Here is a 284,267-nt window from a genome sequence, read left to right as displayed (position 1 = left end):
AGTAGTTGTGGCTCGCAGGCTCTAGAGCACAGGCTCAGTAGTTGTGGCACACGGGCTTAGTTGCTCTGCGGCATGTGGGATCTTCCCAGGCCGGAGTTCGAACCCGTGTCCCCTGAATTGGCAGGCGGATTCTTAACCACTGCACCACGAGGGAAGTCCCTCTTCCATAACTTTAAATGAACACGTCCTCTGTGTCAGGCTTTATCATTTATCTTTTTTACAACATTCTTGTGAACTATTATTTCCATTTGAGAGTTGAAGGGACTGAGGGTCAGAGAGGTTAAGGGACTTTCCCAGGGTTATACAGCTAGTAAATGACTCCAAGGTCTGTGCTGATCTCACACCGCCACATCTTATCCCCAGCTGTGGCCTTAAAGATATGCTCAAGGAAAACAAGGTAGGAATTACAGCATTCTACCCACCTAAATAAGGGATGCAAACTCCAGTGCCTCCTGGACTCCAATAGATCATTTAAATGAGTGAAGCCGTCCAGGTGTAACAGAAAAGGGATGAGTGGAGACTGTGGATAGCTGGAGAAGTCACACTCCATCCAAAGGGGGTAGGTGCTACTCAGCTCTAATCAAATGCTGCCATGTGGGACTTTGGGTCAGTGTGGACAGATCTTCTGATTTTCTGAGAAAATCTGGAAATCTGAAACTTGTGTGTGAAATTTGCAAAGGGTACCCACATGCTGGCTGGATCGGGTTGACAATTTGGTCCCCTAGAAGATGCTCCACGATCTTTGGAAGGATTCCATGTCTCTGAACCACCTGGTTTTGAGTTTTGCACTACTTTGGGACCCTCAAGATACCCCTCTATCTGGGGAGGGGAAGCTGGGGCCAGTGAGATGTAAATCATACACATTCAAAAGGCAAGACACTTGGGGCTTCCCTGGTGGCGCAGTGGTTGAGGGTCCGCCTGCCGATGCAGGGGACGCGGGTTCGTGCCCCGGTCCGGGAAGATCCCACATGCCACGGAGTGGCTGGGCCCGTGAGCCATGGCCACTGAGCCTGCGCATCCGGAGCCTGTGCTGCACAACGGGAGAGGCCACAGCAGTGAGAGGCCCGCGTACCGCAAAATAAAAATAAAATAAAATTTTAAAAATGGCGAGACACTTAAGAAAATACACATGGGGGAATTCCCTGGTGGTCCAGTGGTTAGGACTCGGTGCTTTCACTGCTGGGGCCCAGGTTCGATCCCTGGTCAGGGAACTAAGATCCTGCAAGCTGCACAGTGTGGCCAATAAATATGTTAATTAATTAATTAAAATGATTGGTTTTTCTTTAAAGACATATGCTTATGTCACAGGATCACTTGAAGGTCTGAGCCCAACAGTTGCCAACAACAGCATCCAATTCTAGGTAACTTAGGCAGAAAGGAGTTTGTTGGAAGGATGTCTGGAGGCTTAGAGAATTGATGGGTGGCACAGGATCTGAGAATTGGCAGAAACCCTCAGGAGCAGGATGGCTGGAACCACAGCTAAGGATTTCCCCACAAACAGCCTGCTGCCTCTTCTGGACACTGGCAGCCACCTGAAGTCCAGACCACCTCTCCTCCTGTGTAGCCTTCAGCCTGTGCTTCGAGGGGTTCCCTCCAAATGATCCAGCTTGGTGAGAACAGTATTTGATATTTTTGTTCCACACAAAATCTGATTTGATCTACAAGTTGGATCCTCCAAACACAGGAATGAGGTTCCCGTGCTGGAAAGACAAAGACACACACACACACACACACACACACACACACACACACACACACAAGGTCCAATCCATGGTCTAAGCTGGAAGGGGTCTTGAAGAGCCTCTTATCTTTCAGTTTCAGAATGGAGAAACTGAGGCACAGGCCAATGACTTGCTCAAGGTCACAGAGAGAGCTTGTGGTCAATCCACATGTTGAACACAGACCTCCTGACTCAGGTTTTCCAACTGAGCTGTAAAGCACTTCAGAACTCATGAGAAAGGAGACAAATGTGTGGTATGGCAGACAGGAAGCCCTCTTGACAGAGGAGGATGGAGAAAGATGGAGAGATCTCTTTTTTTTTTTTTTCAGGCTGCACCTTGCAGCATGCAGGATCTTATTTCCCTGACCAGGGATTGAACCTGCACCCCCTGCAGTGGAAGCGCGAAGTCTTAACCACTGGACCACCAGGGAAGTCCAGGAGAGACCTCTTAAGATGGCTAAAGCTGGGGTAGGCCATAATAAAGAAATGAAAATAATAATATGAAAGCCATATCTTTGTTGTTGGAAATGCAAAGCCTGAGGCCTGGCTTCCATTTCGACCAGATTACCAGGGGATTCCAGAGCACATTAAAGTTTGAAAAGCAATGTCTATTCAGTGTGGGGAAAGCAATGCAAAAAAATAAAAACAAAAATAATAGCTTCACAAGAGATAATGTTCTAGGTCATAAATTAGGAGGTGGGTTCCCGGAAGATGTTTATTTTGTGATTAAGTTTTATAACATATTTCAGGGTTTTGCTCAAAAATTACCTCCTCAGTGAAGCTTTTAAAGGTCATGCTCTGTAAAATTATACCCCCTATCGCCCGCTCTGTGCTCCTTTACTTCGTCCCTACTTAATATTTTTCTGGAACGCTTATTACCATGTGAGAGATGAAAATGTTAGTTGTTGTTTGTATAGCATCTGTAGCTCTTCCTACAAAGTAAGCTCTGCAAAAACAGCAATGAAATCTCAGTCCCTGCTGTACCCCCGGCATCTACAACAGGGTCTGGTACCCAGCAGGTCCTTCATAAATGGTTTCAGAATAAGTATGTTATATGGTATGTGTTGAATATTATATAGTAAACAGTTACTGGGGTTGCTGTGTACCATGTTGTGTGTTGAACACTTTATGTACAGTAAGATCTCCTTGAATCCTCACATGTCCTCGTTATGCAGATGGTGAAACCGGGGTTCGAGAGCCTGGTCTTTGCCCAAGCTCATAGCTAGGACGCAGCAGAAGTGGGATTTGAACACAGCAACAAAGACAAGGGCCTGGAGTAATCTGAAGGTGGACTGGGGACAAGCCTGGGCTCAAGAAGCTGTGAAACTGAGGTGAGGTCCTGGAGGGGGAAAACGCTCTCCTAACGCAGAGCTCTGTTGTTTAAGAGCTGGGGTTGGCCAGGCGAGCTCAGGTATTTACCTGGGGACTCTGAAGCCACTCGGAGGAGGCAGGCGGTGGCGTGGGGACTCCTGCCATTGTCAGCACAGCCTGGGGCTTGTCATGATGCGTTCAGAGTACAACGTGCTGCGTAATGCTGAGAAGGCAGCGCAGAGCCTCACAGCCTCATCTCCTGCAGTCCATCCAGAGGCTCAGAGGCCCAGAGAGGGCAAGCTATTTGCAGAAGGATACACAGCCAATAAGCCATTGAGGGGAGGCATCAAAATCTGAGTCCCAACGCTGCAAGGTCCCTCCATACCCCAAGCAGCTCACACTGGGGAGCGAGCGACTCTGCTACAGGCTCTACAGTTGCGGCTGCTTCTGCTTTGCTCCCAATAACAGTTTTTTTTTTAATAAATAAATTTATTTATTTATTTATGGCTGCATTGGGTCTTCATTGCTGCGTGCGGGCTTTCTCTAGTTGCGGAGAGCGGGGGCTACTCTTCGTTGCGGTGCACGGGCTTCTCATTGCGGTGGCTTCTCTTGTTGTGGAGCACAGGCTCTAGGTGCACGGGCTTCAGTAGTTGTAGCACATGGGCTCAGTAGTTGTGGCACACGGGCTCTAGAGTGCAGTCTCAGTAGTTGTGGCGCACAGGCTTAGTTGCTCCACGGCATGTGGGATCTTCCTGGACCAGGGCCTGAACCCGTGTCCCCTGCATTGGCAGGCGGATTCTTAACCACTGCACCACCAGGGAAGCCCCCCAATAACAGTTTGAGGGAAGCAGGGACTCATACAGGGCCATCCCCTGCTCTTCCCTGTCCCCCTAAGTCACCTATCTTCAAAATACAACCCCAATTCAACCACTGTCCTCTGTTGGGTCCTCCATTGGCTTTCTGCATCATGTCCACAGTTATTTGGTTTCTAGAATGTGCCTTGCTCCTGTGTGCCTCTGGGTTTTCCACTCTGCCTTCCACTCCACCGCCCCACCCCCTTCCTTTGCTCACCAGCACTTCCTCAGGAAAGTCCCTTTCTCTGACTCCCCAAACGTAGACAGGGTTCCACTTCCCTAGGTTTGCATAACTCCCCAAGCTTTTCTGCCACGGAGATGACAGAAATTTGTAATTTGATATCAGTCTCTCTCACCACACTGTCAGCTCAGGAGGGTTGCTTTATTTTTCTCATCTGTAAAATGCAGATGGGAACTGCTATGGGCCGAATGTTTGTGCCCCCCCCCACCACTACCACCAAATTCACTTGTTGAAGCCTTAACTCCCAATGGATGGTATTTGGAGATAGGGCCTTTATGGAAATAATTAAGGTTAAACCAGGTCATGAGGGTGGGGCTCTGATCCAATAGGATTAGTGACCTTAAAAGGAGAGACAACTGAGAGCTCACCTTCTCTGTCTCCCAGAACACGAAGAGGTCCTATGCGCACACAGTAAGAAGGCAGCCACCTCTAAGCCAAGAAAAGAGATCTGAGAATGAAATCTACCTTGTTGACACCTTGGTCTTGGACTCCCAGCCTCCAGAACTGTGAGAAATAAAATTCCTGTTGTTTAAGTCACTCAGTCAATGGTTATTTTGTTATGGAAGGCCAAACGGACTAAGGCATAACAGAATCCAGCAAAATAATTGTTTTTTCAGGACTAATTTTTTTTTTTTTTTTTTTGCGGTATGTGGGCCTCTCACTGTTGTGGCCTCTCCCGTTGCGGAGCACAGGCTCCAGACTCGCAGGCTCAGCAGCCATGGCTCACGGGCCTAGCCGCTCCGCGGCATGTGGGATCTTCCCGGACCGGGGCACGAACCCGTGTGCCCTGCATCGGCAGGCGGATTCTCAACCACTGCGCCACCAGGGAAGCCCCCAGGACTAATTTTTAACACCTGTAAAGCACTTAAAACTGAGCCTGGCACGTAGTTAGCCCATCATCTGTTAAGATTGTCACACACCAGGTGTATTTGCAGAATGAATAAACAAGTCTATTTTGCAGTTTACATTCTTACGTAATGGTTTTGGGTTTTTTTTGGGGGGGAATCCTATCCTTTTGTGTGATGAATGGTGCTATAATCTGTATGTTCGTGGGCCCCTCAAATGCACATGTTGGAAATCCTAACATCCAATAGGATGATGTTAGGAGATGGGGCCTTTGGGAGGCAGAGCCCTCATGAGTAGGATTAATACCCTTAAGTTTCTCCTTCCAGTTTTCTTGAGATATAACTGACACACAGCACTGTACAAGTTTAAGGTGTACAGCACAATGATTTGACTTACATACATCATGAAATGATGACCACAATAAGTACAGTGAACATCCATCATCTCCTATAGATACAAGAGTAAAGAAATAGAAAAAGGGACTTCCCTGGTGGCACAGTGGTTAAGAATCCGCCTGCCAAGGCAAGAGGCACGGGTTCGAGCCCTGGTCAGGGAAGATCCCACATGCCACGGAACAACTAAGCCTGTGTGCCAAACTACTGAACCTGTGCTCTAGAGCCCACGAGCCACAACTACTGAGCCCACGTGCCACAACTACTGAAGCCCACGCGCCTGGAGCCTGTGCTCCGCAGCAAGAGAAGCCACCACAATGAGAAGCCTGCACACCGCAGCAAAGAGTAACCCCTGCTCACCGCAACTAGAGAAAGCCCGCACGCAGCAATGAAGACTCATCACAGCCAAAAATAAATAAATTAAATAAAAATAAATAAATTTTAAAAAAGAAATAGAAAAAAAAATTTTTTTATTGTGATGAGAACTCTTAGGACGTACTCTCTTAACAACTTTCATATGTAACATACAGCAGTGTTAATCATATTTATTGTATTGTACATTATATCCCTAGTACTTATTTATCTTATAACTGAGGTTTGTACCTCTTTTTTTTTTTTTTGGCCATGCCCTGTGACTTGAAGGATCCTAGTTCTGCCACCAGGGTTCTGGGTCCTCAGCAGTGAAAGCGTGGAGTCCTAACCACTGAACCGCCAGGGAATTCCCTGAGGTTTGTACCTTATAACTGCCTTCATCCAACTCCTCCTCTCCCTACCCCCACCTCTGATAATCACAAATATGATCTCTTTTTCTATGAGTTTGTTTTTGCAGTGTAATTGACCTACAACACTATGTTAGTTCCTGTTACACAACTTAATGATTCAATGTTTCTATACATTTAAAAATGATCACAATGATAAGTCTGGGTACCTGGCTCCATATAAAGATATTACATAATTACTGACCATATATAATAGTTTTCTTAAAGTGAACTTACCTGCATTATATCCTAGGATATTCACAGATGAACTCCTTATAAAAAGAGTTTATTTAAAAAAAAAAAAATTGGGAGTCGTAACAGGCAGTGCGTTTTCAACTCTTTTTTTCCTGGAACGTCCACCAGAGGGCTTCTTGAGCTCTTTCTCCTTCCAAAATATCCTCAGCCCCTGAGGTGACCACCATGGAAAGTAAGAGACAGTGGAGTTTCATCCACAGGAGTAAACAAAGCTAATACAATCATAGTTGTAGCTGGGTGGGGAAAAAACTCAGGCTGGGGTGAGACGCAGCAAGGGGGTGCCTTAGTTTCACTGGCCCTGGGTGGGAGTCTTGGTGACTTCTCTGAACATCAGTTTCCTCATCTAGAAGTGGAGATAATCCTCTCGAACATACAGCGTTGTCGGGAGGACCAAATATTGATAAAAGCATTTTGTAAGATGTCACCTGTTGCTATGGAATCACTAAATTTCATGGACCTACTGGACCTGAGGTATCTTGTCTTAGGGATAGTGCAGGGACTGCCCCCCCAACCCCAAACTTGCCCAGTTCAGCCCACCAATGTCTGTTGTTTAACACTTAGAACTTGGATGCATTTGGACTGGACATAAATTATTTTTGCCATGGTCTCTGCCATATATGCTTGTCTCACTCTTGCTTTAACTCACCTGCCTGGCCCCTAAAGTTCTCTGAGCGTGCAACTTCTGGTCTAAATAGAGAATTCTGTGCCGGTCAGATGATACCTGGAATGCTACATTAATAATTCCAATCACTGCTATTTATTGAGCCAGGAACCAGGCTTTCTGCGTAATATATGTAAACCAAATATACCCAGGGCTTCTGGTGGCCTTGTCTCTGCATGGTGACTTATTTGTCAGAAAAATGGAATTAAAATCTTCTCCCAATCTCTCAAAGAATGCAAAGGGGTGAGTCCATTTTAACAAAAGCTTTGTTGCAGTATAATTGACATACAATAAACTGCACATATTTAAAGTGTATAATTTGACAAGTTTTGACATAAGTATACACCTGTGAAATATACACAAGCAAGATAATGAATATACCTGTAACATCCAAAAGTTTCCTCCTGTGCTTTGTAATCCTTTCCTCTTGCCTCTGCCACTCTCCCTCCATACCCGATAACCACTAGATTGTCTTCTATCACTGTGGATTACCTTGCATTTTCTAGACTTTTATCTAAGTGAAATCACACAGTATGTTCTCTTTTTTTTTTTTTTGGCCGCGCTGTGCAGCATGCAGGATCTTAGTTCCCCAATCAGGGATCGAACCCGTGGCCCCTGCATTGGGTTCGATCCCTCGTCAGGGAACTAAGATCCTGCATGCCCCACAGCCAAAAAAAGAAAGAAAGAAAAGAAACTACAAACTCCAAAGTATTTGCACCACTTTACATTTCTTGTGTGTGTGTGTGTGTGTGTGTTTGGCCGCGCAGGGTCCCTGGCAGTGGAAGCACAGATCCCTAACTACAGGACACCAGGGAATTCCCCCACTTTACATTTCTAACAGCAGGGCATGAGAGTTCCACTTGCTTCACATCCTTGCCAGGGCTTGATTAGGTCAGTCTTTTTCATTGTAGCCATTGTTATAGGTGTGGTTTTGGAGGGAGCTCATTTTCGATGCAGAGTAAGACTTCTCCAAAACACTCCTTCTTCCCTTACAGAGGTCTCCCTGGGAAAAGCAGTCCCTTGGACCCATACTCAGATCTCAAACTCCCCGACCACTTTTCTCCCAGGCTGTAAACCGTGGCTGGGATCTTGCAAAACAAAGGGAAGGTATCATGGAGCTGAGTTGGCAAGAATCCTCTCCCCTTAGAGGGTGGGGAGGGAAAGAGTATGAATAATCACACCTAGATAAAAATAAGTTAGCTCATCTGATCCTCATATTAATCCCAAGAGATTATAAAGATCCTTAATCAAATTGTAGAGATGAGGAAACAGGCTCAGAGAGAAAATGACCTGCCCGAGGTCACATGGCCACATCCTGGATTTGCATCCTGGCACACCTGATTCTAAAACTTGTGTTCGCTCTCCTCTCCTGCAGAATCCTCCATTCTGGATGCCACAATCTTAGAAGATCTCTAGGCTCCAGGAGTAACACTGGGCAAGTGGACTGTCTGAAATGCGTCAGCTGAGGAGTGGACAAAGGAATTAGGGCCATTTAGCCAGGAAGAGAGAACTCTCAGCAGTGGCATGAAATAGTCTTCAGACATTTGAATAATTGTACTCGACCCAGAATAGACCGTCTTTAACACTCTCCTCCTCTAGGTGATAAAAATATTTTTCAATATTAATCATGTAACAATCAATCATCATCATCATTTTCTTGATTCATTCTTTCATTTTAAAACCACTAACAATTAGGAAGTAGGTATATATTTCAATTTTAAAGATATTATTGATGGGCTTCCCTGGTGGTGCAGTTGTTGAGAGTCCGCCTGCCGATGCAGGGGACACGGGTTCGTGCCCCGGTCTGGGAAGATCCCACATGCCGCGGAGCGGCTGGGCCCGTGAGCCATGGCCGCTGAGCCTGCGCGTCCGGAACCTGTGCTCCGCAACGAGAGGCCACAGCAGTGAGAGGCCCGCGTACCGCAAAAAAACAAACAAACAAACAAAACAAACAAAAAAAAAGGTATTATTGAAATTCAGTAAAATATTTCATGCATGAACCACAATTAGCATTGACTGACCGAAAGTATGACACTTTGTCACTTACATGCTGTTTCACTGTTTTAAATTTTAAACACAAATAAAAACTCCAAGTGGCCATATAGACTGATAGAACTGAAGTAGGCTAGGTTCTGTTTCTTCATCTTTACAATCACTGTATTATTATTTGTTTTTAATCTACTGTTTAAATGAGGAATATGAAGTACCATAGGGGTTGGAGTCATAAACCAGGTCCAGTGATTTCATATTATTATAAACTTACTTTTGAAACCAAGATAATTGAGACCAGCTGTGTCAGGGACCAGCTGTATAACTGGGAATTCTCTGAATTAACTTCTTACATGGAGACTACAATGTTTATTAAAAGAGGAGTTATTAAAAAGTGCTCGTTTTTAATTTGTATTATTTGTATTATATTTTAACTTCTATCATTATATCATCTTTTTTTCTTCTTTCTTTCTTTCTTTTTTTCTTGCCACGCGGCTTGTGGGATCTTAGTTCCCCGACCAGGGATTGGACCCCGGCCCTAGGCAGTGAGATTGTGGAGTCCTAATCACTGGACCACCAGGGAATTCCCTATAGCATCATTTCTATTATTAAAACTCAACAGCAACCACAGAAATTGTTTAGAACCCAAATTGTTTAGAACCCAAACCAACTCAGGGGAGAGAGTCTTGTCACTGTCATTGTTTAGAATTGCTATTGCATTTTTTTTTGCTTTTATTATTTTTCCCCAGTTTTATTGAGAAATAATTAGAATTGCTATTGCATTTTGATCTTTAAAATTGCCATTACACTTTCACAATAAAGGACTTTTAGCCTGTTTTATTACTGTTTTAAAATTCTCTACACAAAATATTCCCCTTTGCTGCCTGACCGCTCCCACTGCCCCGCCATTGTTACATCACACGGACAAGAGATTGGACATCTCACGTGGAATGAGTGGCTGTGTGTAGCCATGTAGCAGCGACTTCCCTGAACCTCAATTTCCTCATCACTAAAATGAGAATTTAATAATATCCCTTCTAGAGGATAGCAGAGAGGTCAAATGACATAATATGCATGTAGATTTTTGGGGTTTTTTCCTGTCCGTTGGGCTTTTCCTTTTCCTCTGGGGTGGGGGGTGGTGGTCTTAAGAGGAGACTTTAGTCTTGCTGTCTCCTTACTGCAGATGAGGACTCCTGGGTCCACTTTGTCCCTGTCATCACACTGTCGACAGCGGGAGCTGCACTGCCCATTGAAGAGGGTATTCTTCCCATCCCCCACCCTCAGCCCTCCTCACCTACCTTCGTCCAAAGTCATCCTCACGCACAGACCTTGAGAGCAGTTTAAGAAGACCTTTACCTAAGGCAGGGGTTCGTGCATCCGAATCCCCGGAGAGCTTGTGAAAATCCAGCCCGCTGGGTCCCACCCCTAGCGTTTGTGATCCAGCACGTGTGAGATGAAGCTGAAGGACCTGCAGTTCTAACAAGTTCCCAGGTGACGCTGGTCCTGGGACCACACTGAGAACAGCTGGCCTAACTTAACCACGGCAATTCCATCTTGCTTTGCTAGTGAGTGATTCAGAGTGGGCCTGAACTGGTGGACCAATGAGATACAAGGAGGGGCGTGGTCTGAGCTAATGAACGTGAGCAGCTCCTCCCTCTCCTCCCCGCCACCCTCCGCAAAACCAAGATGCCTCAGTGAGTGGTGGCAGCCACTTTGCGACCATCAGGGGAGTTGGCCTTCAGGGAAGCTGATGCTGTGGACTGCTGAGAGGGAGGATGGAGAGAACCTGGGATCCTAATGTTATCTCAAGCCCACCCAACTTTGTGATTGATGATGATGATGATTGGAATCTGTGAACATCACTTAAGTTTTCTGAAATCAAATTATTCCTGACCCAAGACTTCCACGTGTTAGGGGGTTGGTATTTAGGCTTAGTTGTAACTCAGGGCTTCCTATTTCTTGTCTTGTACAGGGGTGGTAGGATTCCTATCCAGGCAAAAATATTTGGGGGAAGCCTTCTGGCCTTTGGTCTACACTGGTTACCCTGATGTGCTCTCTGATCAAGCCTGTGGATCCCCTGGAGGCTGGTAACATCGCTATTTCTGTGCCAAGTGTTGGCACAGGGGTCTTCGTTCAGACTGACTACTCGTATTTCAGATCCAGTCTCCCCAGATGCTCAGGAACCCCAAACCTGTCTCTAGTCCTGGGGTATCTCCCACTACTTCAGCCTCTAACCCTCCAACTGTTCTTCTAAGCCCCTGCCCCCACCCCCTAGGTCCTGCGGAGGAATCTCCTTTCAATAAGCCTTTAGAACCACTGTCGTCCTCTCTTCTCTGTGGGTGGGTGTTACCCTGGAGTTGTGCAAAATGGCAGCCCTGTGATGCTCCCTTCCTCTCTGAACTGCCTACTTCTGTCTCTGACCTTTTCACTACTCGTGAAACATCACCCTTCTCTGTAAAAATGTCAAAGTCCCCATGAAGCCCCTTTTTGTAAATTGCTAAGTACACAGTTCCCGGAGTCTGCTGACTGTTAAAAGTCTTTCTTCTCCGAGTTTCTGCTGACGCACAGAGGGGGACAGAGGGACTTTGGTCTCATCGTTTGTTGACTCCTCTGGGGGCAGGTATGGGGAGGATGGGGTGGGCTGGAGGAGAGGGGGTTTCCATTGCTGGGTAGTGGCTGCTTCTCTCTTGATGTATTTAAAATCAAACACGTCTCAAACCACAAAGATTAATTTCCTTTTGAAAACATCCCTCCCCCCTATCTTTTACATGGAACACTCATATTCTTCCTGGTACAGATTTTGATTTAATTTCATGAGAACCAGTAATCCTGACCTTATTATGCTAAGGGAATATTACCCCTCCCTCTCTGCTGGGTCACAAAGACTTCTCACATCAATGGCTCACAGTGAAGGGGCCATGTCCAAGTGAAGGGGCATGTGTGTGTGTGTGTGTGTGTGTGTGTGTGTGTGTGTGTGTGTGTGTGTGTGTGTCTTCCTGGCTACAAGAGGGCAATCTTGTTTGACCAGACCACACTTACTAAGTGCTCAGCACTGGGTCTGCCACATAGTAAGTGCTCAATGAGATGCTATTATTATCATTTGTAGCCAGTTACATTCCTAATATACATTCTTCCCATGTTTTCTTTAGTAGAACCCAGCTCTCATTGCCTAGAATAAAGACACTTCCCAGCCTCTCTCAAACCTAGGCAAGGCCATGTGACTGCACTTAGTTCAATGAACCATAGGTAGAAGTATTGCATGAGACTTTTTTTTTGGCCACGCTGTGCAGCTTGTGGGATCTTAGTTCCCCGACCAGGATCGAACCCAGGCCACAGCAGTGAAAGCGCCGATTCCTAACCATTGGACAGCCAGGGAATTCCCTGCATGAGACTTTCAGAAGCCTCAGCCTTTAATTCAGTTCTGACACTAACCCCCCGGGGTTCACGCAGACCCAACAGGTTAGGGGTTTCATATCACAAGATGGTCCCCAGCTCAGATGCCAGTCACAAGTGTTGGGTTCACAGGTACTGGGGCACTGATGCTTCTGTGCAACTTGGCTACAAATCAGGGTCTCCCCTGACCCCCTCCTCACATTGGATGATCTGCTATAACAGCTCACAGAACTCAGGGAAACACTTTACATACTGTTACCGGTTTACTGTTGTTGTCGTTATTTTTGGCTGCATCTCGCGGCATGCAGGATCTTAGTTGCCTGACCAGGGATCGAACCTGCTCCCTCTGCAACAGAAGTGAGGAGTCTTGGGCTTCCCTGGTGGCGCAGTGGTTGAGAGTCCGCCTGCCGATGCAGGGGACACGGGTTCGTGCCCCTGTCCGGAAGGATCCCACATGCCGCGGAGCGGCTGGGCCCGTGAGCCATGGCCGCTGAGCCTGCGCGTCCGGAGCCTGTGCTCCGCAACGGGAGAGGCCACAACAGTGAGAGGCCCGCGTACCGCAAAAAAACAAAAAAACAAAAAAAAAAAAAAAAAAAAAGAAGTGAGGAGTCTTAACCACTGGACTGCCAGGGAAGTCCCAATTACCAGTTTATTATAAAGGATATTATAAAGGACACAAATGACCAGCCAGAGGAAGGGTTACATAGGTGAGTTCCAGAAGAGTTCCACGTGCAGGAGTTTCTATCCCCGTAGAGTAGGGGTGTACCACCCCCCGGGCTCATGAATATATTCCCAAGTGCAAGGAATGCCAACCCTTTCATTTAGGATTTTCATGGAGATTTCATTACATAGGCACGATTGATTAAATCACTGGCAATGGGTGATTAACTCAACCTCTAGCCCCTCTACCCTCCCCAGAGGTCGTAGAGGTTAGAGGTTCTAACACTCTAATCATGCCTCAGTCTTTCTGGTTCTGGTGAGGACTCCCTGCAGCCCCCAGTCATCAATGGCCTCCTTAACAAACAGAAAGACGCTCTTAATCACTCTGGGGGTTCGAAGGTCTTAGGAGCTCTATGTGAGGAATGGTGACTGAGATCAAATGGTATAACAGAAGAGGCTCTGCTCTTACTCAATTTTACAAGAGTTTAGGAGCTCTATGAAGACCAAATATATATTTCTCATTACATCCCCATATTTCCATAACTATGCCTACTGCTCAGTGGTCTGGTCTGCTCCACAGAGGTGCTCTCTGCCCGTCTCCACCCTGCTCCGTGCCCGCGGAGTCCCCCCCCCCCCCCCCCGTCTCTGCCTGGTGGTTGGGTTCAGCAAGTGGAGAGGCCAGCAGGAGACTGGAGGGTTGGACTGGAGCGAGGCAGAGGTGGAGGTGTGTATTGCCCTTCCCCGCCTCCAGGCTTTGAGTCACCTGTCCTCCCAGGGCAGCCCTTTTCACGGCACTGGTGGCCATCCCAGCCCTCACCCAGCCAGGCCCAGGCCTGCCAAGAGTTCCCCACTGTTACTGGCCCCAGCCCCACCCCGGACACTCCATCCCTTGGGTCTCCCTACATCTGCTCCCACTTTGGTAAAGAGCCCCGGCAGGAAAGCTTGGCTGCATCACTTCATTTGAGAGCGCCAGCTGTATCCTGCCAGGACCCTGAGCAACTCGCTCAGGGTGTAAAAACGAAGCTGCACAAAAGCGGAGCCTTCATCCCACCCTGTCCTCCAGGCTCTGGTTTCCCATCCCCAGAAAGTGTTCCCAGGCTCCTTTGCATCTCTCCATCCAGAAACATGATTGCCTGGTTTCTGTTAGCTTGTTTGGGATTATCAGTAACTTGTGAGTCAAGCCACGCACGTGAGTGGACATGACCCCAATGCCAGGTACCGAGGACACTAGTTCAGCTTGATTTCCCTCTTGTCCCTTTGTATCCTCACAAAAGCCTTGTTTCCAGTGGGTGGTGTCCAGAAGCCACAACTTTCTGGAATTACCCATGTCCTATGTTGAGGCTACAACTGATTGACACTAGTCAATCACTCACAGGAGTGAGTCGGAAGTCCTCCAACGGTGACCAGCTTTAGCAAGACCAAGCACTTCCTGGTCCCATGAATTCAGATGTGCGTAAGCCAATCTGAGAAAAGTTGTAGGACTAGGAATCCCAGCCGGCAGCCTGCACCTGTATTTGGCCCCTCAGCTAATTTTTGGACTCACTCATCTGGGTGGTCTACTTTTCCCCAAGGAAGCCAAGGGTCAATTTTCATGATTCCTAAAAGATGTTGTCGGGACTTCCCTGGTGGTCCAGTGGTTAAGACTCTGCCCTTCAAATGCAGGGGTCGCAGGTTCGACCCCTGGTCGGGGAACTAAGATCCTGTGTGCCACGTAGCACGGCCACAAACAACAAAAACAAACAAAAAAACCAAAGATGTTATAGTTTTGTTCCCATGGGGCTAGTTCATCCTGCGGCTTGGAGCCAGGCTTCTTGGGTTCAAATTCCAGTTCTGTCACTTCCTAGCTGGGAGACAATGGGCAAGTTGCTTAACCTCTCTGTGCCTCAGTTTCCTCATCTGTGAAATGGGGAGAATAACAGACCTTTCCTCATAGGGTTCCTGCAAGGGTTAAAGGAGCAAATAAATGTAAAACACTTATGTAGGGCTTGGCAGGTAGTAGGTGCTCAAAAACTAGCTATTTTCACTAGCTATTTTCACATTTATCCAAATGCCTGCTTTCTGTACACAACTGCAGTTTATCTCACTGAATTCTCACAACAACCCATTCAGGCCCACGTTGTCCCTACTTTACAAATGAGGAACCAGGTTTAAAGTGGTTATGGGACTTGTTCAGAGTCAACAGCAAAGCTTGTAATAGTTTGCCTTCTGGGCAGCACCATCACCTAGCCCTGGGGCGGAAGTGTGACATCCTGGCTAAAGAATTTGTTTGCTCACTTTGATTCACACCCTTGTAAGTCTCTCTGGGCTTTCTGCTTATCAAAACCACAAAACCACATTTTTTAATCCTGTAAACACCTAGAGGGCTGTGTGAGACAGAGTTTCTGCAACTTGCTTGATCCTGAGAAAACTGCCTGAGGTGTTTGTTCAAAGGAGGGATCCTCTGGTATTTCTGCTAAGGAGGCAGATTCAGAAAATGGGGGTGGGGCCTTGGATTTGTTTTTTGTTTGTTTGTTTTGGTGGTGGTGTTTGTTTGTTTGCCCTGGTGACCCGGAGTTCTAAAGATAAGTCAGATTTGGAAACTTTTGCTGCGTGGAATTAGAGTGCCCTCTGCTGTCGATGAAGAGGATGACAATAAAACGGACGAAGGCACTCCCAGGCTGTCTGGTCCCTTCCTCCTTCAGGTGTTTTTCCTGCCTCGAGTCTTTGTTCTACCCTTCGGGGTCACTATGTGCCCAGATCAGAGCTGGGCAGGGCCAAGGGGAGTAAAAGGAAGGCCAAGGCTCTCCATGATCTCACAGAATTTACAATCTAATTGAACTGACAAGACATCTTCAGGAAATCATGAGAAATGCATTTAGAAACACTGGATGGGGCTCCATCCGGCAACTATTTCCTGAGCATGAGCTGTGTCTGGAGCTCCACTAGCATAGGTAATAGCACTTGGGAGCCCTGGGCGCCCAGGGATAGAGATACCATGGTTCTTGCCATCTGTGGCTCACAGCCAGGTGGGGGTCCAGGGACAAACACCTGAGATGGGGGACAGAACTGTGGGCATCACGATAGCCTGGGGAATCTGGCTCATTGGGGGGGTGGGGAGGAGGTACCATTCAAATAAAAATAATGTTATTGTTTTTCTATTTTATATCTATGAAAATAAATATTCATGTTAAACTATTCAAATAATACAGACAAGGATAATCAAGAAAGTAAAAATCACCTGAAATCTTACCACCTAGCAATAACTGCAAATATACCTTTGAAGATCATCTTTCCACATGGCTCACTGTGGTTTATACTGATACACGTATACACACCCAGTCATTTCATTATACATGCAATATTTTATCGAGGTTTCTTTTCTTTCTTTCTTTTTTTAAGCTTGGGAAGGTCCATTGTTTTTTAGTGTTTTTTTAATTAATATATCTATTTATTTATTTAGGCTGCGCCGGGTCTTAGTTGCGGTATCTTTAGTTGTGCCATGTGGACTTCTTAGTTGCAGCACGCATGAGGGATCTATTTCCCCGACCAGGGATCGAACCCGGGCCCCCTGCATTGGGAGCATGGAGTCTTACCCACTGGACCACCGGGGAAGTCCCCTTTTCTTTTTTATTAAGATCTTTACTGAGATATAATACATACACCATATGGCACCCATTTAAAGTGTCAGTTCAATGGTTTTAGTATATTATCATAGTTGGGCAACCATCATCATAAACTAATTTTTTCCCAATTTTATTGAGATATAGTTGACTTATAACATCGTATTAGTTTAAGGTGTACAACATGATTTGATATACGTCCATATATACTGTGAAATGATTACCACAATAAGTTTAGTTAATATCTATTACCTTGTAGATATTGTAGAGTTACAATTTTTTTGAGGTTTCTCTTCTTTATTTCTCTTCCTCTCCTCCTGCTATTGTTTTTGTTTTTCTTTATGCATTCCTCTCTGCCAAAGAGAACTGATGTTGACAGCTTGGAGTATGTCCTTTCACATCTTTCTCAAACACATACATACAACCACACTTATTGTTGATTTGCAGAGAACACTATTCAGTTCTCTGCCCTTTGATGCAAGGAGTGTGCACACTTTGGGCTTCACCCCAGATCTACTAAAGGAACCCTTTGAGTGTGGAGTCAGGAATCTGAGTTTCTAATCCTCAACCCAAGGCTTTCTGTTGCTGCTGGTCCTGCTCCAGTGAGTTAGGGAAGGCTGGCTAGTGAAGGTTCATGTTGCTGTGAGAAGGAGAAGGGATCAGGAGGAGACCCAGGAGGATCTTGAGGTTCACAGGTGAGGGTCTCCAGAAAAACAGCTTGTTCAAAAGTCATAGATGGGACACAGTTTCAGGTATGCTCTGGAGATGGCAAATAGTGTGACTGGATAGAGAGTCGGCGGGGCTTAAGAGTCAAATAAAGTGGGTGGCAGGGACTCTTATGTGGAGAACTTTTGCAAACGAAGAAAACTCAGCCTGGGTAATGGGAGTGGAACGGCTGTTTTAGTAATCAGGTAATGATTACCATTCAGTAGTGGGGAGTGCTTACAATGTGCCAGGCACAGTGCTTTCTGTGTATTACTTCATTAATCCTCCTAACAACTCATGAGGCAGATAGCATTTTCATTATCATTGTACAGAAGAGCAAACTGAGGCACAGAGAGGTTAAGCAAGTTGCCCAAGGTCACAAAGCTGGTAAATGTCAGAGCCAGGCTCAAACCCAGGCAGTCTGGCTTTTAATCACTCTTTTAGTCCCTCAGCACCTCAGTCTCCTCATCTGTAAAACCAACACAAAGGTGACAAGTCCAATGAGCAGAGTTACGCTTAACCAGAACAACAAAACAACGATGACAACAAAATAATAGTAACAAGTATTTAGTGAGAGTGAACTGCCTCCCCAAAAGAGGTAGTGTGGAATAGTGGTCAAGGGCTTGGATTCTGGCATCAGGGAGATCGGGATTCAAATCCTAGCTCTGCCAAGCACTAGCTGAGCAGTTTACATAGCCTCCTAGAGCCTCAGTTTCCTCATCTGTAAAATGGGGATAAAAGTACCTACCTCATGAGGCTGTTGAGATGTTAAATGAGAAAAAGCATGAAAATTGCATATACCAGCGACTGCTCAATAAATGTTAAACAGTTAAAAGGTTAAAGGTAGTGGGGCTGGGAGGAAGAATAGTCCAAGTATGAATACAGGTGGGCCCCGAGGTGGGGGTGGTGGGGTGGTAGGGTTGGCGATTAAATTCCAAGAGAGCCCTGAGATTGGCTGACAGGGCACCCCTCTTGCACCGCTTCCTAAGGCCAAGGAGAAGACTTGTGCCTTGCCAGAACTTCGGTTTTGCAAACATTTGCTCACTCAGTAGGCGAGAATGGTGATAAAGTTCACAACTACGTTTTACTGAACACCCTCTGTGTCCAAGACCATCCCTTAGGTCCGCAGTTCCCAAACTACGCCTCGAGATGCCCCTGGGAGCCGCAGAATATTTTAGAGGATTTTTGAAAGGAACACAGCGACATCTGTCGGCCACCTTGCGCTAGCTCAAGGTAGTTTGCAGTTTGAATGTTAGATGATGTCATAACTTTGTGAAGCTGGGTTTATGGCAGTTGTTCTAATAAAAAAAAAGTGGTATCATGCAAAAATGATTGTGGAACAGGAAATGAAGGTGGTCATGTCCAATCTAATTCCAAAGTTTGAGCAGTTGTGTAGAGCCCAACAAATCTCTGCATCAGGTGTACAAAGTTGTCTCAAGCAACCCTAGGAGATCTACACCTCTGTTTTATAAATAAGTCATGAAAGGCGAACTCAGTGCCTGAGGCCACCCAGTGCGGGGTTGGAGTGTGTTTGCGGGGGGCCCGTGAAACGCACACTAGGTCCTGAGTGATTCTCAAGAAGGCAAAATGCCTCTCCCAACCTCTGAGTCTGTTTAGTTGTGTCCCCTGATTGTGGGGAAGGGCAGGCTGGGGGCTGGAATTGCCGTTTCCATTGTCTGTTGCCAAGTATCAATAACCGACACCCTTCTCATTTTCAGAGGGAGCCCTAGTCGGGGTTGGGGGTGGTGGCCAGGACAATAGCCTCTGTGTGTACTGGAGCTGAAGTTGGACCCTGAGGGTCTCTCTCCTTAGACACCCTAGAGGCTCCCCCCGCCCCACATCACTGTTCTCCTCCCAACTAAATCCACCTTCAGTCCCGGAGTCACCAGTTCAACCACCTGGCTGCCGGGGCGGGGGAGGGGGGACCCAGCAGTCAATGAGCCCAAAAGTTGTGCAAAGTACCCAGGCCCCACCCTGTCTGGCTCCGTCTTCTAGAGGAAAGTCTCCGAGGGCAGCTGCAGGCAGCAAGCAGTCTCCTGGACAGGGTAGCAAGGAGGAGAGCCATGAAACTGCGAAGGGACAGCATGCAGCATCTTCCCTGTCCTTTAGCTGGACTTGAGAATTCTGCCCCCAGTAGTGAGCTGCCTGACCCCAAAGCTACTTGTGCTAGAGGAGAAGGGAAGCACTGAGAGCAATGTGGGGGGCCCACTTCCGCATGGGGCAACTGCCAGCATCATCCTGTGCAGAGGGCCGGGCTCTGGGAATAACAGTGCCTACTTCATAGAGTGGTTCTGAGCATTTCATACATTACTAAAGCCTGGTGTGGAGCTAAGTATACGTTGGGCGGTGTGCAATGAAATTTATTCATTCCACAAGTATTACTGAGCACCTACTAAGTACGGATGAGGCAACATACTAAGCACTGCGAATACAGCAGTGAACAAGACAGACAAAAGCCCTGCCCTGGAGTGGGGGTGGGGGACCCGACACTCTAGCAGAGGCAGACAGACCATAAATAATAAACATCATACGTGTAAGTAAATTACAGAGCAGTGCTGTCCAATAGAGATAGAATGTGAGGCGCAAATGCAATTCAAAAGTTTCCAGTGGTACCATTATAAAAGTAAAAAGAAACAGGTGAAATTAAGTTTTCTAATTTTTAAAGTATTTAGTTTTAAAATTAAAAACTTTCACTCAATAGATCTAAAATATTATCATTTCAGCCAGAGGCATCAGCCACATTTCAAGTGCTCAGTGGCCGCACGGGCCTCACAGCTGCTGAGTGTGTCAGGTGAGTGCAAAAATGAAGAAGCCCCTTTCCCCCTGCTGGCCTAGCCTGGCCTGCAGGGAGGGCCTTCTGGCCAAGGGCACCTTCTCCCTTCCACCATTGCCAAGCATGACCCTGCCTCTGCAGACCCCTGAGAGATGCCCCAGCCTGGGGGCAGCCCCTCAGCACCACCCTGCCTACTCCAGGCAATGGTGCACACCCCTTGTTCTGGGAGCTTAGGGCCACCCCAGAGGACAGACAGCAGGAATTTTTGTCCAGGCTCTTACCGGAAGAGGGAAGGGTGGGGGTTAGGGATGAGTTTTTGCCTAGGACTGGCATTAGTAGGAGGTGAGTGAGGGTTGGAACCTGCCTTTATTTAACATTTTGATATTTTTTGTTCATCACAGATTTTTGGCATTAATTTTTCAAACTAATAAAAAGTATATTTTATTGATTCATAGATCATAAAATTTGCCCTTTTAAACTGCAAATTTCAGTGGTTTTTAGTAAATTCACAGAGTTGTGTAACATCACCCCATCAATATTAGAACATTTCCATCATCTCCAAAGAAACCCTGACCCATTAAGCAGCCATTCCCTGTGCCCACCCCCACCTCCCCAGCCCCCAGCAACCACGCATCTACTTTCTGTCTGTATGGATTTGCCTGCTCTGGACGTTTCCTACACATGGAATCATACAATAGGTGGCCTTTTGTGTCTGGCTTCTTTCACTTAGCATGATGTCTTCAAGATTCATGCCTACTGTAGCATGAATCAGGACTTCATTCCTTTTTATGGCCAAATAACATGCCATTGCACGGAGAGACCACATTTCTTCTATCCATTCATCCACTGATGGATATTTATGTTTTTTCTATTTTTTAGCTCTTGTGAATCACGCTGCTGAGAACATTCGCAGGCAAATTTTTGTGTGGACATTTCTTTTAAGTTCTTCTGGGTTTTGCATTAATTTTGAATTTTTAATAGAGTATATAAAAATATTTTTTCATCTTGATTTCATCTTGAGTTTTTTGACATCCCCTTAAAATTTGCACCTGCACCAAGTGCTTGACTGGCCACACCCTGCTCCCACTCCACAAATCTTGTCCCTGCTAGCTGTGTGACTTTGAGCGAGTTGCTTACCCTCTCAGAGCCTCAGTTTCCTCCTCTGTAAAATGGGCACAATCCCTGTACCTACTCTGTTAGGGGGCTACACTGAGGTAATGACGCACGTTACAGACCCAGCCCACAGTAGACTTAGTCGACGCGTTTTCCCTCCTGGGAGGCCAGACTTTGGGGCTGGCAGTGGGGGGTCCTCAGATGGATGTGTCCTAGCCTTGCCCTTGAGGAGAGTTGACCCGACAGCCTAAAACTCTGCTGCTTCTGTTCCCAAGGCTGTTGTTGTTCTCTTGCCTCAGCCTGGCCCCCTACGAGGTCGCTGGGGGAGGGACCCAATGCTGGTCACCCGAAGGCCTCCCTGGCTCCCAGTACCTTCCATCCCAGCTGTCCTGGGCCCCCCACCGCTGCCTCCCCCGCCCTCCGCTCTGCCCACTCCCATGGAAGGCCACGGCTCCCTGTCCCTCTGTGCTGCCATGAGGCCTGCACTTTGCAGGGTGAAGTCCAAAGTTCAGTCCCTTCGCTAAGCACATGGATAAATATGAACCTTGGAGAATTTCCCCAGCTCCAATGTAAACAGAGCGGGCAGGGGCCCTGATTCACTGGCCACTGGGGCCAGGGTTGGGGGTTGGGGGTGCCCACAGGGCTTGGCTAGTGGGGTTTGGGGGGGCAGCGGGCGCAAGGAGCCTGGTTTGGGCCTGCCTGCTGGCCGGCCAGCACGGAGCCAGCCCACGCCGGGGGGGCGGGAGGCGGCCGGCTCAGTGGCCCTGGGCCGCGTGGCCCGCGCTAGTGGAGCCATGGTTTCTAAACTGAGCCAGCTGCAGACGGAGCTCCTGGCGGCCTTGCTCGAGTCGGGCCTGAGCAAAGAGGCGCTGATCCAGGCGTTGGGTGAGCCGGGGCCCTACCTGCTGGCCGGAGACGGTCCCCCGGACAAGGGGGAGTCCTGCGGTGGCGGCGGTCGAGGGGAGCTGGCTGAGTTGCCCAACGGGCTGGGGGAGACGAGGGGCTCCGAGGACGAGACGGACGACGAGGGGGAAGACTTCACGCCGCCCATTCTCAGAGAGCTGGAGAACCTCAGCCCCGAGGAGGCAGCCCACCAGAAAGCCGTGGTGGAGACCCTGCTGCAGTAAGGACCCCTCCCCTGTCCCCAGCTCCCAAGGAGCCCAGAGGGGCCCAGCCTCGGCTCCTGACCAGCCCTTGCCAGTCCAGAGTCCCATGGGCTGGTTGTCGGCAAGGGGGACAGGGCCCATTAGAGCTTGGAAGCGGGGGTGGGGTGGGGTCCTAGCTCGGAGGTTGGAGCCTGCAGCCCCTGACCCGGCCCTCTGCGGGGTCCCGAGTCTCCATGAGCCAAGGCTTTCAGCCCGGTGCTTGGGAAGTGGGGCATGCCCCAGGGGAGCCCCAAGATGGGGACAAAGCAGGAGAGTCCACGATTCTAGTCCCTGGACAACGGGGGTGGGGAGGCAGGGAATTTTTAGCTACCATGCCCATTTCTACTCCCCCAATCCCAACTTATCTGCTAGGCACCCAGATGCACCAGTGGGGAGGGGGAGCCCAGGCTGGGGTTTTGGGGGCCCCGCTTGGCCTCCCCGGAACTTAAGCATTCAGTCAGCAGAACCCAGGTCTTTCTTACCTGAGGGAAATGGAGCCTTAGGAAGGGAGCTGCTCCTCTTTCCGGCACAGCCTCAGGCCATGCCCCTCACCAGTGGGTACCGTTAGAAGCCTCCCCACTCTGTACCCCACCCACTGGCTGGCTCCCCATCTCCCGGAGAACTGGGTGGGTCTGAGCCCGATGCCTCCCCTCTCCTCAGCAGAGCTGACCTGGTTACTAATTACCCACGGGCTTTATTATTTCTCTTTTGTTTTATAAATTTATAAATGGCAAAAGGCTCTGATAAGGCCTGTGATCATTAACTTGGAGGGCTGGTAGCCTGGGGAAGCCTGAGCCAACCAACTTCCCACGGAGCAGGGGTGGGGGAGGTTGGAGGTGAGGGAAGGGGAACCTGGGGGCTGCAGGGACTGCCCCTCCCCTAAGGCTCTGTAACGTCTATCCTAACAGCCAGATGCGCACGTGCTGAGGTTTCACAGGTATCATTTCGGGTACTGTTGAGATGAACTCTGGAGGCACCCGGGGAAAACTGCTCCGCAGATGAGGGAACTGAGGCTCAGAGGGGGACGGAGCTGGACTAAGGCCACCCAGCTGGGGCTCCACACCCACTCTCTTTGGTGCCCTCAGTCACCATGACCGGGGCCAGGGGCCAGCTGGGGGTGGCTGGGGGTTCTGAGCAAGAGTCCCAAAGACCACCTCTTTTCTGTCCAAGGTCCTGATCCCAGCTTGGGGTTGGGGAGGGCTGGATCCCTGCCTCAGGGAGCTCTCAGGGCCTGCCAGGCCTTGTGAGGGCCTGGGCAGGAGGCAGGGGAGTAGCCAGGGCCCCCTGACTTGGCAGGAAGAGGAGGGCAAAGGGCCCTGCCGCGTTGCAGGGGAGGGGCAGAGTCTGGCATCTCCAGACCCAGGGCGAGGGCAACCCGGACAAGGGTGGGGCAGGGCCAGACCTGCTCAGCGCCCCAGATGGGACTGGGGGCTTTCGGGGGGGAGTGGGGGCAGGGAGTGCCAAAGGCCTTACCTGGCTGGGTGGGGCCTCTTGATCAGCAGCCCCTTTGGTGGGATGATGGGTGGAGGGAAAGGCTTGATCCACAGCACTCGAGCGGGAAGCAGGGGTCAAAGTGCTCCCTGGGGACCAGCAGGGACCTGGAAGCTGAGGGAGAGAGGGGAGACATGGAGGAAGAGACAGGGCGTCAGGGGAGATGGAGAGAGAGGCCTGGAGAAGCAGAGTGGAGCGGACCAGCAGAGCCGGGAGGGAAAAGGGGCTGACACGCAGCTGGGAGAACGGGCTGGGGAGAGAGCGAGGCGCCCCAAGCTGCAAGGAGGCTGGAGTGCTTGCCTCCCGCCCCGATTGGGTTTTCTTTAATGCTAACAGCATGCTATTTACTTTCCATTTAAATTTGAGATGTTGCTATAAATTATCAACCAGCTCCTTGTTCCTGCGGGGTTTATAACTAACTACCTGGGTTACTTATTGTTCAGGTAACAAAAGGGATCTGAAAACGCCCCAAGGGGAAAAAGTGGGGCCTTGAGCCTCAGGGCACAGGCTGCAGAGGGGTGGGGGACCCCCATGAAGCCCTGGCCAGTGGGGGAGGTTGAGGCTGGAAAGGATGGTGAAGAGGTAGGGCTTCCCGTGGAAGCCAAGTGTGACCAAGTGTGACCTTGGGCAAGTCTCTTCTCCTCCTGCCTCTGTTTCCCTACCCGGACAATGAGTACAATTCAAACTCCCTGCCTTGATCCCCTGATCTCTTCCTGAGGGACCTCCCTCCCTCCCTCACTTTCCTCCAGTTACACTACACTTTGCTGATTCCCACCTCAGGGCCTTTGCATGTGTTGTACCTTCTCCCCGAAACCCTCTTCCCAGATCTTCCTACAGTCAATTCCTTCTCTTTTTGCTCAAATGCCACCACAGTCACTCCCTCTTCCACTACTTCCATTGACTTTCCCCTGAAACTTATCATTACCTATTATTACCTTATTTGTCTGTTTTCTATCTCCTGCTATGACAACAGAAGCTCTTCCAGAGGCTTGTTCACCACTCAGACCCCTGATATACACCCCAGTGCTGACACACAGCATGAATGAATGAGGGACTAGGCTTCTCTGAGCCCTGGGGATGTCTGCTGTAATGGCCAAGGGAGTAACACGTTCCCAGGGCTCCTTCCTCAGTGTCCTCCTGGGCCCTCCTGTCCCTGAGCAGCTCAAACTCAATCTTGAGGGTCTCTGGTCCTCTCCATTGGGCAGCACCAAGGCACTGAGACCCAGGAAGACAGTGGCCAAGGTGGGGCAATCTGACATCCCTAACTGAGGCCAGCCTGCCTGGGCTTGAACCCCAGCTCTGCTCAGGCAGGCAATTTCACTTTTCTGAGTCCCAGTGTTCTCTGCAAGGCAGAGCTGATCATAACGCTTACCCACAGGGTAAGCATGTGAGTGCAACGAACAGTTGCTATTATCAGTGGTCCCATTTTACAGATGAACAAACTAAAGCTCAGAGAGGCAAAGTGACCTGCCCAAAGTAACTCTTACAAAGCAGTAAGGCCAGGACTTGGACCCAGGTCCTCGTAATCCCACACTTTGCACAGCACCCTGAGGTGGCATGCCTGTCCTTGATACATTTATCTCCCTCTTTACCCTCCTGGGTCATTCTTGATGTTAATGTCACCATCGACCACTTCCGCGTAGTGCTCGAGGACTCACGAAGCGCTTACAAGTGCATTAAGCTTGTTTTCTCCTCCTGACAACCTATGAAATATTATTAGCTCCCTATCACAGTTGAGGAAACTGAGGCACAGAAGTTAAGAAACTTCCCAGGGCCACCCGGAGAGTGAGTGGCAGAGCTGGGATTCACACTGAGAACTCAGCTCCCCCTCCGGATGAGTGGCCTTCAGGCTGGTCTCCCAGCTCTGAAGCCTTGGATCCACTGAAACCCCACGGGCCAGGGAGCAAGAAGCCCAAAGCCTCGAACCTCTGATTGACCCTAGAACTGGCAGGAGGCGGGAGGAGGGGGTTGTGGGCAGACCTTCACCTTTCCCGGGCCCTCTTCCCTCTGCTGTGGGGCTGGAGGTCCCAGGACTAGGTCGCTGCTGCTGCTGCTGATGGTAACAATATTGTTCCACTTACTGAGCACTTACTGTGCGCCTGGCCCTGTCCTCAGCATTTCACTCCTATTAGACACTCATTCAGTTCTCCCAATAGAGAACAGGGAGGCAGGCGTGAATTTCCCGCTGTGTTACAGGGGAGATGCAGGCCACATGCACATTGGGCGCGAGGCCGCAGTGGTGGGATTTGAACCCAGGTTGGTTCGACTCTCAAACCCATTAGAGTGAAAGCAGGAGATGCCTGGAGACCTGGCCTCTTAGTTCTGCGTTGGGGAAAATGTCCTACAAAGAGCCATATTCTTGGAGACTGTGCGTGTGTGTGGGGAGGGGGGGAGAGAAAGAGCAGAAAACAGAGAGACAAAGAGACAGAAGGAGAGAGAGTGAGAGAAACAGAGACAGATAGAGACACATGGGGTCAGAAGGACAGAGACAGACAGTAAATCTTTAGTTTGAGCCAGGAGAGGCCCTGTTGAAGGAAGACTGGGCTCCTTCTCTCCGGAGAACAGACAGAGGGAGGGAGGATCTCTCAGGAGGGTGATGACTGCAGTTGGGGGAGGAGGGAGGCCATCGGGCAGCCCAGCCCCGGAGTCAGATAAACATGTTTGCCATGGAGCACAAGGCTGGACTTTGTCCTGCCCTTCCCTCCCAGCTCTGACTGGCACCCAGGGACCGGGGGAGGTGAGGCTCCTACGAAAGCAGGGAGATAGGGCTTGGGGAGAGGTTGGGGGGTTCAGGAAAGTGAAATATTCTTGAGTCCCAGCAAAGTCACCTTGGACAAGTGTTCACCTTTCTGAGCCTCAGTCTCCTCACCTGTGAAATGGGCATACTTCCTAGGGTTATTGTAAGATTTAAATGACCAGCCCTTACCTGGCTCACCATAAATACTCAAGAAACATGAATTCCCACGGCTATCATTTCTACACAAATGGGACTTTGCTGGACCGACTGCTGATTAACTATATCTGTCCCCACCTTCCATTCCTCCCTGCCTGTATGGGAACTGCTGATAAAAAAAGGAGGAAGTCAGAGGGCCAAAGTGGATGAAAGGCTCTGTGCCCTCATGTCTCGGAAGGGCATTGTCAAGGACGCAGGCGAGACTGGTTCTTTGAGGAAAGAGAGAAGGGCCAGGGGAGAAGGCAGTGTGGGGCGGGCTTCAGAGCACTCGGGGGTTTCTTTTCTTTTCTTTTTTTCACAATTCACTTTTAAACATTATATATGCATATGTAGCATATTATATGATACTATATTATTGATACATAATTTATGAAGTACAGAAGAGTAACAGAGAAAACCCTCCCCTCTCATCCTGTCCCCAGCAACCAATCAGTGACTCCAGTTCATTCTGTATACTTCTGGTATTTCATGTGAACAAAGCAAATAGGTAGAAATCTTCTTTTATCCCATTTAAAATTTTACACATAGCACAAAAGGCCTACCACACAAACTGTTCCATCTGGGCTTGTACAGAGCTTTCTCAGTGGGTTTTTATGGCTGCATTGTACAGAGGCATGCAATTTGGTTAATCAGCATCCTTTTGCTGGACGCTTAGGTTGTTTCCAATCTTTGGCTGTGGCAAACGACATGGAGATGAATCACTTCCTACACATGCCATTTGTCACATATGCCTCAATTCTAGAAGCAAACTGCTGCATCAAGGCTGTGGGGACACAGGCTTAGGATCACACAGACCTGGGTTTAAATCCCAGCTCTGCCTGTTTCAGCACTGTTGTATCTGACACATGGTTGTAATAGAAGCTCAAGAGAGGAGGAAGGGAAGAGAGGAGGGTTGAGACAGAGCAGAAAGGGAGAGAGAAGAATTTCTATCGTACAGGCAACCTGACCCCTTCCATTCCCCACAGTGAGCGGAGAACAGGAGCTTGAGCCACAGGTGGCCTCAGGTCCCCTTGAATCCCTCGAGTGAGAGAACTGAGCCCACAGGGTGGGATTCCGTGCTCAGACATGCTCATTTTTCTTACAAGGCCTTGGGATGCCAGCCCCTAACCCCTTCACCTGGGACTCTGTTGAGAAATTAGCCACCCGCCTCAGTGCTGTGGGGAGACTGGCTGCGCCACCATCTAGGGTTTAGTGCAGATTTTCAGGAGGCGTTTTGATGCTATGTGATTTTTATCTGACAGACTGACTTAGAACCAAATCCTTTAAGCTGGAGTGGGACTCTACTGGGCTAACCCTGTGACCTTCGGCAAGAGATACAAGTGACACAGTGCTCTGAGCCTCAGTGGCCCTGGATGTAAAGTGGGAGAATCATGTTTCTCTCATTTTCAGACCCAAATTTTTTTCCAGTAGATCTCTCTCATCTATCCATCCATCCACCCACCCATCCACCCATCCATCTAACATCTACCCATCAACATCCCATCTATCCGTCCATCCATCCATCCTCTCACCCACCATCCACCATCAATGCACTGACCATCCCATTACCCACCCATCCACCCATCCATCCACACATCCACTCATTCATTCATGCATTCACCAAGGGCACACTCTATGTCAGGCCTATTTTGGGTGCTGAGAACCAGACAGTTCCTGCCCTCCAGGTGTTTATAGTCTATCACAGTGGTTAAGACACAGCCACAAATAACGTTTCTAGGTAGAATTGCGGGGGGGAATCTTTAAAGGAGGCATGAAGATGAGTGCCCTCCCCATCTGGCTTGTGCAGCTTCCCGGGGGAGTCTGTTTTTGTCTACATCTGTATCCATGTCTCTGTGTGTCTGTGTTTCGAAACCTTTATCTGTTCCTATGTCTGTGTGGGACTGGTTGGGGCCTGTGTCCACATGTCTGCCATGTGTATGTGTCTGCAAGTCTCTGTCCCCATGTCCTTGTGTCCTGGCATGAGTGCCCATACCTCCTGTCCCTGAGTCTAGGTACAGGCTCCTGGGCTCCGCGCCTGCTTCCATCTACCATCCTCACTCCCCGGGTGGACAGGGCTCCCAGCACCCACCCTGGGCTGAGCAGCCTGTCCTTGTCCCCCCGCCTCCACCCCCAGGGAGGACCCGTGGCGTGTGGCTAAGATGGTCAAGTCCTACCTGCAGCAGCACAACATCCCGCAGCGGGAGGTGGTCGACACCACCGGCCTCAACCAATCTCACCTGTCCCAGCACCTCAACAAGGGCACCCCCATGAAGACACAGAAGCGAGCCGCCCTGTACACCTGGTACGTCCGCAAGCAGCGAGAGGTGGCCCAGCGTAAGTAATAACCGACTGCAGCCCTGTCTTCCCGGCAGGGCCTGGGACTACCCGCAGCTCGAGGGTGGGAGCTGGAAGCCTCCCACCCCATTCCTCGGACAGGCAGACTGAGAGGAAGTCGGGAGGATTCAACCAGCATGTATCAGCTGTTCTGCGCAAGGCGCTCTGGGGGAGGGGAGGAGGGTTGGTCTTGGGCATCCTCTTTGGGTGGGTGAACTGGGCCCCTGCCTTCCAAGAGCTCCCTGTGTAGAGGGGAAGCAGGAGAACAAATCATTATGATTCGGTGAGACAAGTATTATAATGTGATAACGCCAACAACAAAAGCTAGTGTTTATGGAGCAGTCACCGTGCGCCAGGCCCAGGGCAGGGCACTACAGAAAGTGCTTCCAAGGTTGAGCTGGTGGAGGAGGAGAGAATAATCTCTTCCTCAGGGAGGCAGGGGCATCAGGAAGGATCAACTAGAAGTATGATCTTTTGACTAAGTCTTAAAGTGTGAGTTGAATTTTGACCCATGAAGATGCAGGGATGGGGTTTCAGGCAGAAGGAAGGGCAGTAGAGGCTCCGAGGTGAGGTGTGTGCTTAGGGAACCCGGGCCTCATACCCCACAAAATCCTAAGTGCACTTCCACACTTTTGAGCCTAAGTGTAAAAAGAAAAAATGTTTTTGATGTTTCTTTTATAATTATCCAGGTTTTCAAGGTAATACACACTGAATTTATAAAAAAATAGAAGTGAAGATTTTACAATAAAAATTAGGTGTCCTTCTCCTAAGGCAGCCACTGGCATTCCTGGTCTCATACGTAACCTTCCAGGGGTACTGTATGTATATACTGGCTATATACATATTTCCCCTGCTCTTTGAAGGGCTACTAGCTGTTCTGTTATTTGGAGGCGCCATTAACTGGCCTCCTACCAAAGAACCAGCTGAGAAAGTGTCTGGGTCTCTTCTCTCCTGGCTAATACTTATACTTTAAGCTTGATTTTCAAGTCTGCAATGTTGAAAATAGCGCAGAATCTACTCGGGAGATACAGTTCAAGTTTCTGCTCTACTGTGCGGCCGTGGAAAAATATTTAACCTCCCTGATCCTCAAATGCCTCATCTATAAAATGGGATGGCATATGTGTCAACTGTGAACAAATGCTGATGCTTACCTGGAGCCTTGTATTGAGGACTGTGAGATTATATCTTGGCCCGGTAGCAAAGTACGCAGGGGTTGATTAGTGATGTCTCCCTTGGACACAGGTTAGGAAAGGGGTGGTGTGTGTGCTGTGTGTCTGTCATCACTGGATTAGATGATTTCTAAGTTCTAGCTGTAAGCTCCTCTGGCTCAGCATCCTAGGAATGAGAAAGAACCACGGGCATGGTTAGGTGAACCAATTCCAGCATGGTGAACCAATGCTGGAAGGTGGGATTGGCCAGTGTTTTGCTAATGGCTCTCTGTGCCCACAGAGTTCACCCACGCAGGGCAGGGTGGGCTGATTGAAGAGCCCACGGGCGATGAGCTACCAACCAAGAAGGGTCGGAGAAACCGTTTCAAATGGGGCCCAGCATCCCAGCAGATCCTGTTCCAGGCCTATGAGAGGCAGAAGAACCCCAGCAAGGAGGAGCGGGAGGCGCTGGTGGAGGAGTGTAACAGGTAGAATGGCTGGTGGTCAGCAGGGCTGGTTTGGTCTGGGCTGCGGGAAGGCGAGGGGGGCTCTGGGTCCTGAGGGAGGCTCCCCAGGTTTTGAGAGCTCCTGTTGTTGGCCCAGGAGTTCTCAGCTCCTGTTCAGTGTCTGACACCTAGCTCCATTCCTGGCACCCACCCCCCCACCGACCCAAGCAGCCCTTGAGTAGCTGCTCGTCTCACTCATCCTCACTACAACCCTACACTTACTGGGCTCACTCTATAACTGAAGAGATTAAGAGAGGCTAAGTCACTTGCTCAAGGTTGCACAGCAGACTGGGCTCGGAACCCAGGTCTGCCAGCCTCAGCAAATACTCAGGTAGAGCCCTACTTCTCAAACCCTCCCCCCAGCCCCAGGGGAGGGTTCTTCTGTGCCTGATCCAGAGGCTCATGAGTGGCCATTTCTGCAGGGCGGAGTGCATCCAGAGGGGGGTGTCACCCTCACAGGCGCAGGGGCTGGGCTCCAACCTCGTCACAGAGGTGCGCGTCTACAACTGGTTTGCCAATCGGCGCAAGGAAGAAGCCTTTCGGCACAAGCTGGCTATGGACACGTACAGCGGGCCGCCACCAGGGCCAGGCCCAGGCCCTGCGCTGCCTGCCCACGGCTCCCCTGGCCTGCCCCCACCGGCCCTCTCCCCTGGTAAGGTCCACGGTGAGTGCCATGTGGGCAGGGGGATTGGGACGGTGGGTAGAGGGAATATGGGGGTGGGTGGGAGAGTTGGGGAGCACCACCCCAGTGGCAGCAGCCACCCAAACCTCTTAGCACTTCCTTACAGCTCCAACCCCACTCTATTTGCACTGTTCTATCCACTCCACTCCTCTCCATTCCATTGACCACTCAACTTCGCCCACTGTACTCCATTCCATCCACTCCACCCTCACTTGCTTTCAGTTACTTCAACTCATTCCAGATCAAACCAACTCAATTCATTTCAGCTCAGTTCAATTCAATTCAATTCAGTTCAACTCATTATAATCTAATTTAGTTCATTTAAATTTGGAATAGTTTGATCCAATCCAATTCCCAATTGATTCAGTTTAACTAGATGCATTTCAAGGAAATTCAGTTAATTTTCTATCAGTTCAATTTCAATCCAATTCGATTCAATTCGACTCAATCAAACTCAATTCATTTCTGGTTTGATTCAATGATACTGTTTCATTCAACTAATTCCAATTCACTCTATTCAACTCAAGTTTGCTGTGGTTTAATTTCATTACCGTCAATTCAGTTTGGCTCAGTTGTCTTTTTTTTTTGGCCACACTGCACTGCACGGCATGCGGGATCTTACCCCAACGAGGGATCAAACCCCGTGACCCCTGCAGTGGGAGCGCAGAGTCTTAACCACTGGACTGCCAGGAAAGTCCCTGGCTCAGTTGTCTTTTACTGAGCACCTACTTGTGTTCAAGGAGTTGGAAGCAACCAGCACAGGGCCTGGCAGGAAGTGGACACTCAAGCAAAGTCTGCTGGCTGCATAAAGATGGGGTGGGGGGTCTGCGCAAACCAATGCAGTTTGGAATGATGGGGGCCATGGAGGCGGGCAGGGAAGTGGGGTGCTGAGGCTGGACACTGCTCCCGCTCCAGGAGTGCGCTATGGACAGCCTGCAACCAGTGAGGGGGCGGAAGTGCCCTCAAGCAGTGGTGGTCCCTTGGTGACAGTGTCTGCACCCCTGCATCAAGTGTCCCCCACGGGTCTGGAGCCCAGTCACAGTCTGCTGAGCACAGAAGCCAAATTGGTAAGTGTCCCGCCCCATCTCTCCCCCACCCCCACCCCCCGCCAATCTCCCCTTGGCTGGAAGATTCTGGAGCAGTCCCCAGGGAGGTAGGGTGGGACCCCACCTGACTCAGTTTGGCTTCCCCTCCAAGGTCTCGGCCACTGGGGGCCCCCTGCCCCCTGTCAGCACCCTGACAGCACTGCACAGCTTGGAGCAGACATCCCCGGGCCTCAACCAGCAGCCCCAGAACCTCATCATGGCCTCGCTTCCCGGGGTCATGGCCATAGGGCCTGGTGAGCCTGCCTCCCTGGGCCCCACGTTCACCAACACGGGCGCCTCCACCCTGGTCATTGGTAAGCTGGTGGGGTGGACGGGGGCATCTGGGTGAGGGGCTCATGGGGCTCCCACAGAATCCAGGAGCAGGATGGGCCACTGGGACTCATTCCTTCATGTATTTATTGAGTGCCCACTCCGTGTTCCACCGGTGATACACAAGTGGACCGAACAGCCCCAAATCTCAGCCACCCAAGTGGGGAGGCAGACAATAAGCAGAATATGGGTTGGCTGAAAAGTTGGTTCAGGTTTTTCCCAACAGCTTACAGAAAACCCCGAATGAACTTTTTGGCCAGTCCAATACATAAGTTATATAGTACCTTAAAAGGGAAAACAGAGCAGAGCAAGGGGGACTGAAGTTTTCTAGGTTTTAGGTTTTAGTTTGTTTTAAAAAAGCCCAGAAAAACTTTATTCAGAACTATTATGCAGAAACTCAATATATAAGACAGACAGGGAGCTGCTGGGAGCCGGGTACAGAGAGTTAAGCCCCAGGGCCTTTGCATCGTTGTGGAACCCCAGGGCTCCAGGGACCCTAGTTTGACACACCCCCTGCCCTTATGACAAGCTAGCAGCTCAGAGAGGGAGTTAACTTGCCAGGGCTGTAACTTAGTGAAGGTTCCTAGTACAAGGCTGTTTCCTGGTTACCTTGTCCCCCCCTCCTACCCACTGGCCCTAGGAGGGAGGGATGGTGCCCCTGGGGGTCAGGGCTGGGCCTGGGGAGGCCATGGAGGCGGCAGGAGGTCTGGCTGACTCCTGCCCCTCCCGCTCCAGGCCTGGCCTCCACGCAGGCACAGAGCGTGCCGGTCATCAACAGCATGGGCAGCAGCCTGACTACCCTGCAGCCCGTCCAGTTCTCGCAGCCTCTGCACCCTTCCTACCAGCAGCCGCTCATGCCCTCCGTGCAGAGCCACGTGGCCCAGAGCCCCTTCATGGCCACCATGGCCCAGCTGCAGAGCCCCCATGGTGAGCACCCCTCGGCCCCCCTGCTGGGGGAGGTGGTGGGAGAGGCTGGCTGTCGTTGAGCCCAGGGGAAGAGGGCGTCTTAGCAGATGCTGTGGTCTGTGTGTGTGTCTGATTCAAGTGTGAGTGCTTCTGTGACGGGGGCTCTGCGGGTGCTCAGGTGAGCGTCTGTGGGCTGGAATACGTTTCAGTGTGTGAACCCATGTGGCTGCGTGTGCACGCACATGGGTTTGTGTGAGTGGGTGTTTGTATGTGCACACGCACGTGTGCCCTTGGGGCCATATGTATTTCTCAGCTTTTAGAAAGGTAATGTGGTGCATACACCATGAATGACACAACACTCCCAGCAGGGCTTGGGGCAACACCCTGTCATCAAACACCATGATTCCTGCAGCAAAAGGTAGAATTCCACGAAGTGGGTTAATAAAGACTCAGCCTCACATCAGGTTCAGGTCAGATTTTGCCACCAAATGAGCTCTAGTGCCAACCAGACAAAAACCTGTTGGCTCTCAGACCTTTCTGGAACTTGGACTCTTGGATAAGGGCCTGTGGACTTGAACATCTGTGTATTTGGTTGAGGGCACCATTTATGCGTGTATGTGGGTGGCTGTGTTTTCATCTGAGTCCATGTGAGAATACGTGATTTATGTTGTTTTCTACTGGCATCTGTGTGTGTATTTGTGGGGCTGGAGACTGCAGGTGAAATTCTGGGTTAGACTGTGGAGAGGGGTCCTGGAGATGCAGAAATGCTGCCCCCTCCTCAACCCCTAACAGGAGCCCTGGCCTTTCCCTCCAAGGCCGGTACTTAGTGCCCTAACAGCACCTGTGCCTCCCGTTGCCCTTCACACCTGTCCTCTCGAGGTGACCGCAGGAGCTGGGTTTGGGTTCCCGGCCTCGCCCAGGCTCCTCTCCACCGAGACAGGTGGAGCAGGCCCCTGCGGTTGGGGAGAACGTCCAACCCCTCTACCTGGAGCTCCCAGTTTTGGAAATCAGCCCTGAGTCCCCAGCCACTGCCCTACTGGGCTGCTCACCAGGCCCACACCCCAATTTCCCCGAGCCCCCCACCTTGAGGCCCTCCTGGGAGGGGTCCAGCCCAGCCCAGGTGCCAAGTCTGTGTCCTCCTCTCTTCTCCCTCCCTCCCGGCCAGCCCTCTACAGCCACAAGCCTGAGGTGGCCCAGTACACCCACACGGGCCTGCTTCCGCAGACCATGCTCATCACCGACACCACCAACCTGAGCGCCCTGGCCAGCCTCACGCCCACCAAGCAGGTAAGGCCCAGGCCTGCCCCGGCCCCTCCCTGGGTCCTGCCCCAGCACACACCCTGGGGGCTCAAGAGCTGCCCTTCTGCCAGGTCTTCACCTCAGACGCTGAGGCCTCCAGTGAGTCCGGGCTTCACACACCAGCGTCCCAGGCTGCCACCATCCACATCCCCAGCCAGGACCCTGCTGGCATCCAGCACCTGCAGCCCACCCATCGGCTCAGCGCCAGCCCCACTGGTGAGTGGCCTTTCCCTGCCCCCCCCCACCGTCCCCATAGCTGGGGAGGAAGTCGTGGGCAGCAGACGGGGGGCAGGGAGGGGGTAAATGCGAGGGGGCACCTGTGCTCCCCTGAAGTGAGCCGAGGGGGGTGTGAAACCACAGGAAATGGGCCTGTCTCACAAGAACATCTATTAACTCAGTTGAGGAAAAAGATAAGCGGAAGAGGTGGTAGGGGGTAATCAGGAGGTAAGAACTGGGCTTGCTGGGGACCAGAAGTGACTCATGGATGTGTTGCTTTAGCTCAGGGTTTAGCATTTTTTTGAATTCGTTGCCAACAGCTAAAAATTAAGAGCTTTCATAGACTTCTGGCTCCTCTTGCAAAGTCGGAAGGACTCGTGTTGCCCCGTGGCAACCACAGAGTGCGGGCTCTCCAGCCCACCACGTCCCACCCAACCCACACATTTCCATTCCCTGAAGACCTGAGTCTGCAGCCCACAACGTCAGGGTGAAGAGCAGGCACTTTGGAGTCAGGCTGCCGGGCTTTGAGACCCAGGGCAGCCACTTGCTAAGTGTGAGCTTCAGCATCCTCCATCCAGCCCTGGTGGCTACAGGACAGTCACTGAGGGCTCCACGGTCCAGGCTCTGTGCTCTACCCATGAGGTGTGTGTTGACATCCCCGTTTTACAGATGAGAAAGCACTCAAGGAGGAGAGGGACTTGGTAGCGCTTCCAACAGCCACTAGGTAGTGGGGCCAGGACCTGAACCCAGGTCCAAACTCAAAGCCCATTCATGCTCTCTTGAGGGTTCTCCTGAGACGCAGAACCAATAGGAATACACACACACACACATATATTTAAGGAACTGGCTGATACGACTGTGAGGGCTGGCGAGTCTGAGAGCTGCAGGGTAGGAAGTGACGCTGCAGTCTCCTTCTCCAGGAAACCTCAGCCTTTGCTCTTGAGGCCTTCAACTGATTGGATGAGGGCCACCCACATTATCAAGGGAACTCTCCTTTACTTAAAGTCAACTGACGTAGGTGTTAACTACATTACAAAATACCTGCACAGCAACGCCTGCGCTGGGGTTTGGCTCAACGACTGGGTACTAAAAGACAGGCGAGCTAACGCATAAAACTAACCACAACACCGGCTCACCAGCGCTTCTGTGATGTTCCCACTAAAATGTGCTGGGAAGGCCACTCCCTCGTGGCCCTGGAGCCTGGCAGGGGGTTAACAAGGCCCGAGGGCAGAGGTGTGACTCTGGGGTCCGGTCACCTGCTGAGATTCAGGAGGTGGCGAGGTGCCACTTTCCCATCCCGAGAACCCCTTAGGGATGGTGGGCGGGGAGAGGTCGGGACGGGCGTGGCAGGTAGCCAGCGGCCTCCTCTGCCTCTGCAGTGTCCTCCAGCAGCCTGGTGTTGTACCAGAGCTCCGACTCCACCAACGGCCATAGCCACCTGCTGCCATCCAACCACAGCGTCATTGAGACCTTCATCTCCACGCAGATGGCCTCTTCCTCCCAGTAACCATGGACACGGCCTCCCAGGGGATGGGCCCTGGAGCCTACACAGCCTGCTGGAGGGGTGACCAAGACATTTGAGCCTGCAAAACTTTCACTGCCCCCAGGCTGCTGCTCTTCCCTGGAAAACTGTGCCTCAGTCCCCACCCTGTTCCCCTCAGAAAAGGGGGGTGCTCCGAGGCGCCCCAACCCGAGGAGGGCTGCTTCAGTGCACAAGAGGGAACTGTGCAGAGCTTGGAAGCAGAGCTTGTTCCTGGTGGGACTCGGGAGGGACTGTCCCTGCTGCTCAGGGTAAATCTTGTCACTTGGAACGGAAGGGGGCAGCCTTGGACGCTGGTACCCCCAGGCCGGACCTGTGGAGATCCCTGGCACCCCGCAGGGAACTGCCGGCCACACTTCTCAGGACACCAGCCTGTGTAGCTGGGAGAGAGGTCACAGGTCAACGTGGCCCCATTCTGTCACCTGTGCCCCAATCAGGCCACTCCACCCAGCCCCCCTTCCTGCTTTTAACCCGCACACCCATTTGGACCCACCTGTTCCCCCTCACATAAGCATCGCCTGAGTGGCTCCTCTGTGCCAGGGCCTGGCGCAAGCAGGCCTCTTCAGCTTCCCTCGTCCTGAGCCATCCCTCTCCCTGGCCGCCATGACCTCCCGTTTTCTTGGACATCTGTCCCCCTGCGCATCACACCTTCTGATGTCAGCCTGACATCTCACCTCTACTGGAAAGCCCCCCACTCCCGCAGGCCTAGGTGTTGTCCCTGCTCCTATGGGAGACTCGTGACTCTGTGCCTGGTGCCAGGTCAAGGTCGGGGGGCAGCAGATCCTTCCCTGCTTTGGGGGAGAAGCTGCTGAGCTCAGAAGGCGGTAAGGCCGGGGCAGCTGGCAGAGCTGAGGGGCCCAGAGGGAGAAGAGAGGCGAGACCAGAGGAGAGGTTGCCGCCTGGAAGCTTGGCGCCCAGCTAGCTGAGGGGAGGCGTTCGCAGCCCCCCATCCCGGGGAGGCTGAGGTCCTGAGGGACAAGGGAGCCATGCCAACCAAGGGCTCATCTCCCTGGGGCTGCTGCAGAGAACCCAGCCCTAGTGGACTGCCTCCATCCTGGACTGAGGAAGGAGCCGGTGGGAACTGGCATCCCCTGCAGCTTGCAGCTGGCTAAGGGCGAGCCTGTACATTTATTTAACTCTTAGTAAAGTAAATAAGGAACATGTTGAAACGTCTTGCTTGTCCACACATCGCCCAGATGGGATTGGGCAGGCTCGGGGGGGCGGAAGGGGACCAGGAGCCCAAGGAGGGATGGGGCCGGCACACATGCTCTCACATCCCACCTCTGTCTTCCTTGCTTTGCCGAATCTCCAAGGCCAGGCAACGAAGCCAGCACTTCACCTTCACCTTGAACTTCTGCTCCTTCTTGCAGGATACATGGGTCCACGAATCCCCCAGGCCACGAGTGCTGTGACACTTCCTGAAGTCTTGACGCTGGGGTAGGGGAAGACTTCTGGGGGTGTAGGCAGGACCCCTCCTGTGTGATGCTTACTTATAGTGGCTCATCAGGATTCAGCACAGACACGAGGGCGGCACCCAAATCCCTCTGTTACATTCTGGGTCCCTCGACAATTTATTTTCAATTATCCAGTTGGCTCAGAGACATGATCATGCATGGTGTATTCACAATGTGAAGAAAGAAAATTCTGGAAAACCAGGTGGAGGCAGGGATCTCTCTCCTTCTTTTCCAGACAATGTTATATCAGGTCTGTGTGGCTTGGAGGGAGATGCACAAAACTCCTCCTGGGGCTTGGCATCTCGGGGACACCCTCCCTCGTTTTCTTCAGGTCATGTCCCACACCAGGCTGAGGCGGCGGAGGCTCTACCACTTGGCCATCAGCCTTCAATGACTGGGAGGCTCCTCCTTCTTCCTGAGACCACAGAATGTTCTGGTACCACGGGTCTGCCCCAGCCCCAGTGGGAGCACAGAAGGGCAGGCTTTGCTCGCCCTACAACCGCTTCTTTGCCCCGGCCCTTGGGCCAGCCCCAGTCATGGGCGACGTCTAGACTTGCTAGCCAAGTCCTTGCACTTGGAGAGGGAGGCGGGGCTTGGACATGCCTTGTCCCCCGTAGCTCCCTGAGCTGGGCCCCGTGCTCACAGGCTGGGCTCAGTTTGCAGGCACGGCTGCTGCGCTCTTTGCTGGCGGGGACGGGGAGGTCTCACTGGCCCTCTTTGCCTTTTTCTTCCTTTTCTTCTTTTTGGTCCCAAACGGTGCCTGGTCTCCGTTGAGCCTGGCAGACTCCCTTCCCTGCTCCCCAGATGCGGCCTTGCTTGCGGTGGTGGCCGCGGGGGCGAGGTTGGTGCTGTCCTCCTTGGCTTTCTTTTTCCACTTCCTTTTCTTCTTCTTTGCCTTTTTCTCCATGTTGCCAGGGCCGTGGATGGCGGACTCCTGGATGATGTCAGAGGCTGACACAGCCGCCTCCCGGCAGCGCTGCAACTCGTCGCCGTCCTCGCTGCTGCAACGGGAGTGCAGGCCGAGTCAGCTGGAGTCGGGACGGGGCCCCGAAGCCACCTCTCGCTGCCTCTGTCCAAGCCACCAGAGAGCGGCCACAGACAGAGGGTGGCAGTTGGAGAACTCAGGCTTGGCAGTGAGGCAGAGCTGGGTTCCAATACTGGCTTCTCTGCTTCACGGCTGTGTGACCTCACATTGTGACTTAACCTCTCTGACCCTCAGTGTCTTCATCTATAAATTGGGGATCTTAACAGAGCCCAGGCCTCACAGGGATGTCCCAGGAGTGCAGTGTCCGGCACAAGACGGGTGCTCGGAAAGCAGTAAACATCCAAAGCCAACGGCCAGTGGAAACTCTTCCCCCTCCCACTGAGGTACTATTTCCCCAGCTACTGACAGGGCTCCTTCTGGGCCTGGACCTCACTGGAGTTGGCCTGGCTATTTCGGGGGCAGGGGGACTGGCCAAGACAGAACACAGGCAACAACGAGGGAACTGGAGGAGTGGGTGTGCCATCTCACCTGGAGCTGGAAGGCAACCGTTTCCGGCGGGGCTGGGGAGCAGCTTCCTTCTCAGGGCCTCCAGGGATGGACGTGAAGAAAAGGCGGAAGCCTGCAACCCACAGGGGCGGAGTCAGCACCGCCAGGGGCACCCCAGGGGCCGAGGCTGCCCCGTGTCTGCCCTCAAGGAGCTCCCAGTCCAGTGGTCATCACTCCTGTCTAACTACAAAACGGTGCCTCGTGGGATGAGAGGCACACTTGCTACCTGCTGCAGCGAGAGGATGGGGTGCTTGAGGGGATGCCGGCTGCCGAATCAAGTCAGCAAGCCCTCAGAGGCTTCAGGGAGTCAGCAGCTGAGCCTCCCGCCTAAGGCAGCTCGCAGAGTGGCTAATGAGTTGGGCAGGGGACAGAGACCCATGTGGGAGAGGCTGCAGAGTGCAGTGGCTAGGCGCTCCTGCTTAGGGTCACCTTGGGCCAGCGTCTGCATTCCTCAGAGATCCAGTCCCCTCACGATTCCCCCCTGTGAACAGGATCACCTTATAATACATGCCTCGGACAGGGGCTGCAGGGATGAAAGAAGATAAAATGCCAAAAACGTATTTCCCAGCTCCAGACTCACGGGAGGCGCTTAATAAAGGAAAGCATAACCGCTCACCGTCATCCTCCAGGACGCCTCTCGGTACCTCAGCCTTTCTTGGCTCCTTCACTACTTCTGAGATAGTAATGGAGCTAAGGGAAGAGATGGTGGATTTAAGATGAGATTCTAGGTAACAATGAAAATTCTTTTTAATTAAAACTTGCCTTTCTCCCTTTAAGTGGAGGGAGTAGGGTAATGTGATACTAAGTGCAAAGGCGGAGAGCACCCCGGCCTGATGGGGACGCAAATGTCCATAGTGCCAGCTCAAACTGCGGTGCCTCACTGGTTTAAACCCTACTTTATTCCAGAAAGTGCTGAAGAAGTTTTGAAGATACTCACAGTACAACAAAATGAGTGCAATTTCAAATAAGGCAAAGAGAAAACAAGAGCAGGAAGGACAGAAAGAGCCAGACGTGTGGCCAGGAAGCCCTACACACTTGCTAGACAGAGGGTACACATTTTGTTCTGAACTTCCTGGCAGCAAGCACGAAAAGGGAAATATGACCAGTCTAGAAAAAAACAGTTCAGAGGTCAGCTCCTAGAGCAGGGCAGACCTGTTTTTTTTGTTGTTGTTTGTTTTTTTTAAATTTTTAAAAACTTGAGCTAATTGTAGATTGACTTACAGTGCCAAGAAATAATACGGGGAGATCCACGGACTCCCCCCCACCCCGTTTCTCCCTCTGGTGACACTGCGTGTAACTAGGGTCCATTATCACAACTGGGAAACTGACTTTGCTACAACCCACCGACCTTTTTCAGACTTCAGACCTGGGTTTTGAATCCTGATTTTGTCACTTACTAACAAGGGACTTCACCTCTCTGAGCCTTTGTTACCCGTCTCTACACTGCGAGTAATAAGAGTCCCCGCCTCCGAGGGCTGTCACAAGAATTAAATGAGACAGTGGATACCAAGCCCTGAGCACAGAGCCTGGCTGCAAGCCAGTGCTCAGTAAACAGCAGCTACAACGATGCTGAAGATGACTACTGTTGTCAAGATAAGCAATGAGCTTCACAGGACCCCCTTTCCCTAGAAGCACAGAGAGAGTGGGAAGAACTGACGAGACCAGGAAGCAGGTCTTGGGGGAATGCTGTCGGGGCAGTCACCTCACACGCACCGCAGAGACTGACGCTCTCAGCAACATCCTCGCAGCGAACACAGCAGTGCACTGGGTGCTTCTCCTAACTGCCTTCTGTAGGTGCCAGAGGCCTCCCCGAAGTCCTGTGTGGGACGCGGTCTGGGGAGAGGGAGCGGAGACGCCGTCTGGCCCAACTGGGCGCCGCCCCTGACCTGGGTAGTATCTAACCCAGTGGTTCAACGTTGGTCCGCAGGGGACACCAGGCAATGACTGGAGACACAGTTGGTTGTCACAGCTGGTGGAGAGACGCTACTAATATCACATGGATAGAGGCCAAGGATGCTGCGAACCATCCTACATGCACGGTATAGCCCTGCACAACCACGGACGATCCAGTCCAAAATGTCCATAGTGCCAAGATGAGAAACCCTGATCTAACACAAGGGACCAAGTGGAGTATCATTTCTTTGGAGAGAAATATGGGAACACTGCAGGGAATATCCTGACCGCGTGTAACCCGCATCCTGTTGGATTTCCACCTAGGGAAGCACCCATCGTGGATCACTGCAATGCCAGGCAGGCCCTGGTCACCCTGAAGCCGAACCATCATGGAGAAAAACCGCTCTCATGGGCTGAGATGCTAACTGACCTTCCTAAACATGTTTAACACATTCCCAGGTTGGGGGACTGGCACTAATGCCATGAGGGTGCAGGCTGCTGAGGCCTGGCCCAACATTCTGTCTGGGAAGAGCAGCTGGTGTGCACTTTGGGAAGACTTATTTGTCCTTTTTCAATGACTACTTCTAATTGAAGGACTATGGCCTGAACACCCTCAATCTCCTTTTCAAAACCTGCTAGGCTGGGGACTTCACTGGTGGCACAGTGGATAAGACGCTGCGTTTCCAATGAAGGGGGCCCGGGTTCGATCCCTGGTCAGGAAACTAGATCCCACATGCATGCTGCAACTAAGAGTTTGCATGTCACAACTAAGGAGACCTGGAGTGGCAACTAAGACCCGTTGCCACCAAATAAATAAATAAATATTAAAAAACAACAACAGAAGGGTTGGAGACTTCCAGGAAGATGGCGGAAGAGTAAGACGCGGAGATCACCTTCCTCTCCACAGATACACCAGAAGTACATCTACGCGTGGAACAACTCCTACAGAGCACCTACTGAACGCTGGCAGAAGACCTCAGACCTCCCAAAAGGCAAGGAACCCCCCACGTACCTGGTTAGGGCAAAAGAAAAAACTAAACAGAGACAAAAGGATAGGGACGGGTCCTGCACCAGCGGGAGAGAGCTGTGAAGGAGGAAAAGTGTCCACACACTAGGAAGCCCCTTCGCGGGTGGAGACTTCGGGAGGCGGAGTGGGGGAGCTTGGGAGCCGCGGAGGAGAACACAGCAACAGGGGTGCGGAGGGCAAAGCGGACAGATTCCAGCGCAGAGGATCGGGCCGACCGGCACTCACCAGCCGAGAGGCTTGTCTGCTCGCCCGCCGGGGCGGGCGGGACTGGGAGCTGAGGCTCCGGCTTTTGTCGGAGCGCTGGAAGAGGACTGAGGTTGGCGGCGTGAACACAGCCTGCAGGGCGTTGGTGCGCCGCGGCTGGCCGGGAGAGAGTCCGGGGAGGGGTCTGGACCTGCCGAAGAGGCAAGAGACTTTTACGTCCCTCTTTGTTTCCTGGTGCACGAGGAGAGGGGATTAAGAGCGCTGCTTGAGAGGGCTCCAGGGACGGGCGCGAGCCGCGGCTAAGATTGCGGAGCCCAGAGACGGACATGGGACGCTGAGGCCGCTGCTGCCGCCGCCAGGAGGTCTGTGTGCGAGCACAGGTCACTAGCCACACGCCCTTCCGGGGAGCCTGTGCAGCCCGCCACTGCCAGGGTCCCGGGATCCAGGGACGGCTCCCCCGGGAGAGCGCACGGCGCCCTCAGGCTGCAGCGTCACGCCGGCCTCTGCCGCTGCAGGCCCGCCCCGCACTCCGTGACCCTCCCTACCCCCCGGCCTGGGTGAGCCAGAGCCTCCGAATCAGCGGCTCCTTTAACCCCGTCCTGTCCGAGCAAAGAACAGACGCCCTCCGGCGACCTACACACACAGGCGGGGCCAAATCCAAAGCTGAGCCCCTGGGAACTGTCAGAACAAAGAAGAGAAAGGGAAATCTCTCCCAGCAGCCTCAGAAGCAGCGGATTAAAGCTCCACAATCAACTTGATATACCCTGCATCTGTGGAATACCTGAATAGACAACGAATCATCCCAAATTAAGGAGCCCTGTGGATGAAAGGCTCTTGGTGCTGCAGCCAGGAGTCAGTGCTGTGCCTCTGAGGTGGGAGAGCCAACTTCAGGACACTGGTCCACAAGAGGCCTCCCAGCTCCACATAATATCAAACAGCAAAAATCTCCGAGAGATCTCCATCTCAATGCCAGCACCCAGCTTCACTCAACGACCAGCAAGCTACAGTGCTAGACATCCTATGCCAAACAACTAGCAAGACAGGAACACAACCCCACCCATTAGCAGAGAGGCTGCCCAAAATCATAGTAAGTCTACAGACACCCCAAAACACACCACCAGACGTGGACCTGCCCACCAGAAAGACAAGATCCAGCCTCATCCACCAGAACACAGGCACTAGTACCCTCCACCAGGAAGCCTACACAACCCACTGAACCAACCTTAGCCACTGGGGACAGACACAAAAAACAACAGGAACTACGAACCTTCAGCCTGCAAAAAAGGAGACCCCAAACACAGTAAGATAAGCAAAATGAAAAGACAGAAAAACACACAGCAGATGAAGGAGCAAGATAAAAACCCACCAGACCTAACAAATGAAGAGGAAATAGGCAGTCTACCTGAAAAAGAATTCAGAATAATGATAGTAAGGTTGATCCGAAATCTTGGAGATAGAATGGACAACAGAATGGACAAATTGCAAGAATCAGTTAACAAGGACCTAGAAGAACTAAAGATGAAACAAGCAACGATGAACAACACAATAAATGAAATTAAAAATACTCTAGATGGGATCAATAGCAGAATAACTGAGGCAGAAGAACGGATAAGTGACCTGGAAGATAAAATAGTGGAAATAACTACTGCAGAGCAGAAAAAAGAAAAAAGAATGAAAAGAACTGAGGACAGTCTCAGAGACCTCTGGGACAACATTAAACGCACCAACATTCGAATTATAGGGGTTCCAGAAGAAGAAGAGAAAAAGAAAGGGACTGAGAAAATATTTGAAGAGATTATAGTTGAAAACTTCCCTAATATGGGAAAAGAAATAGTTAATCAAGTCCAGGAAGCACAGAGAGTCCCATACAGGATAAATCCAAGGAGAAATACGCCAAGACACATATTAATCAAACTGTCAAAAATTAAATACAAAGAAAACATATTAAAAGCAGCAAGGGAAAAACAACAAATAACACACAAGGGAATCCCCATAAGGTTAACAGCTGATCTTTCAGCAGAAACTCTGCAAGGCAGAAGGGAGTGGCAGGACATATTGAAAGTGTTGAAGGAGAAAAACCTGCAACCAAGATTACTTTACCCAGCAAGGATCTCATTCAGATTTGATGGAGAAATTAAAACCTTTACAGACAAGCAAAAGCTGAGAGAGTTCAGCACCACCAAACCAGCTCTACAACAACTGCTAAAAGAACTTCTCTAGGCAAGAAACACAAAAGAAGAAAAGGACCTACAATAATGAACCCAAAACAATTAAGAAAATGGGAATAGGAACACACATATCGATAATTACCTTAAATGTAAATGGACTAAATGCTCCCACCAAAAGACACAGATTGGCTGAATGGATACAAAAACAAGACCCATATATTTGCTGTCTACAAGAGACCCACTTCAGACCTAGAGACACATACAGACTGAAAGTAAGGGGATGGAAAAAGGTATTTCATGCAAATGGAAACCAAAAGAAAGCTGGAGTAGCAATTCTCATATCAGACAAAATAGACTTTAAAACAAAGACTATTAGAAGAGACAAAGAAGGACACTACATAATGATCAAGGGATCGATCCAAGAGGAAGATATAACAATTGTAAATATTTATGCACCCAACTTAGGTGCACCTCAATACATAAGGCAAATACTGACAACCATAAAAGGGGAAATCGACAGTAACACATTCATAGTAGGGGACTTTAACACCCCACTTTCACCAATGGACAGATCATCCAAAATGAAAATAAATAAGGAAACACAAGCTTTAAATGATACATTAAACGAGATGGAGTTAATTGATATTTATAGGACATTCCATCCAAAAACAACAGAATACACATTTTTCTCAAGTGCTCATGGAACATTCTCCAGGATAGATCATATCTTGGGGCACAAATCAAGCCTTGGTAAATTTAAGAAAATTGAAATTGTATCAAGTATCTTTTCTGACCACAACGCCATGAGACTAGATATCAATTACAGGAAAAGATCTGTAAAAAATACAAACACATGGAGGCTAAACAATACACTACTTAATAATGAAGTGACCACTGAAGAAATCAAAGAGGAAATCAAAAAATACCTAGAAACAAACGACAATGGAGACACAACGACCCAAAACCTGTGGGATGCAGCAAAAGCAGTTCTAAGGGGGAAGTTTATAGCAATACAAGCCCACCTTAAGAAGCAGGAAACATCTCGAATAAACAACCTAACCTTGCACCTCAAGCAATTAGAGAAAGAAGAACAAAAAAACCCCAAAGCTAGCAGAAGGAAAGAAATCATAAAAATCAGATCAGAAATAAATGAAAAAGAAGGAAACAATAGCAAAGATCAATAAAACTAAAAGCTGGTTCTTTGAGAAGATAAACAAAATAGATAAACCACTAGCCAGACTCATCAAGAAAAAAAGGGAGAAGACTCAAATCAATAGAATTAGAAATGAAAAAGGAGAGGTAACAACTGACACTGCAGAAATAAAAGAGATCATGAGAGATTACTACAAGCAACTCTATGCCAATAAAATGGACAATCTGGAAGAAATGGACAAATTCTTGGAAATGCACAACCTGCCAAGACTGAATCAGGAAGAAATAGAAAATATGAACAGACCAATCACAAGCACTGAAATTGAAACTGTGATTAAAAATCTTCCAACAAAGAAAAGCCCAGGACCAGATGGCTTCACAGGCGAATTCTATCAAACATTTAGAGAAGAGCTAACACCTATCCTTCTCAAACTCTTCCAAAATACAGCAGAGGGAGGAACACTCCCAAACTCCTTCTACGAGGCCACCATCACCTTGATACCAAAACCAGACAAGGATGTCACAAAGAAAGAAAACTACAGGCCAATATCACTGATGAACATAGATGCAAAAATCCTCAACAAAATACTAGCAAACAGAATCCAACAGCACATTAAAAGGATCATACACCATGATCAAGTGGGGTTTATTCCAGGAATGCAAGGATTCTTCAATATACGCAAATCTATCAATGTGATAAACCATATTAACAAACTGAAGGAGAAAAACCATATGATCATCTCAATAGATGCAGAGAAAGCTTCTGACAAAATTCAACACCCATTTATGATAAAAACCCTCCAGAAAGTAGGCATAGAGGGAACTTTCCTCAACATAATAAAGGCCATATATGACAAGCCCACAGCAAACATCATCCTCAATGGTGAAAAACTGAAAGCATTTCCACTAAGATCAGGAACAAGACAAGGTTGCCCACTCTCACCACTCTTATTCAACATAGTTTTGGAAGTTTTAGCCACAGCAATCAGAGAAGAAAAGGAAATAAAAGGAATCCAAATCGGAAAAGAAGAAGTAAAGCTGTCACTGTTTGCAGATGACATGATCCTATACATAGAGAACCCTAAAGATGCTACCAGAAAACTACTAGAGCTAATCAATGAATTTGGTAAAGTGGCAGGATACAAAATGAATGCACAGAAATCTCTGGCATTCCTATATACTAATGATGAAAAATCTGAAAGTGAAATCAAGAAAACACTCCCATTTACCATTGCAACAAAAAGAATAAAATATCTAGGAATAAACCTACCTAGGGAGACAAAAGATCTGTATGCAGAAAATTATAAGACACTGATGAAAGAAATTAAAGATGATACAAATAGATGGAGAGATATACCATGTTCTTGGATTGGAAGAATCAACATTGTGAAAATGACTCTACTACCCAAAGCAATCTATAGATTCAATGCAATCCCTATCAAACTACCACTGGCATTTTTCACAGAACTAGAACAAAAAATTTCACAATTTGTATGGAAACACAAAAGACCCCGAATAGCCAAAGCAATCTTGAGAACGAAAGAAGGAACTGGAGGAATCAGGCTCCCAGACTTCAGACTATACTACAAAGCTACAGTTATCAAGACGGTATGGTACTGGCACAAAAACAGAAAGATAGATCAATGGAACAGGATAGAAAGCCCAGAGATAAACCCACGCACATATGGTCACCTTATCTTTGACAAAGGAGGCAGAAATGTACAGTGGAGAAAGGACAGCCTATTCAATAAGTGGTGCTGGGAAAACTGGACAGCTACATGTAAAGGTATGAAATTAGATCACTCCCTAACACCATACACAAAAATAAGCTCAAAATGGATTAAAGACCTAAATGTAAGGCCAGAAACTATCAAACTCTTAGAGGAAAACATAGGCAGAACACTCTATGATGTAAATCACAGCAAGGTCCTCTTTGACCCACCTCCTAGAGAAATGGAAATAAAAACAAGAGTAAACAAATGGGACCTAATGAAACTTCAAAGCTTTTGCGCAGCAAAGGAAACCATAAAGAAGACCAAAAGACAACCCTCAGAATGGGAGAAAATATTTGCAAATGAAGCAACTGACAAAGGATTGATCTCCAAAATTTATAAGCAGCTCATGCAGCTTAATAACAAAAAAACAAACAACCCAATCCAAAAATGGGCAGAAGACCTAAATAGACATTTCTCCAAAGAAGATATACAGAGTGCCAACAAACACATGAAAGAATGCTCAACATCACTAATCATGAGAGAAATGCAAATCAAAACTACAATGAGATATCATCTCACACCAGTCAGAATGGCCATCATCAAAAAATCTAGAAACAATAGATGCTGGAGAGGGTGTGGAGAAAAGGGAACCCTCTTACACTGTTGGTGGGAATGTAAATTGATACAGCCACTGTGGAGAACAGTATGGAGGTTCCTTAAAAAGCTACAAATAGAACTACCATATGACCCAGCAATCCCACTACTGGGCATATACCCTGAGAAAACCATAATTCAAAAAGAGTCATGTACCAAAATGTTCATTGCAGTTCTATTACAATAGCCCAGAGATGGAAACAACCTAAGTGTCCATCATCGGATGAATGGATAAAGAAGATGTGGCACATATATACAATGGAATATTACTCAGCCATAAAAAGAGACGAAATTGAGCTATTTGTAATGAGGTGGATAGACCTAGAGTCTGTCATACAGAGTGAAGTAAGTCAGAAAGAGAGAGACAAATACCGTATGCTAACACATATATATGGAATTTAAAAAAAAAATGTCATGAAAAACCTAGGGGTGAAACAGGAATAAAGACACAGACTTACTAGAGAATGGACTTGAGGTTATGGGGAGGGGGAAGGGTAAACGGTGACAAAGCGATAAAGAGGCATGGACATATATACACTACCAAACATAAGGTAAATAGCTAGTGGGAAGCAGCCGCATAGCACAGGGAGATCAGCTCGGTGCTTTGTGACCGCCTGGAGGGGTGGGATAGGGAGGGTGGGAGGGAGGGAGACGCAAGCGGGAAGAGATATGGGAATATATGTATGTATATAACTGATTCATTTTGTTGTGAAGCTGAAGCTAACATACCATTGTAAAGCAATTATACTCCAATAAAGATGTTAAAAAAAAAAAAAAAAAAAAAAACAACAACAACAACAAAAACCCTGCTAGGGCTCTGTCAAGTGGGGATGGATGTAGACCATCCGGATGTAGACCGGAACATGTCCCATGACACATGTCCCATGACACGCCATCAGTCATCCATGGAACAGAGGCATTATGGCCAAATGAATTCACAAGATGCTGGGCTAAACAAAGTTACACAGGTCTCTTTACTGCAGGACTTCTCAGGGCCTTGAACACACTATTAGGAATCTAAATCTCCCAGGCACGGGGGTATGCAGAGTGCAGCGTTTCTCCACCTCTTTGCTGTTGGACCCCTTTTGTCAAGAGCCACACTCTGGACTCGCATTTCTAGGCACCTATTTTGGGAATGCTGCCCTGGATCTTTACAGACTGTATTCTCACAGTGCCTGGCATACAGAAAGCACCCAAGAAATAGGAATTCAGTCGGTCCCTTGCCCTCTTGCAGAGGGAATGAGCTTGGGTTCCCCTCTTCCTCTCGTGGTAGCAGGACTGCACAGTGGTTAAGAGCAGGGCCTTTGGAGTCAAAGCCACTCTGCTCCTTCCTCCCTGCGACTTCAAGCAAATGCTTCCTCTCACAGAGGGGAGCCCGTTGCCACATCTAGAGAAGAAGGACAACGACAGGACCTTCGTGGTAGAGTGATTATGAAGCGATGAGGTGACAGATGCCAAATGGTTGCCGCGATGCCGACTTACACACTCTGAGCTTCCAGGCCATGGGAGCCCTTACTCTTCGTATTAATGAATAAGGGCAGGTTACCTGTCCAGCAGGGCTCCCAGCATCTTAGCTACGTGCGCTCGGAATTCAGGGGTGGTCTGCAGCTCGTTGCCGTCTTGTTCGTGCTCATCCACCTTGTGCCTACAACACACACGAAAAGGACCTCACTTCCTGCCAGCTCAGAAGCTGCCCCTATGAGGGTGGGGAAGACGTGTCTGGTTCGCACTGACATCCCAGGGTCTAATAGCCTCTGGCACACAGCAGGGGAGGAATATCAATGAATGAATGCGTGAAATGTGAACCCAAAGTGCACAGTACCTGAGGCTCGGTTGGGTGGTTGGCAACTGAGTATTTGCAGCACCTGTGAAAATAACGAACACCAAAGCATTTATAGAAGAAACGACTATAGCATCAGTTGTGTGCCGAGCACTATTTTATGGGATTTACATGTATAACTCATTGAATATTTCCAATGACCCCATGGGGTGGGGGTTACCATTATCCCCATTTTGCAGAAGAGGAAACTGAGGCAAGGAGATGTAAAATAGCTTAGCCAGGGTCAAACAGCTAATAAGCGACAGAGTTGGGATGAGGACCCAGGCCATCTGGCTCCAGAGGCCCCCCCTTAACCACCATGCTGGACAAGCAAGTGTAATTTGATTCCAGCATTTATTGAGTGCCTACTATGTGCTTGGCTGTGTGCTAAGTGCTGTGGAAGAGAGAGAAGAAGGGGGCTCAGTTATGTTGATCACTGGACTGGGAGTCTTGCTGGGGTCTCAGCCTCCACATTCATTAGAGGTGCCTTTCCGGCAAGTTCATTTATTTAAGAACTATTTTCCTGACCCCTGTGTAGGCCCTGGGGATACCGTGGTGAAGGGATACCAGCCCTCGTGAAGTTCACATCATGTAACCTCTCGCTCAATAAATATTTGTGGATCAAGTACAGGCCAGAGTTGACTCTAGGTGCTGGGGATGCAGGGATGAAAGGAAAAAAGACAGGATAAATAAAGAGGCAATTGTAGAAGAAAGGAAAGCATTATATACGAAGGGAATCACACAAATCATGATGATGGTGGAGAGAAGGCATGTAACCCAGCTTTCCCGAAGAGATGGTGTCTCAGCTGTATTATTAAAGGATGAGTGGGAGTCAGACAGGAGGGGGAAAGCAGTCCATGGAAAGAGACCGATCACATAATTGCTGCTATTTATTGGGCCTTTAATGTGCGCCAAGCACTGCACATACATCATCTCAGTTCCTTCTTAACCTTACGGGGTAGGTACTACCATTACCCCCACTTTACAGATGAGGAAATTTAAGTACAGTGAGATTTAAGTACCTTGCCCAAATTTCTTACTGCTAGTAAGTGATGGGGATGGAAAGGCATTTCTGCCTATAGAAAGTGAAGAGAAAACTGCAGAGTTGTGGTGCCCACAGTATGGTCTGGAGCCTACCTACGGGAAGTGTGCAGTATGGCAGGAAGGCAAAAAGGGACAGGCAGGCAGGGAATGGATTACCAAAGGGCTTGTAAGTCCTTTTCAACAAAAGCAGGGGCTCTTTGCCATGGCCTGCTCTGGCAGTCTGGTAAAGCCTGGATCCCTTCTCAGAATGTTTTAGATGCAAAAAATGTCACACATAGGATTACAAAGAAAACCAATGATACTGAAATTCAGTTATCATTAATAGTAAAAAGCCAAATTTGGGATAGTATCAATATATGTGCTTCTTCGTTAATGTATTAAATAAGATCTACTGATGGGTCTAAAAATTACTGTAATTTTAAAAGCAGGGATGAGTGGAAATAATTTTTTTCAACATTTTATTATGAATAAAATATTTCTGATGTATCTGCAAAGACTGTAATGGGATTTGAAAATCTGCGACTTTTGTTAAGACAAAGTAACAGGTATTGCCAAAACTACTGTGGCTTGTTGTTCACATGCATGATGGAAAGAGATGCTAAATTTCAAACAGAGATTAATGAAAGTAAAGATGAAATATTTTTCCCATTCAGATTCACGGACCCTCTGGATTTTGTCCGGGATTAGGTACCCTTAAGGGGTTTGGGATTTATTTCCAAGGCACTAGGGAGTCACGGTCAGAGAGACGTGTAGGACACAGCTCGCTGGCAGCCCCAGGGAGTGAGAAAGTGTTGGAGGCGGGGAAAGGCTGGACGCGAAAACCCAGTAAGGGTCGCAGGCACCTCGGAGAGGTGGTGGGCTGCCCAGAGTGCGACAGTTAGGATGGACCCAGGGAAGCAAAGTCAAGAGACATTCAGGTGACTTGGTTTCTCTGACGGGGATAATGGAACAACCCTCCCTGCTGAACTTGTCCGCGCTTTGACTCTGAACCCCACCCAGGCCCTGGAGCCTCCTCGCGGAAAGAAGTCTAATTCCAGGGACTCCCTCTTCACCATCCATCCTCAGGCCGCAGGGGAAGATCCTGCGCCCTTCGGCCAGACTCCCCGAACATAGTCCCCTACCGGCTCTTGGCTTCTCCGGGCCCCTCGGGCGCTGCTCCAAGCCCCAGGCCGGCATGGCCGCCTCGCGGCACCGGTCCAGCTCCTCCTCATCGCTGCTGCTGCTGCTGCTGCTCTCCAGATCGCTCATGGCGCCCCTGGACGCCGCCACCTTGAAACACCGCAAAGGATTGTGGGGAGTGCCTCCAGGAACGATCCTCTTTCAAGATCCCACAAGGGAGCGGAGCAGCACAGCGCATTGTGGGGATTGTAGTTCTCAGACTCAGGCCGCCATTGGTCCTAAACTGTTATGGAGGTTTCCTTAAACGTGAGAGCTGGAAGGGCCTAAGAAATCAACTTATCTATCCTTGAGGAGGAAAATGAGACCTATAGAGAGGAAAGAATTGCTTAAGGTCACACAAGAGGTTAATGAGCCAGGATTGGTTCCCAGGTTTTGGTAAATCCGTCTGGGCATCAAGAGCACCTTAGGGAACTTTTTAAAATGCAGATTGTTGAGTCTCACTAAAAACTAGGCGAATCAGAATCCCCGAGAGTGGGACTCAGGAATCTGTATTTCCTCCAACATCCTAGGGCCTTGCTGCTACTCAGTGTATAATCCGTGAACCAGCAGCACCGGCGAACTCCAGAGCTTGTTAGAAAATGCAGAATCTTGGCTTCAGCCCAGACCTCCTGAATCAGAACTTGCATTTAAACAGGATCTCCAAGTGATTTGTGTGCACATTAAAGTTTGAGAGGCACTATCCTAGGTGATTCTGTTGCACAATATGGTTTGGGAAACATTCTGCGTTTTTCTAGCTCAGGACTTCACTCAACCTGCACATCGGAAACATTTGGGAAACTTTAAAATACTGACTCCTAAGATCCCCCCAGGACCGACACATTAGAATCTCCACAGTTAAGATACTCCAATATAAAATATGAACAAAATCACTTTTGTCTTTGGAATGCTTTTCTTTGTGTTTTATCTTTGAAGCTGAGTGTGTCAAAATTTTTAAAAAATAAACTCTCTGGCCTCAGCTTTCCTATTACAAAAGAGAGGAAGGTAACTTATTCATCATTCTATTAAACAAGAATTGGTCCACTACCTACAATGTGGGCTATACTGGGCTTTATAAAGGATACAGAGGGTGTGGGATGGACTCACCTGTCTGCTCCATGGAAAGGAGGCACTCTTTCCGCCCCTGAAGGCAAAAAGAGGTGGGAAACAGGCTGCTATTGATAAATTGCCCAGAGACTATTGAGAACCAATTATAAAGTACATTTTCCCCCCCTACGGTGAGTAGTCCCTTAGAAAGTGGGGCAAAGGGGAGGGGGGAAAAAGCAAACTTTTTAATGGGTTGATTGGAGTAAACCTGATCACATGATGTCCTTTGATGCTAAAGATGCTATTACTTTCCTTACATCCTTAGACAATTAGGTACTGTTTGTGTGTGTATTGCAGGAGTTGAGGGAATTTGTTTGTTTGTTTGTTTTTATATTGGAGTATAGTTGATTTATAATGTTGTGTTAGTTTCAGGTGTATAGCAAAGTGAATCAGTTATACATATACATATATCCACTCTTTTTTTTTCATTTTAGATGATTTTCCCATATAGGCCATTACAGAGTATTGAGAAGAATTCCCTGTGCTATACAGCAGGTTCTTATTAGTCATCTATTTTATATATAGTAGTGTGTATATGTCAGTCCCAATCTCCCAATTTATCCCTCACCACCCTACCTGCCTTCCTCTGGTAACCGTAAGTTTGTTTTCTACATCCGTGACTCTACTTCTGTTTTGTAAATAAGTCGAGGGGATTTTAAAAATTTTATTATATTTTTACTTTTGGTTGTGTTGGGTCTTTGTTGCGGTGTGCAGGCTTCTCATCGTGGTGGCTTCTCTTGTTGTGGCGCACAGGTTTAGGTGCTCCGTGGCATGTGGGATCTTCCCAGACCAGAGCTCGAACCCGTGTCCCCTGCATTGGCAGACAGATTCTTAACCACCGTGCCACCAGGGAAGTCCAAGGGGACTTTTAACACCACATCATCCTCGCTCTCCCAGACTTTGCTTTTCTTCATCTCAGTTTCCCTACAGTCCTCACTTTCCAGAGTTGAGAGGCTCAAATGTTTAAGCAATAATGCCAGGACAGCCTTAGCATCTGTGGAAAGAAATGAAGACCATCCGAAAGAGAACAAACAAAGATTATTTATTCCCAACTTGCTATAGCCAGGGAATCAGCCACCATCTGTTGCCTTTGGCAGAGACTCCAATGCAAGCAGGGCAGTGGGACAGCTTTATAGTGGGAAAAAGGGAAGGCTTCAGGCATACCCTGACTGAGGCTGTTTGCACGGGGAAGCTGGAGGCGGGCTAAGCAGAAGCAGGCTGTCCTATGTGATTGGTTAGGGAGCTTGTCTGGCTTTCTTTCATCGATCCTAAATTGGAAGGGAGGGAATAAGGAAGCTGGCAGTTATTGACCAAATCCTGATGGTTTGGGCTTGATTGATGCAGGCATTGTGGTTTGGCTTCGGGCTGGTGGCTGCAGAGCTTGTGGGTCAGAGTTCTATTGTCGAATATGGTCTGGCCATTGTTCGTTTGTATATCTAGTCTCTCATGTCCCTCGTCATCCGTCTACTGGCAAGGTTAGGTGGAACTGATGGGGTCTGGATTAAATGGCAGAAATGCACAGAGAGGTCTTTCAGAGGAACTAGCTGGGTTCTTCTTTCCTTCTTTCTTCAGCGTGAGGGTGGTGCTGTCTTGGACACCATAGCTCATCAAACTCCACCCATCCTGCAGGACTTGGCCTTGGAACTCTAGCTGTTGCTCCTCTCTGAGCAGCCCCTCCTTGACTTCAATCTGCAGCTTCAGGCTCAGGACAAGGCTATTAGGGTAAACGGCATAGGCGTGGCTCCCACCACTGGGATTCTTCACAAAGACCTGGATCTCAGGGGAGATGGTCTGCAGCAGACAGATGCGAGTGTTGGAGAAAACCCCGTAATCGGCCAAGGAGTACTGGCTACTGAGGAGCTGTCGCTCCCCACCGGGCTCCTGGAAGGACAGACGCTGTAGGGATGTGGAGCCCAGGTTCCACTGGATCTTCCTTTTAACCTTCTTTATGGAGTCATAAGGGTTCACCATGATGATGAAATCCGAGGAACCCCATTCCTCCACTGTCAGTTGGATGTCTCGTGCCCCCTGGAAGGGAGAGGACAAAGAGGGGTTAAGTCCACACCCCTCTGTCTGAGTACAAAAGTGCCCTTTACCTGTCCTCATCTTTACAACGACAGCAGCAGCTGCAAACATTTAGGGGGTTCCAATCACCTTCCAGGCCCTGTGCTGGGTGCCGTTCATCCTCTTCTTAATGTATTTTATTCTCACAGCAGCCCTATGAGGTTGGTTCTGCTATTAGCCCATTTTACAGATGAGGAAACTGTGGCTGAGCAGGGTTATGCCATTTATTGACCATCACAAAAGTAGTGAGGAGCAGAGCAGGTATGTGTTTGTTTTTCTTCCACATCTTTATTGGAGTATAATTGCTTTACAATGTTGTGTTAGTTTCCGCTGTACAACAAAGTGAATCAGCTATATGTATACATATATCCCCATATCCCCTCCCTCTTGAGCCTCTCTCCCACCCTCCCTCTCCCACCCCTCTAGGTTGTCACAAAGCATCGAGTTGATCTCCCTTTGCTATGCAGCAGCTTCCCACTAGCCATCCATTTTACATTTGGTAGTGAATATATGTCAATGCTACTCTCTCGCTTCATCCCAGCTTCCCCTTCCCCACCCGCCATGTCCTCAAGTCCGTTTTCTACGTCTGCGTCTTTATTCCTGCCCTGCCACTAGGTTCATCAATACTGCTTTTTCATATTCCATATATATGCGTTAGCATACAGTATTTGTTTTTCTCTTTCTGACTTACTTCACTCTGTATGACAGACTCTAGGTCCATCCGCCTCACTACAAATAACTCGATTTCGTTCCTTTTTATGGCTGAGCAATATTCCACTGTATATATGTGACACATCTTCTTTATGCACTCATCTGTTGGTGGACATTTAGGTTGCTTCCATGTCCTGGCTATTGTAAATAGTGCTGCAGTGAACATTATAGTACATGTATCTTTTTGAATTATGGTTTTCTCAGGGCATATGCCCAGTAGTGGGATTGCTGGGTCGTATGGTAGTTCTATTTTTAGTTTTTTAAGGAAACTCCATACAGTTCTCCATAGTAGCTGTACCAACTCACATTCCCACCGACAGTGCAGGAGGGTTCCCTTTTCTCCACACCCTTTCCAGCATCTATTGTTTCTAGATTTTTTTGATGATGGCCATTCTGACTGGCGTGAGGTTTGTGGTTTTGATTTGCATTTCTCTAATGATTAGTGATGTTGAGCATCTTTTCATGTATTTGTTGGCCATCTGTATGTCTTCTTTGGAGAAATGTCTATTTAGGTCTTCTGCCCACACGAGCGGGTATTTGAACTGAGGTCAGCCAGACTCCAAAGTCTGTTCTTCACCACCGGAGGCCACACTCAAGGGCCTGAGAGCCCCAGATGTCTGAAGAGCAACATCTGGAAGGTGCTGGGGGAGGGGAATGGTGGGCCGACCTCTAGCTGATCCTTTTAAGAAGGAATATAGGCCCAGCATTGCCAAGTCTTCTGATTTGTCAAGATAAAAATCTTTTCGTGATGGTTTTTATATTCAGGAAAAATCCAAAGGCATATACTTTTCAGCCCATCTGTGGGCCTTATATGGCTGGTGGGCCCCCAGTTTGTAATCTCTGCTCCTTATTAGGGAGCCCCTGATTCTGCTTCTGCCTTCTGCTCTAAGCACCTCAGTCTTTTGCACACAACTGTAGTCCTTTGCCCCTCATCCCCCACCCTGACCCTCTCCCTGGATGGAGTACCCTTTGTTCTGAGTGTCTACATCCGTCCTTGGCTTTTAGGGCCCACCTCATGCCTTAATTTCTTCAAGGAATCTTCCTTGGTGACTTATGATGATGACACTTATTTTCCGATTCCGCAGCCCCACAAAGACCTGGGTGTGAGTTCTGGCTCTGCTGCTTCTTAGCAGTGTGACCTTGGTTAATTCACTTTACCTCTCTGAGCCTCAATCTCCTCATCTGTAAAATGGGGATAGTAACGATAAAGATAATACTACTACTTGACCTTTCTATTTTATAGACTTGTCCCTGAACAAGTGCTATGCGAATCATAAAGCACAAAGCATAATAGATTATTATGTTCTTTATCTGTACTGTGGGTTTGGCATCACATTATAATATTATATGGCAGTTTTTTGTTTTCTGAGTATCTTCTCTGGTGATTCTATTTAGCAGTTTTGTGCAAGTTTGCTTCCATCTGGCAAGTTTCTTAAGGGTTGTGGCCAGTCTTATTTCTGAGCCATTGTTGCCCCCGTGGTCACCCCCCATCAACCCCAAGCCTGGTGCTGGCACAAAACACCTGATTGAATTGACTTGCCTGGGCTCAGCTTATGCAGAGAATGACTGAGCGCAAAGAATCCCAGTGATTCTTTGGTAGGTTATGGGAAGAAGAAAAAACTGGAAAACAAGAATTTGAAGATAAGGAACCTGAAGCTCAGACAGTTGAATAATTTCCCCAAGTTCACGGAGCTGGTAGGTGGTGCAGCCAGGCCTCAAACTGACACTAAAGTCCTCTTGGCTCCATCGACACAGAATTAAATACTATGCAGTTATCTCATTCTGAGCTTCAAGCTCCTGGCATCCCAGAGAGGAGCCATTACCTTCACGTTCCATCTGGAGACTGGGTTATCGTAGTTGTCATAGCAACAGTCCTGTTTCAGGCACTGGCAGGCCCTCTGAGCGACTATGTCCCATCTGTAGCCTTTTGCCACATTGTGGGTGGGGTCAGCCGGATCCAGGATGATAGGCCTGCAACACAGAGAGAAGGCGCCCAGGTTCTTTCTGGTTTGGAGGCCCGCAAGCCAGAAAGAAACCTTCTTGGCAATCATCTGAGCATCTGCTATGTCCAGAGCCCAGGATTGTCAGTCTGGGAGGGCCCAAAAACATTGCCGGAGAGTAACAGAATGGAGAGGATTCTGTTTCCAAGAATTCCTCTTGGGCAGAGTACTTTAGGTGTTTGCAAGGAATTTTTGAGGTGTACGGAGGGTGGGAGCTCCAAAGGCATGCTGGAACAGTAACAGTGGCCCACTCAGGCAGGTGGGCCTCAAGTTCAGAGCCTTCATTTTGCTGAACAGGCTACATAAGTGAGTTCAAGGCTAGAGCTGCTGAATTGCTTTGGACGACAGTAACACCACCACCACTATTTACTGATGTTTATTGAGGCATGGGCTCAAACCCTATGTGAATTAACCTATTTTAATCCCTACGGCAATTCTATAAGGTAGGGCCTATGATGATGATGATGGTGATGATGATTTTCCCCCATTTTACAGATGAGGAAACTGAGGCACAGACCTCCCTAGGTTATCCCTAGGGATTCTTACCCATCTCCTCTGCCTCAACAGAGGAGAGGTTGGGCTGTCTCCAAGCATCTCTCCTCTAGGTAAATGTTGAATAAATACTTTAAAGAATACTGGCTTGAAGGGGGTCTAATAGCCTATTTGGGTTGCTTGGGGTGACCACATGTGCTGGATGGCAAGCCCATGATCAAGACCTGGCCCTTGTACTCCAGGAGCTTTTGACTTAGGTGGGAGCTGAGATTTTTATCTAAGTGACACAATGTGATAGCAGGCTACTGACATGAACTAGACACCTTAGGCTCCATGCTCTCAACTCCCAACATCCCTGACTCCCTGAATGGTCCTGCCTCATTTAGAGTAATAACACGCTGACCTATGGGGTGGGGTCACCTGACCCAAAGTGACCCACTAGGTGACCTGATATGCAGGCCCTGTGCCCAGAGATCAGACTTGTTCCCTCTGGAGTTTGGACCAGGAATGATGGAGGTTCCTCATCAACTAGGAGTAAGAGGGGAGCCGAACAGGTGTGGAGAGAGAAGCAGTGAGAGGAAAGGGAGCACGTGGGCAATAAGAGTGAGCAACAGAGAGAAGGGGAGTCTATAGATTTGCCTCAGGTCCCAGTGGTTTTCCAAGGTCAATTTTCTGGGCATCCTTACAATAAATCCTCTTTTCATTAGGAGGCCAGGTTTTTCTCCGTTGTAAAAAAAGACCCGACACTCACATAAGGGAATAATAAACAACCTTGCGATATTGCTTGCATTGACCTAAAACTTTTAATGTAAAGAGATGTCCCAGGCTGGGTTCCCCCAGAAGCAGATCCTAAGATCAGGATTTGAGTGCAAGTCATTTATTTGGAAGGAGATACCAGGAAGCACCAATAAGAGAGTGGGAAAGTGAGACAGGGAAGGGAAGGATGCCAGTAAAGGGTATGTGTCAAGGTGATTACCACTGTGAGCAACTGGGGGCTAGTCCCCCAGGCTGGACTCTGGGAAGTAGTAGAGAACATGTGTCCCAAAGAGAGTCCCTCCATCTGAGATGGGAGGGAGCTGGGGTATTTATACACCAACTTCCACCAGTCACTGGGGGAAGCTGAAAACCCACAGGCAAAGGGACGCAGGTGCTGACAGCTGGAGGTTGAACCAGCCTTCCTGGAAACAGTAAAGGCCCAGGGGATACGAATGGGTACAGGCAGCATGTGCTACAACATTTATCTGGCATCTACCATAGGCTAGATACTGTAGGCCCTTTACAAATATTTTGTCTGACTCTCCCAACAGTCCTGCATGTTTGGTGCCAATTACTCCTGTTTTACAGATGAGGAATAGAGATGAGAAAATGGTGGAGCTGGGCTTACACTTGGGTCTCCCTGGTTCTTTCCAGTTTCCCGTGCTGTCACTAAAAAGCTAAGGTAGCTTAGCTTTTCTGAAATGTTTTTCTGAAATGGTCTTCTGAGGGCAAGAGGGCTAAGGTAGGGTGGGGTGGTGGCTCGAGGAACAAGGAAAAGGCTTATAGCCCCTAAGGTCCTTGCAATTTTGAAAGGCAGTCAACTTGAGATGTCAAGTGTGTCAGGGTGAGATATCAGCTTTCCTACTTAATAAAGCCCACCCAGAAAACTCGATACCACCTTTCCCTTAATTCTCTTTCTTTTCTCTTTGAGATGTGGTTGGCATGCAGTGATCTAGTACCTCTCTTTTTTGAGCTGTTGTCTGACAAAGTCCTCAATGATCGGGTTCTGGAACGTATAGTAGTTGGTCCAGTAGATACAGAGTAACTTATACTGCTGAAGCAGTCTCATCACGGTGGCCAGGCCGTTGTCCAACCCGAAACATGCCTCCTCCTGAGTACCCACTTCCCAGGCGTAGATGGTCAGTAGCTCAAGGGCATAGAGAGGGGGTAGCTCGGCCTTAAGGCACCAGGATTTCACGCACTGTTGAAAGACATGGGAGGAGAGAGCGAGACCCCAAGATTCCTTATAAGGATGACATTGAACCAGAAACTAGAAAAATCCAAGTTGTGGTCCCAGCTCTGCTACCTAATGGCTGCATAGTCTTGGCCAAGTCACTTTCCCTCTCTGGCCCTAAATGGGTTTCTCCATTTTAGAATTAAGCAGCTAGGTTACTCCAGTTGGTTTCAAACTGTGCTTGACATAACTCCCGGAAATTGAGTGATAAAGGGGTGTCCCAAGGAGTGAGCAGGTTGGGCTCTGTCATCAGCACCCCAGCCTAAGCAGCTCCATTTTAATCTATTTAGGCTTCTGAAAGATTTCTTTTTTTTTTTTTTTTTGCAGTACACGGGCCTCTCACTGTTGTGGCCTCTCCCGCTGTGGAACACAGGCCCCGGATGCGCAGGCTCAGCGGCCATGGCCCACGGGCCCAGCCGCTCCGCGGCACGTGGGATCCTCCCAGACCGGGACACGCACCCGTGTCCCCTGTATCGGCAGGCGGACTCCCAACCACTGTGCCACCAGGGAAGCCCCCTGAAAGATTTCTTTTAAAGAAGAAAAAGTCTTATATAAAGTCTTAACTAAAGAGAAAAAAAATAGTATGCGTGTGTTGGGGGACTATAGGACTAGGTAACAGCTGAGAATCCATGGTGAACATTGGGGTTGCCTCTCTAACAGGCGTTTCTTCCTTCCCCATTGTATAGTAGCCATGCTGTTTGGATGGGATTGACCCAATCCTCCTCTCCAGGGTTGGCCCTGACTGGATAGGCTCACCAGTATAAACCTATTCCCCTTGCCAAGTGATTGGTTCAAGAGAAGCTTTGTAATCTAAGTTGGCTTAATTTGAGTCAAGCCTAGTTCTTTTGTTCAGTGGTTGAAAGAAGAGAAGTCCTCTCTTGTATGTGGATGTGAGGGCAGGAACAGATGTGGCCATTCTGCCACCATGAGGGAAGCCAGCCTGTGGACCAAGGTGACATATAGAATTGAGAGACGCTGAGAGTATTATAGAGAAACTGAGCTGGAGCATTCATCAAACAGTGCCTGAAGCCTCCTCTCCACTGCTGTGGGCTTTCACACATAAGCTGATAATTCTCTTTATTGGTTAAGCCAGTTTGAGTTGGTTTTTCTGTTTTTCTGTTACTTGAAAAAGAAAGCATCTTAACGGATAGCAGTCACCTCCTGTCTAAAGAACCTCTCTAACATTGAGCTAGGAAATGAAAATTTCTGTCAAACATCCAGCTATTTGGTTTGTGGAAGCAAAATTGACATCTTGTCCTGTGGCCATTATAAATAAGTTTTTTATCACACCCCTCAAAAAGACAAAAACCCACTTTGACCTTGAAACAAACAGAAACGAGGCCATCTGGTCTAGTTCCAGTCCCCAAAATAAATGAAACCTGTGCCTTTCCTGTAACTAACAAAAACAACTTTATCCTTGACTTTAAAATGTTTTTAATTGATTTCAAACTTATTTATACATTAATGAATTTGTTTTTGTAACATTTTGTGAATTCACATCTCACAAAGCTGTAAATCTTAACGAATAAAATTATAATTTTGTTAAGAATGTAAACTCATGACAAGACAATTTATTTTCTCCAATACTAGTGAAATTTTACTAGCGAGATTCTTAAAATTTACATGACAAAGAAAATGCAGAATGCCTGCCATTCATTTCTTTTAGGACTTTTGATAGACTATTTAATGGTACATTAAAAAAAAAAAAAAAAAAGCAAACCAGAAGAAAAGATGTATGTTCCCTTCCAGTGCTGATTTATGTTAGCGATGCTCTGATTTCTTCATATTTTGGATTTCTCTGACTTTTGCGAAGTTGCAATACTTCATGACCTTTCTAGATCTGATAAGCATGTGAGAAATTTGCTATTTTTCCACCATCAACAGAGATGAACTATAAACCTAGTAATCTTGGTAATCGTTTTTTCTTTAAACGCCTATTATATATTTTTTTATTCGATTAAGCCTTTCCTTCTGCAGTCTGATTCCCTTGCAACTTCTCTGCAAGGTCTTATTTAATGAATGACTTTTTACCTCTTGTTTCTGGTTGCAGCTGGAGGTTCCACTGAGACTGTTCCAAAGCTGAGTAAACTGTGTTGCCTGAGAAGTGCGCCCCATGGGCTGTTTACATTCAGATGTGCCCCTTTTTGCAATTCCGAGGGTGAATCTTGTATGACAATAGCTTTTATTCTTCTGATGTTTCTCTCCTCCCTCCCCACCTCTACTCTGTTTTTATTTCTGATTCTAGATTGTCTGATTCTTGGACAAGTCTGATTCTGGTTCTTGTACCTATTTGCATGGGGCCACTTATGTCCCCACTGATGACTACAATCGGTGACTCTGCTTTTATGGTTTGACCATCTGGTGGTCTCTGTCGGGAGACGGATGATAGGAATTTATTCTCTGCTGAGTGGCAGTCGATGAGAGTTTGATTGTATTTTGTGTTTCTCTCTCTCTCTCTCTCTCTCTCTCTCTCTCTCTCTCTCTCTCTCGCTCGCTCTCGCTCTCGCTCTCTCTCGCTCTCTTTTGGTCTGTTTGTCTTGAGTATTCAGATATCTCCTGGGAGCCCTGTTATTGTTGTCTTGTATGCCATTATGAATTTAAATCACTCAAAAATTGGGGGGTAGGGGTGCGGTGTGTGCACGCACACACATATGATTCCTGGAAAACAGCCCTGTAAAATTAGGAGCTGATGGACTGTTAGATTTTATGCTGTGTTTATTTTGGACCCGTAATTAAAATAGTAAAATCACAGCTGCCAATTCTTTTTGTTTTTATGTATGTAAATGAAAAAAAAAAAAAGGATTTCATAAAAGAATGGTCTGATTACAATATAATCTATCTGCCAGCAAATCTCTTCCCCCCAACTCCACTATGGGAAATTTATGAAGTGTAATAAATTTGTGGATAAAGACTCATATGGCCACCAAAGGGGACTGAGTCAGAATTTCACCAGAATCTTTTATTTCAGAAGTAGGCAACTTCATAAGAGCAGATTGCTTAACAAAATGAGAATTAATTACTCAGGTTAATGTTCTATTGATGACTATGTGAGAGAGAAAAAAAACACAAAAATCCCTTTCTTTCTTACTCTCCTACCCTCAATATACGGAAATACATGTGCAAACTAAGATACTTCTGTAAATGATATATTATTCCAACTGACACCTCAGAATAAAAAAAGTCCCTATAAAAATTCCTATTATAGGGCTTCCCTGGTGGCGCAGTGGTTGGGAGTCTGCCTGCCGATGCAGGGGACACGGGTTCGTGCCCCGGTCTGGGAGGATCCCACATGCTGTGGAGTGGCTGGGTCCGTGAGCCACGGCCACTGAGCCTGCGCATCCGGAGCCTGTGCTCCGCGGCGGTTAGAGGCCTGCGTACCGCAAAAAAAAAAAAAAAAAAAAAATCCTATTATAGATTATGAACTAACTAATCCTCAGGAAAACAAAGATAATTATTCTGTAAAATAATAGCATATGTAAATTGGCCTTGCTTATAAAACTATTCAGAATGATGGCTTAATATTCACAAAGTGTCTTTATTAAGTTCCTTTTCAGGAATATGTAGCATTTACATACGTTCAAAAAATCTGTCCTCCTTCCTACCAGGATAGAATTAGATAAATCAAGAATAAATCGGAACTTTCCTGGTGGCTCAGTGGTTAAGAATCCGCCTGCCAATGCAGGGGACATGCGTAGGAGCCCTGGTCCAGGAAGATCCCACATGCCACATAGCAACTAAGCCTGTGCGCCACAACTACTGAGCCTGCGCCCTGGAGCCTGCGAGCCACAACTACTGAAGCCCGCACGCCTAGAGCCCGTGCTCCGCAATAAGAGAGGCCACCGCAATGAGAAGACCGCACGCCGCAACTAGAGAAAGCCCATGGGTAGCAACGAAGACCCAACGCAGCCAAAAATAAATAAATAAATTTAGTTTTTTTAAAAAAAGAATAAATCAAATGTATAAGTAAACTTGTATTCATGTCAGAAATTTCATCCAATTAGGTATGATAATCCCACGGTTAAGAATCAGACACAGGGTATTCCCTGGTGGTCCAGTGGGTAGGACTCATCCTTTCACTGCAGGGGGCACGGTTCCATCCCTGTCAGGGGAACTAAGATCCCGCATGCCGCGTGGCACGGCCAAAAAGGAAAAAAGGATCAGACAGAAAAGGACAAATATTGTATGACTCCACTTACAAGAGGTCCCTAGAGCAGTCAAGTTCATAGAGATAGAAAGTAGAATAGAGATTACAGGGCTGGAGGGAGGGTAGAATGGGAGGTTATTGTTTAATGGGTATAGTTTCTGTTTTGGATGATAAAAAAAAGTTCTGGAAATAATGGTGATATTTACACAACATTGTGAATGTAATTAATGCCACTGACTTGTACACTTAAAATGGCAAAAGACAAAAAACCCTCCAAAACAAAACAAAAAAACAACCAAACAAAACACTTACGTCAGAAGCTCAGCCAAAACACTGGGGAAAGCCCCATCTTTTTCCCAAAATGGAACTGAATTAAATACTTCAAAAGATAGAACATAAACATCAGCTTGTTGGTAAATTAAAACACAAAAGAAATCAAGGACAGCTCTTCACATGCGGAAATGATGCTCAAAAGTCCCTCTTGGAAACTGATACTGTTGCAAGGCTTATGAAAGCCCAGAATTACAGATAGTCAAAGTAACACTTCTTGGTTTGTCATGAGCATGCACAAACTTGGGCATCTCTGAGATCAGTGATATTCTTACAGTTAAGATTTGGTGACTAGAACCCAGAGAAGCTCACTTACATGTTCCTTGGTCCCTGACCCCAGTAGATGAGTTGGTAAGAATCATAAAATAATTTTGAACCATGAAAGTGAACGACAACTCCTGTGATGTTACGTTTCCAGACAAAAATGAACTATCAACCTTTTTAGCATCACGGGATTCTAGTTTTGTTTAACATACAATATGAATTCTTTGTGTCCTTAAGTATTGATCAACAAACACATCTCGTAACACTTAGCTACATAAAAGTTCTCAAATAAAAGAAAACATCAAATTAATAATACTGAATCAGGGACTTTCCTGGTGGCACAGTGGTTAAGAATCTGCCTGCCAATGCAGGGGACACGGGTTCGAGCCCTGGTCAGGGAAGATCCCACATGCCGCGGAGCAACTAAGCCCATGCGCCGCAACTATTGAGCCTGCGCTCTAGAGCCCATGAGCCACAACTACTGAAGCCCGCGCGCCTAGAGCCCGTGCTCTGCAACAAGAGAAGCCACTGCAATGAGAAGCCCGCGCACCGCGACGAAGAGTAGCCCCCACTCGTCTGCAACTAGAGAAAGCCTGGGCGCAGCAACAAAGAACCAACACAGCCAAAAATAAATAAATAAATAAATAATAATACTGAATCAAAAAACTGCTTCAAAAAACCATATGCAGACAAATTCTTGTCTTAGAGGCAGAAACTTTTGGGGTTTTTTGTTTGCTTGTTTGTTTGTTTTTGGCCACATGGGGATCTTGGTTCCCTGACTAGGAATCAAACCTGTGCCTCCTGCAGTGGAAGCATGGAGTCTTAACTACTGGATCGCCAGGGAAGTCCCTTAGTGGCAGAGACTTGAACAAAGAAAGGGCTATAGAAGTAAAGCTGATACGTTGTTCTGTGGACATTACAATAAATGTGCAAGTCATATACAGGAAGAAAACACTTTGTACACTTAGACAGACAGACAAACAAAGCAAACAGATCATTTTGTTGAGTTCTAGCTCTCCAAATCCACAAAACCTTGGATCAATTCCTCTTAAGTGACTGACTGACCAAAAAAACCAATTTCATTCTTGGCTTCAGTGATGCTAACATCTGAAGATACATCACAACCTTGGTAGAAGTGATAATCATGTAAGAAAATGACTGCTTTTCCACCATAAACATACCAACTATAAACTAACTTTGGTAATATTCTGATTTTTATCTTTAAATACTTTTTTTTTCTTTTTGGACTGGACTGGTCTTTCTAAAAGCTGACCCTTACCATTTTTTAAAAAATGAGAAAGCATATTTTTTCTTTCTTTCTCATTTTTTGTTTGTTTCTGAGTCTTCCTTTCATAAGTTCAGATGACATGTTCATCTGGGTAGTTTGAAATATACCTGGTACCATGCAGACATCATATGTGAAATCTAAAAAGTAGCTGCTGTGGATGTACTCACTCAGTAATGATCACGAGACTCAGGAACTCAATCATTTGGAGGGGGAATTGGTGCAGTGTGGAATTAAACGAATTTTTCCACTTGTTAGTCCTTAATCAGCTGAGATTAATGTCCAGAGAGCCCAGAGAAGTTGGCCTTAGCCAGCACTGGACTTTAGCTGGACCATTACAAGCACTCGTTCTTCCAAATACAGTATGTTTCTTATTTCTCTCCTTCCTCCTCTGTTTCTTTCTCCTCCCCCTCCTCTCCTTCCTCCTTCTTCATCTGCATCTTCTGCCATGTTCACATTTTAAAAGGTGAGCCTTGGGCTTCCCTGGTGGCGCAGTGGTTGAGAGTCCGCCTGCCGATTCAGGGGACATGGGTTCGTGCCCCGGTCCGGGAAGATCCCACATGCCGCGGAGCGGCTGGGCCCGTGAGCCATGGCCGCTGAGCCTGCGCGTCCGGAGCCTGTGCTCCGAACGGGAGAGGCCACAACAGTGAGAGGCCCGCGTACCGCAAAAAAAAAAAAAAAAAAGGTGAGCCTTCTCTCGCACCCCACCTCCATTGCCTCTTGGTGCAGTTTCCCGAGATGACAGATATGGTTCCTGCCTTTTTCTTCCCCTCCCTCCTCCATCTTCCGCTCCTGCCCCCAACCTGGCAGCCTCCTCACCTCCAGGTACCAGTGTTTTACCAGCCGCAGGAGGCTCTTCACCTTGGCGGGCCGGTGTTTCACGAAGTTTCTCTGCAGCTCGCTGAAGGATGGGGAGAAATGTCCAGGGGAACCGCAGGCCTTAATCAGGCTCACATAGACCTCTGGGGAGGGATGAGAGTTGGGAACAGATGGCCCTGAAGAGGGAGGAGGCGAAGGGGAGAGAGTGAGGGCTCAGGAAGCCCCAGGTTGCTGACTACTCCATGGGGGAGAGACTGGTAATTATTGGAGTATCTCTCCAGGGAGACCTGGGACCACATAGCTTAAGAGACTAACAGTTTGCCTTCTTGGTTGTCCTTCCGGAGAATCAAAAGTGAGTTTTCCAGAAACAGACTCACAGTCATAGAGAACAGACTTATGGTTACCAAAGGGGGAGGGTGGGTGGGGGAGGGATGGATTGGGAGTTTGGGATCAGTAGATGCAAACTATTATACATAGGATGGAGACACAACAAGGTCCTACTGTACAGCACAGGGAACTAGATTCAATATGCTGTGATAAAACATAATGGTGTATATTATGGATAACTGACTCACTTTGCTGTACAGCAGAAATTAACAACATTGTGAATCAACTAGACTTCAATAAAATACATTTTTTTAAAGTGGGTTTTCTATTCCTCAGGCTACTCAAGGACTATTGTCCTCTCTTGATGTGCCCAACACCCTCAGTTTCCCTTAATGTCTGTTTTGGATCTCTCAGCGATTTATATGAAGCTTCCATCACCATAGGGAAGGACTAATTCCATATAAGAAAGCTGGGCTCAGAGAGCACGTTTGCTGAAGGGTGGGGCGTACATCACTAACACTAATGCCTCCCACTGTCTCTTTCTGGCTCAGATGGGACCCCAATTCTGACACTTTCTCCTTGGAGCAACTCCCAGCAGCCACTCTAGTTAAGAGGAGCCAGTGCACCAGATGAAAGCTGGATCATCTGAGCTTGTAGCTGATACCGTTACTAGTGCCATCGGTGCTCCTGGGAAGCAGCTCTCAGCCAATGGCTGATGGGAAGCAGAAGCTGGTGGATGAAACACTCAACAACCCACTGGGGAGACGTGCTCTGCACTTTTCCCAGAGCTCTGCAGGGCACAAGCCCAGCTGCTCAGCACGGTGACTAGTTCAACCTGCATCTTGTCGTGCTCCCCGCCTTCCGTCTCACTCCCCTGCTTCCCCACCAGCATCTCCTGGGACTGCTTATCCTCACATGCCTGTCTCAGGCTCTGCTTCCGGGAAAGCACAGACAATGACAGGCCCCCGCCCCCGGGGTAAATGTTTCAGAAGCTCCCAGGGTTGCTCTTACTCCTTCCCCTCCATGGCTCTCACTTCCTCTCCAATCATATATTTATCTGTGTGATTCTTTGATAAATCTGTTTCCTAAGTTGAGCCACAGGACAGCCAGAGTTGAGTCAGTCCCAGGCACTGTGGTCACCCAGCACCCAGCACAGGACATGGGTTGAATGGGTGAATACAGGTGTCTGCACGTGGCCACGAAGGAGAGGTGAGGAAGCTGCGGGTCCCCCGGGAGGGTGGTCGTGTGAGTCTGGTGGGCTTCCACTTACCCAGGACCCTGTAGGCCGGCACGATGGTGACAGTGATGGGCTCCGCAGTCTCCCAGGACTGGATGGTGAAGGCGACAGCAGAGTGGACTCCCTGGACCAGCCTCAGGTCCTGGAGCTGGAGGCTCAGGAGGTCCTGGCAATACCTGAGCTTTTCACATAGCAGGCTCAGAACGTCGTCGTGGTGCCTGGCCTCCTCCTGGAAGCTGTGGAAACCACTCAGGAGTATCACCAGCTCCACCTCTGAGCTGTCCCTGAGCACTGTGCCGTTCCCGAAGGAGCCCACCTGCAGAACACAGAGTCCCGTCACCCCGAGGCCACTGCCTGGACCAGGCAATCCCTGATGCTCTTTCCACGGATGATCGCCACTGCCCTGAGGGATGGGCGGGGAGTATTTCCTTTTTTAAAAATTATTTATTTATTTATTTTTGGCTGCATTGGGTCTTCTTTGCTGCGTGCGCGGGCTTTCTCTAGCTGTGGTGAGCGGGGGCTACTCTTTATTGCGGTGCACGGGCTTCTCATTGCATTGGCTTCTCTTGTTGCAGAGCACGGGCTCTAGGCGTGCTGGTTTCAGTAGTTGTAGCATGCAGGCTCAGTAGTTGTGGCTCGGTGCCTCTAGAGCGCAGGCTCAGTAGCTGTGGCACATGGGCTTAGTTGCTCCGCAGCATGTGGGATCTTCCCTGACCAGAGATCGAACCCGTGTCCCCTGCATTGGCAGGCAGATTCTTAACCACTGTGCCACCAGGGAAGTCCAGGTGGGGAGTATTAACATCCCTTCTTTACAGGAGACAAAGCGGGGATGTGGAGAGGCAAGCCTCTCGTCCAGGGTCACACAGTGGGTGCTTCCAACCAGGCAGCCAGACTCCACAGCCCACGCTTCTTATTTACTCCACTGCCTCGCTTCCAAGACTCAGCCTTATCTGCAGAGTGATCCCCACTCCAAGGGAACAGTCATCCTCCACAGGGTGGTGGCTGGAGGATTCTGGCGGGGGCGGATGTCTGAATAATTTCATGACATTAAAAAGGAAGGCACAGGGGGCTTCCCTGGTGGCGCAGTGGTTGAGAGTCTGCCTGCCGATGCAGGGGACACGGGTTCGTGCCCCGGTCCGGGAAGATCCCACATGCCACGGAGTGGTTGGGCCCGTGAGCCATGGCCGCTGAGCCTGCGTGTCCGGAGCCTGTGCTCCGCAACGGGAGAGGCCACAACAGTCAGAGGCCCGCATACCGCAAAAAAAAATACAAACAAAAAGGGGGGCACAGGGACTTCCCTGGTGGTCCAGTGGGTAAGACTCCGCCCCCCCCCAATGCAGGGTGCCCAGGTTTGATCCCTGGTTGGGGAACTAGATCCTGCATGCATGCCGCAGCTAAGAAGTCTGCATGCCGCAACTAAGATCCTGCCTGCGGCAACTCAGACCTGGCACAGCCTAAATTAATAAATAAATGAAGAAATAAATATCTAAAACATAAAATAAAATAAAAATAAAAAGGGGGGCACAGGATTGCCTGGTGGATGAGAACCGCGGGCTGGGGAACGGGGCCGCCTGACCTTGACCTCGCCCCGTGCCCCTGTTTCTCAGTTGCATCATCCTCTGAACGCTGTTCATCTGGAACCTCAGAGTAATGACGGCACATGAGTCACTGGCTGATTGGGAGGATTCGACGAGACAATGTGTGCCAAGGGCTTGCCGTGGTGCCTGGCACACAGGAAGTCAGCAATATATCTCTCTTCCTTCTCCTGCTCTACTCGACTTAGATCATCTCTTCTGCTGCCTGGAGTTCAGCGTCCCCATCTGAATTGAAGGAGCCTGAGCTGGATGATTTTGAAAGGGTCTTTTTGATGTTCTGAGATCCTAAACTTGCTCTCCAGCGCTGTGGCCTCCGGTATACAAAGTCCCCCAACTCTCTGGCCTTCTCTCTTTCTCACTCCAGGTCGGGAGGTGGAATTGCCAGGGATGCCTCAGACCTCAGGTCGGTTACCTCTAGTGGTGGGTGGAGTCGAGGAACATTGATGATGACCCAGCTGCCGCCAGTTGAGCCCTCGCTGTGCCTGGCACCACTGAAAGCCCTTTGTACACACAATGTCTTTTAATCCTCACCCCCATTAATTGAGGTGGGGGGACTAGTATAATTATCCCTATTGTACACATGAGAAAAGGAAGGCAGTTGGGGGTTAATCAACTTGCCATGGGCTCACAGCCAGGACTGATAGTCACAGTCAGATAGAGGGTCAGAACACCAGGTGTGGTGGTTCTACCTCTTTCTTCCCTGTGACCCAAGTCTATGTGGCAGGCCCTGCTTCTGTGCAGGAGTCCGCCATCTTTTGTTTCCTCTTCCTTTCCCATTTTCTTTCTCCACCTGCGTTCGGACTCAGCGTTTCTGCCCTACGTGAGAGGGTTGGGAATGGCACTCTGGGTGCGGATGAAGAGCACATCCCGCTGAAGGCTGTGCCTGTGCTGCCCTTCCCACCTTTTCCAGTGGTAAGATACAGGCAGAGAGGGAAGAGCGTTCTAGAACAGGCTTCATGACTTGCTTCAGTCCAAACCTATTCAAACCCAAGGACAAGCATTCACTCTTGTGGACCAGCACAGCTTACCAGATTTTCAGGGGTGGGGGGAGGGTTTAAAGCCCAAATAAAGCGTTAATTTCTCGTTGGCCAGGGGGCACAAGCCGCCCACACAGGGTGGGCAGGTAGCTCCCTCAGCATCCAAACTCCCTCTGTGGGGAAATGAAACCCACGGGGTCATTTGGAGGAAAGGTGCAGTTTCAATACACCCATACAAAGGGAGTAGAGTCATAAGATTTATTACTTTCAAAAATAGATAACTGGGCTTCCCTGGTGGCGCAGTGGTTGAGAGTCTGCCTGCCGATGCAGGCGACACGGGTTCGTGCCCCGGTCCGGGAAGATCCCACATGCCGCGGAGCGGCTGGGCCCCGTGAGCCATGGCCGCTGGGCCTGCGCATCCGGAGCCTGTGCTCCGCAACGGGAGAGGCCGCAACAGTGAGAGGCCCGTGTACCACAAAAAAAAAAAAAAAAAGAGAGAGAGATAACTAATGAGAACCTACTGTATAGCACAGGGAACTCTACTCTATGCTCTGTGGTGACCTAAATGAGAAAGAAATCTAAAAAGGAGGGGATATATGTATACGTATAACTGACTCACTTTGCTGTACAGCAGAGACAAACACAACATTGTAAAGCAGCTATACTCCAACCAAAATTAATTAAAAAAAATTTTTTTAATGATTTATTACTTACAGATCCCAGAAGCAAGGGGACACAGTGAGCCGGGAGAAGGGCAGTCTTCCACCCCAGGTCACAAGCCAGCAGGAGATAGAGCAGGGTAGCAAGCACCTAGTACTTACAAAGTGATTGGGGCAGAGGTTACTAACTTTTCACAGGCTTAACTCTAAGTGGTTTTTTTTTTAACACCTCTATTGGAGTATAATTGCTTTACAATGGTGTGTTTCTGCTTTATAACAAAGTGAATCAGGTATACATATACATATGTTCCCATATCTCTTCCCTCTTGCGTCTCCCTCCCTCCCACCCTCCCTATCCCACCCCTCTAGGTGGTCACAAAGCACCGAGCTGATCTCCCTGTGCTATGCGGCTGCTTCCCACTACCTATCTATTTTACGTTTGGTAGTGTATATATGTCCATGCCACTCTCTCACTTTGTCACAGCTTACCCTTCCCCCTCCCCATATCCTCAAGTCCATTCTCTAGTAGGTCTGTGTCTCTATTCCCGTCTTATCCCTACGTTCTTCATGACCTCCTTTTTTTTTTATTTCTTAGATTCCATATATATGTGTTAGCACATGGTATTTGTGTTTCTCTTTTTGACTTCCTTTACTCCGTATGACAGACTCTAGGTCCATCCACCTCGCTACAAATAACTCAATTTCATTTCTTTTTATGGCTGAGTAATATTCCATTGTATATATGTGCCACATCTTCTTTATCCATTCACCTGTTGATGGACACTTAGGTTGCTTCCATGTCCTGGCTATTGTAAATAGAGCTGCAATGAACATTTTGGTACATGATTCTTTTTGAATTATGGTTTTCTCAGGGTATATGCCCAGTAGTGGGATTGCTGGGTCGTATGGTAATTCTATCTGTAGTTTTTTAAGGAACCTCCATACTGTTCTCCATAGTGGCTGTATCAATTTACATTAAAAAAATTTTTTTTAAACCCTCTTAGCTCTACATTTAAAAAAAGTTTTATTTATTTATGTTTTTTGGCCACACAGTGCAGCATGCAGAACTTCCCTGACCAGGGATCGAAACTGTGCCCGCTGCAGTGGAAGCTCAGAGTCTTAACCACTGGACCACCAGGGAAGCCCACTCAGTGGTTATATTAAAAGGTTCCACCGGGGAAGGCAAAGCAGGAACCTGTGGGGATACCCTAAACCTACCTAAAAGTCCAGACTCTGAACATTTGGTGTTAGTCGGGTCACCATACTGTAAAATGCCTAGGCAGCCACTCAGAAAAACAAAATCGTTTTCCTCAAAATTTGTTTTCCTCATCACAACTTTCTAGTTTTGACCTTCTTGCATTATTATCCTAGCTCGGACAGGAGGTGACATGATGCAGCTGCAGGAAGGGCTTGGGGAAAAAAAGCTCAGTGAGGGCAGCCTGGAGTGGAGTAAGATAGATCCTGGTTGAAATCCCAGCTTCACTACTAGCTGTGTGACCTTGGGCAAGTGACCTCACCTCTCTGAGCTTCCATTAAAAAAAATATCCATTATCAAAAACTTTAAACAGAAAAATAGAAAGAGCATACAATGAACACTTATACATCCACCCAGATTCAACAAGTCTAAACTCTGCCATATTTCCTTCAACTAAGCCACTTTAAAGTAAATTACAGACGCTAAGGACCATCGTCCCTAAGTACTTTAGCATTTGTGTCCAACAAAAGAGAACATTTTTCCCCATAACCACAAAACTATTTTGCCTCAAAGAAAAACAGTTCCCTGGGACTTCCCTGGTGGTCCGGTGGTAAAGAATCAACTTTCCAATGCAGGGAACTCAGGTTCGATCCCTGGTCAGGGAACGAAGATCCTTCATGCTGCAGGGCAACTAAGCCCTCGTGCCACAACTACTGAGCTCCCACGCCTCAACGAGAGAGCCCGTGTGCCGCAAACTACAAAGCCCACACACCCTGGAGCCCACGCGCCACAACTAGAAAGAGAAAACCCGCACGCCACAACTAGAGAGAAGCCCGAGCCTGCACGCTGCAACAAAAGATCCCGCATTGCCACAACTAAGACCTGACGCAGCCAAGAAAATAAATAAAATAAATAAATATTAAAAAAACAATTCCCTTATATATATTATTTAACATTCTGGCCATATTGAAATTTCCCCAATTGTTCCCAAATTATATTTTACAGATGGTCCATTCACACCAAGATCCCATCAGAGACCTTGCATTACATTTGGTCATTATGGATCTTAAATCACTGAGTTTCCATTCTGCTCATCTGTAAAATGGGAAAAGAACAGTACATACCTCACAGGGTACACAAATTAGACATAATACATGTTAAGGGGTTAGGCTAGTGCATCCAAAAAAGTACACTATTATTATTAGCTTCCTTACTGGACTTGCTCTGCTCAAGGCAGCAGTGCATTGGGATGGAGTGTCTTGAGATGTCAGTAGCATGGGCTAGAGATAATGAGGCAACAGGTCCCAGCATCCTCAGGGATGTAGACCCACAAGCTGCATTTTGCCCAGCCCTGGCCTGGGGATGGAGGGAACCAGTCTCACCTTGACCACCTTCAGCACCCCCAATTCCTGGTCCAGCCCATGCTCCCCTTGGAAGCTCTGCTCCCTCAGGAACTGCTCCACGGTCTGCACAGTCTCCAGCACCTCTTTTTTCCACTTCTGGCTGGGATGCAGGCAGTCAGTTACGAAGGAGTTCAGCCTGGAAGCTGGGGTGACAAACAGCTCCGGGAGCACTGCCATCTCTGTCTTGAGAGTACCACTGGTGGCTAGATATATACCCACACACCTACCCAGCTCCTGGCACACACACTCTTCTTTAAGGGGACTCCTCTTCAGCTGACCTCCAGCACCCTGTGGAACAAAGGACCAGAGTGGAGAGGAAACAAGGGGCGTCTGGCTGACCAGGGTATCCTCTTCCTGGAGGCCGTTCACTGCAGCTGGGGTACTGAGGGACACTGTGTGAAACCACCTTCACAGGCGGGGCTTTTAATCACCCTTTCTGCTGTAGGTTTCGTTTCTCACCTCTTAGTTTCCCTTTTACAATTTGGAAACTGAAACTGGCTTGAGGATGGCCCTGGGAAAGGCAACTCCCCCAGGAGATGGGAGTTGGATGGTATCCACCAATCCCATCCCCACAACCTTGTCACCCGAAACAGGCTCAGCAAGAGCAGTGACTCACTCGAGGTTGGGCTGAACAGTGGGAATTCTAGGGTTCCGCAGAACGAACTCTGGAATTCCCGTCTGCCCTTTGCCAGACTCGTAACCTCTCTGACCCTCACATAAATAATCCTTAAAATGGGTTTAAGAATAATACCTACCCCATAGGTTGTGTGGATTAAGCGTGAGAACATTTAGCAGAGAAAACATTAAGTAAATGCAAGTATTGTTATTCCTTCATTGTACATCTAGTGAGTGCTGGCTGGGTGCCAGACATTGTGCTAAGAAGACAAGGTAAGACGTGGTTCCTGCCCCAGGGGCTCCCAGAGCAGTGGGGGAGACAGAGGAGACAGAGAGTCCAGTGTCCTGTGTACTAGGAGAAAAGAGGGCACAGAAACCTGGTGGAAATTCAGGCAGAAGAGTTTCTTTGGGGTCACCTGTGGTGTCAGCAAACACCTGCTTGAGATGACTCTTAAAAGACTGGGAATGTGGCCAGGAGACAAAGGGCACAAGACAGGATAAGGCTGAGAAGTGTGAATGTGCCAGGTATGTGCCAGGATTCGGCTGTCAGGTCCACGTTGGCTTGGAGGGCAGGGAGGGGAGAGGGGAGAGCTGTGCCTGGACAGGTGGGCAGGGATTGAAACTCGGAATGCCATTCATTCATTCATTCAACAAACATTTGTTGAGTGCCTGCTATGTGCCACGCAGGTGTCCTGGGGATACAGCAGTGAATAGGCAAAATTCTCGGACTGCAGAGGGCTTACACTCTAATGGTGGAGACAGATAATAAACAGGATAAATAAGTAACATTATAATAATTAAGACGGTGATAAGTGCTAATCAGGAAAATAAAGCAGGGAAAGAGGTTAAAAGGTACTGACTACGTGTGGGGGATGAGAAGTGGCAACGTTTAGGGGTTCAGTCTCAAAAAAGGTGGTTAGGGAAGGTCTGAAAAGGAGACATTTGAGCAAAGACATGAAGAAGGCGAAGAGTGAGCTGTATGTATGTCAGAGGGAAGAATGAGAGAAGGTAGGACTTCCCTGGTGGTCCAGTGGGTGAGACTCCACTCTCCCAATGCAGGGGGCCCAGGTTCGATCCCTGATCGGGGAACTAGATCCCACATGCATGCCACAACTAAGAGTCTGTATGCGGCAACTAAGAAGTTCACACGCCCCAATGAAAGATCCCGTGTGCCGCAACTAAGACCTGGCTCAGTCAAAAATAAAAAAACATTTTAAAAAATTTAAAAAATAAAAATAAATTAAAAAGGAATGGGAGAAGGAACAGCAAATGCAAAGGCCCTGTGGCAGCAGTATGCCTGGTGGGATTGAGGAATAGCAGTGTGACTGGAATGGAATGATCAAGGCAGGAGAGTGGGAGGGGATGAGGTTTGAGTACAAGGGTAGGGGGTAAATTGTGTAGGATCTTGAAGACCACTAAGACTTTGGCTTTTACTCTGATTGAAATGGGAAGCCACTGGGGAGTTCCAAGCAGAAGAGGGACATGGATGGACTTTCATTTTAAGAGTATCACACTGGCTGTTCGTGGGAAGATTGGATTAAAAGCAGAGGGTGGGGAGTGGAGGTGAGAGCGGAAGCAGGAATTCAGTTAAGAAGCTACTACAACAGTCCAGGCAAGAGATGTGGCACCTTGGATCAGAATGGTAGCAGTGAAAGGTAGGGAGAAGTGGTATGATTCAATTTTCTTATTATGGAAAATTTCAAACATGAACAAAAGTAGAATAATACAATGAACCTCCACGTACCATCCCCCATCTTCAACAATTATCAACCTGTAGACAGTTTTTTAAATGTTTATTCAGGTCTTCTGCCCATTTTTATTTTTATTGGCCGCCCGGCACGCGGGATCTTAGTTCCCCAACCAGGGATTGAACCCATGCCCCCTGCAGTAGAAGCACAGAGTCCTAACCACTGGACCACCAGGGAAGTCCCAACCTACAGACAATCTTGTTTCAATGATATCTCCATCCACATCTCCCCTCCTGTATTATTTGGAAGTGAATCCCAGACATCATATCATTTCACTGGCTATATTTTGAGTGTAAACAGGTCTTGCTAATGGATAGAGTGTGATGTGAGAGAAAAGTTAGAGTCAAGGACCACTCTAAGGCTTTTGGCCTTAGCAACTGGAAGGATGGAATTGTCCTTAACTGAGAAGGAAAGACCGGGCCAGGGCACAGTGTAGCATGAAGGTCGGGAGCTCAGCTTTGGAAGCAAACTTGAGTGTCTAGTGAGATCCAAGTTGGCTAGGGAGTTGCATATTTGAGTCTGGATTTCAGGGACAAAGTCTGGGGTTGAGATACAAATTACCAGCATAGACATATTTAAAGCCATGAGGCTGGATGAGATCACCAAGGGAGTGAGTATAGAGCAAGACAAGAAAAGGACCAACGACTGGGTCCTGAAACACTTAATAGTATTAAGTGATTGGGGAGAGGCAAGCATCCGGCAAACAAGACTGAGAAGGAGTAGCCAGGGAGGTGGAAGAAAAATCAGGAGTGTGTTTTGATAGCCAAGTGGAAACATTGTTCTAGGAAAGAGAAAGTGATCCACTAGGTCACATATCAGGTGAATCTGCGCTGACTTTGTCCTGAGGGCAGGTGGCAAATCAGAGGAGCGACCAGAGGTGAAATGATCATTCTGGAAAGACCGGTCTGGCTGCTTCTGTGGGGAGGATGGATTGCAGGGGGCAGGGGTAGATATGTAGGGAGAGGTGTCAGGACACTGTACAGTGATCCAGGTGAGAGGGAAGGTGACCCGGACTGAGCTGGAGAAGGGATGGGATTCTAGGTCTACCTTGGGGGAAGGGTGAACAGGAGTTGGTGACTATAGGTATGAGGTGAGGGAAAAGACAGGATGACTATCAGCTCTCCGGCTTGGGTACCTGGGTAATGGATGGAGGGTACTATTAACAAAGGGAGGAAGACACAAGGAGGAGTGAGAAGTGGGGAGGTCTAGAAGGGTAGCCGCTTAAGCCAGAGAGCTTAAAAAAGTTGTCCACATTGCCTAATGCTTCCGATAAGTTCAGGAATATAGGTCTGAGAGGCACTCAAGAGGCTACTGGTGATCATTGCGGGTGAAATGTAAGGGACAGAAGCCAGAAGCAGAAGCCAGATCTTAGGTGTGGGGTTGAAGAGTAAGTTGGGTGAGGAGGATGGAGACCAGGAGTGTAGATAACACTTTCAAGAACTTTGTCGTGAAAGGGAGGAGAGAGACCAGGTGTTAGCTGAGGAAGTGGTGGGGTGGAGGGTGTTTGTTGTCTTAAATACCATTTGGGGGGAAAAAAAAACCCTCAATCATGACACGTTTCAACTTAAACTTTCCAACTGGCTAACCCCAAACGGAAAGAATCATATTTTTAATTACATAAATTCTAAAAGTCTCCATATTTTCAAAGTTTGGTAGTGCCTGGTCCTTAAACAGTCCTATATTATAACTGTTTAAAGAGCAGTGGCAATTTCGCAAACCAAAGTCAACAATAAAGTGAGATTCCAAACATTTGTCCTATGTTTATAATGACAGATAATGAGCTGCAAGGCAATATAAAAGTTATTCAGGGCTTCCCTGGTGGCGCAGTGGTTGAGAGTCCGCCTGCCGATGCAGGGGACACGAGTTCGTGCCCCGGTCCGGGAAGATCCCACATACCGCGGAGCGGCTAGGCCCGCGAGCCATGGCCGCTGAGCCTGCGCGTCTGGAGCCTGTGCTCCGCAACGGGAGAGGACACAACAGTGAGAGGTCCGCATACCACAAAAAAAAATTAAATAAATAAATAAACTACTGAAAGAAAAGAACTATCAACTCTGAATACTGATGTAGCCAAGATATCCTTAAAGATTGAAGGCAAAACAAAAATGAAAATAAAACAAAGGCTGATGAAGATGAAAGAAGACAAAAGAGTTAATTATCAGGTAGCTAGATAAAAAATGATGGGAAAAGAACTTCTTCAGGCTGAAGTGAAATGACACAAGAGTTCCTAAAGTTGGAACATCTTCAGGAAGAAAGAAAGAGCCACAGAAGGGGTAGCATCTGGATAAATGAGATAGCTTAGTTTTCTCCTCTTAGATTCTTTTACTATAAGTATGAATTTTGAAGGAAAAAAATTATACCACAATCTCAGAAGGTGAAGTTCAATTCATGCTGAGGTATTAATATGACAACTATAACATAAAGAACAAAGGGTAAGGAAATCTATATTGCTGTAAGACTTCTGTAATACATTTTACATTCGTCAAAGCAAAAACTGCACCCAAGGACTTCCCTGGTGGCTCAGTGGTTAAGAATCTGCCTGCTAGTGCAGGGGACACGGGTTCAAGCCCTGGTCCGGGAAGATCCCACATGCCGCAGAGCAACTAAGCCCGTGTGCCACAACTATAGAGCCCGCATCTCCCAACTGCTGAAGCCCACGTCCCTAGAAGCCTGTGCTCTGCAAGGATAGAAGCCACTGTGGTGAGAAGCCCGCGTACTGCAAGGAAGAGTAGCCCCTGCTCTCCACAACTAGAAAAAGCCCAGGCACAGCAATGAAGACTCAGTGCAGCCAAAAATAAATAAGTTAATTAATTAATCTAAAAAATTGCACCCAAAAAAGTTAAATAGGGAAGGAAGATGATATTGAAGACTACAGTAATAAGGGAGAAAGGTCAGGACTCAGTCTGGGCTCAGCTTCACTGAAACAAAAGGCAGGAGAGTTTCTCAGTGCTGAGGTGGGGTTGATCTATGGGGTGCTTCCAGAGCATTGAGTTATTCCTGAGTTTGCAATTGTTTTTCTCTGTGATTAGGACATCTCTGTGTGCTATTTTGTACCCATCAAAGTTAGGCTCCTACTCTCCAACAGAGACTGGGAAATATATATGGTAGAATGAACGTAAAAGTCAAATGTAACCACTGTTTCTCAATGTTGGCATTTTATGGGTTTTGTACTTGCTTTCATTTGAAGTTTGGAAATGTTTGAAGATACACAAGAATAATGATAAGTGTGGTCTTTACTTCTCAGGAAATCACAAATAATTCATATATAATCTTAATATTTCCCCTTCTCATTGTTGTACCACAACTCATATCAGTTTCCTTCATTTTATTCCTTTGTATGATGTACAGTCAAGTTTGCTTGCTACAGTTTCATGATTTTTTAAAACTCTGCACTTGTTTATTATTGCAGTTTTTAAAAGTCCATCCCACGGTAAAATCTCTAGGTACAAAGAAACCCCACATGTGTTTTAAAGATAAACTCGTCTTTAGCAAAAAATAATCAGATTTTTAAAAATGAGGATCAGAGGAGACAATAAATAGAAACTAATTGGCCAAAATGGGTACTTTCTAAATCAGAAAACCTTGGCATTTATATATTCTGAAAGTGTTGACTTGAAACAAATAGACTACCCCCAAGCGGCAAGGGAAGGAGAATGCTTTTATAGAGGGGACAAAGAAGTTGGGAGGGCTCTAGTCAAGAGTTCACAGCTTTTCACTGGCTGAGTCTTGCCAGGAAAGAAGAGGAGTCTTTCTTCTTCCTGTTGGGCTCTGCGATGGTCACAGGGCAAGACAGCTCCCCCTCTGGTCTCCCAGCTCTATGTAATTGAGGTTTCCCTTTATTAATTTTTTACACCATGGTCAAGCTTTGAAAACAAGCCTTGTCTTCTCTAGGCGTCTTTGATGAATTAAACAATGGACAAAGTAACGCACAGTACGTCCGTCTGGGTTATAAAATAAATGAGTAGATAAATACCACCCATTTAATCAATGAATAAAATTACATTATTAATTCACAAATTTTTTTTCAGCTTAAAACAATAGCCAATTTTTATAGATTATTTATTTATCTTTTATACAGCAGGTTCCTATTAGTTATCTATTTTATACATATTAGTGTATATATGCCAATCCCAGTCTCCCAGTTCATCCCAGCAGCAGCACCACCATCCCCCCACCCCCCCCCTCCCGCTTCCCCCTTGGTGTCCATACGTTTGTTCTCTACATCTGTATCTCTATTTCTGCCCTGCCAACCGGTTCATCAGAGCCATTTTTCTAGATTCCACATATATGCGTTAATATACGATATTTGTTTTTCTCTTTCACAATAGCCATTTATTATCACACAGTTCTGTAAGTCAGAAGTCTGTTCTGGCTAACCTGGGTTCCTTACTCAGGGTCTGGCGGTATGAGGCCAGCTGAGTTCTTTTATTGCTTTAGATGACACCTAGAGGGCCAGGAGAGTGTGGGGAGGATGAAAATCAGGAGAAAATATAAAGGAAGTCAGATTGATTTCAAATTATTACATACAATTGTCTGTCAATCCAACGGTAATTGTTTGTTGTCTACTTTTTGCTGGATATCTTCGTATTTCATATCCAACATCAAGGCCACAGACTCAGCTTTCTACTAAGTTTGTCTCATTAAAGAATTTTTAAGACCATACCAATCCAAATAAAAATGGTAACATATTCTATTAGAAATGTTTATAAATTATCGTGGGAGAGCAATATAAAGCAATATTTTGTCTTGGGGCAAAAGGAACGGTTCCTAGAAGAAGGAACAGCTGATCCAGGCATTGGGTGCGGCGGAGTTTTGCCATGTCACTCAGGGTGAAAGGAAAGGTCTCCAGGAAGAAGGAAGGCTGAACATTTACCTATGAATTTAAACTGCTGTAATTTTTTTTTTTTTTTTTTTTTTGCGGTACGTGGCCCTCCCACTGCTGTGGCCTCTCCCGCCGCGGAGCACAGGCTCCGGACGCGCAGGCTCAGCGGCCATGGCTCACGGGCCTAGCCGCATGCGGGATCTTCCCGGACCAGGGCACGAACCCGTGTCCCCTGCATCGGCAGGCGGACTCCCAACCACTGTGCCACCAGGGAGGCCCTAAACTGCTGTAATTTTTAATAATCTTGCGAGGAGCAGATTGTCAGGATATCCTATTTATCAAGAGACAGAAATGTCTACAAAACTGAGCCGTCACAGGTTCAGATGGGTCCTTGCTTTCTGGTGAGCATTTCAGAAAGTAGAATCTAGGAGGCAGGAAACCTGGATCAGAGCAGGGAAGAGCCAAATCCTTTCATAGACTTCGACATAGCGGCACCTAGCGGGTAGCTGGGAGATGGCTGGAGTCTTTTATGATTACCTCATTAATCAAATGTTAAGTATATCTGCAACTGTCACTCAAGAACTAAAGCCTCTCCAGCCTTTTTATATTTGAAGGGAAAAAGACAAAATATGTGGGAAAAAAATTTTCATACTTATTCATTTTTGCTGCACCGGGTCTTAGCTGCGGCACGTGGGATCTTCAGTTGAGGCACAAAGGCGTCTTAGTTGCGGCATGCACGCGGGATCTAGTTCCCCCACCAGGGATCAAACCTGGGCCCCCTGAATTGGGAGCATGGTGTCTTACCCATTGGACCACCAGGGAAGTCCCTGTGGGAAAATGTTTAAAAACAACAACAAACTCTCAGATTTCGTTGAGGGTTTGGTAGCAAGGATATTTTTTAAACGTACAATTTAGGACCTTTCCATATTTTGAATCTCAAAAACATCTAAAATGAGTCATGATTTTTGATCCACCTACATTTTGAAATTTCACTGTGCGGTAAAACACGATGACAGTAATAACAGATTTCTTCTTTCTAGTTATTCATTGGCAATAAAATGAAAGTGGCTAGTCTATCTCACAGGATGGGAATTAAGCACGGCCAAATCCCATCTCACCTTCCCTTCTTACTACATGATTCCTTAGTAAATAGGTTGTGTGTCCATCAACCTGGACCCACATATTCTAAATAGTTGAGGTAAAGCCAGTGAGAGTTTAATCAGGTATTAGTGAGGGGCAAATATTAATCAGTAAAGCTGAGGATTTTAGGTCTTAAGAAAATATTAGTGAAATTAAAATGAGTTTTACCTACCATTGAGTAGAGATTAAGCATGAATTTTTTACTAATATACATACATATGCACATATATACATGGAGTAATAGTAATGAAATTAAATATAAAGGTCTGATTTTATCTAAAAGCCAAGAAAAAATTATAACTGTTGGCCATAGGCAATGTTCTTGAGATTTATAAATACTCAAATACAAAATTTCTGAAAATGCAATTCATTTTGAAATTTTGGTTCAATGTTGAATAAAAACATTTGTGGTGACCTCTTAGTCATTAGTAAATCATATTTCTGCCAGAATTAAATCAAAATATGATCAGATTAAAGAGGTGAGGCCTGTTGTGAATAGGGTGGGAAGAGGATGCTTCAATATAAAAAAGCCCCTTGTAGGTGACTCTCACTCCAGAACTGAGTCACTTTAAGAAAGAGAATCTAGTAGAGGAGAGGTGAGTCTAATCTTACGTAATTTCTTTTTTACCTCTCAGTTTTCTACAAAAGGCAAATATGACAGCCAAATTTTGGGGAATGGAGTAATTTTTCTTTTTTTTCGGCCGCACTGCATGGCTCGTGGATCTTAGTTCCCCAAACAGGGATTGAACCTGTGCCCTTGGCAGTGACAGTGCGGAGTCCTAACCACTGGACAGCCAGGGAAGTCCCTGGAGTAATTTATTAATACAGTAAGTGTTGCCGAGGCCAGCTCAATCCCAGACCTAGTGTGTACACTTAGGGACCCTTGGGCCCTCTGCTCCAGGAGCTGTAGGCAGGACTAGGTTTCAACACCCAGGCTGGAGAGATGATTCTCTTTTTCCTTAATCAGATCCTGGATGGAGTCCTCTACCACATGGTGAATCGAGTTTCCCCCATTGACTGATGCAACCTCTCACCTGCTGCTGGGGACCTGAGCCACAGCCGAGTCGGACCAGCTGGCGGGAGTTGGAGGATCTCTGAGTCTAGACCAGGATGTCCAGTAGAATGTAACCCACATATCTAATTATAAATTTTCTAGTAGCCACATTAAATAAAATAAAAGGAAACAAGTCAAAATAATTTTAGTCAGCAAAATGTTATCACTTCAACAGGTATTTACACTGACGACACAAACATTGTTTAAAAGATCTCAATAAGATAGTTGAAATTTGCTTTTTCTTATTCCGTCTTCAGAATCCATTGTGCATTTTTACACTCAGAGCACATCTCAGTTCAAATAAGCCAAATTTCAACCTGTGGTTGGCGACTACAGTACTGGACAACCCATGTCTAGTCCATTCACTAACTCAAGTCAAAGCTAAATGATGGATTGAGTCTTTCTTTCCTTTCCTTTTTTTTTCTTTAATGTAATGCATCTCTCCATCAATGCACTTAACTTTTTTTAAAAAATAAATTCATTTATTTATTTTTGGCTGCGTTGGGTTTTCGTTCCTGCACGTGGGCTTTCTTTCTTGTGGAGAGCGGGGGCTACTCTTGGTTGTAGTGCGCGGGCCTCTCACTGCCATGGCTTCTCTCATTGCGGAGCACGGGCTCTAGGCGCGCAGGCTTCTATAGTTGTGGCATGCTGGCTCAGTAGAGGTGGCTCACAGGATCTAGAGCGCAGGCTCAGTAGTTGTGGCGCATGGGCTTAGTTGCTCCGGGGCATGTGGGACCTTCCCTGACCAGGGCTCCAACCCGCGTCCCCTTCATTGGCAGGTGGATTCTTCACTACTGTGCCACCAGGGAAGTCCCTGGATTGAGTCTTTCATTCTAACTAGCACTCCAAATACCAGAAGTTCTGGGGCAAAGGTCAGTTATATTTATATTTATACTTATATTTACATTTTATGTCATTACCTAGCACAATGGATGGCACATATTAGGAACCTGATGTATCTATACAAGTAAAAAGGATAGAGCCCCAAGCACTAATGGTCATTCAACTCATGGAAACTCTAACAACTTGCTCATTTTTCCACAGAAAGTGACTATGGCTAAACATTTTAAAGAAGCAAGTAGATGTCTCATCTGCCTAGGTTATCTTGAAAAACCTACGTACCTAAAACACAGATATGTCTGCTGCCTCTGGTGCATCAATTCAACAGAGGAAGCCCCATTGGAAGTGTTCATTGTGCCCGTTCTGCTCTGTGCTCACTGAGAAGAATGAGACCAAGACAAATGGTCAGTTGAGGAACCTGGCGAGAGCCCCACCTGAGTAATGTTCCACAGTTTAACCCAAGGATGCTAAAGCTCCAAGGTGAGGCATCTGTCCTAACTACTCCTCCCCATGGAGGACCCAGGAAAAAGCAACTCTGCTAAGGTCTCCATTAAATATGGGCATTATTTGAATTCTGGCGCCTAAATTTTTATCCCCTAAACAATGGTGTTTCTCACTGAGTATGAATTAGAACCACCTGGAGATTTTTAAGAGGATATAGTATTTAGGTCATGCCTTGATCTGTGTTGTTCAATAGGGTAGGCACTGGTGGCCACTGAGCACTCAAAACAGGGGTAGTGCCATAGAGAAATGATAATATTTTGGATATATTGAGTTTAACACATATTTTATTGAAGTCGTTTTTGTATAAGTTTACAAGAATCTTTAAAATTACACATGTGACTCATGTTCTATTTCTATTGAGAAGCACTGCTTTAACTATGGCTTCTCAAACTTGAATGTGCATTTAATTACCTGGGGTCTTCTTAAAATGCAGATTCTGTTTCAATAGGGCTGGACTAGCCTGAGAATCTGCATTCTGACATGAGCCCAGGATGATACCTCTGGTTCCTGACCACACGTGAAGAATAGCAAAACCACTACTGTCTGAATCTGCAATGTTTCTCAGCCCCCAGGTGATTCTAACCCACACTGGGTGTGGGCAACCACTGTGATGGATCAATGTATGTTTGGTAAATATCCCAGTCCACAATATCAGTTGTGAGAAAAATGAATTGTTGATTTTCTAAGTGAGTTTACTCTTTGCTCCATGCAAACTTGTATTGGGGATAGCAAAACCGGTCCCAGACATTTTGTCCTTGACAACCCACAGTCTGACTATCAGACATGTCCCAGCATCTTCCACTGAGCCAATCATCAGAGAGCCTAACAAAGTGAGTGGCACTGTTCCAGACAACAGGGGCACTTCTGAAGCTTCCTGTGCCTCCACCCACAGTCTTGTTAGAATAAGCAGTTCTGCTCCAGATTCTGATAATTAGGGCTAGCTGGAGATGCTGGCAGTCCAGAAAGCCATTCTTCTCCAGTTTCCCTTCTCCTCTGAGCAAGTTCTAGTTCTAATTTGCCATCGAGGTCCAAAGGCATCCCTACTCATGCCCAAGGAAATCTCTGACTGGCTGGGAAAGATGCCTCTTGCTCTGTCTTGACGTTGGCCAAGATAACCCACTGTCTCAGGACTCCTAACATTACCCATTCATTTGTTGTAACACTAGGAAAATGAAAACCTGGAATTTAGTCAGCAAGATGAAATGAGAAAGGGAATTGTAAAGAAAAAAAAGTTTATAATTTCAATATTATTCTGCAATAAATAAAATTACTTTTCCTTGATTCAGAATAGATGAGATGTCTATCTTTTGTTATGATCTAGACTAACATATATTAAAGAGCAAACACAGCTATGGTGTCTGCTTTCATGAATCTAACACATTAAAGAGAGGACACATCTTTAATCAGTGGACCACAGAACAATATAAAAACTCCTACTATCAATATTAGGCCCATGTTTCTAGACACATAGGATAATTAGACCAACTCAGGTAAGCAAAGGAAATTCCCCCCAAGAAAAGTTCTGATTAGGGAATAAAAGCTGATTTTTTTTTTTTTTTGCGGTACGCGGGCCTCTCACTGTTGTGGCCTCTCCCGTTGCGGAGCACAGGCTCCGGACGCGCAGGCTCAGTGGCCATGGCTCACGGGCCCAGCCGCTCCGCGGCATGTGGGATCTTCCCGGACCGGGGCACGAACCCGTGTCCCCTGCATCAGCAGGTGGACTGTCAACCACTGCACCACCAGGGAAGCCCTCTATAGCTTTTTTCAAAAACTTTTTTTTAACTTTTTATTTTATAGTGGAGTATAGTCGATTAACAATGTTGTGATAGTTTCAGGTGCACAGCAAAGTGACTCAACCATACATATACATGTATCCATTCTCCCCCAGACGCCCCTTCCATCCAGCCTGCCACGTAACATTGAGCAGATTTCCCTGTGCTATATGGTAGGTCCTTGCTGGTTATCCGTTTTAAATATAGCAGCGTGTGCATGTTGATCCCAAATTCCCTAACTATCCGTCCATCCCACCCTTCCCTCCATAATGGTAAGTTCATTCTCTAAGTCTTCGAGTCTGTTTCTGTTTTGTAAATAAGTTCATTTGTATGAACATAGGGCTCTTGGGCACTTGAAACGTGTCTAGTGTGATGAAGGAACAAATGCTTAATCTGATTTAATTTAATTAATTTAAATATGAACAGGTACATCCGGCTGGTGGCTACCAGACTGGGCAGTGCAGCTCTAGAATCCAAAGAGGGGGAAGATGTGACCACCTGTCCCCTGCTTGCTCCTTGCAGAGTAGTTTACTAGCCTTTCCACCGCTGATCTGACCAGTGACATCTTTCAGTCTAGCAGTTTCATCTTTTTGTTTTGTAGGGAAAAATACTGATGCCTACAGGACTATCAAATTCTATTAAAATACAATCCATTCCACACAAGATTCATGATCCAAAAGGAAACCCAAACCCTACTTTGTCTCATTTTATATTGACTTGAAATAACTCCCTTGACTTGTTAAGGCTTCGGAAGAAACCCAGACCCTATTTCCTCTGGCAGGTTTGACAGGGACGTGAGTGGCGAAGTTCCTATCCCACTGCTGAGTTCCTCTTTCCCCACCTCGCAACGCGTAACCTCCCCTTCATCCTCCCAGGAAGGGAGCTCCTGACGCTCGGTCCCTGAAGGAGATCTCTGTCCAGTGTTTCATGCCCAGAACACAGAAACTAGGCCTGGCATTAGTGACGGTTCTGACTTTCCACACGACAATGGCACTTGCTACTCTTGGCAACATTTTCTGAAGCAAAATATGAGATCTCAGTTGGTGAAAGTTGGGCTGAATCTCTTCCTGGAGGCTCCCTTCTCAGATTCCTTCAGAACCGGGAATGACATGTGGGTTCCCCCCGGGGCTCCTGCTAAAGGAAGGAACCCTGCCCCAGCACCATAGCCGAGATGGGGGAGGTTTAATGCTGAGACCGCCTGTAATCTAAAGGTTTGGGGGAAGAAGGGAAGAAGCAGGAATGAAGCATCATTGGGGGAAATAACCATTTAATACTAAAGTATCTGAGGGATCAAGGGCTGGGGTTACTGCATCTCAGGTCCAGCGAGCATCCCACACAAAGAGGCTTAGGAACAAGGATTAAAATCATAATTGATGCCAAACTCAAAGGAGAATTTCAGTCTCTCCCTGGCAGCAGACGTGTGGGAGAAAGTGCAGAGGCTCTGGATCAAAGGCTCCAGACTGCCTCACCCAGTTCCCCACCCATGGGCTGTGCGACCCCCCATAATTCACCCACCTTCTCCAGCCTCTGTTTTCTCTTATGTGAAATAAGGACAATGATGGCTGCTTTTCATTCACCACCAATCAAACTGCCTGAAGACACTATAAAGGGCTCGACGGAGGTGAGAATTATTAATAGAAGTTGTTATTGACTCAATCACAGTGATTCTGAAACACACTTTTGTCCACTTGGAACCCTATGAACATTTGCCTCGCTGGTGATGGGATTTTTCCCCTGAGCTTATTGAGGTATTCCTGCCATACAAGAACTGCACACATTTTAAGTGTACAATTTGATACATTTTGAAACAGATATAATCACATGAAACAGTAGCGATGGGATTTTTCATTTAGAAGCTGACACTGGCAGTTGCCTTGCTGGAGGCAATCTAGGGAAACACACACACAGACACACACATGTGCACATGCACACTCAGAATCACACCACCCAGATCACACAGACAACAGCCCACTGCTATGCACACAACCTGTCACCACTTAAAGGCAATGAAACTGCTTCTTGAAAAACAGCCATGGTTCTTTGCCTGGGAAATCAGCTTCTTTCATCACATCCTCAGCCCTTGTTCCCAGCAGGAATTCAGAATCAGGGTGGCTCTCCAGATGAAAGCCAGCAAACAAAGCCCACCTTCCTTATCATCAGCATTTTTTCCCCAAGCAAATGATTGATTCCAGAGTACGTACCATTTTCAGTTACCCCTGAGGCCACCTGCAATTACAGAAAAGAAAACACTATGAGTATCAGATCACGCTGTGTGTTGTTGACATGGATCTTTTATCCAATCGGTGACTTTAGAAAAACAGATGGGAAACTGTCCAGTCAAATGTCCCAAAAGATACTATAGGAGACACTGGTGAAAATGGCACAAGCTTTTCCTGCACCATGAATCTTTCAAGTGCATATTGGTTGCCCCCTGCAAAATTCTTAATCCACTGAGGAAACATCTTTTTTTTTCTTTTTTTTTGGCTGTGTCCGGTCTTCGTTGCTGCACCCTGTATCTTTGCTGAGGCATGAGGGATTTTTCACTGTGGCACGCAGGCTCTTCTAGTTGAGGCGTGCAAGCTCAGTAGTTGTGGCACACAGGCTTAGTTGCCCCACGGCATGGGGGATCTTAGCTCCCTGACCAGGGGATCAGGGATCGAACCTGTGTCCCCTGTTTTGGAAGGCAGATTCTTTACCACTAGACCACCAGGGAAGTCCCCTGAGGAAACATTTCTGATGAAGAAAGGTCCCTGCGTGACCTATAAGCTGATGCGGCATTTCTGAATGGCTTCTTAAATCAGGGGTCACTGGGGAGAGACTCAACGCTCCCCGACAAGGCAACTATAAATCCCACCTTTAATGCACATGGTCAGATTTTCATATGTGAATTCAACCGAATTAAAAAAGAAAGAAAGAAACCAAGAAAGCAGCACTTCTATCTCAGACGAAGAAGGGTGAGCTTACCTTGGCATTAAATGGACTCTCTTCCTCTGCCCTGTCCCTGGGCAGCTCCTCCACCAGGCCCTCGGGGAGAGCTGGAAGGACGCAGAGTGACTGTCAGTCATTGGTGATGCTGTTCAGGAATCACTCAGGGAGGTTTGCTTGATGTGGACCCAGGGCCAGAGTCTACGGCAGTGACTGGTTAACAAGCAAGGACTGGGCATTAAGGGCCACCCTCCTTGGTGGATGAAGGAAGGCAAAGGAGAGGAGCAGGAAAGAAATGAGAAGCAGGGTCCAGGCTAATAACAAAGCCATATACTGAGTTCTTATTTGTCGCTGTTCCAGGGTATGAAGCTCACACCATCTGACACCTGCAGGGCTTGCGGTGATAATACTATTGAATACACTAAAATACCCCCCTGATTCTTATATGCTTGGGGCCAGAGGCTGGGAGTGACCCCAGCACTGACAGATGCCGACCTGCATCGTCTACATGGAGCCTCACACCTCTCAGAAGCTGTGGACTGACCAGGAGCGCCAGACTCCTGATGTGCGTCCACACTCAGGACTGTGCCCAAGCCGGCTGTTAAATGCACCTAGAGTGCCTTGGGCTCCGTGCCCACTGAGACCACCTCCTGATGGTGGGCAGTGTCTGGGACCCCGTAGATGTACACGGATGCTGCGAAGCTCCTGCCCTGAGACGAACGACCCCGTGGCTGAGTGACAAGTGCAGGTCAGAGGTCTAGAGCACCAGCCACATGCCCGGGCTCCCACGTTGGCTCTTCCATGTAGGAGCTCCTGAGCTTGGGTCAATCGTCTCTGCACCTCAGTTTCTCTCCCAGGGGAGTGGAGATAGTAAACCAATGCCCAGGCACAGCTGTGGGGAGGGTTGAACGAGACAATGTACATAAAGTGCACAGTGGTGTTAGGACTTTCTTTGAGAAAGGTGACGCTTGTGATTGTGATGTGTTAAGTGGGACATATCTACTGGGGAAACACGTATTTTTAAACGTACGTATTGCCTACACAATCACAATCACATCACACAGACCCACACACAGACAACCCTAAAGCCCCATGGACACTGACCCACACCACCTCAAGGGAACACAGCTGCTCCCAGGGGCTGCAGACCATGGCCATAGTTCTCTACCTGGAAACTCGGTCCTTACCCCACACCCGTAATCCTCATCCCAGCAGGAAGCTGGAAATAGGGTGACTTTCTAGACTAAAACCAGCAAGAAAGCCCCACCTCCCTTTTCTTCTAGATTTTTCCTCAGCAAGTGAGTGATTCTAAAATATGTACCCTTGGGCTTCCCTGGTGGCGCAGTGATTAAGAATCCACCTGCCAATGCAGGGGACACGGGTTCGAGCCCTGGTCCGGGAAGATCCCACATGCCGCAGAGCAACTAAACCCATGTGCCACAACTACTGAGCCTGCGCTCTAGAGCCTGTGAGCCACAATTACTGAGCCCACGTGCCACAACTACTGAAGCCCATTTGCCTAGAGCCTGTGCTCCGCAACAAGAGAAGCCACCGCAATGAGAAGCCCGCACACCGCAACAAAGAGTAGCCCCTGCTCGCTCCAACTAAAGAAAGCCCACGCGCAGCAACAAAGACCCAACACAGCCAAAAGTTAATTAATTAATTAATTAAAAAACAACAACAACAAAAAACATGTACCCTTTTCACTGGTTCTTGAGGCCAACTGCAAATACAGAAAAGACGACGCTATGAGGGTCAGATCATGCTGTATACTGCCTGCATAGTTCTTTTGTTCTCTTGGTGAGTCTAGAAAACCAAATGGGAAACAGCAGTTGACTCAAGGGAAACCAAAGCAAAACAGACCAAACCTCCTCACGCCAAAAGGCACCGGCTTTTCCTGGAGAACATGTCACTAAAGTCCATTTTAGTTGGCAATTACATAATTCTTGTCCAAGGGGGAGAAATTGCTGCTGGTGGAAATGCTTGCTACCACAGAGTTCTGTAATTGACGCTGCCATCTTTGAATGCCCTCCTGAATCACATGTCAGTTGGTAAAAGACTCCTAAGTGACACTCTCCCCAGCATGGAAACTGTATATACCATCTATAATCTTCATTGTCAGATTTGAATACATGAATTCAATTGAACGTGAAATAAATGAACAAAGCAACGTAATGATCTCAGACAAAATCAAGCAACCCTGCCTTGGTGTTAGATAGGGTTTCTTCCTCTGCTCTGTCATGAGGGAGCTCCTCCAATAGGCCCTCAGGGAGGTTTGGCTGACTTGGGCAAGGAGACAGGCTGCATGGATGTGGTTGGTAAACAAGCATGGACAGAGCTGCCGCAGGGCCACCTGCCTGGTGGACAAAGGAAAGCAAAGGAGAGGAGCAGAGAAGATGGGAAAGACACAGCCCTTGGCTTTTCAGCAGAAGGAAACCTGTATCACTGTGAAATATTCAATTTACAAAACTATATGCTATCATTCATGACAGAGTCCCATCACTCATCCTGCCCGTTTTGAAGTCCAGTTAAATTACTGCTACATTTTTAACATCTTCCAAAAACCATTTCAGTCTCCATGGATCACATATGCTATTACCACATTTATCATCTGTTGTATAGAATTTTGCAAGTGATGAAAAGCAAACATTTATTGGGGGACTGGATTTAATTCCAGACAAAATATTCTATTATATTCATTCACTAACATTTTGTCATAAATACAATCAGTTATAGAAGTTTTGAAAATACTGACATCCTACTATTTAAAAATGGCCACAAATAATAGATGATATTTTTGCTTCCAGTCTTCCTGTTCTGTACCATTTGTGTATTCATTGGTTAGTGGCTGTGCATACTCATACTAGTCAGACAACTGTGAGAGAGTTTACTAATGAGTTCATCCTCCAACATGACCCCCACGGCAGGCAGCAATACCAGCATTCCTAGATCAGCTTGTGGGAGCTACAATGGGCAATAAGAACCTTGCGCTCTAAATGCTGAGGATCTGTGTTCTGATTGTGGATTACTGCTTTCTGTAATGGAGGTGCAGACATAAAGGCAGGTCACTATTGTTTCAAACCCCACCAGTTGAGTGGCTTCCAGGGTATTTAAGGGAAAGCATCTTTTTTTTTTCCTCTCTTTCATTTTTTCCTTTCCCTTTTTGTGGGAGCCAGATATTTAAAGATTAGGATATTCAAAAGTAATCGTATGTATGGGAGAATTTAGAAAGTGACTGCACATCCCCAGAGAAAGACACAGCCTCAGAAAAGACCTGAGAAAACCTTAAGCTTATACCACAGAGTGATTCCAGCACAGAAACACCCTATAACAATTAAAACACACACACACACACAAAACAGCCAACACTGCGGAAGAGAAAGAATCAGATTTCCATAGATACCACATTATAAGATTCAAATGTCCAGTATTCAACAAAAAAAGTACAAGGCATAAGAAGAAACAAGAAAGGTTTTTTTTTTTTTGCGGTACGCGGGCCTCTCACTGTTTCGGCCTCTCCCGTTGCGGAGCACAGGCTCCGGACGCGCAGGCTCAGTGGCCATGGCTCACGGGCCTAGCCTCTCTGCGGCATGTGGGATCTTCCCGGACCGGGGCACGAACCCGTGTCCCCTGCATCGGCAGGCGGACTCTCAACCACTGCGCCACTAGGGAAGCCCAACAAGAAAGTATTTGTCTAAAAAAAACCCGACAAAAACCATCCTCAAGGAATACAATATGGCAGATTTACTACACACTATCTTGAGATATTAAAAAAGCTGAACGGAGACATGGGCAAAGTCAGGAAATTGATTATGCAATTAAACTAGATATCACAGCAAAAAATATAGTAGGAAAATCTCCAAATACTTGTAGATTGAACAATACACTTCTAAATAAAACATGGGTCATAAAAAGTCTCAAGGGGCTTCCCTGGTGGTGCAGTGGTTGAGAATCTGCCTGCCAATGCAGGGGACACGGGTTCGAGCCCTGGTCTGGGAGGATCCCATGTGACGCGGAGCAACTGGGCCCGTGAGCCACAAACTACTGAGCCTGCTCGTCTGGAGCCTGCGCTCCGCAACAGGAGAGGCCGCGACAGTGAGAGGCCCGCGCATCGCGATGAAGAGTGGCCCTTGCTCGCCGCAACTAAACAAAGCCCTCGCACAGAAACGAAGACCTGACACACACACCCCAAAAAAAAAAAAGTCTCAAGAGAAAATTGTAAAATATTTTGAACCAAATGAAATGCAAATACAGTTTGTCAAAATGTATGGAAACACTGCCCTAAGAGGGAAATTTATAGAATTAAATGCAACATAATGGAAAATAAGATATAAAATTAATCATTAAGCTTCCATCTTAGAAAGCTAAACAAAGACATATAATATAAAGTGAGCAAAGAAATAATAAAAATTATTGCAAAAATCACTGAAATTGAAAACAAAAAATCAAAAGAGAATATCAATGAAACCAAAGCTGGCTCTTTGCAAAGAACAATAAAATTCATGAACCTCTAGCTGGGCTGTCCATAAAATTTTTAAAAAAAGAAAAAAGAAGACACAGATTACTAATATGAGAAATGAAAGAGGGAGTGATCATTACTGAGCCTACGGACATTTAAAGGTTAACAAAGGAATATTTTGAACAACTCTATGCCCACAAATTTGGCAGCTTAAATGAACTGAACTAATTCCTTGAAAGACATAAACTACGAAAACCCACACAAGGAGAAATAGATAATCTGAATAGACCTATTTCTACCAAAGAAATTAAATCAATAATGAGTTATCTCCCCAAAATAAGAAAACACCAGGCCCTGATGATTTCACTGGTGAATTCTACCAAATTCTTACAAAGCAAACCATGCTTTTACTATATATTCCAGAAATCACGCTCTTAGGTATTAATCCAGTTAAGCTGAAAAATTATGTGCACACAAAAACCTGCACGGGACATTTTATGGCAGCTTTATTCATGACTGCTAAATCAAGATACCTTCAATGGGTGGATAGGTTTTTTATTTTAAATAATTTTGATACAACCATGCAATGAGTTATTATCCAATAATTTTAAAGAGAGAAGAAGAGCTATCAAGCCGTGGAAAAACATGGAAGAAACTTAAATATATATTACAAAGTGAAAGAAGTCAGTCTGAAAAATCTACATGCTCTGTGATTCCGACTATTCTGGAAAAGGCAAAAATACAGAGACAGTATTGGAAAGGGAAGAGGGATTAATAGCTGAAACACAGGGGCAGTGAAACTATTCTGCATGACACTGTAGTGGTGAATAAAGACATTATGCATTTGTCAAAAACTATAGAAACATATAACACAAAGAGTAAACCTTAATGTAAACTATGGACTTTAGTTAATAATAATATATCAATACTGGTTCATTAATAGTAACAGATATACCACACTAATGTAAGATGTTGATAATAGGAGAAACTAGGGTGGGGGATGGGAGTATATGAGAACTTTCTCTATTATCTGCTCATTTTCTATGTTAATCTAAAACTGTCCTAAATACTAAAATCTATTAATGAAAAAAATAATCTGAAAAAAAAAATCTGGCTGCACCGTTCCATGGAAAGACCTACTTCTGCTAATGTTCAGCAATCAGCTAATACCCAAACATTAGCTAAGACCTTGTTTACTATTAAATGTAAACCAAACCTGAGCTGTAAATGCATCTTTACTTCTCTGGTCATAGCACAAATTACTGACTTAGTATATCTAAATTTTCACACATGGGAAAAAAGAAAAGAATATGGCTTAGCATTTCTATACTTTTCTCTTACATATAGTACACTGAATAAACTTCAATCATTATTCTTCAATCTACTTAATTTCCAAAATACCTTCAATTGACTCATTTGTAGGGTGCACTTTGGGGTATGGCAGGATGCCCATTTTTCTGACCCACTTCTGGGGGTGAGGTGCATATCTTCTTGAATGAGGATCAAATTTTCTTTTTGTATCCATCAGGCCAGATTCTGGGAAATGCATTCACAACAAAGAGAGCAGCTGACACCTTGCTAGCAGAAGAGCACAGGAAAATTAGTGATAACTTATTCACAGTTCAAACTTTTGATCCCATTATTCACCAGCTGCCTAGCAGAGCCTCCTGAATCAAAGTTGGGCTTTAGGAAGATCTTGCAGTTTGGCGTGCACTTAAAACACCCAAGAGACAGACTGCATGGGCAAATACCTTTATTTAGATGGGGCAATATAGGAAGGCAGCACAGTATAGACTGAGAGCATGGGTGCTGGTGCCTGATCATCTGGGTTCAAATCCCACTAGAAGCTGCATGAACCTAGGAAGATTATGTACCCTTCTGTGTCTGAGTTCTCTGCACTGTCCTTAAATAGAACCTATAGCATCATAGTATGAGGCGTGAAATGATTAAATACAAGGAAAGATTAAGAAAGAGTACTTCAGAAATCCTCTTTAAGTGTTTGATCATTAAATGTCTGGAAGAATAAGTTAGAATCTAGGTAGGGTTGCCTCCAGAGAGAGGACTTGGATGGCTATAGGACAGGGAAGGGTGGATGTTTACTTTTTATCCTTTATGTGGGAAGGGCACTTTACAGCTCATGGAGAATATCTGTTATCATCTCCTGTGATCCCCAGGTCAGCCCTGTGGAATGGGCAGTGCAGGAGCTATAAAACCCACATTCTGTAGTTCACAGCACTGAAATTTAGAGATTTTAAGTGCCTTGTCCAGTCACATGATGCACAATGGAATTGGGACAGGAATGTAGTTGGTTCCTTGAGGACAGAGATCCCTGAACCCCTAAGACTTCTAGATTTCGCCCTATACACAAATCAAGGGCTCCTCTCCCTCTTTTTTTTTCAAAATACCCTGCTCCAGGGTTTCTGTGGGAGAGAGTTGATGCCCTGGAGGAGATCCTGAGCTACAAGAAGGGCTTAAACCCTGACCCAGCCTCCTGCCTCTAAGTTTCAACTCCTGACCCCAAACATGGCAGATTCCTCCAAACAGAGCCCCTCTGAAGGACAAGGGGAAGTATTACAACCATGTGTCCATCCTCCCCCAGCATCTTCCCACTGTCAGCTGTCTCACATTGAGCCTTTCTGATGACCAGTGTGGACTACCCTGAATGACCAGTGGTCTGTTTGGCCCCCAAACTGGCTCGGAACTCAGGACATTCCAAACCAATTGTCACATGACAGCTCTGCCAAGAATTAACTTCCTTTCAACGGACCAATCCTGGATGAGCAGTTCATGTGACTTAACTGGGAAAGTGGGCATCTAGGCTGGTGCATTGTAATTTAATGAATTGAGTCTGTGACCCTCAGTGCTTCACTATTGATGTGAGCAACTCTCTGAGCGGCCTGGCTGGGGAGGGGCCCCGGCTGCACTGGCTCTGAGTGCACACCTTTTCTGCTCATCCTTCCTCACCAGAATCCAGGCCCTACAAGCTTCTCATCGTCCCTAGATCCTGCAGTAGCAGAGGACAGGCTCCCATCTCCTCCTAAAGGGACCCCTCCATAGCCCCATCCTAGAGATCCTACCCCAGGACTTTCTCTGAGGATGACCCAGGCCCTCCTAACCTCGGTCACCAAATGTTCATTCCACTAACCTGATGGCGTGATTGTCTCTTCTCTCCACTCTCCCAGGAAGCATCCAAACACCCAGTGATCCTTATGGAAATCCTGCCATGAAATCCCAGTTTTCTTTCCTTTCTAAAAATCTCTGAATCTAGACTGCTAATAATTGGTATTGGATTTTGGCATCACCATTCAGAAGAGTTTGGCCTGTAATTCCCCTTTCCTGCAATGTCTATTGCTAAGATGGTATCAAAATTCTCCTGATCTGATAAAAACAGTATGGGTGTGGTTCCTCTAAATCTCTTCTCTGGAAGATTGTGTTCAAGACTGGCATTATTCCTATCTTAAATATTCGGAAGAATTCAGAGGAAGACACAAGGGCCAGAAGTTTGCTTTGTGAGAAAAATATTCTCGGTATTTTTTTTATTTGGTGGCTGCTTTACATATTATATGGTGCACAGATATTAAGTATACAACTTGATGACTTCTTATAAACATAAATGTGTGTACTGCCAACATCCAAATCAATATAAAGAATTTCTGAAACACCTAGACAGCATTGTTTTTGCTATTTCCCAGTCAGCAACCCCCAAAAGGAACCCAATGTTCTGACTATGACCACTATACTTTATATTTCTCTGCTTTCAACATCAAATAAATGGAAACACAAGTATGAACACCTTTGTATCTGGCTGAATATTATGTCTGAATAGTACTGGAATTCATCGATGTTGTTATGAGAAGCAAGAATTTATTCTGAATTGCTGTCTCAGTATATAACATTGTACGTATAAGCACAATAAGTTTACTTCCTCTACGTCTTACATACCCTGTGTCGTTTCTCATGGTGGTTACTCAGAATGATGCAGGATGAATGATTCTGTACAGGCCTCCGGGTGGACATAGCATGTCTCCTTCATGTGTCTGAAGGAGAGAAGCCAGTCAAAAAAAAATATAACATATCATATGATTCCATTTATATGAAATGTCCAGATTAGGCAAATCCATAGATACAGAACATAGATTAATGGTTGCCTGGAGCTAGGGGGAGAGGAGAATGTTTCCTGTTGATTGAAAGTGTTTAGTGACATGGGCTTCCCTGGTGGCACAGTGGTTAAGAATCCACCTGCCAATGCAGGGGACACGGGTTCAAGGCCTGGTCTGGGAAGATCCTACATGCCGCATAGCAACTAAGCCTGTGCCCTGCAACTACTGAAGCCCGCAACTCCTGAAGCCCTCAACTACTGAAGCCCGCGTGCCTAGAGCCCATGCTCTGCAACAAGAGAAGCCACCACAACGAGAAGCCCGGCAGCACAACAAAGAGCAGCCCCTGCTCTCTGCAACTAGAGAAAGCTCACGCACAGCAACGAAGACCCAACGCAGCCAAAAAAAAAATTAAATTTATTTAAAAAAAAAGTGTTTAGTCCCAGATTCCAAATGGTTTACTAGTTTTAGGAGTTAGTTCCTGAGTCTTAACACTAACTTTGGAAGGTCATTTATGTTCCTTTACACAGAAATCCCCCTGGCCAGGGACATAGTTCTCTGGAATAGAATTGTGACTCAGTGTCATCAAACAAACAAAAATAGATGCAACTTTCAAAGTGCTTGAAGTAGATGTACTCAAAATGACGGAGGGCAAAAGTTGCCAAGTCGATGGCTTTAAAATTAGAATGTTGATGAAGCTAAATTTCACCTTGTCTCAGGACACAGGAGCATAAACATGATTCTGTTTGAGGAAAGTGAAAAAGGCAACCTTGATTAACAATAAAAAGGAAAAATGGTACAGGAGAGGACAGCTGCTTCCCTGCTCTAAATGTAGGTGAAAATATACATTTTGCAGCTGTATTTTAAATATATAAGTTTCTTGGAAGCCAGTCTCTTGTCCTTATTTGACACTGTACTTCTCCTGGGGTTTTAACATTTTGAAAATGCAATCTCAAGTGCCCAAGTAAGAAAAATGGTCTAAAAGGACATGAAGGTCATATGTGGAATTCCTGTTTCATGTCAACATGCACTGAAATGAATTAAGGATATGAGAGGGAGGAAGTGAGAGCAAAGATGGCTGGGTCCTACTTTAGCTGAAAGGACAGGTCAACAATTGAGACAGTCACTCTCTTTGCTAAAATAGTTGGGATACTTCTTGTTCAACTCAGGTTTCTGCAGGTCTACCAGGTCAGGATCCTTTGGGGTGAAAATCACAGCCACCTGACTCAACAAAGAAACTAAAGCAAAAAAGAAAGGAAGGAGGGAAGGAGGGAAGGAAGGGAAGAAGGAAGAAAGAAGCAAGAAACTTACTGGGTCAAGTGACTGCAAAGTCTAGCCCAGGTGTCTGGGGCTAGATGCTCAATGTCATCAGACTTCATTTCCATCTCTGCAATCATCTCAGAGCTCCTTTCTTCTGTGTTGGTTTCATCGTCTCAGCGAATGGTAAAATACGCAGAACAATACCTAGGTCAACAATACCTTGACCCAGGTATTATTCTGTGCAGCATTGGGCCAAACACTTAACTAAGCTGTTTCCTCATTTATTCAGCCAACATTCATGGAACATAATATGCTACTCTTCCAGGCTATGAAACAACAGTGCACAAGAACAAATCTCTGCCCTCATGGACCTTACATTCTAGGATGATAGCAGGTACCCAGTGCCAACTAAAAATTGTCTCTCGCCATCTGCCTCTACGAGGATGACGTCACTAGCCACTGCAGTCACTGACCTTCAACACACCCTGAAAGGAGTTCAGGGAAGAGATCAGGAATGTGGCACTCTGTGCTCTGGGAAAAACTGGCAGAACAGGCCTTCAGGTAGTTAGATCTTTTTCAGGAGAAGACTTTATGAGCCCAATTTCTTGCATCTTAAATCTAGGAATGCACTAAAATCATTGACAGAGACATCTGTTCCTCGTGACTGGCAGCAACCTTCTGCCAAAACGTGTGCTTGATTGCACCTATCCCCCTTCACTAAAATCATATATATAGCAACCTGCCCCCCCACCTCTTCAGAGCAGGTCCTCATTTTGCCACAAATAAAACTTAACTCACAACTCTCACCTTGTGATTTCTTTTTTCTCCAGTCAACATCACAAAATAACAAAATGTAGGTTAAATGTATAGGGTAAATGGGGAGAAGTTAAGAGGGGATGAAAGAGGCAAAAGAGTAGGGAGTGTATACATCGAGGGAGTGGAAGGGCTGCAATTTCAGCAAAAGATGTCCAGGTAAACACTCCCTGAGAAGGTGGCATTTGTAAGACAGGAATACAGTGTCTATTTCTCAGGCCTGTGGTGGAGATTTAGTAAGAAAATACACGGATTTGTAAAATACCTTCGATAGGTCCAAAATTGACCTAAGAAATCTCTCTGGAAAGAGGCCCGCCTAGAACTCTATGAAAGGGAAACTTTGGTCGGGGCGGAACTGGGATCGAGGTGGACGTTGCCGCGACGGAACGGTGATCCCCCTGAAAATTGGCCCGGGCGGAAACGTTGGTCCTGGAGGAACGTGGATCCGGGAGGAAGCTTGGTGAGGGCCGAACTCTGGCCGGGACGTACAGTTACCCTGGCAACGACGCGCGCCCGGTGCGACGGAAGGCGGTGCGCGAGAGGTAACCGGGGCGGGGCTTCCGGCGGAAGTGGGTAGCTCTCCACTGCGGGGTAGGCAAGATGTTGCATCCAGGTTGGCGGTGGCTTTGCCTCGGACTGTGCAGCCTCCTGCTGGGACAGGCGGAGGCCCCGAGCCCCGTGGAGCCGCCGGAGCGGAGCCGGCCGTATGCGGTGCTGCGTGGGCAGAACCTGGGTGAGCGGCCGTTGGCGGGCGGGCGGCGGGGTCGGGTCTGCGCTTTTGCAGTTCCAGGCAGACGGAGCTTCGCACGCGCGGGTGGACGGCGGGGGCCGTGTGGGGGCAGGCGGTGCAGGTGCGACCCTCTCTCTTCGAAGGCCTGGGACAGAGGCCTGAGCTGCGGTTCAGCGGAAGGCCTGGTCCTCGGTGGGCTTGATACATGCTGGTTGCATGAATGACCCGGGTCACAATCTGGGTCCCCTCCTCTGTGGCTGTGTGGGCCCAAGCTAGGCAATACGGCGCATGATGTGTACCCCATCCCTTCTTCTTTTCTAATGGAACTAATAGTCATAGTCATGATGATAACTGGCATTTGTTGAGCATTTCCTATATACCGTGTTGTACTAAGCACTTTGTATACGTGAGTTTATTTCAGCCTCACAGTAAGTTAATCAGAAAGGTACGGTTTTCAGCCCTGTTTACAGATAAGGGAAGTGAAACTCAGAGGTGAAGTTCTTTGTCCAAGGTTACACAGCTAGGAAGTGGTGGAGGCCAGTAGGAGAACCTAAGTTTTGTGGGGCTTGAAACATACCTTTTGGGAGGATGTCATCAGCATGCACATATATATACACACATACATACATACATATGGGCGTACATGGCTTTGGAAGGGGCCCTGGAGCTTAAAGCTTGGCAAACTTCACAATAACTCTGAATCTTGTTCTGCCAAAGTCCTTTCTTTGCGCTGAACGTCATTGGTATGTCTGTATATCTGCAAAGCTGCTACATAGTATTGTTTCTGGATTACCTTGACTCTCCATGAACTCATTGTCTGTCATGTATTGACCACTTAACTGTGTCCGTAGCACTCTGCTAAGTGGTTTCCATACATTATCCTGCTTAATCCTTCAGAACAGGATTTCTCAACCTAGGTACTACTGACATATTGGACCAGATGATTCTTTGTTAGGGGGTGGGGAACATACTATTGTGCGCACACACTGTTCTGAGCACTGTAAGATGTTTAGCAGCGTCCCCAGCCTTTACCCACTAGATGCCAGTAGTACACCCCACTCCCGGTCCAGATAATCAAAATGTCTCTCGACATTTGCCAAATGGATTTTGCCACTGGGGCAAAATCCCGCTGGTTGAGAACAGTACTATTCAAAGTGTGGTGGCAGAGCAGTGAAGTCTGCAAACTATTTGTTATCTGCAAAGAGATGTCTTACAGCATTTGAGATTGTTTAGAAATTTAACGGTTTGACATTGTTGCAACATCCAAGCAACTCGAAACCACTTCTAGGTCCCTAACCCGGAATGCTTTCTAGGTAGAGGGAGCTGCTAATTAGTCATACACAGTAGGGCTAGGTAGTGGCCTGGGACAGACTAAAAGTTACAAAAACTAGTCCTTTACCACAGCTTTGTTTGAGAAACACTGCCCTAGACCATTCTGTGCAGTGGGTATTTTTATCTCCATTTTTAAAGAAGAGGAAACAGACACAGAGAGACTGTAACTTCTGTAAGGTCACGTAGCCTATAAGTGTAGACAGGAACCCAGACAGTCTAACCCCAAACCCTGCGTTCTTGACCACTGTGCTGCACTGCCTGTCTTGGTGGTAATAATGGCTTTCATTTATCATGTGCTTATTATCTGTCCGGCACTGTGTTGAGCACTTTTCATAAAAAATATGAAAAAATTTTTGAGCTCTAAAATGAGATTTATTTGAATAAGATACAGTTGACAGATAAAACAGTAATGATGTGGATATGCTTTTCTAATTTTCCAATATTTTGGTTGGTTGACAAACAAATGTCACAGAAGTATTCCAAATAAGAGTTGGAACTGCCAGGAATATTGTAGGAAAAATGTTCACATGCAGTGAAAAGCTGGATCAAATGTCTTTTGGGACCCTTCCAAGGCTAAGATTTTCGGATTCTTTTAGAATATGCTGGCCACTTTAATTATTATACTTAAAACAATAGATTCCATGTGACAGTGTTAACTCAATCTTAAAAAAAAATGCAGTATTAGAATAGTTCCAAAACACTACAAAAACATTTCACTTGAAATTCATTATTTTAATAACATTGATATCTAGGCCTTGTGAGATGGGTTTCACTTGCCCCATGTTATAGGGTAGAGAATGAGGCTTGAAAAGGGGAAGTGACCATAAGGAAGGACCTAAGTAGTCTTAACAGTTCTGCCAGGGCCTGCCATTCAGGCAAGACTTCCATTCTCCAATTCTAGTCCCCTGCATTCCTGCTTTGGAGGTTTTTGTTTTTGTTTTGTTTTTTTAGAGCCTTTCCAAAACGCAAAAAAATTGGTTTAAATGGAATAAGACAGCTTTAGGTCCAATTGTAGTCAGAGCCTTAGAAACTCATGGAATTCTGAACTTTAAAAATCAGGGCAGGGGCTTCCCTCGTGGCACAGTGGTTGAGAGTCTGCCTGCCGATGCAGGGGACACGGGTTCGGGCCCTGGTCCGGGAAGATCCCACATGCCGTGGAGTGGCTGGGCCCATGGGCCATGGCCGCTGAGCCTGTGCGTCCGGGGCCTGTGCTCCACAACAGGAGAGGCCACAACAGTGAGAGGCCCTCGTACTGAAAAAAAAAAAAAATTAGGGCAGGGACTTCCCTGGTGGCACAGTGGGTGAGAATCCACATGCCAATGCAGGGGACACGGGTTCGATCCCTGGTCTGGGAAGATCCCACATGCCGTGGAGCAACTAAGCAACTTATTTATTAAAATAAATAAGTTTGTTTAAAAAAAAATTAGGGCAGGTATTTAGGTAACAAGGGCTATTTTGAGGTATGACATCTAACTCATGTAAGTCATAGATTTTGTTTAACAGAGACCTTTTTTTAAAATTTATTTTTTGCTCCATCGGGTCTTCGTTGCTGCGTGCAGGTTTTCTCTAGTTGTGGCGGGCAGGGGCTACTCTTCATTTCGGTGCGTGGTGGCTTCTCATCGTGGTGGCTTCTCTTGTTGAGGAGCACAGGCTCTAGGCACGTGGGCTTCAGTAGTTGCAGCACATAGTCTCAGTAGTTGTGGCATGCAGGCCCTAGAGTGCACTGGCTTAGTTGCCTTGCGGCACATGAGATCTTAGTTCCCTGACCGGGGATCGAACTCGCGTCCCCTGCATTGGAAGGCAGATTCTTAACCACTGGACCACCAGGGAAGTCCCAGAGGGATCTTATTTCCCGACTAAATCAGATCATGTCATTCTTTGCCTACAACCCTGTCTTTAAACTTAGAATAAAATCCATGTTTCCTTCATGGTCTACAAGGCTCTGCATGAACTGGCTCCAGCCTTCCTCTCTGGCTTCATTCCCCGCCTTTCTTCCTTCACTCCTTCCTCACAGCCACACTTGCCTCCTTCCTGTTCATTGACTTTCTGGCTTGTTCTGGCCTCAGGTGCTTTCATTAGCTGATCCTTGGGCATGCAGATCTCCACATGGCCGGCTCCTTCCTCCCATTAAGGCCCCAGTTTGTCTGTCCCCTCCTCACTTGCTTCCTCCATCACCACTCCCAGCACTCTCACATTACTGTCTTCCTCATGGCACTTAAAAGCTGTGTGAAATGCTGTCATTTACGTTCTCTCCTCACGTGCATGGCGACACCCCCAGAGAGGGTCTGTCATGGCTGCTTCCCCCACACCTGGCACAGTGCCTGGCACCAAGTGGCATTTGGCAAATCGTTGTCAGTGGACAACTTACAGAACCTGAAGCTGCCGTTAGGAGGTAACCTGTTTTCCTTTTGCAGTGTTGATGGGAACTATTTTCAGCATCCTGCTGGTGACCGTGATCCTTATGGCATTTTGCGTCTACAAGCCCATTCGGCGCCGGTGATGGCCAAGCCAGCCCTCCCACGAGCCTTTGGGAGCAGAATAAGTCGTGTTGCACATGGGTCAGTGGAGAAGGTGGAAGCAGAACTTAACTGCTTGGAAACGATCATCGGTCTGGACAGTTGGTAAATGCTGAATGATTTAGAAAAAACATCTAGCCATTATCTTATCCTAACACTGTAATGCAAGTATTTGGCCACTTGAGCCTGCTTCTCAGTGTTTCTTTTTATATCTGGCTGTACCTGTTGAAAGTAAGACCTGAAGCTCCAAGGTTCAGTGTAAAGTTGGAGTGTTCACGAGAAAGAAAACGTGACTTTGTGAGTGATGTAAAATCCACACTGGAAAGGAATAATCATTAATGCTTGAACATATTAAGAAGAGTAAGACTTAACATGTAGACATTCCCTGCTTAAGAACCATTTGGTCACAATGGGTTAAGAATCCCAAATGTTTTTAATTATCCCGAGTTGGCCTAGATGCCCCGTTTGCAAAGCAGTGTCAGCTGTAGGGAACACAGGCCGCCACTCCTCACTCTGCACGGAGCTCTGCACTCAGACGCCCCCACTGAAGTTGGGGTCACACCAGCTAGGCCTGTGACCACGGGCACCCTTGGGCTGGGAGGCACTGGGGGTGGCTGGAAGTGTTAGCACTTGGCCCATCTGAAAAAGAATTGGTCCCATTCAAACACGTTGATCTCCTTGTCCTGCACTTAAAGTCTTCCCAGCCCTTGGCCTAGAAGTCAGGGCAGCTTTTCTGATTCGGAATCTAAAAGAGACTCAGCAGGACCTCTTTTCCGCCCTGGGTGGGGAGGGGCTACAGAAGTGCGTGTTCACTGTGGCGGGTGGGTGTGTGTTTACACAGTTTAATTTCAACTTTGAAAATGCTGCTATTCACTTGCACTGTTGGTGAACTGGAATTTTCCCCCATGGAAATACTTTCGTACATACAGTATTTATTTTATTTTAAGGGTGCTGGGTTTAACTTTGTTGTTAAATTAAAATGCTTGTCTTGTTTGTGCTCCATTCAAGCACAGCACTGATTTTGTTTTTAACAACCGGCACTTAATGTGAAATAACTGATGTGGGATACAGTAACTGACTTAAGGATTTTGTTTGTAACCCTAACACTGAGCCACTGAAACGTGCTTTTGAGCAAAATGTCCATTAAAACTAAAGTAAAATCTTATGTGCTGTTTTATTCCTAGTAATTATTTTCCAAGCATTTAAAATGCAGGTAGGGGTGTGTGCGCGTGTGCACACACTTGAATCTGATTTAATCTCTTGAGGCACTGTGAAGTGGAATTTTAAATTAATATGTGAAATAACACTACTGCCCCAAGGCAAGCTATTGATTATTTCAGAAAACTGACTGTAAGTAATCTCTCAGGCTGGGCCAGGGGCCAGAAGACCTGGATTCTTGTCCCAGCTCCAGTTATAAACAGGCTTAACTTCTCTAGAGCTTCAGTTTTCTCATCTGTGAAACAGTGATATACACACTCTATCTTTCTTTATTATAGTGAGGATCAAATGATGTGAAAAGTAACACAGATGGAGGTGGGGTCACCACAGTTGGCCTGTGCCTTGGAAGCCCGTGGTTATTGACCGGAGGGAGGAGTGACTGGGATTCTGAGACTCTGGCACGGACAGAGTTAAGTCCCAGGAGCCCACATCCCCGCCTCATCTGGGATGCCATGTTTTGATATCTGCCTAAAAACTTACTGCCATTTTTAGAATTTTAAAAGGAAACAGTAAAAACTTGTCAGGCCCATAAACCTTGTGACCTGCCGTTTGCCCAGTAATCACCAGCCAGGTAACTGGATCATGTTCAGTTTTCTGAAACAATAGTTATTCCACATACAGATCCAAAACCCAGCCTGCATCATCATCCCAGTGTTACTGTCTGTTAAGTATGAGATTTCAGTCAAAAGTAGGACAAAGAATAACCTTTGTAGAAAAAAGCTTATTTCAGAGAAATGAGTAAAGATGACAACATCAATTCCAGGAGCGAGAGAGCAGTAAACTGAAAACTTTTATGCACCAGAGGTTGACCAATTGCTATTTTCAAGTGGAATTATTCTCCTGATCTTCATCTTCAGGAGTGCAGAGGGGCAGTGGCTGAACCCTAGTTTTCCTAAACTGAACTGTAACAAGTCCCCTAACACATTCGACTAATTTACACCAATCATAAAAACAAGTTATTTTAGCAAACACTATCTTAACTTTCTTTAAAGTTGAGATTAAGAAGTCTGCAGGTGCTGCTTGAGAGTAGGGGCTTGGAGTCTTATTAGTGGATTACAGTTTTTCCCACAGGATCTCAATCTTATAGCCACACTCATTTCTAGACATGGGCCTAGCTTGGACTTTGAACTCCATCATTCACGGCACTGCAGCCATTTGAAGTTGCTGTAGTCCAACTCATCATCTTTGATGTCATCGGCGTTCAGGAGGAAACTGGGACCAAGCTGGTGGTTATGGTCTCCTTCCTGTCATTATTTAGAGCAGACTTTGCCCTGACACCTCTCATCCAGCATGGTGTGATGAGCTTGTTTGTGTATCTTAGGAACTTTGTTACCCAGTCAGCCCACCACATCCGTGGATTCACCCAGCCACAGATTAAAAATATTTGGGGAAAAAAACATTCCAGAAGGTTCTGAAAAGCAAAACTTGAATTTGCCTCACACCAGCAACTATTTACATTAGCATTTACATTGTATTTATATAATTTACATTGTATCAGGTATGTGATCTACAGATGATTTGAAATGTTCAGGAGGATACAGTAAGTTATATGCAAATACCATGACACTTTATAAGGGACTTGAGCTTCCACAGGGTTTTGGTATCCATGGGGCATCCCGGAAACACGCCCCTGCAGACAGTGAGGGAGGACTGTACTTAATTCCCAGCACTGTCTTATGTGTGGAAGTTGCTCCATGAAAGTTTACTGCTGGTAATGGTCCACCCAAGCTTTAATAAACCCTGAAGATAAAGTTAGAAACTATTAGTTTAATGAAATAAGTCATAGGTATGGCTTGTCTTGACCTAAGAAGAGTAACAGTTTTCACAATGCTCAAAATATTGCTTACTTCCCACCCACCCCACCCCACCCCAAAAAGCAAAACAGATCCTTCACAACTTCTGGAAATACCAAGGCCTCATTTCCGGAACCCAAACATTTTTTACTGGTCACTGCCTTTTTTGTTTTATTACCAACATATTCAGGTGTACGGCAAGTCCAGGAGGCTGAATCATCACCTGAACTTCCAAGAAAGGAGACAGCAGATTTACTGAGATTAGAGAGATCTAATGTTGGCTTGGCTTCCAGCACTCCACAAGAGACAGTCCCTCTCCAGGGCTGCAGAGGTACTCAGAGCGGCCCAATGCTGGCTTTGGAGTTTCCATTTGAAAGGACTAGCGTGCGGGCGTGTGGACCGTGTGACTTGGGCAGGACGCTGAGAGGACTGTGCCACCTTTGTCACGCACGAGCGAGGACTGGGAGGAATTCTAATGTTCCAGTAACATACATAACAGGAAGGGACTAGAAAAATGTGAAGAGAAAAAAAGACTCATAGGCTGTCTAGAATATTGTACGAGCACCCTCTAAGGAAGCAGTCTTTATTTGTATTTTAAGAGTGAACACATATCGAAAACTGCTGTGACAGTGACACAAAGTTCAGTCCCTTGTTAACTGACCTCCTGGGGAGAAAGTCAAAGACATGGGGAAGCAGAACAATGGAATGCAAACAGAGATTACCTCTGTTCACCTTAGTGAGTAAACGATGGGGCCTAACTGCAGCCATTCCCAAGACGTATCTTGGCTCAAGGTAAACGCCAAGTAAACAAAATGCTAACTGTGTGTCTGAAACAAACATGATGCTGCATATACTGGCCTCGTGTGCAGAGAAGGAATTTTGGTCAGACCATGAAAAGAAAGGCAGATGGTCATATGCAATCAAAAGCACAATTCTTTGGGAACGTTTCATTGGCAACGCTAACTGTATATACAGCCGTTAAATGGAACGGTAGTTCCTGTTTCCCTTCCCGTCCCCAAAGCAGCGCGACAGACAGGAAATGGACGCAAAACAGAGGAGGAGGATATTGTTACTAGGTGATTTCAGTGCAGCCTGTAGGAATGAATCCATGGGCCGGGCTGGAGTGAGGGTGCCCTCGGCCGTATTCCCCAGGTTCTCTATGTTGTGCGGTGGTTATTTACAGAAGGGTTAGACAAAATAGTTAACTACTAAGGGTATCCAAAAAAGGCCTGAGAAAATCTGGTTAAAATGTATAACCTTGTATTGCTACTGATGGGAGTAGTCGTTTTTGTATCTTTTAAAAATAATAAAAAGATTCTGTTAAAAAATATATTCATCCAGAAAGATGTTGATTTGAACTCTAAAAAGTAACGTAGAATCATCATTTTCCCTTTTGAATACAGAGCCACTGAGTTCCGTTTGTAGCTCCCTTTCTAGTTTCAAGCCCACCCCTTCCTCTCAGGTGCGCCCAGGGCACGTAGTGAGGTCTTCCTAGGCCTCTGCATGGAGACCCTTCACCAGAGGCGGCCTGGAACACACCCCTGGTTTGGTGATCCTTTGGTCAGCCTGCCCACTTCAGTAACAAGCCTCGGGCTCTACTAGCGGCTCCTCCAGGGCCAGGATTAGCTGCCTTGGATTTAGCCTGGAGGATCCTGCTCTCAAAGGAACTGCCTTTACAAATTCAAATCAGATCCCTCAAAGTGGAGTGAGGTGGTTTGAAACCATTAGTAATTTTTAAGGCTAAGGCAACATCTGTTGGCATCTGATGCAAATAGTTAACCCTAAAGTAAAATAGATCCTGTACTTTATCTCCTCTCTAGCTGGGTGTGGAAGGAGTGGAATAAGGTGGAGACGGAGTAGAACAGTGACAGTGCCCTAGAAACCCTGTAGAAAGGTAAAAATAGAAAAGCAGAAGGGCACAAATGATCCATTTCTTTGGTGAACTGTACAGAAGTGTCTCCCAAGTTCTCATACACCACACCCTGCAAAGGCTGCTGCTCTCGTATATAAAAGCACCCTGACTCCGCAAGAACTTGTTTTGTTATCACTCCTTGATAAAAATTAATGTACAAACCTGCGGGGTGGGATTGGGGATTGGGTTTTTATCTAAAGCTGGTAGTAAAAACGTGACCTGCAAGCCAGTACAGCTATGGAAAGTGAGGACGCTCTCCTCCCCTCAAGCCTGGAGATGGGGCCGCTGGCCGCCAGCCCGTTCACCGGGGAGCGTCGCGGGTGGCCCCGGGGGGCCCTGGCCCCGCACCTCTGTGGAAAGCAGGGTCCGATGCTGCATCGTGTGAGGCGCAGTCCCTGGGCCCGCGTGCGGACAGAGCCTCTGGGTGGGAGGCAGGAAGGACTACTTCTCCGTGAGCGACAGCTGTAAGACCTGCTGCAGCTCCGCCTCCTCCTCCCGCAGCCGCAGCTCGTGCTCCTCCAGCTCTTTGGCGGAGAGCTCCATGGCCAGCTGCAGGTCGCTGTCAAAACGGCTGGTCTCACGGGAGGCGCCGGGGCACAGGCCTTCAGAGTCGGAGGGGAGGCTCTCCTGGACAGCCCTGCGTGAGAATGACATGGGGCAGAGAAACTTTTAACATCGTCATCGTGGCAGCAGCAGCAGCAGCCATATTTCTTAACTGCGGACCCAGTGTGCGCCGAGCCCGGCGCTTCCTGTCCCCTCTTGTACATGATGCCATCGATCCCATGTAACTCTGGGGGTGCAGGTGCTGGATGCAGGTACATACCTGCCCGAGATCACCCAGCCACTAAGTGATGGGGCTAGGAATTGAACCTGGATCTATTTTAAAGCAAAACCCAGCTTCAACAGGTTTTCATATGTGCCCAGACTACAGGAAAATGCTTTGTAAAATGAATCTTTCCAGTTTAACCCCTTTTAAAATGGATAATCTGGGAATTCCCTGGCGGTCCAGTGGTTAGGACTCCAAGCTTTCATTGCTGAGGGCACAGGTTCGATCCTTGGTCTGGGAAGTAAGATCCCACAAGCCACGTGGTGCAGCCAAAATAATAATAATAATAATAATCATCTCTGTAGCCCTTCCCCAAAGTGGCACCATCCTTAACATTGTATAAACTTCCCACTGACGGCACCTAGACCCTCTGTGATCATACGTTCTTCGCAGAAGATCAGACCGATCAGAAAACATTTACTGGGTGCCTTTCTGCCCACGGCAATGGTTAGTGAACTGGTCAGCAATTCTATCACCAGTTCCTGGAAGCTCAGCCCCCGAGAGTTCAGAGCTCCTTTTATGAGGAACTGCCCCAAGAGGAAGCAAGAGAGCTGACATTGTATCAAGTCTCTCTTGCCAGGCCCACTGCCGAGTGTCCTAAGCGCCTGTGCCAACCTCGGGTCAATCATCAAGAGTCACTTCAGTCACCTCTCATCCTGGGTGTCACAGGTATGTGCCTGGCCAGTCCCTCCACTAGAAGCTGGTCCTGAAAGCTCCTAGGAAAGACATGTGACAGACACGAATACCCCTTAGAAGGAATAAACTGTTGTACTGATAACAAAAGGAAAGCAGCAAGAACAAGATTAAGAATATTTACAAGTCCATTATCCACAAAGCTGTGTGAAAAATTAATAGAGACGGGGGTTATCTCTAAAATGACACCCAAATGTCAGATAGTATATGGTCCACTACCTTGCTTGATTTGATACCAAGTATGAGAAGGTGGTAGCTGTCAATCTATTAAAAACAACTCAACCTCAGGCCAAGTTTCAATGAACAAAGCAGCTAATTCTTCTAGAGCAAGACTGGAATACATAACTCATTATTTGTCGTCTTTGGCTACTCCTCTTCTCAAAATTTATGGCCGACAAGGTTTAAGTAGCTATTGGGGGAAAAAATAAGCTCACTTATAACAGGAAAAGGAAACGCATACTGGATTGACAGTGATGGCTAGGACAGGGAAGCCTCTCTCAAGGGGAACATGCCAGCCCTGGGGTCTGGCCCTTGGCCCAGCAGCCTCAGAAAACAGAACGGCTCTAAGAACGGGTCCATGGGAGGCGGGGCTCATGTTACCCAAGCTGAGACTTCAGAGAAAACCAGGATGCCAAAAACCGCAGCTGGGGGGACACTGGAGTGTGGGTACCATTCTCAAAGCTTAGCGGCCCCATGACGGCAGGCGCTGGGGCTGCTTCATCAAAGAACTCCCAGCACCTGGCACAGAGTCTGGCACAAAGCAGGCACTGTGCAAACATCTGCCGAATGAACGATGGAAGGACAGAAGAAACCAATGAACAAACAAATGGACAACAGGAGCCCAGGACCACACCAAAGGGCAGTGGAGGGAGAAGCAGATCCCACTCTAGTAGAGCAGGAAGCCACAGAGGGAGGGGACGGAGGAGTTACTATCCTCAAGCCCTGGATGGTCCCAGGAAGGTGAGGCCTTGAGGAAGAACCACATAGGAAGACAAGAGGCAACTGTTCTCAGGCTGGTCTGTTCTCTCCTTAGTGCTCAAGAGTCTGGGATTATGCCCCTTACCACAGAATGAAACATCTGAGTGAAAAACAATTTTAACAATGAATCAACCATCCTTTTCATCACACTCTTATTGAGCAACCACAACGCAATGACTGGTCTTCATTGGGGAGGAAGTTGGGATTAAAATCCACATACCTTTGTATGAGACTACTGACACACAGATAACATTCTAGGGAAAATATGATGGCGTAAACTAGCAAGAATTTACTGTTTCACCACTGAGAAGTTATATAGCACGCTCCGAAAGATAGAAGATTATTAGCTACATCAGTGAGTATAAGGAAAAGACAAGTCTGTCAGGCTCTATCCTGTGAATGATGCTGACTGGGGCTATGCAGATGGTCTCATAAGCTTTTATAAAAGACCAGGTACATAAAATATAAAATAACCCATGTAAATACCATGAATATGCCAAACTTGTCATTTAGAGTAAGTCTGTCAGGTTAGCCAAAGACTGAGGCCAAACTGAGGACAAGCTTCCAAGCCCCACCATTTATTCTGATAAATGCACCTGGCTTCTTCTGGACTCCAGTAAGCTCTGCTGGATGGCAAACTGCATTATCTCGTAATCTTCATCCTGCAAATACACATTTCTGCCGTTGTCTTGAACGTGGTAAGATTCAGGAATTTCAAACACAGATTGATCAACCTCAAAGTTTGTGAGAGTGGAAGCTGAAACACAAAAGGTGACAGTACAGTGCCTGAGTTAGTAAAATTAATTTCCACTTCAACTTTTTATAAAACTTTTTTTTAATTAAAAAAATGAAAAAATTAAAATGATTAAAATCAAGGTTGGCTACTATGTAAGAGAGATTTCAAGGAAGAATAATCTTGACAGAGAAAAGTACTGGAATACTGTTTTTTTCTTTTTGCCTTCACTTTTTTTTAGTAATAAAATGCATAGTCACACAAAAAAAATACAGAAGACTGTAAAATGAAAAGTGAAGATCTCTCTCCCTACACCCTGTCTCCTATTTCCAAATTCCAGAGGTAACCAGTGTTTACTTGTGGGTCCTTTGAGGAATGTGATGTGTATATATCACACAATCACACCAATGTGGTTTTTTTTCTTTTTTCATTATGAAATATAGTAAATATGTGAAAGAAGATGTAAGATATCTGTAACTTAAAATAAAAATGATAATAATAAAACAAAGGCCTGTATATCCCTCAACTGGCCTAAGACACAGAACACTATTTTACCACAATAAAAATTAAAAAAAAAAATTCAATTACATTTTGATATACTAGCAATGAGTAACTGGAAAATAAAATTAAGAAATAAGTCCATTTACAATAGCATCCAAAATCTGAATTGGATTGATGGCAAAGGAGCCTGAGGAAATTTTGGGGGGTGATGGAAATGTTCTGTATCTTGCCTGTGGTAGGGGTTACGTGGGCGTATACATTTGCCAAAAGGCATTGAACCGTTACATTTAAAATGGGAGTATTTTATTACATACACGTTACACCTCAATAAAGTTGTTTTTTAAGAACAGGCTGTCTTTTTAATTTGAGTGGGGTCATACATATTCTGCAAACTATTTTTCACTTAATTGAAACTAAATCTAAAATTTTCTTTCATTCAAGACAGAGATCTACTCATAAGATACTCTAATTTCAAACTGAATAATTACTATAATGACTAAATGTATGAGTTTTTTTTAATCACATAATCCAACTTTTTTTTTTACCTGAATCAGATGGGGTCCCTTCCACATTTTGAGATACAGTTTCTTCAGCAGTGCTACAGCCATTAACATTTCCAAATGTAATCCGTGCATTTAAGACATGAAACAAGGGAATTTCTAATAAAATAAAAGCTTTTATAAATAAACTTTACTGAGAAGAATAACAGCCAGCATTTACTGAGCGCTTACTATGCTGGTACCATGCCAAGTACTTTTTATAAGTATGATTTCATTTAATCATCATAACAACCCTTGCCAATATACAGATGGGAAAACTGAGATTCAGAGAGGTTAAGCGACTTCTCCTAGATCACAGTAAGTGATCGAGCCAGGATTCAAGTGGATACAGGATACAGGAGCCAGGATACAACTATCCAAAATGTAAATTCCTCACAAGTAGTATGTATTATATGTGGTATCACGCAGACTAATTCAAGCCCAGAAACATATTAATGTATCAAAGGATCTTAGTGTCAATTGTCTTCCTCAAATAATAAGTTTAATTTGAAGTTTCACTTAAGTAAGGTTTCATATTAAAACAATGAATGTGTCACGTTTTTATGCCTTTTTCATGTCAGCACCATCTGTAAATAGAACTGATGGCTGGGGAGGGATCTCCTAGTGTTAATATGCAAAATGAACTAAGAATCATGACACTTCTTTAAACCAAATTAAACTAGAGGATAACTCTGCCCTCCTCCGTTAACTCTACTGTCTGCTTCTTTTGCCTCAGATGCTCCAATTCCCTGAAGCACACTCTGTCTCCCGCAAAAACGGGCAGAACCTATGGGCACTCCTGTGGTTTATTGAACGGTACCTATTTTGACAGGAAATCCAGGTGGGAATTCCAGTTTGATGAAGTCTCTCAGTCGGGCAAAATGCGCGCTAGTTCGGGCCATCAGGTCAATGATGGGGATGACCTGCTCCACGAGAGACAGAGGAAACTCCTCACACATCCACAGCATTGCTTTAAACCTGCCGGATTGGATGAGAAAAGACTGAGGCCATCTCCCTCAGATAGGGAGACTGCGTTACTTCTACGCAGTAGGCTAGACAACGTCAGCTTCCTTATGCCCCACGCCCCAGCCTTCCCAGTCATCTTACCTCCCCTACGTCTGAGCTGGGAAGGGATTAGAGCCACAAAGAACTCGCATCACCCTGTAATCGGGCAAGCAGGGGAAATGACCTGCGCTACAGCCTTAATCGATAGCAAGCAGGAAGAATTGGTAGCTGGTGGAAACCATTTCATTTGATCAGCTGAAGCTTGCTGACAGTTAAAAAAAATAAATAAGGAATTCTTATATCCAATCTATATTCTATTTGGAGAAGGTCGAATAATAAGATGGGCAATCTACTGTTACCTTTCATCAGATAAAGTAATTTTTGTTATTTTGGGTTTTTTTTTTTTTTGGCAGGATGTAGGACCTTAGTTCCCAGACCAGGGATCAAACCTGTGCCCCCTGCAGTGGAAGGGTCTTAACCACAGGACCGCCAGGGAAGTTCCAGTAATTTGAAATTATTTTTAAAGGAAGGGAACAGAGGAAGGACCGAACATGACACTAGAAAACAGCACGACTTCTGAAACAATCAAGAATCCGTTGACAACGGCTGCTGAGTCTCTCTTACTTTTGTGTTCTAATCGTCAGCTCTTTCGGCCTTCCGATGTCTCTGTCCTTCAGATCAAACTCTTCGTTGAAGTACTCATCAGGCGTGATGGCTGTGGGGTTGTTGGCGGTGGCACACTCTGTGGTGAGGTCCTGCCGAGCCAGAACTCAGGGGAGTCAGAAATGCCAAATGATGCTGACAAGTGGAGGCCTAGGGCACCTAGCCTCTGAGGTGGACATGTTAACCAGCTACAGAGCAGGAAGTTCTAGTCATTAACTTTTTTTTATTAAGTTAACTGCACAGAACAAGAAAATTGACAAACAGATTACCAAACTACATGACCAAGTCTAATGGATTTCTCCATTTCAAATCATTTCTCCACTCTCCTTTTATCTCCTGATTATAGAAAGGAAAAAGAGAGACAGACAGACATATCTGAAAGCACATGGGATCTGGAAGATTTGGAGTTCAGGTTCCAGCTCTGTCCTTCTTTAGCCTGGGACGCTGGAAAGGTAATTTCATTTTTCTGACCCGCAGTGACCTCCACGGCAGCAATTTCATATGGTTATTGTGAGGACTGAGAAAGAAAGTGTTTGTTCAGGTGCTCTATTAAAATATAAAGTCCTGAATCCTTTTTTCAGTTCCATTTTACAGAGAGGGCCTAGTTTAAAACAGGGGAGAAAGCACCTGATTTCTATAATCACTACCTGCCTCTAAAATCTTTATTTTCAAAGACTCACTCATCTTATTCTCTTCCAAAAGAATATCTCAGATTCCAGATGGGGAGTACTTTTTAGCCTGTTCAAATCAAGTGGTCTGCTCAGGATTCAGTAAATGCCACCACAAGCAGAGAAAAGTCATCTCCTGTTAAACTGTGCTGGAAGCTCACACTTCGACTTACCCCTTGAGCACCAAATTGGTGTTCCACAGTCCCCAGCAAAGACTCCAGTGGGTTCCTGTCCGCTACAGAGGAGGGAAAAGTTGAATGTCGAATATTATACCTTAATTATGATTATAGAAAAAGATTCTCATCCTACCTTCATGTTTCTCCATCATGCATTAGGAAATCCATCTATGGACAGGCCAATAAAATCATCCCCAATAGCTATCAGCTAATTTATCCTTTTTTGTTTTCGTTTTTTAAAAAAATACTTATTTATTTATTTATGGCTGCATTGAGTCTTTGTTGTTGTGTGCAGGCTTTCTCTAGTTGTGGTGAGCAGGGGCTCCTCGTCATTGCAGTGCACGGGCTTCTCATTGGGGTGGCTTCTCTTGTTGTGGAGCTCGGGCTCTAGGCACACAGGCTTCAGTAGTTGTGGCATCCTGGCTCAGTAGTTGTGGCTCGCAGGCTTTAGAGCACAGGCTCAGTAGTTGTGGCGCACAGGCTTAGTTCCTCCGCGGCATGTGGGATCTTCCCAGACCAGGGATCAAACCCGTGTCCCCTGCATTGGCAGGCAGATTCTTAATCACTGCGCCACCAGGGAAGCCCCTAACTTACTTTTTCTAGGACACTTTTTATTAGGATCTCTAAGCTAGATGAACAATACTTATAAGAATTCAATCAGAAGAGTAGAGAAAGTTTGGATTTAGGAACGAGCCAGATCTGGATTCTAACTGCACCTTGGCTGGTCAGAGGCCTCAGCTTCCTTACCTGTCAAACTGGACTAATGGGAACGGTAGAGGAGGTGTGAGTTAACAATGGCCACACGCTCACCGCACGCTGCAAGTCCCAGTCTCAAGGTTTACGTGTAATAGCTCATCTGATCCTCCCGATGACTCTAAGGCAGGTCTGGTAGCACTCATTTCACTGCTGAGGAGACCAAGGCACAGCAGGTAGGTACTTCACACGGCCCTGAACCGGCCTCGCGCCAGGTGGGATATGGCAGCCATGTATTGGCTCAGAGCCCAAGTTCTGTCCAAATCTTTCATCGTGATAGTTTGGACTAAATCACTCATTCCAGTGATAAATATTCTCCAATATCCTTATCTACTTTTTCAACCGAATCCAACAATTGTCCTGCATAACACATAAACAAGCCCTGTGAATGGCTTTAATTACAGCTGGAGCCAACCACAGGCGAGGACCTCCAAGAATGAGTCAGACTAAGGAAAATTTTATAAAAAGGAAATTTGGATTCGCATGACCTAATCACATTAACCCCCAAATTTAACAGAGGCAACAAAGACTTCCTCTAGGCTAAAAAAAAAAAAAAAAAAAAGAGGGGGTTGAAGGGGGACTTCCTTGGTGGCGCAGTGGTTAAGAATCCACCTGCCAATGCAGGGGACACGGGTTTGAGCCCTGGTCCGGGAAGATCCCACATGCCGCAGAGCAACTAAGCCCGTGCGCCACAACTACTGAGCCTGCACTCTAGAGCCCGCGAGCCACAGCTACTGAGCCCATGTGCCACAACTACTGAAGCCCGTGCGCCTAGAGCCCGTGCTCTGCAACAAGAGAAGCCACCGCAATGAGAAGCCCGCGCGCAGCAATGAAGAGTAGCTCCTGCTCACTGCAACTAGAGAAAGCCCGCACACAGCGACAAAGACCCAACGCAGCCAAATAAATAAGTAAAATAAATAAATTTATTTTTAAAAGAAAGAGAGAAGGGAAGAGATTACCTTTATATCTCTTTTTTTCTTCCTCAGTCAGATGTTCCGTCCGTATTTTGGTAATCACACTCACATTGTTCACTGTATAAACCTTGAGAGAGGTGTGTGAAAGGAAACAGTGACACGGGGAATCAAAACTCAACAAATAAGCATAGCAAGAGCAAGAATGCTGAAGCCAAAACAAAACAAAACCCAGCAAAATAAAAATGAGAAATGGTTAACATTCATCAGAACCCTTCAGAGAAATACACAGCTACCAACTTAGAAATGCATCAGCAGTTACTTTGCATCTCTGACATTTTTAATTACCCCTGAGTAGTTAAGGGTGACAGGCTGCACTTTCCCACTTGCCCTTCTTGTTGCTAAACACTCTCAAAGAAGGTCCTGCAATTTAGGCCTCCCAGCTGGATTTCTACTAAGGGGCCCAAACCTGCATTGTGTACTTGGACTGATTTGTGGTAATCTTATACTCAGACCGACTTAGACAGCCATCGGACAGAAGGAAAAAGGAAGGAACACAAGGTTCTCTACACTGGTAAGATTTAGAGAAAACCAGCAAGCCACTATTTAAAAGGTATCCCGTATATTGACCTCAAATTATTTTAACTGCCAGGGTCAATGCTCTGTTTTCAAGGTTGATTGAAGAATACTGGGGTCTGGAAAATCAAACATCACAGTTCACAAAGAATTAACTATATGCCAAAACGTGGATTCCCAACGTCTAAAGATTCAGGAAACACACCCAGCACTGGAAGGACTATTTCTAAGTGCATCTCACTGAGCATGATGTAAGCTTTCTTTGCTCACTCAGAGGTCACCAGAGGACCCTGCAGCTGCTGGCAGCACCGTCGTGAGCCATCAATCCCCGCTGCACTGCAGGGCTAACGAGAGGCCAGGAAACAGCTTTCCAGCTGACACAGTGCCAGATGACTCGAGCAACTGTCGTCTCCACTATGACAAGCATCTTCTAAATTCACTGACATCAGGTAAGTGGGCTGGAAGCCTACTGGTTACAATTAGGCTGACTAAAAATATTGGGAGAGTCATAAAAGCTACTTTACAATATATACTTTTTAAACCCACTCAGGTGATTAAAATAAGATGAACAAGCAGGTTAAATCTAGTCCTTTCTTTTTCTTCTCTTTTCTTTTTTTTAAAGAATTAAAGGAATTGTCACTCCCACCAGGACAACTGGTACCTGGACTCATTTCTCTACAACATAGTTTCTCTTTGCCATAACTAGAGACCTCCTTGGGACATGCTATTCCATTTTCTGAAAGTCAAATAAGATAAATCCAAGGAAGAGACACATTAGACAGAACTTATTCCCCAGAGCACCTCCATGGCACAGATGCATGACAAAATCTGAACAGACTCCTCATTTGCATAGAAGCTAAATAGCTATGTTAAATCTTATTTTAAGAGTTTCCTTTTACCTTTGCTTCGTAACCATTAACAACTTCTGCTTTATCTGTCCTCCAGCCCCAGAATCCGGATTTAGTTCTGATAAAAAGTGAACACCACAAATTTCCACATGTACAATATGCCATTCAGATTTATCCCTGCAGCCTTTATAGGTTTCTTCCCCCAGCTTAAGTTAGTGAAGGACACTTGGAAATTAGGGTCCTACTGTCCACAGAAGGATGTTATTAACAACAGATGGCTCAAGCCTCCCCCACCCCCTCCCACAGTTATTAATCAATTTGCCTCACCCCCGGCAAGAGAAAGCCTCCATTCTTGGCTTCTTTACGAAAGCTGCCGGCAGAGGCAACAAAGGTGGTGACATTTATTGGACAGCTGTCCCCAAGAAGTGAGTGCAGATGACCAGCGTCCAAGGGCTCGCCACTCTGGGCCAGAGCATTCATCTGAGTCATCCCAGCCGTGGGCACCGACAGAGTCAGTGGCTCTATCCCCATAAGCAGCAGTATCTCAATCCAGGAATTCTTAGAACAGTGAGGCACAGACCATCCTGCTCCTGGAGAACATGGGTGAGGCAGGAACTCATCACTGTGGAGAGCTGCTTGCAGAAGCCATTAGTGCCTGTGGAAAGGCTTGGGAGTTCGCGCGCGTTATCAGGTTTGGTGCAGCGGGGGAAAAGAATATCAAAAGCAGTTTTTCAGCCCAGCCGTTGAGTCCAGCTCTGTGGAACTGCTTTTAAAGCAGCCCAGCACTTCAGCAGCAGCTGTAGCATTGGTAAAGTGCCCAAACACTCAGTTACTCAACTCAATATACTCCTGGAAAAAAAATGCATTTAGGAGCCAAATGCGGCCAAGAGGCTCTGATTCTTTTTCAAAGCAGCTCGCCCTGGGAAATGCTCCCGCTCCCGGGGGAGCCCTGCCCAGACTGCCCCTTTGTCTAGGACGTCACATCCCAGCTCCGCTGTGACTGCTGCACTTGGGCCTGTGTCGGGCAACTGCCTGCCTCCCGCTCCGACCCCGGGGTGAAGCAGGACACTGCGCAGGAAGCTCCAGAACGGTGGCCGGGAGGCAGTTATCTAAATGTTGTGTTTCCAAACAGTTTGCTTTTCTTCTAATGAGATTTGGTAAATGCAATTAATCCAGACAGGGTATGCGGAGTTTTATGTGTGCATTACAGTCCATCAGAGAAAGGAGGGACCAGAGCTTACTTTACTATTCGTTACCCACAGTTAGCACAATGTGACCGATGGAGGGAAAGAGAGGACGCCTAAAAGGATGATACCACATGCTAGCTATCTCCAATTTACATTCCAGAAACAAATTTAGGGACCGCACCTGCCTCATTAATGAACCTTAGTCCCCTTTTAGTTGGCGATTAATGAAAATCAAGATATTCCTTTGGGTGAACAGTTCAATCCTCAGTTCCTGTCTTTCACTAAGAACTTGGTATCTTGGCACAGGAGATCATCGCTTTCTGGCACTCGGACTGAAGGATGACTAGGTCTGCTCCACTTCGTCCTTCGTGGATGCTGAGAAATCAGAGACGCACTTTCTCCCTGGGAACTGCCACACTCCTCACTCAGCCACACCTGCTCTACCTGCAATCCTGGCTGCTCCATTTCCTTCCCCACATCCACTCTCTGACAGCTTAGTTATTAAATTCAACATCTACATCCTATTTTAAAACCAAGATTCTAATAAATCCTTGGCTCCTTGATTAACTGTACATGCAGAGGCATCTGATAATGATAGGAGAAAACCCAGCTTCCTCTTTTGCCATTTTCACCTCTGCCCGTCTCCAGTGAGACCACCATGCCAAAGGCCACTTAGCACATGCTGGGACTCGGAGGCTGCCACACAATGTGGAGAAAGGCTCTGAGGGTGGCAGGGAATGCTCTGTTTAAGGTGGGCAGAGCAGAACCTTTCAGAGGGTATATATCCGCAGGCCCAAAATTCACTCGGGCAAAAGTATTACTTTGCAAACATCAAGCTCAGAGTAAGATTAGGAGAAAGAAAGGGGTGAAGAAGACTGTCATAACAGGCCCACATCTTCCAAATTTAATCAGCTGAACACTAGCTCACACCTCGGGTAAGAACCAGGCAAGCACACTTTTTCTAGCAGCAAACCTCACCCTCAAGAGGGGCCCAAGCCCTTGCTTGAACCACGAGAAGCTCACTAAGCACCTATTTCATTCCAAGCACCACCAAAACCAGCAGGTGCCTTCTAGAAATTCTCTCTCAGCAACTCTCTGATGCTTGCAAAATGAGGGTTAGCCTGAACCATCTGAAAACCCCGGGACCACAGGAATACAAAATGTAACTCAGTACAAATGGAAGGGGGGCTGTCTACCCTCCGCTGGGTAACAGCCAGTAACCATCACATTCTCTGTAAATTACACTTCAGAGCAAACAATGACGCTACAACTCTGCTGCTAAACTAGGGGGGACAGTGGCTCCTCTCATGACATCTGAGATTTCATCTCGAGATTCACTCCTTTTTTCTTTTCAGCTGAGGAAAACAGGAACCTGAAGATGAAGCCGCTTGCTCAGAGCTGCACAGTTAGCAGCCCTGCCGATGGTGCCAGGTTCCTCCAGCCCTCGGCTCCCCCGCCTTCCAGCTTTATGAGCAGAGCCCTAGGCTGGCGTGCCCTCCCGGCCTGCAGAGGCAAATGCTGAAGCCTGGAGATGTTTTCCCAAGACCCTTCCAGGTAAAGCCACGGTCAGTCCCTAAACCTTGCTGTCCCTGGAAGACAGCAGCTGTCACCTGGTGAGGCCAGCGCGAAGAGGCTGGCGACAGGGGACTGACCCTGCCTCAGGGGGTGTCACTCCCAAAGCAGCAGCATACCTGGCATTTTCTCTTCTGCTACCAACAAATACCCTAATTCCACAGCTTGATCTAAATTAGGGGAAAGGGGCACTTAAACCTTATGTTTGATTAAACCGAAGACTCTCAGTTTTATTAATAAATTTTATACTGGAAACAAAGAAGAAAAGGAAAAGAGAGAACAGTCAGTATATTCATTAAGAGAAAAGAAAGCCTAAATCCAGAAGAATAGTGTCCATGTCAGCTCAGGCTACGTCCGCTGCTTTGGTTTACAGAGAGCTGGATGTGACATCCTAGGCAAACACTCAGGGCTCTTACAGAATCCCTCAGTTCGGTGTGTTCTACGGTAGAGGCACTCAGGCCAACAGCTATGACAGCCTCCACCCCCTTACAAAGGCCCTCCCCACCTCGGCTCTGCCCACAGGCAGAGGCCCAGAAATGGTGTTCTCACCCGGGTTAACCGAGGCACAGACCTCCCCAGACGTTTCTCCAGATAAAGTCTGGAATAAAACTGAAACCCCGCCAGACTCTTGCTCTAAACTATTAGGCCTCATGGGGAAGCAGGAGGTTGATGAGGGGAAGAACCACATTGAATTGTATGATAAGTGTGTATTTGACTGACTAATATCAGTATAACCACACTCAGTACTGGACCCATTCTACCTCGGAAACTCAAAGCTCCATGATTTGGGACTAGGGAGTCTTGTGGATTGCCAAACACAGAAATAAAATTCAAGTAAAATCCATCAGAAAAAGGGCCCGTAAAAGAACATGAAGACATTTCTCCAAGACTTAACCAATGTGCCATAAAAATGATACATGGTGGAGGATGTCAGCTGTGGTTTGTTTGGTTAGAGCAGAGATCAACTTTAAAACCCACTAGTGTTTCTTACACCATATTAGAAAAAATCCCAATCCACCCATACTTTCCAATTAATATATACGTGGCACTAAAGATAGCAGTAAAGGGATTAGATGTGAAAATGCAGAACCTAAATCCATACCTTTCAAAAGCAATGTTTTTAGTATCAAGGCTGGTGTTAATGACTGGGCTTGTGAGCCGCCTCTCAACCTCCCTGCCTTTTGGCTTCATCAAGTCCAGAGTGAGGCGCTCCATTTCCTGGGAAAGGTCAAAGTGTTCGGTGGTGACCACTTTGTCATCGTGGTTGACTTCCATTAACTCTGCCCAGTTGTCTGCTCATGGAAAGAAGGGCGTAACTAAGCACAGCGCAAGTAAGATGCAAAACCCAAGAAGCTTTGTATGTTAAACTGCATCATCTTTCACACACACCCCATCCCCCCCCACCCCCTGGTGCTATCTGATAAAACCCAAAGACTATTGATTATTGATTACCTACTTGCCCAGGAATGATCTGGCCAACTTTCCATAACTCAGAGGAGGCTCTGGGCCATCTTCCCCAAAGATGCAGACTTTTTAAATAACTTGTATTTTTTGTTAGCAACACATTTCATCTGTGTACTACTTCTTTAAGTATATGATTACCTAATTAATATAAATTATTTATGCACAACACTGGGTTAGCCACACCATTTCTCACCCTCCATTAGGGGACCATGCCTGATTATGGAGGCAATATAAAGAGATACAAGACAGGGTCTTGCACTCAGAGGTTTAGGAACATCATATGTCAAGAGGGTAACACTGTTGGGTGGTAAATGATATGTGCAAGAGAACTATCCAGATAAGAAATAAGATACAGGAATTGAGAGTTGAATAACTAATAAGAATAACGGCAACAACAACAAAACATGCCCCAGAGACAGGCACGGAAAAGGCACATAACTGTGAATACATTTTGATGGTTAAAAAATCACTCAGAACTTAGGAAGAGCAGTGATTACTAAAACAGAACCACTCACCTTCTCCCTTAAAGATAAAACTCCGCCTCCCTCTTATCCAGCTCATGTTCTCAAATCCCAGCAACGTGATATCCACACGCAGTTTGGCACCACTTTTCCAGATGCGACAGACATCATTCGGGCATATTCTGGAAACCAAGGGCACTGGAGAAGAGAAGTGTACTACTGAGAAAAGCCCGAGGGCCAAGCAGAACAGCCAGGCCCCAGAAATCAGAATTCTGACTTTAGTGAAAGGACAGGAGTGGCAAGATGGCGTCGGTCATACAGAACTGGGCTTGACTCCCACACTTACAATACAAGGAGTCATTCTTAAAAAATAAAAATGGACTTTCTGTTCTACAGCTGTTTATAAAACTGCAGATCTATGTCTTGTCCAGAGAAAACGCTAAATCAATTTCCCGAGAGTACTCTCAATCCCGAATGAACCCCTCTCACTGACTACCATCAGGGCTAGAGTGCATCCATCTGGCTGTCCTTATCCACATATGCTCCTCTCGCCATCTGGCTGAGGCCCCCCTATACTGTCAGGCCCACCATTCAAGATATCAAATGTCTAAAATATGCTGCTTTTTTAACAAAAACTGACATCAGAGTGGTTATTTGCATTAAAAAGAACTCAGTTTCATAGAAGAAGCTGAAGTTCTGTTCTTTCATATACTTTTTACTTCCATTTAAATGTTTTATTACAAATATGACTTCTTGCCTGAAAGGGAAGTCTGGAAGTGAAAACAGCTGAAAATCTGGGAGTTAGAAACTGTCATTAACTGATCTACAAGAAACAGAAGTAGAACATCTAGGAAAATTACTGTCAGTCAATTTGCCTTACATAAGATTTTGGAGAAATACATCCATTTTGTTAAAAACAAGCTATTCCAATATTCATCTCATCTTCTTCCTTAGAAAAACAAGTTTAGGACTTCCCTGGTGGCGCAATGGTTAAGAATCCGCCTGCCAATGCAGGGGACACGGGTTCGAGCCCTGGTCCGGGAAGATCCCACATTCTGCAGAGCAACTAAGCCTGTGCACCACAACTACTGAGCCTGTGCTCTAGAGCCCACGAGCCACAACTACTGAAGCCCGCGTGCCTAGAGTCCATGCTCCACAACAAGAAAAGCCACCACAATGAGAAGCCTGCGCACCACAACGAAGAGTAGCCCCCGCTCGCCGCAACTAGAGAAAGCCCGTGCGCAGCAACGAAGACCCAACGCAGCCAAAAATAAATAAATAATTTTTTAAAAAAAGAAAAGAGAAACAAGTTTAAAAGGATCGCGTTGAACTCCACAAGGAAATGAGTAACTGATTTATGATAAACCTTACTGAGATTTTAGCCATTTAAAGTGAGATATTAAAAAACGAATAATATAGATACATGTTAGCGATAACTGATAAAAGGAAGAGACAAAATTGTCTATATATTGTACTGATGAATGCTTGGGAGAAAAAGTCTTATGCACGTGGTAAAAGTTTGGAAGGAACACACCTAAAGCATCAACAACAGTTGTGTTTATGTGGGACTGTGGGTGACTGTCTTCCCTCACTCTCATCTATTCATTTTCTAGATTAAAAAAAAATACATATAACTTTTATAGAAAGTTATATAAGCCTATATTCAAGCTAAATAAATTTCAAGCCCACAGCCACTCACCCCAGCTGGTGAATTCCCACTTCATCTGCACGTAGAAATCCGGAGCCTGAAGGACAAAGGTTTAAAATAAATTACCCCTTACAGCGGAAACTAACACAACACTGTAAATCAACTATACTCCAATTAAAATTAATTTTTAAAAAATAAAATAAAAAATAAAATAAATTACCCTTGGTACCATTAACTAAACACAAACACAGTAAGGTTTACTAGGGGTGTTTAAAAGGGAGAGCGAGAAAGAACAGAGAAGAAGAAACATAAATCGCAAACCCATCACACTAAATCCTTATTTTATGTTCAGGCTGTTATTTTATCTCAATATAAAATATGTCTAGACAGTTAATAAAGTTAACTGCAAGTGACAAGGTTGGAGGGAGATAAAGTCAAAGTTGATTTAGGGGCTCAACCGTGTTCCTAACAGTAATGGCCCATGAGCCAGGAGGATGGGCTCAAGCACCACCACACGATATGGGTCACAGGCAGGTCTAAGCAGAGAAGAGGGAGCATGGACCCCATCTGTTCTACGGGGAACTTGACTGTGAAAGGCTTTGTGTGCTGGGAAGTGCTTGGTGTTTATCGGACCACTCTGAAACCAAGAGGCTGCAAGACATCACTGCCCCCAGAAAGTTGAGTTTTCCCTCCAGTTAACAGAAGACTTTCGCCCCACTTTCCTCTTAAAGTTTTAGGATTTGGCTTTTTGAGGTTTCACACCAGCACAGCAGGCCTGTTTAGGATGATTTTCTGACCTACCATGAATTCCTACAGAAGGTTCTTGGAGAGCTACTTAAGAAATCCAACAGTTAGCATGAAGGAAGAAAAATGCCAGAAATTCCAGGTGTTTTTCTGCTCAAGAAAAACCAGATTCCAATGATGGGTGAAGACACTCTGAGGAGCAATGGATAAGAAATGTGGACACGTAACAAGGAGACACTGTTGAAAGACAAGCCGTCATGCACGGCCTCTGGTGCCACCAAGCACCATGTTATTTGTGGGCTGTCTATAACCTCCAGCAGAGAATACCACTCAGTGAAGTTCACTGCTATGGATCAATATAGGTAAAAAACAGAAAGTCTTTTATACTGAATTTTTTAAGTGTGGGTGACTCCATGTTAAATAAGTCATTTTCTGCTTTGTCAAATGGACAAATGATGTTTTTAGTTCCTCCTACAGTGAGTTAGATAAGAAAACAAATCTATGTGATCTTTATGCACTCAAACACACATCTATTTTACAAACAATGGATACAACAATTTCATACTTCATGGACGGTTTTCTTGTAGTATGTGTAAAACGAATGTCTTAGGCAGGATTTAGCTTGCGTCACAGAAATTTTTTTTAAGAAGAGTGCTCAGATAACAAGCAGTGATTGTCTCACAGCAAAGTTATTCCTTTTCTCAACAGAATTGTTAATTTTTCTCAAGAAATGTGGAAAGCCGATTTATCTAGCAAATATCTTTGGAAATACTTGGGGAGCTCACTTCTGTGTTTAAACTGAGAATAAACAACATGAAAATTGAACCGCTGGTACTTTCTCGTCTCCTGCTGCCTTGGGAATATTGCATATGGTTGACCAATAAGACAGTTATTGCAAGTGACAAAGGTTATCTGAAGAATGGTAACCACCATCCAAAACAATCCAAGAGCCTAGAAGTAAAGTCTTTTAAGAAAATTCTCTGTCACAGAGCCCACACATCATTCACAAGAGAGAGAAACTGCCCCAAAGCCAGTAACTATAAATAAATTAAGGGAATGGATTAGAAGTCACAAAATACAAATGGCTAGAAGTGACAGGGGTGTCAAGAAGAGCTACACACAGACTTCTGAGCCTCAACAGGCCCTGAAAATCCCCATATAGTCACAATGTTCATTACAATTTCCCCAAGATGACCTGAGCTCGGGATGCTACTTGTAAGAAAACAGGCAGCTAGACAAATTAATTGCTTGATGTCCATTTGTCTTTAGTTCTAATTTTTAAATAACACTTAAAAGAGTAAGTCTTAATGACCCGGAAACGTAATTTGTGAAAGACTTCATACATTTAACAAGTTGGAAAAGCAAGGAATAATGCATTTGGTATTCAATACATCGTATTCACGACTCATAAAACTCTTTAGGAAGGCACACAAGGATGTCAAACTGTGTCCGCAGCTGGTGTGTCAGCATTTAACTCCAATGATGGCACTGTCAATTTTTATGGCTACCTCGAGAATTTTCTGGAGCAGCTCGGGAACTCCCTCGAGGGCCATGGATGTGTTGTGGAAGTCCCGATGCTGAAGGACTGTGTACACCATCTCGGGATCACCAGTGCTCACAGCCTCGTGCAAAACTGGAAGGCAAAAAAGTGAAATTTGACCCCCCTGTATTCTCACACTTTCTGACAAATTCCAAAACCACTATGAAAAGTATCTATCTGGATCAAAGGCCAATATTCTCTTCAAAGTGGGACCCAGGCTGCAGCCCCCCCTGATCTTTATGACCATGACTACTTACTTCTAGCCCTTACCTGACTGAGAAGAGAAGAGAACATAGCACTCTTAGCCTCTTGAGCAAACCCTACCATCGTTCCCTTTCCCCCCTTTCTTACCACTGGCTCTGAAATACTGACAGTGTCTTCAGAGCTGGCTTTCACTGTGTGATCACATAACTGTGGAGATGGGCAGGTAGGGTTTGTGTTGTGTATATCCTTGCTCAGTCAACTCAAAATTACTCTGAGAGTAATTCTGAGAGTATGAGAGTGTGCAAAACAAGTGAAGTGCCAGGATTTCACTGGAAAATACTACTACTTTCAGCTATAATTTTTTTTATTTTGTCTATCCTCATGGACTCGCTAGAGTTACCACCACATTCCTCAGGGGAAATCCGGCCTCCACACTCATGTCTGATGCACATAGAGCTGCTTTCTGGATAAGGAGTCACCCTCTACCCAGGGCTCTTGGCCCAGGACATAATTCGGACCACTGTGCTGCAGACGAGCCAGCAGCATCCGAGGCTCTCATCTTCTTGCCCAGCCCCAAGTTCCAACAGAGAAAGAGTCTTAAGATAAAGATGACTTGGGACAATAAGGACTGAAACTGGCCTTTATTCAGAAAGAGAAAACAAAATGAAAGGCTTTAAATTGTTTTACAAGTATACTTGCCTGTCCATCCCTCGCGATTTTCTTTTGTAACGTCTGCTTTATGTCGGAGCAAGACTCTAGCAGATTCCAAATGTCCCAAAGAAACAGCAAGATGCAATAAGGTTCGACCTCGCGGATCCAGAGCCTCCACATTCTGTAAAGTAAACACTGGCATTTATATAATTGGATATATTACATAAAAACGTGGAAAGGAGTTTGAGAGATAATATTCAGTATAAAAATTTAAAATAGGAGGGTCGGGGCTTCCCTGGTGGCGCAGTTGTTGAGAGTCCGCCTGCCGATGCAGGGGATATGGGTTCGTGCGCCGGTCCGGGAAGATCCCACGTGCCGCAGAGCGGCTGGGCCCATGAGCCATGGCCGCTGGGCCTGCGCGTCCGGAGCCTGTGCTCCGCAATGGGAGAGGCCACAACAGGGAGAGGCCCGCGTACCGCAAAAAAATAAATAAATAAATAAAAATAAATAAATAAATAAATAAAATAGGAGGGTCTGGGAGAACCCTGTTGACATAGCATCACACAGAAGGGATTTGGTGTGTTCACAGTGGTGGCAGAAGAATCTCTCTGACACATCTGGGCCAAAAAGCAACCTCAGGCTACTGAGACAGGACTCCCCATTCTCCTGCAAAGGTAAGCCCAGGAGGCTTGAGACAGTACCCTCAATGTGCTGTGGATGGTAAATGTCATTTAATCCGAAGACAGTTCAGAATTAAATATGAGAAAGATGAAATACACCAAATCCACAGTATTCATTTTTGTGTTAACTTTAGTAGTATTCTGTGTAATATGGCATTTTCAACGTTTGTAAGATTTAGATAATGTATTAGAGAATCTGACAAATTAGCCTGTGATTCTAATGTAAGATATACCATTGAATAATTGATTTTGGCCTCGTATTAGAGATTTTTACTAGTGTGCAAATAATATTAAAAAAGAGGAGGACTGGTTCAAGATAGTGGAGTAGAAGGACGTGCGCTCACTCCCTCTTGCGAGAGCACCGGAATCACAACTAACTGCTGAACAATCATCGACAGGAAGATACTGGAACTCACCAAAATAGATACCCCACATCCAAAGACAAAGGAGAAGCCACAATGAGATGGTAAGAGGGGCACAATCACAATAAAATCAAATCCCATAACTGCTGGGGGGGTGACTCACAAACTGGAGAACACTTATACCACAGAAGTCCACCCACTGGAGTGAAGGTTCTGAGCCCCATGTCAGGCTTCCCAATCTGGGGGTCTGGCAACGGGAGGAGGAATTCCTAGAGAATCAGACTTTGAAGGCTAGTGGGATTTGACTGCAGGACTTCAACAGGACTGGAGGAAACAGAGACTCCACTCTTGGAGGGCACATACAAAGTAGTGTGAGCAGTGGGACCTAGGGGAAGGAGCACTGACCCCATAGGAGACTAAATCAGACCTACCTGCTAGTGTTGGAGGGTCTCCTGCAGAGGCGGGACAGAGGTGGCTGTGGCTCACCATGGGGACAAGGACACTGGCAGCAAAAGTTCTGGGAAGTACTCCTTGGCGTGAGCCCTCCCAGAGTCCACCATTAGCCCCAGCAAAGAGCCCAGCAGGCTCCAGTGCTGGGTTGCCTCAGGCCAAACAACCAACCGGAGGGAACTCAGCCCCACCCATCAGCAGACAAGCAGATTAAAGTTTTACTGAGCTCTGCCCACCAGGGCAACACCCAGCTCCACCCACCACCAGTCCCTCTGATCAGGAAGCTTGTACAAGCCTCTTAGATAGCCTCATCCACCAGAGGGCAGACAGCAGAAGCAAGAAGAACTACAATTCTGCAGCCTGTGGAAGGAAAACCACATTCACAGAAAGACAGACAAAATGAAAAGGCAGAGGACTTTGTACCAGATGAAGGAACAAGATAAAACCCCAGAAAAACAACTAAATGAAGTGGAGATAGGCAACCTTCCAGAAAAAGAACTCAGAATAATGATAGCGAAGATGATCCAGGACCTTGGAAAAAGAATGGAGGCAAAGATCGAGAAGATGCAAGAAATGTTTAACAAAGACCTAGAAGAATTAAAGAACAAACACTAAAGAACAAACAAACAGAGATGAACAATCCAATAACTGAAATGAAAAATACGCCAGAAGGAATCAACAGCAGAATAAATGAGGCAGATGAACGGATAAGTGACCTGGAAGACAGAATGGTGGAATTCACTGCCGCAGAACAGAATGAAGAAAAAAGATTGAAAAGAAATGAAGACAGCCTAAGAGACCTCTGGGATAACATTAAACGCAACAACATTCGCATTATAGGGGTCCCAGGAGGAGAAGTGAGAGAGAAAGGACCCGAGAAAATATTTGAAGAGATTATAGTCGAAAACTTCCCTAACGTGGGAGAGGAAATAGCCACCCAAGTCCAGGAAGCGCAGAGAGTCCCATACAGGATAAACCCAAGGAGAAACACACTGAGACACTTAGTAATCAAACTGGCAAAAATTAAAGACAAAGAAAATTATTGAAAGCAAAAAGGGAAAAATGACAAATAACATACAAGGGAACACCCATAAGGTTAACAGCTGATTTCTCAGCAGAAACGCTACAAGTCAGAAGGTAGTGGCATGATATATTTAAAGTGATGAAAGGGAAGAACCTACAACCAAGATTACTCTAGCCGGCAAGGATCTCATTCAGATTCAACGGAGAAATCAAAAGCCTTACAGACAAGCAAAAGCTAAGAGAATTCAGCACCACCAAACCAGCTCTACAGCAAATGCTGAAGGAACTTCTCTAAGTGGGAAACACAAGAAAGGAAAAGGACCTACAAAAACAAACCAAAACAATTAAGAAAATGGTAATAGGAATATACATATTGATAATTACCTTAAACGTGAATGGATTAAATGTTCCAACCAAAAGACACAGGCTTACTGAATGGATACAAAAACAAGACCCATATATATGCTGTCTACAAGAGACCCACTTCAGACCTAGGGACACATACAGACTGAAAATGAAAGGATGGAAAAACATATTCCATGCAAATGGAAATCAAAAGAAAGCTGGAGTAGCAATACTCGTATCAGATAAAATAGACTTTAAAATAAAGAATGTTACAAGAGACAAGGAAGGACACTACATAATGATCAGGGATCAATCCAAGAAGATATAACAATTATAAATATATATGCACCCAACACAGGAGTACCTCAATACATAAGGCAACTAACAGCTATAAAAGAGGAAACTGACAGTAACACAATAATAGTGGGGAACTTTAACACCTCACTTACACCAATGGACAGATCATACAGACAGAAAATTAATAAAGAAACACAAGCTTTAAACGACACAACAGACCAGATAGATTTAATTGATATTTATAGGAAATTCCACCCAAAAACAACAAATTACACTTTCTTCTCAAGTGCACACAGAACATTCTCCAGGACTGATCACATTTCGGGTCACAAATCAAGCCTCGGGAAATTTAAGAAAATTGAAAGCATATCAAGCATCTTTTCCGACCACAATGCTATGAGATTAAAATCCATCACAGGGAAAAAAATGTAAAAAACACAAACACATGGAGGCTAAACAATACGTTACTAAATAACCAAGAGATCACTGAAGAAATCAGAGGAAATAAAAAAATACCTAGAGACAAATTACAACAAAAACACCATGATCCAAAACCTGTGGGATGCAACAAAAGCAGTTCTAAGAGGGAAGTTTATAGCAATACAAGCCTACCTGAAGAAACAAGAAAAATCTCAAATAACAATCTAAACTTACACCTAAAGGAACTAGAGAAAGAAGAACAAACAAAACCCAAAGTTAGCAGAAGGAAAGAAATCATAAAGATCACAGCAGAAATAAATGAAATACAAACAAAGAAAACAACAGCAAATATCAATAAAACTAAAAGCTGGTTCTTTGAGAAGATAAACAAAACTGATAAACCTTTAGCCAGGTTCATCAAGAAAAAGAGGGAGAGAACTCATATCAATAAAGTAAGAAATGAAAAAGGAGAAGTTACAACAGACACTGCAGAAATACAAAGCATCATAAGGGACTACTACAAGCAACTCTATGCCAATAAAATGGACAACCTGGAAGAAATGGACAAATTCTTAGAAAGGTATAACCTTCCAAGACTGAACCAGGAAGAAACAGAAAATATGAACAGACCAATCACAAGGAATGATATTGAAACTGTGATCAAAAATCTTCCAACAAACAAAAGTCCAGGACCAGATGGCTTCACAGGTGAATTCTGTCAAACATTTGGAGAAGAGCTAACACCCATCCTTCTCAAACTCTTCCAAAAAACTGCCGAGGAAGGAACACTCCCAAACTCATTCTATGAGGCCATCATCACCCTGATACCAAAACCAAAGATACTACAAAAAAAGAAAATTACAGACCAATATCACTGATGAACATAGATGCAAAAATCCTCAACAAAATACTAGCAAACAAAATCCAACAACACATTAAAAGGATCATACACAATGATCAAGTGGGATTTATCCCAGGGATACAAGGATTCTTCAATATATGCAAATCAATCAATGTGACACACCATATTAACAAAGTGAAGAAGAAAAACCATATGATCATCTCAATAGATGCAGAAAAAGCTTTTGACAAAACTCAGCACCAATTTATGATAAAAACTCTCCAGAAAGTGGGCATAGAGGGAACCTACCTCAACATAATAAAGGCCATATACGACAAACCCACAGCAAACATCATTCTCAATGGTGAAAAACTGAAAGCATTTCCTCTAAGATCAGGAACAAGACAAGGATGTCCACTCTCACCACTATTATTCAACATAGTTTGGGAAGTCCTAGCCATGGCAATCAGAGAAGAAAAAGAAACAAAAGGAATACAAATTGGAAAAGAAGAAGTAAAACTGTCACTGTTTGCAGATGACATGATACTATACATAGAGAATCATAAAGATGCAACCAGAAAACTACTAGGCTAATCAATGAATTTGGTAAAGTTGCAGGATACAAAATTAATGCACAGAAATCTCTTTCATTCCTATATACTAACAATGAGAGGTCAGAAAGAGAAATTAAGGAAACAATCCCATTCACCATTGCAACAAAAAGAATAAAATACCTAGGAATAGGGCTTCCCTGGTGGTGCAGTGGTTGAGAGTCCGCCTGCCGATGCAGGGGACACGGTTTGTGCCCCGGTCCGGGAAGATCCCACGTGCCGCGGAGCGGCTGGGCCCATGAGCCATGGCCGCTGAGCCTGCGCGTCCGGAGCCTGTGCTCCACAACAGGAGATGCCACAACAGTGAGAGGCCCGCGTACCGCAAAAAAAAAAAAAAAAAAAAAAAAAAACCTAGGAATAAACCTACCTAAGGAGGTAAAAGACCTGTACTCAGGGCTTCCCTGGTGGCACAGTGATTAAGAATCCACCTGCCAATGCAGGGGACACGGGTTGAAACCCTGGTCCGGGAAGATCCCACATGCTGCAGAGCAACTAAGCCCGTACGCCACAACTACTGAGCCTGCACTCTAGAGCCTGCGTGCCACAACTACTGAGCCCGTGTGCCACAACTACTGAAGCCCACACGCCTAGAGCCCATGCTCCGCAACAAGAGAAGCCGCCACAATGAGAAGCCCGCACACCGCAACGAAGAGTAGCCCCCGCTCACTGCAACTAGAGAAAGACTGCACACAGCAACAAAGACCCAACACAGCCAAAAATAAATAAATAAAGTAAATAATAATTAGGGGAAAAAATGGGCAGAAGACCAAAATAGACATCTCTCCAAAGAAGACATACAGATGGTCAAGAAGCACGTGAAAAGCTGCTCAACATCACTAATTATTAGAGAAATGCAAATCAAAACTACAATGAGGTATCACCTCACACCAGTTAGAATGGGCATCATCAGAAAATCTACAAACAACAAATGCTGGAGAGGGTGTGGAGAAAAGGGATCCCTCTTGCACTGTTGGTGGAAATGTAAATTGATACAGCCACTATGGAGAACAGTATGGAGGTTCCTTAAAAAACTAAAAATAGAATTACCATATGACCCAGCAATCCCACTACTGGGCATATACCCAGAGAAAACCATAATTCAAAAAGACACATGCACACCAATGTTCACTGCAGCACTATTTACAATAACCAGGTCATGGCAGCAACTTAAATGCCCATCAACAAAGGAATGAATAAAGAAGATGTGGTACATATATACAATGGAATATTACTCAGCCATAAAAAGGAACGAAACTGGGTCATTTGTAGAGACATGGATGGATCTAGAGACTGTCATACAGAGTGAAGTAAGTCAGAAAGAGAAAAACAAATATCGTATATTAACGCATATATGTGGAACCTAGAAGAATGGTACAGATGAACCAGTTTGCAGGGCAGAAATAGTGACACAGATGTAGAGAACAAACGTATGGACACCAAGGAGAGAAAATGGCAGGGGGATGGTGGTGGTGGTGGGATGCGTTGGGAGATTGGGACTGCCATATATACACTAATATGTATAAAATAGATAATAAGAACCTGCTATATGAAAAAATAAATAAAATTCAAAAAAAATTTTAAAATAGTATTTGCACATCATGACAGCACTATATGGGAAAATGAATGCTTGCAAGTGCAAGACTGAAACATGACTCTGGGAGCTATACATAAAGATGACAGTTACTAAGGTTCTTTTTCTATAAAGTTAAGTGCCTCATAAACACTGGCTATAGGCCTCAGATCACTGAACACAACCTTAAGCACGAATGGCACTGAACACAACAGCACTCAAATTAAGTCTAAATAAGGCTAAGGGCTTTCATGGAAATGCAACTACCCTATGATGCGGAACATGGGGGATTTCTCCAGCACATCTCAGCATTCAAGTCAAGAACAGGAAGTGCAGGACTTTGATCAAAACCGAAAGTACAGGGCTTCCCTGGTGGCGCAGTGGTTGAGAGTCCGCCTGCCGATGCGGGGGACACGGGTTCGTGCCCTGGTCCAGGAAGATCCCAGATGCCGCGGCGCAGCTGGGCCCGTGAGCCATGGCCGCTGAGCCTGCGCGTCCGGAGCCTGTGCTCTGCAACGGGAGAGGCCACAACAGTGAGAGGCCCGCGTACCGCAAAAAAAAAAAAAAACCGAAAGTACAAAAGATAATTTGAGTTAGAATAAAATTACATTCTCTAGCTGGATTCCCACCAAAACACCACTCTCATTATTGTGTGTTGAGCGCCCACAGGTTCCACACACAACCAGCATGATCCACCAGGCATGTGTGTGGACATATTTGAAGATAAATGTCCATTTGGCTTTGACTATTCATTCCTATTTTGGCCCTCCTCCCGGCACCTGCGCTGGGTCTCCAGAGCTCAGTCTGAACAACTGGGTGCTGCCTTCCAAAGACGGCTCTGGATGTTCTTCCAAGGACACAAGAAACTGCCATGGGGCTTTTGGAATATAAAAAGTTTTACGTGCCATGATACTGAGAAAATGTGCTTTATGTTGATTTGAGATGCTAGTTGTTGTGCAGCCTCCAGAGATATCCAGAACAAGCCACTATCAGCCACAGGAAAGGAAGGTAAGCCGGACTGTGGGTAAGCAGCTACTATCCAACAGCTACTGAGCTTCCCTGTTTTGCTAATTGTATCGTGGCTATTGTGGAGTGAAGACAGGAACTGCTACTGAGGAAAAATAGAAGTGGTCGAAGACATTCTGCTAAGTGAACATGCGTCCTCCTGGACCAACCCCAGGCCTCAGCGTTCTCTCAGGTGCTGAAATGCCAACAAGTATCCTGGAACGGGGCCCACACCACCTCCTGGGATTCCCTGACTTTTCCCAAGGGGCCGGCCTGTCTATTTCACCAAAGCGTCCAAAGGGCAGGATCCGAGTCTCCTATTTCTTATTCTTAGCTTCTGCCACCGTAGACTCTAATTTGCATTAAATCATCGTTCTTTAAAAAAAGTAATATGGCTTTAAACTATTAACTAAGCTGAAGTTTATTAGGAAAGAAATAATTAGCAAATTCATTATTTTCTTTCATGTCTCTTACAGATACTGTTTTCTTTTTTTTTTTTTTTGCGGTACGCGGGCCTCTCACTGTTGTGGCCTCTCCCGCTGCGAAGCACAGGCTCCGGACACGCAGGCTCAGTGGCCATGGCTCACGGGCCTAGCCGCTCCGCGGCATGTGGGATCTTCCCGGACCGGGGCATGAACCTGTGTCCCTGGCATCGGCAGGCGGACTCTCAACCACTGCGCCACCAGGGAAGCCCCAGATACTGTTTTCTTACTCAACAAGTTCAATGTACTACATGAAAGGTGCTAGGGTTAGCATACTGCCCGACACAGGAGATGCTTAACAATATTTACCACACAAAAGGGGAAACTCTACTTACTTTAATTCATACCCCAGAACAAAACTAACATCTCGGACTAAGCTCCTGGGCAACCATTAAGATACGATGTATAAAATGAAAGCCAAATATAGTTTGTTGACATTTTTCTGTTTTGGACCACAGGGAAAACTGTATGTCGGAGCCACATAGCTGCACCCTTTGCATGGCTAACTGTTCAGAGCCTCCTGTGCCTCTCCTCATTTGAAAGGAGAGAAGGAAGGAAGAATAATATAATATATTACGGTGACAGTGTGATTTAAAACAATGGATGAATAACAATTAGAGTGGAAAAAAAGGATAGAAAATCAATAGAGAAAAATCAACAAAACCAAAAGTTGGCTCTTGGAAAATATCAACAAAATTGACAAAATTTCAGCTAGACTGACGAAGGAAAAAAAAAAGAGAGAAGACTAAAGTTACCAAAATCAGGAATGTAAAAGGGGATATTACTAACAACTCTACAGAAATTAGAAGTATTATAAATGAATGCTATGAACAACCGTATGCCAACAAATTAGAATTTAGATGAAATGCACATACTCCTAGACAGCCACAAACTAGCAAAACCGACTTAGGAAAAAATAGAAAACCTGAAAAAAATTTATAACAAGAAAAGAGATTGAATCAGTAATTTTAAAACTTCCCAGGAAAAAAACCTCAGGCCTAGATGGCTTCACTGGTGAATTCTACCAAACGTTCAATAAATTAATACCAATTCTTCACAAACCCAAAAAAACAGAAGAGGAAGGAAAACTTCCCAATTCATTTTATAAGCCCAGTATTATCCTGATGATGAACACGTCACCAAAAAGAAAACCACAGACCAGTATCTCTTGTGAATATAGGTACAAAAATCCTCAACAATATTCTAGCAAAGTAAATTCAGCAACATATAAAAAGGGCTATTGTACACCATGACCAAGTGAGTTTATCCCACAAATGCCAAGGGTGGCTTAACATCTGACAATCAATTAATGTAACACAGCATATCAATAGAATAAAATAAAATAAAAAACACATGACCATCTCGATAAATGCATGCTGTGGTCTGAAGGTGAAGTGTCCACCCAAACTTTGTATGTTGAAATCCTAACCTCTAAAGATGATGGTATTAGGAAGTGGAGCCTTTGGGAAGTGCTTAGATCATGAGAGTGAAGCCCTCATGAACGGAATTAGTGCCTTTATAAAAGAGGCTCCAGAGAGCTTGCTAACCACCTTCTACCATGTTAGGACACAGTGAGAATGCACCTGCTATGAACCAGGAGGAGAGCCCTCAGCAGCCACCACACCAAACCTGTTGGCACCATGATCTTGGACTTCAAGGCTCCAGAACCATAAGAAATAAATTTCTATTGTTTATAAACTATCCACTCTATGATAGCTCAAATGGACTAAGACAATGCAGAAAAAGCATTTCACAAAATCCCACACCCCTTCATGATAAAAAAACACTCAACAAACTAGGAATGGAAGGGAACTTCCTCAAACAGCATCCGCCTGTGAAAACCCCACAGCTAATATCATATTTAATGGTGAAAGACTGGATGCTTTCCTCCTAAGATAGGAACAAGACAAGAATGTTCTCTTTCATCACTTCTATTCAGCATTGTACTAGAGGTTCTAACCAAGGCAATAAGGCAAGAAAAATAAATAAAAGGCATCCAGATTGGAAAGGAAGACATAAAACTATCTCTACTCACAGACAACATGATCTCATATATAGAAAATCCTAAGAAATCTACTTTAAAACTATTAGAACTAATGATTTCTGCAAGGCTGCAGGATACGAGAGCAATACAGAAAAATCAATTGTATATCTATACACTCGTAGCAACTCAAAAATGAAACTTTAAAAATTCCTTTTACAGGGCTTTCCTGGTGGTGCAGTGGTTAAAAATCCGCCTGCCAATGCAGGAAACACGGGTTTGAGCCTTCATCCGGGAAGATCCCACATGCCACAGAGCAACTAACCCTGTGGGCCACAACTACTGAGCCTGCACACTTAGAGCCCATGCTCTGCAACAAGAGAAGCCACTGCAATGAGCAGCCCGCACACTGCAACAAATAGTAGCCCCCGCTCGCTGCAACTAGAGAAAGCCTGCATGCAGCAACGAAGACCAAATGCAGCCAAAAATGAATGAATGAATGAATTACTTTTTTTAAAATTCCTTTTACAACAGCATTGAAAAGAATAAAACATTTGGGAATAAGCAACAAAAGAAGTATAAACCTTATACTCCGAAAACCATAAAGCATTGTTGAAAGAAATTAAGATCTAGATAAATGGAAAAGCATCCCATGTTCATGGTTCAGAAGACTTAATATTTTAACATGTCAAAACTCCCTAAACTGAGCTACAGAGTCAATGCAATCTCTATCAAAATTCCAGCTGACTTTCTGCAGAAACGAACAAGCTTATACTAAGATTCATAGGAAATGCAAGGAACCCAGAATAGCCAAAACCATCTTGAAACAAAGAGTAAAATTTGAGGATTCACACTTTCCAATTTCAAAACTTACTACACAAAGCTACAGCAATCAAAACAGTGTGGTACTGACAAAAGGACAGACATATAAATCAATGGAATACAATCTAGAGTCCAGAAATAAACTTATACATTTATGGTCAATTGATTTTCAACAAGGGCACCAAAATAACTCAATGGGGAAAGAATAATCTTTTCAACAAATGGTACTTGAACAACTAGATATCCACATGCAAAAGAATGAAGTACTGTATATACCATATGCAAAAATTAGCTCAAAGTTGATCAAAAACCTAAATGTAAGAGCTAAAACACTAGAACTCTTAGGAGAAAACATAGGATTGTACCTTTGTGAACTTGCGTTAACCAAAACCTTCTCAGATACAACACCAAATGCATAAGAGACAAAAGAAAATGCAGATAAACTACACTCCATCTAAACTGAAAACTGCTGTACTTCAAATGACATAAAGAAAGTAAAAAGACAACCTAAAGAATGGAAGAAAATATTTGCAAGTCATATGCTTAATAAGGGGCTAGTATCCGGAAAATATGAAGAACTCTAACTACTCAAGAATAAAAAGACAAATAATCCAGTTTTAAAATGGGCAAAGGATTTAAATAGACATTTCTTCAAAGAAGATATGCCAATGCCCAATAAGCACATGAAAGATGCTCAACATAACTAATCATTAGGGTAACGCAACACAAGACCACAAAGTGATAATACCTCACCCCCATTAGGATGGCTACAATCAAAAAGACAGACAATAACAAGTGTTGGCAAGGATGTGGAGAAACTAGAACCCTCATACACTGCTGGTGGGAATGTAAAATGGTGCAGTCAATTTGAAAAAGAGTTGGCAGTTCCTCCAAAAGTTAAACATAGAATTACTATAAGACCCAGCAATTCCACTTGCAGGTGTTTACCCAAAAAAAATAAAAACATACAACCACACAAAAACCTGCACACAGATATGCATAGCAGCATTATTCATAATGGCCCAAAGGTGGGAAAAAACAAATGTCCATCAACTGGCAAATGAATAAACAAAATGTACTCTATACATACAATGGAATATTATTCAGCCATTAAAAGGAATGAAGTACTAATACCTCCACAACATGGATGAACCTTGAAAACATCATGTTAGGTTAAAGAAGCCAAACACAAAAGGCCACATATTGTATGACTGCATTTACATGAAATGTCCAGAATAAGCAAATCTGTACAGATAGCAAGCAGCTTAATGGCTGTCTGGGGCTGAAGGTGTTGGGGGGAAATAGGAAATGACAGCTAATGGGCGTGGGGTTTCTTTTTGGGGTGATGAAAATGTTCTGGAATGTGATAGTGGTGACAGTCACACAACTCTGAATATACTAAAAAACAGTGAATAATATACTTTAATGAGTGAATTGCATAAGTGAATTATATCTCAATAAAGATGTTTGAAAACCAACATATGTATGTGTTTTATGTAAGACATAAAAATAATCTACCCTCTATCTATATGCTGTTTGACGAGTTGCTTAATTTCTCTTGAGCTTCAGTTTGCTCCCTTGTAAAACAGGATTAAAAAAAAACAATAAAACCCCACCTACCTTACAAAGTTCTTACAAGGGCAAAGGCACAAGCCTAACCCACACAGAAAGCACTTCGAAGAGCCAGCACTTATTATCATACACCTACATTACATAGTTTCATATAAGCCGTCACTTTCTCCCTAAAAGGGATTTGTTCAAATTTTCTTACAGTTAATAGTGGAGCTTAGGGTCTTCAACTAATGACGTTAGTTTAGTGAGCAAGAGCTTTCAGAATTTAACTGGAATTCACTGTCGAAGCTGACCATGTAAGTTTTTCCTTTAAGTTTCTTCAGTCATGAGCCGTACCAAATTAAAAATCCCCACCCTCTTAACTATCATCGTGCCCCAAAAGAAGAAAAGGAATGAGATTTCTACACGTCTCCTTATGTGATAATGTAAGCCCACCGACTTTTCTTGTCCAAGCCCTCTTTGCCTGCCTGCTGTTCTCCAGCCGCAGTCAAAGCGCAGCTGAGTGCGGGCTGCAGAGCCAGACAACCGGGCCCACTTCCGGACCCCTCACTAGTCTTCGGTGGATTACTCAACCCCTCTGAGCCTTGGTCCCTAGCGCACAGCCAGAGCTTCAGAAACTCTCACAGGGGCCTCCTGGGGAGGCCTCAGGTAAGAGGCTGCTAAGCAGCCCTCCATTCGCTTGAGAGAGTCAACCACCCTCATTCCTGTGCACTCTCAGACCGCCTTGGTCCTCTGCAGCTATGGCCTGAGCTGGTTCTCCCACTCCGAGTCAGGGGTCGGGGTCAGGAAGCCATACAAGCCTGGTTCCTAAGGTGAGCCTGAGCCTCTGAGGGCTGAGGAGGAGCAGCTGAGAGGAAGCTCCAGGCTCTTCCCCTTGGATGCAAGGCTCTGGCTCACAGCGGGCCTCTAGCCAACAGGCACTGGCTTGAACGTGTGCCCAGTGGCCTCACCCAGCCTAGTCCCTGGCTGGGATGAGAACCCCGGGGTGGTTCCCTGGTCAGGCTCCGGGCACTGCAGCTGCGTAGAACATCCTCTTCCTCTTGCCCAGATTTTGTGCTTTCACTGCTGGCTCCCTAACAGGGGGCTGGCCCTGGAGTCAGGCATCATCTGCCACCCTCCACTCCACTCGATCCCAGGGCTTTCTCTCCCCTGCTAAGGTGCACTGACTGACCTTTGCATTTGTCCCTGTAAATTTTCCTTCATTCTTCCAGCATCAGCAGGAAGGCCAAAAGATGTTTAACAGACCTCTCTGGCTAAGTGACAAATGACATAACCATAACACAAATCATTTCAATTGCACCAATCAACTTCAAGGCCCCGCTGAATATTAAAGGCAGTAGAGCTGATGGGTTAAGAGGCACTTAATAAAGTGCCTCTGCTGAGTAAACGTTGAAAGCGTGAAACAATCTCATCACTGGCAAAGTTACACAAGCAGTGAACTCCAGCTATTAGCAAGACGGTGGCACTGGGGCTGACTCACTCACACTCAGAAACACGTGCTTATCCTCTTCATCTGGATAAACTTGATTCTTTCTGTGCCACTGTTCCTAGAACAAAATAAAATTCTTATAGCTACCAGTGTGCCTGCTTCATGTCTCACTCGTGGGATGGAAGGAATGAAGGAACGGACAGCAGAAAATTACGGGCAAACAAAGCCTCAAGTGAAACAGCTGGTTTTATTGCTGGGGTGATAAGAATTTTTTTGTTTTTAATTATGCAACCAATACATGTTCTTTGTAGAAAAATTGGATCATACATAAAAGAAGCTACATTCCCAGGATGATTATAATGATAGCAGCAGCAAGTATGGTAAATGTACTGCTCCCATTTACTAAGTGCCTTTGCTTTCTGATCTGTTCTCTGCTTCATTCTCCAGAATCCTGAAATGGAGGCACTTTCACTGAAAGAAGTAAAGCGGAAGGGTTAAGAATACAGGATTAAAGCAGACTGTGACTTTCTGGGTTGACATCCTGGTTCGACTACTGGGTAAGCAGGTGACTGAACCTCTCCACCTCCGTTTCCTCATCTGTGAAATGGGAATCACAATAGCACTCACCCCAGGGGACTGATGTGAGAATTAAATCTAAAACTTCACATAAAACATTTCAGCACGGTGCCTGGCAAAACAGCAAAATACCGCGTTTTGACAGGTGATGAACCGATTCGGCAAGGGTAAATTAAGCACCCAAGCTCACAACCTAACCTTAGATAGCACTGGCCATTAACCTAACTGCCTCCAAGGCACAGGTGTAGGCAACTGTTTCGTAATTAACAGAGGATCTCGATAAATATGAAAGCAGCAAAATATTCCCTGCCTTGTACTTTAATGACATCAATTATCAACTTCTTGACCCTGAAGCAGTTACATAATTTGCACGACCCAGAGAAAAATCAAAATGCAAGGCCTCTTAATCAAAAAAAAAAAAATTTAGAACTTCAAGACGATAACTGCAGAGCATTAAACCAAGCACGAGGGACTTCCCTGCCTGGTCCAGTGGTTAAGTGGTCCAGTGGTTAAGACTCCACGCTTCCACTGCAGGGGGCACGGGTTCGATCCCTGGTCGGAGAACTAAGATCCCGCATGCCGCACAGCACAGCCAAAAAACCAAAAAAAACCCACCAAGCACCAGCCACTTCTGAGCACAAGGCCCTGTGCAACTGCCAGGTCGCACACCCTTGAAGCCAGCCCCGTGTCCACCCCTTCAACGGCCAAGTTTCAGGATTGAAACTGGATTGCGTGCTCATGACAATCAAGCTTCCACGGTCAAGATGTTCTTTCTGAATACACTTCAACTATCCCTTCCCCAGAGAAAACAGGATCCTGTGGAATGATCTGCAGTGATAACCAATAACAAAGCCAAAACCAAATAATTAGCAAAGATGAATATTCTCTCCTGACCTCCTTGCCAGTCAAAGGCATTAAGGATCAATTTACTCCGGGACAACCTGCTGCAAACTTCTAATTCTCTAATCGCGAATGTCCTTAACGTTTTTCAAGGTAAGAGGCACAGCGAACTTTCGATGAACATGTCTATCACAGCTTGCAGGAAAAAGAAATAATTCAACCATGCCACATTGTAGATTATAAACCAAGACTTGGTCTTATCGAACAAGTTTTTCTATAAAGAAAGACTGCGCTTCATTTAAACTCTTTTCCTCACTCCAATGAACAGAAAGCCTGCTGCTTTCAGAAATCAGTATTGAACGTGTGTGTGGTTTAAGGACAATGATGAACCTCTCTATCAAATAGGATTTTAGTTTTGTGACTTTCCTTGTACTTTATCTCAATATTTCGTAAGAAGCTGGGCGGCCCCGATACCGAGGAAGTGCAGAAGCAAAACGCAGCAGAACTAAGAACAAGACTGTCCGGTCATTTTTAAAGTGTCCAAGGTGAGACTGAAATCTGAGAGCAAAATCATGGAGGATTCTCTCTGAGCCACGTTTAGTAAGAGAAAGGGAATTAAATCTTCAGGTATACCGCAATGCCTAATGGTGAATCATCTACTCTGGGGGCATGATCTAATTAACAGCAATGACTCTTACAACGGAAGTTTATTCCGTCGGGATAGAGAATTTAAATGAAAAAAGAGCAACTTTTGACTTCCAGTGGGTGCTCAACAGACTTAAAAGGGAGATGTCAAGGTACAAGAACACACTTAGCAGTAACCATTCATCACATGGGGGGATGCTGACCTTGCTCAATTTTTGCCAACCATAAGAAAACCAATGCCCCTTTTCCTCTAAAATTTCTTGACAATTACAGCATCAAATCGGAGCCATTCAAACTCCAGAACTTTAGCACGCTGGATAAAATGAAGTCAACCAGAACAATTATACCAAATAATTACAAATCCTCATCCTAACTGCTAAGTCTGTTAGTTTGTAACTTGAGGATACCAATACCTCCCAGAATTGCTGGGATGCCTTTAAGGCAGGGTTTCTCAAGCAAAATGCTACTGACATTTTGGGACAGATAAATCTTAGTTGGGGAGGGGGGTGTCTTACGCATTTGTGCATTATAGGATATTAATCTAATTGGCCTCTACCCATTAGATTCCAGTAACACCCACTCCCCACTTGTAACAACCAAAAATGTCCCCATTAATTACTTGATGTGTGGGATGAGGGATGAAATCACTTCCAACTGAGAACCACTGCTTATACAGATGGGAATAAATAAAAGGTAAGGAATCAAAGCACTTTAAAACAGAAAGTGATTTTAAGGATGCTGTGCACCAGTGATTCTCAAACTTGACCTATTGATAATAGTCAAGTACAAGATTTGCCCACAGGGGTATCAACACCCTCATGCTACAAATAAGTGGACGTGGGCCAGAAAAGGAAAATGCCTTGCCCAAGGTCACAGGGCAAGTTAGAACCTGGACTCCAAACCCAACCAAGCCCTTCCTTATAAAACGTATGGGTGGGGTGAGAGGTGTGTGTTGCTCATACATTTTGGGGAGAGGCAGGCCTAATTGGTTAAGACGGTGCGCTCTGGAGCCAGCTGGCCAGAGTTAAAAATCCTGATTTGGTATTTATTAGGTGAGGGACCTTGTGTAAGGCACATAACCTCTGAGAGCCTCAGTTTCCTTCTCTGTCAAATTTAACGATAGTACCTACCTCCTAGGGTTGCTGGAAAGGCTGAGAGAGATAATATATATAAAACCTCGACACAGGGCCTGGAACACATTAAACACTCAATACATGTTGTTATTATTATTATTATTATTATTGTCCCACGACTGCAGAGTGGAAGGGGTCTGCGGGGCCCCGAGGGCAGAGGACTGGAAATGGGCTCAGGAAGGCGATGCGACCCCCGACTCTCCCCTCCTCTCGCCGGGGGCGGACCCCCGCCTCGCCCCTCACCTGGCCCTGCAGCTCCTTCTCCAGCTGCCGGTAGTCGTTGTTCCAGACCAGGACGTGTAAAGGGAAGTGGCCGCTAGCGTCGCAGGCAGAGGACATGGCGAGGAGGCCGCAGCCGGGCCCTCACCGCCCGCTTGCCAAGTCTCAGCACCGGCAGGGTCTCCGGCGCCCGCCCGCCCGCCCGGCGGCCGGCGAGCGAGAGAACCAGGGAAGCGAGCGAGGGGCGCGGTACGAGGCAAGGGGGACTAGCTAGCCAGGTGAGGGTCACGCGCGGGAGGTCGGCGGTCGCGGGCCGGGTCGGGGACGGGGTCGGCCGCGCCCACCCCGCGCCCCGCCGCGCTCCCGCCTGCGCTGACAGCTCCCGAACCGACTTCTGCGGGCAGAACTGCCCCAAACAGGGAAGTGCGGGGAGCGAACCACCGCGCGCCGTGGCGGGGGGGGAGGAGAGGACAACCACCTGGTCCGGGGTCCGCCTAACCCCACCCACCTGAAGTCCACATCTGGAAACACAGTAATGTCCAAAACAGAGCTAAAACTCTCTTCTTTAGCCCAGAATCTCTACATGGAAAACTCGGTCTACCCTTCATCACCCCCTTTCCCCCTGCTCCAGCTTTCTCATATGATTCGGTCCACAACTGGGCCTATTCCACCGGCACTGTGGTCACGGGGTTGACAACAGGCGCCTGGACCAAACCATTCTAGTTACTGACTCCCTAGCCTTTTTGGACCTGGGCATATGTTTCCACGATTGGTCAGGAGCCATTTTGGAAGTGGGCAGCACCAAACAATTTTCAAGGGGGAATTATAAACTCTGGAGAAGTGGCATTAAATAGTTGCACAATAAGAGGATGGTTCTATCTCAGGATTTCTCAACTTCGGCACATTTTGAACCACGTAATTTTTTTTTTTTTTTTTTGCTATTCTGGTAGCTCTGATTCTTTTTAATTTATTTATTTTTTACTTTTATTTATTTTGATTTTTTATACAATTTTAAAAAGTTGCTTTCCGGGGCTTCCCTGGTGGCACAGTGGTTAAGAATCCACCTGCCAATGCAGAGGACACGGGTTCAATCCCTGGTCTGGGAAGATCCCACATGCCACGGAGCAACTAAGCCCGTGTGCCACAACTACTGAGCCTGTGCTCTAGAGCCCGCGAGCCACAACTACTGAGCCCGCGTGCCACAACTACTGAAGCCCGCACGCCTAGAGCCCGTGCTCCACAATGAGAAGCCACTGCAATGAGAAGCCTGCGTACTGCAACGAAGAATAGCCCCCACTCGCCACAACTAGAGAAAGCCTGCATGCAGCAGCGAAGACCCAACACAGCCAAAAATAAATAAATATATATATTTTTAAGGTTGCTTTCCATTTACAGTTTTTACTAAATATTGGCTATATTCCCAGTGTTGTACAATACATCCTTGAGTCTATCTTACCCCCAATAGTTTGTGCCTCCTCCCCTACCCTTATATTACCCCTCTCCCGCTCTCCCCAGTAGTAACCACTAGTTTGCTCTCTATATCTGTGAATCTGCTTCTTTTTTGTTATATTTACAACTTTGTTGTATTTTTTAGATTCCACGTATAAGTGATATCATACAGTATTTATCTTTCTCTGTCTGACTTATTTCACTTAGCATAATGACCTCCAAGTCCATCCATGTTGCTGCAAATGGCAAAATTTCATTCTTTTTTTTAATGCCTGAGTGGTATTCCATTGTTGAATACTACATAAAGGGAACATACCTCAACATAATAAAGGCCATATATGACAAACCTACAGCTAACATCATACTCAACGGTGAAAAGCTGAAAGCATTTCCTCTGAAATCAGGAACAAGACAAGGATGCCCACTCTCACCACTTTTATTCAACATAGTTTTGGAAGTCCTAGCCACAGCAATCAGAGAAGAAAAAGAAATAAAAGGAACCCAAATTGGAAAGGAAGATGTGAACCACATAATTCTTTACGTGGGACTTGTCCTGTGCTTTGTAGGATGTTGAGCAGCATCCCTGGCCATTCTATCCACTGGATGCCAGTAACACTACCCCCAAAATGTCTCCAGACATTGCCAAATGTCCCCTGGAGGACAAAAATCCATCCCCCACCCCCCACTGAGAAGCACTGTTCTACCTGAACCCCAAACGGGGTTATGATTCAAAGTTACCTAAGGTGGTGGTTTATTCCACATATGAATATCATCTATTTTTGAAGCTAGCCATTTGAATTTGGGGTTATGGCCAAAAGGACTAATAGATAATACTTAGACTTGACCACAATCAGCCACTATTAAGTTCATTCTTTGGGTTTCAATCTAAGGCACTATAACTCCTTGATTCAATGAAGAACCAAGTCAACTTACAGCTACTCACCAGCCTTAGCTTTCTGCACAGCTGTCTACAACTAGACCACATAACTGGGCAAAGTTATTTAATGCATCTTGAAAGCATACCCTCTGCCTTCCCTGCTTGTGCACATCCAGCTTTTCAGATGCCTGCAACAACAGCTGTTCAAGAATCCTGGCCTAATCCATTCTCCACATGTGTTGAGTCCAGAAGATTTGTTAGTCTGCAAACCAAAACAGGATGCAGGAGCATCAGGATGGAACCCAGAGGCTCTAACTGTGGAATGTGTGGGAATTATGTGGTTATGCCCATACCACACATTTATAAAAATGGAGAGATGAACCAAAGACCAGTGCTTCTGAGACCTCTTCCAGGACTTCTCTCCTTTCAGAAGCCTTGTGCAATTTAATTTTCTTTCTCTTCATCATCCTATGTTTATTGAACATTTCTCTTAATTCATTAGTCGGAAAACTCCACGATAACTGCTCACCAGAGTACCTAAAGTTAAAACAGTACCTGGCCCACAATAGGCATGGGATATTTGCTGAAGGGAGATCATGGTTGTGTTTACATATAATGCATACAATATTCATTAGCATTAGGGTCACATCTCTGCTCTTCTTCCACTGCTTAAACTCATCTCATTGTGTTTATCTCACACCATCCTGTGAGTTAGATTATCTATTCTTATCCTCAAGACAAAAAAAAAAGTTGTGATTAGAAAATAATAGTAATATCAAATTCCAGGGCTTCCCTGGTGGCGCATTGGTTAAGAATCCGCCTGCCAATGCAGGGGACATGGGTTCGAGCCCTGGTCTGGGAAGATCCCACATGCTGCGGAGCAACTAAGCCCACGCACCGACACTGCTTAGCCTGTGCTCTGGAGCCCGCGAGCCACAACTACTGAGCCTGCAAACCACAACTACTGAAGCCCGCATGCCTAGAGCCCATGCTCCACAATAAGAGAAGCCACCGTAATGAGAAGCCCGTGCACCGCAAGGAAGAGTAGCCCCCGCTCATCGCAACTGGACAAAGCCCGTGCGCAGCAACAAAGACCCAACTCAGCCCCCCCAAAATTTTTTTTTCCAATAATAATAGGAGCTACTATTATTGGGGGCTTACTATGAGGCAGGAACACCACACTCTTCTGTAAATTATCGCATTTGTCCTTAGCCAGACAGTAAATATTTAGCTTTGCACGTCATGTATGTTTTGTTGAATATTCTTCATCCTCTCCCTTCTCTCCTTTTTCTTCTTTACAACCCTTTAAAAATGTAAAAATCATTTTTAAGTAACAGGCTATACAAAAGCAAATCATGGGCTACGGGTAGATACACATTATCTCCATTCTGCAGATGAGATTAAAACTGCAGCGTAAGGAAACATTTAACATATTCCTATTTTACTTATTGTAGAGCTAGTGCAGCTGAAAGTAAGCTCCATAAAGACAGGAAATTTCGTCTTCTTGGCTCACTGCTCCTTTTCCAGTACCTGGAGCAGTGTGTGGAACATAGTAGATGCTCAATAAATATTTGCTGAATAAAGGAATGCATAAATAAGTGAACTTGGCCAAAGTTATGCTAGATGACTTGACTACTGATTGCCTCAGGAAGGTTGTGGCTGCATACCTCTAGTCACTAGATTTTGCTGCTTCCCCTGATATTAATCAGCGCTGGGAAGAAGCGAATCTCTTCCAGAGAGGGAGACACCAAATCAAGGAAATTTGGAAGTAGGACAGAAGACACCTGCCCTCACTCAAGATGGCGACAAGGCAGCGTGCCCTTTCCGGTCACATGACCTGCCCGTCGCCGAAGGGCGCCTCCCCGCGCGTGCGTGCTGAGCCGCGGCTGTGAGGCGCGGAGGGGAGAGGCGCCGCAGCCAGCACCACCGTGGGGACCCGTTAGAGCGGAAGCGCCGCCGCCGCCGCCTTCGCTGTCCCCGGCCACTAGCTTCCCGGCAGGTGGGAGGCGGGAGCCATGTCGAAGCGGCTCCGGAGCAGCGAGGTGTGCGCTGACTGCAGCGGGCCGGGTGAGTCGCACCAGCCGGGCCCGCTCCCTTCAGCTCTCCTGGCCGGGACCCCTGTCCCGGGGCCGCCCCCTCGGGCCGGGCGGGTCCCGGCTGTCGAGCTCTGCACCCTATGTCTGGGGTCGGGACGAGGAGGAATCTCGGCGGCCTTGGGGCGGGACCGTCCCGGGCCTGTCTGAGCCGGAGCGGGCAGGGGGTCGCCGCCCTCCCGTCCCTTCCTTCCCTCTCGTCCCTTCTGTCCCAGGCCGGGCGGTGAAACGGCGGGGTCGGGCCCGCTTTCCCAACAGGAAGGGGCTTGGGCAATCTACAGGAAGGCCAGTTACAGAAGTGAAATCCGAGCGTCCTCCCGGCTGCGGCCCCCAGAGGCTGCAGGTGTCAGCCCCCTCCCCACAGCTACCCAGACTCCCGCCCCAGGAGGGGGCCCTGGGGCCCTGCCCGGAGTGGGTGACACTCGCCGCTTCCCTCCACTGAGACTCGCCAGAGGACCCCCATGGATGAGTTCCCCGCTCCTGACATCCCTACTCCCACTCCACCGCGGAGAATCTCCAGGATGTCGGGGTCTTGCAAATGCGACCAGCACTTAGGACGCAATGCCGGTTTCAAGTTCTGAGATCTGAACGAGCAGAGTTCAAACTAGATTTTGCCTCTCGGTGACCTTGGGCTAGTGACTTCATTTGGCCGAGTCTTGATTTCCTCATTTTTCCGATGAGGATAATTGGGAGTACAGTGCTCAGGAGTAGGGAAGATTCAATGAATATTCTTAGAATCATCTCATTTAAGGCGGTTTTTTTCCTTTTTTTCTTTTTTGTACTGTGTACAGAACCTTTACAGCCCCTTAAAGCTATAGTTGAATTTCTAAATCATACATTAATTACACCTTACAAAACAACCGCACACCAAATCACGGGCAAGTATACCCATTTGTGCATTCAGGCAGTATAGGCATATGGGAGCATTGAAAGGCCAAAACCATTCCTCCCATGCATAGTTTTCAGATTTAGAGTTCAGATCCATCTTAGCGGTTGGTACTGGGTTGACAGGTCTCTATGCTGTTTTCAGTGTTTGGATTTATCTGCTTTGAATTTGAAGTTGTAAGATGGCTTCTTTGGCACAATAGCATCCAATAAACGATCTTAACGAAATGAGCACCAGTGTTTTTGCAACTGTTCGGAACTTCATCTTGTCATATGGAAGTGGAGACTGATTTTAAATAGTATTGTGATAACTCAAACCTCATGTGGTTATTTTACGGCCTGTATACTGTAAGTGGGGTTACCAGTTTCCTTTGAAGATAGGGAGATGGGTGGAGGAGTTTAAAAAGAAGTGTTTCAGAAACCAAGTTAGTGTGTTATACGAGCTCCATTGTATTCTCTAAAAATGTTATTTGTTCCACTTCCTTATTTTCTTGCCTGTTTTCAGTTGAACTTTCTGTGATGTTTGATTCACATGAATTTAGATTCAAACTTCCTGTTGAAATGCATTTTCTTTGCTTCTCAGTGGATGGTATGGGGCAAAGGAAAACTGCATCTCCATTGCCACACTAAATACTCAACTAAATAATAAATACAGTCTTGCACTTCTCCGGCGTTTTGTGCATTTCAGAACATTTTCTCTTCCATTGTTATCTTTTTAGTTGTCTCATGCCTCATCTACAGAAACTTGAGTCACTTCCTTCCTGTTTTGAATATAATTAGGCTACCTTGAAATGTTCTGAACTTGAGCAGCTGGGAATTTGTGCTGCCTTTTCTGCAAAGCCCTAGTAAAAGAGTTACCTTTAGGGTTGGGGATCCCTTTGAGATTCTTTTTTTTTTTTTTAATTAATTTATTTTTGGCTGTATTGGGTCTTCGTTACTGCATGCGGGCTTTCTCTAGTTGCAGTGAGCGGGGGCTACTCTTCCTTGCGGTGCTCGGGCTTCTCATTGCGGTGGCTTCTCTTGTGCGGAGCATGGACCCTAGGGGCGCGGGCTTCAGTAGTTGCGGCACGTGGGCTCAGTAGTTGTGGTTCGTGGGCTCTAGAGCGCAGGCTCAGTAGTTGTGGCGCACAGGCTTAGTTGCTCCGTGGCATGTGGGATCTTCCCAGACCAGGGATCGAACCTGTGTCCCCTGCATTGACAGGTGGATTCTTAACCACTGTGCCACCAGGGAAGTGACCCTTTTGAGATTCTGATGAATGCTCAGGCCTTCTTCCCAGAAAATGCACACGTGCTTAACTCTTTCATACAGAATTTATGTTAAGATTTCTCAGAGGAGTTATAGACATTTCTGAAGCCCATTGGTTGTGTTCCTAGAACCCAGGTTAAGAAACCCTGGAATAAAACGTTCAGATAAACTGGAAGGGGTTCACCCGCTCTCAGTCGTACAAACTCGATTTGGATTTTACTGTGTTGTTAACATTCTGATGTTCTCTCCATGGGATTCTGATTCACGATGTTAAGGTGAATAATACAGAGCCTTGCTTAGTGTGTGTTAAATCCTTGTTGTCTTGTTCCTGTTTAATTTCCTCCAAGAAGATTGTGAATCCTCTGAATGATACGTGAAAAGCAAAGGTAATCTTCAAAACGAACAGTCTTTTTGTATGTGTGTCATTAGTTGTAGTACCATACTGCAAAAAGCAAAGTTGTTATGTATCTTTGCAGAGATCCTTCATCTTGGTGTTTCCAAACTTTATTTTTTAGAATGGCTTAGTAGTGCTGACATAGTTGTACTTCATTGAATAATTTTGTTTCTGTTTTATTTCATGGCAAACATTTGACTAACAATGATCAAATCTTAGTATTCAATAAATAGTTTACCTTTTTTTTTTAAAGTGAATCTAGTTCATATCCTACTCTGAGTTCAACTACCTGAAAACTCCACTGAGATTTTTCACTGTAGTAAGACAGTGTTCATGTGAAACATTCAATGTTTCATGTATTAGCCAACAAAAACTTTCTCTAGTGGCCATGAATTTCAGTGGGCTCTTGAAAATATTTGAATGGTACTTAAAATAATTTGGAAATATTACTATATGCAAGGAACTTCACTTACTTTTTATATCCTCACCACCCTGAGATGTGTTGTTCTTCCCATCTGATCCATGATGAGGACCCTCAGAGAAATAACTTGCCTGAGATCATTATGCAAGAAGTGGCAGAGTTGAGGTTCAAACCCTGGACTGCTTATCTCCAGAGCCAACCCTCTTAACCACTACACTCTTTGACTCCCAGTTTGTCTTTGATTGAAATCCCATAACTTTTCATTATATGGTTGGAAGGGGTTTGAATAAACTTAAAAATGGTAAAGATGGTGTACATGCATTTTAGAGATTTTTGTGGGCATTGAAGAATTTTTAAATATACCCCTTAAGCCAGGCAGCTTGAGCGGCACCTATTGTCACCCCATTGTGAGTCTGATGAAATGTAGAAGGTCTGTCTTTATTTTGAGTTTCTAAATATTCAGTTTACTTTCCCAGTGTGAGTTATTCTTACTGCTTACCAAGTGTGAATTATTCCTTGTTTCAAAGGATGTCTAATGAAGCTCTGTGGGACTTCACAGGAAAAAAAGTATTGTGCACACACCAAAAGTATTACTCCCTTGTATTTTACATCTTTGCTTCTGTGAAGCCGCTGTTTTTACAGCTTCTGTCCTTTCAGATCAGTGGCGAGATCGGACTCAACAGTTTATTTAAAATACCTAATGGGTATGATAGCACAGGAGGTCAGGTTTCCCAGTCTGTGTTCAGAACCATAGCAGCTGAGCAGTTGTATAGTTGTGTCACTTGCAGCTTTCTGCTAAGCCCAGTGGCACGTAGATGTGTAGCAGTTGTAGGGTAGCTGTCTTTTCACCACTCACTTCACATAATGCTGTGTGGATTGTTCACTGACACAGTTATGTTATCTTGCTACTTGTGGAGATGGATTCAAAATGATTCAGGTGAATCCTCTCAGTTTGCTTCTCTTACGTTGATTGAAAGAGCACACATCTGAGATGGTAGATCTCATTAGGGTATCAGACAAACTCGCCAGCTTGATATGTTGACTAGCATACTAAAACAACAGAAATGTCTTGTTTTTCTGAAAAACCAAACCGCAGTCATCTTTTGCCATCTGGCGGAATAGCAACCACCTGGTATCCTTGCCGCTGATTTCATTCTCCTTTCCAGATCCTTCCTGGGCATCAGTAAATAGGGGAACTTTTATATGTGACGAGTGCTGCAGTGTCCATCGGAGTCTAGGGCGCCATATCTCTCAAGTAAGGCATCTTAAACACACACCATGGCCTCCAACATTGCTTCAGGTAAAGAATAAGAATTCTGCTCATGGTTTGTAATTTAAGTTTTTAGGGCTCTCTGTTTTAGCACTAAAATTATACTTCTTAAATCTTACAGAAATGTTTGACTCATAATTGAGCAGAGGTGCCATGCTTATTGATGCTATATATAATTACTGAATTCATCATTTAAGATTTTTTTCCCTCCTAACGTAAATCTTGTCCCAAAATCTGAACTATAGGTAGACAGTCATTAGAATTTCCTGCTCATGTTTCACTGCTGACTTTCTAGATGTTACCAGAAATTGTTTTTAAACCGTCTGTCTTTCCCACATACCGTGATGAATGTTTCTGAAAGTGACTGCCTTAGAAACTTTTCATGAAGTTGTCCGCTTTGATAGAAGCATGGACTGGGATTCCTCAGAAATTTCTGAAACATCTGATTTAAGTTCTCTTAAAGTTCTTGTAACCTGTTAGAGACAATTAAGTTCTGTTTTGATTGAATGCCTAACACCCTGCTAAGTGTTCAGGGGGCCCTTTGTTTTATTTGGGGGTCCATTGTCATGTCACCGGTACTTCTATTTCAGGGTACACATTCTTCGAGTTCTGCTGGAACTCAGACTTACGCATGTGTTTCGCCTTCATTTGTTTTGAGCACATATTTTACTAAATCTGTGCCAGCTGCACAACATGTCCTTAGAACTTGCCTATGTGTGCCAAAGGATCAGAGCAAGTGAGTGTGGATCTTTGATGTGACAGTATCTTCACTGATGTAAAAAACAGATGGGGCCATGTCAGGAGTCATGCTTTGAAATGAAATTGGGAGACATGGTTTATTAATAACTTTTGCTCAGAAGTTTCTAACAGCTCATTCTCATGTGAACATGGATGTTTACTGCTGTCAGATTATACAGAGTACTCATTATATTATAGGATCTGAATAAAGTTCAGAGATGAGTAGTTTAAAATGCCAGATTTGACCCTAAAGCAATTCCCAGAGTATGGCACGTGAACCACCAGTGGTACTCAAGGTAGATGTAGGTAATACTCAAATATTTATTTAAATGGTTGCCTAAAACTGTAACTAGCACATCAAATTATAATTGCTAGTGAAACTTTTAGAAAGTAAGTGGATTTAAAGAAAAATATTAAGAACCTTGAAAACAGAATTTGGATGCTCAGGCTTGGGAAATACTGTCCTAAAGTGTCAAAGTACTCTTTCTTCATCATCTATGAGAAAATGTAATCAAACCCATTTAAGTACCTGCTAGTCAAACCTGAATCCTGCGTACAGGTTCATCTTTCTCATTCTAAAACAGAAGATAATGATGTGTGTGATATCCCAGTCATGCTAGTGTTTGTAATAGGGCTTTGTTTTCCCAGTTCAGTCACTGATTCCCACTGGATGTTTGCAGAAAGAAATTTAAATATGATTTTATGCTGCTTGGTTTTAGATGGTTGAAACCTTGTATAATAATGGTGCTAATTCTATATGGGAGCATTCTTTGCTGGACCCTGCCTCTCTTATCAGTGGAAGACGCAAAGCTAATCCACAGGATAAAGTACAGTGAGTGAAATGTTTATAAATACTCTTATTTCTTCGTAACCCCTGGGGCCCGCTGAAAGGAGTGCAGCTGTTTTTGACCAGCCCCTACAGGGGCAGTACGGGAGGTGGTCACCCAGTTTTGCATTGACCTCTTTGCTATTAGGAATGCAGAACAAAGCCAGGCATGGGACCATCTCTTTTGCATGGTTACCCAGCACAATTCAGTGGTTTCTCCGGTTTAAGACTAAGGCTTGGTGGCTTTTGATGTAATCACATTTGAGCTTTGGCACTCAAACAGTAGGCAGTCAGACCAGAAATCTTGGTTCTGGGCTCCAGTCTGCCTGATGCCTCACTTATAAGATGGGATGAAGAGCTGCTTCCTCGCAAGGTTGCTAGGTCAATTAAGAAAATTACACAGAGCAGAAAAATGCTATAAAAAGCAGGTATTCTGCAGTCCTGGCCATTATAATGACTAATGTATGTTTTCAGACTTCAGGCCTGACAACACACTGCTGAAACTTACTTCAGTATCGTTCATTCTGTTCTTGAGTGGGGGATGTGGGTCACTTCCTCTTCTTTTTACAGTCTGAAGAATGGGGAATGTCATATCTGAACTGCAAGTGAACTGTTTTCTTTTTTTTTTTCGAACCAGTCCTAATAAAGCAGAATTCATCAGAGCAAAGTATCAGATGTTAGCATTTGTCCACCGCTTGCCCTGCCGGGATGACGATAGTGTGACTGCCAAAGATCTTAGTAAGGTGGGTCACACCTTTTAAAATCCCTGAAATTGCTGGATGAAGCAGCATATCGGCTGATTTGAAAAAAACTTAGAAAGAAAAGAAAAACAAAAACTCCTTTCTGTACACTAAATAATTAGTAACAGCTTTTTTTGCAGTTGGTTTCTTCTTTCATCTTACTTCAAATGGCAAGCATTCATGTTAGTGGAGGTATAAGGAGCAGAGGAACAAATAAGTATCCAGAAAACTATTTGTGTTTTTCAGATATGGTTCTAAAATTGTATTTCTGTAAGTTTTTGTTTAGCTTTGAAATAAGAGCCATCTCAGAGTTTGTTTCTAGGAGGGACTAGAAGGTTTGTGGGACTTCTGCAGGCTTCTAGGTTGCATGCTGAGTGGGATCTTCAGGAAGCAGGGTGTGACTCGAAGCTGTAGTACACAGGATGGTTTAGTAAACTTGCAAAATGAGTAGATGGTTTTCTTTATGTGGGCCTTTACATGTTTTTGAGAGATGCCACGAAAATACATATCCTTATTTTCAAAGCACTGCTTTCGGCAAATGCTCACACAGATCGTAGGCACTCATAATTCAGAATTTTAAACTTTGCATGGAAATGTATATGATTGTTACTTCCATTTATTAATAAGACTTGGTATGTGTTTTTTACCACAATTTTTAAAAATATAATTAAAAAATAAGACTTGGATACAGATGTTAGTGTAGATTTCTCCATTGCTATGATAAGAGTTATTGCATTTTGGACAATTCTAGGTTAGACTTGAAGGAAGGCAGCTCTTCTGAATGTATAAGGGCATTTCTGTAGTGGTACAGAATTTGGTATAGCACAGGCCTATTTCCCACCCTGAAAGCCTTCATTAAATCATTGTATACAAGACCAATAATAGTGTTGAGGAGAGGGTGTGATATAAGGCAGAATCCTGTGACTTGCACGGTATAGGATATGAAGCTCTAAAGCCCTAGGTTCAATAATAATAACAAATAACAACATCAACAATAATAATAGCAGCTGTATTCTTTGAGCATTTCCTATGTACCAGGCTCCATGCTTTGTTATATCATTGACTCCTTATAGTAACCCTGTGAATAGGTGGCATTATTATCACCATTTTAGAGATAAGGAAACTGAGGTTCAGATTGCTAAAGAACTTCCTCAAGTTCACACAGCTTGAGGGGTGTATGGTTTGAAATTCAGACTTCAGAGCCATGCTCAGCCACCTCTTCACACTCCCTCTCACTCAAGGTCTGGTTGTGCCACTTAGATCATGCATTTGGGCAGGTCAGCCTTCCCAGCCCTAGTTTCCTGTCAGGAAAATGGGCCTGACCCTGCCTTAGAGCCCGGGGATGGTTGTGACCAGCAAGGGAGAGACTGCTTCATCCACCTTACTGAGCTAAATAAAGATGATGTAGTACTACTATAATGTGTATTAAAATAGTCTGCCAGCTGCTCTGCTACGTCATTCTTTACATTTTTAACAAATATTCTTTCTTGTGTGTGTATTTTTCAGCAACTCCATTCAAGCGTGAGAACAGGGAATCTTGAAACCTGTTTGAGGCTATTATCATTAGGAGCACAAGCCAACTTTTTTCACCCTGTAAGAAAGCATGAATTGATTCAGACATTAAATTGAAACTAAATGGGTTGCATTCGTGTAGCCTTTCGTTTATTTAATTTTGCTTCTTTTTGTATACTTTTTATTAATGATTCTTAGGAGAAAGGAAACACCCCACTCCATGTTGCCTCTAAAGCAGGGCAGATTTTACAGGCGGAATTATTGGCAGTATATGGAGCAGACCCAGGCACACAAGATGCGAGTGGGAAAACTCCTGTTGATTATGCAAGGTAAGAGACTAGATTCTTGTCACCTCTCTCTGTTTGGGATTATTTCTGTTGTGTATGATTCATTGTTAAGTGGCTAAATTGTGTATGATTAACATTTAACCCCTTCAGAGGTTTGCATGCTGTTATTTTGCAGATGAAGGTATTTCATGCGCATATGATCTTAGAGCCAGCTAAAGTCAGGGAGGGTAGAACCATTAACCATTGTGCTTAGCTTCCGGTCTTTCATTTCTTTTTATCCTTTAAACGCAGTGGTATTTGAGCCATAGTTGGAGTACAGATCAAGTATGAAGAATTGCAGAACCCACTCCTCAGTTTTTTAATAGTTTTGTTCATTGCTTGAACTTAGAAACAAATCTATATGGATAGATATGTGGTTAAACAAGTATAGTAAAATGTTAATTGCAGGATTTAGGTAGTGGATATCTGGGTGCTTGCTATAAAATTCTTTAACTTTTTGTTTCAAAATTTTGGCTGTGAAGTGCTGGAAAATAAATAAATACATCCATAGATTAGGCTTGAATATCATTTAAATGATAGAAGATGGATCATCTTTCCTTCTTTTTCCAAATTAACTTTTTCCAAATTAACTGCAAAGAATTATACTCTGCAGAGGATAAAATGACAAGTGACAACTTGAAAATGGCAAGTGAAATGAACTCTGCCCTCCTAGAATTTACTCTCTCAGGGAGGAGGAGGTTCATAAATGCATGTAAGAGTTAAATGAGGCAAGATAATGTAGAACTCATTACCAAAATTGATACATATGTAGGATTTCTTCACTGTGGCCCAGATCATTAAGAAATGTCTTTAGTTGGTCTTTGAAGAGTAGATTGGATTTGGGTGTGTGAAGATGAGCTAAGGTGTTCCAGGTGAGAAGAAGGGCGTGGGTCAAGTTCAGGAAGGAGGGATGGACAGGGATGTTCGGCACAGCAGGAGACCTAATTGGATAGAGCAGAGTGTGTCTGGGAATAAGAGCTAAGGTACTGAGGAATACAGTATTTCATCAGGTCTAACACTCTACTGTTTATATGGGTCATCATTATTTCATATACCATTAAAAAGGAAAAGACTCAACCAATTAAATGATGATGTACTATCAACTGTACTATCAACTTCCTGATTTCACAGATGTTAAAAAATGAGAAAAAAAGATGTGCATCACAGAAATCAAAGATGTGTGGGTAGGCTGGAGAATATTTTTGTAGTACGTTGTATGTGGGAAGAGAAACTGGCAGAAACTAGACTTCATCTTTTAAGGGGAACAGAGCCCTCAGTAAATGATACTTATCACTTATCTTGGAATTTCCTCTTGTACCTTGCACATAATAGTCTCTCAGGGTAATGATTTATTTATATGCCTTGTTACTTAAAGGATTTCAAGCAGCTTAAATATTTGTTTCAAAGGCAAAATTAATATTTTCTGTGATGGAAATTAAAGACAAGGAGATGTGAGCTGTGCATTAGGTTGGTCTGTCTCTCCCTGAATCAAAGACCTTGAAGTGGTTACTGAACTCTAATCCTGAAGTCAGGCTGGCTGCATGAGAAGCATCTAGGGGAAGGACCTTTTTCAAAATATTAATGTCCACACTGCTCCTGTTTTTATTGATTCAGAATTTCCAAGGGTGGGTCCTGGACATCTGTATATTTTTTTAAGCATGCTAGTTAATTTTTGAGAACCTCTACCCTTGACCATTTATTAATTTTATTTTCTACCTCATTAGATGAAGTTATTCTTTGTCCCTCTCATAAGTCCTTGAATTCCTTATTAAGTACTCTGTCTTATAAATTAATAAAGGAAAGGCGATAGTTGAGATTGTGAAAACAGTTTTTATAAAGGTGGGAATCGAAGTAGACCTTGACAGTTTACCTCACACAAAAAGGTTGATTATTCTAAAAAGTCACGTTTGATAAATGACTCAGGTATCTCAGGGGACGTCTCTGTACTTTTCTATTCTAGCTCCAGTGGCCAGTGAGCAATATAAATGGTACTTTGTTTTCTCTTGGTAGGCAAGGAGGGCACCATGAGCTGGCAGAACGCCTCGTAGAAATACAGTATGAGCTGACTGACAGACTAGCCTTCTATCTGTGTGGCAGGAAACCAGGTGAGTTGAAAGGACAGCAGCCTCTCCACACCTCCAGCCAGTCAGTCTCTGGAAAAACAAATTGGGACACCATCATGTATGATCTCTGCTTTAACGTGTCCTTGAGAAAATTGCAAATAAGGATTTCTGTTTGCAATGATAGCTACAGCATTTTTTGTTATATGTGAAATATGTAACATCGGTCAAATCTTGAATTTTAGTTTTTAAAATTTTAGCTCTACAGTAGTGACTGTTTCAGGAATCAAAGAGCATAATTGAACTCAAACTGAACGTGCGCAACGGTTCTTGTGATTAATGGGAGTAGGAATGGAAGAGCAAAGGATTAACTTTTGTAGTTATTTGCAGAATTCTGCTATCTAAGGAATGGGAAAAAGTAAAAAAATGAACTTTACCATTAACCAGCTTTGCTCATGAGGTAGAACTGGGGTCAGCAAACTGTGGTCCATGGGCCAGATAAGCCTATCACCTGTTTTTTTTCAAATAAAGTTTTATTGCAAGATACCCATGCCCATTCATTTACATATTATCTACGGCTGCTTTCACACTACAGCAGCAGAGTTAAGTAGGTTGAGTAGTTGCAACAGAGACCGTACGGCCACAAAGCCCAGAATATTTACAATCAGGCCCTTTGCAGAAAAAGTTTGCCAACCCTTGATATAGAATATCCACATACATGTATACAGTGGTTCTCCACCCTGGTTGTACAACAGAGTTAAGAGCCCTTGGTGTGGTTCCAGTTCCCAGTGAGATGGAATAAGCACACCCCCACCCTGTCTCTTCTGCTGAACACAATTATAAACTATGGACCAAATACGTGGAGTAGCTATCTGAGGACTGTAGCAGGTAGATTAGGGAACTCAAAGTACCATCAAGCTGGTGGTGAGTGTCCCCTTTATTTTGCTTCTGATACGGCATCCAGGAGCCTAAAACCTGGAACTGCATAACAGGTGCAAAGAAGCCTTCTCTGTGTGGTCTGAGGAGCAGGAAATGGGATTCCTACAGGACAAAGAATAGGGGAATTCCCCTGGGTTTTTTTTCCTCTTCCTTTTTTCCCCACCCTAGTCCCTAGGCAATCCTATGGCTTCAGTAGTGGCACCAGCAGTGGCAGCACAGGTGCCTAAATCTCTGACCAAGAGCCTGAAGGGAATCCTGATTGCTTTTGTTTTTCTCTTTATTCTCTCACCACTTGGCCCTGGAGACAGAACCTCACCTGGTCAGGTACCTGCTAGAACAAAATATTAACATTCTCCATAGAGTTTAAGGAATATTCAGAGTCTCCACAACATAATATGCAAAATATCAGGGATACCACCCTAATTACTCCACATGTGAAGAACCAGGAAAATCCCAAAGACTTGCATGGAAAAAGGTAGTTAACAGATGCCAACCCTAGATGACTCAGATGTTGGAATTATCAGATAAAGATTTTAAAACAGATAGTAACATCATGCTCTAAGAAGTAAGTGTGAACGTTCTTGAAACAAATCTAATATAGACAGTCTCCGCAGAGAAATAGAAGATATAGAAAAGAACAGAACAGAAATATTAGAATTAAAAAATCCAATAACTAAAATTTTGAAACTCACTGGTTGGGCTTAATAGCAGATGGAGATGGCAAAGAAAAGAGTGCACTGAAAATAGATCACTAGAAATAATCCAGTTTGAGCAACAGAGAGAAAAAAGAGTAGGAGGAAAAGAAACCGAGCAGAGCCTTAGGGACCTATGGGACAAAATCAAAACATTTGTATCATCACACTCCCAGAAAGAGATCATAAAGAATGTGATGCAGGGGCTTCCCTGGTGGCGCAGTGGTTGAGAGTCCGCCTGCCGATGCAGGGGACCCGGGTTCGTGCCCCGGTCCGGGAAGATCCCACGTGCCGTGGAGCGGCTGCGCCCGTGAACCACGGCTGCTGAGCCTGCGCGTCCGGAGCCTGTGCTCCGCAATGGGAGAGGCCCGTGTACCGCGGAAAAAAAAAAAATGAGATGCAGAAAAAAATACTTGAAGAAATATGGCTAAAAACTCTAAATTTGGCAGAAGACGTAAGCTTACAATTCAAGAGTCTCCGAGAACTCCAAACAGAATAAACTCAAAAGAAATTATCACTCAGACACATCAAAATCGAACTGCTAAAAACCGAAGAAAGAAAATGTCTTGAAAGCAGCTGAGGAAAAAAATGACATACCGTGCAAAGGAACAATTATTTGTATGATTGTGGATTTCTCATCAGAAACCATGGAGATGAAAAGGAAGTAGAACAATTTTTTTTTTTTTGGCCACACCACGGGGCATGCGGAACTTCCCCGACCAGGGATCAAATGTGCACCCCCTGCAGTGGAAGTGGGAGTCTTAAGCACTGGACCACTAGGGAAGCCCCAGCAGAACAATACTTTTTAAGTGCTGAAAGAAAAGAACTGTCAACCTACAACTCCATTTCCAGTGAAAATAACCTTCAGGAATGAAGAAAAAATAAAGACTTTCTTATTTTATAAATTTATTTTATTTATTTATATTTTTTATTTTTGGCTGCATTGGGTCTTTGTTGCTGCACACAGGCTTTTCTGTAGTTGCAGCGAGCGGGGGCTACTCTTTGTTGTGGTGTGCGGACTTCTCGTTGCAGTGGCTCCTCTTGTTGCGGAGCATGGGCTCTAGGTGCACGGGCTTCAGTAGTTGTGGCACACGGGCTCAGTAGTTGTGGCTCGTGGGCTCTAGAGCATAGGCTCAGTAGTTGTGGCGCACGGGCTTAGTTGTTCCACGGCATGTGGGATCTTCCCAGACCAGAGCTTGAACCCGTGTCCCCTGCATTGGCAGGCGGATTCTTAACCACTGTGCCACCAGGAAATTCCCGAAAAAATAAAGACTTTTTTTTTTTTGGACATCAGCTCAGCTTTTATTTATTTATTTATTTATTTATTTATCTTTGGGTGTGTTGGGTCTTCGTTTCTGCGTGAGGGCTTTCTCTAGTTGCAGCAAGTGGGGGCCACTCTTCATCGTGGTGCGCGGGCCTCTCACTATCGTGGCCTCTCTTGTTGCGTAGCGTAGGCTCCAGACGCGCAGGCTCAGTAGTTGTGGCTCACGGGCCTAGTTGCTCTGCAGCATGTGGGATCCTCCCAGACCAGGGCTCGAACTCGTGTCCCCTGCATTGGCAGGCAGACTCTCAACCACTGCGCCACCAGGGAAGCCCCTAAAGACATTTTAAGATGAAAGAAAATAAGAGAATTAGTTTCTCTAACAGAAATACTAAAGAAAGTTCTTTGGGTGGAAGGGAATTGATACCAGAGGGAATCTTGGAGCTTTAGAAATGAAAGAAGAACAGAAATAATAAGTATCTGGATAAATACAATAGGCTGTGTTTTCTTCTTAAGTTTTCTAAAATATGTATGACAGTTTAAAGCAAAAGTTATAGTATTGTATGGTGGCGTTTTCAGCATATGTCAGTGTAATGCATTTGACAATTATAACATAAAAGGGAGAGGGTAAAAGAAATATGGAGGTAAATTTTTGCATTCTTCTTAAAATGGTAAAATACTATTTCTAAGTAGATTGTAAAAAGTTATGTATAGTTTAATCCCTAGCACTGAAAAAAGACTATACAGTGATATATGGTCAGAAACTCTAGAGATAAAGTAAAATGGAATGTTAAAAATTACCCAAATAATCAAAAGTTGTTTTGATTCAAAATATTCAAAAAAAGAGAGGAAAGGGGAGAGAGAGGAACAAAAAACTGAGGTCCAAATAGAAACTAAATAATAAATCATAGACTTAAATCCAAATGTAACGATAATTACATTAAATGTTAATGATCTAAACACACCAATTAAAAGCAGAGATTGTCAGAATGGATAAAAAAAAGAAAACAAGCCCTAACTGTATGCTGTGTCCAAGAAACCCCCTTTAAATATAATGGTATAGGTAAGTTAAAAAGCAAAAAGGGGTAAAAAGATATACCATGCCAACACTAAGTAAAAGAAAGCTAGAGTGGGGCTTCCCTGGTGGCGCAGTGGTTGAGAGTCCGCCTGCCGATGCAGGGGACACGAGTTCTTGCCCCGGTCCGGGAAGATCCCACATGCCGCAGAGCGGCTGGGCCCGTGAGCCATGGCCGCTGAGCCTGCGCGTCCGGAGCCTGTGCTCCGCAACGGGAGAGGCCACGACAGTGAGAGGCCCACGTAACACACACACACACACACACAAAAAGCAAGCTAGAGTGGCTATATTAATATCAAGCAAAGTAGACTTCAGAGCAAAGGAAATTAGCAGGGATAGAGAGGGACACAACATGATAAAAGGGTCAACTCACTAAAAAAACATAACAATTCTAAATGGGTACACACCCAGCAATAGAGCTGCAAAATATAGGATGCAAACTTTGATAGAACTGAAAGGAGAAAAGGTCAAATCCACAATTATTGTTGGAGACTCAACAGTCTTCATTTAGTTAATAGATAGAACTAGAGGTAGAAAATCAGCAAGGATATTGAACTGAAACCATCAACCAACTGCATCCGGTTGACATTTATAGCATCCTCTCCCTAACAACATCAGAACATATGTTCCTTTCGAGTACACAGTCAAACATTCCAAGATAGACCATATTCTGGGTCATAAAACAAACCTTAGCAACTCTAAAATAATTAAAATCCTAGAAAGTATATTCTCTGACCGTAATGGAATTAAGCTAGAAATAAATAATCAAAATATAAGTGGAAAATACCCAAATGCTTGGAAATTAAACAGCATACTTCTAAATAATCCATGGGTCTAAGAGGAAGTCTTAAGGGAAATTAGAAAATATTTTCAGATGAACAAAAATGAAAAGACAGCAAATCAAAATTTGTGGGACGGAGCTAAAGCAAGGCTTACAGGAAATTTTATAGCATTAAATTATTATGTTAGAAAAGAAGAAAGGTCTCAAATCCTAATTTAAGCTTCCCAACCCTCAAGAAACTAGAAAAAGATGAGCAAAATAAACCCAAAGCAAGCAGAAGTTAAGAAATAATAAAGAGTAGAAATCAATGAAATTGAGAAAGGAGAACAGTAGAGAGAAATCAATGAAACCAAAAGCTGATTCTTTGTAGAGATTAATGAAATTGGTAAATGTCTAGACATACTGACAAAGAAAGAAGGAAAGAATACACATAGGAAGATGTCACTAAAAAACAAACAGACATTAAAGGGTAATGCAAAATATAAATAACTGTACATATAAATTGGACAACTTAGATAAAATGAACCAATTCTTTGAAAGCCACAAACTACCAACACCTATCCAAGAAGAAAGAGATAATGTAAATATATAATCCTGCATTTTAAAGAACTTGAATTTGTACTTAAAAACATTCCATTAAAGAAAACCCTAGCCCAGATGATGGCACTAGTAAATACTGTGAACCAGCTGAAGTGGTATTGCCATACAGCAATACAATCAGTGTGGCTTATGACTCACATGGCTTGCTAGCTTTGCAGTTATAATTCTTTACAGATATTTTTAAGTATTCGGAATTCACATTTCAATTTTTGCACATAAAATGAGACTATCCTACCAAACATTCGAAGAAGAAATAACATCCGTTTTATGTGATATTTTTTAGAAAATAGAAAGGTAGGGGGGACTTGAGCACATGGGGAGGGGGAAGGGTAAGCTGGGACAAAGTGAGAGAGAGGCAAATGTAAAATAGATAGCTAGTGGGAAGCAGCCATATAGCACAGGGAGATCAGCTCGGTGCTTTGTGACCACCTAGAGGGGTGAGATAGGGAGGGTGGGAGGAAACGCAAGAGGGAGGAGATACGGGGATATATGTATATGTATAACTGATTCACTTTGTTATAAAGCAGAAACTAGCGCACCATGTAAAGCAATTATACTCCAGTAAAGATGTTTAAAAAAAAAAAAGTAAAAAAAAAAAAAGGTGGGGGGAAATGCTTCTCGAGTAATTTTATGAGGCCAGCATTACCCCAATACCAAACCCAGCAAAGATGGCACCAAAAAATATCCCTCACTAACAGGGACACCAAAATTCTCCACAAATTATAAGCAGATTGAATCCAACAATATGTAAAAAGGAAAATGTAATATACCAAGTGGGGTTTCCAGATATATGACTGATATTTGAAAATATTTGAAAATCAGTTAATGTGATTCATCACATTAACAGACTAAAAAAGAAAGCTGTACAATCTTACCTGTTGATGCAGAAAAAGCATTTATAAAATTCAGCATCCCTTTGTGATTAAAGAAAAAAGAAAAACCTTAGCAAACTAGGAATAGAAGGGACTTCCTTAATCCGATAAAGAGTATCTATTGAAAAGCCACAGTTAACATCATCCTTAATGATGAGAGATTGAATGCTTTTGCCTGAAAATCAGAAACAAGGCTAGGATGTCCACTGTCACCACTTCTATTCAACATTGCACTGGAAATCCTAATCAGTGCCATAAGGCAAGAAAACCAAATAAAAGGCACACTGATTAAAAAGGAAGAAATACAACTGCCTGTATTCATAATGGAATGATTTCCATGTAGAAAATCCCAAGGAATCTATAATAAAGTTTCTAGAACTAATGAATGAGTTTAGCAAGGTTGCAGAATGCAAGATGAACAACCCCAAATCAATCATATTTCTGTAGACTAACAGTGGACAATTAGAACCTGAAACTAGAAAAATAATAACATTTATAATAGCTCCAAAGTAAATACTTAGGTATAAATCTAACAAAATATATGTGGAATCTATATGCCAAAAATTACAGAATGCTGATGAAGGAAATCAAGGAAAGCCTGAAAAAGGGTTTCTACTATGTTTATGGATTGAAATACTCAATATAGTTAACATGACAATTCTCCACAAATTAATTTGTAAATTTAATGCAATTAAAGGATTTGCTTATTGACATGGACATCCTGGTTCTAAATTTGCATGGAAAAACAAAGGAACTAGAATAGCCAAGACAGTTTTGCAAAAGAACAGTAGTAACATAGGAGGAATCACACCACCCAATTTTAAGACTTGCTGTAAAGCTCTGCTGTACTCAAGACAGTGGTTATGGTGAAGAGGTGGACATACAGATCAATGAAACTGTATAGAGAATCCAGAAATAGACGCACACAAATACATTCAACTGACTTTTTTTTTTCTTTTTTTTTTTTTTTGCGGTACACGGGCCTCTCACTGCTGTGGCCTCTCCTGTTCCAGAGCACAGGCTCTGGACACACAGCCTTAGCGGCCATGGCTTATGGGCCCAGCCACTCCGCAGCATGTGGGATCTTCCCGAACCGGGGCACGAACCCGTGTTCCCTGCATCGGCAAGCAGACTCTCAACCGCTGCGCCACCAGGGAAGCCCCATTCAATTGACTTTTGACAAAAGTCGCAAAGGCAGTTCAATGAAGAAAGGACAGTACAATATATGGTGTTGGAACAACTGAATATCCATGTGCAGAAAAATGAGCTTCAACCTAAACCTCACACCTTGTATAAAAACTGAGGGGACTTTCCTGATAGTCCAGTGGTAAAGAATCCGCCTTCCAGTGCAGGGGACATGGGTTCGATCCCTGGTCAGGGAACTAGGTTCCTACATGCCAGGGCAGCTAAGCCCGCATGGCACAACTACTGAGCTCGCACGCCTCAACTAGAGAGCTCGTGTGCCACAAACTACAGAGCCCACACGCTCTGGAACCCCCCGCCACAACTACAGAGCCCATGTGCCCTGGAGCCTGTGCGCCACAACTAGAGAAGAGAAAACCCGCACGCCACAACTAGAGAGAAGCCCACGTGCTGCAACAAAAGATCCCGCATGCCTAAACAAAGATCCTGTGTGCCGCAACTAAGACTCGATGCAGCCAATAAATAAATAAACAAACAAATAAATAAGTAAAATATTTTTTAAAAAACTAACTGAAAATGGATCATAGATGTAAATGTAAAACCTAAAACTTTAAAACTTCTAGAAGAAAACATAGGAGAAAATCTTAGTGGTCTTGGATTATATAAAATACTTAAATGTAACACCAAAAGCACAATCCTTAGAAGAAAATATTGATAAGCTGGCCTTTGTCAAAATTTTAAGCTTTTGCTCTGCAAAAACTATAGTTAAGGGCTTTCCTGGTGGCGCAGTGGTTGAGAGTCCGCCTGCCGATGCAGGGGACACGGGTTCGTGCCACGGTCCGGGGAGATCCCACGTGCTGCGGAGCGGCTGGGCCCGTGAGCCATGGCCGCTGAGCCTGCGCATCCGGAACCTGTGTTCCTCAATGGGAGAGGCCACAACAGTGAGAGGCCCACATACTGCAAAAAAAAAAAAAAAAAAAAAAAAAGCCCAGTGTGATACCACTAAGTACCTATTAGAATGACCAAAATAAAACTCAAAAAAACAACACAAGTGCTGGGGAAGGTGTGGAACAATGGTAACTCTCATACGTTGCAGTTAGAAAAGTGATAGAGCTACCCTGGAAAAAAGTCTAGCAGTTTCTTACCAAGTTAAACATGCATTTAAACTTAACTTAACATTTAACCTATAACCCAGAAGTCCTAGGTATTTACGCAAGAGAAGCAAAGACTTAACGTTTACACAAAAACCTGTATGTGAATGCTCATAGTGGCTTTACTCATTGACACATGATCGGTGTCCTCCACAAGCTTGATTAGGACTCAGTCAGCATTATAGGAGACAGAGCCCGTGCCTGCACCTGCCCAGACCACCTGGGCCAGCCCTGACTCTTTTATGCTCATTGATTAATTTGAAGGTAAGCCACCAAAGCTCAAGGAAGCCCCACCATCCCACATGGGAGAGCAGATGGAAGCCTGCTCCAAGCTACTTCAGCTCCCTAAATGTCCTTTCCATGGCTGAAGATCATTAGTTATACTGGGGACAAACAGCGTAAGGATTAGGGTGAGCATAGGCTTTCCACTTAATGACGTTGGGACCTTTGTACCAGAAGAAAATAAGGAAATGATCCTTGCTACTGGCCAGATTTTGAGAAGTTGTAGTCAATCTGGCAACTTCTGTTTCTCCCATTATAGATCATAATTATGGGAAGATACTAATTGCAAAACATAAATTGAGAAAATAATGATGGTATTCCTTTACAGATCTTATCAATATTTATGTGAACAAAACTTTGACTTGGTTTCTGTTTCAGATCACAAAAATGGACAGCACTTTATAATACCTCAAATGGCAGACAGGTAAGGCCATTGAAATACCAATCAATATTATCTGTCACTAGTATTTCCTTGGTTGTATAGTGTTTAAGTGTATTATATTTTGTGTTTAACAAAGCCCATACATTTTTCTCTTTTATGGCTATGCAATTTGGAAATAAGATGGCTGTAAGTAAACCACCGTATAAAACTTAAGTTTGAAAAAGCACAAGTAAGAAATTTGCTAATCCAATTGGAGTTAGAGATACTGTCACAGTTTTAGCTAGTTGTGACAGTATATTGTGTCTCTGGATATATCACAGAATATTTCTGTGTTATAAGAGTGTAGCCTTTGTCTATGACAGGGATCAGCAATTTTTGTTGTTGTTAAGGGCTAGATAGTAAATATTTTAGGCTTTTTGGGCCATACAGCCTCTGCCACAACTACTCAACTCTACCAGTTGTAAATGAAAGCATCCATGGACACTATGTAAATGAAGGGCATGTCTGTTCCAATAAAATTTTATTTCTGGATACTAAAATTTGAATTTCATATAATTTTCACATATTATGAAGTATCATTTGTTGGGGTTCTTTTTCCAACCACTTAAAAATGTAAAAACTATGCTTAGCTCATAGGCCGAACAAAAAGTGGGTTATAATCTGTTGCCCCTGGTCTATAAGGTCAGATGAGTTCACGGCTGCAGAAATGAACTTTAAACCCTGATTTAGCCAATAAACTTTGCATAAGTACTGTCAAGAGTTTATGAAATGGTTAATTGCTATTCCATATGTAATCTTGCCATTCTGTTTTTTAACATTCTGCCCTTTTTGTATTTTCCTCTGCATGCTTTTTTTAATACTTTAAAAATTACGACTTCTCACATAAAGGGCCTGGGGACTAACCTGGCAATAATTTTGCCTTTTGGTTAGTAGGTGATTATTTTTCGGTTTACCACTTTGCATGATTATGGTATTTCTAGGAGATACTTGCACTAAGTTCTGTTCAGTTTCCTCACTGACGATTGGGCTGTAGAATTTTGGCCTCTGACCTTGTCCATGAACTGTAATTAATATCTTAATCCCTTGGCTATCTTAATCTTCTACAGAGCTCATGAAAATGGTTTTATTTATTTGCTTATTAGTTTTGTGCACTTTCTTAGCAGCCTGGATTTGTCTGAATTGGCAAAAGCTGCTAAGAAGAAACTTCAGTCTGTGAGTATCTCTCTTTCCTAGTGAACTCCAGTATGGAAAACCATGTGTCCTGCTTAATATCTGTTCTTAGCCCATTACCTAGTACATCAGATGACTTTGTTTCATGCTCTCAGATGTTAAATCAGAAGCAGACCATCGAGTATGTAGCAAAGAAGAATGAAAGTACTAGTAAGTTTAGTATATCCAGTTTATTGGCTTGGCTTCAAATAATGACATTTTTCTCTGTCATTTTAAAAGCGAAGACTGTGCTTTTGACATTAGGAAGTTGTTTCTCCCCGTAAGAGTTCCCTAGTTTCTCTCAATGACATGAATAAGTGGGACACACTTCTTGGGATTACTTCCTGTAGCCTCACAGGATGCTAGAGAATGATAAGAGCTGAAGCTGGAATGGTGAGTACTGCAGATTGACTAGCTGCTATTTGGGATCCAGCCACCGGTAACTGTCGTGCGTGTCCCACGCCATTCATCAGAGTTTTGTAAATGTAGGCTTTTAACTGCTGGTTCTGCCTCAGCTATGTGCTCAGAGTTTGACCAGTTCTGCAGGTCACAAGCTCATTTTAGTCTCTGTGTTTCTCTTCAGCCTGCCCATTTCAGCCTTAGTCAGGACCCCGAGAAATCTACTCCTCTGGGAACAGTTTCTCTCTGTTTAGTCCCCACAAATGAAGCCTCGCCCGGTGCTTCCCCAGCCATTCTAACCACCCGATTACCCGCCTCAGGTGTTCTCATTGCTCTCAAGATCAGAACCAAGATTCTTAACTTCTTTTCGTAGCCTTTATGGGCGTCATCCCACTCTCACCCTTCAGTTCTTGCCCTGCTTCCCATCTGGTTCCCACGGTGTGGGTGTGGGTGTGGGTGTGGGTGTGGGTGGGTGCGTGCATTTAAATATTTCTTCAAGGGTTAGCACCCTCGGAGGCCACCTTCAAGTCCTCTTTCAGGAATCCTCTTTTGCCTGCTGTGCTTTCCCAGCTACCCTCCCTTTCATCATTCAAGTAGCTGAAATCTGATCCCCTTCACAGTGTAGGTAGGAGTTTTCCCAAAGCCTAACTCTGAACTTGCAACTCCCCTAATTTATGTCTTACTCTTCATTCCCCTTTTCATAGAAGACTCTTTACTAGAATTTCATATAATATTAAGTACTAAATATTATATTAAATGAATTTCTCATTACTAGCATTTAACTGTAATATGAAATAAATGTATTTTATGCAATTTGGTGTCTCTGTGTTCTCTATCTGCAGTTTTGTGTGTATGTGTTTTTATTGCCTTTCTTAAATTAAGGAGGTCATATAGTAAGATGATTAGGATGATAAGCTTTGGAGTCAGCAGTGAATATTCTGTGATTTCCTTTTAATTACTTAACAGTATGTAAGCCAATTTTTATTTTAAATAATTCAAACATGGATAAAATCCAAGCTCCCCTTGACTATCCTATTCTACATTTGCTAGGCTGAAAGCTGGGGTTATGTCTGTAATATCTCTAGCGTGTGGCAGGCACTAGATAAACATCTGGGACAAAATTGAGCATAGTTCTCAAGAACTTGGGCTCTGGGTCAGACTGGTCAGGTGTGGATCTCGGCTCTGACGAGCTCCTTCACCTCTCTGTACCTCGGTGTTCTCTCCTAGAAAGGGAGATGGTGATCCAGCAGAGGCAGCAAGTCAGAGCTGCCCAGTGAGTGTGAGCTGCCCCCACGCTGTGGTCTCCACCTCCTATCAGTGCCAATTCAGTGTTTATCCCACAATATCTCCCTCTCTCCCTCCCTCCCTCCCTCTCTCCCTCTTTCCTTCCTCCCTCCCTAGTGAAAAGCTGGGAGAAATATAAGACCACTAATGTATTCCTTGAATTAGTAAATATTAACATTTTAAGAGAAACTTGCATCCCAGGTCCATCACTTCTTGGCTTTGGGACTTTAGGTAAGCTAACTTCTGTGCCTTGGTATCCTTCTCTGTAAAGTGGTATAATAGTAGTTCCTGTCTTCAGAGAGGTGTTGTATTTACAATGATGATGGTATTAGCAAGGCTCCTGGGATGTAAGCCCGCAACAGTGTTGCTGCTGTAGTTATTGTTAGTAATAATAACATTAGCTTGTAGCCCCTTAGAGGAAACAGATTGGGTGTTTATGGTACAAGTTCAGTTTCCCAATCCTTCATCACCTTATCCAGCAAAAGGCTCTCAGAGTTTATTTTTAAATATAAATGTAATGTAACCACACTAGATAAAATTTGGAAAATAGAGAAGGGGAATCATCCTCATTTACTATATTCTTAATGGGTTCACGCTCAATATTTTGGTATATTTTTTCTAATTCTTGTTTCCGATGCCTACCTTTTTTTTTTTAACTGAAGCGTAATTATAGAATTTTATATCCTGCTTTTGTCACCTAACAATGTATTGTACCCATTTTAATGAGTTTAATGAGGTGTGTGCAGCCAGCTTTAAATTCTGCATGAAATACCTTCTGGTCAGTGTATGAATGGATATTTACTGGGTCCCATCTTGGTGCCGGGTACTGTGTGGGGATGTAGGGAACAGTAGAGGATGGAACAAATTCAGCATCTTCCCTCACAGAGTGGGGAAGCAGTCAACTCAGAAGTAACAGCCACCGAGCGGCAGGGTTTCATGAGGCAAAAAGTACAGAAAGAGCTGGAGCCAGCCTGGTAGGGGCTTAGCCTCCTCTGGGTTGAGGAAGACCCAGTTGCTGCCAGGAGGGCACCCCAGTCTGTGGGGATTGTTTTGTTGGGACACTGCACAATGTACTGATTAGACGGGCTGTCCTTGGTAGGGGACGCTCAGGTAGTTTTGTAGGAGTTTGGGGGACCCCTACTGAGGAAGACAGCAGAGAGACTTAACCGAGGTCTGGGTGCTATTTTCCTTCAGTGGCACGTTTTATCCTCTCGAAATGGTGTGTTTTGGCTTCTTTATCCTACCAAGGGTTTCAGATCCCATATACTGGGGGCAGAGCGGGTACTGGCAAACATTCTCAAAAGAGCAGAAGAGACTTTAAAGAGGTGATGTCACACGAAGAGCGGAGAACTGGACCCTGCCTTTGAGATAGGCACTTTAGATGCCTCTTGCTTCCCTTATGGCACAGCCCTATCTGCATATCAGGAGGGAGGCTGCTGTGGGTGGCAGGTATTTCTAGAGGATCTGTACTATTTTGGAAATGTTACTGTCTGTTTAATAATGGTGGGCATTTACTAAGTAAGCACTGGCTTTGGATAAGACGTTGGAGGTAGAAGGGTGAATAAGTCGCAGTCCCCACTCATTTTCCTAGTGTTAATCCTTGTCCCTTGTGTTCCTGATATTTTTTTACTTTCAGCTAAGTAATCATTTGTTTGAAGAACTTGCCATGGATGTGTACGATGAAGTTGACAGGCGAGAGACTGATGCAGGTGACTTAACATGTGGCTTTATCTACTAAGCTTCTGTTATCAGTAGGCAGCAACAAGCTGCCAGCCTCAGTGTTTTGCCCAGTTTTTACTGTCCTGATAACACGTGTGTCAACATTGACTCTTGTGTATGCTGGCTTCGGAGTGTGCTGCCCCTAGTCTACCTAGTAATGCGAGAGCCACGGCTCTTAGAGGAGCAGTGGCGCCCGTGGTGATGAGATTCTATCTCTGGCTCTTTCCTCTGGCTAGTCTGGCTTGCCACGCAAAATCACAGCACCCTGGTGACCGAGACAACCGTCGTCCCCTTCCTTCCAGTCAATCCCGAGTATTCATCGACACGGAACCAGGCAAGTGGCCAAGTCCAAAAACTCACTAGTAGTGATATTTGGGGAATGGCTGATATCATGGTATTTTATTTTCCCAGGACAGGTATGTAAGATTTTTTGATTGATTAAAATGTTAATATCCTTTACACACACACACACACACACACACACACACACACACACCCTCACAAGTTGATAAGAAAAGCAATAGAAGTTAATAGATGACTGGGAAAGAATATAAAACAATTCACAAAAGAAATATAAATGGCTGGAATTCCCTCACGGCCCAGTGGTTAGGACTCCGCACTTTCACTGCTGATGGCACGGGTTCAATCCCTGGTTGGGGAACTAAGATTCCACAAGTGCAAGGGCAAAAAAAGAAAGAAAGAAAGAATAAATGGCTTTCAAATGTGAAGAAATGTTTAATCTCATTAGTAATCAAAGAAAGCAACCTGAAGGCATTAATGAAAGTTTTATCAATCAACTTAATAAAGTATCAATACATACTAAAGGATACTCCAGACTGGTAAGGATGTGGCAAGATGGGCTTTCTCATGCTACAGATAAGAGTTTAAATTGCTGCAGACCTCAGAAAAGCAATCTGTTAACTGGTTTCAGAGGCCTCAGAATTACCTGCATCCTTCCACATAGGAATTCCTCATCTGGGAATATGTTCTAATCAACTAAAAATACAAAGCTTTATGCACATTTTCATCAAAGCACTGTGTGTAATAACAGAGCACTGAAAAAAGCCTAACCATCCACCAAGAGCAGTGAAGCTGAGTAAATTATGAAGCTCTTTTCATTTTCATTGATTACTGGTTATATATAATGATAGAGTCCCAGCATCTAGACTATAATTTTATGTTGAAATTTTAAAATTTGTCCCTTCAAATTAATTTTTGATTAGTAGGCCTACTTCAGAACTGAATTGATATTAGAAAGAAAGCATTAAGAGAGCCATTTTGTTTTGGTTCACAAAAATAGATATGCATGGTGAGAACTTAAATGTTATATTGTTCTATTATGTAAATGGTTTTAAACTGTTCACAAGGAAAATGTTAAATTTGATTCAGTTATGGCTGTGATTGATGATACTTTGAGCATGCTGGGAGGTCTTTGCCGAAGTCTAACAGTAGTCTGACTAGTTTTATGTGAATATGTGTGTATTTTTACATCTGGGAATATTTCCAATTATTTTCTCACCCTCAGGGCAGACAGAAACTAGCTCGGTTTAACGCCCATGAGTTTGCCACTCTGGTTATCGACATTCTCAGTGATGCCAAGAGGAGACAGCAAGGTAGTCCTCTCTCTAGTTCAAAAGGTAACTGTTTCAGACCTCTAAATGTTCGCTTCTTTGGCCTTAAAACTTCACACGAGTGTTAAAGTTATAAAAATAATTAAAGCAGTCATTGACACCACAGCTTAGTTAAAGCCCTGTAAGTTTTATTGGTGCTATGTTGTGACGACAAGTTTCTCTCTTTGAGTCCTGGTGAATTATAAATATTTCAGCGTTATTAACTGTGATTCTAATTTATCTTATATATGATTTTTTACCTCTTGGGTCACCTGTCTTCCCTAAAAAATTGCATTCTGAAATTAACTCAAAAGTCTGACTTAGATCTTGTTAAAGGACATGAGAAACTAAACCCTCTTGACTGAAATTCCAGCTCACCTGCTGTTGTTTACCTACAAGACTGAGTTCTCCATAATTAGAATTTGTCGCTATAAACTTTAGATGTATACAGCAAGAGTTATTGGGGTTTAAAATTGTGAAGAGAGCACCAAGCACCTATTTCCGAGGTGCCGTTTGAGTCTTGTTCAGTAGCTCAGGGTGCTGTCTCCATGCTTGGGAACATACTTCCTCCCCAGCCCTGATGCTGTATCTTTTTTGTTTTTTTCTAATTGTAGAAATAATACATTTTTAAATTGAAAAACATGTAAACAGGAAAAATACATACCGTAAAGATTCAGTTTTCAGTCAGCATCACATTCCCCAGAGATAGTAATCGTTAACTGACAGCGATTTGTTCTTCTTGATTTTACTTATTCAACCAGACATAAACAAGTTCTAAGAAACTTTATTAAATTTTGGTGAAGGTGCAGTGATAAGGGTCCTTTAAAGTCTCAAAATGTACAAATTCTTTGATTTGGTGTTTCCATTTCTAGGTGTTAATTGAGAGGAAATAGAGATGTTACATGTATATTATATATAGCACTGGAAACATTAGAAACAAATAAGCAATAATAGAGCAATTATTAGTTACATATTTGAATAGTGCACACTTTTTTTCAGAGACTATGTAATGACATAATATAAAGTAATAAATTAATTTTTTTAAAAGCTTTAGTATAATCCAAATTTTGTAAGGAAAACATTTATATATACACATATGTACAAGTGAATATATCACATGTAAATATAAATATACCACTAATCCCCATTACTCACGGATCTCCTATTTGCCAATTCACCTATTCATTAAAATTTGTTGCCTCAAAATCATACTGACAGCACGTTGATGGTAATTTGTGGCTGTATGCAACATGCTGAGAAATTTGAGTCACCCAAAATGCACGTTCCCAGCTGAGATTGAACAAGGCCATGCTCTGCCTTATTGCAACTCTTATACTGTAAACAGGTGTCCTTTTTGAGATTTATTTAGTGCCACAGTTTTCACATTTTTATCCTTTTTGTTGGTGATTTCACTATTTGAAGTGGTCCCCAAGTAGAGTGCTGAAGAGCTGTGTAGGATTCCTAAATGCAAGAAGGTGTTGTGCCTTGTGGAGAAAATACATGTGTTAGACTAGCTTCGTTCAGGCGTGAGTTATAGTGCTGTTGGCCGTGAGTTCAATGTTAATGGATCAACAACATATATTAAAGATGTCTTTAAACAGAATCACATGTAAAACGAGGTTATATATTTATCAGTTGACAAAAATGTGATCAGAGGTTTGCAGGAACCTAACCCTGTGTTTCCAGTCAGAACAATGGTTTAGTATTTGCTAATTCGTTCTTCACAGCAACTTTATAGACCGTAACTGCTACAAATAATGAAATTGACTGTATGTATGTGTATATGCTTAGGAAAAAGACTGGAAGGAAATAGAATCACATGTATCAATAGCTATGAATGATTACCCTATCAGTTTCAATTTTTCTATATTGAATCTTTATCACTTCTATAATCTGATGGCACATATATATATATATATTTTAATTTATTTATTTTGTTTAATTATTTTTGGCTGCATTGTGTCTTCGTTGCTGCGCACAGTCTTTCTCTGGTTGCAGCGAGCAGGGGCTGCTCTTCGTTGGGGTGCGCGGGCTTCTTATTGCAGTGGCTTCTCTTGTTGTGGAGCACGGGCTCTAGGCGCACGGGCTCAGTAGTTGTGGCACGTGGGCTTCAGTAGTTGTGGCTCGCGGGATCTAGAGCACAGGCTCAGTAGTTGTGGTGCACAGGCTTAGTTGCTTAGTTGCTTGTGGGATCTTCCTGGAGCAGGGCTCAAACCCGTGTCCCCTGCATTGGCAGGCGGATTCTTAACCACTGTACCACCAGGGAAGCCCCGACATGTATATTTTAAATATTAATTTTAAGAATTAAAATTCCTTTTAAGTAAACATAATTTATCACCAAGATATTATCCATCGAAATATCCAGAAACAATATTGGAAATTAGAGGTTTGCTTGAGTTGCCTGAAAGAAAGTGGAGAGACTTGGATAATTTGTGAAATCTTTCATTCAAAATGTCTTGGAGCCAATGGAGTCATCCCTGCTTCCCTATAGACCACACCTTCCTGGTGTGCCCATGTGTGTCCAATGGATCATTCTCCTCTTTCTCTCTCTCTCACTGGCATTCAGCTAACGAAAGGCCGATGTGCCTACTCTTTGATCACCTAGTTTCTAGGCTCCACTTTAACAATTTCCTTTCTGTTTTGACTTGACATTACCTTGTAAACAAGGTACAATTATAACTGAATTGCAGTTAATCTTACATTAGTTACAGCTTTATTTTCATGATTTCGAGCTACACCCTGTTTCCTTGAATGATTACAAATTTGGGAACCTGTCCCCTTATCTGAGCAGCTTTTTCCTAAACCATCTAATTAATTTGCCCACATTTGGCAGGTCGCTCAGAGGAATGCTTAAATCTGTCTCTGCAGTTTTTAGTAGACTCTCTGTCCAGCTGATAACTTGCTGTTATCCCTTTTTGGTGTGAATATAACCTTGCTATTTCTGTCATTTTCTTCCAGTCTTTTAAATGGCTAGTTTTTTAGGAAAAAAGTTTTTTGGGGCTTCCCTGGTGGCGCAGTGGTTGAGAGTCCGCCTGCCGATGCAGGGGACACGGGTTCGTGCCCCGGTCCGGGAAGATCCCACATGCCGCGTGAGCCTGCACGTCCGGAGCCTGTGCTCCGCAACGGGAGAGGCCACAACAGTGAGAGGCCCGCGTACCACAAAAAAAAAAAAAGTTTTTTGCAAGCCTGAAGTAAAGTTTTTTGCTTCTATTGATAGACAATGTGGAGCTCATACTGAAAACAATTAGTAACCAGCACAGTGGTGAGAGTCAGGACAATGACCAGCCGGACTATGACAGTGTGGCATCAGATGAAGACACGGATCTGGACGCCACTGCGAGCAAGGCACACAGGCAGAAGGTGAGGTGGCACACCGCACACAGAAAGAGACTGTGTTTTCTTTTCAGATCTTTCCCCCTGAAAATTTGCCTGCTTTGTAAATCACTTGAGGGCTAGGCTTGTGAAAAGTGCTCTGGAAGTAGAGTCAGGTTTTCTACTAGCTTGGGCCAAGCAAAGGTCAATGAGGTGTAAATAGTTTTAAAATAGGGGGTCTGTCGTCCCTGAGTCAGTTGTTGACTCACAGCCCTTCTGCAGTTTTGACTTTATAAAACCTGTGAGGAAGGACTGGTGGGTTTTATTCTTTCAACGAATGTTTACTTTCGTTGGGTAGTTATCCACACTTCCCTGGATAATATTATCCTGAGTGAGGCCTAGTCCCTTTCCTCTACGAGGCCGTCACCGCCCGCCCAGGAGGAGAGAGAACTGCAGTACAAGGGTCATAAACACAGACACAAGAGGGGGGTGGGGCGGTCAACAGAGACACAACCTGTCACTGAGGAGGAGTATCAGGGGAGGCTTTAACGCGTGCCTTGAAGAATGCCTGGGAAAAAAAAAAGAATGCCTGGGATGTGGGCGTGTGGAGAGGCTGGGGAGGGTGGGCTAGACAGAGAGGAAGTGAGACAGCAGCGTGGGGGGGGTGGGAGAATCTGGTCATGTGTGGAGTCAGCCTGAAAGGAGTGGGAGTCAGAGCTGCAGCAGAGGGCAGGGGTCACACCATATGCAGGAGCGTGACGCCAGACCAAAGAGCCTGGACCTTGGCCAACAGTGCAGAGCCCAGGAAGCTTGTAGGCAGGGCAGGAGGGTGATGTCAGCCATGTTGGGTCCTCTGCTTTGGGAGGACTGTTCCGGTGGACCAGGGAGTGGAGGAAGGGAACCCAAGTAGGAGGTGCTGACGAGGTCCAAACAAGAGGTGACACAGGTTTACCTCAGGGCCTTGGCTGGGAGGGTCTGGATGGAAGAACAGTTACTGTAGCAAAGTGTGAGCCCGAGGACAGGGCAGCAGGGGCCTGGCTGGTCTACCCACTGCTGAGTGTCCCAGACCTGGCCCACAGAGGAGCCCAGCAAACATTTGAGAATGGATGAACAGGAGGAGGATAAAAAAGGCAGGGCTTGGCAATAAGTTGGATATTTGAAGTGGGAAGGTAGACTTACTGGAGTTCTGTCCAGAGTTTTCCAGCTTACACAGCTGTGAGAACCAGTGGTGCCACTGGCAGATGCAGGGAATGTGGAGGGGATAGCAGGAGTCACCTGTTCCATCTGAAACATCTCTGCCCGCTCTCCACAGAAGCGCTGGGTTCACTCGAGTGAAAGCCGGGTCATGACAGGACCCTACACGACGGGGTCCCTAGACTGGCCGGCCTCCGCCTCCTCTCCGCCTTGCACACCCATTCCCTCCAGCTGAGCTCTGCCACTGGCTGTAACACCCTTCCTCCAGACAGCCATCTGACTAATGACCTCCCCTCCTGCAGCCTGTTGCTCATATCCCACCTACCCACGTCTCAGGTTAAAATGCACCCGCCTTCACCCCAGCTTCAGCTCCCCAGCCCCTCACTCTGATCCATTCTATTTATTTTCCATCTCACTTATCACCTTTCACTGTACTATATAGTTTTTTATTTTTTCCCTTTCTCACTCTGTTGGGATGTAAACACCATGGAAGCAGGAATCTTTGTCTATTTTCTTTTCTTATGTATCCCAAGCTCCTAGAACACTGCCTGATGCTTAGTAAAAAAGCATCAGAAAAGTTGGAATGAGTGAATTAATGAAATAATGAATAAAAAAAAATGAATGAGCAAGAGAAAGGCAGACAAGACAGATGTGCATAGTCATTGTCAGAAAGGATTTGTAGCCCCACTGTCTGATCTATTAGAAAATATTGACTTTAAAATTTTTCAAATACTTTCGTAGCCCTACCTTTATGTTTTATTTTTGCATTACGCTTAGAAGCTTTGATTTGGTTTGATTAACTTTGCGATCCAGCTGGCATGGTCAGAATTTGAAATTCTTTAGCAGTTAGTCTTGAATGTTATCATTGTCTCAGATTGTGAACATTTTCCCCAATTTATTTTTAGAGCCTAGATTCAGATTTATCAGATGGACCAGTCACTGTGCAGGAATTTATGGAGGTCAAAAACGCTCTAGTGGCTTCTGAGGCCAAGATACAACAGCTAATGAAGGTGAATAACAACTTGAGTGACGAGCTGAGAATTATGCAGAAAAAGGTAACATGTCAATAAATGCCAGGACGGTTGCTCTTTAACCCCATAGTATAAGGAAGAATCCCAGGCATGATGCTTGTGGTCAGAGGGAAGAAACACAGATCTAAAAATCTTTGGGCCAAGCTGTCTTTTTGGAAGCAGTATGTATTTTGGGTATTTTAAATGAAGTATCTTTGATTAGAAATAAATCCAGTGTAAGTTTCCCAGGTAGGAAAACATTACAGCCTATTAAGTGTTTGTGTCAGTTGTAGAAACCCTTGCACTATCCTGTGCTTCCTGGGAAGCTAGACACCACTCCATGGATGTGATTCTTCCAATTTATTGCTTGTTCTAAAGAATAAGCACGCCATGAAGACAGGGCAGACGAAAGCCCAGGACAGGTGTATGTGTTTATCCGCATTCCAAACCCCATGCCACACAAGGGGTACTGTCCCTGTTCACTGTAGTCTAAGATATTACCCACCCCTGCCCTGGCAGCCCAGTCCCACAGCCCTGCTTTTTTTCCACCAGTAATTACCACTAATTTATGATGTCCTCAGAGCCACAAAATAGGTACTCAGTAAATGTAAGAAAACATTGTGTTTGCACCAGCGAGAACCGTACGCTGGTAAGAAACAATCCCATTTGCTCGGCATTTCCTTGTTTGCCGCCTTTTGAGAGAGTTAGAAATATATAAATATATTAATCTCTATCTGTAAAAAAAGTATGGCTAATAGTAGCAAGGAATATGTTTCAGAGGGGATTACGTATATAACTCTTTATAAGAATGCTAAGAAAAAGAAGTGGAAAGATTCTAAATTCTGCCCGAGACTTTGTAGGTACTGCTCCCATCATTCAGTGCTCTATAAATGAGATTCTGTACACTTCCTTAAACAGAAACAAAACAAAGTATATATCTGTGTCTTCCTACTATCATTTGAAGAGTGATGCTTCAGAATCATTATCAAGAACAGAGGACGTGGTGCACCTCATTTGTGGCTGGGCCCTTTTCAGTGGTGCTTCCTAAAGGAAGGCTGAAGATCTAAGAAGAGGTCTGTGCCCCTCTGCTTGTCAGGGAAGAACACTGCAGTGCACCCTTGCCTGCGGCTTGGTCCAGGATTCTTTTGAGTTCTAGATCATTTTTGGAGACGTTTTGAGATAGATGGCCTCAATACCTATAATAGAAGGGGACAAGAATGCCTGAAGATCGATCAGATTTTAATCAAACACTTGTCCTGTGCCACCCTGGCCCTGTCACCGGCTGGTGTGCAGCCATGAACAAGACAGACAAAGTGCCTTTTTGCCATAGCATACAGGGCTTGCACTTTTTCTGTCTTTTCTGAAATATCTTTTGTTTAATGAATTACAGTTTGTCTCATTAATTGAACTAATGCATTTTTTTGAGGTGACTTTTTCTGAAACATGCTGACTTTGCCACTGCAAATCAGTCTGTTAAGCATCACCATTTTTATTCTTATTATTCTCCTTTTAGTATTTGTAGAAATCACCAGAGATAACCTCGAATCTCTGAAAGCAAATGTCTCAAGCTTCTTTAAGAAATGCAGAGTGGAATTATTTGCCATTGTTCATAGATTTTCTCCTCAATTCTTAGAAATGCTTTTGATTTATGAACCTATTATCTATAACTTTTCATGTCCTGTTATACTCCTTCCAGACAAAATAAGTGTAGTCTGGTTCTTATAAGCACCATTCAGATTTATCTGAGGATATCTCGCTAAGTACAGAGTACTAAAATTTAAAAACAATTGAGACCAGGAACTAGTGGTCATCAAAGCACATTAAAGCAAAATCCAGGCTGGATGTTTTAGAGTGAAAAGTGTGAAGATAAAGTTTAAGATTTCAAGACCTTGTCTAAAATACTCTAAGAGGTTTTCACATAGACACACAAGCATGTGACCAGATCCCCCAGTCCTACACTGAGGACCATGTGTCAGTTATGCTCCTCACTGGTTGGACCTTGACCATTTCATTGTAGAACATGGGTTCCCTAATAAGTAGTTTTGACAGGCACTTTATGCCTGTCTGTTTCCTAGAATGTAGGAATTTTCAGTAGCTGCTTGTCACTTTGCAGCTGTTCTTTCTTTGGAAAGGGAGTTGCAGATATAAGTTATGCCCTGAAAGCCTTTCTGGTGTAGAAGCAATCTATCCTTTCTTAGGGATCACACTTTGAGAAAACTGAGAATGAGAGTATTTCTGTTGCAAAGACAGTAAATCAGACTTTCACAAAAGTTTGGCACTACTAATATAAAGTATGTGGAATTTGTTTAGCGAAGATGCATTGATTTTATTTCAAAGTTAGGTAAAGTTTTTTAATATATATATAGTTGACGAAGTAGCATGATTTGTGTCTGATCTTTCACATTTAACAGTTGCTTGGAAAAGATGCTAATTAATGAAGAGGAGCAGCCACTATTGGTATATTTTTCACAGATCGGTGCTTTCTTAAATAGAAATTGAAAGTAACTCCTAACACTGAATGGGCTTGCTATTGAAAAAGTAATGATCTCCTGGTGCAAACACAGTTGCTTGTGGACTTAAGCCTTGGCCCTGGTGGGGAATTTGGTCACATTTTACAATCTCTGTCAAAGAGTAGACAGCTGAACTCACACCACACCCAGCTTATAAAATGTCCTGGAAGATGGAGGAGCACCAGAGGGGAAGGACGTTGTGCAGCCTGGACTCAGTTAATTGTGTTTAAAATGCCAGATGCTAAAGAGTAACTCGGTTCCTTGCTGATCCCTTAACTCTAATTCATCCAGCGCCATGAAGCAGCCTGCATGTAAGGAATGGAAGGAGCGTTCAGGGTCTCCAAGTGACAGCCTCTAACTAAAACGGGGTGGTGCCAGGCAGATTAGAGTGTCTAAAGCTGACACCACGACGGTCGCATTTTTGGCGGCAGAGCCAAAGGAGAGAGAGGCCAGGTATTCCGGCCCTGGCTGAAAGATGACCGATCACCAGAGGGCAGCACGCGCTACGTGGAGCGTTCAGATGAAGATGTTGATAGTTCAATAGGTCTCCGGTTTTCTTCGTGATATGTTAATATAGCAAACTTAACCAAGATCTGGTTCCCTCTCTTTTTAAAAAAGTGCTAAATTGTTTGGAATTTTAAAGAGTATTATGTAATAAAAACTTGTTGATCTTATTTTTTCTTGTTGGCTTTTTGGGAAGCAGTAGCTCATCTGATTTTTCGTAAGCTGAATTTCACTGTCTTTCTTGCTTTGCAAAGCAACTCTAGTTATCTTTGTGCTGCTTCCATGGTGTCTGCTGACATTTTTGGCATTTGCAAATTGCTCAGGGCTCATTTGAAAAGCAAGTTACCTAAGTGATGTCTTAATGATCTCAAGCTCTTGCTTGAAACAGCCTTAGAATAATCCAGAGTGCAGCTTGCCTGCAAACGTTTCCCAGGCCCACTGTGACCAATTTTTACGTGGTTAGACAGTTCGCTTTTAAAAAGTCCAAACTGCAACCTTTTCACATTCAGAAATTAGCTATTTAATTTGCTTAAGTGACAAAGTGAGTTGATTGCGTTTCACTTATTCTAGAAGAAAGAGTTTTGGTTTGTAGTTGCCTTTGACTTTCAACCCAGCGAGCTGTTAACTGTTCTTGTTGTTAAAGCTGGTAGTTGTATGCGTTTACTTGGTGTTTGCTTTTTCTGCTTGCTATAGAAAAACACAGTCCCACTGCCAAACATGTCTTTCAGCTTCAAACACTCCAGAGTGAAAATTCGAACCTCAGGAAACAGGCCACAACCAATATATATCAGGTGCAAACTGATTCTGAGTACACAGACACTTCCAACCACTCTTCTTTAAAGAGACGTCCATCTGCCCGGGGCAGTAGGCCCATGTCCATGTACGAGACGGGATCAGGTCAGAAACCCTATCTCCCAATGGGAGAAGTGAACCACCCCGAAGAGAGCAGGACGAGACTCCAGCCCTTCCCCGCGCACGTAAGTAACACCACTGGCGCTTCTGCTTTTCACTCTCTGTCCAGCCTGACTCCTGCCTTCCCTCTTCTGAACCTGCAGATCCCCAGTCTCTGCTTTGCCAAATTGGGCTACAAGAGTCGTCCTTGTGTTTGCTGTATTAACATGTCGACAGGTGCTTGCAGTGTTCCCACAAGCACTCAGGGCCACTGGCCGAAAGTTTTCCAACGACCCTGGGGATTCTGGCTCTTGCTCAGCCCCTCTCCCCTTTTTCTCCCCCGTATCCATAATAACTTTCCCCGCCAGCCACTATTGGAACTTTTTTGGTAACAAGCTTCCTTCCCTATTTCCAAAAACAAAAGCAAATTATAAAGGTTACTGGCAGCAGTAAGTACCGTCTTCTTCGAGGTAGACGGGCATGTGCCCCCTTACGCACAGGAGCCCTGAGAATTCAAGGCGCTTCCTCTGCTCCTCCCAGTGGAGCGGGTGGCGTCTGTGGCCTGGGCATGCAGGCCAGGTCTGGAAGCCTCTGGGCCTCCGCAGCCCCTGCACCTGTGGTCAGTGTGCCTGCTTAGCTGCATCCTCCTCCCTGCGTGGAGAAAGTGTTGCTTTTTCACTTCATAAGAATGAGATGTAAGAATTCTATATCGACCTTACAAGCATTACATTCCAAAGATTGTATTCTGTAACAGGCTACTAATGCTCCTATTCTACAGTGGAATAACTATTGTGTTGTGAGGGTTTCAAATATTATATTTCTTGGGGATTAATTTGTTTTAAAAAACCTATGTTTTGACAAAATGTTGCAGGCACTTTGAACCTATGTGATGTTTTCTCAAAGAGTAATATTTATCTTTTTGAATGTCAGAGTTATTCTTCAGTCCACTCTTATAGGAATTTCCAAAAAATTCTCAGAGTAAATAGAAAGTAAAGGATATGATCTAGGAAATTAAGCCCTAGTTTAATTTTGTCAAGCTTTAATGTGATAAAATTACAGTGTTGTTATATTGTAATTGGGAGTCTACTACTTCAACTTTTTAAGTTGTTTGGGCTGAACATTCTAAAGCAATTGATTTGATACATTGGGTGTAATGGGAATGCCATTGAACTAAGTTAAGAATCTTATTTTTGTATAACTGAAAACAAAATTTAGGAAAAGCCACTTTGTTAGTTTTCACAGTGTACTTTTTAATTTTAGAAACATTTAAAATGTAAGAACGTCTTATTATTGTAAAAGTTCTATATCTGTACTAAGGAGCAGATTGATAGCGTATACCAACTTTAAATCATTTGTATAGTTTTTCATTTCATATCATCTGTCCTGGTTAAAAAACAAATATTTGTTTAAGGCTGTCTATTAAAAAAAAAAGAAACATTGGCAAATTTGACAAATTATGCTAGGTATTGTCTTTCCCTCATAGAAAAGTAGCCTTATAAATTCCAAGTAATTTCCGAGAGGCATTTCACTAAGGGATTAAACATCTCTAGGGATCTGTCATTGGCTAGCGTGGAAGTTTCAGCACTGATCTCATGTGTGTAGTGAGTTGCTTTTTAGGATTCTTTTCTGGGAAACCTGCGCGGAAGCCAGGGTAGGAGGTGGGGTTTTTTGTTTGTTTTGTGTTTTCCCGAGTGTGTTTCTTTTTCCCCTTCCAGATTGGGAGGAGTGCGCTTGTGACCTCCTCTTCGTCTCTGCCTTCCTTCCCCTCCACACTTTCCTGGTCGAGGGACGAGAGCGCCCGAAGGGTTAAGTACACTCTGAATGCTCTGCTCTCTGGAGGAGGGGCAGTGCTCCTGGCACTCTGTGCTTCTCCCAGCCCTCCCTCCCTCCGCTAACTGCTCTCTGTCCTGCATGAGGCAGCGCTTCCCTCCTGGTGTCTCAGCTCTCAGCACTCACACACGCATGCATGTCTGCAGGAGGCGGCCCCCGTCTCCTCGAACTCCACATTGCTCAGTCTCACGTGACATTTAACACAGTCTGCAGTTCACCCTGTAACACTGATTCTGAGCATTCTGTCTTTTTAAACAATCAGAAAATTAGCTGGCTGCTGGCTAAATATTATAATAGGGCAAATCTGTCCAAATTTGTTCAGAGAACTAGCGTATTTGGACTAACGGAAACACTAAGACATCGTGCTCTTTATTTTTTATTGTTTTTTACCTCTTGACATATTTTACCTCAGCACCTTACTTGACAAACCAAGGTTTTGCAGTCCCTGCATTCTGCATCCAGATTGCAACACATGGCAGCACTGGAGGTGTAGGCACCTGTTAGTATGAAGCTGTTCACTTTGTTCTTTGGTCAAGTCCAGCTTGCCGACGTATAATTTACATTCCCAGTAACAGCACATGATACAGGTAAGCTCCTTTTAGAGTAGCCAGGCAGCAAGTATTTATCAAGCACCTTGTCCACACCCAGCCTTTTGGAAAGTCAGTTAAAGGGTCCTGGGGACTTAGGTGACCTCCCTGCTCCCAAAGGCACTGTCAGTTTAAAAAACAGTTTCATGCATGAAGAGTATATGGCAGCAAGCTGGGAAAGTCATGACAGAGCACAGGCTTTGCAGACCTGCGTTCAGGTCCTGGCTCTTTTGTTTTTTACTGGAAGGGCAGTGTGGCTAAAGTGAGAGGAGGGAGGGTGGGTGTGGGTGAGGGACCACCTTTACAGACCAGGGGGATTTGCACTGCCCTTTGTCCGTTCCCTCCACATCGGCAGGAACGATGGAGAATCTTGCCCACTGCCAGTGCCTTATGGCACGTGGAGGCCCTTTGGGGGTTCTTTTCTGCACTTTTGAGGTAATCTTTAAAAAAAAACCTCTTGACATATGCTACTATCTTCTGAGCAGTTCTGAAATTGAACTGCACTGTTTATATTACAGTATTTCAGTTAAAGTAAGGGGCAGTTAAATAGAAATGAATATCTTATTTGAAATGTTGTTGCTAAGAGTCAAGTAAACCTCTTTTTGTCCACTGTGAAAGTTTTTAAAAATTTTTTGGTAGTTTTGAGAATTATTGCAAGGACTGCTTACTGAGACAGTGTTTTATACTGGCCATTTAAACGGGTAATCCTCATTGCTCCTGACAGCTTCATCGTGAGGTTAGGCTTTTATGGCATGTCTGTACGCAGAGAAAACTACCAATCTATTAAATAAACTGAACCAGCACCAGCTATAAGGTAACTTTTCTATTAACAGCTTTGAGAGAGCAGCACTTTTAACTAGTAGACCTTAGTTCTGCATGTTTACAATAATTTTCATAAAATTAATGCTGACTAATTTGAAATCCTGAAATATGCTTTTGTTGATAACGATGAAGGATTTAATGTAAGTAACGGATTTCCTGGGTGGTTATTGTTGTACGTTGTTTTCTGTATTTGAGAAACATTTCCTGAGTACTTTTATTAGATATATGAGTCATTACTCTTCTAAAATGTTTCAATGAAACTTGGTACTTTTGATCATTGTGGAGATAATGCATTTGATTTGTAATTGTCAAATTTACATCAAGGAAGGCAAAAAGATCCATTATAAAAAGGTGGGGTTTTTCTGGGTTTAATTCCATTTTCTAGCTTTTTCCACCGGAGCAGCTCTGGACAAATGTCCCAGAATAATTATTTAAATACACATTTTTTACATTCCATTTTAGGCTGTGTATGTGCATGTACACACACAAATACACACTCATCTCTGTGTGTGTATGTATATATAAAAACTAAAGGAAAAGAAATGTATTAGTCAGACATTCACTGTGAAAGGTAAGAAGAGATTTTTTTGTTTTGTTTTGTCTTTTGTTTTTTGTTTTGTTTTGTTTTTTGAGATCATCTCTGCAAGAGCCTGGTTTCACTGTTCCCTGCCTGCCTTTGTTCTTCCATGTAGATAGCCACTAGCCAGTAACTCACTGATTGATCCATAAAGCCAAACCAAAAGCAGCTAGTGAAGCAGAACTGCTTGCTGGTAGGAGATGTAAACAAAGGGATCTTAAATGTTATAGTAGTTTTTACAGAACTTAGCTTTACAGACTCTCTTTATAGCTGCAGGCCAACATTTTCAGTCATTTGCCAGTTGTATTTGAGTGGTTTCAGTACGAACTCGTATTGAACTTAGGAGCCCAGTGCAAGTGTCTTACGTTAAGTGGCTGGGACCAAATAGAGCATTTGGGGGAAACATGAAAGACCTCAGCAGACAGAGAAAGAGTGTTCTCCCTGGGAGAGGACAGAGAGGGGTCATGGGGATAGTAAGCAACACGTAGTATGAATAAGGAGCCTTTCCCCATCTCAGGGCTGGCTGCCTGCCTGCCTACCCTCCCGCATAGGGCCTTCAGAGGGCCAAGCAGCATTATCAGGAACAAATAATTAAACTTTATGGAGACTTACTTAACTGACTCACTCTAAGGGAGCCATTCATTTGAGTGGAGCTACAGGGTCTCCGTGTGTTTAAACAGGGCTCTGAATTTACAGGCGCTTTATCTTTAGCCACATTTCATTGCAGCAACCATAAAATTCCTTAGGCACATGTTTTGATTAACTTGGATTAAATTCAAGTTACAGAGCTAGAAATAGCTCATATTTCTCTTTTGCTATTGGTAATCAATTTAGGTTTTAAATCAGCTTCCACTGATTTCTGTTCAAATGAAGAAATTCCCAAGCACTGTGGGTAAAATAAATACTGAGGGGAAATCCTTTGTATTAAATGCTCCAGAACTAACATAGTCCCCTTCAAAGGAATGTGGTCCCCTTCAAATGTTGTCACCCCAGAAGGCCCTGTACTTAGCAGTGCTGCCATTTGCTCAAAACAGTTGTAGGCTTCCTGTGTCCCATTTTTGTTGCACCATATCTTTATGTTTTAAGGGATAGATGTTTGGGGAGACAGATGAAAGGGGTTGGAAACCAAATGTCACACCAGGTTACTCCATTTTGGTTCACAAACAACGTGTGGCAATGAATGAATGGTTTCTGGTTTCCTTGTGTGGCTCACACGAGCCGTCTCTGAGGATAGTTCTTGGAGAGCTGTGTTGTGAGCAGTGGTGGTCCTCAGGGCCCCAGGTGTGTGGGGTATTGGAGGTAGCAGGAGACAGGAAGCCCAGGTTCTTAGTCCAGGTTTTCTGCTGACTCTTTGGCCTTGGGGGTGACCGCCAGCTCTTTTGGCCCTTCCTTTTCTCATCTGGTATTAGACTAGCTGATCTGCAGGCGACTCCCAGTGCTCACATCTGTGGATATATGTGCGGACCCATTTGCTTCTTAAATGGGCCCCATTATATTATAGTTAAACTCCGTACTCCTCAGAGAGCTAAACATGAGCGTTGCCTTGCGCGTCTGTTAGTTTGTACCGGGGGTCTGTGTATGGAGCAGCTAAGAAGCAAAGAAGAAAATGGGGCAGAGAAGGAAAGAAACCGTTTCTGGATCCACTATTCATCTGTTACTAAATTTAAAAAAAAATTTTTTTTTAATTTTCTGGCCACGCCACGCGGCTTGCAGGATCATAGTTCCCTGACCAGAGATCAAACCCGGGCCCCGGACAGTGAAAGCACCATCTCCTAACCACTGGACCACCAGGGAATTCCCTGTTCCTAAATTTTTAATAAAGCATCGGCCCCCGTCCCAGATGAGATCTGGGGCATGATGGCCACGTAGCCTGACAGGTAACAATTCCTGAGAAGGCACCCAAGAAGTGTCTGGTGCTCTCAACTAATGGGGTCGCCTTTTCTCTTGTAGGCATCCAGGCTGGAGAAGCAGAACAGCACACCTGAAAGTGACTATGACAACACTCCCAATGACAGGGACCTGGATGACTTGGGGTACATGTGCAGGAAGAATGCCCTGGGGCTGGGCTCTTCAACCAGAGACTGAGCAGCGTGGTCAGGAGGCACACTTCACCACCTGCACCCGCTTCTCTGTTTTCAGACCCATAACGTCCTCAGATATTAAGGCATAAGTTCATAGTTCACACCTCTTCCCATCTCCCATTATTGCCACAGGGGCCTTTTGTTCTTTTACCAGCAGGTTAGACTCATCTCTGAGTCTGTAATGCGCTTAAAGTCAGTACTCCATTTCATTTTTGAGTCAACGTTAGGTTACATCCTGCATTTACATCCCGAGGAATTGGCTCGATTAGGGTGGCTTCATAACCACACACCCTCCCTGCTCCGGTTGTTCCCTCCCTTTCCCCATCTTTAGCCTTCCTACTAGGGTCATCATGTCCACCCCCATGGTAGAGTGAAACAGCCTCTCTATGAGCTGTGGCTGCCTGCTGATGAACCAGCCTTACCCTGAGTCTCCTGTCAGACAGGATAAAGGAAACCACAAAAGCAGCCCACTCGCGCCTTTGGCACATGCACATGCTGTGGCTCCTAGAAGCAGAGAGGCAGCTGATAACTACCTGTCACATTTAACCACTTCTTCAATGCTCACAGGTCAAGCAGGAAGGGAAGGCAAAGAAGTACAGTGTGGCAAGGTGATGGCTCAGGCCCAGATGTGGCAGAGCCCCACAAGGCCCCGAGCCCCGTCTTCCCCAGCACCGAAGACGTCATCCGGAAGACTGAACAGATCACTAAAAACATACAGGAGCTCTTAAGAGCAGCCCAAGAAAATAAACACGACAGGTAAGGAGGCTTGAATATCCGGCCTGGCAGGACGTGTGCACATGCTCTGGAAGAGATGCTGCTGCTCCCTTACAGATGGGGATTTTTTTTTTAATATGCTCACTTCAAAAGTTGTTGAAGGGCTTCCCTGGTGGCGCAGTGGTTGAGAGTCCGCCTACTGATGCAGGGGACGCGGGTTCGTGCCCCAGTCCGGGAAGATCCCACATGCCGCGGAGCAGCTGGGCCCGTGAGCCATGGCCGCTGAGCCTGCACGTCCGGAGCCTGTGCTCTGCAACGGGAGAGGCCAAAACAGTGAGAGGCCCGCGTACGGCAAAAAAAAAAAAAAAGTTGTTGAAAATTTCAGGTTTATGTAACAGGCTTAAAAACAAATTTGTCTTTTTTTTATGTAGTATTTTTAATCTTTCATCTTCTTATGAAGTGCTCTGAATATAGCTGCCTCTAGAGATAGAACTGCAGCATATTTGGGGTAGTGACATTCCCAGTTCTTGAGGTGAAAGAAGCTACCTCAAAACTAGCAACACATTCTCCCGGCCACACTGCTGTCTGTGGTCTCCTTAGCTGGGGAGAAATCTACTGCCATAAAAGGTATCCTGAAATGAACCTGATTTCTTACCTTTTTCCCTCATGCATGTGCACGTCTAAGAAGCAAGTGGTTTTTAGAAAAGTTGATCTAATTGTCACGCAAATCATTCTCTGCTCCTGAATGAAGAGTCTGCTCACTCTGGGCAGAACCATATCTTGCAGAGTTATTTCTTACTGCAGAGAAGGGTCCAGCTCTCGTTCTAACTCACCCCTCTGTCCTCTGGTAAGTTGTTAGCTGTTGCAGGTGGTATCCTAGTCTCACGCGGCTGGCCTGCTCCAGACACAATCATGACACGTTTAACATCATCCCACTGAGTTTATGAAAGCGGCAAAATTTGATCAAAACCCAAGAACAATCTCATTGTTTTCATTAAGTCAGCAAAGTTTAGGGCTTCAGTGAAGAACTTCTCTCCATGCCTTTGCACGAACAAAAGTTGTTCAAGGAACACAGTACTGCTTCTTCTTTTTCCTGTTCTCTTCCATGAAAAGATGCACCAGTGTCTTTTGCATTCTCCGTGTCCCTCGCACTGCCATGCTCACCTCCCCATTTTCTACCCTCTTCCGTTTTGCTGTACAGTTCAGACTTCTCCCAGTGTCATTATTTCCCACTCAGTAGGAGAGGAATGGTCAGTGTTTATTGAAGGAGCAGAGCTAGTCTTCATGGATGGACTGCTGGAGGCTCCTCAGAGAAAAAGAGGAACCTGCATAATTTCTCAGCCTCCTTCCACGAAAATTATATAGCTGTTTATTGCTCCCCTCCCCCGGACATCCTCTTTATCACATGCCCTTCCTGCCTCACATGCTACAGGTGTGGAGTTCCTCTGCTCCTCACCCAGCCTTGGCAACAGGCAACTTCATTATCACATTACATAAAGCAAAACGTTTCACACCTCAAACATATCAAGGCACCGTGAAAACAGGGTGAACTCTTTCCCTGGGGCTCTCCCACCATTGAACAGCATGCTTCACTTCTCATTTCCCCCAGCTCAGAAGTGCCTTGCTCATATTTCAAACAGCAGCCAAAAACTATGCTTACATTAAGTTTCTCTCTTTGATGGTTATCAAAAATATAAATATCTGCCCTGGAGCTGTTTCTGGCTTCAAATATCACAATATGTGGTGCTTGGTACAGTTTGGGAAGTTTTTTTTTTTTTTTTTTTTTAAGATGTACAAATCCATTCAATATATGTCATGATCTGTTTTCTGTAAGAACCATGAGAGAATGATGCAGAGATTTTTAATCATCAACTCACTTCTTTGGTTTAAACTAGAATTGGTCTAGAGAATTTATATTTTATAAATTGTTCAGTGTTCTCTTAAAATCTCTGGTTCCTTGTGTATCTGAGACACTTTCTCTTTTTTTTGGCTGCATTGGGTCTTCGTTGCTGCGCGCGGGCTTTCTCTAGTTGTGGTGAGCGGGGGCTACTCTTTGTTGAGGTGCGCGGGCCTCTCATTGCAGTGGCTTCTCCTGTTGCGGAGCACGGGCCCTAGAGTGCACGGGCTTCAGTAGTTGTAGCACGTGGGCTCAGTAGTTGCGGCACGCAGGCCCTAGAGTGCACGGGCTTCAGTAGTTGTGGCGCACGGGCTCTAGAGCACAGGCTCAGTAGTTGTGGCACACAGGCTTAGTTGGTCCACAGCATGTGGGATCTTCCTGGACCAGGGCTCGAACCCGTGTCCCCCGCATTGGCAGATGGATTCTTAACCACTGCGCCACGAGGGAAGTCCCGACACTTTCATTTATAATCTTGCATTATATGAATTAAACCCATGCCTTTTTCTCTTGTTTTCTCCTCTCAATATCCATTGCTTATGCTCGTCCTAAGTGGACCAGTAGCCCATGCAGACACGGTCAGGCTTAGTCCTGGTCCCCTGGGCTGAGCAAGCTCCCCACAGCCCCTGACCTTCCCTCAGCCTGGTCCCATCCCCTCAGCCTCCAGCCTCACTCCCTGCCTGTCTCTGTTTCTGTCTCTCTCTCTTACACACAATTACACAGTCCAGGGATTACTGCATATTATGCACAAAAGCCTTTTCAAGGAAAGATAACAAGTTGTGAACATGGACTCCCTGCGGTAGAGAAGGAGGAGGACTTTGTCATTAATCTGCATGTGCTTTCTTTCGTGGCTTATTGAGGACTTCCTAAAATATGTCATAATGTGAGTTTTTGAGAGATGTCCTTAGGAAAAATGTCTCCTCTATGTAGCAGGAGGAAAGGGTGAATTATATTTCTGGGTCAAAATGAAAACCATAACCAGCAAAACATAAAAAACTCTTAGGTGTGGATCTCAGTTAATGCTCAAGAAACATTTGTGGCTGATACAGTGGTTGCTGTGGACATTGCCTTTTTTTGAGGGTCTTTGTCACCAGATGGGTTGTTGCCCCTTCACATTTGCAAGTTAAGTAACTCCTATGCATTGGTGTTTTTGTTATTACATGGTGTATGGTTCTAACTGCTCATAAAGGTAAAAGTCGGGGATTCCCAGTTGGAAGGCATTTTGGTATAATTCAAACCAGTTTCTTGAGATGCAATGATTTAATTAAAATGTAGGCAGTATTAATTTAAATGAACACCTTGAGGAGGTGTAGATACCTTTACAGACTAACTGTTCTGTGGTTCCACCTGGCTGGTAGTGGACATTGCCTACATTCATACCTGGAGACTGTTTTTGTCTGATTGAATGAACTTTCAAGAAAGGATGGGGCCCCTGCTTTATCACAGAGCACCTCCTGTTGATGTGGGATCCACAGCAGGTTGGCCGTGGCCTCGACCCCTTTGTTACAGGAATGTAAATGGGACCTATTCTTAGCCGAGTATTCTCTGTCTCTGAATTATTTTCACTGTCTTTGAATAACCTTTTCAATATTCTTGCAGTTATATTCCCTGCTCAGAGAGGATACATGTAGCTGTTACAGAAATGGCAGCATTATTCCCCAAAGTAAGTCACTCCCTACTAACTTGGTTCAGATCCCTTTTAATGAACCATAAGAAATTTCTTTATGACCTTTACATTATATTAATCTTTTTGTAGCACAGGAAGTTTTGAATATGCAAATAGCCATATAGAGCTTTGAAATACTTTTTGTGCTACATGAGTATTGATTTGGGTTTAATAAGACAAGAATGTACAAGCCAAATGCTGAAAGGTAAAGCATTAATAGAATGAAATTTTATCTGGAATATTTCACCCAAGTGGATTAATATTTTTCAAAAACCACTTCAGTATAGCACTACTAAATGCATACTATTAAATACACTGCACGCACTTTGACCTTTGAGACAGAGCCCTTCAGCATCCGCCACACTGTGGGTTGCCAAGCTTGCAATGTTCCGAGCACCCTCAGTGAAAAAGTGCTGGACAGAACTGCTGTTCACTGTGGAATAGTTTGAGTTGTTTTCTGAGGAATGCTTGTCCGTGCTCTCGGATACATCCACCCTGCAGTTCATGGCGAATGCCTATGTTTTTCTGTTTAGAAACCCAGGTCCGACATGGTGAGGACTTCCCTCCGTTTACTGACATCCAGTGCCTACAGACTCCAGTCGGAGTGCAAGAAGACCCTCCCAGGCGACCCGGGCCCACCCACGGACATCCAGCTGGTCACGCAGCAGGTCATCCAGTGTGCGTACGACATCGCCAAGGCCGCCAAACAGCTGGTCACCATCACCACCAAAGAGAACAACAACTGAATGGCAGGGCTGGCCCGGCCCTTCTGTTTTTGAGGCTTTTCTAAGTCCGGTTTCCAATTTAGACATGGAACTCTTCCAATTTTTACAGAAACAAACGTTTAATGAAAATTTAAAACTTTTTAAAAGAAAATTCAGTATTATTTTTGCATGTTTTCTAACAAATTTTCAACTATTAATTTAACCCACTTGCCTTACTTGTGCCTGTTTGCCAGTTTACCTTCTGACGTGCTGTTGTGCTGTCCGTGACCGTCGAGTTAATGATCATAGATATCCAAAAGCAGATCTTCATTGTTTAGAGTATTTTAGAACTTTTCCATCCCTTCAGACTCCTTGCCTATGGCTAAAACTATAAGAGAGAGTTTTACTGAAACATTCTCTGGAGAGAGTTGGGTTAAAAAAAAAAAAGTCAGCATTGTCTGTTCCCTCTCAAGTATTGTGCAATAAGCAGATTTTCCAGCCTCCACTGCAGAATCTCTTAAGTTTGGGGTATCTCCAAGCAGGCATGTTAGAGAAAGGACTTTGCCACTTTCTAAAAATAGTGTAACAATCTCTCTTGGAAGGAAACAATGAAGTGTTCAATTTCTTTTAACTGTTCTATCATATGAGGTGTTCTCTCATCTAATTTTTTGATCCTATCTTCTATTTCTATTTTACTATCATCCTCAAGTCTCCATGGCATCCGATAAGCACTCATGCTCCCTGTCGTGTGTCCCTTGGCCGTGTTATCACGCACACTCTGTGGAGCCTCAGTCCCACGAGCCGTAACTAATTTTGTCCCTCCCCATTCAGATAGCACTGCCATAAACGGTGACAGGAGCAGTGATCTGCTCCCCTTACTCCTCTAGCCGCCTAAAGCCTTCCCACACGATCTGCTTCGCATATCTCGCCACCTTTAAGGACTTCTTATGAGGTAAGATGTGTACAATCACCTGAGTTCGCTTCTCTTCCATTATCTCACTGGTACTTCACAATTAGACATCACCTTTCAAGGGACTTCCAATGCAGGGGGTGTGGGTTCGATCTCTGGTTGGGGAGCAAGTTACTAAAAAGAGCTTTGTTGTTCTAAAAGCTAAAGCATATTCCTTCCTGCTTGTTCCCGCAGTTTTGTGTGGGTGTGGCTCAGACCCTGACCTAGACCAGAGGGGCCAGGTGGTACTGACATTGGTGAGTGAAGCGAGCCAGGTGCCCAGGGCAGGGGACAGTGGGGGAGCCCGTGGCACATCAGTGGTCACAGCATCTCCCTGGCTCCACTCAGGCTGCCACGTGGAAAAGTGGGCCTGGGGTTGCTGGAGCTTTGATTTGTCAGGAGACACCAGATATTTTTTGTGCCGTCTCTCCATTTGTAAATGTTCTCAACTCATCTAAAAGTGTTCACGGCACACGTGTGGGTGAGCTTAGGCCTCTAGGCTGCCAGCTCACAGCTCTGCTGTGTAGTGTGAGGGCCTGGCTTCCCTGGTCTCCCCCGGTTTAGCCTCTGAACCTTACCTGTAGCGTGGCCACTGTACCCTGTGATCAGTTGCTGTTAGTCCTTGTTTCACCCATCTTTTCTGTCCCATAGCGCTCGTTCACACACGTGAAAAAGTCAAAATAATCAAAGTTGCCTAAAAACATTCTCAATAAGCCTGTATTTTCACAGAACTATTTGATTCACAAACACCTTTGTAGTGTGACCGAATGCTGTCGGAGAGGAGAACCGCAATGGTGTTTGGTTTACTAAGTCACTGTGAATGGGTGCTTTCGCCGGCTTTTGCTGCACTGAGTAGTGTGGGGAAAGGGTCCACATCTCCAAGACTTGTCTGCACAAACCTAAGTGCCGTGCTCTTATTGGATGCTGAGGGGACGCCTTCTCGAGGAATGTCTTCTACCTTAAGTTCAAGCACTGTCTGAGAACCTTTTCTGCATGCTGCATGTACCGGGCTGTCCCTCCTCTTCCTTGCAAACACGTGCCCTCCTGCCAGGCCTACATGGGCTCCTCGGGAAAGGCCCAGCAGCAGTTCAGAGTCAGTGCCCTTGGCCTCCCGGGGAGGACGGGCTTCTGCATAATGAGTCGCCTGCGGTGGGTGAAGTGGTGTCTTCACTCCAACACTCAGGACCTGCAGTGGAGGACGCTGTTTCGTGCCCCTGGAGAAAGTCAAGGAACGTGGGGACCACCAAAGCATTTCCCATTGTGAGAACACCACAGGAGGTTGCTCTGTTAACCCACAGTGCCAAAACCCGGGAAGGAAGTTCCCAGGTGGAGTGACAGGAGGGCCACAGCTCGTCCTTCTCATCAAAGTGCCCTGCCCGTTTCCTCGGCCCTGAGAGGCCGGGGTTAGAGGTCCCCGGGGCCTGCGGACAACTCGCACCTTGTCTGAACAGTCGTTCACCGTCTTTTGCACATGGGTTCCACAGCCTTGCACTAGTGTCTGCGTTCTGTAATGTCATTCTCTTACCCTTGATTCTCAAATCCCCGCCCCCTCAAAAGCCCCTCGGAGCTGAGAGGTCGGAGGTAGGAAACCGGCATTTGCCACTTGCTGGGGGAGACGGCTCCACCCCTGAGCTCCTTCAACTGAAGTCATCTTCTGCCTCGGCATGCAAATAGTTCTTATTGCCAAAGAACAATGAATCGGGCCCAAAGACCAAATACAGCATCTCATCAATTGGAACTATAAACGCACAACTCAGGAGCTGTCCTCCAATTCCTCCAGCGGTTTAAGCTGCGGAACCAGAGTGAGACCGGCATGAGTGTCCTCCGCAGCCACCCTGAGCTCCCAAAGCAGAGAGTTTTCCTTCTTTCCTTGTCCCGGTTGAAGGTCACCTTGATTTTACAAAAGAAAATGCTGCATAGGAAAAATGAAATGCCTTTTATTCCAATGTGTTTTATCCATGTCACCCATTATTCTGTACTTATTTTTCCTGTTTGTTGTACATTCTATTCCTGTAATTATTGTTCATCCCTTTAAGCGTTGTAAAATCGTTTTGGAATTTGTGCCTGCTAGTTATGCAATAAACAGGCTCTGTAAGTGTCCTTGTGGTAATTCTGTGCTTCCCATCAATAAGTTGATGTTTCCAGATACTAGGTCAACGTTCCTAGAAAGTTCTTCCCACAGAACCTCATCTTTGATGAGAGATGGTATCAAATGCGCCTCCACCCTGGGGGGGCTCTGTCCGTTTTCAGAAAGGATGACCTTTTCCTCCTCTGTGCTCAGCAGATAGCTTTCTTACGAGAAGTCCTGCATCAGGGAATCAGTTCCATGTATCTTATCATGATGCATTTACTCCTCACGTTAAATTTTGTAAATTCAGCGAAAGCCAGCCGAGCACAGGTGCCCTCACTTCTCCTGGGCAGGTGATCGGGTGGCGAAGTCAGTTCGGTCTCTCGAGGCCCCCAGTCTTTTACTTTCAGAGCCGGGCTGTTGTGCGGGTTCACATGGGAGAGCTGTGGGATAGATTCACACTGGGTTCAACAAGGATACCCACAGTCCCCAACAACTGTCCTCCCGACGGGTGACTTGGGGCACTTCTCCCAAACGGAAGAAGGGGTGGGGCAGCACGGGTGCCTTTCTAAGCGAGAAGTCCGGGGAAGATGGAGCACCCTCTCTGTGTGATCCAGCTCGTCCGAGGACCTCGCAGTTCAGACCCATCAGCTCACTCCCAGAGGCAGCTCCTAGGGCAGGGGTTCTCCAGTGAGACAGCATCAGAGCCCCTGGAGGGCTTGTGAAAGTCTCCTGTTCATCTCTGATTCAGCAGCTCTGGGGCAGGGACCCAAGAATCTGCGTTTCTAACAGGGTCCCAGGGCTGCTGCTGCTGGTGGTCCAGGGACCACACTCTGAGAAGCACCACTGTAGGCCATTTTTAGGCCCCGTCACCAACACCACACAGCTCCTTGCCTTCTGCTTTCGAGACATGCCTGGGACCTAGGACCCTTTACTGCAGTGTTGCAAAGCTTGCACCTGGACCCACCTCGCCTCAAGCTACAAAATACAGAGAAACTATATTTGACTAAAAATCACTGTGTGCATGGGCAGTTGGGGCAAATTCTGGACCCAAAAGATACAAAAAGACAAAAAAAAAAAAAAACAAAAAACTGCCATTTCTGAAGAGCCAGGAGCAAAAACAGCGTGTTGGGAGCAAAAGTAGGGTACTGAGCATGCTCCCTGCACTCAACACCACCTAAGGGGGAGGTAAAATACCTAAGCCACCCCTCCAGCTAGACCTCTGGACACATCCCTACCCTCACCCCATATAAGGAACAGGCTTGCCCCACCTGCCAGCTAGCGAGCAAGCCAGGGAAACTCTTGTTTGTTCTCGCTCCCCCTGGCTGCAGCAGGGGCCCCAATAAAGTCTTGCCTGAATTTCATGTCTGGCCTCCAGTCAATTTCTCTTGATTGGGGAAGGCCAAGAACCCTGGTCGGTATCACTTTTAGCCATGTTTTTGTAATAATTATAATTAAAGCTCACATTTATCAACTATTTACTCTGTGCCAGGCACTGTGCTGGGTTCCTTATGTATATTAACTTGTTGAATCCTATCTGCAGCCCTATGAAGCAGGAGGAGTTGTTCCCATTTTACAGATGAGGAAGTTACACTTGAGGTTACGTCCTGCATCCAGAGATGAGGGAGAGCATGTGAGTTACTGTCAGTCCGGTGTGTCTTCCTCGTAATCAGCCAAGGTGGGTTTTCATGACCCTAGAGGGGTCTGTGACTAAGGAGCTCAGAGAACATGGCCTCTGTGCGGAGGTGAAGCCCGGGGAGGCTGCATCCCTGAACGTCTGCGTAAGAGGTGATGTGAGATTATGTGAATAAAGGGCGTTAGTAAGTAACCAGGGCACAGTCTTCTTGTGCCCATAAGACGTGTCTCACCCTTGAGCCCCAGGCACCAGGACCCCTCCAGCATTTGTTGAGTGACCGACTGGCAGGACTGTCCACTGGCTCCCAAGCACCATGGGCATTGCTTTCCCAACCGTGGGGCTTCACAGAGGCGGCCTCACCACAGGGACAGCTTGGGGGCCATCTGAGGTTGACACTCTGCGAGGCTGTCCAGGAGCCGGCCCCCATGGCCCACGGATGCCGGGCAGAGGTGGCCACCAAACCAGAAACCAGAGCCACACCGGATGGGACGGATTCCTTCATAGCTTTACGGGGGCATGTGGCAGCTCACTACAGAGCAGGTCCCCGGGGAGGGGCCTCTTGGGACAAGGAAAGGCACAGTGAAGCCCTGCTTCATCCTGCCCCCCCAAACATACCATCCTCCCTCCCCCACACCCAGGTCCTTGTTCACAAGCACAGCTTCCCTGACCACGCTCCCCAAACTTCCCAGCCCATTTCTCACCCCAGTGCATCTTCTCCCCCAAATCCCTTTTCACCCCTCACCCCTTCCCAACACCTTCCCCTCTCTTCCCTCTCAGGCCCCTCACTCCCCTCCCTTCCTCTCCAGCCCTTGTAGCACCACCCTCTGTGTCCTGCCCCTGCCCTCAGCCTTCTCTCCACCTCCTTTCCCTTTCAGATCCCCAGGTAATTACCTCTCACCCAGCCTTGGCCTCTTCTCTTGCCTTAGTCCTGTAAGCTCCATCTTTCTCCCAGGTCCTACTTTCCTCAGGAGCCCAGGATACATTACGGACAGGAAGTCTGGTCTTAAAATTTGCACACACATCCCCACCCACACGATAGCCTAAGAGTGGCTCTTAGCCCCCCTCGCCCCACACCTTGCTATCTATCTGCTTCCCTCTCCCAGCCCTCCCCTCTCAGGACCTCTCCCTCTTTCAATACTTCCCCGCCTTACCCCACCCCGTTCCTTTCAGACCAGAAGGGCTGAGTTCATACTGGCACTCGTTGTGTGCGGTCACTGGGCTAAGTGCAATTTTCTACGTAGCAACTGAAACAACCCCCCATTTTGCAGATGAGGAAACTGAGGCCCAGTTAGTGGTGGTGGAGCAAGTCAGAGCACAGGGCCTGTGCTCAACCATGGGGCTGTTCCTGGCACAGTGGACCCTCCAGGATGAGGGCTGCAGGAATGTGGCAGATAGCAGACCTTCTGGAAGCAGAAGAGGGTGAGGAATGGCCACGACCTGGATAGAGGTAAGGTGGGAGGGAGGTGTGGGGCAGACTCAGCGGCAATCCTCTTGCCTGGGAGCATCAGAGAGGAAGGCCAGGATGCTGGTCTCTGTGTGGTCTTCTGCCCACCCTGGGTGCCGGGGGAATTTAAAGGAATGTTGAACACCAAGTTTTTGTTTTGTCTTCCAATTCCGTGTTTACCACAGTATTTCTTGTCTTTTCTGTCTGTTTCAAATTGAGACATTTGGTAACCACTACTCAAAGTCAGACTCTGATCTGTGAGTGGAGGATGTTGCCCAATTCAGCTGTTTCAACAGTTCAGGGCCTCACAGATCCCACAGGGCATGGTAGAGGCACCCAGGTCGGTCCTTCTGGAAGGAGCAGCCCTGTGCCTGCTGCTGGAAGCCAGGGGGGCTCCCTCCAGGGGACTGGATGGGACTCCCTGCACTCAGGGAGGGGGGGAGGAAGCTGGCTCAGTGGAGGAGCGCAGCCTATCCGGCCTGCTTCTTCCTATTCAAGCAAGATGGAAATCCTGCCAGAGTCCAGCAGCAGAGATGAGGGTGCTTCCACCACTGGCAGGTTGTTTACTGGGCAGGGGAGGAGGCGGGGATCCTCTTGGCAGGAAAAATAGGTCCATTTGAGCTTGGTGGTTTCGGTATCTATCTTACCCATCCTCACATCCCCATTCTCCACTTTTCATGGATGAAGAAGAACTGGCCCAAAGAGGGGTCACCTGGCCCCTAAGTGGTGGGGCATCAGGACAGGACCCCGGGCCAGCCTGGGCCACAGCCTCTGCCCTTCCCCCTCCATTCTGTTCACCCTACCTCCCCCAATCTGGACTCTTATGTACAGAAATATGTCTAACGCATCCATGCAGAATTATAATGTGGCCCCCTGTGTCTCCGCCACCAGGTCAAGAAACAGAGCATTGCCTTTGCATTAGAAGGCACCATGGGTCCTTCCTTCCCCAGACTTTAGTGCTAATTGCTTCCTTGCTTTTGGTTGAACACCTGTGTGTACCCCTTTTTAAGTAAGAGCTTTCTTTTGCCTGTTTTCAAACTTGTAACCGGAGCCACTGATGTATGCTTTTCTTCCTTCACATTGAGATTCATCTAGGTCAACGTGCGTGTGTAGCTCTATTTAGTACATTCCCCATGTTGTGCGGTCTTCACTGAACGTATACACCATGATTTATCTATCTAGTATTTTATGGATGGACGTTTGAGTTTAGTTTTTGGCTCTTATGAAAAATACTGCTTTGAAAAATATATCTTCTGGTACCTGTATTGTATGTTTCTGTAGGGTATATTTATACCTAGGCGTGGGACTTCTGGGTCATAGAGATGTGCATCTCCAAACTGTAACATGTTTCCATGCTGTCTTCCAAAGGGTTGTACCAGCAGAAGATGAGATTTCCCCTTGTTCTACATCTTCATCAACAGTGGTGTAATAAGCAGTTTTAATGTTGCCAATCCAGTGGGCTTGTATCTAGTGGTTTTAATTCGCATTTCCTGATCTATAATTCAGCTGCGTGCTTTTCCATGTTTATCATAGCCATTTAGATTTCCTGTTTGGTGAAGTGCCTGTTTGAGTGTTTACCTATTTTTCATTAGGTGCTGTTTTTTTTCTTTTTAAATTATTCATAGGAGGGTTTTCTTTTTTTTTAATGTTCTGAACATTTTGTTGCTATCTGTGTTGCAAACATCCTTGCCCATTCTGTGGGCATGCCTCCCTCTCAGGTGTCTTTTGAAGATAAGCTTTTTTAATGTAGTCAGATTTATCAGTCCTTTCCTTATGGTTGGTGTGCCTTGGGTCTTAAGAAACCTTCCCTACACTAGATTACTATTATGTTTTATTTTGATATAATCGTAGACCCACAAAATAATTGCAAAAACTGTACCCTGTGCCCTTCACTCAGCTTCCCCCAGTGGTGACATCTTACATAACTATAGTACAATATCAAAATCAGGACACTGCTTTTGGTGCAATCACAGACCTCATTCAGATATCATAGATTTTAGACACATTTGTGTGTGTGTAGTTCTTGCCATTTTACCACGCAGGTAGGTTCCTGTCACCACATGAGGATACAGACCTGCTGCATCACCAGACACCTCCCTCCTGCTGCCCCTTGAGTCATACCTGTCTCCTGGCAACCATGAATCTGTTCTCCCTCATTTTCTCCTTTCAAAAATGTTATATATGTGGAACCATATAGCATGTGACCTTTTGAGATTGGCTTTTTCACTCAGCGTAATACCCATCCAAGTTGTTCAGAGACCGAGGTCATGGGGAGGGGCCCCAGAACCCACCGTAGGACTGTGTCCTGACCAGAAACCTTCCACACCCATATTTGGAAATGGGTCCTTAATTTTTCCTGCCAGAGGGTAGGAAATACCTCCTTAAGGAATAGAGGCTGGGTTATTTAGTTTGGGTTTATCTTGTAGTTTTGTTAATTATCTAGTATTTGCCTTTTTCTTTGTTTTTTTAATAACATTTTCCCCTCATTTCAAAGGTTATAAATGTTCTCTGTGGAAAATATAGAAAAGCACCCAAAATGAGAAATACCCATTATCCCAACTTTGAGAAATACCCACAAAGTAATATTATGTTTCCTTAAAAATGAAGTTACGTAGCTATTGCTTTTGATCAGCTTTTTAACACAGCATGAACATTTCTCCAGAATTTTCAGAAAATTTTAAGCATTCCATTTCATTTTAATTCACTGTATAATACCCCAAACTCAAACAGCCTCCTCGTGTTGGACATATAGGTTATCAGTTTTTGCTATTCTAACTAATGCTGTGAGGAACATCTTTGTTCCAGTCTGATTGTTACTTATGTTCCTGGGCCAGGGGGCAGCTTGGTGCATTTAGGGAGGGCTCCTGGAGGGCTTAGCCACTATGGGGCCTGGTAGGCCAGGGGAGGATTTGGGTCTTGGTCCTAAATGCAGAGGGACACCATTGAAGACAGTGGAAGATTTTCATTTCAGGTGTGTGTTTGTAAAAGATCTGCAGGATGGAGGGAAAAGTGAGGTGGATGGGTGACTTCAGGCAGAAGTCAGTGGTAGGGATGAAAGATAGATGGTGGTGAGAGGGAGCAAAGTGGATGGACTCAGCGATTTCAGGTCAAAGTAGCAGGACTCAGTGCCCTGGGGTATGGCTCCTGCAGCGGGCAGGTGGATGGTGATGCCATTCACTTATCTGAGAACGCCGCAGGAGGGCCAGATGGCTGTTGCTGTTGTTTCGTTTAATGATGGGAGTTTAGGAGAGATCTTTTGATTATTCTTGTGCTGAGTTTGAGGCATCTTTGGGACATATAGTGGAGATGTCAGAGCGCTAGCAGATGTAGGAGTCAGGACCAGAGATACAGATCCAGGAGTTATCGATGTGTACATGGCACTGGATGCCAGGGACCTGGCTCACATCATGTAGGAAGGGCCTGTGTGGTGCCTGGGCCTGAAAGGCTGGCAGAGGCCAAAGTAACTCTGCACAGGTGCCCAAAGAACCCCGCTTGTATCGTCAAGAATGTGTATGGTAACTGTAAGCCAGGCTGTTCAGTTTGTCTCAGGAGTGACAAGTCAGCAGCATGAATGACAGTGCCACACGGCTTGGTTAATCGCACACATGGGGAACTCTCAACACGGCAATGTTCTCTACCATAATTGTTTCTGCATAGAAATGGAGGATTGGGTGTTTAGGGGGAAAAAAATGAGCAAAAGAGAAGTCTTTTAGGTCAGCTAATAACCAAAATGAGAAAAAGAGTGCCAAAGCCCTACAAGGACAGTGTCACAACATAAAACAAGGCTTTCCCATCATCATCACTGTAAGGCTGAAATAGTTCTTCTAGCTATCTAGCCAGAGATAATCTTGAATGTGTGCAACATAAGTTATGTGTCCATATGTTTATAGAAACACTATTTTTATTTATTTACTTTCTGGCCTTGCCACACGGCATGTGGGATCTTAGTTCCCCGACCAGGGAGTGAACCTGTGCCCCCTGCACTGGAAGCACTGAGTCTTAGCCACTGGACTGCCAGGGAAGTCCAAGAAACACCATTTTTAAAAGAAAAAAATTAGAAGCCAAATGAGAATGATTAAATAATAATACCATCATTAATACCATTTATATTAGCACCCCAAAAATGAAATACTTATGTATAAAGTCTTAATAAAAAATTAACTTAAAAAATCACATGCTGGGCTTCCCTGGTGGCGCAGTGGTTGAGAGTCCGCCTGCCGATGCAGGGGACATGGGTTTGTGCCCCGGTCCGGGAAGATCCCACATGCCGCGGAGCGGCTGGGCCCGTGAGCCATGGCTGCTGAGCCTGCGCGTCCGGAGCCTGTGCTCCGCAACGGGAGAGGCCACAACAGTGAGAGGCCCGTGTACCGCAAAAAAAAAAAAAAAATCACATGCTTATATCCTTTGAGGTAGATTTTTTTTTTCTACCTTTTAGAACTTCTGAGTGATCATAACATTAAGTCAGAAAGTAAAAAACCCTCTAAAATGAAGACATGACAATGTCAAACTCCATAAAATAAAATTCCAGGTGGCTTCACGGCTGAAGTTCGGCAAGGTCAGCAGGCACTGCTGACGTTAATGCTTTTGAAGGCATTATAATGATGCTTTATATTTTATGAAGACTGAAAACTACCTAAAAACCCAGATTGTGAAAAAATATTCATTATATTCATAAGGAAATGTGGATATACTGAATATATTTATGGCACACATGGTTCCTTCAGTCCCACGAGTTACAACTGGCTCTGTGCCCGCCAGTGACTCCTGCTTATCCATGCACTTGTTTGATTCCTGTGCCTGTTCTTGTTCAGCTTTTTAACTTCCCCAGGCCTCACAGAGCATCCACCCTAAACAGGATATGTGCTGAGGGAGCAAAAAGAGTGAGAATCGTTTACACACAGAACATGTGAGTAATGGCTTCAACACCATCTGTTCTAAAGGAATTGAACCTTGTAGAAGAATCTGCTATAGAATGATCTATAAATTATTAATTTTACAGTCAGTAGAAAAAGGTGCTTAAAACAATAAAACCAACATATGTGTACATATATAACTACAACACAATCAATAGATAAGAGCTAAGAAGAGTATGTGCTATGCCAGAAACAGTAAGACAGTGGAATCTCTAAATCTGGAAACAAAGATTGAGGCCCAGTTTAGAATGGAAACAGTTAAATATATTAGTGTGTAGAACCAGTATAATGTAATCTTTAATGCTAATAAGATTCCTGCCAGGCTTCAAAAACAAAAAACTCAAAGAAATAAGAAATATTCAGTAAACCTACAAGCCATGCAGCGTGGCCAAAAAAACAAAAAGACAGATAATCTGGGGGAATTCCCTGGTGGTCCAGTGATTAGGATTCTGCGCTTTCACTGAGGGCCCAGGTTCAATCCCTGGTCAGGGAACTAAGATCCCACAAGCCGCGTGGCGTGGCGGAAAAAAAAAAATTCTGTCCACATCGATTCTGTCTTGGAGCTTGGACAATGTATGACTGCTAATAATTCCCTGTAGTCTACTTAGGAGAGGCTCCAATGGAAATGAGCGACAATACCACTTTCACAAGAAAAATGAATATAACCTAGAAAATGTGACCATAGAAAATATTCAAACCTGTAAGAGACATGGATTAAATCAGTAAAAACCTATCATTCTGGGCTTCCCTGGTGGCGCAGTGGTTGAGAGTCCGCCTGCCGATGCAGGGGACACGGGTTCGTGCCCCGGTCCGGGAAGATCCCACATGCCGCGGAGCGGCTGGGCCCGTGAGCCATGGCCGCTGAGCCTGCGCGTCCGGAGCCTGTGCTCCGCAGCAGGAGAGGCCACAACGGTGAGAGGCCCGCGTACCACAAAAAAACAAACAAAAAAACAAAAACAAAAAAAACCTATCATTCTATACAACCCACTTTGCAGCAATTAATAAAAGCAACAATGACAAAGCTTGGAAGCAATGCTGTCAAACCAGAACTTTATTTCACAACTAATGAACACCTGAAAGAAGGGAAGTAAATATGAGCACACATAATGAAAGTGTGCTCAGGGGATCATATCCAAAGAAATGTAAGACAAGAAAGTGAAAAACAGATTAAGGATGCAGTTCGCAGCTCAATTTGTTTTTACAGCACAATGGAAGTGAAAGGCAATGCAGCCCTTAGACTCGGGATGTTTTAATAAACTCTGTTTTAATAACCTGGAACCCAGCCCTGTAATTAGCTGTAATTTACTGAGATATGGAATCTTGAACACAATGTAATGAAAACTGAAACCTCAGAGGAGGAACATGAAAAAAATACAAGTCATAAAAATACGATTATTGCTGCAAGGAATTTACAGCTATTTATAGAGATAAATCTAGGACTATGTCACATTGATAGAACAGTGGGAAGACAGATTTTTGGCCGATCTGTGGTTGAGTCTGATTTCGTTCTTTCAGGTTCAGTGCCCCTTCCTCTGGGCACATAAATCCCAGAAGCCTGCATATAGCTGAGCCCTTCCCAAGACATTAGAGGTCCAAGGTGTCATGCCAAAAGGTTAGCCAACCAGGTGACCTTCTGAGGTCCCTTTTTTCTTTTTCTCTTTTTTTTGCGGTACGCGGGCCTCTCACTGTTGTGGCCTCTCCCGTTGCGGAGCACAGGCTCCGGACGCACAGGCTCTGCGGCCATGGCTCACGGGCCTAGCCGCTCCGCGGCATGTGGGATCTTCCCGGACCAGGGCATGAACCCCTGTCCCCTGCATCGGCAGGCGGACTCTCAACCACTGCGCCACCAGGGAAGCCCCTCTGAGGTCCCTTTTTGAGGCTCAGTTACATACACATTGGGATCATCGCCCCCTGCCCCCACGCAATGCTCTATGGAAATTCTACCAAAATGCTTCTTTAAGGAGGAAAGACTCATTTATCACCACCTTTTTAGAAAGCATCCATGGATGACATCAGACTATCTCAGGGTTCATAGTTCTTTTCTTCCATAAAACAAGATGTGATCCTTTTGGGACAACTAAATTAATAAATCCTGAAATTAATAAACTGTACCAAGACCCACAAATTTGTTTTCAATAGAAGAGTTAAATTTAAATGGCAATTTTAAAAACTGAAAAATTTCTCTATCTCTAGCTGGGGTCCTCACTGGAGGTTGACAATTAGGGGTGAGACAACAGGAAACCATGTATCCTGTCGTGGAACACAACGTGTAACTCCGAGCATTGACTTACAATCTACATTATTTATCAACATATTACAAGACTGTGACAGCACTGTCAATGTGTTAACTATGAAGCCCCTTTCTAGGATAAGAAAGGCAGGAAAGGGCCTCCTGCTGCATGCTGCAAATCCGTCACAGCTTCAAGTCTGGCCAGACCCTCTCTCTGTTTAATTGTGGAACTGAACAGGCTCGCTGAACTATTTTACAGTGACCCAAACGCTGGAACAGAACACGTAAAACGGTCTGGCGGCTGCATGTCAGAGGCCTCACCAACCTTGCTCTCTGTGCTTACAGTATCAACAGAGTCAGTTCCAAGCGATTCTGGGATGTCCATAAGGCTGAGAAGAGAAAGAAAACATAAGACTGATTAGGTCAGCAGTCTTTGGAGCGCTGGAAATTAATCTCATTTTAAGAAAGAGCTACAAGCACAGTATAAATGGCTATTTTCATTTAGAGCTGAAAAGTCTTTAACCCTAGGCCCTAAATGAGGCCCTCTTTTTTTTTTAAGTACCAGCCCTAAGTAACACTTCACGTGGCTCTTTGAGACCTCGATCTGAGACACTCACTGATCCATGATGGAGTAAGTTTAGAAAATGCTGTTCCCTGCGCCTTGAGATCCCCGGCCAGTTAGGACACTGATGTTCTGCAGCAGGTGTGGTACCTGCTCTGTTTCATCAGCTTCCCAGAGTTTCTGACCACAGAGGAGCTGGCCTCTCTGTTAGAACGCCAGAGTGGCCCTGTTAAAGGAGGGACAAAGGCGACACGCCTGCTGAGCCCTCAGTCAGTTCCTGGGTGCTTTAGTCATCAGCTCCCTTGAAGCAGGGGTGACGGCCTCTGCTTGTCTGTGATCCCCCAATGCCCCGCATCGGGGGTCACTCAAGTAGTTCGTGAGGCAGGGAAAGAAGGAAGGAGAGGATCAGATGACAGGGATGGGTAACCACAGGTGCCGAGGGCAGGAGAGGAAGGGAAACAAGCCCCTGGTCACCCCGGTCAGCTGGGCTCTGCTGTCTGGACAGTTAGGACCCAGCACCACTGCGCCTTCACCTCTCACCAGCCACGGCAAAGCTCTTCTTGGATTGTTCTCTATCCCGAACAGGGTGGCCAGGCACGCAGCTTAGCAGTCAGGACCTCAGTCCTTGGGCAGCGGCCCAAGCCAGAGCAAAGTTGCCACAAGGGCTGTTTGAGGCCCAATGAAGGACTGAAACAGATGCTGTGTCAAGGTTCCCTACCAGTCGAGAAAGGAAGAAACACACAAGAAGAGGAGCAAGGAAGAATCTGAGCTGCTGGGAAGCAGCCCTGTGCCCCGGGCTGTAAGCCAGCCTGGGAGAGCAGGGCCAGGCTGAGTAGCACAGCAGTAGCGCTGTCCGCTGCGCTCCCTACCTTGGGCCGGTAGCCCTGCTCGGCCATCATCTTCGCCTCCTGCTGCAGCAGGGCGTCTGTGAGCTGCTCTGCCTGCCTCGCCTCTTCTTCCTCCTCCTCCTCCTGCTGGTCCGCTTCCCACGCCTGCAGCTGGCGCTCTGCAACCTGGCCACCGAGAGCAAAGTCACCCGGGACGGGCCACAGGGCAGAACCCTGCCTCTGATCCAGAGGGAGAGGCTCAGGTCCCCCCGCTGGAGCATCAGCGCTCAGCGCTAGTGGTGGCAGTGCCCTCATGGGAAGGACATTCATGGTACTGAATGGTACCATGGTACTGGAGAGGTTATGTGTGTGGTAAAATGCACCTTGTAAAAAGCTCTGGACGTAGCCACGTGTTGGGAAGATCCTTCTGTGTTAACTATTAGGTACTGAATTGAATAAAAAGAGACTTGTGGCCAGTGAGCCAGGTGCTTGCAGATGCAGCCAGGAAAGAGGCAAGGAACGGTAACAGCAGCCTTGTTCCCACAGGAGACAGAGGACCCGGAGCGGGGCTGGAGCTACAACCAGGAGGGTCAGGGTTCCAGTGGGAAATGAAAAGGGATGCTTTGAGTTCCCAAACGTGGGCTTCCTGGACAAGGTCCAGGCCAGGCTGTGGAAATAAGTCAAGGGTCCCTGAACCCTGTGCCATGATGGTGCAGGAACCTCAGCAGGGCCTGCTGCCCGTGCGTTCATCCCAGGGCTCAGCCCCACCTGGGCTTCCAGCTCCTGCTTCCTGGCCGATTTCAGTTCTTCGCTCTCCTTTTTCTCACGATGAGCTGACTCTCTGGCCTCCTCAAGATCTCGAATAAGTTGCTCTCTGTGTCTCAGGGATTCCTCTTGCTCCCGTCGGTTTTGTTCAATCTTTTCCTGTATTTGTTTTTGTCTTCCTGTCAGAACCTATCCTCAGCGGAAAGGAAGAGGGAAGATTTTGGTTAGACTTTAACAGATGCCTGTTCTACCAGCCATGGACAGTCTGCAGCTGCAGCTACATGGAGACCAGACCCAGCCTAATCCTCAGCCTCAGGCCCAAATACACCAAGATGAAGGCAAGCCCAGACTACGGGATCGGTCCAAACAATCGGCCACGTTTCCCACGCGTCCCCATCGCACACAGAGTGCACGTGGACTGTGCGCATGGAGACAGCCGAGCACCAAAGAGATCAAAGCAGGCAGCGATGGAGCTCCGTCCCCAGGGCACAGACACATAGCAACAAGGTGACTCTCACTCCCTATCAGTGAGTTCTAGAAAAAGTAAGAAATCACAAGCCACGTAGATGGCCAGAGGCAGAGTCTGGGTCATCCCACCAACCTTGTGGATTTAAATTTACTGCTCAAAGCAGCAGAAACCTGCTGTGTTTGATTCTTGGCGAGAGCAGGATTATGTCCACATGATGGTCAGGACTTGGGAACCAGGAACAGCAGGAAGCCACCTGCCATACCCAACAGTCATGCTCTCTGGGGGGGGACATGTAAAGTGGCCACAAAGAGGAGGAACATTTTAAATGGGGGAAAAAAAATAAAAAGATGCTGGAGAGTATCTGGTATTCACAAAAGTGAAAAAGCACCAGTTGAGACCGGATTTCCCATGGGTTCTAAAATGTAGCATGCTGGCATGCACAGAATATAATTTCCATTTTAAACCACTTTAAGATAACTTCCAATACATGGATAATAAAGACCTTTTTTCCCCCAAAAGATTTCCTTTGAATTGGGGTGTGTCTTATAATGCACTAGTTATATATGACAAATAAAACAGTCATGTTCCTTAGTCTACTTCTGGTTTTGCACTCCAAGAAAAAAATCCTAAATGTGGAAAAGGCTTCTGCACCAAGATGTTCACTGCAGTAATATATAACAGCTCAAAATCAGAAAAAAAATGGATCCACAAAAGGAAACGGAAAAACAAACTACTGTATCCCCACAAGATATATTACACAGCCATCAAAATGACATTTACAAAGAAGATATAATAGTATAATAAAATGATTGAAATCAAATAGCTCAGTATAGTATGTAGAAAAAACATTATCCATAGAAACAGAAGCATAGAAGGAAATAAATAGTGGCTGTGTAGATGATGTAGATGGTGACTGTTTTTTTACTTTTTACTTTTCTGTACTGAATTTTTTCCTAGTAAGCGTATATTACTTTTATAATGATATTGAAAGTCCACTGAAAATGCCCAGAGGGGACTCTGTTCCCAGAACATTTGGCAGGGTCAGCACGTGGTCACCAACCCGACACCCGCCCAGCCACCTGCGCCCACTCCCGGATTACCTCGCTCATCAGCCGGTCTCGAGCACTCCTCTCGCGGGCCCACTCTGCCTCTCTCTTTTCCCACATTTCCTTAGCCTCCTCCCTAGGGAGACACAGAGAGGATGACAGCTGGATCCTTACCACCACCGGTGGTAGAAGAGAACCAACAGGGCTCCAAGGCACCAGGTAGCACACACCTTCTGTGCAGCCGACCTCCAAATAAACTTCCAGCAGATTACAGGGAAGGACAACTTCACAGAAAGTATTACTATCGTAAGCACTTTAAGTTCCCTTTTTTAACACTCCATCTCCTTACAAAAAGCACTGGTGAAGACATGCATCCAGGACATTTAAACACTGAAGTGAATGAAACCATTGGGGCTGGAGAAGAGGAGGGGCACGCCAGTGCCTGAGCTCTGTCACCATGTTCCTGCGGTCACTCTAGCTCGCCCTGTGGCCTGGGGCAAGTGAGTGACTGCCTCGACTCCCCGTGACCCAAGTACTCTGTGACCCCAGCACTGGGCTGGATGTCAGGATTAAACAGGAGGAGGACCGTAAAGCACTTAGCACGGTGTCTGGCACACGGTAAGTGCTCAGTAAGTGTTACCTGTTATTCCAGTACTTCAATCTACCAGATTAAGTTTTAGGATCCAGACCCATTCATATAGACCTAAGAAGCATTCAATGTCTCCATAATTTATAACCATTTCCTTTCAAGTTTCTAAGATCTCAGATGAACAGATCCTTACTCTAAACCCTAACGGCTTCCACCTTAAATAACCCGAGGGAAACACCCCACAAGCCAGGTCCACTAGCAAAGATGTGCTCCTCACGAATGATGGACAGAGGAACAAGGATGGGAGTTTCATCAACAGCAGACAACCCTCACAGCGACCTGCTGACCTGCGGGGATCGAGGTGCAAGTAGAGGCCGGGATGCCACCTCTCACCTCAACAGCATCTGCAGCTCCGCCTCCCGCGCCCTCTCCAGTTGCAGCTGCTCCTCGATGACCCGCTTCATCCAGGCCACATCGGCCTGGGCCTGCTCCCTCCGGGCCAGGTGCACACGCTGGGTCTCATCCTCCTCCTTCAGCAGCGCCTGCAGGATGCGCCTGTCTGCCTCCTAGAGGAAGGACGAGGAAGCGCAGTGGGCACGGTGCCCAGCCCTGCAGTAGCAACAGCCTCAGCTCTGCCAGCCCCTCGGCACTGAAAGCAGGCGTTCTGGGAAGACATGGGCTGTTTCCAGAGCAGGCAGGGTGTGATCACGTAGGGATGATTTAGACGCCACAGAGGCCCAGGAGCTTTTCTCTGCCCACAGGGAGAGACCCTCTGCCACCACACGCTCATCTCTGCCCTCGGACACATCTGGTAGCACAGCTTTTTAGAACACAATTTGCCAGCAATTCCACTTCACAGGATATAAGCTACAGAGACACAAATGCACAGAGATATATGCACAAAGTGCTCACTGCAGCTGTTCCGTAAGAGGAAAGCGACTGGGGTGGGAAAGCAACTCTCCTGTCTGGTCTCAGTGAGGGAGCCCATCAAAATACTTGCAAGGAATACCGAGCAGCTAGTCAAAAAGAACAAGCTCAGTCTAAGAACACTGGTCTGGAAGCCTGAGGTGTACTCTTAGGTACTATGCTGTGCAATGCCACTTCAAGTACATTTAAAAATGAAACTGAAAACCCCCCAAACTCACCACTTCCCTGTATGTGTGTGTATGTAAATACAGTTGATTCCTGAACAACATGGGTTTGAACTGTGTGAGTCCACTTACAGATTTTTTTCAATAAATATACTAGTATTTTTATTTTACAGATCTTTAAATTAACTAAGTGTGGGAAAAGTGTTTGACTAGAGAGTACCGTAGGTAGACTGAAATGAACTAGGTAGGGTTTGAGTCCTGATTCTAACCAAACTGTTTTAGCTTCTTGCCCTTCAGTGGGTCATTTATCAATTCGTTTTTGAGGCAGAGAGAGCAGTACGTGGGTTTTCAACTCCGTGGGGGTCAGCACCCCTAACCCCCACGTGGTTCAGGGGTCAACTGCATATCTAGAAAGATGTACACCCAAACAGACACCTCTGGGAGGGGCAGGGATTGCGGGGGCTGCTGGTCAAGGGGGGAATCTCACTTGGTGTTTTCTTATGAGAACGCACCCATTACTAAGCAATGGAAAACATGCTTTTCAAAAGAAAGTGAAAGAAACGCCAGGCTGTCCCTTCAGATTTACCAGTTCCTCTTGGATCTGCTGTGTACGTCTGTTGAGCTGCACGTTATACTGATGTCTCAAAAAGCGTCTAGAAATGAGAAAATATGGGTTGCCTTCAGTGTTTCCTAAAGAATTAAGCAGAGGTTAGACAGCTGCTTTCTGCAGATTGTATCCCGTTCGGTTTCAGGGTTACCACTGCACGTCTGAGAAAGTGAGAGGCTCGCCCGCTTCGGGAAGGCAGGCAAGCGGTTGGGGGTCCTTCTCACACGCACCCCAGCTCCGCCTTCTGCCACAAGGCTGCCATCTGCTTCCGCTCTTCCTCCAGCCTCTCCAGCTCCCAGCGCTGCTTCAGCAGATTCTCCTGCTCCTTCTTTAGTTTGGTGGCCTATGGGTACAAGATGGTAAGCCCATGTAAGTGCATGAGAATCAGAGTTCCTTCATCCCTCAGCAGACACGACGCAACAAGGGTGGCCTGGCCACCTGGTGCCAGGATCCCCTTCCACCTCCGGGGCTCTGAGCCCCTTGGCCCAGCTCACTCATTCATCTTGCTGGGCCTTCCCAACCCTGCCAACAAGGATGAACCCCTGCCCCGTGCTCCCACAGGGCCCTGCACTTTCCAAGCCTATTGTAACTAAACATCTGTCTCCCTGACCCGATACAGCTCCCAGCTGTATCCCTAGCAGCCAGCCCAGTGCTCGGCACTTAGAATACATAGTGGGCACAAAGGATCTAGTTCTTGAATCATTCTGGCCTGGGGAAGGGGGGAGTGCTCCCCTCGCCTGCATGAGAAGATCTAGCCCCTCAGAGCAACTGTGCACAGTATTCTCAAAACAGCTTCCAGGACCAAAGATCCTCATGGTTTATGCCTTGAGACCCCCGAACTGCTAGTCTCCCGCGAGAGCTGTGTGCTGGATCATCAGACTAAGTCAAGTCTACTAAGAGCACTTGAAATCCAAGTACTCGGGAGGCTCTCAGACAGCAGGCCTCTCTACACACGTCGGAGGGGACGCGTGTTATCTCCTGACGGTTGACACTCTAGAATCTGGGCACAGAAAGAACCACAGGTGGGAGCACATGTCAGAAGGAGAGCCCAGCGTTGTTTCCCTTCTTAGAATCGCCCCCCTGGATATGGTCTCTGTTTAGCGCAGCTTTTTAAACGCCCGTTTCCTAACAAGAAGGAGCTGCGAGCGAGGAGGCCCTGGCGCCGGGGCTCGCCCTCACCTCCATCTCCTTCACCTTCAGCTCCTCCATCTGCTGGCGCAGCGCGTCTGCCTGCAGTTTACCCTCCAGTTGCCTCCTCTCCTCTTCTGCTTTCATCCGTTCCAGCGCTTCCCGTCGGGCCGTTTCATATTCATTTTCATACCGTTTTTCCTTTTCCTCTTCGGCGGCTTCTTGCTGCATGGAGCCAAAGGGACCTGGGGGTGAGTATCTGTAGCATGGAGCTGGCAAAGACCCAGCTCCCCACCACCGGTCAGCAGGCCTCAGGGCCCGTTCCTCATTCCAACACATCTGTACCCGAGGAGGCCACGCACTTATCAGCTGTGTGGCCCGCGCAAAGGTGCATCTTCCTGGGCTCGATTCTCACTGTGGGAACCACGGGAGTGGTGCTGCCCTCAGAGACGAAGCTGGGGAGGCTCTCAGCACAGTGCCTGGTACAGAGGAGGGGCTCAAGAACACCAGGGTTCCTTCCCTTCCACAAGTCAACAAAACACTTTCCAAAATGAACCCAGAGGTGAAGCAATGGGTCCACGGAGGTGTGGACTTTTATCCCCAGAGTTGCTGCAACCTATAGTTGCTGCTATAGGTTGAGACTTATGACGTAAATTACATCAAAAGAGGGTGCTGCAACAGAAACAACCTTTAAGGATGCATGTTGCGTCTACCATCAACCAGCCCTGGACGCCTTGTCTTACTCTGCCCCTGGGAGTGATCACGTAGGATTCTTGTCTGCATAAGAGCAGCAAACATTCAGTTTTAACATGTGTTAAGTAAACCGAGAAAAAGTCTATTCCTGTATTGGAGTCATTAACATTGAAAACAAGAAACAAATTCAAAGACATGGACACGGGGCTTCCCTGATGGCGCAGTGGTTGAGAGTCCGCCTGCCGATGCAGGGGACACGGGTTCGTGCCCTGGCCCGGCAAGATCCCACATGCCGCGGAGCGGCTGGGCCCGTGAGCCATGGCCGCTGAGCCTGTGCTCCGCCACAGGAGAGGCCACAACAGTGAGAGGCCCACGTACCACAAAAAAAAAAAAAAAAAGACATGGAGACAGTCTCCCAACACATACCACACCTGTTTTTTTTCCTCTTTCTGTGTTTCCCAAGAGTTTATCACATGTTTCTTGTGAAGTTCCAATTCAATCTGAGGACGAGAAGACAGAGAATAAACTTCCTAACTGATTCATTGGACACATATTCACTGCCGAGTACAGTGTCATGGCCTGGAACGTGGCCAGGTGTCTTATAAGTAAGTGCATGGTGACCCCAACATATACAGTCTGATTACAAGTCAATTAGAAAACCAAAGGACCAGTCAATTCTAAACCATGCCAAGAATTGGAAAAAAGTAACAAACTTTTCTTCCAGTACCCTTGGGGCTGAGCCGGAACAGGTCAGCAGACACTGAAATGGAAATCTAATCTCAAAGGCCACCCTGGTAGGTCTAAAGCCTGCCAGGCCCCAGGGCAGAAGCTGGATGAGGAACAGACTCAACCTTTGGCCTGGCTCCCCAGTACTCCCTCTGCAAAAGAGCAGCTGTAAAAACAAGCACTACCTGTATCAATAGATGCAACAAATTTAGGGTAATTAATAAGAGATTTGGGTTTAAACAATCTTTTGGATCAGAAAATGAATTGTACCACTGTCCAAAAGCTTTTGTTTGGGAAATTGTTTATAAAAGTTTTAAATTTCTTCCTCAGCTCACACATGTAAACCTTTGCAACTAACTTGAATGTTCTGAATAAACATCTGAGTACATGACTTTGGAGGAGCCACTGAAATCTACAAATGGCTGGGGAGAGGAGTCCTCCCGGGTTTAGCGCTAACCGCACAGCACTGCAGAGCAGCCAGACGCTCTAGTACTTGTGACTGGCAATTTCTACATGAAGTTACGAGCACACAAGTGAACACACCAAGTGGATACACAAACTATACACTGAAACTAATTAATTATATCCTTCATGGGATTCTCTCCCTCTAGCCCAATCTCTGCTGAGTGATGTCACCCCAGCCAAGACGCCCCGCTCTCTCCTTGCCCCGAAGCCTGTGGATTTGTCCCCCTTTCTCCTGCCACCCCAGTTCTGACCTTTACCATTACTTGCCTGGGCTGCGGCAGCAACCCCTCAATTGACATCACCCCTTCCCCCCCACCTCGACATTACTGCCAAAGCTGCTGCTCCCCAAAATGCAGCTGGGACCCTGTTGCACCCCTGCTTAAAATCACGCAGGCGCTCCCCAGCACTTCCAGGGGAAGACCGTATGAGGCCGTCCAAGGTGGCCCCTTCTGCCTACACAGCCTCTGCCCTTGGGGTCCCCCCTCCCTATCAGACGTCCCAACCTCACAGCCACTTGTAGCTGTTAACCGAATGACCCAGATCTTCTGTGTGGGGCTTCTTTTCAAGGTGGCTGGAGTGATCTCTGTTTCACCCCAGCACAAGATGCAAGCTTAGAAACAAGACGGGAAACATGACTTCATCTACTTAGGCAAATCAACAGAAGGATCTCCTTGGTTTTCACCTCTCGAAGTTTGGGGTTGTTCTTTTTCCAGTGTTCATGCAAAAGCTGTTCAGCAATCTGTCAAGAAAACACAAAGAGGGAAGCCTGATGTCACTTTTCCAATCTGTCCACATTTTGGATAACCCACAATAGAAGTCAGCTCAGGCTAAGAGCTCCTCCACTAGCACCTGGCACTGTGCCTGCCCTTCAGACCTCCCACATGCCTCACACCCACGGCGCTGGGAGCCAGACACCTGATTGGAAGCACACAGTGCTGACAAATGACTCTTATAATGGTGACAAAAGGGGGCCCAAATCTGATGCTACAGATGGGTCCTAGATACTAAAGATCTGTTTCAAAATATACAACAGGCTTAAAAACAGAGTTCTGGGGCTCACCATCGCACACGACTACTTTGGAAGATAAAATATACCACTCCCAGCCCTTTGTGGGACCAGAGAACTAGAATAAAGAAAAAGGACTCAGATGTAATGATTAAGGGGCCAAAGAGAATAGAGATGACTCATGGAAAACACACATAAAGAACAACTCAGAGTAAGCACTTTTCCCAACTGGCTCTGGAGTGAAGTGTGGTCTTAACAGGTCAGAGCCCCCGAGGGGACCCCACGTGGCATCACTGACAGGCTGGGGACTCCCGCTCTGCAGCCTCCTAAAAAGCTACTTACCAGTTTCCTTTGCTCCTCTCGGGCTGACTTCAGATTCCTGTGCTGCTCCCGGATTCTTCTTTCCCTCAAGTTCATGCTCAGCCTCAGCTCCTCCAGTTCTCTGGCCAGCAGGTCCTGCTCCTCCGCCAGAAGCTGCCTGAGTCTCTGCCGTCGGGCCTCCAGACGCTTCCTCCCCTCCTCCTTCATCTTCTCCCGCTGGTAGGCGTACATGCTGGGTAAGAAGGAGCCACCATCAACCAGATGTGCTACAGCCGCACAGGGAACATGTGGCTGGTTGTGTGGGTGACAGAGGCTGAGGCAGACAGAATGTGGTGACCCGGGAAGGTTTCTTCCAGCCAAAGTGAACAGAGGTGACAGAACCACTACGCATAATAGAATCTTGTTTTTGCAAGAAGAAAATGTATAATGGGCTTATATATGCGCGTGCTAACGGTACCAGCTAATATTATTTGAGCAGTTACCGTGTACCAGGTACTACATACCCGGACGGTTTTATATTAATCATCACATAAATCCTATAAAGTAGGTTCTGTTTTAGCCCCACTTCACTGATGAGGAAACTGAGCTCATTCATACAGCAAGTGACACAGTCAGGGTTTCTATCTAGGTCTGTCTGACTCCAAAACCTATGCTTTTTTTTTTTGCGGTACGCGGGCCTCTCACTGTTGTGGCCTCTCCCGTCGCGGAACACAGGCTCCGGACGCGCAGGCTCAGCGGCCATGGCTTACGGGCCCAGCCGCTCCGCGGCATGTGGGATCTTCCTGGACCAGGGCACGAACCCGTGTCCCCTGCATCAGCAGGAGGACTCTCAACAACTGCGCCACCAGGGAAGCCCCTAAAACCTATGCTTTTAACTTCAATGTTTTTACATGCATTTCTACAGAAAATGGGTGTATATGTTTATATATATTTACACACAAACACAAATGGAGAAGAGTATGGGAGGATATGCACCAGACAGTTCATTGTGGTTCTCTCCTGGGGGTATGGGGTTACGAAGGAGACTTCCACATTCTACATACATTTCTCATTTTATCTTTTTCAGTGCGAATTCGTTACTTCACTGATGATCTTTCTTTCAATTTCCAGTTGGAAAGACATCACTGTGCAGGTAATCCATGCTGTCCAGCCACACTCCCCCAGGTCCTTAAGGTCACATCTCCTGACAGCAAGTGGCCCTCAACCCTAACTGATGGCGGTCACCACACAATTACCTCCTCTGGTAGGAGGCCTTGGAGCTCCATTCTGCCTGTTTGGAGCTGCAGATGTCAGACACCTTGAAGTAGCGGCTGTTCTGATCCCACTGCTGCCGAAGCTGGGCCTCCTGCTCCCGGCGTTGCTGTCGTGCAGCCTGCTGATCCGGGAGCCTCCGGCTGCACCAGGAGGAGGGCAGTGTGGGGAGTGCCATCTGAGGAGAACAGCAGTGGTAAGAGAATGAGCCTGCTGCAACCCCTCATCCCTTTAATGCATGATCCTCACCCCTTGGCTGAACACTGGAATCGCCTGGTAGAGCCTGGGCCCCACGCCAGACTAGTTAAATCAAAAAGTCTTAGTGTAGGCCCCCAGGCACCAGTATTTTAAAAATGACTTGTCATCAGGACTGCAAATCATCTACTTAAATAAGCGTGGACTGCACTGGGCTGTGAGCCAGACATCATGAAGGGCACTGCAGACAGAGACAGAGAACCAGTCCTGGCAACGCTGTACAAGCACACTGGGGACTTCTATGCTCTGCCTAAGGTAACATAGATAATAATTTAAGGAATACTTGTGTGTGCCAAGCCCTTGACATATACGATCTTTTTCATTGTTACTATCGGCCCATTTTTTGGCAGGTGAGAAAACTTAAGTTCAAAGAGGTAAAATGACTTGCTCAAGATCACAAAACCAGGAAGTGGAGGAAATTTATAAAAGAGCTGGGATCCTAATTCATGTTAGTCTGAGATGAGTGCCCGGGCTCTGTAGACTGCAAGAGGCTGCCTGTTGGGACCAACATGCCCTGGCTTCGGCAACCCGCAGAGAGTGGCCCAATCCAGGTGTCACATCTGGAAGTGTTCTGGATTAGCATGGAGGGAGATCCGTCATCTTACGGATGGAGAAACCACCACCCAGAGAGAGGAATCAATTTGCATGGGTCAAGGAGTAATCTGGGGACACAGCTGGAAACTTGAAAGCAGAACCAGTCTCACTCCGGACACCTTTTCCCCTGGTCCAAAAGCTGCCCTATGTGCAAGGTCTACACAGTGCTTGGCTGTGACAATGCTTAAGGAGCTTCTGTTGAATAAGCAAACTCAGAGTCCTCCGATCCCGAAGGAAAATGATCTGCGTCTATGGGCCGAGTTTAGCCTGAGGCTGCCAGTTTATGATCTGTCTTCAGACTGTGGCAGGCTTGACAAACTGTTTTCCTTGCCCTGTGAGCCGCCCGCGGATAGATCTTTGCACCAGGAGTCAGAAAACTTAAGATTCCGGTCCCGGATCTGCCACCAACAAGCTGGGCTGCTCCCTGAAAAAGTCGCATCCCTCTGTAACAAAAGCGGTTACAGAGGAAAGTGTCGGACCCAGAGCGCGCGGGAAGCAGAGTGAGAACGGGAAGCCGAACCCCCGGGCTCCCTGCGATCGCGTCCCGCGACGGCGGGCGCGCTTCCCGCCAGCGCGGGGCCGACTGCAGCGGGGCTCTGAGGGTCCCGGCCTCAAAGCCGGCCTCCGGCCGAGCCCAAACCCCCGACTTACGTTTCTCTGCGCCCCGGAATTTTCGAAGGCTGTCCCGGCCTGAGCTGCAGCATGTCCCAACCGAGCCCGGCCCGGCCCGCCGCAACCCTTCCGGGCAGAGCTGCACCTACGCCGGCCGTTATCCCGCTCGTTGCCGGGGCAACGGGTCGGCGACGGAGCGCCGCGAGGGCCAAGCCTCCTGCAGCGCGATTACTAGACGCGCAGAGAGCAAAAAGAAGGCTGTGTTTTTCTCTGGTGCCCCCGCGTGATGGGCGGGAGCTCAATCGCAAACGTCGCTAGTCCTGGAAACAGGCAAGGAAAGAGGAAAAGAATCCATTCACTACACCAAATTCAGGATAAAGGTGAGGATGGGGGGAAATCAGAGGGATATGATAGGGGAGGTGATTATAAGCCAGTGGTTCTCAAACCTGGCTGCGCATGAGAATCATCTCGGGAGCTCTTAAAAATCCAGATGTCCAAACCAAACTCCAGACAAATCCCATCAAGCTCCCTGAGGGTATCAGTGGTTGTCTAAGCCCCCCAGGTGCTTTCGACGTGCAGCCAGCTCGCAGAACCGCTGGCGTCAGTAGGGACGAGTTATTGGTAACTTTCTATTGTCTTAGGATAGTGGTGGGTTCAAGTCTGTTCATTCTCTTAGTGTGTTTTATAATTCGCAGGTGTTACGTGTATTATCTTATGTATCAACTATTCCGTTAAAAAAATGAAAACATCCGCTCTTTGATTCATGCTCTTTTCATTTTCCCATTCTTGTCTTCATTTACTCTCTCCTTCATTCCTTCCTCCCTTTATTCCATTCTCTGTTTTCCTGGATGCAGCATAATGTCCGGTTGAACAGTGGCCTCTGCTGCAACCTCCACCACGCTAGTCATGTGGTCTTGGACAGGTCATTTCATCACTCTGTGCCTCAGTGCCCTCGTCTGTGAAATGAGAATGTTAAAGTAATTGAAAAAGGAGGCCGTGAGACTGGGGAGGCCCTTGATGCCTCCGTAGCCTATGCAAGCCAACCTAAACCGAGGCCGGAGCCAATGCACTTGAATCCGAGAAAATGAAACTTACCAATCACCAACAGCCAGCTAGGCGTTCCCAAACAAGGCAACCCCTTAAGCAATAGCCAATCAAATGATTTCCTTGCTTTCACATCTTCTTTCTAAAAACCTCTCTCCTAGATTCTGTCGGTGGAGCGCTCCCGACCACCTTTTCTTTGGTGCTGCCTGACTCAAATCAGTAAGTCTTGAAAATTTTACTGTGCCTCAGTTTAGCTTTTAAAAAGAATACCATCGGGGCTGCTTTCTAGGGTTGCCCTTGTGAGAGGAAATGAAGGTTTAAATGGAGAGGGCCCAACAGCAGAGCACCTCAGGTGAGCTCAGGTGAGCATCTCAGGTGAGCACTGTCTCTCACATCCCCCTTTACTCAGGTGAGCACTGTCTCTTACATCCCCCTTTACCTGACACATGTTTACTCAGCATCTGCCCTGCCTCATGCGTGAGATTCCCTAGGGTCAGCCTCCGATTGGTCCCAACCCCTTTGGCCAAGGTCATGGCCACTCTTACATATTGTGTCCCCAGTGGAGAAGGGAAGCAGCCACCCACTCTGATCAACCCAGCCAGAGCTGCCCACACAACAAAAGAGCCCAATAAATAAATACTTGTTGGGCTTCCCTGGTGGCGCAGTGGTTGAGAGTCCGCCTGCCGATGCAGGGGACGCGGGATTGTGCCCCGGTCTGGGAAGATCCCACGTGCCGCGGAGCGGCTGGGCCCGTGAGCCATGGCCGCTGAGCCTGCGCATCCGGAGCCTGTGCTCCGCAACGGGAGAGGCCACAACAGTGAGAGGCCCGCGTACCGCAAAAAAAAATAAAATAAATAAATAAATAAATACTTGTTGATGGGCCTCCTTGAGTGTGGTAGGAACTTTAGAAACATGTGAATTGTGTTGTGGGAGACTTGCCTTCAGGTCCTGATTTTGTGCCTCTTGGGCAAGGGCCTTCCACTCTCTGGGCCTCAGTTGCCTCATCTGTATAATGGCCTTAAAGGACCAAACAAGCTCCACTACTGGGATCAAGGGCCTAGGGCTTGACTGGCCTGGTCCTGGAAGCCTGAGGCCCCAGGCCATAGCCTCTGGGCCTCTTCTTCTGGGATGGCACTTGCCCAAGGAACCACAGCTTGTAGGTGGTAGAGCCAGGACTTGAACCCAGCTCTGTCTGATTCCAGGTCCTGAACACTCTCTGAAGCACCGAGAGGGCAGGGATCATTACCTTCCCTGCTGTGGCTCCAGTGCCTGGCACAATGTAGGCACTTAATAAACATTCGTCGAGAATGAATGAGTAGATTCCCCCCAGCTTGAGTCCCTTCTTTTTCTCCAAAAGAAAAAGGGAAAGATGGTATTGAAAGACAACAAAAAGAAAGACATAAAGGGACTAACATTGTTTGAATACCTACCATGTGTCAGATGCTTTTAGATGTAGTTTCTTGTTTAAGCTTCCCTCTAACATGTGAGGTTCCTGCCTGCATTTTGCAGATGAGGAAACTGAGACTGAGATCTCAAGCAGCTCTCTTGAGGTCACACGGCAAGGACGACAAGAGTCAGGATTTACACCCAACCTCCAGAGCTTGTAAATCTCTTTTCAGTCTGCTTTTCCAGCAGCTTGTGACTTGTAGATGTAGCTCTTAAAAGAGGCCAGCAGATGTGGGCCAGCTGGGCCATATAAAGAGTTCAGCAATATTCAATATTTAGTGACAGTTTGGTGACTACGGCCCACAGGGGACTAGGAGAGAAAGCCTTGGCAGGCAACCATCGAGGTGGACGCTGCACACACTGGGCCCTGGGCCAGCGCACCATTCCTTGGGGCTGTTCTTGGACTTGTCTTTGGGTGTCCTGGCATGGGAGGAGAAAACAGGAATGGGGAGGTGGCATGATGACACGGGAGCAGCTCCCTATTAGCTGAAACGTGACAGTGCTGGAGGCCATGCAATGCCCTCACTTAATCAGCAGGTGGCGATGCCAAGGCACATTTACCTACGCTGGGTTTTCACAGCGTTTCCACATCAACCACCCTGGTTTCTCTGCTGAGCTGGGCTCCCTACCCTCCCTAAGACAAGGATGCAGAAGCAGACAGGTGAGCTCAAAGACCCTGGGGCTATGGGGCTGCCTCTCAGAGCCCCAGTTTTGTGTTTTATTAGCACTCAATTGTTTGACTAGCACTGAATTATTTCGTATCTCTGAGCTTCAATTTTCTCACCTGTAAAATGGGGATAGTAGTGCTGGTTTGTTTAACAGCTGCCTCAACCCAGTGCTGGACACATGATTAGCACTTGACAAGTGATACCTGTTCGTGTTATAATTGCCTTAATGCCGACAGTTTTCTGCATAGCGCCTGCTCAAGTGCTGGGTTTAGTTCCCTTTCTCCTAAGGGAAGGAGCTGAGAAACTGTTACAGGCAGACCTTGGAGATATTGCAGGTTCAGTTCCAGACCCCCACAATAAAGCAAATACCACAATAAAATGAGTCACACAGATTTCTTAGTTTCCGTGCATATGTAAGTTACATTTACACTATACTGTAGTCTATTAATTGTGCAACAGCATTATGTTTAAACAAACAATACACACATCTTAATTAAAAAATACTTTATTGGGGCTTCCCTGGTGGCGCAGTGGTTGAGAGTCCGCCTGCCGATTCAGCGGACGCGGGTTCGTGCCCCGGTATGGGAAGATCCCACATGCCGCGGAGCGGCTGGGCCCGTGAGCCATGGCCGCTGAGCCTGCGCATCCGGAGCCTGTGCTCCGCAACAGGAGCGGCCACAACGGTGAGAGGTCCGCATACCGCAAAAAAACCCAAAAAAACTTTATTGGGACTTCCGTGGTGGCGCAGTGGTTAAGAATCTGCCTGCCAATGCAGGGGACACGGGTTCGAGCCCTGGTCCGGGAAGATCCCATGTGCCACGGAGCAACTAAGCCCGTGTGCCACAACTACTGAGCCTGTGCTCTAGAGCCCGAGAGCCACAACTGCTGAGCCAACGAGTCACAACTACTGAAGCCCACACGCCTAGAGCCCGTGCTCCGCAACAAGAGAAGCCACCGCCATGAGAAGCCCACACACTGTGATGAAGTGTAGCCCCTGCTCGCCATAACTAAAGCCGGTGCGCAGCAAAGAAACCCAACACAGCCAAAAAATAAATAAATAAAATAAAATAAAATAAATACTTTATTGATAAAAAATGCCAACCATCATCTGAGCCTCAGCATATCATGATCTTTTTGCAATACGCACGTCAAAGATCACCGATCAGGGACTTCCCTGGCAGTCCAGTGGTTAAGACTGCACTTCCAATGCTGGGGGCGCGAGTTTGATCCCTAGTTGGGAACTAAGATCCCACATGTTTCGCCGAAGTGCGGCCTAAAAAAGAAACCCCGAGAAACAAAAAACAGATCACCGGTCACAGATGACCATAACAAATATAATAATAATGGAAAAGTTTGAAATATTGTGAGAATTACCAGTGTCTTGGTGACACAGAGACATGAAATGAGCAAAGTCTGTTGGAAAAATGACACCGACAGACTCGCTTGACACAGGGTTGCCACAAACCTTCCATTTGTATAGAACACAGAATCTATGAAGCGCAATAGAGTGAGATCTGCCTGTACTAATTTGCTCACCACCAGTTGATAAACACATAGCCATTCTCCCAGTTTCCCTGCTTGAGCTGCACACTGATTGGGGTGGGGTGTCTACTCCTCTCTGCGTGTGGTTCAGGAGTAAATCCTGATTTGTCTAAGTCAGCTATGATGGAGCCATGCCCTTGACTGGGCTGGCGGTGGGCTTGGGGCCCAGTCCTGCCCAATGACATTTAAGGGCACATCTCCTGGGGGTAGGGGTGGTTTTACTGGGTCTGTGGGAGACCTGTGGTACTGCTGCGGCCCTCCTCTCCGGGAGGAAGCCCCTGACACAGCTGACCGTGACCTTCGCAGGGCAGGAACAGAAGAATCTGGTCCTTGATGGTGATGTCAAATATGGAATTAACCCACCAAGTGGGACCCCACCCCATAGCTTGGGATTCCTTTTTTTTTTCTTTTAAGATTTTTCTTTTTCCTATTTTTTATGGCATACAACCTGAGATCTACCCTCTTAAAACGTCTTTACGTGTACAGTACAGAGTTGTTAATGGATACAGAAAACGTGATCTATACATACAATGGGATTCCTTTTTAGAAGGTAAAATAGAGTCTTGTTGCTTAAATAATTTTTCAGTCAGCAGGAAGTACTCCCATACACAGACCTGTCTAGAGCAGCATTGCTCAAAGTACAATTCTTTTTGTTTTAATACATGACTTTTTTGGGGGTAAAATACACATAAAAATCAACATTTTAACCATTTTTAAGTGTACAATTCAGTGGCATTAAGTATATTCATAATATTGTGCAACCATCTCAACGTGTGATTTTTTTTTTCTGTTTCAACTTTTTAATGTAAAAAGTCAGGTCATGGAATATAAATCATCATCATCGTCATTCTACAGCACACATCACACTGCGGGTATGGATATTTCCATGTGTTATTGGCAAGAGAAACCACAAGAAAACAAAATAACTCTTCAAACACTCCTTTCCCCAGGCAGGTTGGCAGTCAGCTGTGGCCCACATTCACAAGAGAATTCCAAAAGAATGCTGTTCTGGGCGGTATGTCAGGGGCATGGATTAACGTGGTTGTTTTAACTCTGATCTTTCAGCGCTCGGGCTGGTTTCCCACGGCTGAACTTCTGAAGACAGGCCTCACGACGTGCAAATGGCACACTTTCTAGAAAACAGGTGGTGTATGAGACCCTCGCTTTTAGGATCCAAGTGTAATTCTTGGACCATGACAACAGCTGGGGAAGGGATGTCAGAGGTTCTTCCCTAGCTCCCTCTGGGGGCTCAGGCCCCAAAACACATCTCTGTGACAAGTTCCCCCTGCTGGATCTGACGTCACCACAGCTGGAAAACCACCTGGGCCAGTGTGGTGGAGTTCACCCCATCCAAATTCCTCTGTTTACATGGGGGGCTGAGGCCCAGAGATGGAGAGGTCATGCCCAAATGAGGTAAGTGGCAGAGCCAGTGTCTCTAGTGAGAGCAGCTGGTGGCCTCAGCATGTGGAGGTGGAAACAGAAGCGGCAAAGAAGAGAAGACTTGGCCAGCACCTGCTTAGCACTTACTGAACATCTACTGTCCTGTGTGACTTCCCCTTGTCCTCAGTGTCTCTAGGAATTATGGGTTATCACAACTCCACTTTTCAGATGGGGAAACTGAAGCTTAGTGTGGTTGGCCTGTATGGTGTAAGTCAGATCTCACCACCCCAGAGCCCATGCCGGTTCCATCCTGCTGGGCTGTCAGATCTGGGCACAGTCCACTGAGATGGGGCCTCAAGCCAGTCCTGTGTTTTCCATGCCTTTCCCAAACATGGGCACCCACTGGCCATGCCTGGATGGCAGAGAGCCTCCACTTCCTAAGTTCCTAAGTTCAAGGTGACTGGTGGATGGTGTCGGGCAGCTCCCTTCTGTGCTTAACCTTGAGGCTTCCTCAGCTCCCCCTCTCCTTCCACGTGAAGCCACACCATGAACAAGCCGCTGGACCTGGCACGGTCTGGGCCCTGGCCAGTTCCACCAAGCACACTAGCCTTTTCTTTAAGTCTCATGGCCAGTGTTTCTGCTGTGCTGTTCCCTCTGCCTAGAAGGCTGTTTCCCCTTCTAACTTCTCCTCATCCTTCAGGTCTTGGTGTAAATGCCCCTTCCTCTGAGAAGCCCTCCCCCAGCCCCGCTGACTGGATCAGGTTACCTGGCCTCAGAACACACTGGATTTTTCCTCCATAGTGTTCACTGCAGTGTTAAAGAAATAATTTTAAAAATTAACATCCTGCCCACACTAGACCGTGAACTTCATGAAAGCCAGGAACCTGGCTATCTGGTTCCTGCTGTGTGTCCCAGCCTCTGCTCTACTGCTTGGTACACAGTGGGTGCTTAATAAATACCTAGAGAGTGGGTGAATGAAACTATGGCAAGTGGGGCACTATGTCCTCATAGTCGGGGGGGAGTGGGGACATGGGCTAGAGGGCCACACCTCTGCTGGAGAGGTTTCCCGCGGAACCTGGACAGTGTGCACTACAGGTTCCTAAAAATTCAGTGCGACCTCTGTTGAGCAGGCACCTGGGATGTTCCCAGACTCCTCTATTGAGTTTCAGGAGCCTTTGTCACCGAGAAAAGCTTTGCCACTCGTCCTGTCCACCGAGGTGTGCCTCCACTGCACACTCATTGGGACAGTAAAGTTACTGGCCTGGGTCCTGCAGCAAAGCCAGCTGCCAGGGGGCAGTAGGAGTGAGGGACACACCCCGAGAGCCACTAGTGGAATTAGGAGGTAGAAGGGACTTTTTTTTAATGGCCTCAGCTTAGCTTATTTATTTTATTTTTAAAATTTTTTTATTGGAGTATAGTTGATTTACAACGTTGTGTTAGTTTCAGGTGTACAGCAAAGTGAATCAGTTATACATATAGATATATCCACTCTTTTTTAGATTCTATTCCCATATAGGCCATTACAGAGTACTGAGTAGAGTTCCCTGTGCTATACAGCAGGTTCTTATTAGTTATCTATTTTATATATAGCAGTGTGTGTATGTCAATCCCAATCTTCCAATTTATCCCTCCCCCCGACCAAAGGGGGCTTTTGAAATCATCATGCTGGACCCATTCACTCAACACATGGGGAAACTGAGGCTCACAAAGGGAAGTAGAGTCTGGAAACCAGTCAACAAGAGTCAGGACCAGATCCTGGGTACCCTGAGAGGTGGGCCTGGGTGCTTTCACTCTACTTCCACCCAGAATTACTGAGAGCTGGGGAGGGCATTTCTAGAACCATCAACGTCCTCACCTTCAGCATCCCCATGTGACATATACCGAGTGCCAACCTGTGTCCCAGGTGGATCCTTAAATTCTTAGGTGCCATCTCCTTGAATATGCTCAGTACTTTGAAGGAGGGGCTATTAGGATACCCATTTCACAGATGAGGAAACCAAGGCTCAGAGAGATTATGTTCTTTGCCCAAGGTCACACAGCTGGAAGTGGTAGAGCTACTAATAGCAATGGTACTTTGTTGTGACGCTGTCTTTTGTCAGTGACATGGTTGGGTTTCCTTATAGCATTTTTTCCCCTGAGGCTGCCCCTATAGGTAGAAGATGAGGTGGCATTTCTCCCTTTACTCTGTGCTGTTTACATGCCCCAAATACTATGTTCATGCAGCAACTGAAAAAAAAGTTCAAATATTTAGCTGTAGTATGCGGTGCTGTTTTCCTGGGATGGCAGGGAGTGGGCCTGCTGGTGTGTGTCGCCTTTGCGTTAATTAGGGAGAAGCGGCAGACGGGCCCCGCGAAACAGCAAGGCGGGTTGGCATGGCAGCTCTTCACACCCAGGGGAGTTGGCTCAACAAAGCCAATTTGGCACATTTAATCCTGCTGAAAACCTGGCAGTTGGGGATGTGACATCACTGGAATCAATTACCCCCACAATTGCCAGTCCTGGGTAGAAATAACTCAAGAAATCGACTCGTAATAACCACACCATTCATTGAGGGCTGCCTGTCTGCCAAGTCACCAACTGCCTGATTTACATTAACCCGTTAAACCTCACGTGAGCCCTGAGAGGTAGTTACCATTATTACTATCCTCATTTTACAGGTGAGATAACTGAGGCTCAGAGACGGGAAGTGTGGTAGGCTCAGTAATGGCCCTCAAAGAGATCAGGCGCTAATCCCTGAAGGCCCTCAATGTGACCTGATTTGGAAGAGGGGTCTTTGCAGATGTGATTAAGGACCTTGAGATGGAGAGATCATCCTGGATTATCTGAGTGGGCCCTAAATGCCATCACAGGTGTCATAAGAGAGAGACGGGGGACTTCCCTGGCGGTTCAGAGGTTAAGACTCCGCACTTCCACTGCAGGGGGCATGGGTTCAATCCCTGGTCAGGGAACTAAGATCCCGCAAGCCTTGTGGCGCGGCTAAAGGAAAAAAAAAGAAAGAAAAGGAAAAAAAGAGAGAGAGACAGAGAGAGACTTCACACAGAGGAGAAGGCCATGTGAAGCTAGAGGCAGAGACTGGAGTGATGCAGCCACAAGCCAAGGGAACCTGGAGGCACCAGAAGCTGGAAAAGGCCAGAGACAGATTCTCCTCTAGAGCCCTCCAAGGGGGTGCAGTGCTGCCGACACCTTGATTTTGCCCCAGTGATACAGGTTTCAGCCTCCAGACTGTGGGAGCATAAATTTAGGTTGTTTTAAACCACGAGGTTTGTGATCATTTGTTACAGCAGCCACAGGAAACTCATACAGAAAATGACTTGTCCACGGCCAAATAGCTATAAAGTGGAGGTGTTGGGCTTGAAACATAGTAAGTGCTCAATAAATGTTACCTGTTATTATTATTATGACCAGGTGCACGTGGGGAGGGTGATTTATAGGATGAAATGTCCAAAAGACCACCAACATGGTCTACTTTATCCATCCCAACAGACTCTGTTGGGAAGGGTCAGTCTGAGTAACCCGGATTGCTGATTCAGTTTGGGAAGAAGCTATTAACACTGGGTGGAGTGGGTTCAGGAAAATGATGCAACTTTGTAGCATGAACACCTCACTCCCACTGAGTCAATGTCAAGCACTAGGATTAACTCCACTGGCCAAGCTGGTCCCACAAATCGATTTCAGAGCAGGTGTGCAGCCAGTGGAGCAAGTGCGATGGCCCACAGAGGTGGCTCCTCTGTGTCTGGCAGCATTTCCCCCAGGACACTTTATTTGTTGTTGATTACAACCTCTGTCCTCTTTGGTTCAGAGTAAACACTCAACACATATGTACTGAGTGTGTGAAGTCTGCCCCATTACAGTAAGCTAAAGGTAGGGATTGATGGTCTATAGCTAAAGCCAGCTGGCTAAAGGTCTATGTGGCTCCTCCCCTTTTCCTCCCCTCCCCTCCCTTCCCCTCCCCTTCCCTTCCCTTCCCTTCTCTTCCCTTCCCCTCCCTTCTGTTCTTTTTTTTTTTTTTTTTTTTTTTTTTTGCGGTACGCGTGCCTCTCACTGTTGTGGCCTCTCCCGTTGTGGAGCCCAGGCTCCGGACGCGCAGGCTCAGCAGCCATGGCTCACGGGCCCAGCCGCTCCGTGGCATGTGGGATCTTCCCGGACCAGGGCACGAACCCGCGTCCCCTGCATCGGCAGGCAGACTCTCAACCACTGCGCCACCAGGGAAGCCCTCCCTTCTGTTCTTTAACAATTTGATCCCCTAGGTGGGTCCCACCAAGGTAAACATCAGCGATGGAGGGAGGGGGAGAGGGTACATGCCGGTCCAAAGAGGGGTGTCATAGTTCAAAAGGGATAAGAAGAGTGTCTGCATGGGGTGAGGGTGGCCCAGCACAGGGGGCCAGAGCTTGCGTGAGTGAGAAGGTCATCCTCATGGAAAGGCAGCTTGGTATGTGGTGTCAGAACTTGAGTGGGGTGTAGAGGGTATCCTTGTTGGGGGGAGGGCATCATCAACAATAAGAAATTGTTACATACGGGGAGTTGGTCAAATAAGTGAACACAATGAAAACAGTGAGAATACTAGGTTTCTCACTGTCTGAGCAGGGAGTTACCAGTATGGAAAGATTAGAATTAACCCTGTGGAGTTAGGCTGGAACTGGATCTATTAGGGAGAACTCATGGTTTTCAATATCGATAAAAGACTATAGATATAAATATAGATATAAATGTGTGTGCGCACGTGTGTGTGTATAACTCAGTCCACTGATAGGATCTAGGGGCAGTGACACCCCCCAAACCATAAGCACATCTAGATCTTGGTTTCTAAATACCATTCTCTACTAAAAGAAACCTGGGTTCTACGGAGAAACGGCTGATTTCAGAGCTAGGGCAGAGAAAGTACAAGATGAGCCTGGAATATCTTGTGTCAAACAGTAATGAAGTGTTTAAAGAATGATGGAGACATGTCAAAAGGACACAGAAGCCAGATTAAAGGGGCTATCATGGACCAAATCTAGGATACACTGGGCACCCAAATAAATAATAACAGTAATGGATTGTAACCCATGGAATCAAGAGCCTGTACTGATGGAAATAAATAAATGGAAAGTTTGATGAGAGATGGAATATTTACCTAGTCTCAGAGTACCTCCCTATGAAATATTTATTAATTTCAAAGAGGAAAAGAAGAAATTCAGAGTGAGAAGCCTGGAAGACACCATCTTATTCCACCTGTTATGATGCAATAAGGACACAGCATCACTTCTGTGATATTTCATGATATACAGAATCCACAACTTGCATCTAATCTATGATGCATGGTCTGAACCTAATTGAGAGGAAACATCAGACAAACCTAAACTGAGGGACATTCCCCAAAGCGCCTGCCCTGCCTCTTCAAAAGAGTCCAGGTCACGAGAGCCAAACAAAGACTGGGGAATGTTCCAGACTGAAGGAGACTCAAGAGACAGGACCATTACATGCAACATGAGATCCTGAACTGGACCCTTTTGCTACAAAGGACATCCTTTGGACAAATGGCAAAAGTTGATGAGCTTTGAGTATTAGAGCTCTGAGTATTAGACACATTAAAAATGCATCAGTGTTAATTTTCTGCATTGATGGATGTATTGCGATTCTGTAGGAGAACATCCTTGTTTGGAGGAAATACACATTAAAGTATTTAGGGTGATGGGGCATTTTGTCAGCAACTTAGGCTCAAATGATTCAGGAACAAAAAACTATTTGAATTGCACACCTAACTTCTATGTAAGTTTGAGATATGTCAAAAGAAAAAAAAAGTGTTTTGTGTTGCTTACATAGCATTAAAAAAGTTTTTTAAAATTAGTTGCCAACATCTAAAAATCAAGAGATTTTGCCCTCAACTCTAGGTTTCTGACTTCCCTTGAGAAATCTGAAAAGCTAGCAACTCCGGGAATGAGTTGTGCCACAATGCCCTTTAGATGGTCTGTGCGATCCCCAGTTCTCCACAGTCCCCTCCACTCCTTATTGTGTAACCCTCAGCCCACAGCATCCATCTATGCTTCCAGCCTGGCCCCTAGGACCAGCCCAACCCCTGTCATAAGCTATGGGAATCCACAGAGCAGGCACTTAAAACATTTGTTGGATGGATGGGTGGGTAGACGGATGGATGGACGAACTTTCAAGACATCGCATTAACCCAGAGCAACAACCTATCGCAGCATCTTAAACCCATGTTCCATGGCAAGACAATTCTTCCAGACTTGAATTTTTTATATCAGCCATAATCTCTGGTGGTTTGGCTGCAATGGAGCAAGTTGAGAAATCAGGGCATTGTCTGAGGCTGGAGGTCCCCATGTGGGTTGTGATCTTTCTGTGGAATTAATGGCAGTGTCTGAAATGTAGGTGGGGTTCTGGCACTGGGTCAAAGTGCTGGGAGGGCTGGTGAGGGAGGCTTCAAGGAGATGGTATCTTAGGATGCCTGAGGGGGTGAGGTTGGGTGGGGTGGGAACAAGCCAAAGTTGATGGCTTGGGCTTCCTATTAGTGGGTGAGCTGACTTTATGGGACATGTCACGGTTTGGGTCATGGGTGAAAAGTGATGATAGCCTTGTCTCCCCCAGACCCTCTCATTTCCTGACTGTACGTGGGTCGTGTCCTTGGTTTGGAACAGCCTCTTCTCCCATTTGCCCCCTGAAAGATTAAATTGAAAATATTGAATAAGGTCTGGCAATTATTTTTCTGACACCGGTGATTTCTCATTGCCCTTAGGATAAAATCCAAACTATACCACCCTCTACCTAACCCAACAAGCCCCTGCTCACCTCCCTGAGCTCAATTCCTATCCCTCCACTCCTCTGCCTCTTCCTCGCACATGCTCCACTCCCATTCCCTCCCCCGTTCCCCCTGGCTGTTTGTACACACCAAGTTTTTTGCCACCTTAAGGCTTTTGCACATGTCCCAGCCACTCTGGCTGTCTCCTACTTCTCCCTCAGGTCTTGGATCAAATGTCACCACTTCATAGGTACTCACTGCCCCTAACTCTCTACATCCTACCCCAGTCATGTCCTCAGTCATCCCCTGGCACTCCACCTTGTTTTAGTTTCTTTGTTTACACTTAGTATTTGAAGTTGTCTTATTTGTGTATTGTGTTATAATGTATTGTATTGTGTTGGGTTGTATTGTCTCCCCAACTAGAATGTCAGCCTCACAGGAGCAGATATTTTGCTGTACTTTTCATCACTTTATCCTCAATGCCTAGCACAGTGCATGGCACATAGTGGGGGCACAGTTAATTATTTATTCTGGAATGAATGAGCTCTCAACAATTGTGTGCTAGATTTTGGGACACAAGCATCCAGGTGGGTTTTGGCTGAGGTGAGCTGTGCTCCAGGTTGTGACAGGCGTGTACTCTGAGCTAGTGGGCTGAGGTCAGGTTTGAGGAAACAAGCACCAGTCAGGTGTTGATTGAGTTGGATTGTAAACTGGGCTGAATCCATCAGGTAATATCAGACTGTTGAAGTCAGACTCGACCCCAGATTTCAGGTAACAGGAGTCCTAGTTAGGCATGGCTGAGTTAACTTGTGACTTGAGCAGTGTCCAACAGGCATAGGATCACTCACGGAGAAGAATTATGCGTCCCCAGTGGTTGTAGCCAAAGAGAACTGTGACCACAGCAGTGTCCAAAACATCACTGGGGGCTGTTGGAAGACAGGCTCTGTTTGCGGGGAAACAGATGTCCTAAGGGACGCTGGCTGGATTGGGCTGTAACCTGGGCTGGTGGATGGGTTGTGAGTTGTGACCTGGTCCATCAGGCGAGGACTCGGCCCAAGCAAGCCCACCTGGTTGGGGGTGTGCCACGCCAGGGGCGGCAGGTAATACACCTGAGGACGGGTCACCTGGGAGCGGCTCACCTGGGCGTACCTGGATCCACGAGTCGGAGCGCTTTCGCGCCGGGCGGGCTAGCCCCGCCCCTCGGCCAATGGTGACGCGGAGGTCCGCGGCCGTGGGCGAGGATTGGGCGCGGGCGGACGGGCGGACGGGCGGGGCGGGGCGTCCGGCAGCTTAGGCGCTCTGCCGGCGGGCGGCGCTGAGCGCTCGTCTACGCGGGCGCGGAGCGGGCGGAAGTGGCGACGCTGGCGTCCCTTGATCCTGCTGCGGGCGGCAGTGACGGCCCCGGAGCTGACGGCGGCGGCCCGGGGGGCGGTGTGGACGCCCGCGGCGCCGGCTGGGGCATCCCCAAGGGCCTCGACCCCGAAATGGCGCTGCTGGCGGAGCACCTGCTGAAGCCGCTGCCCGCGGACAAGCAGATCGAGACGGGGCCCTTCTTGGAGGCGGTGTCCCACCTGCCGCCCTTCTTCGGTGAGCCGGGGTGAAGAGGGGAGCTGGCCCGCAGCCCTGACCCAGAGCGCACCCGCATCCTTCTTCTCCTGAGCATCCCCCAACCATCCCTCAACTAGACACCGCAAATCCTAATTCCCCACGCACCCAAGATGCCCTTTTTCTCCAAGCACCCCAAATTTTCCCTATCCCTGCCCGCTCCCAAATCCTCTTTCCCCCGAACATGTCACATCCTTCATCTCTTCCCAGACATCCCCATATCCTCCATCTCCCTCAGACTCTCCCAACCCTTTTGTCTCCCCAGACACCTCACATGCCAACATGTCCTTCAGATGCTGGCAGTTCTCCGCCTCCTGGTGCACCCCAGTCGTCCTCTCCCCACAGACACCCCTACTCTTCCAAATCCCCAATCCTCCAATCCCCCATCTCCCCGAAGAAAACATCTCTCACCCTATCATCCCCCTCTTCCCTTTCAGAGTGGCTCTCAACTCCCTCCCCTTAAAATGAATCCCCCCCATTTCATAAACCCCCTCTTTTCTGTAAATTCTCCCAGCCTCTCCCTCATGGGACTTTGTGAACACTTCTTTCCTTAGAATTCCCTCATTTCAGATCAGAGACACCACCCACTACACCCACTCCAAGGGCAGGAAGCCTGGCAGGGTGAGGAGGGGCCTTTTGGAGGGAGTCACAAAACTGGGGCCTGTTCCTAGGGAGAACCACCTAAAGCTTTCCCTCCATTTAGAACAGGGTTCAGGACAGGGGGGCTGCTATGTGGGGTGACATCAGACATGGAGTGCTTGGGATGGGGTCCAAAAGGGAAAGACCCCTCCTCCATATGTCATGCCCTGGGAGGTCATAGGAGCACTGAGCTGGTTGCAGACCTTCCTTTCTCCTATCCCTCAGCCCAGCCCACACCCTGGATGGAAAATGGGAAACTGAAGACAGTACCATCGGCCCCTGCCCTTTGCTTTGCTGGTCCTGAGTAAAGGCTGAAACCTGAGCTCTGTTTTTTCCTCTTCTATGTGGGCTTGCCCAGCGCCCCGCCCTGCTGTTTCATTTGGTGGCCTTGCAGGAAGAGACCAGTCTGGAGGGCAGAGTCTAGCTGAAACCCGCAAACTGACAGAACCTTGACACTGACTTGAACTGAAGGGAAGTGGCACCTGGGGCAGTCACTCCCTTTCCCCCCTAGTGGGTGACCAGGGCTCATGGTGGGCAGTAGTCCCTGAAGTGCCGTGGGCTCTGGGGTGGTTGTGACTACGTGGAGTCGTGTGCCAGCTCTCCTCCTCCACCTCTTGAGCCTCAGCATCCCCATCTGTGAAATGGGCATGCTGATCTCCTAGGCTAGCGGCAAAGAGTAAATGAGGTGGTGTGTGTAAAGTTCTGAGGCCTTAAGTGCCAAACAGGTCTTAGCTGTTGGCAAGGGGAGATGTGTGGTTGTTATACAAGTTCCTGGATTCAGTTTTGGTTCCTTCATAGAGTGGATAATTGATTAATGAGTAGTATTTGAGTGAGTGCCATTGACTGGTTTGTACGATTCTCAGACTGGCTCTTTTACGTCCACTGTTACATCCCTGGTACCCAGAACAGTGCCTGGCACACAGTAGGTGCTCAGTCAGAACTTGTTAAATGTATAAAACATTCTTATTTTCTGTATCTCAGTGTTGAGATAACACTGACTCTCCAGGCAGGAGCTTGGGAGCTATCTGGTTTGAGCATTGAGGAGTTGTTGATTTTTGTGACAGGTTTTTCCCCCCTCCTTGGTTCTATGAGCATTTGCCCTGAACAAGGATTCAGAATCTGTTTAAGCTAGTCGTTCTCAACTGAGGGCGGTTTCGCCTCCTCAGGGGACATCTGGCAATATCTAGAGACATTTTTGGTTGTCACAACCTGGGAGGGGGGCGGGGTGGTGAGGGGCACGGGGAGATGCTACTGGCACCTAGTGGGTAGAAGCCAGGGATGCTGCAAAACATCCTCCAGTGCACACACAGCCCTCACCACAAAGAACTGATCCAACCCCAAATGCTAGCTGGATCTCAAGGTGGAGAAACCCCGAGTTAAGCTCTGTGGCCCTTTCCTCCCTCACCTTCAGCAAGGTTGCCCATCAGTTCTGCATCTGGGGGCTCCCTCATTTGATGCGATTATCGTGCCGGTTTTAGAGGAAAGGGGGGTGGTGGCGGCTGGAGCTGGCGGTGATCTGGTGCCCCTGCTGGAGAGCACCCCCTCCTCCTTTCCCTGATCTCAAAAGACCCTTGTCTTTGCTGCGAGCCGGGTGCTGTGGGCCGTCACATCTGTTGACAGAACCACCATTTATACAGAGGCCTCAGTGGGTTGGCCCACAGAGGATAATTCTTAGCACTATTTAAAAAAACGTGACGATCCATTTTGAAGCCTTAGGCTCTTCTTGGGGGAGAGTTCCTCCTGAGGGTCTAAGCTTCAGGAGGATGCTCCCACCAGTGGCTTTTCTCTGGCACTCAGGGGTCGGTGGAGATCCGCCGTCAGCTCTGACACACGGGCTTCGTCTAGGTCTTGGGGACGTCTGGTCCCCTGGATGATCTGGGTGGTGTGTTTCTGGAATGGAGCAGGCCTGGGATTATGGACACAAGAGGTCTGAAAGGCATTCGGTGCCAGTTTCCTCCAAATCAGGGTTTCTCCACCGTGACACTGCTGACATTTGGGGCTGGGCCATTCTTTGGGGTGGGGGTCTGTCCTGTGCTTTGTAAGACGTTTAGTGGCATCTCTGGCCTCTCTCTACCAGATGCCAGTAGCACCCCATCTCCCCAAGTTGTAACAACCAAAAATATCTGCAGGGAGACCGAGTTACCCTTGGTTGAGAGCTACCGCTCTTGATATAAATAGGCCAGAGGGCTGAAACCTGTGTTTTTTTTTTGGTTTTTGGTTTTTTTTTGAAAGCTGTGATTTTTAAAAGTATTTTAATTCTGCAAGGAAGATCTGTTTCTCAAAGGAAAATGGAACCAGAAGAAATGGTAAATTAAAACTCTCGCTGCCATTTATTGAGCATTTACTGTGTGCCAAGCATTCTATGTAGATTAATTCACTTAATCCTCTCACAACCTTTTGAGGCAGAGTTTGTTGTTGTTGTTATTGTTATTTGAGAGAATCAATGCTGACATTTCAGAGTATTTTCATTCCAGACCCATTTATATCTTTATCTATATTTAAGGGGAAATGTATAAGCTGCTTTTTTACACCCAACAATATAGCATAACCACCTTTACCCATCAATCAGCATTTTTCGTAGCTGCCTAGAACTTCGTTGTTTGAATGTGGCCATAATTTATTTAACCAATCCCCTGCTGTTGGACATTTACATTGCTTCCTTTTTGTTTTTTTGCTTGTAAACTGTGCTACAGTGAACATTCTTGTATATATTTCTTTGCATACTTCTTTGGTGATTTCTCACGTTTAGAAGGGAAATTGCTGGGTCGAAGGGTGTGAAGGCTTTTAACCTGTTAGCACAACCCCATTTCTTAAACCATCATCGGTGGTGGTTTGGGACAGAATTGGTTGGGCTTGATGAATACTAATTGGTTGGGCTGCAGGTCAGATGTAGCTCAGAACATCTGTATCCTGGGCTAACTCTTCCATATCTCCAGCCTGAGTCTCCCGAGCTGTATAGGTTTTGCTGTGTCCACTTAGAGGTCAGCCCTTTGTCCATCTTCTTTCTTTACCTTGACCCAGTAATTGGATCTCACCTCTGACTGATCAGTTTGCAGCTGACTTCTGTGAAGCCCTGCTCTCTAAACTTTTATGGTCAGTTATGCAGCTGTTCTAGAGCATTTGCAATTGGAGGATGGGGGGGGTGGAGGGAGGATGAGGGAGAGGCTTAGTCATTTAGTCTTGTCACTCCCTGCCTAGAAGCCTCAGTGGCTCCCTGTTACCCCACCTTGATATCTGTGCTGTAACCTTTCTGAATGGCTTGCAGCCCCACAGAGGGTACCATGCCATCATCTGCCTCTGGCACTTTACCCGCGTCAATTTCTCTGCCTCGGGTACCACTCCTCTCTGGCCCACCACCTTCCTTTCACCTGGCTGGGTTCCACTTATCCTTAAGGAATCAGCTTAGGGGTCACCTCATCTGGAAAATCTTTCCTGACTCCCATGGAATCTACCCCATTCTGACACTTGGAGTTATTTCAGTGCACTTGGTGAGCTAGTGATGTTTGTCGAGTGAATGCTTTTGGTTCCATTCCCATTTTTCTGGGTTCTTCTAAAAGTGTTTTGCTTTCTTCTCTCTTTCTAAGTTAAAATATAGAATCAAATTAAGATACATAATTCATATCCTGTACCCATGGCAGACGTTAATAATCAATCATGATACTGTTTTTTTCCCCTTTAAGTCTAAACACAGCCTCGGCCACTCCAAGGTCCATTAGAATTGATGCATGAGGTGACACCTGTTTGCTCTCACTGTTTAGGGAGCAACCAAAGATGCAGGAGCTGAAAGTAATGATTTCTACCTCTTGGTTCTTGAGATCCAGATTCCAGGGGTGATTTTACTTCCTTCAGGCTTCTTAGCGTAATTAAATGGATGTGCATAGAATCGAGCCTTACAGATATCTGATACTCACGAAACAGTCCTAGAGTAGCCCCAGAAAGAGTGGTTTTACGTCACTTTGGTTCAATGCTAGCTCTATTTGGCGGGGATGGGGGGCGGTGGGGGAATGGCAGGCCCAGAGGCACAGAATTATCTTGTTTTACAGCCAAAGAAACCAAGGCCAGAAAGGTTAGGTGACTTGCCCAAGGTCACACAGCCAGCAATTGACCACAGAGCCAGACTAGAACTCAGGCCTCTGGACTGCTTATGCAGTGCTTTTGCTGTTGTGCCTGCCTGCTTTCCTGGCTTCCTGTCTGGTCAGTGGAGCCAGCCTGTTTGGCCACCGAAGTCCAGGAGCTCTGCTGGCTCCACTGTGGCTTATCCAAGACACTGGGAACCCCAGACCAGCTATGCAGGTTTCCTTGGAGCTGCGTGCCTCATAATCATCTTGCCATGCTGGGACCATATCTCTTGCCTAATTGAACGCAGATTTGATAGCTGGGGCATGGAAGTCATCCAGTGGGGAGGCCCCAGACAGCTCAGTTTTTCCTTTAATTGGGACATTGAGTTAACTGCCTGGGGACCAGCCCCACCCACACCCGCTTGGCCTCTAAGAAGTTGTTCCTACCATTGCAACAAGCACCTTTCAGGACTTGGGACCACAATTTTTTTGGTTTTTGTTTTTTAAGTTGATACAAATATATGTTTATTTTTGGTTTTGTATAGAATATCCCAAGAAAGAGAAACAAGAAACTGTATTAACCCTCGTCCAATAGCAGGTTAGTTATCATTTTGGTTGAGTGTCTGTTGAGAGCTGGATGCTGTAGGAACCGGAAGTAGACCGCTTCTAGGAGGAAGAAACAAGGTACTTTGCGGAGGGCGGTGGATAAGTCACTTTCAGCAATGGGTTTTGCAAGTTTGAACCAGCCTGCAGACTCCTCTTATCCATTGGAAGTGTGTTTGCAAGTAGTGAGTGAGGATTCATTAGCCTCGAGGAACACCTACTGCGTGCTGGTGGGACATGCTCATGAGCTCACCTGGCCCAAGTTAGAGCCAAGTAACACCTGTATAGAGGACTGCCGCTGGCCCTGTTGTCTTATCCCATCCGTCTGTGTAACAGCCCATGAGCTGGCTGCTTTGGAGGCTTGGAGGGAAGAAGTTGCTTTGAACCTGGGTCTATTGTCCACTGAAGTCCATGAATCGAAGTCTCTAGATAGATGGATATTGGCATCAAACAGCCAGCCTGAGCTTGAGTGCTGCTTCCCTGGTGCCCCAGCTGTGTGTCCATGCCCTAGTGGTTCCCCTCTCTGAGTCTGCAGCCCCAACTGTACAAGGCAGAAGCTGGGCCTCCCAGGAGGGCCGAAGGAGGCGGCCTCCCCCAGATGATGGTGGCACCCAATGCCCAGAATCACTCCATCTTTTTGCACAGGTGGGACAGACATCCTCAGACCTTTAGACTCTGCACTTCTTGCCACACAGCCCTTGGGAAACAAGGTTCTTGCAAAAACAAGCTGCCTCTGGCTCTTGGTGACCAGCTGCCAGGGTTTGGGGCCAGCTGAGCTGCCTGGCTACTGAAGCAATTCTCACTTACAACATCCAAAGACCAGTGCAGAGCATGGACAAATGGTGCCCACCTGCTCTGTTCCCCCAGTGATAAGGATGAAATCCTCTTGATCCTCTGGGTTCAGAAAAGTCCAGCCCTGAGGTCAGGGACTGAGGTCTGGCCTCTGCTCCTGGAGGGAAGAGGATGGAGAAGAAAGAGGGAAAAGACCCGAACGTCCACTCTGTCACCTGCTGGCTCATCCAGCCCCCGTTTCATTCCTCATCTGTGGGGTGTCTGTCGCATAGGGCTTCTTGGAGGAACAGTGCCCCATTGTGAATCGCCTCCCAGGCCCCAGCAATGTGCCTGGCAGAGCGTAGGTGCCCAGCCAACATGGGACTTGAAAGGGAATGGAAAGAATGCGTGACAAAGGGCTTTGTAAAGTATAAGGCATGACCCCATCATAGCCAGCATGGAAAATATAATGCATGACCCCATCATAGCTAGCATAACCCCTGTTTTGAGTGACTCCCATGTGCCAAGCATCGAACTAGCCGATATCTCATTTCCAGTCCTTATCGTGACCTTATGAATTAGGAGGCATTGGTGTCATTTTACAGAAGAGGAGACCAAGGTTCAGAGTGGTGAAGGGATTTAACCAGGTCACACAGCTAGTAAGGGCTTTGTAGGGGGCCAGCCCTGCCACAAGTCTTCCAGAGCAGAAAGGGCCTTTTTGAGCTGTTTGTCGGGGAGGGGAAATGATAGGAAGTAAGTTCCCATCTGGCAGTGTGCTTATTTCAATGAGCTTATTAGAATGGAAATGTAGGTTGCATTGTTTCAGTTTTAAAATGGCCTGGATGGATGTTAACTCCTTGTGTTACATTCTTACAGAGTTACTTGTAACAGGGTTTTTTTTTTTTTTTTTTAATTGTTACAGTGTTAACTGTATCTGAGCTTTTAAAAGTCATTACAATGGGGGCTTCCCTGGTGGCGCAGTGGTTAAGAGTCCGCCTGCCAATGCAGGGGAGATGGGTTCGAACCCTGGTCCGGGAAGATTACCACATGCCGTGTGCACCACAACTACTGAGCCTGCGCTCTAGAGCCCGTGAGCCACAACTACTGAAGCCCGTGTGCCTAGAGCCTGTGCTCTGCAACAAGAGAAGCCACCACAGTGAGAAGCCTGCGCCCCGCAACAAAGAGTAGCCCCCGCTCGCTGCAACTAGAGAAAGCCCACGTGCAGCAGCGAAGACCCAATGCAACCAAAAATTAAATAAATGAATAAATAAATAAATTAAAAAAAAAAGTCATTACAACGGATCAGCCCTCTCCAGAGTCCTGTAAAACCTCTGCTTTCTGTCCCTGCAGTTCCGCAGTCAGCTCACACTTCCCCTGGCTCAGAAATGATTCCTTTTCTGCACTGCTGTCCCCCCAAGTTCCTTTGTCCACTCCCTTCTGATCTCAGACATTAATGGTCAGGAATACATGGTCCTTATTTTATAATTGAAGGGCTCCTGTTAATTTTACCCATATCAATCAACTGATAACACCTTCTTTCCCTACCTCTCTCTCCTCCCTCCCTTCCTCTCTTTCTCTTTTGATTTCTTAATCATTGGAATCACTCTTTTCTGGATTTCTTCTGTAAAGAATGATGATATAATGTATAATAATAGTTATTATAATCATAATCATAAAGAATACTTTAAAAAAAATTTAGCCAGAAACTATGAGGTGAGGCCTGTTATTAGCCTCATTTTACAAATGCGGAAACTGAGGCTCAGAGAGTTTAATTAAATTCTCCCAGGCCACACAGCAAGTAAGAGAAATCATTTTCCCATCTGCATTCCCGATTGAAGGCTGGTTTTTGACAAAGGGGTCAATTTTGGATAAAGAGAGTTGGCATGTCATGGGGGTAATTTTTAAAAGCATCATTTTGTAAACATTCTTTTCTCTTAGATATTAGGATAGTAGAATTTAGAATGGGAACTAGTTTTAGGAAGGTGGGCATTCTCAGGGCTCTTATGCTTCAAAATAGGCCTTATTGCAGACTGAGCCATCTCCCCACACACACACACACACACACCACATACCCGTGGATTAATAAATGATTCATCTCCATCAGCTGTAATTTGAGTGCCTCCCATTATGATCCTTGTAACCCAGGATCTGTAAAGTTAATCTGCCCCATGTGTTTAACAACGAAACCTTATTATCCAGCTATTGAAAAAAAAAAATTGAATTTGAAATAGAACCTCCCCAAACCAGGCTCCTAGAGTCATGACACAGGTACACTCTTCATCCTTTTTCAAATAAGTATATATGGGTTGGGTCTGGTGTTCCCACACTGAATCACACAGGCTGAAAGTGAAGCTGTGCGTCTTAAAAATGGAATGCTTTTTGTTCTTGAAGGAAAATTATTCCTGAGATGAAATGAGAGGGCGGGCCAGGGCGGGGGCGGTTCTCTCACCTTCTTGCCTAATGTTGGGAACATCACCTGTTGGAAGATATGGTTGTCTGAAGAGGCAGGTGTTGAGGGGCAGCTTGGATGGAAATTTCCAGATATGTGCTGGGGGCTTGCTCAGAGCATGATGGCAGGTGCTTTCCAACTACGTTGAGGCCAGAAAAAGAGGAAGTGAATGTGATTCTGTGTGGCATATGGTGACTGCTGGCTTACGGGGAATTCTGCTGTCTGGGCAATCTCAATCATCTGAGCTATGACAGAGGCCCGGGCAGAACTGTCACAGAGGTCATGCACAGAATGCTTGCTTGGTGCCTGTTTCCTCTTATTTTGCAGGCAATGGTGACAAAGTTAGCTATTTGTTTTCCAAGTATCTAGCAGAATCAAAGCACTGCAGAGAAAACAAGAGGAGTTTAAAAAAACTACACAAAACTGTCCTAAGTCCCTGAAAACATACCATGTAGGGCCATTTAGAGAAGAGTTGAGGGAGCCTGTGACGTCAGTGGGCCACACCTTTATCATAATTCCTGTTTTTGATGATGGCCCTGTTTAGAGAACTGCAAATGGCTTGCTGTACAAAGGCAGGGACGTTTGAGTTACATTTTGAGAAGTTCCATCCAGAATGGCTGAATGTGAAAGTTGGTACATTCATAAAATTTGGTAGATGGAAAATATTTCACTGCTTTATTTTCTTTTTATTATTGAGATTAAATGTCTTTTCCTTTCTTCTTTTAATTGTCCATTTTTCTGTAAGGTGGTTGTTGTTTTTTTCTTATTGATTTGTTCGAGCTCTTTACATATTAGGGATGATAGTCTTTGGTCTATGATATTTGTTACACAGGTCATCCCCTCCCCCAATCAGTTTGCTCTTTGGCTTAGTTTGGTGATGGGATTTCCCCCTACCCCGACCCCATCCCATATAGAAGGTTTCTGGGTTTTGTAATCAGACTTACTGGTCTTTTCCTTATGCCTTTTGGGTTGAGTAGCATGCTTAGAAAAGTCTTCTAAACAGAAGGGGCCATTTGCCAACACGTTCCAGGTAACCAAGGCTTGACTGTGTTTGGAATACGTGCTTATTAGAGTTGGTTCCATGCAGTGAGATGGTGAAATTGTACCTGATTTTTCTTTTGTTTTTGAGACAACTTCCTTTGATGAATGAGAAAAGCATCTGAGCGCCCCCCTGCCCCCCCACCCCCTGCCCTTCCCTTCTGGCAGGTTCTGGGTGTCATTCTAAAGACCCTGTTGGCTGACAACAATGAAAAACAAGTTTCAGTTAACTGCAAAACAGGTAAAACAAGAAAGGTAATAATTTTGAGGCAGGGCTGCATTCTGTAGGGAAGGTAAAGCTGGATAACCCTCCAGAAGGATGTTGTGTCGTGTCGTATCCAGAGCAGCGGCCAGTTTGCGTTTCAAGGCTTAGGCCACGGTGTGCTTGGGGGTTAAAATCATTTCAGGGTTTTCCCGTCAGAGTCCTTTCACTTTTGTTGAGTTCACACACACAGATAGAAATGTCCTAGAAAGAAAGGCTAGAGGAAGTCGTGGCACCAGCCTTGGCTAATTGTGTCTGCGTGCCTGACTCTCGCTATGTGACCCTGGGCCAGTCACTTGGCTCTTCTGGGCCTGGTGGCCTCGGGCTGCGCCAAAGCAAACATAAACCCAGAGCCTTCCGTGAGGCGTGTTGAAGCTGGCTTCAGCTTACCTGGAGCGCCTCCTGTTTGCCCAGCACTTCAGGGCTCTGGAAAGGGAGGGGCCTGAGCCCAGCGTGGTTCAGGCACTTGTCCAGACACCAGAGCTGAGAGCCGAACCCAGGACCGGGGCTCTGGGGCACAACCGTGCTCCTCCCCTGATCACAGGCGGCCCACCCCCAGATGCTGCCAGCCCGACTCCTCTGTGCCCATCTACGTGTACACAGTGATGCCTTTCCTACCAGCAATTGCCCCCTCGCCCCGGCCCCATGCAGCGGGGAAGTGGATTCTGGGGTCGGTCGGCCTCACCACCTCCCTCTGCTGGGGTCCATCTCGCAGCCCTCGACTCTCCCCTCTCTTGCTTCTGCTCTACAATTGGCTCCAGAAGTCCATGCAGACCCCACATCCTACCCTACAGTAGAGCAGAAGCTCTGGGCCTGCATGGTAGCCACGACGCACAAGAACAGCTGCCTTGGGGCCCGGCTCCTGCCAACCATGCAGTCTCATGACCCGAGTGACACGCTCTCGGGAGAAGGCGAAACAAAAAGCCTTTCTCCCCGCCATCGCAGGGTGGGGCGGGCGCTCAGAACCACACAAGAGCCATTTCTAGAGCCAGGGAAGCTGAATAACATTCTGTGCATGGCTAAAATGCACACCCAGTGACCTGTCGCTGGGAAAAGCTAGGAAGCCACCCACGCATGGTTGGTGATGATCTGTCACCAAGCTCTGTTTCCGCATCTCCAACGTGGGATGGCTTTACTCGAACATCAGCCGGTGGCGGGAATCAAATCACGGCCAGGCTCAGGGCCCTCACGTGGCACATATGGCGCCTGCCCCATCGCAGCAACTCTACAGGGGTGGTCCCTTTCCAGGCGGGGAAACTGAGGCCAAAGCCCCTTCTCATAGCCTCTGCCGTGTTAGTCACGTGGGTCCTTAGACCCGGTGCACTGGGTCAATCTTCACTATAAGAAAGTGGCTAGAAAAAGAACCTGGCAGGAAATGTGCCTCTAGATTCAGTTTCCTATGATCTGCCCCCCCATTCATGCTGGGGTCCAGCTCCATGCCAGGTGCTGGGGGCACAGAGGCGGACTGAGGCCCCCTGGTCTCTGCCCTCTCTGAGCTCAAGTCCATGGCAGGGATGGGTGGAAAACAGAGTTACACGTGGAGCCACAATCATGGTAGCAGTGCAGTGGACTTGGAGAAAAAGTGGAAGGAAGAAGTATGACTTTTATGAGCAGAAAAAAGTGTCTGACATTCTTGTTCTTTTTTTTTTTGGCTGTACCGCACAGCATGTGGGATTTTAGTTCCCCCACCAGGGATTGAACCCGTGCCCCTGCAGTGGAAGCACAGAATCTTAACTGCTGGACCACCAGGGAAGTCCCAAGTCTGACATTCTTTTCCAACTTTATATATGAAAAATTTAATACATACAGCAACCCTGTTTGGGAAAAGCATCTTAGGAACTTGTGTACGAATCAGCGATTTTTAGAAGATGGCTGCTGTCATCTGCCGATGCTGGCTTTCAGCTGCGACATTTCCAGCCTCCAGCCAACCCTGCTCACTTCAGACTGGCCTCCACAATCTGAACTGGTTCTGGCCAGTCCATCCTGTTACTGAAGGCAGTGGTTTGTGTATACTGACAGACTCCCTCGGTTTGTCTCAAGTCTGAAGTCAAGGGGAGATTCTGTCAGCAACCAAAGACCTCTGTTCAGTCCTGAATGGCGGGGCAAGTTTGTCTTCCAATTCCAGGGCTTGTTCCTATACTTGGTGCTCCTAAGGGTATAGTCATACCCCTTCGAGTGACTAGTTGGTGAATATATGGTGCAGTGTTAAATACATCGCAGCCTTAAAGCTGTTTGCCCATTTTGTCTTTAAAAATCTGAACAAATGACTAGTGAACTCTTGGTGAAATTTAAATGTTAATAAAATAGTATACCCATAAAAAAAATAAAATGTACAGCAAAATTGAAAGAATTTTACAGTGAATATTCATGAATCTGTCACGTAGATTCTACCATTAATACCTGACCATACCTCTCTATCCACCTCTCCATCCATCCATCAATCCACCTCATGTCTTTGGACAACGTACATTTTGAAAGATGTGGAGGTGAAGCCATTGGCCATCCCTTTGGAAGGGTTTTTTTTTTTTTTTTTTGGGCTGTGTTGGGTCTTCGTTGCTGTGCGCAGGCTTTCTCTAGCTGCGGCGAGCAGGGGCTACTCTTCGTTGCGGTGTGCGGGCTTCTCATTGTGGTGGCTTCTCTTGTTGCGCAGCACGGGCTCTAGGCACGCTGGCTTTAGTAGTTGTGGCATGTGGGCTCAGTAGTTGTGACTCGAGGGCTGTAGAGTGCAGCCTCAGTAGTTGTGGTGCATGGACTTAGCTGCTCTGCGGCATCTGGGATCTTCCCAGGCCAGGGATCAAACCCGTGTCCCTTGCATTGGCAGGTGGATTCTTAACCACTGTGCCACCAAAGAAGTCCCCCTTTGGAAGGGTTTCGCCAGTCCCTATGCTGCCCATCCATGGCACCTGCCCGGCTCCTGTGAGGCTCGGAATTGGTGACCCTTGGTTGTATAGTCAAGAGGGGAAGAGTCTCCAGTGGTGGAGAGTCCTGGCTGTCTTGCATTATTATTATTTTTTTAAAGGAGGTTTCTTTTTATTTATTTATTTTTTGGCCATGCCGCTCGGCATGTGGGATCTTTGTTCCCTGACCAGGGATTGAACCCTTACCCTGAGCAGTGAAAGCGCTGAGTCCTAACCACTGGACCGCCAGGAATTCCCTGCATTCTTTTTTTTTTTTTTTTTTTTTTTTTTTTTTGCGGTACGTGGGCCTCTCACTGCTGTGGTCTCTCCCGCTGCGGAGCACGGGCTCCGAACGTGCAGGCCCAGCGGCCATGGCTCACGGGCCCAGCTGCTCCGTGGCATGTGGGATCCTCCCGGGCCGGGGCACGAACCCGCGTCCCCTGCATCGGCAGGCGGACTCTCAACCACTGCGCCACCAGGGAAGCCCCCTGCATTCTTATTTTAAGTCTGGAATGCGTTGTCCTTTGGGGGAGTCGGTGGTAAATGTCCCGGGAGAGAACACGTTACAGGGCTAGCAAATTTCACAGATTCCCAGGTTGGCCTTGCAGGATGAGGTCAGCGATACATCAGGGAAGATGAAAGGATGGGTGGAATCATTACCTCATTAATGCCCTTGGCAGGTCCACCTGGGAGTCCAGAGCGCCCAAGATCAGGTGGGACAGGCAGCCTGCATCCCCCCACCCAGCACCTCGGAGCAGCTCCTGTGGCCACCCCGGGGGAGGTCCAGCATAACCCCGTGGATGGAGTTGTGCTCCCACGGGCGTGAGAGAGAGGCCGGTAGCTGAGAGCAGTGGGCTCACCTCTCGGCCCGAGGATTCTGTGCCCAGGAGCCTGCAGTGGGGCAAGGCAGCCACCCCGGGCCCCATGAGGGCCTCAGTCGGGAGGTAGGAGAGTAGAGGTGGCAGGGGGCACAGGCCCAGTGTTCCCACTCAGCAGAGGTCCTGACGGACCTGGTGCCTTCCGAGCCTGGGTGACATTTGCTGGACCGTGGAGCCTGGCCCTGATCATGCTACAAAGTCGTAAAGATGGTCACAGTTCGTGTACTGAGGGTTCCTGTGCTGGCCACTCTGCTAAATGCGTTCAGTGCATGCATTTTAATCCCCACGTCAACCCTATGAAATAAGTACCACTGCTGCCCCATTTGACATGTGAGGAAACTGAGGCACAGGAGACTTGCTTAACTGGATTCAAACCCAGGGTGTCTGGATATCTACCCGACCTTCTTTCCATTGGGTTTTGGGGTATTTCATTTATAACGTCCAATGCTGTTTCCCCAATGCACCTTTTTTGTAACAGCTGCGATTAGAATGTTCCAGATGGCCGGCCAGGTGTGCTGGGTCACCTTGGGTGGAATTCAGCCCACAGGTGTCCCTCCCCCAGTCCTCCGCCCCATGCAGTCAGTTGGCACGCACACCGAGGCCCCAGCCTGGCCAGCGGACAAGGGGAAGCTGGCGCTGGTGTTTCCCCGCCGTGGGTTTCGTACCCACTTGCGTCCTGCTTGGGCATCTTTGCCCCCTGGGCTCTGTATTGAGGATGGTGAGAGGCGTTGGGGAAGCACAGCTGTCTTTAGGCTCTGAGGTGAAGTCCTTGTTGAGTCTGCTCAGGACAGGACTGGCCCTTCCCCATGTGTTTCCTCCGTGCCCAGCCCTTAGCAGGGGGCTCTGACCTGTGGGCTGTCTCTGGTCCCTGTGACAGCCTGCTGGGGGATCACAGAGGAGGGAAAGGAGGAGGGACAGTCCACAGGCAGCTCACATTTCCCATGGAGCCCTGAGTTCCAGGCACTGCCAGTTTCTAGGTCCACATTTGATCAACTCAAAGGTGCCACCTATTTTAAAATGCTCTGTTGTTTTATGAACCACCAAGACAGGAAAAACGCCTCCAGTTAAGAACATTCCAATTCCAGAGGTGAACAAAATTTGTGTCTTGGAAGTGGGTTGTTTCACATCATCCTCACAGCAGCTCTGATCGGTTCTGTTGGCCCATTTGCTAGATGGGAAAGCTGAGGCTCAGAGAGCAGAAGGGACATGACCAAGCCCACACTGCCAGGGTGTGCAGAGCGGGTATGGAGCCCCAGTTCATCGAGCTCTGCTAAGTGACCAGAGTCCCACTCCTGGTGGGTTCTCCTGGGCTCTTATGCAGAGTCTCAGAGCGGTGGGGCCTCTGGGTTGCCAGCTCACTTCCTCCTTAGAAGCTGGTGAATGAGTCAGGTAGGATGAATTGGGAGATTGGAATTGACATATATACACTACTATATACAAATAGATAACTAATGAGAACCTAGTGTATAGCACAGGGAACTCTACTCAATGCTCTGTGCTGACCTAAATGGGAAGGAAATCCGAAAAAGAGGGGATATGTGTATACATATAGCTGATTCACTTTGCTGTACAGTAGAAACTAACACAACATTGTAAAGCAGCTATACTCCAATAAAAATTAAAAAAAAAAAAAAGAAGAAGCTGGTGAACGAGCTCTTCTTCCAGCTCGTAAGATTCCTCGAGCTGCCTCCTGGCCAGCTGGTTCATTCGTGGCCTCCGCCATGTCAGCCAAGATGGTTTCTTAGAGTGTTAGTTTTGCAAGATACTCTGCAGTGTGCTGTCCAATTAGGTAGCCACTGGCCACGTGTGGCTATTTAAATTTAAATGAATGGAAGTTAAATCAAATTACAAATTCGGTCCCTCGATCACACTCACCACATTTCAAGTGCTCAAAGGCTACATGTGGCCCATGTTAGACGGTGCAAATATAGAACATTTTGTCTTAGGGAGAGAGGGTGCTGTGGACAAAACGGTTTGCCCCCTAGATAGTCCAGTTGTATTTTTTTTTTTAGTATTTATTTATTTATTTGGCTGCGCCAGGTCTTAGTTGTGGCATGCGGCCTCTTTTAGTTGCGGCATGTGGGTTCTTAGTTGCAGCATGCGGGATCTAGTTCCCCGACCAGGGATCAAACCCGGGCCCCCTGCATTGGGAGTGCGGAGTCTTAACCACTGGATCACCAGGGAAGTCCTAGTCCAGGTGTATTTTAAAGGCTCTGACAAGTCCTGCAGTAAGAAACTGGTCTCACTCAGAGCCCAGCACTCCAGATTGCCCATGAACCATTTTAGTACTTAACAAACAGCTCTGCCTTTCCTTAAACACACCAGGTGACCTCCCCTCCTGTCCCCATGGCCCATGGAGGTCCTGAATATCACCCTCATTGGGAATCTAAATCTCTCTTCTTGTGTTGTCCCCAGATTGCCTCGGCTCCCCAGTGTTTACTCCCATCAAGGTGGACATAAGTGGCAACATCACAGTACGTACTTGGCCCTACAGCCCCAGTACCCAGATCAGGACTCTATAATCCCGTCTGGTCACCAGTGCCCTGCTCCCTGCCGCAAGTTCCCCAGGCTGAGGAACAGGAAGGAGATGTGGAAATGGGCCTGGGCCCCAGCTTCTCTGACTTGGAGCTCCAGGTTCTTGGTCCTCTTTGCGGTCATGCCATCCAGTCATAGCCAAACTAGGACCACAGTCTGGAGGGTTGACCTGAGAAGGAACCTGCTGGTTCTTGTATTCACTCTACCAAACAAAAAATAAACTCCAAGGTCCACAGGTGCACTGACCCTGCCCTTCCCTTCCCCAATTCTGAGAGTTCCGGATGGCATCCCCTAGCCACTGACCCTCCCCCCATGAGGATCCACTCTGAGGCTGGTTGTGTGTCATTATCCCCATTTTATAGATGAGGAAGCTGAGGCTCAGAGCTGTTGAGGGGCTCATAGCACGGAAGTGGCAGAGGTGGAATTCACATCCAAACTGCCTGCCTCCAACTCAGGAGCCTTCTTCCTGGACATCTCAGAATCCTAAGAACCTATTTCCATTTGTCCACAAAAGCGAAACTTCAGATGCTTGGGGTTTGAGGCGCTGTCAGTAGTGGTTGGAGAATGTGGACTCTGGGGCCTGGCCAGTGCTGGAACCCGCTCGCACCTGCACCAGCTATGTGACCTTGTGCACGTCATTTCCCCTCTCTGAGCCTCAGTTTCCTCATCTGCAAATTGGAATTATGACAGCAGCATCAGGGTTGCCGTGAGGATCAAATGAGGCTGTGCCCATAAAGTACTTCGCAAGTCCTGCAAATGCGAACAGTCATGGTTATTGTTATGACAAGCCCCGCTGCAGGTCCTGGCACTGGGGGGCAGGAGAGCGAGGCTCTGGCGGGGTGCCCCTCCACCCAGCACGCGGGCAGCCGTCTATGGGGGCAGCCTTCCTAAGGGGGAAACCCTGTGTGCTCTGTTTCAGAAAATCAAAGCTGTGTATGACACCGACCCGGCCAAGTTCCGGACCCTGCAGAACATCCTGGAGGTGGAGAAGGAAATGTATGGAGCAGAGTGGCCCAAAGTGGGGGCCACGCTGGCGCTGATGTGGCTGAAGAGGTGATGGGCTCAGGTGGCTGGGTGTGTGTGGCTGGTGGGCCCGGAGTCCTGCTCTTCAGAGGAGGGACAGCCAACCCCCGCCACTGCCCCAGGGGGGCAGGACGGGCACTTCCTGTCTTTCACATAGGCGCTCTTCTTGTGCAAAGCTAGTTAGTGACAGAGAAAAAGCACCCTGGGGGCCAAGGCCAGCCTGATGGTGACGCTTCCTTGCTTGTTCCAGCCCCACCAGAGGCATAGCAAGCCGGCGGGTACTCTGGCCCTTGTGCTAAGCTGTTTAGACACCCAATCACATTTCATGTGCTGTGAGTTAGGTGTGGTTATCCCCATCTCCCAGAGGAGGCCGCTGGGGCTTCTGGAGGCCAAATCACATGCCCAGGGCACAGTGGCAGTGCTGGGAGTGAGTGGCTGAGCACAGCTGTGCAGGTTGTACACTGCACAAAGATGTTCCGTCTAGGGCCGGTCACATCACACACATGGTAGATTTGTATATTATGACAGCTTCTTGACAGAAATACAGCATCTTGAGGACAAAGAACTCTAATTTGCACAAATTCGTCCTGTGGCCTGGGGGCAGGGTACCCCGATATGGGATATGAACTCAGACAGTCTTACCCCAGAGTTGACAGTGCTTGTAACCGTGATACATATTGTCCTCATAGCACATATTTGGAGCCGCATACAATTGTTCCATCTTACAGATGAAGCCATTGAGGCTCAGAGAGGCCAGGCAGCTTGCTTGCTGAGATCACCCTGCTCTCTACCAGCTCCAGAATTCTCCTTTAGCTGTGCAAACTCCACAGTCCCTGGCAACAACTGTGAAGCCAGGGACCCATTCTCTGCCCCACGGATGTTCCCAATGTTGCCCTTTCTCTGGGGCCTGGAGTCAGGAGCCAGGAAAGGCGCTCTTCCCCTGTCTCTCTCTCCATTCCCTGAAGCTACCCCACCCCCACGCACTTCTTTGGTGAAACAGAACAGGAAGAATCTGCTCCCTGGAGGGTGTGGCCTGTGTGGGCATCAGGGGGTAAGTGGGCTATAATTAACAACCTTATGGCCTATTTTATGACTCGCCCCCACTGAGCTACCTACTCTTATCTGTCAACAAGAGACTCACAGACCTGGAATAAGGAACGCCCCTGGGTCTATCCATTGGCAGCTTCCATAGGTTTTTCAGGAAGAGCAAGCCAGAGAGTGACGTTCAGATCAGTTAGATGGTTTGTGTCCAGATCAGACGTGGGCAGAGCCAGGTGACTGGGAGAGCACGTGCCGGTGGATGTCAACAAATCGAGCACATAATAAGCACCTGCTGTGTGCTGTGCATGGTGCCGGGTGCATGGGATGTTGCTTGGAGAGGCGTGGTCCCTCTTAGGGTATTACAGCCTGGGCAAGGGGTCAGGCTGGTGGGCAGATCCTGACAGCTGGTTATCAGACCCTGGAGCAGAGAGAAATCAGGGAGGGCTTCCCGGAGGAGAATCGCCAAGCAGGGAACAGGAGGGTTCCAAGAGGAAGAGGCCTTGCAGAGGCCTTGGGAGGGCAGGAGAGGCACAGCATATCTGCCCCTCCAGGAAGATCTGGTCTAGCCAGGGCCCGGGATGCAAGGCAGGAGCAGGGAAAGATGAGATGGGATTGGACAAGGATGAGTTCCAGCCTCCTCAGGGGTGCTAGGGAGCCACTGAGGGGCATGAAGTCCATTGGCAACAGGGTAAGATGGGGCTTGAGAAGGAATCGTCCCAGCTGCTGGTTAGAGGGGGATCATTTGGGCTGGGAGAGGCAGGGGCTCAGGAGAGGTGGTCAGCCAGGGCAGGGCTGGGACTGGACCCCAAGCTCGCTTCCACACCCCAGGCTGATCCCCAATGGTTGAGGGTTGTGATCCAAGCATGGAGTATTTCCCTTCACCTCATAGGTGATAAAGCTTAACTTTTATTCCTTTAGTCCTCGGGCCCAGAACACTTGCCCCTAAGAACCCCCCAACCTGAATCCTACCGCCCTGCAGGGAGGGAGCAGAGGACCCCAGCTGGGGAGTGAGACAGGCTGGGTTCACATCCCGGCCTTTGATTGAGCTTTTGGGGTACCTCTGTGTTCCCTTCTGTGAAGTGGGCAGGTCATGCTGAACTTAGTCTCACAGGGCTGAGGGGAGCAGATGAAATGAGGTGGATTAAAGGGCTAGTACTGATCTGATTTTCAACTTGGTCACCCTGCCGTGACCCACACCCTTCTTCTGGCTCTTGAAGCATCATCCTACCCCAGAGGAAGGGCTCAAGTGGCCATTGGAGGATGCGGACCGTGGCTCAGGCAGTGATGGAGGCGGGGAACCCACAGGGTCAAACTCGCCTGTGTTCTCAGCATGTCCCTGGTCTATGGTCCCTGAGCCCTTTGAGGACCAGAGCTGTAGCTTCAACCCTGCACTGACTGGCTTCATTCCTCAAGCACTGATGGCCATGTGGCCATGGAAATAGGCAAGACAGGCCCAGACCCTGCCCTCATAGACCTTACAGCCCAACAGGGACTGGCCCCAGGCCTGGTATAGACGAGGTGCTTGGGACATGTGATGTGAGCCGGGGAGTCACGTTACACGGAAGCTGTTGTAGACGCATGACAGCGGAGGAATCGTCACTCCCTTTGGGGTGTCCGTGCCCCCGGCTCACTGTAGGAGGTTAATACAGAGCGCATCCGGGTCTCCGCGTGCGGCGCTGGCGGGTGATGCCGACGGGGGCGTACAGGGCCCTGAAGCGCAGTCTCCCTTCCGGCTGCAGAGGCCTGCGCTTCATCCAGGTGTTCCTCCAGAGCATCTGCGACGGCGAGCGCGATGAGAACCACCCCAGCCTCGTCCGCGTCAACGCCACCAAGGCCTACGAGATGGCCCTCAAGAAGTACCACGGCTGGATCGTGCAGAAGATCTTCCAGGTGAGCCGCGCCGCAGGCCTGGAAGGACCACCGGCTCGCGGGGCCCGCCCTCTGCCCCGCGCCCTGTGGCTGCGGGCCCTGCCCCCCCTCCCACCCCGGCTCAGGAAGGGCTCCCCTGTCCATCTGGGGTGAGGCTGGTGCTCCGAGGGACCCCTGCCAAGTGGTGGGCATTTTCCTAGATGCTCCGTGGTGATTCTGATAAGGGGCCTGATTGGGAGGCCATGGGAGGAAGCAGGGCAGAGACTGAGGCTGTCGGGTTGATGGTGGGCTGGCCTCACTGGCCCCTTGGATTCAGCTGGGACCCTCGCACTGGGGTGGGGTGGGGAGGGGAGGAAGGGCCCCTGTGCCCACGGGGGCGTCTGCTGAAAGAACATTGGCCCACGAGGCTCTTGGTGACTTGTGTTGGGGTGATGATGACCACTGGCCTTCAGCACCAGCCCGGCTTTGGGAGAGGTCCACTGGGGACGTGTGGAGAGCCCTCAGGGTGCCCTGCACACTGTCGTGGCTGCCCTCCCTCCTGAAGCCCCCACCACCCGCTCTTCCTCACTCCCGTGAGAACCGGCATCTGAGGGCTGGTCTCTGTCCCACGTGGCACAGGTCGAGGGTAGGCTGGGTCGGGAATCTGCTGGATCCAGGCAGGAAATAGGGCCACATCTGGGCCATCTGCCCTGGCAGGGCTGGGGACAGTGCTCATCCTGGGTGGGCACCGCAAGAGCCCTGTCCCCCGCCATCCCCGGCAGACCCCCTCCCCCTTGAAGGCCTCACGACCACCCCCTCAGTAATAACCATGTGTGCTGGATGCCTGGCCTGGCGGGCTGCCGGCGGAGGGTGATCCTCACAAATGCACGGAGAGGTACTGTCCTTGCCTCCATTTCACAGATGAGGAAACTGACGCCCAGAGACGTTTAGGATCTTGCTAGAGGTCACACAGTAAGAAGAACGGGCAGCTGGGATTCTACGTCCTGAGCCTCAGTATCCTCATCTTGCAGATGGGTATAAAATAGGCCCTGCCTCACAGTCTCATTGTGAAGAGTCAGCGTGTTACTCTGTATAAAGTTCTTGGCGTGTGGTTTACACTCAGCAAATTGAAGCTATTTCTATTTTGATTCCTAATGATAACGTTATTATTTGTAATTTCCTCACCTTCTCAAAAGGCTTGTAGCCTAAGCTTTTTATCCGGTTGCCTCCTTTTCCTTCTGGCTCTGAAATTCTGTGTATGTCCGGTTCTCTGGACTTTTCAAGTTGTCAGGGAAGCCCTGAAATTTAGGGAAGTATCACCCCCTGAAGGACAAAAGAGGAACAGCACAGATCAGCCATCCTCTCCCCGGCTCAGAAAGGTGGGGTCTCAGGAGGAAGCGGTTCACTTTCTCCAGGGCAGGGAGCCCCGGGGGAAGAGGCTCGTCCACGCCGAGCACCTGCTATGTGCCTGGGGCTGTGCTGAGCACTTGGCATGACCTCATTAATCCTCACAAAGGCAGCCCGATTGGGTGGGTGTCATTATTATCCCCATTTTACAGATAAGGAAACTGAGGCTCAGAGAGGCTAAGTAACTTGCTCAAGGGTCACCGCTAGTCAGCGGCACAAGCTGGAATTTGAACCCAGGTCTGTCTGTCCCCAAAACTTCCTGCTGTCTCTCACCGGAGTAGAAGGGGACACACATCCCCCTTGGCCTTTCCCTGCCAGCACCACGAATAGCACAGACCCCTGCCCAGCACGGACCTCTGGGGAGTCCCCTCCCAGAACCCCGACGGGCCTGGCCCGGTGGCTCAGGGTCTCCCCCTCCGCTAACACTGAGCACCCCCCTCTCACCCGTCTCAAGGCAGCACTGTACGCGGCCCCCTATAAGTCCGACCTCCTCAAAGCACTCTCCAAGGGCCAGAACGTGACGGAAGAGGAATGCCTGGAGAAGATCCGCCTCTTCCTGGTCAACTACACGGCCACCATCGACGTCATCTACGAGATGTACACCAAGATGAACGCTGAGCTCAACTACAAGGTGTAGGCCAGACCCTCAGCGGGCACCCCGGGCCACATGCCCCTGACCACAGCCCCCCGCAGGAACAGGCAAACCCGAATCACTGTGAATCCAGCCGGCCGGCCACCCCCAGCCTGAGGCGCCCCCCAGAGCAGCCCAGAGATGGACCAGGGTCTGCAGGGGACCGGCCCTGCTCTTTTAAAAGTCACTTTTGGGGTCTATCCTCCTGGAGCAATAAATAACGATCTCACTTCTGAATTTCATGACAGCACAGACTGACTTTATGCCTTCATTTCAGTGTGATAAAAATTGATTAATGTTTCTAATAAATCAAGTCCTAGGGTTTTTTTGGTTTCCCACCACCACCCCATGCGGAGCGTGACTCTGGGGGAACTGGTGTCAGACTCCTCACTTTAAAAATAGGCATGTGTCCTTCTGAGGATCTGGCTGAATGACGTTTGGGGTATTTTAAGGACCACGAGGGGGTTTGATCTGAAATTATACAGGGCCCCTGTTGTGGGATTTTTTTTAAAGCAGACTGGTGTGTGTTCTCAGTGGTTTGCACAGCCCAACCTCACAGCACTGTCATTAGAGCCTGCTCTTTCTTACTGTCTTTTGCTAGACAGTGTTTTTATAGCTAAAACCAACCAGCAAGCCTTTGATGACCAAGGGGAGGGTTATTTTAAAGCTATCAGGCACAAATAATTGACCATAGATGACTGTATTTGCATTCTTCTCCATAATTATCTTCTTCAGGGACGGCTTTTCCAACCTAAGAAACTACCTACCATGTGTATTCTTTCAAGGGGGAGAGGATGAACCCAAGAACACGCCTTGCTGCCTTAACTGTCCTTCCTGGCGCTAAAAAGAGCTGTATCTTTGAAAGTGTTGGGGCGAACAGAGCAATCCCCAAAGAACTGATATGTGTTAAAAACCCAGTGAGGAACAATTGGTGATTTTTATGTGGAAACTAAATAATCCTTAATAAATAAATCTCTATTTTGGAATCACATTGGTGTGTGCTTTTGGTTCTTGATTTTTTTTTTTTTTCTGTCCTTTCTGAATCAGAGGTTACAACTGGGGATAAGCCAAGGACCTGTTTTCTGGCCTCCAGGTCCTATTTCTGGTTTAAAAAAATAGAACTGGTTGCCACATCGAGAAACTGGGGACATGTCACAGAAAAATCTTGATTTCTAGCTTCTTTTGAAAAATCAGACTGCCTGTCAGGAGCTGAGAGATGACTGCCCCCTTGGCTGGATGCGGGGAGTGGGTGGATAAATTTTCCACTTTGCCTCAGTCCCCACCAATCCCTGTTGCCTCCCCAACCCTGTGACCATTGGTTATCGGAGTTTATCGTGGGCTGATGCTTTTTCTGTTCCTAGGGTCAAATGTAGAAGGAAATGTTTTACTTCATTCCTGCTCCTACAGAACTGATAGTCTAGTGGAAAAGATGGACCAGTAAATCACCAGTGATGATATAGAGTGGTCAGTGCCCAGAGGGAGCCTGGGGCTACAGGTGTGTGTGGGGGGGCGCATCCTGGGATGACGCTAAACCTCGATGGAAGGGTTGGGGTTGGGAAGATCCCGGTAGAGGAGGAGAAGGAGGGGACACTGCAAATCATCGGCAATGTCCTGGTGGCTTGACCCAGAGCAGGCTGCGTGTATATGAGACATCATGCCACTGAGGGATTTGAATTTGACCCTGAAAATTATGGAACGCCTTCAAGGGTCTTGTGCACAGTCAGTTGGATATCCAGTTCGGAAGGCTACCTCTGATGTGGCCAAAGGTTGGATGCCTGAACTAAGTTTTTTGCTGTCTCTGATTTTATTATATTTTCTAAGTTTGCTGATAGTAAGAATGCCACTGATCTTTCTAAACTCGAACTGCTTTTTAGGATTTTTCCTTTGGATATAAAATTCTGCCAACAAAATTGTAAAATTCTGTGTATTCCTTTTAAAACAAGAGCTTTTCTTCATGTTTTCAACATAATACAGTGAGACCGGGAAGGCAGTTTCTTTGTGGAGGGTCAGAATATTCTCAGGAGAGCCTCCTTCAGTCCTGGTACCTGCCTGGCCCCTGGAGCCCTTTGGGTTTTTGACCCCAGAGACAAAGCCAGCAGTGCATGTATGCCTTCTCATTTCATCCTTGTCACAGTGGGACTGAGTTCTGCCCGGGGCAGGGAGGAAGGAACACATTGAGCACCAGCTGTATACCAGGCCCTGCACAAGCGCTTCATGTGCATCATTTCACAAGCACCCTGACATGTGGGCATCAGGAGCACCATTTATCAGATGAAGAAACTGAACCCCCCAGGGGTTCAAGAGGACTCGGCTAGGGTGATCCTGCCAGGACTGGGGGCACTGGGAGTTCACATCTGACTCCATATCTCCCCCCAGCCATGCCCACTCTGGTGCCAGTGGACAGAGTGAGCCCGCCTTCCAGCACACATCCTGCCAGGACACTCCCACCGTGGGAAGCCCCGGATGTGACCCAGGTTAACATGATGGTGCACGGAAACCTGAGCAAGCCCCAAAGTTTGACAACGGCTGACTCTTTACTCACTTGTTGCTGCATTCAGTTAAGCCTCATGAGCAATAGTTCAAATCCGTCTTAATACATCTCTATTACAGACAAGGAACTGAAGCTCACTTCTCCATAAAAAAGCCTCCGTTTCCTTTTCTGTACCATGGGGGTCTTGCTAACACCCATCTCACAGGTTGTGAGGCTTATATTAAATGTTACTATTTGTAGGGAATTTCCTGGTGGTCCAGTGTTTAGGACTCTAAGCTCTCACTGCCGAGGACCCAGGTTCAATCCTGGTCCGGGAACTAAGATGCTACAAGCTGTGTGGCATGGCCAAAAAAAAAAAAAAAAAAGAAAGAAAAAAAGGAAAAAAGTTACTATTTGTAAAGCAATTAGAAGTGTCTGCAACGTAGTAAGCTGTCTTCGTAAGTGTTAAATAAAACTGCATGGATATTTTTGGTGTGTGATGAAGGGCGTATGGCAATGTATCGAGTGTTGGAGTCCTGGCTCTGTTATTTATCAGCTGAGTGACCTTGGACAAATCGCTTCACCTCTCTGAGTCTCAGTTTCCTCATCCGTACAATGGGGATACTAACAGTTCCTAGCTCACTGAGAGTCAGTGAAACTTCCCAGGCAGGCGCTTGGCTGCTAATCGTTCAGTGTTGACCCAATGATCATCATTTACAGAAGCTTAATAGGAGAACGGAGGAGGATTCCATTCCCTGGGTTTAGTTGTCTGGTTGATGGGTTCCTTTGGTTCATGCCGTTGCATCTTCGGGTTGCGCGCCCCACCGCCCTTGGGCCTGCGCGCTGACCTCCTGCAGGTCCCACGGGTTCCGGTAGGTGGCGCTGTTAGCACCGCGGCGCTGAGACAGAGCTGGGAGTCCCCGCCTGTCCGCACCTCCCGGATCTGCAGCCCGAGCCCAGGGTGTGTGCCTTGCCTCGCTAACGTGTTCGGGGTGGTTTCCAAGGGCTACGTGAGGAGCCCTATTTGAACACTGTTGGAAAAGTTTGAAGCCTCTTAAGTGGGTGCTTTGGGATTCTGACTTCATGTCAGCCGCTGGGTCGAAGGTATGTCCTATTACTTCTGCTACTCCTACTAGTACTACTGCTACTACTGCTGCTGCTACCACTACCACTAGCACCATCACCATCATCACCTCACAATTTTTGGGTTCAAGTCCAGGTTCTATATCTTTGTAGCTGTGTGATCCAGGGAAGTCAATTCACCCCTCTGGGCCTCAGTTTCTGCATCTCTAAAATGGGACAGGAACACCTCTACCTTGCAGGATTACATAAGATAATGTGTGTAAAATGCCTGCCACAGAAAATGTTCAATAATTGGCATTTATTAATATTTTTATTATGATTCTATGGCCTGCCAGGGGCTCCTGAGGGGCAACCCGACCCCTAATGCAGTTAAACCGTAGCATGTTCACTTCTTGGTTTGAAAGATATGGCAGGGTGCACGGCAACACATCCACAGGAACACCCCAGAAAACATCGTGCAATATGGCTGGGATTCCTCGCTCTGCCCTAATCTGCTGTGTGACTCTGAGCAAGTGCCTTCTCCCCTCTGGGCCTCAGTTTCCTCATCTATAAAGTCAGGAGATTGGACAGTTCAAAGCTCCTTTCTAGCTCTGTCAATCTACAGTGGACTGTCACTGCATCCAGTCCCTGGTTTGTATTCGTAATTCCAGGGAAATCAACACTCCATCCACAAGTGGGCACTTCGGTTTCTCCTTGTGACATCTAATGGGACCACATGTGCAAAGCACTTAGCACAGGGCCTGGCACCTAGAGGGTGCTTGATAAAGGGCAGCTATGATGATGCTGATAGCAATCAGCTGTCCACCTAGCCCAGAGAGGAGTGTCTGGAAGGCAAGTCATTCAACTCCTGTTTGCTGAACACCTACTATATGGGAGCCCCAAGTCAGATAAGGCTGCACCCTCCAAGGGGCTCAAGGTCCACGGGAAGACATTTAGATGGAGGAGGGCAGGGAGAGCCCCTCTGAGGAGGTGACATTTGAGCTAAGATCTGAAGAGGGAGAAAGAACAGACCAAGAAAAGAAGCCGCTACAGCTGATGCAAAGGCCTTGAGGCAGGAGAGAAAGCACCACGTTCTAAGGACAGAGAGAGGCCAAAGTGTCTGGAGCCTGGTGATCAAGCGGGGAGGAGAGTGAGGGAGGAAAGCTAGCGATGCTGAGGCTAGTGTGAGTTTGGTTTTTATTTTAGAGCAAGGGAAGTCATAAGCCTCTGTGAGTACAGGGTGACAAAGACAATTCTCAGTTGAAAAAGCTGTTAGCCAAAAAACAAAGAAAGAAAACAAAAAGAAAGCTGTTAGCTAGGATCTTAACCGTCCCGGCTGCTCCCTCCGCTGCCCCAACTTCTGCCCCTTCCTGGCTGGGAGAATTGAGCTCTTCATCACCTATGTGCCAGGGGGCAGGGGTGGAGGAGTGGCGGGGGAGGGGCTCCCAGGCCTCTGTGAAAGTCATGGACCTCTCAGAAACATGTTCATTCACCCCCCCTCACAATTCTGGTCACCATCCCAAGGGCCTCCATGCATCCCTAGTAGCCCACCCAGGGGCCCCAGCTGGAAAGCCTGGAATTACTCAAACCCCACTGGCGCCAAGGCTCCCCGCCCTCTCTAGGCCATAGCTCCAGATGAAGGCTAATTCCAAAATGCCCGTGGCCAGCTGTGGCTCGGCCACACCCACAGGCCACCAGGCCTGCTGCCCAGCAGCGGACTGGAATCACAGCCAGTGGCTGAGGGCTGAGGGTGGCTGTTCCCATGGCAACGGATGTCTGAGGGGAAGGGCTTCCTCCCGACCTGGCCTCAGGTTTCTGCCCCAGGGAGAATTCCAGAAGAGCCTCATGGTCTCTGGGACAAAGCCCGCTCTTTGTAGGACCGAGGTGGACAAACCAGCTGAGTGTCCCCAGCCTCTTGGTATCCTGTCTCTGCGGCTTCTAGGTAAATGTGGGGAGATGTGATCTCATGGGGGGCCTGCTGTCCATTGGGGCAGCCCCCCAGAGGAAGACCATCAGACCCCACACCCTCCTGGCTCTGTGACCTTGGGCAGGTTCCTTCACCTCTCTGAGTATGTTCCTGTCCTGTAGCTGGGAGGGATTGGTGAGGATCAAGCCCTACGCAGTGCCTGGCACACAGCAGGTGCTGCATAAATGCACACAGGCCGGCCCTGGTTCTCCCCCACCCTCGTCCCCAATTGTTTCTTCTCCACATCATGACTTGAGCCCTTCCCTGGCACTCAGAGAAAAAGCCAAAAGGCCAACCAGAATTCTCACGCCTACAACCCCATGTTCCCCGATCTCACCCAGGTGGATGTGAGCAGGGCTTCCCATGTCAGAGTTGAGGGCACTAAGGCGCAGGGGCCAGTGCCAAGTGGCTGCTAGAGGGGCTGGAGAGTGTCGTCTGAATTCAGACGGTCCTGGGTTCAGATCCTGACTGCATCACCAGCAGGTACCTCAGGCAAAGGGCTCGCACTGTATGGAGGCTCAGTTTGTCCATCTGTGAAAAGGGCTGGAGAAACCCACCCATCTCACTGGGATGAGATGGCCAGGGTCTGCAGGAATCTAGCCCCACGTGGTGGTTTTGGCTGCATCCCTAACTCTGAGGAGAGCTTCAGGCCCCCAGGAACCTAGATACCAACTCTTGGCCTAAACCAAGCTCTGGAGCTGTGAGGACACCAGCAGGGCTAAGGGGGTGCCCAGGGGAGAGAAGGAGGGGAGAGGGCAGAGGCAGAACAGCATGGGGTGTGGGAACAGAGAGGAAGGAAGTTTCTGCCTGGGAGTGTAGGGGAGAGCCATGCCAGGGATGCCTGCTGCCTGCTGGACTCAGCAGTTCTCATCTGTAAAATGGAGACACTAATGCCAACCTCACAAGATGCGGGAAGGAAGATGTGTAAGGGAGAGTGTAGGGTAAACATAAGAGTGCTCAGAAGGGGATGTTGGTCTTGGTGGGGGAAGCACGGTGCCCTCACAGGACTAGTTACTGAGCGTTACTATGTCCCGGCATTGCCGGCCCTCACGAACATGATCGTGTTTAATCTTCCCAGGTAGGGGAAGGGGTAGGGGCAGTTGCTATTCCCATGTTATAGACAAAGAAGTAAAGCTCAGAGAAGCAAGGTCACCTGCCTGAGGTCACACAGCTTAGAAATATGGTACAGCCACTCCCAGATACTTTGGACTCCAGAGACCACATTCTTCTTCTTTTTTTTTTAATCTTTTGTAACAGCTCTATTGAAATACAATTCACATACCATGCAATGCACTCACTTGAACTATTCAATGGTTTTTAGTATATTCACAGATAGATGCAATTCTTACCACAGTCAATTTTAGAACATTTTCATCATCCTAAAAAGAAACCCCATACCCTTTAGCCATCACCGCTCCAAGCCCCTCCAGCCCCTTGCAAACACTAGTCTACGTTCTTTCTTTTTTCTGTTTTTTTGGGATGCGTTGGGTCTTCGTTGAGGTGTGCGGGCTCTAGCTGTGTGGGCTTCAGTAGTTGCGGTACTTAGGCTCTAGAGCCAGGCTCAGTAGTTGCAACACGTTGGCTTAGTTGCTCCGCGGCATGTGGGATCTTCCCAGACCAGGGCTCGAACCCATGTCCCCTACATCGGCTGGCGGATTCTCAACCCCTGTGCCACCAGGGAAGTCCCTAGTCTACTCTCTGTCTCTATGGATTTGCCTCTCCTGGACATTTCATATAAATGGAATCATACAGTATATGGTCTTTGATGTCTGGCTTTTTTCACTCAGTATAATGTCTTCAAGGTCCATCCACTTCGTATCAGGCATGAACACTTCATTCTTCTTTTTTTTTTTTTTTTTTTTGGCGGCACCATGTGGCTTGTGGGATCTTAGTTCCCCGACCAGGGATCGAACCTGGGCCCTCGGCAGTGGAAGTGCAGAGTCCTAACCACTGCACCGCCAGGGAATTACTTCATTCTTTTTATTGTCAAATGATATTCCACAGTATAGATATACTACATTTCATTTATCCGTTCATCATTTGAGTCGTTTCTATTTTGGCTGGTATGAATAGTGCTGCTGTGAACACTTGTATACGAGTTTTTTTGGTATTCATATGTTTTCATTTCTCTTGGCTGTATCCCTAGGAGTGGAATTGCTGGGTCATATGGTAACTCTGTATTTAACTTTTTGAGGAACTGCCAAACTTTTCCACAGTGGCTGCACCATTTTACATTCCGACCAGTGGTGTATGAGGGTCCCAGCTTCTCCACATCTTTACTGACACGTGTGTCTTTTTTTTTTTTAAATCAAGTCCTTGAGGTTGCTACCAAGGACTCAACTTTTTTTTTTTTTTTTGTGGTACGCGGGCCTCTCACTGTTGTGGCCTCTCCCGTTGCGGAGCACAGGCTCCGGACGCGCAGGCTCAGCGGCCATGGCTCACGGGCCCAGCCACTCCGCGGCATGTGGGATCTTCCCGGACCGGGGCACGAACCCGCGTTCCCTGCATCGGCAGGCGGACTCTCAACCACTGCGCCACCAGGGAAGCCCTATGATCTGTCTTTTTGAGACCATATTCTCATTGACTTTGCTATACTAGAGTCTGCCCAGCTTGGGTTCAAATGCTACCAGCTGTAGGATCTCAGGCACGTGGGCTCTCTGTGTCCTTTTATAGAAGATGGCATAGGAATCTCTCCCTTCCTCGTTGTCAGGAGGTGAACTGGCAGCATCAGGGCTATGCTAACTGTAAAGTGAGGTGCATATGTCTTTATATGTTTTTATATATGTTTTTATAACCGGGGGTTGGGGTAGATGTACCAGGTATAAAGTCCCTGAGATGTGGACCCATCTGGCTCCCGATCTCTCCCCAGTGCCTGGCACTGATTCTGGCATACAGTAGGTGCTTGCTAAGTGTAGACCCTCGATGCTGCCCAGGAACCTCCCTTAGTGGAAGTGGCCGTGCCCCTGCTAGGGACTCTGGGACCCATGTGGGACAAGGTGCTGGGCCTGCCTATAGCCTCTACAGGACTCTCTGCCCGTTTTAAGGGCTTTGAAAATTTTTCCTTCCCTAAGAGGAAAAGTTCCTTTTGTTGAGAGTCTCTTGTTCTTCCAAGGCAGAGCTGGAGGGTTCCACCAGAGACAAAAAACAGTGAAATAATGGCAGTCACATCCTAGCAGTGGCCCTTGTTCATATTTAGTCAAACCACCGAGTGTTTGCTGGGTGCCCCGAGCACCTCACTTTCTCTTCCCACTCGCCACTTTCCTGCAAGGCAGGCCTGCATGCTTTCAATCAGCCAGTATTTTTTCCCTAATTTTTCTTTTATTGTGGTAAAATACACATAACAAAATTTGCCATCTTAAGCCATTTGTAAGTGTACAGTTCAGTGGCTCAAAGAACACTCACATTGTTGTGCAACCATCACCACCATCCATCTCCAGAACTCTTGTCATCTTGCAAAACTGAAAGTTTGTACCTATTAAACTGTAACTCTATTCCCCCCTTCCTCCAGCTCAATCAAACAGTATTTTTTTTTATAACGTATTTGGCTGCGCCAGGTCTTAGTTGTGGCACGCAAGATCTTTGTTGCGGCATGCAGGATCTTTAGTTGCGGCATGCAGGATCTTGTAGTTGCAGCGTGTGGTATCTTTAGTTGCGGCATGCATGTGGGATCTAGTTACCTGACCAGGGATTGAACCTGGGACCCCTGCATTGGGAGCACAGAGTCTTAACCACTGGACCACCAGGGAAGTCTCAATCAAACAGTATTTTAAAAGCACCTACTAAGTGCCAAGGGGCTGGTCCTGTGGCTGTAAATGAGACAGACGTGGTCCTTGTCTTGTAGGAACTGATACCCATTTTTCAGATGAGAAGACTGAGGCACTGAGAGGGAGAGGCTCTTGCTCACGGCTCCCACCTCATCAGTGGCAAAACAGAGTTTAAACCCATGGCTGGCATGGGGCCAAGACCCAGCTTCTTGGCCCAAGATGAGTCACTTTTTTGCATGGGGCCTCAGTTGCCCCGTCCATAAAATTGGGTTCAGGAGGGAGTTGGGTTAACCATACAGATGCTGAGGGCTCATACCTCTTCCCCCTAATTTTGGAGAAGAGCGGACACCCTCCCCGACCCTATCTTCTCTCATCCCCTCCATCACCTTCCTACTAACCTGAATTATCCCTGTCATTTTCTTTTCATTTGAGAAGGGTCTTTCTGCAGAAATGGGCTCCAGACTAGTTATGCCCATGACTCCTCTGCTTCCCAACCTGGCCCAGCCCCAGCCCAGAAGGCCCCCAACAGATGGGCTTTCCATCAGGGAAGTATGAGGGGCCCCTGTTTACATTCCTCACTGCCAGATAGCTGCCTGTCTGCTCTGTTTAAGATCCTGGAAACCCAGAGTAAAAAGTTTCTCTTCCCCATCCCCTCATGGAGGGAGCTTTGGAGAGGCCACACTACCTTCCAAGCCTCAGTTTCCCATCTGTAAAATGGGCACAGCAATCCCTACCTCATAGCCTGGTGGGAGGAAGGTTTACATGACACCCCACCCCACCCCACCCCTTGCTTAGCGAGTTCATTATTAAGGTTTCTTTTTGGTAAATGTTTCACACTGGTGGTTTGAATTTTATTTTAATTTTTTGTCTGTTCGTTTTGGCCGCAAGGCATGCAGGATTTTAGTTCCCCGACCAGGGACCGAAACCATGCCCCCTGCAGTGGAAGCACGGGGTCTTAACCGCTGGACCACGAGGGGAGTCCTCAAACTGGTGGTTTGAACACATCACTTCCATTAAGGTTCTCTATCTCCAGCGATTCTCAAATTCCACTTTCTAGCTGCCGAACCGACACCCCATGGGAACTATTTCTACTTGCAAGCTCAGGAGGAAGGACGTACCCCACTGTCTTCCCAGTGGGAGATTTAGCTCAGTTTAGTAAAAACAATAACGATAAAAAGGGCTAAGAATACTCCTTGGGCTCTGCACAGACCTGGTGCTCCCAGCATCTTCACTGTGATGTGAGGTGGGGACATATCTACACTGCGCTCTACAGAGGGGACACTAGAGCACAGAGAAGGGACCAGCTGTTCAGTTAGTGAGTCACAGAGCTAGGGCTTGGGCTCAGGGAGTCTGGCTCGAGGCTTCCAACCAGTCCTGGCAGAAGTGAGCTGCCCATCCCATGGAGGTATTCAAGTGTCTGGGGTAGAAGGTGTGTCTGGGTGGTGGGGCTTACCTTCGCCATTTGATAAAAGAAAAAGCACTCATTGATCTCCTACTCAGTGCCAGGCTCCGTGCTAGGCGCTGGGTAGAGGTGAAGTTAAGAGGAGCTCACATTGATTTAGTCCTGGACCTGCACTGTCTGTAACACAGGTGTCTCTCCTCCTGGACGTGGAGCTACCTGAGGCCCGGGACCTACCGCAGACCTGTCTCTGAATTGTCTGCTGAATGAATGAACGAGCAGCGAGATGCCCATTAACAGATAAGGAAGGAGTCCCAGGCTGGAGAGGTCAGGAGTCCATGATCTCAGGATTCCAGCCAGAGCCCCCTCCACGGAGCGCCTGCCCTCTACCAGGGATCATGAAGCCCACTTTCCAGGTGAGAAAACTGAGGGCCCGCCTCTGTTCCCCGCAGGGGAGCCGATCCCGGGTGCGGGGTAGGCTCGGTGCCACAGCTGCAGGGCGGGCGGCGTGGGCGGGGTGCAGTCCGCGGGCGGCGCGCGAGGTGGAACCTGAGCTCGGGGAGGAGGGACGCGGCGGCGGCGGCGGCGGCGGGCGGGAGGGAGCGGGGCCGGCTGCCGGGATTCAGGAAGCGCTGTGCTCCCGGCCGCCGGCGCGGAGCCCTCCCGGAGGTGAGTGGGGCCTGGAACTTCGGGGCGGGGACCCCGGGAGGGACGGCCCAGCCGAGGACCTCGCGCTCCTCCGGGCACGTCTTGGAAGCTGCGGAGTGGTGGCCTGGAGCGCGGGAGGCGCGGGACCCGCGGGGGGCCCTTGGGCCGGGCACCACCTCTCTGGGCTTGGGTTTTGTTACCTGCGAAGAGGGCGCCAACGTGGGCTCCGGGGATGCAGGCCCAGGTCCCCCAATATCCAAGCCCAGGAAGCAAACACAGAAGGCCCTGCAGCCCACCCCGGAGTCACCTCCTTTTTGGAGAGCTTGGAAGAGGGAGTTGGGGTCCTGAGGTTTGCCCCCCACCTCTGGGAGGGAATTGGGAGCCTGGAACTTCCAAAGGCCACTTCTTAGTTACTGAGCCCCAGAGAGATGGCTCTTTCCCCGCAAGAGGCAGGAAAATCTTTAACCTCCCCTCCAGCTATGCCCTGGAGACTCCTGGGAGGTCTCTGAAGACAGGGAGAGACCTCCCATCCTCCCCGCATGGCTGGCCGTTCCAGCCACAGGCACCCCTGCCTGGCCCAGCCCCAGAGGGTTTCTCCATCTGTCTTCCCCATTTTGCAGATGAGGAAACTGAGGCTCTCAGGTCGGGGATGTAGCCAAGTGGAATTTACACCCAGGGCTGTCCGGCTCCAACGTCCTCCCTGCCTGGTGCCCAGGGGGTGTCTTGGAAGTTACCCAGGAGGGGGTGGGCTTATGGCTGCCGAGTGTCTGCAACAAGGGCTTCTGCTGGGAGCAGGGGTAGGGGCCTGATGTCGTGTGTGAGCTTTGATCTGGGACGCTAAGACCCACTGGAGGGTTTAAGCTTTGCCACTTTATCTCTGGGGCGGGGACAGCGGGGTGAAGAGGTGGCCTCTTCTGAGAGGTCAGGTACTAGGGTCGGCCCAGGTCATCTGTGAGGTTAAAAGTGGGGCTTGTGTGGGCCCGAACCCTCACTCTGCCACCCCACTACTGTGTGACCCTGGGCTGCTCCCTCAGCTGCCTGAGGGACAGAGGGCTCATCTGGAAAATGGGGTCGGCTGAAGGTGAACCCCGGGGCCGGGGTGAGGACAGCGGACCTGTGAGGGGACCCACGCCGTGCCTGGAGCCCCAGCTGTTACTATGCTTGTGCTGTTGTTGTAACGTCTTCTTAATGGAAGGGGGTGAGAAAGGTTATTGGCCATTTCCGCATTTCTCTGCATCATTCTGTTTGAGTGACAGTGGGAACCAGAAAGGCTGGGGGCCCCTTTTCCCACCTTCATTGATCAATCGGAGCGGGGAGGGGCTCCCAAGACACATGGCAAATGGCGGTCATGGGCCAGTCAGGCTCACGTTTGTGAAAGCAGGGTGGGGTCATTCTGAAGTGGAGTTTTCCGAGGTTTAGGGAATGGGCACCTGAGGAAGAAGCGTGCAAGAGAGCCCCAGTGGAGATGTCTGGGATTCCCCAAGTTAAATCCAGACCAGATGCCTTACATCCGGGCCGCGGCTGTGGACACCGCCGCCACCTCCTCAGGTGTGAGCTGGGCCTCAGCCATTTCCTTTGTCCATCGAACCCTCCGGGAAAGCCATCCTGTGCCAGCCCTGGGCTGGGCACTGAGGCACCTCAGACCCAGACTAGCCCCAGCCCGAGGGGCGTGAACTGAGCCGTCCAAGAGAGCCGGTGAGATGGGAGAAAGGGCTGCCTCTCTCGCACGGCTGCCTCCCTGACCCTGGGGTTGCCCCTCGGGCCAGCTGTGGCTTCCAGCAGGAGCCCCCACACCTGACCTGAGGGCGCCCAGCAAGGGATCACTGTGCTGGATGCCGCGAGTGGGGGCCAGGAGAGCGCTCTGGGGGTGGCACTGTGGCGATCCAGTACCCGGGACGGCTCGATCGAGGTGGCACTTGAGCTCACCTGGAGGAATCAATGCAGATATTGGGCAAAAGGGGTTTTAGGTAAAGACCTGACTTCTGCCTGTCACCAGGTGGTAAGACTAGGGTTTGGAGAGCTGAGACATCCTCCTGTTTGTCTGGAGTGTGTGACATGAACAGGAAGGACAGGGGATCAGACAGGCAGGGACTGGGTCAGACCCAGAAACCCTACCGGGGTCCAGGCTGGGAGGGACATGCCGGATGTGTGGTCTTGAAAGGTCCGCAGAGTGGGGGCCAGGCGGGGAGGCCGGTCCCCAGGCAGGGGAAGCCATCCAGGCCAGAGGTGTGAGGCCCCAGGTAGGGACTGGCAGGGGCGGCTGGAAGGTGTAGGAGGGAGAGAACCACGCAAGCCTTGGCCTCACTGCACCTGGCACGTGGTGCTCAGTAAATCACTGTTGCACGGTTGAGTGACTGAAAACATCGTTTTGAGAGGGCCAGAGTCCTTTGAGGTCCTTCGTGTGTTCCCAGGAGGGAGGGGGCCACATGGAGCAGGCGGCTCTACCCCTCCCAGGCCCGCGGCCTGCTGTCTGCCTCAGTTTCTCCCATTGGACTCCGGGAAAGACACTCCAGGCCCCTCCCCAATTCATGGGGACCCAGGGACTAGCTCCTCTTCTTGTCACACACACGATCTGGGGAGCCAAGGGAACATTTCATGCTAGCAAGCCCTCTGGAATGCTGTGTGTCACCAAGTTGGGGTGGAATTCACCTGTTAAAGATTAATTCAGATCTCTTGAGATGCTTGTGGTCCTGGGCCCCGCAGCTACCGCTCTGAACTCTGGGTGCAAGGTTCTTTCTGGTTTTAGCCAAGCGTGGGCTGCATCAGTGGTCATTATGATGGTTGCGAACATTTATTGAGCACTTACTGTGTGCCAGGCACTGAGCCCAACACTCAGTACATTGGATGCAAGGCTGGGATTATACCCATTTTTGAGAGGGAGGAACTGAGGTCAAGGTGGTGAAGTTGCTTGCCCAGCTGGGAAGGGCCGGAGCTGGGATCTGAACTCCATTTATCTGATTCTAAACTCCATGCCCTTAAGTTCCAAAGTGGCCTGTCCGCATTTGTCTGGATCTGGGGTCATGGGAAGTTAGTCTGCACTTTAGAGATAAGAACCTGAATTGTTCAGACAGGCCTGGGTTTAAATCCGAGGCCTGCTGCCTTCTCACCAGGGGAGCTCGGGCAAATCACCTCATCTTTCTGAGCCTCGGTTTCCTCATCTGTCAACTGAGGCTGTCAACCCCCTCTTTGCGAGGAAAGTCCAGGGCACACAGATGGGGCTCTGAGCATTATCGACCTCCTCATCCTGTCCCCCGGCCTGTGCCAGGGTGCCTTTTCCTCCAGCTCATCTCTCTGAGAGCCCCTCTGTGGCAGGAAAGCAGGTGGAAGGTAGCAGGGGCAGAGCTAGACTTGCGTTTAGGGAAAGGGGTGCTGCCTTTTCAGCTACAAAATATTTACGGGCATTGACTGAGCGCCAGGACCGCCAGAGTTTCCTGCTTTCCTAATGTAGTGCTACCTGGTTCAGATCCCGGCTCTCAGTAAGTCCCCTTACTTCTTCTTGGGCCTCAGTTTCCTCATCTGTAAAATGGGATAATGTTAGTGCCTGCTTCGTGGGGTGGTTGTGGACAGTCTCCAGAGCAACACGGACTGTTCAGTGTGTAACCAGTGTCTATTGCCTGACAGTCCCCTTGATGGTGTCACGGCATCACCCCCACTGGCGGTGGGCAGGGCAGGAATACTGAGTCCCATTTTACAGCAGAGGAAAGAAGTAATTTGCTCAGAGAGGCTCAGAGAGAGAAGTAATTTGCCTAGGGATGCCCCGCTGGCTCATGGGAGAGCTGGACCTGAAAGCCAGATCCCAGTGACTGGATACCTTGGGTCCCTGGAAACCCAGTGGGTGGCTCAGCTTCCTTCCTGGAAGGCCACTGGACTCTCCCCTCTTGGAGTCTGACCCACCTCTGTTCGCGTCCCAGCTTGGCCACTTGCTGCGGTGTTCCAGGGGCTGCCACCTGGGGTTTGCTGGAGGTCAGAGCTCTGCCAGTTGGGGAGATCTGGGTTATTCTGACTGCCACTCCTGCCCCGGCCTGGACTCCCCCTGCCTTGGGTGCCCCTGAGTTGTCACCCTGGCCGAGCAGGAATGAGGAAGGGAGGCCAGGCCCTCGCCTTCACTGTGACTCTGACTTCCTTCCCACCTCTGAGCCCCTTCCTGGTCATCGGCTTCCCCTTTCTGCTCCGAGCCCTGCCCACTGCAGGCTGTGTGACCTCAAGCAAGTCACCCCACGTCTCTGAGCATGTTCCCTCAATTGTGAGGGATGGTCACAGGCGGCACGCCAGGGGCATAGGAGGCGCTCACAGGTCTGCTCCAGGTGAGGTCAGAGGGTGGGAGAGGCTACGGAAGGAGGTGGTGGTGTGGCGGGGCAGACAGGAGGGCCATTGACCAAACGGGAACATGCTTATTTTTCTTCGGGTGGTGAGTAACGGCCGCCCCTCCTGCCCCCGCCCTTGCTGCCGCCGCACAAAGGGTCCTCAGTCTCACTGGACGCCTGTTTTTCCCTGAGGGTGGAGTGGCCTGGCTTCCACCCGGCTGACCTGGAGGGCTGACCACCTTCTGGGACAGCTCGTCAAGGGTATATATGGGCGGGGCTACTTCCAACGTGTGTCCCCGATGGGCTCCACAGGCTCAGGGGGACCCCGGTGGGCAAGGGGCCAACTGACCTCAGACAGGGACCGGTTTGCCCGTTCACTCCTGTCCCTGTGTCCCTTGGCAGAGAGGAGGGGCTGAGGAGTACCTGTGGACAGAGTGAATGGTGAAGGAAGGAAGGAATGAGTGATTGAACAGATGAATCAGCAAGGCGGGGGCATCAGGAGAACCCGCCTGCTCAGATTCAGACTTGGGTTTGGGCAAGTGTCCTGGCATTTCTGAGCCTCAGTTTCCTCATCTGCAAAATGGACTCATGATAGCTGCCACCTCATGGGGGGACATTGAACCTCATAGGTCAGAGAGCCCAGCATGCAGTAGGTGCTCAATAAATTATGTTAAAGGATGGGAGGGAGGAAGTTAGCTAGCTGGGTAGAGGTTCAGCTGTGGAGATCTGTCTGCCCTGTGGAGAATGACTTAGCTGTTTGTGATTCCTTTCACTTATATACATGAGTTCATTCATTCGTTTGTTCATTCATTCAGCAAGTATATCTTGGATAGATACTATGTGCCAGGCCCTGTCCTAGGCACTGGGGACTCAGTGGTGACTGGAACAGAAGAGGTCCCTGCCCTCCTGGAGCTCGTGTCCGCGTTCCCATCATTGGGGGCTGCACTTTATGAGGCCCTGACACCCACAGTGACCATGCAACCCAGCAGTAGGTGCTGTGATTAGTTTGCTTTTAGAAATGAGGAAACTGAGGCTCAGAGAGCTGACATAATCTGCCTGGGGTCACACAGCTACTAAGTGGCAAAGCCACGATCGAAACTCTAAGTCTTTTTGTGCCGTGCCTGCTTGCCCCGTGACTTCCAAGGGGTGTGGCATCTAGAAAGATGACCCCAGGGAGAGGGCTTCATAGACCCTGAAGGGATGAACTCAAATGAGCTTAAAAGCAGGTGGTTGGAATCCTAGCCACATTCCCTTCCTGTTGAGTTGTGACCTTGGCTGGGTCTCTTGGTCTCTCCGAGCCTCAGTTTGCTCATCTGTGAAATGGGGATGAGAAGTAAACGCGAGAGCGCTCAGCACATGATGGGTGTTGGATAAATGTCAGCCCCTCCCCTCCATTCTCCCCAGACGTGGTGTATTCATCTGACAATGGAGACGATGATATCTAACTTCTAGAGTTATTTTTTGGATTAAAAGAGATAGAAGATGCTGTGTGACATGTACCAATGGGAGGATAGGCACTGCTGATGTGGGATTTCAGGCCTTACTCTCAGCCATAATTCCAAGCAGTTAGCCAGAGACGCAGCCTACTGTTGGCATAGGCTGGTGAGGCTGGCTGGGGCAGAGACAGGATCTCAAACTGGTTTTCTGCTGCCTGGGGCTCCCTTCCCGGCTCCTGCCCGACCCATTCATTCCACGGTGTCTGCTCTCTTCTCTGACTTGGTCACCTCGAGAGTTTTGCACGTGGGTGTGAGGTGGAGGGGTGTGTGTAGGTATGGGTGGGTGGGTATCCTGTCTCCTCTGGGCCTCAGTCTCCCAGCTAGGAAACGGGGCCGTGATGGAAGAGAGATGGAAATGAGGAGGGGAGAAAACCTTTTCAGAAGGCCAGGGCTTCATGTAGAGTCACAAGTCCTGGGTCATGTCTCCCCAGCTGTAAATTGAGGGCATATTAACGATGAAAAGGCAGCTGCCTTTTGTTAACATTTACTACGCACCAGGTGCTGTCTTAAACTCTTGAATTATCAACTCAATCAATTATCTTCCATTATCATTCAATCCTCACAACAGCCTTTTGGTGTAAGAGCTACCATTTTATTTTTTAATTCAAAGCGTGAATGTAGAGTCCAACCAATAACTATAAAGCAAATATGGGTTCACCCCTCCCAGGTGGCAGTAATTGTTTCCCCCATTGTACAGATGAGGAAACTGAGGCCCAGAGAGAGATGACTCGCTCCCAGTCGCCCTGCCAGGAAGTGGCAGGTGGGGAAGAGGACATAGGTTGGGTAGTTTCTGAGGCCACAGAATCCTCTCTGGGGGGGCTCTGTGGCTGTGACTGTCCTCCAGGAGAGGGGCTGGGCTAGGCAGAAGGGGCCTCCGTCTTCCTAGCTGGATCTGGGTAGCATCACGCTCTGAGCAGGGCTGAGTTAGAGGGTGGAATCCAGGGCTGTGCTCTGATGGGAGGGGGCGAGGCAAGGGAAGAAGGAGCCGGAGCCTCCTGGGACAGGGACTTCATGTCCTTGAGCCCCTGCTCTGTGCCAGCCCCTGTGCTGGACCCTTTATGAGCGTCTAACCTCACGACGTTCCCTTGTTGCACCGAGGAAACTGAAGCTCCGGGAGGGGAAGTGACTTGTCTGAGGTCACCAAGCTGGGAAGTGTTATTGAGATGGAATTCACATGCATCTCACCCTTTCAACGTGTACAGTTTAGTGGCTTTGTAGAGTGTTCAGAGTTATACAGACATCACCACTGTCTAGTTTCCGTGCCTGTTCATCACCCCCAAAATGAACCGCGTACCCGCTAGCAGTCCCTGTCTCCCCCCCTCCCCCAGCCCCTGGCAACCACTAATCTGATTTCTGTTGCTATGGACGTGCCTATTCTGGACAATTTCGTGTACATGGGATCCTATCACATGTGGCCTTCAGTGTTGTTCAGCGTGTGCTCTTAACCCATTCGGCCACACTGCCTCCTGGTGGCTCCCACCCTGGGGCCAGGGACCTTGGAAGCAAACGCGTGCCCGTGAGAGCTCAGAGGGGTATTTGTGTGCACTGTTGGAATCCCTCTGGCCAAGGACTTGCAGAACGACCACGTAACTGCCGTGGTCACATTGGCCTTGCCCTCTGTGGGGCCCAGTGAGTCACCCCAGCCCTTCCCCGCCTGGGCACCCTCCTGGGTGGGGGGACCCGACAGGACACTGGGGCTCCGTCAGGCCTGGTCAGGCAGCCACTGTGCAGCAAACAGGAAGCGGGCTGGGCTGAGACCTGCTAGGTAAATACAGGCTGTCTGGGGAAGGTGCCCAGCATGGCGTGATGCCCCCTGTTGCTGCCGCCCGCCAGGGCCCAGGGAGCCTCGGGCAGCTTGGCAGGCAGTGGGTTTTGCCTGGCCAAGGGGCTGAGCTCCCAGTAGCAGCTGCTCTGAGGTGGCTGCCAGAGTCGCAGGCTCTGGGCCCAGCCACTCCGCCCTCCCTGGCTATCATACCTTCCTTGGTCCTCAGTCTGTCAGTTCATCTTCTAATAATGATGATGTAATGATACCGATGGTGCTGGCAACGGCCATCATTTACTGGGTGTGTGCTCTCTGCTGGGTGCTACCTTCTTTAACCCTCTCAACAATCCGGAGATAGGTGCTATGATCATCACCACTTACAGGTGAGAAAACAGAGGCACAGAAAGGCCAGTGACTTGCCCAGGGTCACACAACTGGTGAGTGGGCAGTTTGCCTCTGGGGCCCCTGGTTCCCACCACTCACCCTAAACCACTCTTCTTCCACCCCCATCTTCCACCCTTTTCTTCTCGAGTCTCCTGGTCCTTGTAAAGTATCCACTGAAGGCATAGGTCCTGGGGCCACTTGGATCCTAGACCTGCTTCTGCCTCTAAGGAGCTGGGCAACCCTGTAAGAGTGACTCCACCTCTCTGAGCCTCAGTTTCCTCACCTGGAGGGAGGGGGGTTGGACAGAGCCGGTGTTTTCTCTCTCGGCACCAGCAAACCTTGGGATCCATCCTCATCTTCCTCCCCACCTCCCCATCCGCCCACCCACTCACCCATCTTTTCTTCCTTCCCACCTTTCTTCTCTGATGCCTCAGGCTGCACCGTCCCTCAGTGCCCCCTGCTCTTTCCCAGCTCCGTACCCTTGACCTCGCTGTCTCCTCTGCTCTTGTATCCCATTCCACTTTTCAAGCCCTCCTCCTTGCAGCCCCTCCCTGTGCCCGTCAGGTTTAGTGCTGCCTCCTCCCACCTTCCTCCTTCCAGAACTTCAGAGGACCTTGCCTTGCAGTGTAAGAACTTACTGATGCCTTGGCACGATGCTGATTGCTGGGGAGACAGCAGACACAAAAGAGTCCCTCCTTCATGGAACTCAAAACTAGAGGAGAAGAGAGAAGATGAATAAAAGAATGATATAAGTAAAGGTCAAAGTCTAATCATGAGAAGCGCTATAAAGAGAGGCACAATTTGCTCTAAGAGTGAACACAAGGGAGCCGGTTTAGACTGTGGGGGGGGGGGCAGGAGGGCTTTTCAGAGGAAGTGCTGGTTGAGATGATACTCAAAGAAAGGGTTAGTGGAGGAAGTACATCCCAGGCAGAGGGAACAGCCCAGGCAAAGGCCTGCAGGGGGAAAGCCATCTGCCTTCCCTCCTAGACTGTGAATTCCCTGAGCTTCCACTCCTGTTTGCCCTGCAAGCAGGTGGCACTCAGCAGACGGAGTGCACTGATCCCAGCTCCCTGGAATTCCTCCCCCTGGGGTAGAGCAGCCCCTGCACGCCTAAACTTGCCCCCAGATTTAAGCAGCTTTCCTTGGTCACGTAATCAGGAGGATGGGATTTGACATTACGTGCCAGGGTTTCCACGAGATCAGGCAAAGCCACGGGGTAACGGTGAGGATGGGTCCCTTCTTCTACCGTCTGCGTGGGGACAGGGGGATGGAGCAAGAGACTTCCACCCCACCCCTGCTGAGGCCGGGATTCTCAGAAGGCACCTGCCGCTCACGTAGTCTTGCGCTTTGCTGTTTACTGAGGGCTCACTCTGTGCCGGGTGCTTGACTCAATGCATATAATCCTCACGGTGACCCAGTTAAGTTCCTCAAGGAAAGGTGAGGCAGGCGAGCCTCGGAGAGGCTAAGTCAGTCTCTCAGGCTCCTGCAGCTGATGAGTGGTGAGTCTGGGAGCCAACCTGCTGGTCTGACATCAAAATGCAAGTTCTTTTCATGCCCCCTTAGCTCCTGCCAGGTGCCCCCTCCTTAGGGGGGAGGGATTGTGGGTTTGGCTGCTCTGACTGAGTCCGCAGGGCCATCAGAGCAGAGTGCATGACCTTCAGCCATGTTTCTGGAGAGCCTGGAGTCTGACCCAGGCAGAGAGGAAGGCTTGGGGACCCTGGCTCAGCACTGTATCTCCTCACCCCGCCCGGGACCCCTGCACCCCTGACCTCGGCCACTCCCGAGCGCTTCTGGTCTAACCAGCTCTTGCCACCAGACATGCCTCAGCTTCTTGCTTTGTCTATAGCGGTTTCTTCTGTTTTCCCACCAGGTCAGCCCCAGCAGGGCAGGAGTTCTTTGTCTTGCTGACGTCTGTGTCCCCAAGACCTGGCACACAATAGGTGCTCAATAAACATTTGTTGAGTAAATACATAGGTGAATGGTTTCCAGTCCTGCTGCTTGATGCTAAAACAAAAACATTTGAAATCTGCTGCGTTAAGTGAACACAGCGGTCACACAGTGTGTGGGGATGTCCACGCTCTGCCTAAATGTCCTTCGCTGAGCCCCAGACATGCTCCTGGTGCCATCTGGGTGCTACCTGCTGCAAAGGCATTCCCAGGGGCTCACAGCAGGCAAGCCGGCATTCACATGCCCGATCACATGGGGAGAGACAGGAAGAAACATACACGATATTTACACACAGAGGAGATGAAGGAGGACTCTCAGCCTCTCTCCTGCCCTGTACCCCTCCTTCCCTCTAAATCTGGCATGGGTTTGGAATGTGTAATAACAGCCTACAGGGCAAATTAGAACAGGGAGTGAACTCTATCCCCAACCACAGAGAACAGGGCAGTGTTTGGGGAGGGGATGGCCACAGAGCAGACTGTGTGTGTATGTGTGTGTGTGCACGCACGCACATGTGTGTACACGTGTATGTGTGTGTGGATGTGCATAGTGGTGTCTGTACGCACTTGGGTTGTGTGGTGTGGAAGGAGTCCAAGGTTCGGAGTCCAGAGGCCTTCTTCAAGGCCGTTCGTTCACTCTCCGTGTGGCATCTCAGAGTCAGTTTCCTCAGCTGTAAAATGGGAGGCTCTGGCCGGTTAACCAAGGGAGAGGCTGGGAGGGCTTGGTGAATGTTAACCTGGGCCGTGAATGCCAGGCTGTAGTCCTACCACATGTGTGTGCCCGGCAGGCGGGGTGGTGAGGAGGACAGGTAAACTGGGACCGTATCATAATGGCGACCATGATTAAAGTATTTGTCAAGTGCTTATTAGGTGCCCAAGAGACACCTGACTTGCCCATTACAGCAGCCCTATGGGATGGAAGCTGTTTTGCAACCCTCATTTTATTGTAGGGAAACCAAGGCTCAGAGAGATTAGCATGAGCTGAGAATAATAACCCTTACCTCCCGGGGCTGTTGTGCACCTTGAACAAGATATTCTAAGGGTCTGGTGTGGCGCCTGGCTCCCAGGCCACGCCTTCAACTGAGGGGTTAGGGTAGCCCAGGCTCCACAGCCAACTGCCAGGATTTGAATCCTGGTTCTGTCACTAACCTGCTGGGTGGCCTCAGGCAAGTCACTTAACCTCTCTGAGCCTCAGTTTCCTTCTCTGTGAAAGGGGAATTATAGCAGTACCTACCTCCAGGGCAGGATTTCTCAACCTCAGCACCATTGACTTTTTGGGCTGGGTCGTTCCTTGTGGTGGGGACTGTCCTGTACATTGTAGGATGTCTGGCACTATCCCTGGTCTGCCTTGACCCCCTAGATGCCAGTAGCCCTCTCTCCTCTGCGCAGTGTGACAACCAAACATGTCTTCAGACATTGCCGAGTGTCCCTGGGGAGCAGAAGGGCCCCCAGCTGAGAACTGCTGGTCTAAGGTTGCAGTGAGGACTAGATGAGGGTGCGTGTATGAAGCACTTGGGCCCATCAGAGCCACATAATCACGATGAAGATGGGGGTTTAGTTCAAAATTGCTACTTCACCATAATTAATATGTTCATACTGATCTCTATGTGTCTTGTCAAGGCTACGAGCAGTGTGTGAGTGGCTGAGGGGGCATTTGAACCTCGGGCTGGCTGACTCCAGACCCCTTGTTGTGGAGTCCCCAGAAACCCTGGATGCCATCTGAGTTGAGATTTCTTAGGGCAGGGGGTGCAGGCATGGTGGGGGTTTGAGCGGCTGCCTCCTCTGCCCCCCCCCAAGGCAGGGACTGTCCTGCCCCCGTGGGACAGGGGTGCAGTAATAAGGAGGGTGTTAACAGCAGAAGCACGTGCCCAATGCCTCCTCTTCCCTTGACCCTGGGTCCCCATTGAGGTGAACAGGACTGGGCCGGGGGAAGTCTAATCTTCCCCCGCAATGCCTGCACCCCAGTGGACACCCTCTCTGCCTCCACATACCCGCATTCCTGCATTACTCAGCCCAGACTCATGTGGCAGCCACTAGGGGTCTCCCTTTCCCACCTGGCAGGTGGATAGGAACTAATGTCTCCTGAAGTCCTACTAAGTGCTGGCATCAAGTGGGTGCTTCAAATTCCTGAGGGCACTGGCACTTCCCAAGAGCTTTAGGAGGAGGTGTGGTGATCCTGGCTTTACAGGTGGGGAAGCTGAGGCCCAGAGAGAGGAAGTGATTTGCCCAGGATCACGCAGCTGCTAATTAACCAGGGCCAAGATGGGAACTGGGTATATCTGATTTCAGCAACTGTGCTCCT

At 46.9% G+C, this 284,267-nt stretch overlaps 8 protein-coding genes and 3 long non-coding RNA genes across 43 annotated transcripts; 6 read left to right on the top strand and 5 right to left on the bottom strand.

Moving 5' to 3' along the window:
- The first annotated feature begins 22,064 nt into the window (after positions 1-22,064).
- Positions 22,065-36,851, top strand: HNF1A (HNF1 homeobox A). 3 transcript variants are annotated; one of them, XM_060121646.1, is made up of 10 exons: positions 22,065-22,393; positions 28,973-29,172; positions 30,622-30,808; positions 31,249-31,490; positions 32,424-32,575; positions 32,706-32,907; positions 33,659-33,850; positions 34,995-35,116; positions 35,200-35,344; positions 36,724-36,851. In XM_060121646.1, the coding sequence occupies exons 1-10, from the start codon at positions 22,065-22,067 to the stop codon at positions 36,849-36,851; spliced, it is 1,899 nt and encodes a 632-aa protein (XP_059977629.1). The 3 variants fall into 3 exon arrangements, with proteins under 3 accessions (XP_059977629.1, XP_059977628.1, XP_059977630.1); XM_060121645.1 differs by having other exon boundaries at positions 35,185-35,344; XM_060121647.1 differs by lacking the exon at positions 33,659-33,850.
- Positions 36,852-37,993: 1,142 nt separating this feature from the next.
- Positions 37,994-52,850, bottom strand: C14H12orf43 (chromosome 14 C12orf43 homolog). 4 transcript variants are annotated; one of them, XM_060121655.1, is made up of 7 exons: positions 52,667-52,850; positions 50,505-50,547; positions 50,229-50,327; positions 40,486-40,559; positions 40,381-40,392; positions 39,852-39,942; positions 37,994-39,336 (listed from the first exon to the last, which is right to left on the bottom strand). In XM_060121655.1, exons 1-7 carry the CDS (start codon positions 52,791-52,793, stop codon positions 38,991-38,993), a joined length of 792 nt encoding a protein of 263 aa, XP_059977638.1. In that variant the 5' UTR covers positions 52,794-52,850; the 3' UTR covers positions 37,994-38,990. The 4 variants fall into 4 exon arrangements, with proteins under 4 accessions (XP_059977638.1, XP_059977637.1, XP_059977639.1 ...); XM_060121654.1 differs by having other exon boundaries at positions 37,994-39,339; positions 52,667-52,849; XM_060121656.1 differs by lacking the exon at positions 40,381-40,392 and having other exon boundaries at positions 37,994-39,339; positions 52,667-52,849.
- A 1,982-nt stretch (positions 52,851-54,832) lies between these two features.
- Positions 54,833-75,661, bottom strand: OASL (2'-5'-oligoadenylate synthetase like). 4 transcript variants are annotated; one of them, XM_060170743.1, is made up of 6 exons: positions 75,279-75,661; positions 69,504-69,786; positions 67,907-68,082; positions 60,790-61,031; positions 58,406-58,553; positions 54,833-55,835 (listed from the first exon to the last, which is right to left on the bottom strand). In XM_060170743.1, exons 1-6 carry the CDS (start codon positions 75,474-75,476, stop codon positions 55,284-55,286), a joined length of 1,599 nt encoding a protein of 532 aa, XP_060026726.1. In that variant the 5' UTR covers positions 75,477-75,661; the 3' UTR covers positions 54,833-55,283. The 4 variants fall into 4 exon arrangements, 3 of the variants coding, with proteins under 3 accessions (XP_060026726.1, XP_060026727.1, XP_060026728.1); XM_060170744.1 differs by having other exon boundaries at positions 67,907-68,049; XM_060170745.1 differs by lacking the exons at positions 54,833-55,835; positions 58,406-58,553 and adding an exon at positions 55,901-56,201.
- A 12,173-nt stretch (positions 75,662-87,834) lies between these two features.
- On the bottom strand, positions 87,835-101,718 carry LOC132532356 (uncharacterized). Of its 4 annotated transcripts, XR_009544376.1 has the most exons (7): positions 100,584-100,700; positions 99,118-99,212; positions 96,577-96,753; positions 92,415-92,522; positions 90,756-90,929; positions 89,307-90,017; positions 87,835-88,996 (listed from the first exon to the last, which is right to left on the bottom strand). It is a non-coding gene; the product is annotated as an uncharacterized LOC132532356 (long non-coding RNA). The 4 variants fall into 4 exon arrangements; XR_009544374.1 differs by lacking the exons at positions 87,835-88,996; positions 100,584-100,700 and adding an exon at positions 101,611-101,718 and having other exon boundaries at positions 89,017-90,017; XR_009544373.1 differs by lacking the exon at positions 87,835-88,996 and having other exon boundaries at positions 89,017-90,017.
- Positions 101,719-101,929: 211 nt separating this feature from the next.
- C14H12orf76 (chromosome 14 C12orf76 homolog) lies at positions 101,930-107,088 on the top strand. Its single transcript, XM_060120656.1, has 2 exons — positions 101,930-102,078; positions 105,822-107,088. Exons 1-2 carry the CDS (start codon positions 101,946-101,948, stop codon positions 105,905-105,907), a joined length of 219 nt encoding a protein of 72 aa, XP_059976639.1. The 5' UTR covers positions 101,930-101,945; the 3' UTR covers positions 105,908-107,088.
- Positions 107,089-109,485: 2,397 nt separating this feature from the next.
- Positions 109,486-147,868, bottom strand: ANKRD13A (ankyrin repeat domain 13A). 4 transcript variants are annotated; one of them, XM_060170568.1, is made up of 15 exons: positions 147,515-147,868; positions 130,236-130,368; positions 129,301-129,425; positions 127,100-127,145; positions 125,455-125,598; positions 124,578-124,767; positions 120,768-120,834; positions 119,341-119,422; positions 117,626-117,687; positions 116,746-116,876; positions 115,937-116,094; positions 115,123-115,236; positions 113,940-114,100; positions 112,321-112,388; positions 109,486-111,483 (listed from the first exon to the last, which is right to left on the bottom strand). In XM_060170568.1, exons 1-15 carry the CDS (start codon positions 147,608-147,610, stop codon positions 111,288-111,290), a joined length of 1,773 nt encoding a protein of 590 aa, XP_060026551.1. In that variant the 5' UTR covers positions 147,611-147,868; the 3' UTR covers positions 109,486-111,287. The 4 variants fall into 4 exon arrangements, with proteins under 4 accessions (XP_060026551.1, XP_060026554.1, XP_060026552.1 ...); XM_060170571.1 differs by lacking the exon at positions 147,515-147,868 and adding an exon at positions 135,340-135,409; XM_060170569.1 differs by lacking the exon at positions 125,455-125,598.
- Positions 147,869-151,714: 3,846 nt separating this feature from the next.
- Positions 151,715-201,081, top strand: GIT2 (GIT ArfGAP 2). Of its 16 annotated transcripts, XR_009534857.1 has the most exons (21): positions 151,715-151,883; positions 156,022-156,155; positions 157,583-157,695; positions 158,327-158,432; positions 159,936-160,022; positions 160,140-160,270; positions 162,278-162,372; positions 171,502-171,547; positions 172,666-172,717; positions 176,034-176,106; positions 176,353-176,450; positions 177,642-177,753; positions 180,944-181,086; positions 183,138-183,287; positions 186,985-187,233; positions 188,863-188,952; positions 192,914-192,996; positions 193,612-193,800; positions 197,252-197,315; positions 197,852-198,974; positions 199,701-201,081. XR_009534857.1 is itself a non-coding variant. In XM_060121680.1 (20 exons), the coding sequence occupies exons 1-20, from the start codon at positions 151,832-151,834 to the stop codon at positions 198,062-198,064; spliced, it is 2,277 nt and encodes a 758-aa protein (XP_059977663.1). In that variant the 5' UTR covers positions 151,715-151,831; the 3' UTR covers positions 198,065-201,081. The 16 variants fall into 16 exon arrangements, 15 of the variants coding, with proteins under 15 accessions (XP_059977663.1, XP_059977664.1, XP_059977662.1 ...); XM_060121680.1 differs by having other exon boundaries at positions 172,669-172,717; positions 197,852-201,081; XM_060121681.1 differs by having other exon boundaries at positions 183,138-183,242; positions 197,852-201,081.
- A 1,468-nt stretch (positions 201,082-202,549) lies between these two features.
- LOC132504351 (uncharacterized) lies at positions 202,550-214,397 on the top strand. Its single transcript, XR_009534858.1, has 3 exons — positions 202,550-202,672; positions 203,944-204,122; positions 213,603-214,397. It is a non-coding gene; the product is annotated as an uncharacterized LOC132504351 (long non-coding RNA).
- TCHP (trichoplein keratin filament binding) lies at positions 210,050-224,432 on the bottom strand. The gene is made up of 13 exons (XM_060121695.1): positions 224,309-224,432; positions 222,793-222,986; positions 221,579-221,789; positions 220,913-220,969; positions 219,471-219,539; positions 218,398-218,571; positions 217,449-217,561; positions 217,198-217,264; positions 215,914-216,086; positions 214,986-215,067; positions 213,420-213,605; positions 212,694-212,837; positions 210,050-211,651 (listed from the first exon to the last, which is right to left on the bottom strand). The coding sequence occupies exons 2-13, from the start codon at positions 222,984-222,986 to the stop codon at positions 211,619-211,621; spliced, it is 1,503 nt and encodes a 500-aa protein (XP_059977678.1). The 5' UTR covers positions 224,309-224,432; the 3' UTR covers positions 210,050-211,618.
- Positions 224,433-224,515: 83 nt separating this feature from the next.
- Positions 224,516-227,355, top strand: LOC132504352 (uncharacterized). The gene is made up of 3 exons (XR_009534859.1): positions 224,516-224,649; positions 225,475-225,532; positions 227,294-227,355. It is a non-coding gene; the product is annotated as an uncharacterized LOC132504352 (long non-coding RNA).
- Positions 227,356-238,419: 11,064 nt separating this feature from the next.
- Positions 238,420-261,756, top strand: GLTP (glycolipid transfer protein). 4 transcript variants are annotated; one of them, XR_009534774.1, is made up of 6 exons: positions 238,420-238,669; positions 254,698-254,756; positions 255,737-255,870; positions 258,621-258,771; positions 260,595-260,767; positions 261,503-261,756. XR_009534774.1 is itself a non-coding variant. In XM_060121345.1 (6 exons), exons 1-6 carry the CDS (start codon positions 238,567-238,569, stop codon positions 261,563-261,565), a joined length of 687 nt encoding a protein of 228 aa, XP_059977328.1. In that variant the 5' UTR covers positions 238,420-238,566; the 3' UTR covers positions 261,566-261,756. The 4 variants fall into 4 exon arrangements, 3 of the variants coding, with proteins under 3 accessions (XP_059977328.1, XP_059977330.1, XP_059977329.1); XM_060121345.1 differs by having other exon boundaries at positions 260,591-260,767; XM_060121347.1 differs by having other exon boundaries at positions 260,595-261,756.
- Positions 261,757-284,267: the final 22,511 nt, after the last annotated feature.

Source organism: Lagenorhynchus albirostris, chromosome 14 (assembly GCF_949774975.1).
Source record: "Lagenorhynchus albirostris chromosome 14, mLagAlb1.1, whole genome shotgun sequence".
NCBI classification, from domain to species: Eukaryota; Metazoa; Chordata; class Mammalia; order Artiodactyla; family Delphinidae; genus Lagenorhynchus; species Lagenorhynchus albirostris.
Note: the sequence above shows the minus strand (reverse complement) of the source record. Positions and strands in the feature narration are given on the sequence as shown.

Bases quoted from the DNA above. Each gene is read 5' to 3' on its own strand.
- C14H12orf43 (XM_060121654.1), bottom strand. From the start codon at position 52,793: ATGAGCGATCTGGAGAGCAGCAGCAGCAGCAGCAGCGATGAGGAGGAG. The intron at 50,548-52,666 runs GTAGGGGACTAT...TTATTTTCACAG, and splicing joins CCCGGAGAAGCCAAGAGCCG to GTGCTGCAAATACTCAGTTG. The intron at 39,340-39,851 runs GTGAGATGGCAC...CTCCCGTTGCAG, and splicing joins CGGTTGCCTTCCAGCTCCAG to CAGCGAGGACGGCGACGAGT.
- OASL (XM_060170743.1), bottom strand. From the start codon at position 75,476: ATGGCAGTGCTCCCGGAGCTGTTTGTCACCCCAGCTTCCAGGCTGAAC. The intron at 61,032-67,906 runs GTGAGGAGGCTG...GTCTTTCAACAG, and splicing joins TAAAACACTGGTACCTGGAG to TGCGTGAAATCCTGGTGCCT. The intron at 58,554-60,789 runs GTACTAGATCAC...TCTGTGTTGCAG, and splicing joins CAACAGCTCAAAAAAGAGAG to GCCTATCATCCTGGATCCGG.
- GIT2 (XM_060121679.1), top strand. From the start codon at position 151,832: ATGTCGAAGCGGCTCCGGAGCAGCGAGGTGTGCGCTGACTGCAGCGGG. The intron at 176,451-177,641 runs GCAAGTGGCCAA...TCTCACCCTCAG, and splicing joins ATTCATCGACACGGAACCAG to GGCAGACAGAAACTAGCTCG. The intron at 181,087-183,137 runs GTGAGGTGGCAC...ATTTATTTTTAG, and splicing joins GCAAGGCACACAGGCAGAAG to AGCCTAGATTCAGATTTATC.
- C14H12orf76 (XM_060120656.1), top strand. From the start codon at position 101,946: ATGTTGCATCCAGGTTGGCGGTGGCTTTGCCTCGGACTGTGCAGCCTC. The intron at 102,079-105,821 runs GTGAGCGGCCGT...TTCCTTTTGCAG, and splicing joins GCTGCGTGGGCAGAACCTGG to TGTTGATGGGAACTATTTTC.
- TCHP (XM_060121695.1), bottom strand. From the start codon at position 222,986: ATGGCACTCCCCACACTGCCCTCCTCCTGGTGCAGCCGGAGGCTCCCG. The intron at 216,087-217,197 runs GTAAATCTGAAG...TCCTTCCTCTAG, and splicing joins AGCAGATCCAAGAGGAACTG to GAGGCAGACAGGCGCATCCT. The intron at 212,838-213,419 runs GTGGGGCTGAGC...CTCGGTGGCCAG, and splicing joins AGCAGGAGCTGGAAGCCCAG to GTTGCAGAGCGCCAGCTGCA.
- ANKRD13A (XM_060170568.1), bottom strand. From the start codon at position 147,610: ATGTCCTCTGCCTGCGACGCTAGCGGCCACTTCCCTTTACACGTCCTG. The intron at 130,369-147,514 runs GTGAGGGGCGAG...TTTACTTTACAG, and splicing joins AGAAGGAGCTGCAGGGCCAG to AATGTGGAGGCTCTGGATCC. The intron at 124,768-125,454 runs GTGAGTGGTTCT...TTCCATGAGCAG, and splicing joins TTTTATCTTTAAGGGAGAAG to ACAACTGGGCAGAGTTAATG.
- HNF1A (XM_060121645.1), top strand. From the start codon at position 22,065: ATGGTTTCTAAACTGAGCCAGCTGCAGACGGAGCTCCTGGCGGCCTTG. The intron at 29,173-30,621 runs GTAAGTAATAAC...CTGTGCCCACAG, and splicing joins GCAGCGAGAGGTGGCCCAGC to AGTTCACCCACGCAGGGCAG. The intron at 32,576-32,705 runs GTAAGTGTCCCG...TTCCCCTCCAAG, and splicing joins TGAGCACAGAAGCCAAATTG to GTCTCGGCCACTGGGGGCCC.
- GLTP (XM_060121345.1), top strand. From the start codon at position 238,567: ATGGCGCTGCTGGCGGAGCACCTGCTGAAGCCGCTGCCCGCGGACAAG. The intron at 254,757-255,736 runs GTACGTACTTGG...GCTCTGTTTCAG, and splicing joins ACATAAGTGGCAACATCACA to AAAATCAAAGCTGTGTATGA. The intron at 255,871-258,620 runs GTGATGGGCTCA...TTCCGGCTGCAG, and splicing joins GCGCTGATGTGGCTGAAGAG to AGGCCTGCGCTTCATCCAGG.